General features: G+C 46.2%; 13 protein-coding genes across 20 annotated transcripts; 8 read left to right on the forward strand and 5 right to left on the reverse strand.

Moving 5' to 3' along the window:
- The first annotated feature begins 10,674 nt into the window (after positions 1 to 10,674).
- RAC2 (Rac family small GTPase 2) lies at positions 10,675 to 20,636 on the forward strand. The gene is made up of 7 exons (XM_072848009.1): positions 10,675 to 10,866; positions 13,873 to 13,944; positions 15,641 to 15,758; positions 17,240 to 17,302; positions 18,011 to 18,170; positions 19,455 to 19,589; positions 20,346 to 20,636. The coding sequence occupies exons 1-6, from the start codon at positions 10,832 to 10,834 to the stop codon at positions 19,583 to 19,585; spliced, it is 579 nt and encodes a 192-aa protein (XP_072704110.1). The 5' UTR covers positions 10,675 to 10,831; the 3' UTR covers positions 19,586 to 19,589; positions 20,346 to 20,636.
- A 6,351-nt stretch (positions 20,637 to 26,987) lies between these two features.
- On the forward strand, positions 26,988 to 28,193 carry SSTR3 (somatostatin receptor 3). Its single transcript, XM_072848130.1, has one exon. It carries the CDS (start codon positions 26,988 to 26,990, stop codon positions 28,191 to 28,193), a length of 1,206 nt encoding a protein of 401 aa, XP_072704231.1.
- Positions 28,194 to 35,928: 7,735 nt separating this feature from the next.
- C1QTNF6 (C1q and TNF related 6) lies at positions 35,929 to 45,484 on the forward strand. Of its 2 annotated transcripts, none has more exons than XM_072869752.1 (3): positions 35,929 to 36,093; positions 39,955 to 40,192; positions 42,420 to 45,484. In XM_072869752.1, exons 2-3 carry the CDS (start codon positions 39,961 to 39,963, stop codon positions 42,965 to 42,967), a joined length of 780 nt encoding a protein of 259 aa, XP_072725853.1. In that variant the 5' UTR covers positions 35,929 to 36,093; positions 39,955 to 39,960; the 3' UTR covers positions 42,968 to 45,484. The 2 variants fall into 2 exon arrangements, with proteins under 2 accessions (XP_072725853.1, XP_072725863.1); XM_072869762.1 differs by lacking the exon at positions 35,929 to 36,093 and adding an exon at positions 38,973 to 39,080.
- Positions 45,485 to 57,420: 11,936 nt separating this feature from the next.
- IL2RB (interleukin 2 receptor subunit beta) lies at positions 57,421 to 72,258 on the forward strand. Its single transcript, XM_072869723.1, has 11 exons — positions 57,421 to 57,438; positions 57,634 to 57,709; positions 58,990 to 59,087; positions 59,419 to 59,545; positions 61,091 to 61,196; positions 62,368 to 62,476; positions 63,477 to 63,625; positions 64,029 to 64,200; positions 66,027 to 66,123; positions 67,946 to 68,030; positions 69,391 to 72,258. Exons 3-11 carry the CDS (start codon positions 59,006 to 59,008, stop codon positions 70,210 to 70,212), a joined length of 1,749 nt encoding a protein of 582 aa, XP_072725824.1. The 5' UTR covers positions 57,421 to 57,438; positions 57,634 to 57,709; positions 58,990 to 59,005; the 3' UTR covers positions 70,213 to 72,258.
- A 4,009-nt stretch (positions 72,259 to 76,267) lies between these two features.
- TMPRSS6 (transmembrane serine protease 6) lies at positions 76,268 to 94,985 on the forward strand. The gene is made up of 17 exons (XM_072848211.1): positions 76,268 to 76,415; positions 76,591 to 76,733; positions 76,928 to 76,995; positions 78,224 to 78,408; positions 81,190 to 81,231; positions 82,194 to 82,398; positions 82,751 to 82,887; positions 83,463 to 83,575; positions 84,056 to 84,165; positions 85,649 to 85,794; positions 86,766 to 86,864; positions 88,990 to 89,103; positions 89,396 to 89,512; positions 90,290 to 90,458; positions 92,353 to 92,624; positions 93,896 to 94,032; positions 94,740 to 94,985. The coding sequence occupies exons 1-17, from the start codon at positions 76,268 to 76,270 to the stop codon at positions 94,896 to 94,898; spliced, it is 2,364 nt and encodes a 787-aa protein (XP_072704312.1). The 3' UTR covers positions 94,899 to 94,985.
- A 2,957-nt stretch (positions 94,986 to 97,942) lies between these two features.
- On the reverse strand, positions 97,943 to 103,563 carry KCTD17 (potassium channel tetramerization domain containing 17). Its single transcript, XM_072848303.1, is given in 9 exon segments — positions 97,943 to 98,127; positions 98,130 to 98,169; positions 98,172 to 98,200; positions 98,441 to 98,519; positions 99,233 to 99,358; positions 99,700 to 99,795; positions 100,747 to 100,838; positions 102,619 to 102,727; positions 103,357 to 103,563. Coding segments are annotated over 9 exon segments (963 nt in total).
- A 6,979-nt stretch (positions 103,564 to 110,542) lies between these two features.
- MPST (mercaptopyruvate sulfurtransferase) lies at positions 110,543 to 113,458 on the reverse strand. 3 transcript variants are annotated; one of them, XM_072869828.1, is made up of 3 exons: positions 113,371 to 113,458; positions 112,156 to 112,808; positions 110,543 to 111,537 (listed from the first exon to the last, which is right to left on the reverse strand). In XM_072869828.1, exons 2-3 carry the CDS (start codon positions 112,748 to 112,750, stop codon positions 111,239 to 111,241), a joined length of 894 nt encoding a protein of 297 aa, XP_072725929.1. In that variant the 5' UTR covers positions 112,751 to 112,808; positions 113,371 to 113,458; the 3' UTR covers positions 110,543 to 111,238. The 3 variants fall into 3 exon arrangements, with proteins under 3 accessions (XP_072725929.1, XP_072725936.1, XP_072725945.1); XM_072869835.1 differs by having other exon boundaries at positions 113,238 to 113,437; XM_072869844.1 differs by lacking the exon at positions 113,371 to 113,458 and adding an exon at positions 113,047 to 113,221.
- A 71-nt stretch (positions 113,459 to 113,529) lies between these two features.
- Positions 113,530 to 122,930, forward strand: LOC140655366 (thiosulfate sulfurtransferase). 3 transcript variants are annotated; one of them, XM_072869796.1, is made up of 3 exons: positions 113,530 to 114,212; positions 121,754 to 122,022; positions 122,755 to 122,930. In XM_072869796.1, the coding sequence occupies exons 1-3, from the start codon at positions 113,627 to 113,629 to the stop codon at positions 122,809 to 122,811; spliced, it is 912 nt and encodes a 303-aa protein (XP_072725897.1). In that variant the 5' UTR covers positions 113,530 to 113,626; the 3' UTR covers positions 122,812 to 122,930. The 3 variants fall into 3 exon arrangements, with proteins under 3 accessions (XP_072725897.1, XP_072725915.1, XP_072725907.1); XM_072869814.1 differs by having other exon boundaries at positions 122,751 to 122,889; XM_072869806.1 differs by lacking the exon at positions 122,755 to 122,930 and having other exon boundaries at positions 121,754 to 122,240.
- On the forward strand, positions 122,811 to 128,840 carry CIMIP4 (ciliary microtubule inner protein 4). 2 transcript variants are annotated; one of them, XM_072869781.1, is made up of 6 exons: positions 122,811 to 122,942; positions 125,109 to 125,184; positions 125,845 to 126,491; positions 126,992 to 127,139; positions 128,365 to 128,475; positions 128,685 to 128,840. In XM_072869781.1, the coding sequence occupies exons 1-6, from the start codon at positions 122,934 to 122,936 to the stop codon at positions 128,768 to 128,770; spliced, it is 1,077 nt and encodes a 358-aa protein (XP_072725882.1). In that variant the 5' UTR covers positions 122,811 to 122,933; the 3' UTR covers positions 128,771 to 128,840. The 2 variants fall into 2 exon arrangements, with proteins under 2 accessions (XP_072725882.1, XP_072725875.1); XM_072869774.1 differs by having other exon boundaries at positions 122,843 to 122,951.
- A 5,955-nt stretch (positions 128,841 to 134,795) lies between these two features.
- Positions 134,796 to 150,545, reverse strand: LOC140645144 (cytokine receptor common subunit beta-like). The gene is made up of 13 exons (XM_072848427.1): positions 150,446 to 150,545; positions 149,779 to 149,961; positions 146,958 to 147,078; positions 145,070 to 145,236; positions 144,332 to 144,480; positions 143,324 to 143,495; positions 142,832 to 143,227; positions 141,785 to 141,930; positions 141,507 to 141,681; positions 140,401 to 140,491; positions 140,042 to 140,111; positions 137,456 to 137,553; positions 134,796 to 135,790 (listed from the first exon to the last, which is right to left on the reverse strand). Exons 2-13 carry the CDS (start codon positions 149,864 to 149,866, stop codon positions 134,923 to 134,925), a joined length of 2,541 nt encoding a protein of 846 aa, XP_072704528.1. The 5' UTR covers positions 149,867 to 149,961; positions 150,446 to 150,545; the 3' UTR covers positions 134,796 to 134,922.
- A 9,290-nt stretch (positions 150,546 to 159,835) lies between these two features.
- On the reverse strand, positions 159,836 to 177,075 carry LOC140645204 (cytokine receptor common subunit beta-like). Of its 2 annotated transcripts, XM_072848560.1 has the most exons (14): positions 176,914 to 177,075; positions 175,901 to 175,996; positions 173,466 to 173,595; positions 171,276 to 171,460; positions 170,805 to 170,953; positions 169,797 to 169,968; positions 169,568 to 169,700; positions 169,306 to 169,466; positions 168,259 to 168,404; positions 167,981 to 168,155; positions 166,875 to 166,965; positions 166,516 to 166,585; positions 162,387 to 162,490; positions 159,836 to 162,104 (listed from the first exon to the last, which is right to left on the reverse strand). In XM_072848560.1, the coding sequence occupies exons 2-14, from the start codon at positions 175,968 to 175,970 to the stop codon at positions 160,907 to 160,909; spliced, it is 2,784 nt and encodes a 927-aa protein (XP_072704661.1). In that variant the 5' UTR covers positions 175,971 to 175,996; positions 176,914 to 177,075; the 3' UTR covers positions 159,836 to 160,906. The 2 variants fall into 2 exon arrangements, with proteins under 2 accessions (XP_072704661.1, XP_072704733.1); XM_072848632.1 differs by lacking the exons at positions 171,276 to 171,460; positions 175,901 to 175,996; positions 176,914 to 177,075 and having other exon boundaries at positions 173,466 to 173,531.
- Positions 177,076 to 178,305: 1,230 nt separating this feature from the next.
- Positions 178,306 to 209,659, reverse strand: NCF4 (neutrophil cytosolic factor 4). The gene is made up of 13 exons (XM_072848865.1): positions 209,542 to 209,659; positions 197,282 to 197,366; positions 192,620 to 192,711; positions 190,736 to 190,820; positions 186,498 to 186,651; positions 186,127 to 186,197; positions 185,205 to 185,332; positions 184,145 to 184,202; positions 182,500 to 182,598; positions 181,635 to 181,765; positions 181,476 to 181,541; positions 180,472 to 180,685; positions 178,306 to 178,381 (listed from the first exon to the last, which is right to left on the reverse strand). The coding sequence occupies exons 3-13, from the start codon at positions 192,649 to 192,651 to the stop codon at positions 178,340 to 178,342; spliced, it is 1,080 nt and encodes a 359-aa protein (XP_072704966.1). The 5' UTR covers positions 192,652 to 192,711; positions 197,282 to 197,366; positions 209,542 to 209,659; the 3' UTR covers positions 178,306 to 178,339.
- Positions 209,660 to 219,222: 9,563 nt separating this feature from the next.
- On the forward strand, positions 219,223 to 227,360 carry PVALB (parvalbumin). Its single transcript, XM_072848740.1, has 4 exons — positions 219,223 to 219,298; positions 221,229 to 221,361; positions 221,737 to 221,846; positions 227,270 to 227,360. Exons 1-4 carry the CDS (start codon positions 219,238 to 219,240, stop codon positions 227,296 to 227,298), a joined length of 333 nt encoding a protein of 110 aa, XP_072704841.1. The 5' UTR covers positions 219,223 to 219,237; the 3' UTR covers positions 227,299 to 227,360.
- Positions 227,361 to 238,464: the final 11,104 nt, after the last annotated feature.

Below are 238,464 nucleotides of genomic sequence, written 5' to 3' on the forward strand. Positions count from 1 at the left end.
AACACACTGATGTTTTAGTTGTTGCTGCACTCGCCAAGGACTTTTCAGCTTCCCATGCTCTGCCAGGTGCACAAGAAGGGGGAGGGGACACAGCCAGGATAGTTGATCCAAACTGACCAAAGGGCTATTCCATACCATGTGCCGTCATGCTCAGTATATAAAGCTGGGGGAAGAAGAAGGAAGGGGGGGACATTCTGAGGGATGGTGTTTGTCTTCCCAAGTAACCGTTACGCGTGATGGAGCCCTGCTTTCCTGGAGATGGCTGAACACCTGCCTGCCCATGGGAAGTGGTGAATGAATTCCTTGCTTTGCTTTGCTTGCGTGCGCGGCTTTTGCTTTACCTATTAAACTGTCTTTATCTCAACCCTCGAGTTTTCTTACTTTTGCTCTTCCAATTCTCTCCCCCATCCCACCGGGGGGGAGTGAGCGAGCGGCTGCGTGGTGCTTAGTTCCTGGCTGGGGCTAAACCACGACAGAAGCCTTGTAAGAATGGAGTGAGCTGAGGAAGAATGAAGTCGTCTCTCAGGTTTAGTGATATTCCTGCTGGTGGGAGAGCTGGCATTAGCAGGACAGTTTTGAAGCCACTTGTGCTGCTCTGTTCACCACCTGCAAGGCAGAGAGGTGCTCTTTTTCCTCCATCCCCTCCACACAGCCCCAGAAGGCTGTACACTTCCCCTTGAGTTGTATTTGGTTGCCAAGTGATTTATGTGGCAGATCTCTGATGTCAGCAATGTGGGAAAAAAAGAAGCATGCAGGAGAGCACCATGTCAGAACCAGAAGAACTGGTGATTGAATAAATAGGTCAAGGTAAAATTCAAACCAGGTGTGATGCCCAAACAGGGCTCTTGCCTCCTCTAGCAGGACTGAAGCTAGAGAGGGACAGCTCCTCTCCATGCATGAACACTTACCTCTGAAGCACTCTACATCCTTAGCTCCCCGACCTGTTGCTGCACTCACAGCAAAACAGGGCCAGACTTCTACCTACCATCTTTCCATGAGACAGCAAGGTAGAGTTTGCAAGAACATTACATGTGTAGAAAAATAAGAAATGACCTTCTGACTTGTTATGCAGTCAGAGCTAGCATCTACATACACTTGCCACCATTTAGAACAGGCTCCTGTGAGGCTGAAGGTCCTTGACTCACTAGGAAAGGAAGAGCTATTACCTTCCCACATTCCCATTAACTGAATCTGGTCTGAGATCCTCTGGAGAGAATAAATGGCCGTTTAAAATGCTTGGTGCGAAAGGTAGGATCCGCCTGAACACTCTGGCTAAGGTCCATTGCTCTAGGGCCATTCAGCCTCACAAAGACACAGATTGCCTTCCGTTCCTCTCAGTCTCTTGCATTTGCTCTAACCTGTGGTTATGCTATAGGTTCAGTGCTGTTAGTGGAGAGGACAAGTGCTCCAATGAACCTCCAGTGAAGAGTGGGAGATATCCCAACCTTAAAGATGTCAAGGGGTGACAGAAATCCAGAATGAATCCACACAAATAACCTATGATCTTTGGGAAGAGTCAGTGGCAAACATTTAGCACTCACTTTCCCTGGTCATTGTCAATGTTTTCAAAAAAGCAGCTAGGAGCTTATTTGGGAGGGATAAAAGGAAGGAGAAGAGAGCAAGCTTTACTAATGCAAACTGATTTCAAACCATTACACCCATGTCTGCCCTGACCTTCATTACACTCAATGTCCATGCTTAAAATTTGTCAGAGGCCTGCCTTTGGGTCACAAATTGCCAAGACCCCACCCCTTGTAAACTCAGTTTCTGTCTTGAGATATTGGGCCACATCAGAGGAGTATTCACTGCCTCACAGTCCAGCCCAATGTCCCAATTACTGCACTGGGGCTGGGTCCAGTGTTCCATCATTGTTTTCCACAAAAAAAAAATTGTTTCAGCAGTATTGCAGCTGACATTGAGCAGACACGCCAACCTAAAGCACTTCCTTGAAAGACCCGATCTTGCCTGCCTCAAAGGTAGGTGACATATAAAGGCAGTTTGATCAGGGCTGTTCTTATGCATGGGTCTGAGGGCAGGTCAAGCCACAAGCACCCTGCAAACACAAAAACGGATGCCTCTGTGCACTGCAGAAGTACTCTCAGCCACTCCAACAGAGAGCAATGCAAAACCTGTACCTGTGTCTCTATTCCATACTTGCTTCATCTCTTAACTCCTTGATGCTTCCTTCTCACAGCTTTTCCTGCCTGTCTGTTGGAATCCCTGACTGCCCTGTTTTGAGACCTTACCTACTAATTCAGTTCAATGATCACCTCTACTACTTGCATTCTCCTGGTTCTGGTAGCCTTGCTTTTAACAGTGATTGGCCTTGATGCACTTTAAATGCTTTCAGTTATTTCAGTCACCGTTAAAAAACTGCATAAGTCTGTTTCATGTAAAAATGAAACATCTGTGAGATGTTTTCTCATGAGGGTACACAAGAAGTGAGACAGGGTCATATAACTAAACTAAGCCTAGAGCATCTCCCATTCTTTCCAAAGTGCAGGGTAAATATGTCTCTCTTGCCAGGTCCTTAGTCCCCCACTCGTTCACATGGTGCACAAACTAGTTTGGTTCCAGCCTTACCCTGTGTCCTGGTTTTGGCTGGGATAGAGTTAACTTTCTTCCTAGTAGCTAATACAGTGCTGTGTTTAGAATTTAGTATGAGAATAATGTTGATAACACACTGATGTTTTAGTTGTTGCTAAGTAATGTTTACACTAGTCAAGGACTTTTCAGCTTCCCATGCTCTGCCAGGTGCACAAGAAGCTGGGAGGGGGCACAGCCAAGATAGTTGATCCAAACTGGCCAAAGGGATATTCCATACCATATGCCGTCATGCTCAGTGTATAAACTGGGGGGAGTTGGCCGGGGGGCAGTGATCGCTGCTCGGGGACTGGCTGGGCATCAGTCAGTGGGTGGTGAGTGGTTGCGTCACTTGGGTTTTTTTGTTTTTCCCTGGGTTTTGTTCCTCTCTCTCTCTCTCTCGTTATTTTCCTTTTCATTGCATTATTATTATTATTATTATTATTATTTATTATTATTATTATTATTATTATTTCAATTATTAAACTGTTCTTATCTCAGCCCACAAGTTTTCTTATTTGTGCTTTTCAGATTCTCTCCCCCATCCCCCTGGGAGGGGGAGCAAACAGCTGTGTAATGCTTAGTTGCCAGCTGGGGATAAACCATGACACCCAGTTCCTCTCTTGAGGAAACCTAGACCCAAATGAGAGGTCAGTTTGCTTGAGCATCTCAAGCAGGCAATATGGATCTGTAGTGAACTCAGGTGGATACCAACACTACCCCAGCCAGCAATGTGTCTGGAAATGCCCTGAAGGTAAGTAACATTTGTTCTGTGGTGATGGCATGAAAATACCATGAAAGGGCTACAACACAACCCTCATTATTTCAAGTGAAAAAGGTGGGGGGAACCAAAGGAAAAAGCGAAGACAGAGAGAATGAGGGAGAACAAGGGAGAATGAGAGGAGGGAAGGAAGGAAGGAAGGAAGGAAGGAAGGAAGGAAGGAAGGAAGGAAGGAAGGAAGGAAGGAAGGAAGGAAGGAAGGAAGGGAAGAAGTCAGGAAGGAAGGAAGGAAAAAAGGAGAGGAAGGAAGGAAGAAAGGAGAGGAAGAAAGGAGAGGAAGAAAGGAGAGGAAGAAAGCAGGAAAGCTAGCAAGCACGAAAGCAAGCAAGAAAATTAAGCAAGCAAGCAAGAAAGAACACATAAAAATTAATTATGCCCCAGGGGCATAGAAACATGAAATGGATCCTAGGGGAGATGAGATTTAAATGCTATACAGTGTGGTCAGAGCTAGCCCATAGCCAGTGGCTCAGACCACATGGGTTCTCCCACTGGTGTTGTCAACAAGGCTAGCATAGATACAGCCTAGGTCAAATACAGACTAAGCAAGGAGAATTTGACATGCAGCAAAAATCGACTTATGCTGAAAGATACTCACATCCAGGGGACGGACTCTTATATTGGGAACTGATTCTGGCATCTTCCTCCCTCTAGAGAAACCTGTGGCCTATACATTAAATCCCCCCCATGATGACTGCAGCAACATCTGGGAAAAGAGCAACCCAGATAAGATCAAGGGCATATCTCATCAAAGAATGCACTCCTTGGAAAAGCGGGAGAGCGGAGGAAGAACCAAAGAACATTTTTCAGGTGATAGAGATTATTTCAACATGGCAAAGAGTAGAGCTGGGAATGGCCGCTCCTTGTTCCCAAAGATACCTGGCTCAGAGGTGCAAACAAAATTCTCTTAGCTGTGCAAGAAGAGACGTCAACAAGGGAACAAGAGGACTGGGTGGGAGGGGGTGTTGAGGGGCCTACATAATATCAGGGTAAGTGAAGGGTACTGGGACAGGACAGATATGTCTTGGTTTGGATTGTGGTGGGATTTGGCCCTTTTTGTCCCCTCCTATCATTCCTGTTCATATCCACCACCCCACAGGTAAAGCAGTGCTTCTCCTATGCCTCCAGAGCTGTTGGGAACAGGGACAGGAAGAAGCAGATCCTTGGAAATCAGCGCTTCTGATACAGGACTGGGGTTAGATCCAGTAACTGCTTCTGCCACTGCACATCCTTCCCAGGCTGGGGCTGTGCAGGCAAGAGGTGGGAGTGTGTGCAATGGGGCATCCAGGCTGGTCCAGCAACCGTCACCTCATCAAGCACGGGCGGATTAGGCAGACTGCTGCAGATCAATACTCCAGGCTGCTCCCTGTGCCTCCTGTGCCACAAACCATTTTTTCTCCCAGGATGCTCCCTGACTGCACTCAGAGACTTAAATTGGAGCTGGAAATATCTGTTGTTCTGGTGGTCACAAACGAAAATATCAAACCAACAGTGTGGGTGCACTTTTCTACTACTTGGTGTAGGGTTAAAATAATTGTGTAAATAAAAAGGATATATAAATATTTCCTACTGCTTTCAAGGGGATAAAGACAGTGACAAAGTGCCATATATTTCTCTGTGCTGAACATGTCATCTGTATTCCCACAACTGTCCACAGAAAGACAAAGTACAGGTCTGTACAAATTCAATAGCCCCTTCAGGAGGTTTAGGCTGCCATTCAAGTTGGGCTTAGGGATTGCAGTATGTCAGGAGAGAGTGTAGCACTTCTTACACGGTATTGTGGGGATTACGAGCTGCACAGACAGTATTTTGATGCAAGGTAAAACAGCACTAGAGCAAAGACAATAACAGGATTTTTCATATAACAATTGGAATAAAAGAATCCTTGTCCAGTGTGAGGAGCAACACAGACTGTGACAGCCAGAGCAGTAGCTCAGGACACAAACGTGTAGGCAGTAAGTAAAGCGACTAGTGCAGAGTACCTGGAATAGCCTATTCTCAACTGCCTTTACTAATTCAGGAACTGGAGTCTATTTTAAAGGTAGAAAGACGGTGATTATAAAAGGCCACAGGAAAAAAAATCCTCTTATAAACATTACAGAAGGGTCATTTAGAGTCTGATAAACTTGAATGAAAAGCCAGAGGGATTTTTTATTGGACTCGGAAGTGCAGCAAGATTGAATCTTTAGGCCTTTGAAAAGAAATAGTGGAAGTCAAGCAAAAAATTTTACTTTGGTAGTTCAGGAAATATTAGTCTTGTAAAACAGAATAGCTATAGATTTCCTTAGTACTCTAAACAGCTCTTTTCAGTTCCCTGATGCCGCCTTCCTAGAAGATACCATAGTTTACCAGTAAAGATATGCAGTAGATCTGTTTTTACAAAACATAATATATCTAACATCTGATAACGTATGAAGAGTGCTAGCACGCAGGGGAGTCAAGTCAAGCAGCTCACACTCAAGTTAGAATTTACACATGTAATCTCTAGACCCCGTTACCTCCCCTCTGTAACAGGCTGGTGAAAAATGTTGTTGAACCTGAGCACCTCGTGGGGAAGGATGCACAGTCAGATATTGATCTGTATTTATCACCATTAAGTAACAGAGTGGTGTCAGGGAGATGGGGGTTGTCACTAGCTGAGAACGAAATGTCTGTAAGAATGGAAGCCCATATCAGAATCACTGGGGACTTGCAGAAGTACAGAGAACCAGATAAGGCCAAGCCATAAAAAAACAGTATGATTTAGAGTCTGCGAACAACTTCTCAACTGAGGGAAGTGCAAATGTGAATTAGCCATCACAAAGAACTTGATGCCCAAAGGTCTGTGCCATGGTCTTCTGCTTACGCAGGTACATAGTGGAGGAGGTGAACCTCTTTCAGTGCTCCAGACAGGAGGATGGCAGTGGACCTGCTATTTTGCCCCAAACTGGAAAGGCTGAGAGCAGTCACACTCTCGAGACAGAGGAGCCTCCATGACACGATGTATCAGGAATGGACCACCTGCCCCTGATTGCCTTAGAGCTGGTCTCCAGAAAAGCCCGTGAGTAAGAAAGACAGGTCCAAGGCTCAGTACACGCCACTTGCAAGTTGAGTTGCTTATGAGTTACTTTGTAAATGTAGGTAGTTTGTGTTCAGTGAGGCTGGATTGGAAACTTCATTTTTTTTCTAAGCTTTTGCTTGACAGGGTAAATTTAGGCTAGAGAAGCCCTTGGTATGGCCGTGTTAGAAAACAGACCCTGTATGAAGCAACCCCACAACCTCTCTACCAGGGACTGCAGAACATCGTGGCCTGAGGTGCATCGCTCCACTTCAGTTACGACCTGAGCTTTGAATTCAGGGCAGGCTTTTCAAACAAGCGTGGCAGCCAGCGAGAAACCGCAGCGGTGAGGGGAGAGGGGGGCAGCAACGGGGAGGGGCAGGAGTTTTGGAGAAGAGAAGCAGCAAAGCAAGAACTAAAAGCAGAAAGCAGATGGCACGAAGCTGTGTGAATGGGGAAGTGGGAAGACGGAAAAGGGGAATATACTGAGTGGGGACAGTTTGCAGCCCAGCCAGGCTGAAGCAAATTACTCTCTTCCCTGGTGGAGGCCCAGCACACACAGGAAAGGTCTCATGGCTGTTCAGGATTGCCTGAGCAATAGCTCACATAAAATAAATCCTATCAGGGCGCAGGGTAATGAGAATACCTGCTGTGGCCATGTCCTGTGTGCGCAAAGAAATGAGCCTCGTGTTCCCCTCAGGAAAGGATTCCCCCTGCTACTCTGTCTGTGCTGAAGGACAAGCCTCCTGCCCAGCTCCTGCCCTCCTGTGCAGGGCTGTGAAGTGCAAACATCATTTCTGAAAGAGCCCCCTCACCCTTTTCCCATCCTCCCTCAGGGAGCAGAACCCCACAGAAGGAGGGGGAGAGATGAAGCAGTCCTCGCTGCTTTGGATCCTTGTGGGGGGAAAAATGGTATCATGCATTTCCACCCTTGCCCGCCATCCCACATGGGTGCCATGCAAACCCGGCTCAGACGGGTCACTCAGAGGTGACCCAGCCCAGGGCCTTGGAAGGCTCTCAGAACAAAACTGTCTCACTGAGCAATTCTTTCCCATTAGCGTCTTCCTCAAACTCAGCAAAGGGAACAAGAAACCCCAGATGGGTGCCTGCCTTCCCTCAGGCCTGCTGCAGATGCAGAAGGACACTCATGTCAAGAGCACCTCCTGGTGGTGTGAGAGGACATCAAAGCAGCAACAGATCTCTATGTGCTCAGTTAGGGGTTACGGGCCTACTTCCTGCAGTTTCCTTCCCTTTCCTGCAGCACGTACAACCGAGAGGTTTTAATGTAGCAGGTGCTAGTTGTTCTCAGAGTGATTACCATACGTGTTATTTGAATGTAATATCCCGTTTTTAATAATTTAAATATGATGGAGAGAAACACCCTAAAAGCCTTTATGTAGATCCCTATCGTCCCTCTACAGAGGCACTGGTGGAGAAGGGATGTTTATAGATTCACAGCACAGCCCTCTGCCTTGCACAAGAACTGACTATCCATAGCAGTAGCAGGCAATTATCTCCCAAAAGTAATTTGTCCAGAAGTGAGTTGGAGATACACCTTCTTGCCAGAACTTCCACAACTCATTGTTGGTCATACAGAACTACAGTGTCTTTGACATGGGGCTCACCTGGACATGGGGTCTCAACAACAGTCCCTCCTCCCTGACCTATTTTAACTTGTCTTCTTCCTCCCCACTCCCTTCCACGCTGCCAGTCCCACAAGCCCATATGCCAGACTACAAGGACAAAAGCACACACTGGCATTCAGCAGGTCAGTGGTCCTTGTTCGTCCCTGCCACCAGGTCCTACTGTGCTGCTGGCCGGTTATCCATCCAGTCCCCCTTAGCCTGAATCCCGTCCCTAGCCCCAGTATTCTCACATGACTGCTACTCTGTCCCAGGTAAGACTCAATGTATTCTCCAGCTCTCCCCAGCTCTTTGCCCCTCAGTCCCCATCCTTCCCACCCCAGGTGTTCACTCTTTGTTCTTCCCACCCTGCTTCTCCCCAGGCACATAATGGTTATTGGAAACCTTCAGAGAAAAGATCTGGTGAAAATGGAAATGTTCCTTTGGAGAAGCTCATTCCAAATGCAGTTTCAACAATGCCCAGAAAGGGGTTAGTTTCCTGCTTGCATGTCCCAGGCTGCCTGCCCACCCTAGAGCTCCCTGAATCCCTAGGGACTCCAGCTCCAGCTCCAGCTCCAGCTCCCTGTCACCCGGATGTCTCCCACAGAGAGCTCTCAATGTGTCCAGTTGCCCAGGGAGCTGTAATGGTTTTTCTCCATCCACCAGTAGCATTCTCTAGAGCTAGCTATACCTGCCTTCTCTTCTGACTGAGTCCCTATCTCCTCTATATATAGTGTATATAGAGGCTGGAATATTCTGTGCCTGCCTGCCCTTTCCAGCTCCTGCTGCTGCTCTCCCTGTAACAGCCTTTGTCACTTTCCCTTCTGTCCCTCGCTGACCTGTATTCCCATGGCCTGTTCCTGCTCTTGCTTGCAGAGGAGTCAGTGGGTTTCCTTCCTCCCCCTTCCCTACCACCCACAGAGGGAACACCTAGTACAGCTGGTCGCTTTGTGCTTCTGAAGTAGCTGCAAGACTTGGAAATGTTCCACAGCTGAAGGTTTCTGGACTGTGGCCGGTGCAGCTGAGTGGCGGACGGGAGAGCCCTCCTCCCGAGCAGGTCAGTTGCAACAGCCTCCCATGGCTGCAGCAGCGCAAAGGTCACCAACCCTTGGAGAAACACTTTCCCTCAGAGTTCCTGCCTTCAGGAACATCCCAGCTGAAAACCCACTGTCCTTGGTCTAACTGGCCTCCTGACAAAGCCTGGAAATTCTAATTAATTCTGTGTCACCACATCCCTTCTTCTATAAAATGCATCTCCTGCCCATCCACTCATCAGTTCAGGCTGGAGCACACAGATGTGCACACATAGGCACTTTTCCAGGCTTAGCGTTGCATGGGAGAAGGAAGGAAGAGGACGCAGACCCTCCTTTTGAGAAGGGAAAGGAAGGAGTAGAGCCTCCTGGGATGTTTCTGCTCCTTGTCTCTTCTTTCTTAGGGTGATTGCTTCCTTCTTCTCCTTGCTGCTTTGCTCTAAAATTCTTTTGTCTTCTGAGGACAATGAGGACAGGCTGAGAGAGTTGGGGTTGTTTAGCCTGGAGAAGATAAAGACCCAGGGAGACCTCACTGAGGCCTTTCAATACGTAAAGAGGGCTTATAAGAAATATGAGGACAGACTTTTTAGTAGGGCCTGTCGTGATAGGACAAGGGGTTATGGTTTTAAACTAAAAGAGGGTAGATTCAGACTAGATATAAGGAAGAAATTTTTTACGATGAGGGTGGTGAAACACTGGAACAGGTTGCCCAGAGAGGTAGTAGATGCCCCATCCCTGGAAACATTCAAGTTCAGGTTGGACGGGGCTCTGAGCAACCTGATCTACTTGGAGATGTCCCTGCTCATTGCAGGGGGGTTGGACTAGATGACCTTTAAAAGTCCCTTCCAACTCAAACCATTCTATGATTCTATGACAAGATAGAAGAGGTCTGGCAGCAGCTCCCACTGGCTGCTTTTGCACAGAAGCAGGGGAGAGGGTGCATAGGGAGAAGCTGGTTCGCAGGGGCTCCTCTCCACCAGTCTCAGCTCTCATAGTACTGGCCGGGCAGAGAAAACTGTTCATTGCATCCCTTGATGCATTTGCTCCACTTCATGGTGAACGCACAGGTTCACACAATACTTCTTTGTACTAGTAATCTGGGCAGGTGGGGAAGTGCAGCAGGACCTTATCACCACAGGAGAGGCGGGATAGAGCAGCCATGGGGTGGCTGCTGCTTCCTAGAGGCTGCTTAACTTCCTTGTTCAGCCTCCACAGAAAACACTGTTCCTTGTGACATTTTGCCATTGACACTCAGGGGCACTGGGAAGACCTGAAAATCTTCATTGCACGACATCACCCCACTACTCCCACTTCAGATTCCCTTCCCTGCTTACACCTCCTCCAAAGTTTGGACAATAAAGGAGGGAGGAGGAAATCCACCTCTCCACTTTCTTCATCCCGCTTCTAACCCCTGTTCAGCTCCCCTGTAAAAGCAGTTTGGTGCCGCCAGCTGTTCACTGGGATGGGGTGGGAAGGGAGTGGGTGAGACATGCGGGGAGAAAAAAAGAATTACAGCAGCCATCATCCCAACCATGAAGTCATGCATGCCCCGCCTTCAGCTAACGGCCTCAGCCGCAGAGCTGCTGCTGTGGTGGGAGGGGAGGAGGGACTGGAGTGTGATCTTCGAGTAAAGTTCCCTCTTCCACTTCCTCCCTCCCTGCAACCTGCCGCTCACTGCAGCACAAGGGCTGATTCTCAAATTTGCCCGTCTCTCCCGCTGTTTGCCTTGGCCTGACTTTCCTTTGCCCCTGGCGCTGTCCTCCACCACGGGTCCAGAGACATGCAAGCCATCAAGTGTGTCGTGGTGGGAGACGGGTAGGTACCTCGCTGGTTTGCTGTGGATGCAAGGAGGGAGGGGCGGTGACAAGGGGCAAGAAAGAAGGTGGCTGCTTGGTGAAACTTTCCCAGCTTTGCTTCTGACGTCCTGCAGACAGCGTTCCCTCTCTCGCTTGCTCTTCCCTCCCCGGGGCAAGCGACCTTCTTCTGGGGAGGGTGTGGAAGAGGGCATTTTGAAGGGCATCTGCAAAAGGGGAATGGAAAGTGGAGCAGGTCTGTCCCACGCACAGGAGGTGGTGGTGTTGCTGCCAGATTCAACCTGTAGGCAGGAGTCAGATTTAAAACCCGAGAGGTGCAAGTGCTCTCCTGCAGATGAATGGCTCCTTGAAAGCCATCTGCTCACTGGGACTGACTGGGAGCGGGCACGGCACTATGGTCCTGATGACATGTCCACCAATATCTCCATGTTCAGCTTTTCTCGGCATGTTATCTCTGTATCGGGGCGTGGGGGAGACTGTTTGGCAAGGGGTTTCTGTGGGCACAAGGAGAAGGAGCTCTTTCCACTGAGATAGGCACAAGTATATGCCACTTTGGGGGTGCGAGGTAACACAACCTTGCGTTCACAGCATGATGGCGTCACTGCCCACGTCCTGTGATCCCTGGAAGTGGCCCCATCTAAGCCATCAATAAGTGAAGCAGTCAGTACTGCTGGGGGTGGAAGGGATGGGGTGGACAGGGCCTCTTCTTGCCCTGTGGGATGAATAGATGCAGGGGAGGGAGGGGAGGACAGTCCACATTTGGCATGGAGTAGGTTAATTCATTTCCCAGTTAGGAGCTGGCCAGACTGTTATCTGGGGCAGCTATCAGGTAGCAGATGAAAAGACATTTGCAGCAGCCCTGCTCCCCACAGTCACTTCCTCCTTCAAACCTCGCCCGGGGAAGAAGATGTCTGCAAACATAACAGTACATACAGAATATGTTAGACATATTCTCAGGGGCTGGGGCAAGGGGACAAGGAGACGGGACAAGGAAGGGTAGAACCCCAAATAAACACTGTTACCTCTAAGAAAAGTCCCCTGGAGGCTGCAAGCTAGAGCTGGATGAACAAATCCACTGGGCATTTATCTGTTGCCCTGTTAACCCCCCCCAGTTTCCCCCTCACACATTGCACCAACTCTGTAGCCATCCCTCAAGGCAGCATTTGCCTCATATCGTGGCTAAGCCCACAACACATCCTGCTCTCAACCCCTCTGACCCCAACTCCTCTTAAATGTCTTCTGTCCCGTCATTTTGTTTCTCTGTACCCTGCACCTCCCCTCTCACCATCTTGCAACACAGAAGTCCAGTCATCCCCCCATCACTTTGAGCTCTTGGTTCAGCACCCTTCACCTCCCTCCCAACCATACCTGCCGTGTCACCCTCCCTTGGTTCAACCTTACCCACCACAGGACCTTCTGCCATCACTCAGCTAAGCCCCTCATGTTGTCCCATAGCTGTTCTGGCCCCACAGCCCCCTCCATCGCACATCACTGACCTCTTAACACTCCCTGAGTTCAGTCCCAGGAACCTGCAGGTGCCACTAACCTCACCTCTTCTCTCAATAGCTTTGTTATAACCTTCACCCCTTCACTGACCCTTTGTGCTCTTCTTTGTCCAACCAAACTAATTCAGAACCGTCCCCCCTTCCATGACTAACCCACCCACAGTCCCGTAGATCTCCTGGGCCATTACCTGTAGAGCTTCAGGAAGCCTCCATGGCCCTCCCTCAATACCTCTATGATAAGAAGGCAGCAAGGGAGCTGGGGACAGAGGAGGGACTGAGAGAGGAGGATCTAAGAAAGGGAGGTGGCAGAAGGAAGAAACAAGTGTCAGAGCACACCAAAGAGCTCAGTTTCCTCCTCAGCTGCCCCACAGTGCAGTGACCGAGGCAGGTGCCTCATGACCAGGGCAAAGATGCCAGCTGTGCCTGTCAAGGGCACACAAAAAGGCAGGGCTGCAGCTCTGCAACAGGGGACTTCGCAGGTACAGCTGAGATGGTTGGAGCATTCCCAGCCTTTCTCCCAGGAAATACATCTCCCTCATCCTGTGGCTCATAGGCTGAGGAGGCAGGCTGCTCTCACCACCGCCGTTATACGCATGCTGTAACTGAAACATGGCCAGACTTTCCCAGGCCACACAGACCTGAGAAATAGCAGCCCAGAAGGAGAAGGATTCTCCTTCCTACGCCTGTCCTGGCTGCTTTATCTTCTTCCAGTTTCTCTCCACTTCTTTCCTCACCACAGGCTTCACCTTGCCCACGACACCTTCTCCTCCCCTTGACAGCCTTACTGCCCCATTTCCCACCTCCCTCACACCAATGCTCTCACCCACTCTGGACGGTGCTGCTACCCTGGCTTATTTGTGCTCCACCCTGCTGCAGCATGGGTGTGGGGGAGGCTGAGGAGAGAGGAAGCACCAGCTTCTAGCTCAGAAACACCACCAGCAGCCTCCAGCAGCCACAGAGAGAGGCACCTTGCTGGCTGCTTACAGCTCTCTCTGCAGGTGATGCTGCAGCTTACCGCAGACAGGCAAGACTAGAAGGTGTTGTGCCTACATCCACAGTCAAGAAGAGGAGCAGGAGCGGGCAGGAGTGCTTGTGTTCAGGGGCTGTAGGCGGCTGGGCAGCTTTGTCACGGCACTCCCGCACTGAATCAATACCCCTACCCTGGCTGTGAGCGTACAGCACCGTGCATGCACTGCAAAATGGGCTCTCACCTCCATCTCGGAGTGGATGCGTTTTAGCTGAGTGATCTCTGTACCAGACTGTAAAAACAAGCCTTTGTGCTCAAAGACAACAAACATTTCTGGGTGACATCCTGTCTTTCTTCCTGCCAGTTGTCTAACCTATGGTTATGTGCTGTCTGGTCCTGTGAATGTGCTTCTGCTTCCAGGGGTCTCCTGACAGGGCTAGCTCAGAGGTTTGGAAGGATTGCCCCATCCTCATCTCACCCTAGCAAGGCTGCCTGCACTACCATGACTTCCTGCTATTTCTTCTTTCTTTTCCAGAGCTGTGGGGAAAACCTGTCTCCTTATCAGCTACACCACCAATGCCTTCCCAGGAGAATACATCCCCACTGTGTGAGTAATGCATAAACAGGTCCTGGGGTGGGTGGGAGGCATGGAAAGCAGGATGCAAAGGGGTGCAGAAACCCCTTGTTGTGCAGGGTCACAATCTCCATGCCAAGAGAGGAAGGGCTGCCAAACCAGCGAAGGTGCCTCTACACTTCGGATCTGTCACCTTTCACCAGAAGCACAAGTTGCCTTATAAAACCCTGGTATAAATGGGATATTTGGGAGACACAAACCAACCCAAGGGTCTATCTGCCTGCTAAGTTTACAAGTAGTAGATGGGGTCCTGCTAGGCAAAACAACCAGGCACCAGGCTACAAAAATTGGGCCAGACCCAAGAGAAGGCAGTTGGATGGACAGGGGTCCCCACTTCCTTCCTTGTCCAAGGCACCCGCTGTCATTGGAGCAGGCACTGATAACCCTGATGGTAAGAGTGCAGAATTCAGCTCAATGCCAGAGTAGAAGCGACATGCAATCCAGCAAATGTATGTATGAGGCTGGAACAGACCTGCAGACTGTTGGAATAAGGAGCAAGCTTAGGGTTGCTTTAGTTTGAGTGGTCAGATGCATTTGTCTCCCCACAGCGCATGGAGATATGTTTGGGGATGCACACCACACATACTCATACCACACCACCGGGATGCAGAGTATGACTACATGCTCCCTGGGGTGGGAAAAGGAGCTAGGCACAGTGTGTCAGACTGACAGCTCAGGTTCAGATTCCTTGGGAAGGACAGGTGCAGGAAAACCTCAGAGCCTCACTTTTTTCTCCAGACCAATTTGCAACGGACATTGCAAAAAATGGCTGTGGCAGCAAGAACCCGTCTTTTCTCAGAAGCTGGTTTGTGGAAGGGCACTATCCCTTCCTAGCACATAGCCATGAAGTGGCTATGCATTTTGTGTGTCACACCATTTCTCCTCCTGTCTGAGGCTTGTGTCTGGAGACATGAAAGGGAGGCCATTTTGTGCTCCTGGACTACATGGCTTATCTTACAATGGTGGCATATGCCGTGAGCACATTCACAAGGTCTTTGTGTTGGTTCCTTCCTATCACTGGTTTCCCTCACGTTAGCCTGAAAAAAAAAAAAAAACAAAAGGAACAGGAAATAACATCTTCTAGGACAAGGGGAGGAACATCTCTATTGATTTAATATCTTTTTTTTCCATTAAGTCTTTGTGCCCAAGCATGCAATCCTGACAGCTGTTCTCAAATATATCATGCTGGGTTGTCAAAGAGTAAGGGGACACACCTTGGCATATTGGCCTCAGTTCCAGCAGGGGTGTTGAGGAGTGCAGGGCTCTGGGGCAGCTACAGAGACACAGGTTCTTCTTCTTCACTTTTAAGAAGAAAGCTGGGGTTTAGAGCACAAAAGAAAGACAGGGGCTTGACTAGAGCAACACAGTTGTGGGAAGGATACTGGGGAAAGAAGTGGGAAACTGAATGGTTTATGGATCTGCATGCAAGGTGGCAAAGGTGGAACTGCAGCCAGGTGCCTGTCCAGGACAGCTGGATGATGGGGAGGAGGTTGATGCTGAGTGGGAAGTCCATAAGGTAGAGGTTCACAGGAAACCAGCATCACCTAGGTGAGCTGAGAGGAGGGATCACTACCCTTTGCTCCTGGGTGCACCAGTGAACCCCACCTACACTACTGGAAGGGCTCCCTCTTCTCCTCTTTGAGCCATGGCCTATGTCTCTGAATTTCAGGTTCGATAACTATTCCGCCAACGTGATGGTTGACAGCAAGCCTGTAAATCTGGGGCTATGGGATACTGCTGGACAAGAGGATTATGACAGGCTGAGGCCACTCTCTTACCCGCAGACGGTGGGTCACACTCCATGCCCCTCCTCCCTTGTTCCTCCCTCAGGTATGCCTCCATCCCTCGCTGCAAAAATCAACATTTGCCATAAAACAGTGACAGGACTGTTCCTGTCTCTCTCTGCCCGTTTCTGAGTATACTTCTGTTGATATACAAGTGCCTTGAAACCCTAAAGGTAAAAGACATCTAAGGGTATTTTGGAGCCTTTAGTGGAACCTCATTAGTGGTATAACTTAGCAAGAAAACTGAGATCTTCAAAGATACTTATGAGCCCAGCTGAAGATACTTATGAGCCCAGCTGACACTGATTTCAGTGTGAGGCAGATGCCTTACACAGCCCTGGCAGAAACCCCTCCTTTTGCAAAGTTAAAGTGGCTCAGGGAATTTAGGAGCTGAGGCAGGAGCTTCTCACAGTTCTGTGAACCTCACTATTCTGGCTTCTGCCTTTTAAAAGAGATCTGATATGTGGACACATGTATTTGATCTGCTGATGCCTCAACTAAGCCCAAGCCTCTAGCAGAACAAATTGATGCCTCATATACTGTGTTCACCAGTTTTTCACCACACTGACAGAGTGACTTCAGGGTTTAAAGATCACCTTCCCAGGTGGATGATGTTCCAAGCAGTCTCTTGGCAAGCTCAGAAAGACCCTGCTGCCTCAGGTGTTGGTCTGAAGGTTGCCATTGCCACCAAAAGGGCTAGGAATTGAGGGCACTATTTGTTTCAGCTAGGTTCAGCTAAAGTCGGACACCTGGTATAAGCTGTTTGCCTAGGCTCCTTCTGCAGTCAGTGCAAACAGGCGTATTTCTCAACAACATGCTTGCACCCACCCTGGGACACATCTCAAGGACAGGTGGGGGAACTGTTCTCCAAGGTTTTTGCCTCTGATGGTTGTAGAAATATGGAAATGAATAGGCTGGGCCTGACACCCTTGTTTTAGCTAGGTGAAGTTGGATGAAATAAATATAACCCTGAAGAGCCGGTTTGGTTTGGTTTTTAATGGAAGTCTGAATTCTGCCATGCCCAGGAGAAGCGCTTACGTGGATGACCGAAACTCTGCCTCATTTGTGTCCTGCGTGTGCACTTTTTGGGCTGTGCCTAGCTCTGTCTCAACAGCAGGCAAAATTTTTCTGGCCTGAAAGCTCTCTGGTGTTCTGTGAGAAATGAGCAGGACGCTATCAGGCTGTTTCCCATGAGGATGAGTGTGCCTACCGCAAAAACCCCATCCTCATAGTTAAACATTTGGCTTTTCTGATAATGGTGGCTATGGTTACCATGAGTCAGGGGACCAAATATCCTTCTCTCCCCTAGAGGCAATTAGCATCAGTTAGGACTGTGTTACATTGTGGGAGACAGCTTTCCCTAGCATGACCCTCTGCTGCAGAGGGAGGATGCTGCCCACCCAGCTCTTCTCTCCCCTCCCTGCCTCCTGTCATGCAGTCCCATGCTCTCATCCTAACTCTGCACCATGGTTGTATGCCTACAGGACGTCTTCCTGATCTGCTTCTCCCTTGTCAGCCCGGCATCTTATGAAAATGTCCGTGCTAAGGTGAGACACAGTATCCTGGTCCATCAGGGGTTGAGGAGGGTGAGATGGGTGGTGGTCTTGCAAATAGAGTGACTGTGGGTGGAGACTGCTAATAGGACATTTAGATTCAGAAAGGTAATATCTTTTCTGTGTCAGTCAGAAGGAATTAAAATATCAGCCTCCTTCAGATGTCTTTTGTGGGTCATTTCAAAGAAGGCAGCCAACCCTATTAAAGGGCTAGTATTCATCTTGCTGGGCTATTGAGCTGTGAGACCACAGGCTTATATTCTGATGGCATCTTTCAGCCAAGACTGTCGCAGCACAGGCACACAGGAGCGGTCCATAGGGTATGAGAAGCAGGTACCCACAGCCTTTGGATGGGAAGTGAGGGAAGAAGGGAGAGATTGGTGGAGAGGAGAACAACATAGTATTTCCTTCCTACCAGTTTCAGGTTCCTCCCTGGGTTTCAGGGAGCCATGAAGGGTGGAGAGCAGCTTGTGCTTTTGCTTAACAGAATTTGAGCTCCATGTCAGGGATTTTGCCTGAGGATTCAGCAACAAGGGCTGGCTTGTGCCAGGCTGTAGTGCCCGATACTGGATGGAAGGGCTGTGAGGAAGGACAGGGTGTTAGCTATCTTGCTGACATTTTTTCAGGGGTGCCTCTTTGTTTCCCTTGTGCATGCCCATTTGTGTGACTTCTCACATCTTTGCCATTTTGCTGCCTTGCTAGTGGTTCCCCGAGGTGCGGCACCACTGCCCTAGCACTCCCATCATCCTTGTGGGCACAAAGCTGGATCTTCGTGATGACAAGGACACCATTGAGAAGCTGAAGGAGAAGAAGCTATCCCCCATTACATATCCTCAGGGCCTTGCTCTGGCCAAGGAAATTGGTATGTGCTTGGGGCAACATCTTGGACATCTTGGAAAGGAGAGAGGCAGAAGATAAGGGCTTCCCCTCAACCTAATGAGGCTTTCATAGAGGTATCTCACAGTGGTATCTCCGAGGGACACAGGGAGACACATCAAGGGTCATGGGACAAAATGCACTTCAGGAGACTCAGGAAGGACATCTGCTCCTTGAGGAAGCCTCAACCCCTCAACCCTCTGTTTTCTGCCTCTCTCTGGCCACCATCCTACACACACACACAAATATACAGTTGCACATTCCCCTCCCCTTTTACTCTGCTATTTCTATCTGGGCCAATATTGTTCTGTGAAAGCCGCAGCTGCTGTGTGGGCAGAGGCCTCTCCTCCACATCCGGAAAGAGGCGGAAGAGTGAGTTTTCTAACATCTCTCAGGAAGAGTTGCAACTGCAGCTTCCTGTCCCTGCCTCTGACTACCAGGGCTTATACATGCAACCCCGGGTATGTGTGTCTCACCCCACCATTCATCTCAGGGGCATCAGCTCCCTCCCGTATTTTGGTACATGCACAAATGCCTGTTCCAGGTAACCTCTCTTCTCAAATGCAGCGCGCAGAGGCAGCAGAGAGGGTGGGAAACACAGCTTGAGGGAGAAGTTTTCAACCGGGAGTTTGGAGGAAAGGGTGTCCGGCCAGGATAACATAGCCAGCCTCATGCGATGGCTCTGCTCTGGCTACAAGGGTGGAAAGTAGGCAAACCCTGGTCTTGTACAGCTGGCAAGCTTTGCCCTGAAGTCAAGACTGCCTGAGTGAGTGAAGTGTGTCCTGGCAATGCTTAACAGCTTTGATCACCTGAGCTGTGTTTATTCAGTTCAGGCAAGAGCCAGGTGCCTTGCTTTCCAGCACAAGGTCTCTGAGAATTTGGGGGTACAGAGTCCCAAAAGGGAGGTGCCTTGTGATTTGAGATGCTACCAGAGGTGCTTGAGGCCAGGCAGTCTGAATGATGCTTGAAGCCTGAGGAGACTTGAGACCTCATCTCAAGATGAGACTCGGGGTGTTTAGGTGGTATGCATGTGCCACAGGACCCTGTAAAATGGGCACTGAGGGAGGAGGGTGTTGTGGCTGTGAAGTGATGTGAGCCAGAAACGGGTTGGTGATACAGGCACATGCATCTCTTTCTGCTTGACACGATCTGCGGTATTCCTCCTGCGTGTTTCTCTTCTGAGCACCCTTGGCAGCAGAATCCTGGGTACCCCCACTGCCTACCCCAGTTCCCTTCCTCCCCATTACAGCACCTGCTTTCCTCCTGACAGACTCCGTGAAATACCTCGAATGCTCGGCTTTGACGCAGCGTGGCCTCAAGACAGTGTTTGATGAGGCCATTCGAGCAGTCCTCTGTCCGCAGCCCACCCGGACAAAGAAACGTGTATGCAGCCTCCTCTAAATGAGTAAGTCTGAAAGGGATCCCTGGGAGTGACACCAGTGGCACTTTTCTGTTCCTGAGCCCAGACGGTCAGGGCCACTGGGTTCCTATGACCTGCTGTGCCTGGTGGGATGGTTCACCCTCAAAGAGAGAGAGGGAGACAGCAGTCCTGCTTGGGGAAGGGACAGGACATGGTATGACGGAGCACATGGACCTCTGAACCACTTCCCCCTCCTTGCTGCTTGTCCATGGGCACATTTGCCCCCATCTCCTGGTGCAGGGCAGCCCAAGATTTTCCGCCTCTGCCCTCACAAAGAAGAACTGTCTGTCACCTTCTGCCACAGAGGGAACTGCGTCCCGGCTGATCTGGGGATGACCCCCTGTAAGACCTGTGAAGCTGCAGCCTTTGCCTATAGAAAAACTTTAAAAAAGCTGTTCCTTATTCATGGCAGTTGCCCAATGGCCCTTCCTCTTACCAGGCCCTGCTCACCTCACGGGGGTTTTTGTGTTGCTGTTCATTGGCAGGCAGCAGCTTCTCCCCCAGGACTCCTTTACTCCGCGTATTGTCCCCACTTGCCCTTCCCCTTCAACTCAAGGCAGCAGAGGGAGGAGAGAGCTTCAGGACAAGAGGCAAAGCTGGCCAGAGCCTGAGAGAGAAGAGTGAGAGCTTTCTAGCTGGGACCCTGCCCCTTCATTCTCCCACCACCACCAGGGCAGAGGGAGGGAGAGCAGGAAAATAGCTGAGCTGGTTTTACAAGGTCTGTTGTGTTTTTGACTACAGATCCCGGTCCCGTCCTGATGCCAGGCTCTGCCCAGGAGACCGATGGCTCCAGCATCCCGGAGCTCAGTACCTTGTGGTGGTCACTGCGCTTTTTACTTCTGCTGGCTTGAAAGACTGTTGTGGGTTTGTAGCACTGGTTCGTCTGTTTGCACAACTTCCCCACACTGGCCCCACCCCAGCTGCCTCTTTCTTCCCTTCCTCACCAACCCCCGAGGTTACAACGTAGTGAATAAGACCCGATAAACAGACTGTACATTCTTGCCATGTACGACCCAATAAACAGACTGTACATTCTTGCCATGTCCGTAATGTGTTGCATCTCGGGAGGACGCAGCCCTGAAGCAGTGAGCAATGGGACAGCTGGGGTGGAGGCACCTGCCAGCTGTGTTCCTCCTTTGGCAGTGACAACCCAGGCAGCACCACGCTGAGCTTGGTACTGGGGAGCCCCAGCCACTATAGGATGAAGAGACGAGGCCTGATTCATGCACTGAGTTGCTAAATTCTCATCTGAGCCCCCTGCATTCCTCGGTAAAGTGCAAGTGCCAGCCAAAGGCAGCGGGGTGATTATACCTTGGCTTTTGCCCTTCCTCTTCTCAGCCTCCATGTGTTCAAAGGAAAAGTTGTCTCCCCTCTGAGACACACAGAGGATGAGATGCAGGCTTTGGGAGGGGACACCCGGGCCCAGACTCCTCGCCATAGGGACTGCCCCTGCAGGTTGCTGGGGACACCGTTTCACCAAAACATTTCTGCATTAATGCTCCTAAGCTTACGTCACAGGCAGTCATATCGGTACCGGCACTCACTCATGCTGCCAGGCACAGGCAGAGCAAGAACAGGAAGGGGGAGAGCAGGGAAAAAAAAAAAAAGAGCAAGGAATGAGTCACCAGTCCAGACAAATTGCCTCCAAGTCACTAAAATTAAGCTGAAGAGAGTGGTCCCAGAGGTACTGTGGATCTGGCAGCTGTGAGCACCTGCCTTCCTGATGCATTGCAGGGACTTGAGAGTAAGAATTGTTACAGGGTGGCTGCTACTGCCACTGCGTGTGGGTGGGAGGAGGGCTCAGGGTGCAATGATTAGCACTGCAAAATCCTGCAGTTCTAGGAAGGCACAGAGAAACTGTGGAGTTGAGCCAGCTTACCACTCCCCAATGCAGCACCACTTCTGAGTTTCAAAGGCTGCTTCCTGCACTGAGGAGGTGCATGGGTAGTGTCAGCACAACCTGCCACACTGAGGCCCCTGAGGTACCCTGCTGCCAAAGAAATGTCTGCAAATTCAATTCATGATCAGATCTGAGTAAGGCAATTAATTCAGTGATGTGACACATTATGCACTGATAAGGTCCAGAGCAACCCTGGAGGACATCCTGTGGCAGCGAGTTCCACAAATGTCTGCATTGCACATGGGCTGCCGGATGAATTGCCCAAGCCCCATCCAAAGGTAATGTACATTGTGTCAACGTAAGTTCAGAAGAGGAGAAATGAAGTCTGGTGTGGGAATATACCTGTGGAAGGGCAAGGGACACAAAGCCCTTGAGAGTGGGATCTAGCCTCCCTTAAACATCCTAAACATTACTCAAAGCAATGAATTCCCAGTGGGTTATTACTTCCTCTCCAGTTTTCAAGCCTTGGCTTTTAACTTCTCGGTCTGCCCTGTCCCCTATCACGTACAGCAATGCAGAGAGGAGAGGCTCACCATGTGCATGAAACAAAATTCATGTATCTGCCTACCTGTGGAGGTGCACAGGCTGAGCTCTCCTTCCAACACAATTCAAGCAGTTTGCACAGCCCCGTTGGAGCTGAGGCAGAGAATGGGGAAAGACTCTGAGTATTGAGGAAGCGAGCTGGAGACCTGGAGGTTGCGATTCTATGACTGTGCTTACGCTAACGAGTCCTGCAAGGGGTAGCTGGCCTGGGTAGAGCTCTGCTGTTGCATGGCTCTCTTTCTTCTAAGACACCAGCACGGCGGCTCCCTGCATGGTGCTGCAGATACCTGCCCTGCCATGACAAAGATAGCCACTGGGTGCTGCCCATGCCATTCCTTCCCCAGTGAGGCCTCATCTCTCCTGTGTGTCTCCAGACAGCACTGTGGCCAAGACCTAGGCTAAGGCGTCCTGACAGCTTTGAAGCCCTGTACTGTCTTCATCTGTTCACCTTTGAGCAGCACTGGCTGGACATAAAATTGCTCAAGCAGGTTTGGAAGGCCAGGTTTTAGACCCTGAATAGCCAGGGTTGCAGGTTCTGCTCACAGAGATACTCCCTACTTCTGTTAAGGCTGGAATTGGCCCTAGGAGCTCAAATGCTCATAACAGCAGTGCCAAATGTCAGGAACTGGGTGACTGCACAGCACAAGGAGTCACTGATGTTGGCTGTAGGGCAGGGAAGGGGGTGAGGACTACAGGGAAGAACTTTGTGCATGGAATGGGATAGGAAAATTCTAATTTCTTTCCTGGGAAAAATGCTCACACAAAAGACCTTAATTTCTTGCCCTGCCCCATTTCTTCTGCGTCCACTCCTTGCAGCAGAGATTAAATCTAGTAGGAGAGTTTGGGGCTGTTGAACTGGAGTTTTTCCCAAAGAAGGTGCAAAAGACATGAGATTGTGCGTGCAGCCAGGGGAGGGAGAGAGTTGAGACAGACGGCCCCCCTATTTGCCCATATGCCCTCAGCTCCATCCACCTGGAGGTGCTCGTAGAGCAGAACAGAAGGGAGAAGGGATTGCGTGCTCAGCATCCACCCCGGTTTCTGAGCATCTCGCCAGCCAGAAGGCTTTGCCCTGTCCCTGCAGCTCTGAGCAGCACCGGTCTCACCCGCAAGATCCTCGGAACAGGGAGCCCCTCTCCTGTGTGCCCGTGGGCATTCACAGGGCGCTTTGCACTGCCACGACTCCCCCCACCTAGGGGAGCCGAGCCCAGTCCCCCCCTCCTGCCACGCCACTCTCCCACCACACAGCTGCTCTCTGCATCCCTCTCTTCTTTCTCTCCCTCTGCCCTCCACTGTCCCCAGCTCCTTCTACCGCACTCCCCAGTCCTCCATCCCCTCCCCTGCGCTCCCCCTCTCCCCTTGCCCCTCTCCTGCACCTCCCTCTCCCCCTTTTATTCTCCATCCCGGTCTCTCCCCCGGCTCCTCTCCGTTCTCCGGCACTATCGTCCATCCCCTCCTTCTCCTTCTCCTTCTCCTGCCGGTGTTTCCGTGCGTGGCGCCCATTGGCTGCCGGTATCCGTCCCCCGGTAGCCGCCGCTCCGCTCCGTCTGCCCGAGCCCGGCGGCCGAGCCCCCTCTCCCGCAGGTGGCGAGGGCAGCGTGGGGCAGAGACCCGCGGCGTGAGGCCGAGGGACGGCGCATCCCCGGACGGACGCCAGCCCGGCCGGCCGGCCCCCAGCGGGCACGGGAGTGGGGCCCAGTCCCACACCAGTCACGGAGGGGGCGATGGGCAGGTCCAGGAAGAAGGACTTGCGCCGCCGGTAGTGCCGGGTGGGACTCGCTCCCTCCTGGGACCGCTTTGCTCAACTGCTTTTCAGAAGGGGGAAAAACATGACACGGATTCTCCCGGTGAAGCAGAGGAAAATGTTCATCCCAACGACACGTAAGTACCAGGCGGCTCTGCCCGCTCTTCCCAGATGTCTCCCGCGGGCATGAGTCCATGCAGAAGTTAACTCTGCAGTCCCAGAGAAGGAAACCTGCCAAACCGTCCCCCGGCCCTCCAACTCTGCCAGCCCAGCCTGGTCCCCACCAGAGAGCTCAGCCCCAAGGTGAGGCAGGGGGGTCCTGAGCTGGAGCAGGGCCGTGGGAAACAAGGTGGACAGGAGGCAAGAGGGGCTGCAGGTTATTGGACTCTGTGGTCCCTTGCAGCTTCTATTCCTGTTTTGTAACCAGGTCTAGGCTCAGCTTTTAGCATCCACCTCCTCCTCTCATTCAGTGCAGAATTTTTTTTTTTTTTTTTTTTCCTAAAGAAAGCAGTAGCACCAATTTACCATCTCTTCCTTCCTCTCTGCCTTCCTCCTGCTCTCCAGATCTATGGACCAGGTATATTCTGGCAGCACCTGTTAGGGGATCCCAAGCCTCTTGCAACAGGTGCTATCCACATCAGGGACAGACCCCAAGCAGATGCCAACACCCTATCAATCTGAGGCCAAGGTTCCTCATCAATTCCTACCTATGCGGGTGCTGCCAAAGCAGCCAGCAGAGTGGATCCAACCCAGACAAGGCACTGGTGTCCAGTGGTTGTTCTGTCAAACTAGCCAGAATGTGTGATATGGCGTTTGAGCTGGTGGTACTTGACAAAGTTAGAATGGCACAGATAGACCATGCCTGCTTTAAAGACAAAATTTCTCCACTGCAGCTGTCTGAGCAGGTGAATGAGTTTATAGTGAATCAGTGCTTTGTGTCGCATGCCTTAGCATTTTTTATAGGGCTTTTGGAGCCCTGAAGCTGGGTTTACTGTATTGCTAAACCACAGCCTGAGCAATCAGCTTTGAGGTCTGGACCCCAGACACTTTCCCAAATGCTCTTCAGCCCCAGCATGAGTGTCCCCATCCATATTTGATATTTGTAGGACTCTGTCTCCAAATGCTTTTTTTGGAAATTCCTTTGCATGCAGGAGGAACATCCAAAGGGATTCGTAACTATGTCCACACCTTTTAGAGGATCATCTTTTTGTGAACATACTGTTCTGGTCTCTGCCATGCTTTGCAGGGATCTTTGTCCCCAGAGCAGCCACTGCCCTCCCCTTTTCTCCAACAAGTGACTTACGTCACTGGAACAGCACTGGAAAAAAATATCAGAGGAAAGATCCTCGAGCTTAGAAATAGAGTTTCAAATCACTTCCTACTCTGCCCATTCACTGCAGCCACTCATGATGTGTGGGACAACCCGGTACTGCAGAACCCCAAGAGACGGGCTTCTCTCAGGACAGTGTGTCACAGCCCAAGGTACCTGCAAATAAAGAAAGTCTAAACAATTCCAGTCCTTCATTTAAGTGTAGCAGGAAACATTTATGCAATAGACTGTAGCAATGGCCTTAAGACATAGTTGCCCAATTGTGTTTTTATGGGGCCTATCAGATGAGGTTCTTTCAGCATAAGATTTGATACATCTGTGGAGTCTGTTGGGTTTGCCTATCTGATATCCAAGGAATCCATCTAAAGCTCAGGTCTCCCCTAAGGTTTCCAGAAGTTGGAATGACATCTACAAAAAAGAATAAGAGCTATAATATTAAGACATTTGTGAAGAAAATTGTGTTGCTACAGAGAATCCCATCCAGGAGAAAAGTCTCTGGAGTGTTTCTGGCCTCCTAAAGTAGTTAATACTGGGAGTCCTTTCCTTTGAGATCCCCAGTTTTCATTTCAATAACAAAGGAGCTTCAGAGCCCTAAGAGATTTGTTGGCATGGGTAAGGGTAAGCCTCAGGGTCCCTGTTCTCTTCCAGCAAGTCATCCTCACTTCCAAGGAGCTTGTTCGTAAAGAGGATGACCTTGCCAGTCCACACCTCCAGAAAAGTTTGCCAGAGCCGGAGTGATCCTGAAAGCATCACAAATCTCCCCTGCATAAGCTTTGCCAGGATGTCTCTGGTCTGGAGTATGTGCTGGGCTCTGTATCTCACATATCTGGAGCCCTGACAAAAGACAAAAAGCACGTCCTTCCCTTATCTGTCTCTTCTCTCCCTGCAGCTTCTCACCCAGTGTCAGCAGAGAGCTGGTGGCGAGTGGAGAGCTTGTTTGTTCAGGGCTCTCTCTGAGTGAGCTGAGTGCTGTTTCCATGCCGAACCCTGATGTGACGGGCAATTGGGCACCTCAGATTAGGAAGGCTGGGACACTGCTTTGGTGTTGCAAACAGCTGGGGCAGGCAGAGCCTCTTCCATTAGCAGTGTGTTGCAGGGTGCTGAAGGAGAGAGAGAGAAAACAAGAGAGAAAGAGGCAAAAGAGATCTGGACTGATCCCTCTTGGTGTACCCAAAATAATCTGGCTCTTCCTTTACTCTCAAACTGGCATAACACAAACCAGCTACCCTCCAGCTCAGGTGCTGAGCTTAGCCTCTTGCCTTGGGTTGAGAGTGGAGGTGCTTTCGTTTCTGCTGGTGGGGCTAAGAACCCCACGATAACCTGTCCAGTCCAAAAAGACGTTCAGCAAGCAGGAGGATACTGAGTGAACGGGGGAGCCAGAGCTGGTGTGGCACTTTGTCACTGGATGGTCTTCCCTCTTTTCTTCATAAGGCACCTGCCACTCATAAATGAGAATCAGGCCCCTGGTGACTATGTCCTCAGTAGTGGTGCCATTAGCAGAAAATGAGAAATTTCCCTGTCCCTATCCTAGTCTGTGGTTCTTTCCCGAGAGGATCTTTCCCTAGGGGAGAGGATCCATTGGCCCACATTAAGCGATGTCCCTGTTTGTTCCTCCATGCCCACTGTGCCTCCCAGGACTAGATGGGGTCGATATTGTCCTACATCTTCTAGCGGCTGCCAGCACCCACAAACTCACCTCAACTTCCCATGCCTGTCCATACCTACACACAGTTAATGTGGTGATTTTATCTGCGATTTGTTCAGCTGTCATGTCCCCAGCATCAATGGCTTTTTTCTCCTCCTCTCACCTCCAGATTGCTAACTGATCCTGCAAGGACACTGCCCCCTGCCCTCTTCCCTGCCTCTGCTATGGACACTTCTGCTTTCAGCCTCCCCACGCCAGCAGTGTCAGAGGAGGGGAATGCCTCTGGCAGCTGGGCAGGCTTCACCACCCCCAACGGCTCCACCACGGCGAGCCCTGGTGTGGTTGTCAGCGGTGTCCTCATCCCCCTGGTCTATCTCATTGTCTGCGTGGTGGGGCTGGCTGGGAATTCTCTGGTAATTTACGTGGTCCTGCGGCACTCTGTGAGCGAGTCGGTGACCAACGTCTACATCTTGAACCTGGCCCTAGCTGATGAGCTCTTCATGCTGGGCCTGCCGTTCCTGGCTGCACAAAATGCCCTGTCCTACTGGCCATTTGGATCTTTCATGTGCCGCTTGGTAATGGCTGTGGATGCCATCAACCAGTTCACCAGCATCTTCTGCCTGACCGTGATGAGTGTTGATCGCTACCTGGCCGTGGTCCACCCAGGGAAGTCCTCCAAATGGCGGACAGCACGGGTGGCCAAGGCTGTGAGTGCAACTGTGTGGGTGCTGTCTTCTGTAGTGGTGCTGCCCGTGGTCGTCTTCTCAGACGTCCCTTTAGGGATGAGCACATGCCACATCCAGTGGCCAGAGCCTGCCTCGGTGTGGAGAGCTGGCTTCATTGTCTACACTGCCACCCTGGGCTTCTTTGGGCCACTGCTGGTGATTTGTCTCTGCTATCTTCTTATTGTTGTGAAGGTTCGTTCCTCTGGCAGGCGGGTGAGGGCTCTGTCCTCCAAGCACAAGCTTTCAGAGCGCAGAGTGACCCGCATGGTGGTGGCTGTTGTGGCTGTCTTCGTCCTTTGCTGGCTCCCCTTCTATGTCCTCAACATAATCAATGTCGTCTGCCCACTGCCAGAGGAGCCATCACTCTTTGGTGTCTACTTCCTCGTGGTGGTGCTGCCATATGCCAACAGCTGTGCCAATCCTATCATCTATGGCTTCCTCTCCTACCGCTTCAAGCAGGGCTTCCGGAGGGCCATCCTCAGGCCGTCCCGCCGAGTCCAGAGCCAGGAGGTGCCAGCATGCCCCCCAGAGAAGACTGATGATGAAGAGGAAGAGGGCGAGATCAGCAAGATCACCCAGAATGGTAATGACAGGCAGGAGCACCCTCTAAGCAGTGGGGAAGGAGAAAGCAATGAGCAAAAACCACTCCCTGAGGAGCCTGTGGGATGTGAAAAGAGCAACAAGTTGCATGTCAGTTATTTATGATGAAAGGGATGGTGCAGGGGAAAGAGACATTGGGACATGGGATCCCCTTCACCCTCTGTGCTTTTCCACCTCAAAGGCAATGGGACATGTTGATGCAAGGGAATATTAAAGTCCAAGACTCTGCTTAAAGATGAAGAGGGCTCCATGAGCTTGTGGAAAAACCAAGGCATTGTTCTTGGCTTTGGAAGGGACACTGGAGGTTTGTGGAGTACCAGGTAAAGGCAGGACTGCATCCGGGGAGAGCTGAAGAGGTGATGGGCACTGACAGTATGGAGAGAGCAAGGTCAGCCCTAGATTGCATGATCCATCCTTAGATGACCCAGCTGTGAAGGGCATCAGCTGCCATCTGACTGTGGCACCTCAAGGGAGTCCTCAAATGACATATACAACAAATAGGCATCCCAGTGCCTTGATTATCTTCCTTATAAACATGAGAAGCAGTTTACCCTAAAAGAAAAACAGGAAGGAAAAATGTCTGCAGCGAAGACATACCAGTTGCATGAATGGCTGTCCCTTCTCTAGCTCTCCAATAAGTTTTGGGGACAACTTTCCTACCCATGCTGGTCATGGCTGGAGACCACTCTGACTGTTCAAAGCCTCCTCTTTCTTTCCAGGGCTCTCATGGACTCTGGGCAGGCTGATGAGACTTACCTGGGAGAGCAAATGGGACATTTCTTTCCTGCACCTCGCATTCTTTAGGGTTTTCCTGGTGCCTCTGCACCCTGGTGGAAGGTGTAACAAGGGTAGAGAAGAAGACAGCGAGGCATGGGTTGGAGGCAGGGTTTCTTACAAGCTGAAATGCCCTTTCCCTTTTCCTCTCCCTAAGCCTTATTGTAAATAAACAAAAAGCCTTTGGACTTAAAAACTCAACTGGGCAGAACCATTCTGTGTGTTTAGGGGAGGGGGGTGCTGTAGATTTGGCTCTCCTGAGAATACACAATGTCTTTGAGATGAGTTGATCTCTGTATGGCGTAATGTTTGGCTGGTACAGGAGATCAAGGCATGTATCAGTACAGGATGGGGGCAGGGAGCAGAGGGGCGTCGGGGGATCTCCAGTGTGTGAGACCTATGGTTGCAGGAGTCTGGGCAACACTAGGAACTGATTCATCTTGTGGGAAATGGTAGAGTATTTGGCTCAGGGTGGAGAAGAAATGATATGTCTGCGTGTGTACAAAGGTGGTTGTATGCAAAAGTTTGATCACTCGGCTGTACGTATATGAGAATGGCTGAACAGGATCAGAGATCGAGGAGTCGGGGCTGGTGGGAGATGTGCATGGGTTGGGTACTGATGCTAACCTGTGTGTGGCTGTGGGGTGTGTATAAATGTGTACAAATGTACGTAAGGGGGTATGCATGCGTATAGGTGTATACAAACACAGATGAGGAAGTGTGTTTATGTAATTGTAGGATGTTAGTGTAGATACGGTTGTGTAGGCATGCAAGTATATGTGGAAATGTGTGTGCACATGTGAATGCTTGGATAAGAGTGTGAGAGTATGTGTGTTGCTGTGAGTGTTGGATGAGTGCTTGCTCCTGTGCATTGGTTGTTGGAGGGAAGTTGTGGGTGGGCCCGTCTGAGTGTGCAGGCTAGAGGAGCAGCAGTGTACGAGGGTGGGTGGGATGAAGGTTTCTCTCTCCACTTCGGCTTCATTCCTGCAGGCTCTGCTAAATGTCTGTCCCCACACCTTGAACTTCTACATGAATGCTGTTGCTAAGCTACAGCCACTAACAAGACTGTCATACCAGAGCCCTTGGTTATATCTGGGCACTTTTCTCCACAAATAATTTTGAGAAATGGGAAGGAGGGACCCACGAGGAGGAGACATGCCTCCCTGAGGTCAGGAGATGTTGGAGGAGGCAGTCCGTGGAGGGTCAGTGACAAGAGCTGGCTGGGTGATGGAAAGATGTCTCACAGGTCACTTGAGAGAAGGCATGAGGTATGAAGGGATGGCATGGGGTCAGGTGTGCTGGGACAGAAGACAAAAGCCCTGGACTGGGAAGCAGAACAAGCTGCATCAGCTGAGGGTGATGGGAACAGAACCACTTTATGAGGAAGCAAGAAACAAGGTCACCCAAAGGCAACATGAGAAGAAGTGAAGGCCTGGCAGGCATCAGGAGAACTGCAGTGCAGGGCACCCGACTTCAGGAAAGGACTGTCGCAGGGCGTCAGGTGAGGAGACATGTCTTAGCCAGGCCAGACAGCAGAGGAAGGGTGGGAAGGGACTGCAGACACGACCAAGCAAAAGACATTCAGCTGTGCTCTCAGCCACTGGTACAGCAGCCACCTCGCTGATAGAGAAAGATTGTCTGTATGAATCATCCATCCTTTTGTTTCCTCTTTGAGCCTGGGACGCTGGTGCCAAGCTGTCCATGCCTGTAGGTCAGCCTCGGAAGCTGAGCTAGCAGTGATACCACCCGGCTATTGCTTAGCTCCTCTTACAAAGTGCGCTTGCTCCCCTGAGCGTGGGCAGTCAGACACGCAGGAGTGCAGGCTCAACTCAAGGGAAAAAGAAAGTGCTTGGTAGCCAGTTTCTATCCTCTGCTACCTCCTCACATCTCCTCCTCCTTCCATCCATGCATCAGCTGCCCACACTGTGGGCCCCAGTGAGAAAAGCAGCCAAACTATTCATGGGTGCGGGATACACAGTCTGTTGGACTAAAAAAGCCTCTTTTTTTTTTGCTTGGGGAGCTCCCGCAGCATCCATTGAATGAAGCACAATCAAGAAATCCTAGCAGAATGAAGATGAACTGCCAAAGCTCCTGCCTCTATATGGGGCAACAAACAGTAGGAAGATTAAAAGGTCTAGCTACCAAGTGGTCAGATAGATGGACAACAGAGCGCTTTAAACAGGGGTCTGTGTTGCTCCTCTTGCAGTGAGGAGCAGGGCAAGGTGAATGCTGGGCACCACTGGCACAGCAATCACTGCAGGACAGAGGAGAAATGGTATTAGCTGGGGAGCATGTAGCGCTGTTCGTGGTTGATGACCAGGCACTGAAGAAGGCACGCAACAACGAATGAGGACCTTGCAGGAGGCAGCTCAGGTGGGTGGGGGGCAGGTATAGGAAGGGTTTCCTTCTCCACAGAGTGGCTGCCCAGCTGCCGTGGGGAGATGGGGGAGTTCCCTGGCTGCCAACACGCTTAACAGAGACCCTCTCCTTCAACACTGAATTGAGCTGAGACTTCATTTTGCACGCCTTTGCAGCTCCATCTGCTACAAGTCACCACTCAAGAAACTCCACCAACTGGTTGGCTTCTTAAAATATCTACATCTCTGAAGAGCTCAAGCACTGCAATGCCAGCACCAAGCAAGTGCGCCAAGGAGACATCATTTTGATACACGGAGTCTGAGCCCACCAGCAAGGCAGCTCTGCAGGGGAGCCTGCTGGGGAAAATAAATGTGTTCCAGGGAGACGTGCAAAACACTGGGGGTCTTTAGTTTAAACAGGAGTTTAAAAGAAAAGGGTCACAAGCATCATATTTTTCTGTCTTGTGTTTTCTTCTCCCCCCTACGCTGCATCCTATTTTTCAGTGACAAATTGGGAAAAAAAATGGAGATGAACCAAAAATAAGACTGGGGGAGGGAAAAGAAAAGGTATTTTTTGTCTGAAATCCATGAGGAGAAAATGAACGCTACAAAATTCTGCAAACTATCATCGATTAAAAGGCTGTTTTTCATAAGAACGGACGTTTGGAATGATGGACGGTACCTCGCTGCCTCCTGACCCCTGCCTCTCTCCTCAGCTCTGTCTCCCTCCTGGTGAATCCCCAGCTTTTTCTGTGGTAATAGCATTAATCCGACTGCCCTTGTGATCCCTCTCCTAACGATGGTGCAGTTGACTCCAGGCAACCCAGAGGTCACGGGGACCGTGCGCAGTGGCTAAGTGAAATTCTGGCCGTGTTCAGGGGGATTTGTTCCAGTCAGATGTGGAAATGGATTTTTCTATTCTGGGTGCAGAGACACGGAGATAAGGGCTCCATCAAGCCCTGTGCTGCACACAAGGTTTTATTCTTGTCATGTAGAGATCGGAGCTGCAAGACTAGAAAGGGCCGCAATGATTTCAGCAGCATTGTGCAATGCCTCTTCCCAGCAAACGTTTGATCATAGACGGGGTCCTAGAGACACGGAGAGCCCATTCTGCCAGCTGCTCAGAGAGTTCATATGCACACGTCAGAGTGCACGAGAGCAGATATAGAGAGGCATATGTACGTGATGTGTATACATGCATACAAATGAGTATTTATGTGATCGCATGTGTGTATGTGTGGGTACAAGTGACTGTGTGAATGTGTATAAATATATATATACATATTCATGTCTGTGGGTGCTTTGGTTCAAGTATATCTATGTGTGCATGAGACCATACGTGGCCACCCACACAGATGCACACATACCCAGACATGCATGTACCTCTTGGCCTAAGCATGAACACAGCACATACACTTTCACACACAGTCCAGGCATGGGCTAAAACTGGGAGATGACAACTGGACCTTGCAAATGACCCTCCCCACACATGGACCCACCATACGTGCACACCCAAGCACATTTCTGCCAGCCCAACAGTGGCCCTGGGCAGCTTCGGACCCACTCAGTGTGACCCTTTTGCTCTGCAGTGGATCTTCAGGAGAGAAACTGGAAGGGCATTGAATGGTGATCAGGGAAGGGTTCCAGCATGGAGAGGCGAGGGTGCGTTTCCAGGCTGTTACTAACACAGCCCACACTTAATGTCATTTGAAGCTGTTGTTAGGGAGCCGCTGTATTTGTCATCAGCAGGGAAACACAGCAGCTCAGCTCAGGCAATGGCAAAACTGCCCAGGCCACGTTCCGCTTCAGCTATTGTACAGGACCATGGAACAAGGGGGTGTGGGGAGGGGGCAGGAAGCAGTTAATCAGTTGTTGAAATAGGGTAGCCAGTAGATAAAAGAGACAGGGAGATACAAGAAAGGGAAACACCCTTGAAAAGAAGATGTTCCTGGCTCTCCTGAGGATTCGACAGAGAATCGAAATGCTTTATCTGCTTAAACGACTGGAAAATATGCAAATATTTGCTCATGAAAACTTGGTGTTCTTTGCCTTCCCAAGCATAAAATATGCAAACGCCATGCACAACACAGCTGGCTCACTCAGATCTCACACTTACCACGTCACGCACAAACACACACATGCACATACCCGGCACGTCGATGCAGCCAGCTAAAGACACGCGCCTGGGCTGCGGCATGTCCTTCTACACATGACAAACAGGGCCGTGCGGGAAAGCAAATATAGATGCCTCGACTCACGAACTGTGCGCGCACGGACTGCGCCCCATCGCTGTGTCCTTCCGTGGTCTTTAACCGGAGCAGCTGCCGAGCTGCGGGCGGGAGTTCGCAGAGGGGGCGAAGAAACGTGAGCCCACCCCCGTCCCTAACCTGCCCTGGGCCACAGGTGCCACCCCTCGGCAGGGCGAGCGGGCTGCCGGCCCTTCGCAGGCAGCCGGGCAGCGCCGGGCGCGGAGGGGAGGCGGCGGCGCGGGGCGCGGGCCGGCCTGCAGGGGGGGCCGGCGGCCGCCGGGCGGGGGACGGGCGGCGGGGGACGGGCGGGCACGCCGCGGGCGAGCCCTGCCCGCTGGTCACAGGCGGGCTCCTTTCCCAGCTGGAAACGGCTCGGGTTTGAGGCAGGACTGTGCCCGGCGGGGAGGCTGCGCGAAGGGCTGGGCCCAGCACCCCTGCACACCCCGCGGTGTGCTGGCTGCAGGAACAAGGGATGTTGTTGGGACCCCTCTCCGACACCACTGTCTTCTTGGAAATCCCGTATATTCGCCATGCGTGGGCCTGGAGATCCATGCAGAGCCCTCTGTTGGACCCTCAGAGGGATTGTAGCTACTGCAAGGCCTCACACAGTTTCAGCAGAGATCCGTTGCTGTGAAAAGCATCAAACCTTGCCGTGTGGGTATCAAACGGCGCCTATGCCCTATGCCTTGAAGCCAGAGCGATGAACACGCTCGTGCTGGACCAAATGGCCAGGCAACGTGGCAGGACTCTTGCCCTGTTGACTGGCTTTAGGACCAGACTCAGGACAGTGCTACCAAGCGATGGTGGAACCTCTCTGTTTCAACCCCTGCCCCCCCCCTCCAGTGTCAGGGTGATTCCCATAGTGGGAAGTACCCATCGCAGATCCAAGAGTTTCTGTGAGCTCTTAAACAGCAGCTTCCCCCCTCTTGCCACAAAGTGCTTGTTTCTTTGGTGAGAAAGCTCATGGGTACCTCTAAAGAAAATTTTCTTGTCCACCTTTCTCAGCACTCCTCGTGAGAGTTGAGAGGAGAAGACAGCACAGAGGTAGAAACTCCTGGGTCTACATAGCAGTGGATGGGAGGAGGAGGAGGCTTTCAGATACCAGGAAGGGCTCCAGGCAAGAGGCAGAGAAGCAGAAGGCAACAGGCTCAGCTGAAGATTGTTTTTAAGAACTAGTTCAAACAGGCTGCAACGTCACCTGGTATCTCCCACCCAGCCAAGCTGCTGGGCCTAGATGCTCACAAGGCAGCGAAGTCTTGCTGGTTGCAGTAGGGTTAGTGCTTGTAGTCACATGCCAGAGTTTGGGGTGGACACTGGCACAGTTTCTTGTCTCAGTGGTCTCGCAGGCAGGGTCACAAGGCAGGGGTAGGAGATGGGACACTCAAGCTGGAAAAGTTACCTATGGGGAGAGGAGCAGCCTGGATGATGTGCCCTTAGCTGCAACACATCTCTGATTGACGCAGCGTGTCAGCCAGTCTCTGATACACCGTTCAGCTGTGTCTGGCAGACACGCAGTGTCTCGGAGTAGCTGTGGGGGCAGTGGGAAGTGGGAGACAAGCTCACACTTTCATGCTTAGTGTTGGAGACTGCCAGGTCTAGCAACAGCTTTGCTCTAGCTATGAGTACAGGTGAACAGCTCTTCCAGCTGCTCCTCCGCCACGTGGCGTTTCAGCAATACACAGCAAAAGAATGAAGCAGCTTTGCCAGGCCTTGATCTCCGTGTGAGACAGTCCAGGCTGCCGAGCAGCCCGCAGCAGAAATCCCTGCTGGCAGAAGTGGCCTCAAACTCAGCGGCAGCCTGCGTAAAGCCAGGGAACGTGTTGTTCCTGGTTGGTCCAGGCCCCACATGGGCAGAAGTTATGAGAGAAATGTAGCCACGCAGCTGACATCCAGGCCTGCCCATCCTCAGAGACGTACAGGATATTCTAAGCCAGTAATTTCATACTGTGTTGGTGCTCTTGGGTAACAAGGGCTGGCTGTTACACAAGCCTCGTGCACAGGCTGGAAAAGATTCGTCTTCCCCACCCCCTCTGCAGCCTGGCCGGGGATGATCAGTGATCCCCATACGGCAGAGGGCCCGCTGCTGTTACAGGGTAACCTGGGGGCACCCCAAAGTACCAAAGCATAAAAACTTACTTCCACCTTTCCATGTCTCAGGTGTCCCCCTCCCCGTTTGCAGGCAGGAAAGGCAAGCCGAAGGGACCCAGCCGTGGTCGGGCAGTGACGGAGAGGAGGTGAGCGCAGAGCAGAGTAGTGCCCATTGCTTCCCAGAGCTTGAAACACGTGTGAGCTCTCTTTCCAAGGGTAGCAACGGCAGTAGCCAAAAGCCTGAACTTTGCTTCCAGAAGGAATCAGCTGTTGAGCTGAGCAAATCGTGATGCTGTGAGGGGTGGGTGGAAGGAGGGAGGGAGCAAGAGCCAAGCCTGACACGGGCCAGAGCCGGGGGGAGGCACTCACAAAGGCCTCGGAGGCAGGATGGAAAAGACAGTAATTACATAAGAGCACTTGGCGAGCATCTGGCTGGAGTCAGCTGGGCCACCCCAGCCCTCCCTCCCCGTGCTGCTAACCAGGAGCAGCTGAGGATACAGATAACCCAGCGTGGGACCCCTCCGGAGGGGAGCGGAGGTAAGAGGTCCTCTGCTTCCCCTCCTGGCTTGCGATACTCTTGGAGAGTAGGGGCAGAGGGGTAGGGAAAGGGAAAGCCGCTGCGGTGGAGAAGCAGCCAGGAAGGGGAAGAGAAGGGGTTGTTTCTCTGCCTCTTGGTGCGGATGATAACTTTGCTCCAGAGGTTTTGGTGAGGGAGGAGCTGTGAAGGGTGTATGGGGGTGTTTGTGAGTGGATGCAAGTATGTGTAGCAGGGCAGGGGGTCCACATGTGCAAAAGGGGAGCTGAGCTGTACACAGGGGGTGGAAACGGGAGGAAACATCAAAGTAACTTCCTTCCTTCTGTACCTGTGGTAGAGAGGGTTAATAGGATGGAGGGGGGGACAGCCAGACTTTATCCCCCACTTTGCCCTGTGGGGGGGGTTGCAGAAGAAGGGAGGAAATGTAGAAGGAGGACAAAGCAGCTGCTTTTGAGCAGGGATTGTTGCAGTCCAATCTGGCCAGAGCTTCCCTGGGCTGCCTCCAAGGCAGAGCGTGTGATGAGGGAGAGGGAAGATTGTTGAGCACGCAAGGTGCCTTCAGGCTTGGGGTACGCTTAAAAGCGTGGCTGGCACAGGGTTCTTGGATAGCATTCTCAAAACTCCTATCTTTGAGCACTCAGCTGTACAAGCCAAAACCTTCTGCAAATGTGGCTGCCCTGGCAAAATGTTGCTGGTACAGCCAGTTCCCTTCAGGGAGCAGGGTGATATTATTCTAGCAAAAGTGTCTCTATTGGCATAAACTGCTGCCCAGCTGGGCAATACCACCAGTGCAAGGCTTTGTCTGATGGCTCCCCATTCAGCTCAGATGGGACATATTAAATACAAAGTCCTGCTCACTGCCCACTGTGGGCTGTTCTTGCAGTCAGATGAGAAAAAGGCAAAGGCCCCAGCTGATGAGGTCCTCCACGAAGAACATTTGCTTGGCTGTGAGCAACTCGGGAGTGCAGATGAAAGGCAGGATGGAAACAAGGGCAATGGCCTTCTCTGCTACCTGTTCCCTTTGGAAAGGCAGAGGAGGCCAGACATAAGGCAGAGAGCTGCAAAAGGGGGTAATGTCCTGCTTGGAAATAAGCCAGGCAGGAAAACCTGACGGAGTGAGCCACCGCAATAGCTTTGATGGGACAGAGAGGAACTTTGCCTTCACTGTCAGTCTCTGAGTTTTCATGCACCCCAGAAAATTTATTGGCTTTCAACAATAGTACTGTCAGCTGCTGAAATCCCCACCAGCAGCAGGCAGGAGCAGACAACACAACTGATCACAAAAACCTGCTTCTGTCAGCTGGCAAGGCTCCATTAGCAAGAACTGTTGCTCTAACCCTTCCCCCTCCCATTTTCCAAAAGGGGAAACTGAGGCACAGGTAGACATGGGAGACTTCCAATGGGTGTCATTGCATGCCAGTGCTGGAGCCCGGCTAGGAACTCACAAGCACAGCAGTGAATTTCGTGGTCCTCTTCCCACCCCGGCTGGGAGGCATGTTCGCTCCATGTTTGTTGAGCTCCAGGCTGACAGGCAGCCTGAGAATATTTCCAGGCTTCCCAGCCCCCCTTCCTCCCTTCCCCCCAGCTTGCAGCACATATTTTCCCAGAGTTTTCCGCTTGCTTCTCCAGTGGTGCTGGGGTCCTGCCAAACACCAGCCACTCTCTGGGAAGCCGGGCCTCCCATTCCCAAACCAAACAAATGGGAGAAGGAAAACAAAACAAAAAAAGTCCAAGCACACGTAGACACACATAAAACCCTTTCCCCCTCAGAAACCTTGGAGCCTTCTCCAGCTTCTCTCAGAAACTGCAGGAGGCACAGTGCTGACTTGGCACTTCTGGACCCCGCAGAAGAGAGTTATTGCCCATCCTTCCTTCAGCCTCCCAAAGATACATATGTGCACCCCCACCAGGTATAAGTTCCCAAATCCAGTTTTCTGCAGGGTAAGACCCCCCACATCCTCTTCCCACTGATTCTGCAGTGTAAGGAAAGTCTCCTATGTGTGCCCCCGCACTCCTCCCTCCCCAAATGCCCTCATTCCCAGGTTCTGGTGCAGCCACGTAGTGCTCACCCCAACAGCACAAGCTTGTCAGCTCGGCGCCAGGCTGGAGGCAAAGATCACAGCCAGGGTTTGCTCCAGATCCTCAGTTTGCTGGCAGGCAGCTCCCCGCAGCAGGGCTGTGCTTGGGGCCAGGCACACCCCTCCTGTGCGAACTGCTCAGCCCGGGACCTGACCGGGGGATGACATGCGCCGGAGTGCAAGGCTTGGGGCTCTGCCCAGGGAGAGGGGGATGACCAGAGGGAAAAAAATGATGCCTCTCCCAGTTGGCTAGAAATATCATGCCTGGGGTGAGAGGCTGCAGTGACGTGCAGAAGAAACAATGCAGGAGAGAATGGAAGATGAAAAAGTTTGGGGACTAAGAGTGGGACCGGCACAGCTGGGGAGAGAGCAGGGCCAGCCGGCTTAAGGGCTAATGCATGGGACAAGGGACTAATGCAAGGGAGTGAGGGCAGAGTCCTGCAACATCCCGCCTGAAGGAAAGTCTGTCTCTCGCACCAACGCACCCCACCTTACCTGAGATGCTCAGGGTGGGACACTGCCCTGCTGCCCACCCACCCTTTGCACAGGGTGCAGTCTGTGCTGCCTGCGTTTTGCTGACCAGGGCAAGGCTGTTTGGAAGCGAAAAGGCAGAGGAAAAAAAACCCCAAAACACAGATAAGGAAAAGGCACTATCTAGGAAAGAGTTAAAAGGCGCCGAAACCCAAGCCGGTTTGCAATGGAGGGCGCCCAAAGCCACGGAGGGAAAGGGAGGGAGAGGAGAGGGGAGGGAGCAGGTCCAAGCCCAGCTTGCCTACCCAGTCAGCACTCAGCAGTGCCTGTGCCAAGAGCCAGCTTTCTTAAAGCCATGGGCCCGGGGGCCGGCTTTGCAGGCGGAGGGGCGCCCGTGAGCAGGGGCTGGGAACTACAGAGGGGAGCCCTCAGGCTCCGGGGTGAGCTGCCGCGCCGCGCTGGGGTGCAGGCAGAGGGAAGAGGGGCAGAGGCCGGGAGAGGGGCTTTCTCGGCTTGTTTGCGTGTCTGTCTTTCGTAAGCATGCTTCTCTGCGTGCTCCGAGCTGTGCTTCCTTCGCCCTCTGCAGCGGAGCAGCTCCCCTCTGGCCTCTCTGCAAAGGGCTGGCACTGCCCGCTGCTCTCGGGGAGTTGGCCATCCCTTCGGGAAGGTGCTGGGGTTTGGCTGGGAACACAACCGAGCATTGGTATTGGTGGGAGGGGGCTGAGGCACAGAGAGGGATGGGATTTGGCGGGGGGAAGGAGGGGGCTGAAGTTAAGTTCCCAGCCCACAGGAGAAGGGGCCTCTCTGCAGAGAGATGTGGGTCAGACTCTGGCTGGGACAGGGGGGTTGTTGGGTTAGACTCCCATGAAGAGCTGATATCTAGTGACTGGAGGACTGGAAAAGTTTTTTACAGCCCTCTCCACAGATTCAGCAGCCTACCAGAGCATGCTTTTGCTAAAGGGGCTGTGTGGTTTGCCATGTCTCCTTCCTCTATCCCAGCCTGGGGACTGAATCTTCTAGTGGCTCCAGTGGTTTCCCTAGTGAGGGTCAAGCCTTCTTCCAGGGTTAGCACCTAGTCTCCATTGGTCTAGGCAGAAGGGCGTGGGGCATCCTCTTGGGCCATGCGGTTGCTGCTCAGATTGCAGCCTTGAACCTCCAGGGACTTCAAGCATGTAAACTCCCTCCACAGGACAATGCCATTTTGTCCCACCCCTGGCTCCAGCCACAGAAAGATGTTTTGTGGTGATTTCTGCTCCATCCCCCATGTCCTCCCCTTCTTAGACCTCATTCTGGCACTTCCTCGTATCTTCCCAGGTCACCATGGACATAATCTACCTGCGCACACCCCTGGCCTTCCTTCTCCTCCCTCTTGTTGTGCTTGGGGCACCCACTGATGAACCCAACCTCACAGAACAAGCCCCTGGTGCTTGCAAGCGCTGTTGTGACCCACTGGACTCTTCCACAGATGCCCCACCTCTCCCTCCCAGCCACCACCACTTGCCCTACCCAATGCCGGAGGTCCGTCCCTATATCAACATCACCATACTGAAGGGTAAGTGCCCACCTTGGCCCCAGGATGCCAAGGCCTGCTCAGGGACCGGTGGCACTGCGGTGGAGGTGACAGCTGGGTTGCTGGCATGCTGGTTATGCTAACAGACTGCCAGATGCCATCCTGAAGGGTATGTGCCCACACACGCTGTGCCCAGGGTTTAGATGTTTTTGTGCTGTGATCAAGAGTAGCCTGCAGGGATGGAAGTCAGTGCATATCCGTGCTGTGACCTCTGCGTCTCAGGATGCTGCCTGCTACCAGCTCTTTCACGCTGCTAGCACAGGAGTGGCAGTGGCAGCCTCTTGCCAAGCTGGGGGGACACCTTCCTTGCCTCAGACTTCCAGAGTCCTGTAGTGCCTGAGGGAAGGAGCAGTCTCTATCCAGGTGCAAAATAAGCAGGTTTGAAGGGTAGGCACTGGCACCTGGGAAGGCTGTGGGGAAACCCCCAGCTCCATGGGTCACATGCATTTTGGAGCAGGTGGAGGGCAAGGGGAGGCAGCATCTATTTGCAAGCACCTCCAGGCTAACTGGCAGTGACCCCCAGCTCATTCCACCCTGCTGTGGCTGGCTTGGCTAATGGGAAAAGGCTCCCTGTTTTAGATCAGCTCCTCCCTTCAGGGCTCCCCTTTTAGCCTTTGCTGCGGACAAAAGCCTGTTCCCAGCTGGATCCTGCTCCACTCGCTTATTGTTACTCTGTGGTTCCTCTGGGCTAGCTGGGCAGATGTTCCCCCTTCCCTGCCCAGCCTGGAAATAGCTGCAATCCATCAAAGCTCAGAAGTGCGTCTGGGGCAGATAAGAGGCCTGGACTAGAGTGGGGTGTTGCAGGGGGGGCTGCAATACCATGCAGGGGATGGAGAGGAGGAAAAGAACAAGTGTCGTGGTTTAACTCCAGCCGTCAACTAAGCCCCGCACAGCCGCTCGCTCACTCCCCCCCGGTGGGATAGGGGAGACAATTGGAAGAGTAGAAGTGAGAAAACTCATGGGTTGAGATACAGACAGTTTAATAGGTAAAGCAAAAGCTGCGCACACAAGCAAAGCAAAGCAAAGAATTCATTCACTACGTCCCATCGGCAGGCAGGTGTTCAGCCATCTCCAGGAAAGCAGGGCTCCATCACGCGTAACGGTTACTTGGGAAGACAAACGCCATCCCTCCGAACGTCCCCCCCTTCCTTCTTCCCCAGCTTTATATGCTGAGCATGATGTCGTATGGTATGGAATATCCCTTTGGTCATTTGGGATCAGCTGTCCCAGCTGTGTCCCCTCCCCCTTCTTGTGCACCTGGCAGAGCACGGGAAGCTGAAAAATCCTTGAACAAGTATAAACATTACTTAGCAACAACTAGAACATCAGTGTGTTATCAGCATTATTCTCATCCTAAATCCAAACTACAGCACTGTATTAGCTACTAGGAAGAAAATTAACTCTATCTCAGCCAAAACCAGGACAGCAAGGCACAAATGTGGGATGCTGTCACTTGTGGAGGCTGCTCTGACCCCCACCTCTTCTCTCTACACACAAAGTACATTCTGGTGCTGCTCTCTCTCTGTATTGATGCCTGCCGAAGTGTGTGACCGGCAATGCACAAACCCCAGGGTAGAACTGCAGTAGTAATTATACAGGATGCCCAAAGGATGCCGGTTTTGTCAAAGTACCAGCCCTTTAACTTGCACTGCACCATCCACCAAGCCCAGCTTGGATCTTTTCCCTCTGACCCACCTCATTGTCCCTCTCTAGTCATATTCTCCCACAGGCATTAGCACTTCTTCCCCTTCTCCAGCCTACAGCAAGAACAGTGTGCACACTATGTGGATAATTGGGACATAGGAGAGGTGTGTAGGATGGCAGGGCTGTGGTGGAGGTAAAGGAGTGTGGAGGATGAAGAAGAGGTCAAGAGCCCCAGTGGTACTTTGCACTGCTGGGCTCCCTCTCAGGCTGAAGTCTCCTAAGGACAGGTCCTAGTGCCTCCAGCAAGGCCATATCATGTGGTGAGGAGGGGGTTCGTAAGCGAAGAGACCCCAGTCGGACCCAGAGCTCTGCTCCTCATAGCTCCGGACCTCATAGCTCCTTTCCCATGAAGCACAATGATATTGTGACCCTCAGGAGCATTCCTTCTTCTGGCATTGCCCCATCCTTGAACAATTCTCTGCCTCCTCATTAGGCTTTCTCACTGCCACTTCCACCTCTCCCTCTGGTATCACACAGGAGTTGTGTCCTCTGCTTCCTCTTGTAGGAGAGAAAGGAGACCGGGGAGAGCCTGGGATGCCAGGGAAATGGGGCAAAGAAGGACCACGAGGTGAGCGGGGTGCCCAGGGCCAGAAAGGCAGTAAAGGACAGATGGGCACAGCGGGAGACCCCTGCAAGCATCAGTACGCTGCATTCTCTGTTGGTCGCAAGAAAGCGCTGCACAGCAGCGAGGGCTTCCAGGTCTTGATCTTCGACACTGTCTTTGTCAACCTCTACAGCCACTTTGACATGTTCAATGGCAAATTCTACTGCTATGTAGGTGGACTTTACTATTTCAGCCTCAACGTCCACACCTGGAACTTCAAGGAGACCTACATGCACATCATGCACAACGAAGAAGAGGCAGTCATCTTGTATGCCCAACCCAGTGATCGCAGCATCATGCAGAGCCAGAGCCTCATGCTGGAGCTTCAGGAAAATGATGAGATTTGGGTGAGGCTCTACAAGCGGGAGCGGGAGAATGCCATTTACAGTGATGATGTTGATGTGTACATCACCTTCAATGGGTACCTGGTCAAGCCCAGCCTTGAATAACTGCCTCTCCTCCTCCTTGGGGCCTCTTTGGCCTTCTCCTTCTTCCTCTGTCTCTGTCTTTACTGCCCGCAGCCACTGCAAATCACTTGGAAATAGGCCTGTCAAGTCTCAGGCACTGAGTGTGAAACTTGCCGCACTGGCTCCCACCTCACGCTCTCTTGTAGCCAGGCCTGTATCTGTCCACTTACAGTGTGACAATACCATCTCTCGCTCCCTCACCTCATGACCTCAACATAGATTATTGGCTTCTTCTAAAACTGCCAGTGAACTGTGTCTGGCATTTAGGGTCCTAGAGCAGGAGGAAAGCTAAAATGCTGCTCCTGGGTATGTGTCCCTCCTCAAGGCTTCATACACAAAGGAATCTTGTAGAAAGGGCTAGAAAGTCCCTGCTGCCCAGGTGCATCCTGGCTCCTCTTCATCCCAACTAGACATGCCAGTTTTGCAGCCTGCAACGTGGCCTTAATGTCACCTCTCATACCTGTAGTCTGGAGAGCGGACTGGATGGCCTCCTGTAGCACAAGGAAGATGTAAGAGCGGTGAGAGACGACACTGTCTTTCCAAAAAGGGAACTGTTGGCCTTCTGAAGTATGTCAATGGCTTTCCTTAGACACCCTTCTGGGTCACAGAGTCCAGGTTGGTTGTAAAATCTAGTCCTGGTGGGATTGTCTGCCTCTGTGCCAGCTCTAGCTCTTCAAACAGGTGAAGGGCCAGCCACTCAGCCAGATCCTTCAGAGGTATCTGCCATTGAATCAGTAGAGCCCACCACTCTATTCCCACTAGGGATCGTAAGTACAGAACGAGAGAGAGAGACAACCCTACCAAACCTCCCCTGGGGTGCTACTCGGTCTCGGTTCCCCAGCTGTGGGAAGCTAGTCCAGACAGTGAACCTGAATCTGCTCTCTTCTTTGCCAGAGGTGCACCCATGCCCTTCTATTGGTATCAGCAGTCATCCCTAACACTTGCTGATGTGAGGGGAGAATCAGACCCTGGCTCCTGTGTGCCATTACATTGTCCTCCTGAAGGTGGTTCTCCCACATTGGTATTGAGGGACTGCTGTTTCAGGACCTGAGCTGGAGGCTGTAAGGGCAATTGCAGTTAAATCAGTTCCAAACCTGGGCAGGTTGGCACCTCTTTGCCTCTGTGATGGAAAAGAGATAGAGGTGAGACTACAGCACCTCACCGCAGGGTTAAAAGCTTCCCTGCCACATGCTCTGTGCCCTTTTCTGGCAATCTCATCCAAGCAACTGAGAAAAGCATGTGCCTAAAACAAACTCTCGCTCATCTTGTCAGGTTGGAGATGTCACAGTGGGAAAGGAATGCCAGCAGTAGGGTTTTCTAGTACCATTTGTACTGGTCTCACACTGCTCTCACTCACATCCCTCTGGGATTGCTACGGTCCTGGGGGGAGCAGGTGAGGCTGACTCAGCACTTTGGGAAACGTACTTCCACATGTTGTGATGTTCCCGTAAACAGCAGTGCCAAGAGTTGTCTCTTTTTTGAGTCTCAGGACAGGACATGCAGGAGAAACTGTATTTCTCCTCTGCCCATCACTGATAATGAAGTCTTCTGACTTATGTAGCTTCTGTGGTCTCATGGTTAGCCATGGTCTCTGCCTATAGCACCTGGGACTACCAGAGCTCTCCCATAGGAGATACGCACGATTATACAGGACTAAGTCTGGTACACTCAGCCCGGGATAGCAAAGGCGCAGGGACCCAGGCTAAATATTAAAAATGAACTTGAGAGAATTGCAGGACATTTTCTCTCTTGCCCTGTTTACTTAACCTCCCTGCTTTGCTAAGGAAGCTGTACAGACTGGAATGAGTTTCAGACACTTTCTGCCCTGGATCATCTCCACCACTGTCACTGAGGCAATGGGCATAAAAACAAGGTTTCACTGAGGCAAAGCTGGGTTTTTCCCAGGGAAACATGTGATGGTGGAATCATGGGAACTAAAGGAGACTGTGAGTTTCTTCCCCTCCCTTAGCATGTCAAGTGTGTGGAATTGCTCAGAGACAGGATTTCAGGCAGTAGAGAGGAAGCAGCATGCTGGTGATGCTCAGGACTGAATCCCTTTCTCTCTTCCTCAACAGGCTGCAAACCCAGATATTGTCTATTTACAGTGTATAGTGCCCCTGTGTCTCCCTGAAGAGAAGCAAGCCTCTCTAACACTGAATATCTCCAGAAACAAGCTTCCTTATTCCTCCTTTTCTATTTGGTGTTTGAATGCCAGCAATAGGTCTCGTGCTACCCACGAGCAGCCAGATGGTGCCTGATGCACATGCGAGAGGAGGGCAGGGGGACCAAAGGGTATGTTTAACAGGCTTCTTGGTGCTAAACAAGATGGCAATCCCTTGGTGCTAAATCAAATTTCAGGAGTATTGGGTGCTTTCTGGAAGGTGTAGTAGGCTGAGCTGTAATGTACTGTGGAATTAATGGTGCTTTATGTTACGAAACCAAACAAACTCCAAGAACTTTTGTATATATATTTTTTTTTCAGTGGTATTAAACTTTTTTCCCTGGTTGTTTTGCACTTAGATCGGCTTTTCCCTCCCAACCTATTCCTTCTAGCTCTGGTTATCACCGAATAGTGCAAGAGAAAAGACACTGACCTGAAAGAGACAGATCAAAAATCTAACTCAGGTCTGAAACTTCCCTGGGCAATCCTTGGCAATCTTCTGTCTGTTTCCTTTGTGGAGAACCATAACTTTAAAGCTATTTACTACTTTGACACTTCTAATTACGACAACCCTCTTCTCTCTGCTGGGAAAGCTTTAAGCAAATTCAAGGAAGGATTTTTTGGAAATTACAAAAAAACCAGGACAACACAATGCGTTGTAGGATTAGGCTTCGAGTACTTAACTAATTCTATTGAGGAAGTCTGAGCTAATGCTGGACTTCTTAAGGGGGATCAGAGCCTTTATCTTGTGAATTTTTTAGCACATCCTTCTGTCAGATACTTAGTAAGCATGTGTGTTTTCTGTTTTCCCTTTGGTGTTTCTCTTTTCTCTGCCAAGAGGTAAAAGCCAGGAAGTACAGATGTAAGAGGGACATTAAACTATTGACTGAACACTTGTGCTTGCTAACAATGGGGTGGGTGGCTGTTCCAGAGTTAAGCCAGACACACATTTTTGGAAGACCTGTGTGTGACAGGAAAGGCTTGAGGTTCAGGTCAGAGGTAGAAAGACAAATGGTGATTGCCCATAAAGTTGGGGAAAACAGAGAGACATGAGGGGGGATGGAGACTTGGAGGCTTGAGTGGAAGATCTAGGAGGGGTAGAGTCCCAAGGACAAGGAGATGCCTATCGAGGTCTCCATGCAGGTTGAAGAGGTAAGTGGGGTTTTTTTTAGCATCTTTGGGGTTTGGACTCAGGGGACTCCTGCTGAAGTGGAGAAATGGACAAGAAAACAAGAGGAGATGCCCATATAGGACCTTCTGTTTTGAGTTTAATTCATCTTCACATAGTTTCTCCTGTGGTTTGACATGTACCAAACACTTCATTTGGCAAGGGATGGAAGACATAATCATATGCATCCTTACATGCCTCTTTGGTGCTGTGTCAGGCCCAGAGCTAGGGCTATATATATCCTAGTAAATGCGATACTCTGTCAGATGGGGAGCCCAGCCTTCTTCACGGTTTTTATTTACTTCTGAGGAAGCAGGTACAAATGTGCCCTCAGGAAATGCAGGGGTTGCACTTGTGCATGTTCCTGGCCCCTTGAGGTGAGATGCTGGTAGATTGGAGGTGCCTTTGTCACACTTAACAAAAGGTGAGGAGTGAGGGAGGAGGGAGGAGCGGAAATGTGTAGCCAGACCTTCTAGAAAAGTTTTCTATGATTCAATCCTTCAGCCTGCCTACTTGGAGAAGAAGGTGCCACCTGAAGAGTCTCTTCAGCATCTTATCCTTGGGGATAAGATGCATGTGTGACAAATGGAGTCTGTAGCTGGTGCCACCCATCACACCCTGGATGCCCGGCTGGGGATTTGCCATAGGTGAGGCTCAGCTCAGGCAAGGTGGACCCTGCAATGCTGTTGAAGGAACGAGGGCTAGACTGGGTCAGACAAGCCCTGCTTCCCTGCCAGTGAGTGCAGCCATGCCCTGATGGCCACGATACCTCCAGTCACCTCATTCACCCCAGGGCTGGGTCCTTTTCTATGCAATGGGGCTGCCTCATGGTATGTGAGCCTGGGGTTGGTGACAGCCAGCACCTCTCTCCTCGGCAAAGCAAGAAGCATGCCCTGAAGTGGGCAGCTACAGCACTACCCCTGGGGCTGTGCCTCTCTTTTCCCCTGAAAGACAGGTCCAGGCTCTGCTGCAAAGGGCTCTGCGGCCACGTCTCAAGCTTGTTCAAGGTATGTGCCAAGGGGTTGGCCCTTTAAACTGGCTTCCTGCAGGTCTGTGGTCTTGCAGGTATGAAAGGGGTGGGAATGGGAGATGAGGTAAAGGGCAGGATATGGTCCTGTCTCTGGGGAAGGAAGCATGTGTCAGGGCCAGCTCAGGAGAAGCTGAAAGCCCTGCGATAGCTCCTTGCCCTGTGATAGCTGTGGGAAAGGGGAAGAGAGAAACAGGGCAAGAAAAGGGGTATAAAAATAGACCTTTGACCCTGCTGTGGGCACTCAGATGGACACAGGTGCACATGCCTGTACCCAAAGCGCCAGGGAGGGCAGGGGTGCAGCATGGCAGGACCTGGCTCTGCATCTCCCCTGACCCTTTGTCAAGGGTGGCCCCAGCAGATGCCAGCAGAGCCCCCGCCTCCCTCCATGCTGTGCATCGCAGCTGGATGCCATCAACGGGTTGAACCTGCCCCAGATCCTTTATTTCTCACCTTCCCTTTCCCATTGCTGGCTGGGAGCTGCCGTTGTGCCCAAAGGGCCGGATCCAGACCCTGCCTGTATCTGCGTAGGTGATGGGGCACAGCTGCATTGCTGAGGGCCATCGTTCACCGCCTTTTGTGGCGTGGCCCTCCTCTGACCACAGTGGGAAAACGGGCATTTGGCGAGCCATGCCGGGCTTCAGAGGCCAGCTCGGTGCCGCACTCTGCTGTGACACCCACACATGTATGCACACACATATGGACATCTCTCACCTTCCTGCCAACGGAAACTGTTGCCCTTTGCAAGCCTGGCTTGCTCTGAAGATGCTATCAGGAGGTGGGTAGAGGGGGGCTGAGGCTCCTGGCCTCTTCGGTACAAGCACAGCTCCCTCACCTCGTGACGTGCCGACCCCCTTCTCCTACAAGCCCTTTGTGATCTCTCTCCCCACAGTTATACCACGGTGAGTTCCAGGTCAGAAGGTTCAAATCAAAGGCTTCTGACAGTTTCTCAACCCGGAGACCAGTCCCATCTCTTGACTTTGTGTCACTTAACTCACAAATGACCAGGGAATTATTGAAAATCTCACACCTTTCCCAGTGTCTTTTTGCAATGACTAAAATGGGAGGGAGCAGGATGGAGAGCTCTTGGGTTGGAGAAGCTAAGGAGTAGGGAGCTCCCCATCCACCTGGGAAGGCTGGGAATCCAGCCTCGGGTGACTGGGAGGTGGGGGGCTGTGTTGTTTCTTGATTCACTTTAACCTACTTGCATCCATAGCTTCGAGAAGCGAGGCTAACCTGCATCAACCTCAAAGCTGCTGAGCTGCCTCGACTGCCAGGGAGCCCAGGCAACGCAAACTGCAATGCACCTCTGAGGTGGGAGATGTATCCAAGCCTCACTGGTTGCTACTGAGGACAATTGCAATGCTTCAAAGTAGCCAGGGGAAGGAAATGCCCAGGGAGAGGAAGGAGGACAACAGGTCTCCTGCCTAACGGACACCCATCCTGTAGGCGTCATTTTCACTGTTCTGGTCCCCTGCTCTAAAGTCCTGACCACTCTCCAGGTCTTTGACATAACAATGTCATAGTGCAAGACTTGGGCAAGCATCTCCCATGGGGTGCCTGAGGCTCACTGCATTCTCCTGCTTGCCCCACACGTGCTTTTCTGGGCTCATGGCATTCTCCCATTTGCCCCTACATACACTTTTTTTTTCCCCCCATGTGTCCCCAGTTCTTCCCCTGAAGTAGTGGAATGGAGCAGAGCACTAGAAAGGACTTTACAGGCAACCAAGCCCTGACCCCTGCAGCCACAGGCAGCAATTCAGCAGATCTTTTGGGCCAAGGAATCTTTTGGGCCCAACAGAATTACCATTACCACAGTCCAAAACACCTCCCAAGCCCTTGCTTCGCCTGACTCCCACTTCTCTCCATGTGGTATGCTGTTGTTTGACTCTTTAGAAGACTTATGCAGGCTTTTACAACTGTACTACATTTCAAGCTTGGTCCTGCAAGGCTTTGAAAAGTTTTTTTGAAATTCCGTTTGTTCATGGTATGTCAGAGTCTGAAGCACTCCCCTGACCCTAGGACAGGCTTGCTTCTCCTCCCCCATCCCCAGCCCCACCAGCTGTGGAGGCAGAACAGCTATGCCTTCATTGCAATGGCTAGACCAGGCAGTGACAGTGGAGAATGTCTTGTCCTGCAGAGTGGCAACCTGAGCTCTGTGGAAATGGAGAGAGGATCACTGCATTGGCTTGTCTTTGCTGCAGGGCTTTTTTTTTCCACTCCCCCCCTCCTTTAAACTCCTGTGTCAGCCCTCCTCACCATTGCAATGCACTGTGCCGAGAGTTCTCTGAGTGCTGGGTGCAAGGGAAGCAGTGGGAGGGTCAGGTGAGGACTGAGAAGGGCGAGAGGAAAAGGTCAGTGACGCAAGCCCAAAGCGATGGCTCTCAGCTGAGCTGCTCTGCTGTTTGTCCGTGGTGCGCTATTTCTGCTCGGCAACAATTCACACATCTGGGGACCACAACAACTTCCACCACCCACGCTCTTCCTCCCCCCTCACAGGGGCTGAGGCAGGGGAGGGAGGAAGGAGGGAGAGATACTGCACCAGGCTGCCAGCATAATTTCCAAGACCGAAGGGGAAAAAAAATCCCCGAGCAGTCCTTTTCAACAGCCACCTTCCCTCCGGGCACTGAGCATCTCTGATGAAGGAATTTGCTGCCTGCAAAGGAGGTGGGGAGAATAGGAAGAAATGGATCCTTTCTTTTGGGGTGCAGGGAAGGTCAGCACTGGGGAACTATACCGACACCCTTGTCCTTGAAACATAAAAGCAACAGTGCAAGTTTCCCCTTAGAATTAAGGTCTCACCTGGGTAGGCTGTGGCTAAGGGAAGGGACCCTGGTGCCTGCGGACACGTATTGTCCTTGGCCTGTTTCCAGGGTAAGCATTCGAGCGGAGCCAAGCGCTTGATCCTCTCCGTGTTTCCCCACTTGGCTGCAGCTCTGTGTGCATGCGTGTGTTTACGTGCGCCAATGTGTGCACAGGTGCAGGCAGAGGGCATTCCCCCCCAGACCTTCTCCACAGCCTGCTCCCAACTGTGGGGCACAGCACCCTGCCTAAAATAGCCTTCCTAGCCCTGTGCTGGCTGCAAGGGCTGCAATTGCTCTTTTGAGCTGCAGGGAGAGGGAGGATGAAATTATGAACTGCTTCAATGCTCTGTGCCCTTTCCTGCTTCTTATGTGGGAGGTGCTGGGGCAACAGGGAATGGTGATATCCAAAAGGACGTGCCCCTCCTATCCATGCATGCCACTCTTAAGAACAGAAAAGGAGGAAAGTGACACCCTGGTCTTGTTTTTCTCTCAAAGAACCAAGGCCCATTTCCCCTGAGACCTCCACATGTCATTTCCCAAATACAGGCGCAGTCAATGGGGCCGATGTGGCAAGATGTGGCTTGTGGCTTGGGCTTTGTGTTTATAGCAACGAACCTGAAATGTCTCACATATAAAGGGCTCTGTGTCGCATCTCTCAAGGAGCACCTTCAGGCTCCTCAGAGGCCATAGTGGGGAAAATAGTTATTTCCACGCTGCTTGTTTTTTTCTCCAAGTGGTGGTCTTGCAGTGTTCACCAGGATCTGGTTAGTAGTCTCCAGTAACAAGCAGCCTTTCCTACTCCAGCCCCCCCATCCAGAAAACGGGCTCTTCAATTGCGTGCAACCATACCCAAAAACCTCGTCAAGCTGCAGAGCCGCTTTTCTACAGGCAGTTCACCTCAGAGGAGGGCTCCCTACGAGGAAAAGTCCTCAGAGGAGCAAACCCAGAGCTGAAACCCTGAGAGAGGTGGGCTCTCAAGAGGGATGAGGAGCCTTTGGGCTGACCTGTTTCACAAGGCAGTACATCACCTGGGGGAGTGAAGTGCTCTCAAGTCCTTGGGTCAGGTCGTGGACCTGGACTTCACCCTTCTCTTCCATTCCTTCCATCCAGGCACACTGGTTGTGGCCATTGCCTTTCTCATCATATCTTCTGCCTCCCAAGGTGGGGAAGAAAGAGTAAAGTGCTCACAAGCAGCGACATTAGAGGGGCAAATGAGGGGGGGCTGAACCTGGGAAACCACAGAGCAGGGGAAAAAATGGCTGTCCTGACTGAGCCCAGGGGAGAGACAGGAGCACCGAGCTGTGGGGAGACAGGCAGCTGCATCCAAACAACTCATTTCTGTTCAGGCATTTTAATGACATGAAAGATCATAATTGCCATAGTCACAAATCAGTAAACCCCGGAAGGGCTTAAGGGGGAGCAGGGGGTTGGCCTTTGGATAAGCATGACATCATCAAGCATATTTTAAAACAAAATCAACAATCTAATTAACTCCCTTTCTAGAAACTGTGCAGGCACAGAGATGAAGAAAATGGAGAAGGAGCAAGGAGAGCCCTGAGCAGAACGGGGGTGGTTGTTGTAATGATTTTTTCCTCTAGAGAAGGAAGGGAAATGTGATTAAATTGGGAGCAAGCCTCACTAATCAAAGCACCTGAGGGTTTATTCCCAAGAATCTCCTTGCAGTATCATGTCTTGCCTTCAAGCAATTTTGAATGTACAATAAATCTCTGAATTCTTGCAATTTATTAGGTCTGGAAGCCATAATTCCTTCATATTAGGCTTGTCGAGCATTTGCACACAAGCCCTTCTAACTTTAAATGTAGGGAGATATAACACATTGGCAGGCTGCAAAACAGAGCGGGGCTTTATCTTTCCAAGACCGCCCAGGTAACAAGGTAATAATTTCCCTCAAGGACGAGAGCAGTCGCTGGTGCTGAATAGCAAATCGGCCAGCGTTCAGCTCATTACCTTGCTCGGGGACAGATTTGGTGTAAGGCTGGTCTCTGAATCCAGTGCTGCCCTCCTGTAGATCATATAACTTGCACAGGCACTCCCTCTTCAATACAGGTCTGTGAGCAAGTTCAGTAGGTGCTCTGGCCATGTATCTTCAGCATTCAATGCCAGGGGAACCCTCAGGGACTTGCACAGGCACATGTTAATACTAGCAGTCGATAATGTCCCTACAGACCCAGGCAGTGGACATCTGCATGCGATGCAGGATCTGGTGCCTGGCCTGTGAATCTCAGTTCTTGAAGAAGGTGGGAAGATGTCCTTCATGCCCCTTTCTCTGCTGTGGAAATTGAGACGCAGAGAGGATGTGAGAGCTGTACAAATATGTCAATAGTCCCACGGGTATGCTGCCTTCCTTCCAGTTCACACTGGTGAGTTTTCCATTGCAGGTGTGCCAGGCTAAGACCATCTGCATACACAGACGCCACGATTCAGCTGACAGAGATCACTTGTCACACTGCTTTGGCTCAAACGCATGCTGTGCCTCACACACTATGTCCACAGGCTCAAACAAGGGCATAGGCACTGGCCTTCCTTCATGTTGCTGAGCCCAAGGATACTGAGGAACACAGAGTGCCAGGCCCAGGGGGAGAGACCAGGTCTTCAATGAGTGTCCCTAGGGAGGGACTCCAGGTCCAAGCAGCCCTTGTGGCACCACAAGCACCCATTGGGGAGGCAGGCGTCCACACCTGGGAGCTCTCTTAAACCTTGAGTCCGCTGCGTGGGCTCCAGCCCTTCAGACCAAAGTCCTGACACGGTCTAGTTCTACCCAAACATAACAAGGAGATGGGGCACAGGTCCTGAGTGGGGGCATCTCGTGACTGTCCTGTGCTCATGCTCATGAGTTCATAGCTATGTGTTCACAGCCAGGCAGGCTAAGAGTGAAACTGCTCGAAAGTAGCATGCTTCCCCTCCCACCCTTGTTTCCCCACTTCTCTGGGCCTGTGACCATCACTGGCAGGGAGTGAAAGTGAACACCTCCTCCATCCCCTCCCACCTGTGGCCCCAGACTTGCCATGGGTGAGAGTGCCTGCAAATGCTTCAGCTTCCTACCACTTTTATCCATGTTCTGCCATAGCCTGCAGGGCTAGGGAATCCCTACTTTTGAACATTTTGTGTATTGCTGTGTATATTCGATGTCTTCTGCTTTTATCAGGCTGATCTGTTATGACACTCTCTGTGGGACAGAAGTTGGAAGGGAAGAAACGCAGGAATATCATCTGCTGTGTAGGTGAGCTAAATGCTTGCTGACCGGCATGGTTACCCCATTGTGGTACCTGATCCCAGAACTTAAACTCCATTGCTTAAATGCCCCTCCGCTAAACACAGTGATGGAGATTAACTTGAGGGCAGTGTTTAGCCTATAGCAGCAATATCCCTAGGGATGATGGAGGAGAAGGAAAAAAACTGGCTTGAGTCTTTAACGTTGGCCCAAGGTTGCCATTTTGATACAAAGCAAAACCTCTTTTAGACTGAACAAATTCAATAAAGAGCTCACTGATACACTAAACAGTGATTCCCCATGGGGCGATTTTTACAGACTTTTTTCGGAGTAGAACCACAATTTAAGGGGAAAATAACGGCAGATGTAGAACAATGTCGTAGTTTTGAGAAGCGCACGTATACGAATGGCAGGAAATTCAATGTAAAGGTTATAGTTAAAACAACATTATTTGGAAAGTACCAAAAATAACCTACAGAACATCTAGAGATCTGCACAGTGTATCCTGTCAGGAAGCGAACTTCAGTGGCCATCAGGGCATCTCTGCCCTCATCCCCTTACCCCCTGCTGGTTCTGCACACTTCCCACTGCTCCGCTCCGGAGCACCATGGGGACAGAACACCGAGATGGATCTACTGAGCCCTCCACTGGATCTAGTGAGCCCTCCACTCAGGTACCTCAGGTACCAGCTCACCCCTGGTGAGCTGGGTGGTTTGTAAACCACAGGCAAGGCATCCCAGTTAGCCTGGGACTCCAGTCCCAGCTGAGAGCCAGCAAAGGGAAGGGATGTGCCTAGCCAAACGACAGCTAATGAATTGATGAGTCGTGGGAGAATTTGGTATCGTGTAATACTTTTGTGCTTCACACTTCTTCACTCTGTGTTCTTCCATTCACCTCTGCCATTCTGCGGAGACTCTCAGTGGGCACACAACTGAAAATGAGAAGTTTCAGCAGCACTGCTCTCCTCTAATGAAAGCAGAGCGAGGGGAAAAAGACGAGCCTGTGCGTAAGCACCTGCCTCAGCCTTGAGGATTTTTAAAACTTACATTGCCCCTGAAACACCAGTCTGGCCCAAACAATGCCTTTAACCAAACCTCCACCACCAGTTTTACCTGCTGCTTTAACACTGAACAGCACCACTGACTAGTGAGTTCACCCGTCTCAGCCACCATTATGGGGACAGGAAGGTAATCACAAGAACACCACACGTGTTGCTGACTGTGGTTTTGTTTGGCTTCTCACATTACAAATGGCACCATTCCTAACAATGTTGGTGTAAAGGAGATAAAAAGTGCCAAATTCTCAGTAGCACGACTGAGCCAAATGCTCAGTATCCTGGGCAATCACGTCGGAAAACTGTGCTGACAGCAAGTGTATTTATCTGTATCAGATGGGGTCTGGACACAATCATGGTATCATGCCTGTGTAGGAAACACTTTCTTACTTATGCCACACAGTTGTTGCTTTAGTACATTTTAAACTGTGTTTCTAATGGAAATTAAACATGCTGAGGCAGTCTGGGTCTCCACACATTGATGTTTGGCTGTCTGTTAGCTGATCCATCGGACCCTTCCTGCTCCCTCCACAATTTTGGAAAAGTCAATCAATTCCAGTCACACTTGACAAAGAGGTATATCCCTTACTACTGTTAAGCAAAGGTGGCTGGGATAGAGGAGAGCTGGCCCTCCATTAGGACCCTCATTGGGAAAGTCTTCAATGTGACATTACTAGATATCAAAAAATCTTCATGAGGATCTATTGTAGAGACCCAGATCTAGAAAAAACAGTCTCCAGTGAATTGGCTGACCAGATAAATCCTTGTTTTCAACTGTAGCAGCCGCTCATCTTCTCTAGGGACTAACTACATGTTAAGTTTTCCTCTTCCACTATTTCAGGTACCACAGTGCACAGCCAACCTCATCTGATTCTTACATGTTAGAAAAAAAGTAAAAAAGAAAAAAAGAAAAGGGAATCAATGGGGGTTTTTTTCCTTGATAAACTGAACAATAAAAAATGGGTTATTTGTGCTCTTGCTTTCCAAAAGTGATCTCTGATCTGAAGGAAGGTGCAGATTTCTCAGTCTGAAGGACAAACGGGAAAAATAATGGTTAACATGAATACGCCATTGCAGCTGCAGAGCTGGTGATACCAAGAAGTTACTCACAGAGCACTTCATTGCTTCAGCCGAGGACTTCTGCACCAGAGTGAGCTGCATTCATTTTAAGAGCTCCTGGGAAAGGCGGGCTGTGCCCTGATGATACATGCCATTACAGCTCCACCCTGGTGGGAGCCTCCAAGGTGCAACTACCACAGTCAGTGATTACCAGAGCAGGAGAGCATGCATCCCATCCTCTCCCCTGCTCCTCTTCAACAGAGGCTGGCTGGTCAGGTTCCCCAGTTGCCCTCACAAAGGGTGGCCATAACAGGAGTCTTCAGATGACTAGCAAGAGCATCCAAATGACACCTCTCAGGCTCCTGGTCCATGTCATGTGTGGTGAGGAAAGAGGTGTTGCACGCCAGACTGCTAAGTGAGTGCTTGATGCTGGATTAGCTGCAATGCTTTCCCAGAAATGGCCATGAAGATCCACTATTGCAACCTCCTGCAAAATGGCTCCACCCGTGCCTTCAAATCACTGTTTGCTCCAACACTATTTCTTTTTGAAGTCTAATATCTTCTGACATCCAGTCTCTGGGTTGGGCTGCCTGTGACTAAAAACTTATCCTCCTCCCACACCATTTTTCCACTACCTGAAACAAAGATCCCTTTGTTGTTAAAGGAGGCCCCATCCTCCAGGTTTATAGAGTCCTCAAAAAGGAACTGCCTGGAGACTTGAGATTAGCCTCTGGCAACCTTTGGTCAGCAAAACCTGCTTGCCAGACCTGAGCTTGGGCCTTGAGCTGCTCTAGGAGAGAAAGGTGAGGAGCACAGAGCGTGGTGACCACTGTGTGTATAAAAGGAGATTCTCATCATCTGGCCCCACACCAGCGGCCATCTTCACGCAGCCCAGATCAGACAGGAAACGTGATGTGCTGCACTTCAGAGAATTCTATTTGTGTATGGAAAAAGAGAGGTGTGCGAGGACACATATGCATGTGCATGCCTATCTGTGAACTGGGAAACCATCGGGCTGTGGATTTGCATTTGTGCATCTCTCTTGGCTTGGGAGGTGAGGGCAATGTGTGCTGGGGAAGACATCTGCCTGTGGCAAAAGGATCTTCTAAAACTAAACACTCCTGGCAAGGCCTGTGAGGGGTTATCTATCTGCAAAGGTGAGGGCACGTTAAGCTTTGGAAGAAGGCGGACATATTTTTTTGCATCCCTTCTGGCCTGTTGAATGGACAAGCTGCGCCAAACAGGCACTGCAGCTACTGCGGGGCAGTGGTACCTGTCTGGACTAGCTGCAGGGCTCAGGTCGGAGGGGGTGATTCTTCCTTCTGTGGAGCGAGTGGGGTGCTTGGCTGGGTAGGGAGGCCGCGGGATGGGTGTTCCTGTGGTGTCACACCATCTGCAAGTGTGAGGGTTGTGCCTCAAGCTTGCTCGCACTCAACACTGCCCTCGTTCCACTCCCGCTCTGACCCAGGATGGATCCTCTGAAACTGGGGCACTGGTGGGGAGGCTGGTTTCGTTCTGGTGTGTGTTGCATAGGTCAATGACTCGAGTTATTTTTCACAAAGTGGTCCATGGTATTTCTACTGCAGATTGACTCCTATCCCGGGTTTCAAAGTGAGCTGTGCACGTGTGCAGACCCTGAGAGCGATATGAATGGTCTGTCTGGGTGTCTGAAAGAGGAAGCTATGGGTCTCTTGCCAGTATGCCAAGAGGACAGGTCCTTCTCTCTCTCTTTTGCTTCCCAGCAATAGTGACAAACTGGTCCCAGTATATCTGAGCACTGCAAGCTAACACCTGATCCCTCCACCCTTGTTTCTGCACCTATTGCTTTACCAGCAGGAAGTAGGACGTGGTTTGGGGCTTTTTATTCTCGGCCTCGCTAGCCTTTTCGATACTTCGGGGCCTCGTCTCAGTCTGACAAGGCAAGCAAGCGGCAGCTTCCTGTGCAAAGGTGAGAGGGAGAAGACAGGCAGAGATCACGTATGTACGAGAGGAACGGCTCTGCAGCAGAACTGCTGGGCTGGAGGCACGTCTCTCACTCCAGCAGTGCTGGCTGATGACTGGACATGCACTGAACTAGGACATCTCTCTCCATCCCTCTCCCTTTCACCCCTCCCCGTTCCCCTCACTGTTCGGTGTCCAACAGCTGCTTCCATCCAACCCCGCGACCTGGTCCCTGGGGACTGCCTTCGTCTGGACCGCTGGGTGCCTGCCACTGGAAGGTAAAGGGGGCGATGCCAGCTCTCTCCCACACAGGGGTGGCTGATCTGAAAAGCGTCTTGGAAGGAGTTTCAGTCTGACAAACTGAATCTCACCGTTGGGGAGGGCTGAGCACGTATTTATCTCTCTGTCTCTCCACAGTCCTCTCAAATCATACCCCACATCTCACAACCACGCTGCCTGCTTTCTCTCTCTCTTTCTCTCCCCTTTGTCTGTTAATGCTTTGTCGTCATGTTTTTCTTCCTCTGAACCTAATCTTTTATCACAACGGGAATTGGTATCATGCCTTATGCCAGCCCTTTATATATCCTCTCTTCCCGCTCCCCTGGCAGTCCCAGCAGGGTCCAGCAGGACTCTATCTTGTTTTGCTCAGCTCTGCCTGGGCTCCAGGCTTGCTGAGAGGTGAGGGTGGTCCCTTCTCCTGTGGGCAGAGGCAGACCTCGAGTGGGTATGCAGGTGGATGAGGAGAGGGTGGAGGCTTGGATGAGAAGCCTGTAAGCCCAGTCTGTCTAATACGGAGCATGGCTGTACAGGCTTTGTAAGACATGGAGTCTCCCTGGGTACCACGGGTGGATGAGTGGTGCTGCAGAGTTTCCTAATTACAAAGCCCAAATTTTCTGCTACACCTAAAAGCATGGCTCCTTCCAAGGCAGTGCAGGGTCTACTTGGCGAGGATGGTGCATGGTTTGTGATGACCATGTAATATTTTGTGTTATGGTAAAGCCTTGACTTTCCAGAACCTGGTATACTCCTTCTTCTCCCTGATTTCCCACCCTGTGCCAAACAAGCCATTCAAAGTCTACCTCCTAAGCCATGAGCTCTGCAACTAACTTTTGTCCGTTGCAGCCAGAGACCCCTCTTACTCAGCAAGCACCTAGTTATTTCAGCCCTAGGGCTTACCAAAAAAAGAAGCTCTTCAAAGCACAAGCTGTGCACAACCAAGGCAGCACTCTCTACCTGAGTCAGCAAGCAGCCTGAAACAACACACGCAGACTGCTGTGCACTCACACACACATTTCCAGAAGGCATTACTCCTGCAAACAGCCTATCTGTGCTGCACTGCAAACGGTTTCAGTGCTGAGCAAAGCACCCAAGGCAGGAAAACAATGAAGTGCTGAGGGAAAAGCATAGACTCTGCTGTGGAAGGGGTATGAGTATCTAAACCTGGAATATTGTCACTGGCTTTGAGCCCTGCCCTAGGACAGTGGATGCCTCCTGTGAGATGACATCTTCCTAATTTGCATTGTTGAGCTATGTTGGGGGGGCGTCTTCTCTCTTTCAGTGTGTCACCAGTACAGATGAAGCCCTCTTTGCTGCTTCTCTGTCACCTCTGGCTGTTCAGCCTCATCCCTCTCTCACTGGCATCAGACTCGGCACAAGGTAAGAAATTATTTCCTTCACCCGTGCCAGCTGGGCGAGCAGGGAGGGCGGTCAGCCGGAGGAGTGTGTGTGCCATGGTGTGTTGCTGTGCAATGCTCGTGTTGTAACATACAGCCAGAGGAGGTTGCAATGGTTAAAAGTCTCTTATGAGCACATCAGCCTCCAAGGACATAATGAAGTGAGTGGCTCTGCCTTTCTTACTTGGAGATAGTTATCCAGCAGAGGAGTCAGTCTGTGGTTTGGGATGGGGCAGAATTGTCCGGGGTGATGGTTAATCCAAATATCGTTGCTAATTCAGCCACGATGCTGTCCGTCTATTCTCTGATGGCAGGTGCCTCCAGCCTAACTTGTTGGTATGACTCACGGGCAGCTCTCTTCTGCGACTGGAATCCAGCCAGGGACCTGGTTGAAGCACCATGCCAGCTGGAGATTTTATCAAGTTTATCTTTTTGTGGCAGGTGGGTGACTGGAGGGGCTGAGGAAAGCCAATGCTTTGAATGAGAAGTGTCCTGGAAAGTTTATCACTTGAAAATGTAGGCTCCCCCTCCCCAGGCCACGTGTAGTGGAGTCACAGAGCTGAGGGGCTTTGTCTTGAACTCTGTCTCTAACCCCATGTGGGCTGAGATGCTGGCCACTGCTCAGTGTTTGCCACCTGACCCTCCCAAACTGTCTAGCACAGCCCATCTTCCAGCTCCATAGCTCTGTCTGTGCTTCGTTTTCCAAAAAATCCCTCTTCCTTGGTAGCCACCCTCTGGACTGAAAGGCATTTTCAATGGAAAAGGAGGATGTACAGAGATGGGGTGGAGGAGGGTGGAATTAAAGTTATACAGGGGCCATTTGCCCATTTCCAGGATGAGCTGGGATGTTGCATCCTGAGTAACAATAAGTGAAGGAAAATATTGTTCCCCTTATTTCCACTGTCCCTTTCATATCTCTCAGTTCATGATGTTTTCCTCTCCCACACGTCTCCTAGCAGAGGGGTAGGCGTGTGGCCAGTACCGCAGTGGGGGCTGGCTGAGTCTCTGTGGTCTCCAAGTATGACATCTTCAGCCAAGAGACTTACCAGCCTAACCCAGGTCTTCCCTGGGTTCCTGTCTTAAGGAGAGGCTCAGTATGATTCTGGCAGTGGGTGGGTTGCTCGTGACTGTTGTAGAGACAGCTCCAGTCGGATGAGATGGGCAAATATATTCTGGGGCCTGGTGCACGGACCTAGAAAGCCAAAACATTTATGTTGCTCCATGGGTGTGAATCACAGAGACTGGGCCTGGAATTTGGGCTGGACTGGGAAACGTGCCATTGCTTGACCGGGGCTCTAGGACACCACCTCTTCCCACTATCAGCAAGCCCCAGGCTTGAGCTGACCTTACAGCTGGAGCAGGCAGCTCAGTCTGATACCCCCTCAGCTGCACCCCCACGGATGCTCTCCCACCCTGTCACCCCCTGTGCCATAGCTCAGCTTAGGCTGTTCAGCCATGCTTGTCAGGGCAGAAGAGACGTCATGGCATAGCGCTGCCAAATGTGATATACGGTCCTGGGTGACTGGGATGTGACCTGGTTCAGAAGATACATCTCACTTGGTATCTGAGATCCTATAGGACTGTCAGTGGCTTGAAGGAGACCTGTAAACACTAGAGGGGCTGAAACAGGCACCTGTCTTCCAGGGCCACGTTGGTGCAGTTGTGGGCAGCAGGTGTATTTGGGCTCTGATATCAACAGGAAGCAGAGAAGGTAGCAAGAGGGTTTTGTAAAGACTGGGAAACTGGAAACCTACTGTTACTTTGGCTTGAAATAACTGGGATGCATTGACTTTCCATGTGCCAGCACATAAAATTTGTCTGAGTAATGCAGCGGGGAGAGAAAGTGGGATCACATCCTTGCTGTAACCTGTTCAGCAAATATGGTAGGATGCAAAATGCTTTGAAAGGCCTTTAGTGTTACATAAAGTTTGACTAAATACAAAACAGCCTCCCCAGCTCACTGGAGTTCTCCTGCTTAAAACCCAGGTTATTTCCCTTACCTGAAAAATTCAAGGAGCACTGTGAATTACCCAAGGCAGAACACATGACGGGACTGAGGAGATGCATCAAGACCTTCAGCAAAAACAGTAATGTGAGTAATTCATCTGGGATGTCCTGGCTAGTGACAAGGTGGAAAGGATTTGTATGTGGATTTTGGGTGTATAAGCAGTGTGACACCAAGGAGCAGTATAAAAAGCCCAAACCTAATCCCTGACTCCAATTCTGAGGTTGGGCTTGAAGTTGTGTGTTGTTGATAATGCATCTCCCTTGTCGGTTGCCCTGCTGGGAGGATTGGCTTCATTGTGAGCTGGGCCATGCTGTCCTGACACATGCAGAAGAGGTGCAGGACAGACAGATCACATGCAGTGTCCCGTGTCTCAGTTACCTGGGTTAGGCCCTAATCCCTTCCTCCGAAAAATGGGCATCACCACCAGCTCTGAGGTCACCTCTTGACCTCATTTTCCTTAAAGAGGTCAGTACCATTTTCCAGATCATTAACTACTGTGAAGCCTGGTTACATGTGTCAAATGCAAGATGCAACAGCAACACATCACTGGAGCTAATGGTGATGCAAATCCTCTAGCTATTATTCTTTATTTAAATCAGTCTTTTTTAGACTCATTATGTACTTCCTTCAGTCATATCCAGAATTACTGTAGTCCTTATGTTTGCAGAAAAAAACCCACCCAAATATGCGCTAATTTGATAAAGTCACAACCAGTTCTAATGACAGACAAGCATTCTTACATTTGCACATCATGTGGAAAAACAAACTGCCGGGTTGGTAAACAGCTCCAAAATTTTTTCTTTCTAATCAAGCTAATTTTCCTATTGCTTATTTAATACTGTATGATGTATGTGGCCCTTTAGTATCATTGCATTTCAAGAGTAATATTTAATGCTAATGTCATCTCAGTCTTACCAATGAACACAAAATATTTTAGTAAAAATATTTTTTCTCAATAAATGTCACTCATAGAAAGTAACTTTTTTCCTGCTTAGTCAGCACATACAGCGATCCTAGCAAACTAGCATATCGCAATATTTTGCGCCCTCCTCGCCAATGAACAAAAAAAATCCAACTACATCAAGTATAAATCCTTGGTTCCTCACTGACCACTGAGGCTTATGCCTTTCAGCCACAAATATCATCCATATTTGTTGTCAAGTATTCCTAAACCTCTTATACATAGGCAATGCTTAGAAATATGAATACTTATTGATAAGGCTTCAGTGTCACTAATGGTAAATTTTCCTTGCAGACTCAATGCTTCACCACTGCAGACCGTCTTACCATGTCTGTCCATTGCCAGATTGGAGAGAATAGGTCTATACCTGTGCGAATAAAAGATTTCAATCCACTTGCAAATAGTGAGTACTCATCTGTCTTGCAGTCTCTGAAGCTTCCCCACGATATGATAGCTAATTTCTCTTCCCATCCACCCCTATGCAACACCCATAGCTGATTTTAGACTTGTCTCTTTTCCTTGTCCCCTACTATAACTAGCACAGATGAACCACGTTGACTCCTGCCACTTGTACCTCTAACGTGCAATGTCACGCTAGCCACTTCCTGTCCTGTCCTGTATCTGGGACACTGTTGAAGGAGAATGCTTTGCACTAGGAGTTCTGGCTTCAAACAGGCAATGACAGCTCGGCTGACCTCCTGAAAAATGCATGCTGCAAGAAGGAGGGAAAGTCTTGCTGCTCTTCCCCTGCCCCTCTTACCAGATACGTGCTTCCACCCTCCTTTAAGCCACCTTTGGCATGCATCAGTCTTTGCTGAAAGGATTCAACTCACCAATCCAGCAGAAAACCATCTGCTTGGGTCATTTTTTTGCTCGATGTGTGAGTGTGCCTGGCTCAAGGAGAGGTCCAATAGGGCTGCTGCAAGGTGAGGCATAGGAAAGCATGGCTGGAGTCAGGGGTTGGGAAGGATCAGCCCAGACAGTCTGTGTAACTCCATCCTCTGTGGCTGTGGCTCTCTGAAAGAGCAGCTGGGAAGCAGCTGTCACCCCAACCATGCTCCATTCCTGTCTGTACAATTGCCTTGTGGATCACCCCTATAAGATAGGACGCATGGCCATGTGGGATTGATTGCACTGACTGCAGGGGCCACTCTCACAGGCTCACAGGAGGAGCTGCCTTTAACGTAGTCCAGAGACAACAGGCCTTTTGCCTTCAGTGACAGTGGGGAAGAAGGAGGAACAGAGAGGGGGAACTCACTAACCATCTCACATGGCCATGGCTGGCTGGAGTCTGTGAGCACAGCCAAGACACCAACCCTGCTGCAACGGGGTTTGCGGTGGAGCCCTGTTATGGACAGACAGTGTGGAGGTATCAATCAGCCCTGCTCCTTCTCTCTTTCCAGTAAAGCTGAGGCCTCCGGGAAATCTTCAGCTGGTTCACAAAACTGAAAACACCTACAACTTAACGTGGAGCCTGAATATTTCCTCTCACTATTTGGATGGGGAGAGGGAATACCAAGTGCGGTACCGAACCACGAGTCAGTCCTGGGAGGTGAGTATGGAGTGGGGCACCATATGAATCCTGGTCTTCTTTACATCACCCAGGACTTGCTCCTGGGCCTCCCCTCAGGACGAAACCAGTTTTGGTGAATCTGGAGAGTGGATGACACCTTCCACCCTCTTATCTGTGTCACCTGCTGCCAGTGTTTGGTGATGACATGGAGGCAGATGGAAATCCTATTTATTTTACTTAGTGCTGTCACAAAGAAATCCAGATAGCAGACCTGAAAGGGATGAAAAAAGCAAAGTGAAGAAGACTTGTCCTCCAGGGTGAACAAGCAGTGCACGAGGTGTAGGGCTCTGAGACAGGTCCTCTCTGAGGGCCTTGGAAGAGATGGGTACATCAGGCTGTAAGCCAGGGTGTTGATGATGCTCTGATTTTGTCCTACTCCCAGGAGGCCAGGAACTTCACCATTGCGCAGGACCAGATGTGGGTGGTGTTTGAGAGGCTCTCCCCGGACTCGAAATACGAGGCAGCTGTCCGTGCGAGGCCGAGTGCCTCAGGTTGCTGCAAAGGCGTGTGGAGCGACTGGAGCAAGACGATACTGTGGAGGACACATGCTGACCGTAAGGATCAGAGTCAGGCAGTCTGGCTTGGAGGGGAAAAAAGGGACCCAGGGAAAACAAAGTAGAAGGGCCAAGCAGGCTGAGAAGCTGGAGGAAGATGGATAGGGAGGATTCTGTTAATCAAAGAGCAATAGAAAGGTCGGAAACGATCTGTCCCTCCTAATCTGTTAGGTCAGGCTGGTTTAACAGGGCTTAAGGGCAAAGACCCCTGACCCCAAAAGAGCCCCTCTGACTTCCAGAAGCCAGGCAAAATCCACAACATGTAAATCAGGGACTGCTTCCCCCAAGCAGTAAGGCCAGATGTCTGACCTGCAGAAGCAGTGGCCAGGATTGGAATTTTCCCAGGTGCTCCTGTGACCTAGGAACATAAATCCAGCTTTCTAAAATGGCCCAGTTCATTGGAGCCATTGATCAGTGACATGCAGTGAAACAGAGCACTCAGCTCTTGAACCAAAGAGACCCCAGCCTAGGAAGCAAAGTCTCATGGAGAATGAAAGAGATTTACATGCATGTAAGTCCCTTCCAAAAAGGTCTGCTGAGACTTGCATCAGTCATTACTATGAACCACAGCACGGAGGACACCTCCAGCCTTGAAAGACAGTGCCCTGAGCAAGTCTCTTTGGTGAGTCATTGACTGTGGTCTCTGTAATTTCTTTTCCAAAAAATAAGCAGATAGAGGTTATTCCTTCTCCTGTCACCCCCACTCTGCCCCTGCTCAGCCCCTCCCTGTTGTGCCTGGTGCTGGTATAAACAGAGGAGCTATGTTTAGAAAGGGCACTGTGTTGCTGTCATGATCAAATTTTGACAGTGTGTGATGTCAATGAATAGGATACAGCCGCAACCAGTTGTCATAGCAACCAAGACCCAAAGATAACCAGGGTACCAGAGGCAGACAAGACAAAGTGATCTGAGTAGCATCTCAAGGACAGGCAAAGAAAGAATGTCCTAAAAATGTCTCCTCCTTATTTTATTTTTCTCTGCTTCCTCACAACTTCTCCAGAGGAGCTCTGCAGGCCCAGACCAAGGGGTACTAGAGATGGAGGGAGATGGGGTGGCAGGCAGAGGAGACAGGCACCAGAATAGCAAGACCAAGCAAAAGTGCACTGGGGAGATGTGTATGAAAGAGGCAGATTAAGAAAAGTTTGAGGTAATGCCAGACAAGCCTGAGGAGAGCTGGTAGCACTGGCGATGTGGGAACTCAGTCTCTTTCTCCTGACCCTACAGTCCAAGTACCAAAATCATCATGTGGTGGAAAGCTGTAACCTTCCTAGCCTCCTAAAGCTTTCCTGCACCCCTCCAAAGAAGCCAGTCCCTTGACCTCTAACCTTCTCCATCCTTGGTCCTCCCGCCTTCTCAAAGACCCGTGAACCCCATGACCCTCTCTCCCTCACTGACTGATAATGGTGTTTCAAGTTCTCAACCCCACTTACACTGATTTTAGGACTCCCTGCTTCCCTTTGCAACAAAACAGACAGGTTGATGGACACTTCAACCAGTAGACTGTGGCACCTTATCTGTGGCAACCCCCAGCTGTGGTGCTGTTACGAACAGGGAGTTCAAGCTGTTCAGCACAAATTACCTATTAAGCCATGCCAAGTAGACTCTGAAACCCACCTCAGCTCAAAGGCATCCTACACAACACAGCAGAACTCATTTATCTGACTTGTATATTATAATTTTTTATAATGTTATATATTATATTATATAAAATTATAATAAATACCCACTTTGATCAGCTTGAACAGCCATGGAAGGGATGCAGCTCCTACCTCCAGAATCCTGGCTAAATTTTCACAGCAACTCCCTCATTCTCTCTCATCTTGCAGAAACATCCCGGCCAGTCTTGCCAGCTCTTATAGTGAGCACTTGCATCTTCGTGATCATTGGGACTGCCTTCCTTATTAACTTACGGACCCTGAAATGGTAAATGAGAATCAAGTTTTCCTCTCTGTTCCTCTCCTGTATCTTGCGTGTCTTCTCAAAACCAGGGCTATTTTTCACTTGGCATTACTCAGGATAGAGAGTTACTCAAAAACATGATTTATAGCCCAACCTTTTGAGGCTGACATGTGTCTGCAGAGATATATCACCACTCAAGATGATGTGGTTTCACCACTGTCATCATATTGAGCCACGCTCCTGTGACCTGGTGCCGTGCCCTGGCTGAATTAAAACCAGCTGCCTCAGCACTTCTGTTGCCCATGGGTTAGAGTGCTGTTGCCTGGCAGGGATGCACCAAAATTGCCTCTTAAAAAGCAGGTTAGTGGGTTGAGCACTCCCTCAGTACAGAGGACCAAGCAAGCCTAGGTACCGCTACCTTCTCACTTACTTACACACTCCAGCAAGAGCTCAGACAGGATGTAGTGACGTTTGGTCTGTAGGCAAAACTCCTGAGTGAGGAGTACAATTTTTCCTCTCCCTGGTCTGTGCAGTCCTGATGTCTACCAGTCTCATCACACACTGGTAAACATCTACATGGTGCTTTAAAGATCTCTTTGTCAGTGTTTCTGCCCAGACACTGCTTTTATTCAGGACTGAAAGTGTCTCACAAGGTTACCCCCTGCAATAATACCTATCAACATGGCAAGGCTAGAAATGGCCTCATGTTTTCCAATCTCAGGACAGGGACAGAGAAGTGGAGTGCTGATATTCATGGCAGGGAGCAGGGAGAAATGTTCTCAGGGATGAGGCAGCAGAGGCTGGGATAGCTTCTCTGTAAGGAAAGAAGGAGAAGCATATTGAAGGAAGATGGATACTGAGAACGTCACTGGTCACTGTGTTTTACCTTGAGTCATAACACAAAGGTGAGGAAGAGTTAGCTGTATGGCACAGAGATAAAAAGGCCTCCTTTCTCCACAGGGTATAATTAACCTGGGGCAACTGGATAGAGGATAATGCTGAGGTAAGATCCAAGGAAGGATTAGACATGCAGGAATAAAAATAGCATCTGCAGTGATGTAAGGTAGTTTATATGCAAGAACTAGCAAATTCAGAGAGTACACTGATTGCCTCCAGAGGTCAGGAGGGTCTTTCCTCAGAGCATCCCACAGCAAAGCTTCAGCAAAGACCTGACAGGATCAGACAACATCTCTGAGGGACTGAGGAGCATATTAGATCATTTCATGCTGCCTCAGGATGACAACACACTGGTTCCAGTAAAGCAGAGGCCACTGGGTGGTCACAAGGCATGCTCAGATGGCTTGCATGGCCAGTGTGTCCTAGCTATACCTTGCAGTGTTCTGCTAACAGGACGGAGAGTTGTGGCACAGCTTTGCCAGCGATGGTCCCGTTCAGGCCATGTGGTCCTCTGAGTCATTGTGGTGACAGCAAAGCAAAGAGGGGGCAACTCACAGCAGCTGGACCTTGGAAGCAAGGGAGACCTTCCTAGCTTGTCATCAGGGCAGGAGGGGAGGGGGGCAGGTGGAGAGGTTAAGGTGACCGGCCAAGGCAGGGAAGGAACCAGTGAACTGTTAGTTGGTTGTGCTTCCCCAAGGAAAAGGCTGAGGGGAGTGTATTTGCCAAGGCCAGGTTTAACTGCCTCATCTCTATCTCTCTCATCCCTCAGCTACTGTGTTTCAGTCCACTCAAGAGCAAGGCGAGCCCTCAGGCTTGTTCTTACTTTACCTCTCCTCCGCGCCAGGGTACTACCCGTGAGCTGTGATGCTCTCTCCTACCCCCACCACAGTGCCAGATCGGTCAGGATCAGGCCCTGCTTCATTCCTCCTTCTCATTTTCTTTTCTCAAGGTTTAAGAAGATCCTGAAGATTCACATCCCAGACCCCGAGAAGTTCTTTCCCCCACTCGTTTCAGTTCACGGAGGTGACATTCAGGTATGGGACTGGGGATGGAGCCAAGTGGTTATGAGGGAGAAATGAGGGAACGGAGGGTCCAACTGCACATGCCTGGGACAGACACCCCGTTGTCGGATCTACATGTGCACACGCGACACATGTGCCTGTAGCACCAGCTGCTGGGTTCTCCCCTCGAGTTTTATTTTCTGACCTTCTAAAACCTGACACTCGGCTGAGGCATCTCTAATTTCAGAACCGAAAAACGGCAAACCACACAAACCTCAGCACCCTACTGCCCTAACAGGGAGCCTCAGAGAAAACAAGAGACCTGCGGGAGGGAGCTTGGCCGCTCAGATCCCCTTGCACCCCACTTTGGTCCCTCCCTGCCTGCACTAGGCTGCCCAGCTCTTCTCCAGATTTCCTGCTGATCCCCTCCTCCTGGCTGTGAGCCTTTCCTCTGCTCCTAATGTGAATTGCCATCACACTGGATGGCACTTAATTGTTTTCTGCATTTTTGTTGTCTCTTTCCCTTCTTTCTCCACCCCCACTTTCTCCCCCCAATTTCTCCATGAGTATGGGCAGCTGCAAGGAGACAATTACCATTCTGTGCAGTATTAAAGGGAGTGTCAGATGCAAGATGTGGGAGGTGATCCCAAGGGGCATCTCACTTTAACAAGCCTGGAAACAAACTGCAGAGGGTCCAGAGGACAGGAAACCTTTGGAAAAGCCTAAGTGCAAAAAGCCTTAGAGAGCTTCAGCTACAGGGGAAGAGTGCAAAGTAGGGGGGGCAGGCATGTGCAGCAGGCACTGAAGACACTTTCTCAGTGCAGAAAGAACTAGAAAAATTGGCTTTACTGGCCATAAAGGCAATGAAGTTGGATGTTATCAAAACCAGTTTAAGGATGATGATGCACTTGCAGGATGTCACTCATGGTGAGTGTGGAATTCTCGGCACAAGGGGCCTGGAAGAGCACTTTAGACAAGAAATCTGCATAGGGCCATATAGATGTATCAGAAACTGGTTCAGCATCTAGGAATAGATTGCATGAGATGCATCCCAGTACTGCTTTTCATGTTTCCACCTTCATCTTGTAGGTTTTTTTCTTCCTTTCACTTTAATCCTCCATCCTCTATCCCCCCCTCCAGAAATCTCAAAACATAGGCTTGCAAGATCTGCTCTTGATTTGAAAGTGTCAGAAAGATATACTCTCTCTGAAAATCCTGCAGATGAGGCATCATGAATGTGAATTTCCCTCCCCACCACCTCTGGCAACTCTTGCTTGGACAGAGGAAAGGTCACTTGGTTACTGTGGGCACTCAGGAGAAGAAACCTTTGGTACCTCACCGAGTGTTATACTTTGGGCATAACAGTCTCTCTCCTGTGTTTCTTCCCCATCAGAAATGGCTCTCCTCCCCATTCTCCACATCCTCCTACTGTGTGAACAGCACAACCCCGGAGATCTCCATGCTCGAGGTGATGCAGAAGAATGACCATGAATCCCAGTTTCTACTTTCCAAGGGAACCCTGACTCCTGATCCTCCCTTAGAAACCAGCGGGCACTCTGTATCCAGCTGCTTCACCAACCAAGGCTACTTCTTGTTCCACCTTCCCAACTCCTTTGAGATTGAGCCCTGTCAGGTCTACTTCACCTATGAGCCTTTCACCCAGGAGGGCAGTGGCAGCGAGGATGGCGAGTCTTACCATGCTCTCCCCTCTCCAGACCTTTGCACACTGGCAGAGGACATGCCCGTGTTGTCCCACAACTTCCTTCACTGTATCAAGGTGACCCGGGGCTTCCAAAACAGCTCCTTCATGGAAGAGACAGAAGGTGAAGCCCAGCAGGCCATAGCTATTTCTGGGGCTCTCCGGTCAAGTGAAGGCACCTCACCAACACCAGTTCTGAAACAGGATGAGAAGGTGATGGACAAAGCAGCTTTACAACCTGCTGAAGTCCTGGGCCAGCTGGACACTGACTTTCCTGACCCGCTGGACCTGCATGACAGCGATACTATTGATGTAGCAGAGGGGAGGGCAGGCCCTCCGATTGACCCCTGTACACCAGCAGCACATGCTACCTCTTCTTTCTCTCAGCCTCCACCTCTAAGGCAAACCCAGGATGAGGATCAATGCAGAACAGCCTTCTCCAGCCAGGTCCCAAACACTGGTGCCTACCTTTCTCTGAGGGACCTCCAAAGCCAGTACAGCCATTGCTCTGTCTAGGATCTGCCTGGAGGAAGCCCACAGGTGGGAAAGGCCTTCTCTGCAGGGAGGGCTAGATGGACAGTTCTTCTATTCAGGACATGAATGTGACTTCAGCATCAAACCCATTGGGACTATTCTTTAATGAGGCGGGAGAACACAGTTACTCTAGAGGGCTGCAAAACCAGAAAGGGAATAGGATGGACAAGGTGTAAATTCATGGATGGCTACATGAGTAGCACTAGTTCCCAAGGTAAAGCGTTAGTGAAACAGACCGCTGGAAATGAGAGGACATTTTGCATGGAGAACTGGGCTAGTGGACAGTAAAGCAACGCATGGAGAATGATAAAGGCACATGAAAGCTATTCAGTGGCTACACAGCTAATGGAGAGGTAGAAGCCTGATTCTTAGGCATACAGGCCAACAAGGACTCACCTTCATAACTGAACCTGTTTCTTTGCTATTACTGGATCCGATGGCATAGAAACCCCTTCCCACACTGCTCAGGTGCCATCTGGAACATCACCAGCTTGTTTTTTCCTTCCCAGCTCCCAGTAGGAGGCTGTGCCAGCAGTTCCATGCTCTGCATCTTGGTGTAAAATAGCACTCAGCTTTGAGGCTGAGCAGGCACATGGTCCATTTGCCTTGTCCCAGCCTAAAAACCTTTCAAGGGACAGTAGCACTGCCAGTCAGTGCTGTGGCTGATGACAAAATGGATGAAGACATCTCCTCCTGACTGTCCAAGGGTGTACTTTTTTTCTGTGATGCCCCCACTTCAGGTTTTAATCAGAGATTACATTCTGAGCTACTTGGTCCAGCTTTAGGCTTGAGTCTGTAACGTCAGCTCAGAGCCACAACTGTGTCAGCTGTCTAAGCAGTGCAGTGTAAAAGAAATCCCCATTATTGGGTTAAAAATACTGGGGAAATCCCCTACCCCCCCCTTCTTTCCTCCAGGTCTGATGATGGCAGTAAAAAGAATGCACACAATTTCCCATTCTTGCTGCAATATTTTTCATGAAATCGAAAGCCTCTCTGCCCTGCTGGCAAAATACAGTTATTTGACTACGATAAGCTGATTGCAGAATAGTTCATCCCACATCCTGTATTAGTGGAAAACATCGCAACGGTGCTGCCCATTCCTTCCATTGCTCAAGGGAAACCATTGCCTAATTAGCGGCAAAGATATGGTGAATGAGCCCAGAAAAGTAACTCACGAATCAGCGCCTTTGCTGAAAAGAAAACTTCAATCCACTCACAAAGAATGGGGATAGCAAAAGAGAAGTGTTTTTTTTTTCTTTTTCCTCTGCATTTGCTGATCTGGGTTGAGAAAAAGCAGCACACCACAGAAGAAAAGTGGCAAGGCAAAGGAAGACAAGCTGTTCTGGTTACATCCATCCCTGCATTCAACATCTGTACTGTCTGTCCACTTTCTTGCAATGTTTCTGGACTACTTAGCAGTGGGAAAATACCAGCCCTGTGCTAAAAATCTTTCTTCTAAGAGTTCTTATATCAAAAAGGTCAAGGATGTTGAAGTTGTTGGTACTTCTGTCACCCCTGTGAGTACCACCCAGAACTAATTCTTCCCTACCTCTGTCTGTACCAGCATCAAACTTCCCCTTTATCCCAGTCCCACACTGTTACCTGACCTTGCATTGTGCAGCCTGAATGTCATTATCCGTCCCAGCTACGGGGTCCCCCACTGGCTTGGATTTCACCTCAAAAGAGCTGCTCAAAGGAGTTGAGCCTGCCTGCAGCTGAGAGGCTGGGGGAGCTATAACTCTCCTCTCATCAGCTTCTTCACCACCTGCATCAAGACATAGACTACCCCGTCGTCTCTAGGAGACGGCAGGTGAAGAAGACCCCACAGTGTCCCAGATAAGGAAGCACAAGGCTCGCCCAGCTGTTTGCTGTACTTTGAGAATCTTCCTAGATGGGCTTCAAAAAGAGACACTGAATCCTTTGCCCCTGATGGGCAATTTGCTATCCTACATGGGCCAAGGATCCTAGCTCTACTGATGGTTATCCTGTCCCAGTGTAGATCTTCATAAGCTTCTCAATTATTCCGGATACTAAGATGAATACAAACAAAAAACTTTGCCTCTTTGTAAATAAAAGAAATATCAAGGAATCTACAGTGTTTTTCTGTCCTTTGGGGTGGGGGGAAAGGATTAACAGCTTTTCTAAATAGGGGACTAGGCAAAGCTTTGCTTGGACCAATATACCTTTAGCCCTCCTTCCTACTCCCTTCCCCAAGGGACTCAGCCACCTAAAACAGAAAGCAGAGTTGGAAGTGATCCTGCTGCAAGCCCCTGAGGACCATCCTGCTGGCTTGATATTTCCTCCCCCTTGTGAAAATGCTGACAGCTTTCGAGCTGGCAAGCTGTTAGCACTGCATTCTCAGCCGTGCTGGGTGTGAATGTGTGACACACTGCGGCAGGAAGTGCTCAACATCAGATCTGGTGATAACCGGACTTTTCTTCCAGGAAGACAAGATCATGTGGTCTCGTATGTGAGTAACCTAGGTTGTGAATACCAAAGGCATGACACTTTCAGTGATACGGGTCCCTTTGCTGGGTCCCCAGGACCTTTGGAAATGTCACATGGGGAGCGGTCCCCTCTCAAGCCGATGCGAATGCACAGTGTGTGGTCCGCAAAACCACAGAAAGGTGCTACAACGGTGTCCATCAGTACCAGAGGCAAACCAAAGCTGAATGCCAGCACTGTGTGGAAAATATTGAGCTAACAGCCACAGACATGAGTCCTCTCTTTATCTTAAGCCTGGACACAGCAAAGATAGCTGTCACATCTCTCATCTCCCTCTTTCCAAGATACCTTGTTCATAAATAGGCAATACCACTGTAAGCCTCCTCCCACATCCCTTCCTTTTTTTTTTACAGTGGAGAAGCGGAAAGTAAAGGGTACTTGCAGCAAAGGAATTCCTCTGAAGTAAAATCTGATCAAGGTTTTGGGTCCTTGGTTGATTCAAAAGCCTGCGGTGATAGATGTGGTATGCTTGTTTAGATAGATCAGATTGAGATTCTATATTTTTTGTTCTGCTGAAAACACCAGAGGAGGATGCTTCTTTCCAGGAAAGATGGATACAAAACCTGAGGTCTCTGGCATCGGGAAATACCCTCAGCTGGGTTCTGACCCACTGTGGCAAGCCCTCATAGCATAAGCCTGGGAAAGCCATATACATATATATGTATGCCTAAAGATGCAGCTAGATCCCAGTTATCTGGGGAAATTTTGGCTGAAAGTAACTTTTAAAAGTGAAATCTGGTCTCTCAAATCTCTCAAGCAGTTCTGAAAGCATTTCTTATTGTCATTGCATGACTCAGTTTCCCATATGTACAGCAGTGAGTTAGTCGGGATAACTACACTGACACATTCCCAGTCAAACACTGCAGCTTTTCATCCACATATAACATTTATCTACTAGAATCCACCACGAGGCAACTACAGCAATGGGTTTTGGTCTTCATGCAGTCCCAGACTAAACCTGAATCAGTGGCAGAGCTGAAAACAGCTATTTTGCCCAGCTGCCAAAATGAGCCCAAATAAGCCCTGGCTCAAATGAGCTCAGCCCCAGGTCAATGCCACTGGCTGGAGCTCAGCCCCAGGTCAAGAGCTGTCCATGTCCTCATGCCCCCCCCCCCCCATTTATTGACAGAATAACTCTATTTACTCTGCTCTAGCTGGAGCGTGGTTGCTTTTTGTGAAAAACAAAGGGGCATGTACAGAGCTGCAGGGCTGTAAGCAGAAGGTGGTGCAGGCAAGGTAGGTGAGGAGGGTTTAGAAGAAAAGCAGATACTGCAGGGAGGAGCGAGTTGTGGTGCAACGGAGTGTGGGGAGCCCAGCGTCAGGAGACTGGGCAGCAAGAAGCACAAGAAGACCAGAGGGAGTCTTGCAGGTGGGGACTGAGAGACGCTGTGCTTTGCTTTCATCTGCATGACCACTGTGGTAACCGGACCCGCTGTCTACTGCCATCTTCCCTCCTTCAAGCGATCTACACCTGCCAGCCAGTGTCTGCTCCATCTCTGTGCGGGGGAGCACACACCCTGCGTTTTGCCTCTCCCTCCGATGGGACCAAGGAGGGTAGCTAAGAAATATATCAGTTGCTCAGCAACTTCTTGTCCCCCGAGGAGGACAATGTAAGCTATCTGCACCAGCCTCCTGGGTTGTTCTCTGCACAGCTGGAAGTGCTTCTACCCTGACTTTTTCCAGGCTCCTCCTGCTCAGCCTGCAGATCTTCTCCCCCTGCAAACCTCCGAAACCTCCATTTCAGAAAAGAAAAAAGCCACTGCACAGGGTGTGCTGACCCATCGTGGCAGGACGGTGCAGGACAAAGGCCGAGCTGAAGGGACATGGCATCAGGTTATTGATCGCTGAAGAGACCTTGAGCTTGGGTAAATAGATGTCCTCCTCTCTGCCCCCCTCCATGCGTGTGTGAGCTGGCTTGCTAGGGGGTGTGGGCCAGGCCTCACAGGCGGCAGCAGGTTTCAAAGGTAGGTCTGCAGCTCTGGGGGAAACCCCGGTGCCTACCATCAAATCTTCTAACAAAGAGGCTCTTCTACTGCTGCTTCCTGCCCTCCTTCCCCCACCCCTCCGTCTGCTGTTCTCTGCTTGTGCCTGCTGTTTCTGAAGGGATGCTGTTATAGCCAAGAAGTGCCCTTGCTCTCCTGGACCACCCAACCTGGTTCACTGGGGAGGAGATCCTCTCCAGGGGTTGCACAGAAAGGTGGCCCATGAGAAGCAAGGGAGGGCAGTCTGTGCTGGGCCTGTTTGTACCACGTGTGTCTCTGGAAGGGTGCATTACAGCAAGCAGATGTGCAGCTGATTGTCCAAGTGCTGATGTTCACCAAGCTGGGTTTAATGTTTCAGAGTGAGTTACCTGGTGCTTACGTTCTGCGAGCATGTTTCTGTGTTGCAAGGCAGTCTGGAGGGCTCAGGGCTCTGTAACTGGGGGAAAGCAAGGAAACTGAGAAGACCACTCACCCCTATTGTGTGAACACTCCAGGGTATCCACATGGGCTAAAAGGGGTGTGAGGCCAACCATCTCTTCCCTCCTCCTCGAGTCACTCCTGTGCATTCATGCCTTCACAGTCACACACACCACTGGGCGCAAAGACGACTCACAGACATGTAGACATGGCACAGGCATTCACCAAGAGCTCTGTGCCCTCCCATGCGGATGCATTCACATACCTTTCCTCTCCAGCCACAGAAACACAGAAAGCCTTTGGGGGCAGCTGTGCACTGGGTGATGGCAGAGAAAAGGAGAAGGCAGGCGGCTGAGATAGATGGCCAAGACTAACGTGGCTCTCTTGGGCAGTGGCATTTCTTACCTTCAGAGTCTGGGGCTGACAGAAGGCGTGCTGGTCAGGATGAAGCAAGAGAAGCAGCTCGGGGTAGATGAGGGGCAAAGGAAGCTAGAAGGTGTCCCCTGGCACAAGTAGAGGGTGGTGGAGGGCTGAACATTGTTCAGGTGCTCTCTCCTCACTAGCTCAGCTAGTGAGTCAGTGGCAGCATGGGCTTAGCCCTGAGACACATGGTCTGGTGGTAATGGCAAGGTTTGCTTACTTTTAGGGACTGAGAGCAAAATGGCACAGCAGGCGAAGTGCAACTTGAGGCTCCCAGGCTGGGCTGTTGTGTGCAACTTCTGTGTGCATTTGAGGTCACGGATTTTCTTTTGCATTGATTTCTAGGTCAATAAAATACCAGTTTTAAAACCATTCCCAGCCTGGGAGGACAACACTTTTGTCTCTGGAGAAATTCATTATTGTACTCATTTGTGGTTTTGGCAGAAGCAAAACCCAGGGAACGCTTTTGAAAATTGAGGGATTACCCAGGAGGCATAGACAGGATAGTGTCCTGGAAGCCTGTCTCTCACTGAATTAGGAGTTTTACTCACATTTGCACTGAGCAAAGTCTTAGATAGTTAGTATACAGATCTCTTGGGGCTATAGGTCTTGGGAGAGGAGCACAGAGATAGCAGAGCACCTCCAGATACAGGTGTAAAGGGATACAGAAAACCCAGCCTGACCATGGTGTGCTGTGTCACTAGGTGCCCCTGATGGAGGCTGAGGAACAGGAGGAAGATACCAACTCCCTCTCAAAGGATGAATCAGAGACTAACTCACGTGACTGCCTCCGCTATGTGCCCCTTGGGATAGCCTTTGTTTTGCTGGCTGGAGCTGCTGCAGCAACCTGGTATTTCCTAGGTAAAAATTCAACATGTTTTGTCCCCACGCAGGAGGTGGATGGGGTGTAGTCAAGGCAATGCCCGGCCCAAAGCACATTAGTGACTCTGGGTGATCTTTATAGACTCATACATAGGGGTAAACCCCTCTCTCCTACATATCTGCAAGGTAATCCAGTAGTGTCTTCTGTTGGCAGACTACAGACCATGGCACCTGGAACCGGCCGTCCTGCAGTTTTACTCTGGCAGCCTCCAGGTCCTCAATCGCCAATACTCCCCGGACCTTGGGCAGGTGGAGTCCAGAGCCTTCTGGTTGGAGTCAGCTAAGCTCCAGAAGATGGTGAGGGCAATTTCATGACCAGAGCTGGCCCTGAGGCAGTTCAGTGAGTAGAAAGAGGAAGGGGTCAGGTACCCCCATCCAAGTGACAGACTTGGTGGGTCTGTACAGCAAGAGGGATGAAATATAGGGTTGGCTATAGGTCCTTTTCCACTGTAACATTGCACGGTAGTTATCAGACGACATTCTCATTGCAGCTGAAGGAACTGATTCGTGCCACAGAGCTGGGTCGATATTACAACTCGAGCACAGTGTATGCCTTTGGGTGAGTAGCACCCAGAGCATTTTTGCTTGTTCGTGTGTGAAATCTTCCAGTCAATTGCACTCTGGTTTCATTGAAATTCGGCCATGATAAACTGCTGCAGTCCCCATCATAAGCTCTAGGCTAAGCTGGGCAGTCCAGATCCAGAAGAGTTCCAGCATGACAGAACTGGAGATATTTTGATATTCATATTCATCTGAGGTCATGATGAAAAGCCAAAATTGAGACATTTTTCAGAGAGGCAAAAGTTCAAGAGAGTAAAAAAATTGACTGGAAAGAACTGAAAAAAATCTGGGCTTCACATTCTCAGTAGAAACTAAGCAGCTGGAAATTAATTTCTCTAATTCAAGAAAGTCATTTTATGGCCTGATTCTAGGCACCAGAAGGGAGAGGCCAGAATGCACCATGGAAAAAGTATTCCAGCCACGAAGCATGGTCCACCTGGGAATAGGGTAACAGTGGAATGGGACAGATCTGGGACTACAGCTTTGCAGGTCATTGCAGTAGATCAAGAAAGCAGGAATAACTTCCAAACCGACATATACATTTGCTTCTGATTTTTTTTCCATGGAAAACTATACCCCTAAATTTGTCCTTCAGCCAAGGAAAATTCCAATTATGATGCAACTCCATTTTCAACTGGGGAAAGAAAAGTTTCACTTGCAATTCTTCCTCTAGCCTTTTACTGAACAAAGTTTCAACAGCTCTTCCCCCTCCCCCAGCCAATTTTCTCTGCTAACTGGTTGAACAGAGCTTTCCCAGTCAGTCTCCTGCAGCTTGAGCCTGCCCAGCATTAATGGCTGGTGGTAAGGTACTGAGTCATAAATCAGCCTCCTGTCACCACTGGGAGCTGAGACAATGAAGTCTTGAGTGTTTCTTTTCAACCCCTGGTCAGTAGTAACCAAAGGTCATTTCTACCTGAAATGAGACTACTCATTAGACCAGTCTTGATTAATTATCACATTAATTTGACCACGTACGGTCATCACTAAAGCCAGATGGCATAAAACGGCTTCCTCCCCCAAAGGACTGAGCATTAACTAGCACCATGGACATAGCAGCTCTCCCGCCCCACTCAGAGTGGTTCCTCTGGGTCACAGCAGCGAGCTAGAAAGTCCACACATATGTCTGATTTGTGGAAAAACAGTGGGGGGTTAATCTCTGGGGTTTGCCTCTCCAGTGATTCTGGAGAGGAAGAGAAAGGATATTTAACATACTATTTCTCTGTTAGGGAGGGGGCTCTGACCTTCTTCTTCTGGTTTGCCCTCCAAATCCCTGAGAGTCAGCAGAAGGAAGTGACTGCTGAGAGGGTAAACACAATGCTCCACCAAGAGCTATCCACCAGCTTCAACAGCTCGGGCAGCCTGTCCTACCAGATGGAATACAGGGTCAACCCAGACTCACTGGTTCTGCTGGGTAAGTACCAGCTGCTCAGCTGTGGCCTGAGCAGTCAGAAATGCTCCAAGATTTATAAGGTGCTGAAAGGAGGTTAGGAGAAAAGGCCAGAAGCCACTACTGAAGGGGACAGGGGAAACCTGAAGAGAAAAAGTGAGGATCAGGAGATACAATTACATGTATTTCTTCCTGATAGAGGAGAACTGAAATTTGATTAAAAAAAGCATCCTTCCTTTGAAGGATTAAAGATTATTGGAGATACAGCTGACCATGACCAGCTAGGTAACTTTTTTTTTTCCTCCTTCTCCCATCATCTTTGGCTTCTGTGGAGTAAGATCTTACAAAGGTCATGACTTTGATCAGCTCAGCTCAAAAACAGCAAGCAATTAGGCTTCCTACTTTCCTTTGGGAGATTATTCCAGGCTACTTGATTGAGAGAAGAACAAAGGCAACACACCTGAGTCACCACTAGTCTTCCTCTGACACAAAGCATTGTTGCCACTTCAGTTCTTGACATACCATTTTAAGGATTATTTATTGTTGCCCACAGTGAAGATCACAGCCTGTTTAAAAAGCCACCCCTACAGAACTGCTCTAAAATAGGTGTTAGATAAAGGACTAGGGATGTGTCTATATCCAATGCATCCAAATCCAATGGAATTTGAATATGTTCTTTATAACGAGACTTAACTTCTCAGCCTGATCTGATCCCTCTTACAGAGCCCCAAACCTCACAGGTTTTAAAATACATTGTGTTTCTTCTCTCCCCTTGGGACTCTCATTTCCAAGTTTCTTCTTCCCCTGAAATGTTACGTCTCCAAGTTTTTTCCCCAGACATGTTATCGTGCATTTTTCTAAGCTGAATCTTATTTTAATATATCCCACCCATATTTTCTTTAACTTTTCCCTCCACATCTCAATTGTTTTGTTTTGGAGGTAATTTTTTTGGTGTCCCCAAAGAAAATTTGATTTCCTCAAAGTGATTTTCATTCCCTCATCCAGATCATCGTATTAAGATCTTATTCTGAAGCTGCATTAGCATCTCATGAAGACATCTCCTCCCGCAGTTACAATTAGTCACTTACTTCTACTTACGATTTGTTTCCAGCATACCACACCTTATGCTCAGCCAATTTAAATTAACTTTCTTAAGAAAGGTATCATAACATAATATGCTAAGTGCTTCCAAGTCAGCCCATCTAGCATTTTCCCTTTATTTACTCACTTCATAATGTAACTCATAAACAAAAAAATGATGGTGCTATTCTTTTAGCTGTGCCAAGTTCCCTCTTATTCCCTTCACATCTGTTTCACCTTTTTATTCATTTCAGCAGACTGCACTTCTTTCTATTTTGGAATTAACACACCAGTTATAGTTTCTCAAGCTCCTTCTGCTCTCCCTAGTCCTTTCTGCCTACCTCTCCAGTCAGAACCACAGGCTAGCAACTAAGGCAAAAGCCAGAAACCTCTTATACTGCTAGGCCAGGGTGACCTCAAGCCAGTGACTTAACCTCTGGCTTCATTTGCTCTGTAAAATTGGAGTGAGAAAATAGCTAGCTAATAGCAAGTCATTAGCACTTCATTGCTTTCTGATAGACTCATTTGCTGACCTGCTTAGCTCTAAACATTAAGTCTCGATGCAGCTTGCCTTAAGATACAGAGCTGCAAACCATTGACTAGTGCAGGAACATCTCCAACACTTTATTTTTACTAACAGCTACACTCACCCCAGGACACTAGTCTCCCATTTCCCCCAAAGAGTTTCAGGACTTCTTTCTCCTTACAGAAACTCAGTTTTATTACCTTCAGATAAAAGAGTACTTAATATCAGCTCAGCATACATCCTTCCCTAGAGCACATGAGCTTCTCTAGGAGCCTGCCTTACGCCTGCAGGATCATCTTTTCCACAACATCTGTTCTTGCCATGACAAAACTGCTCAGCTCTCCCCACAGAATTGCAAGCTCTGCTTAGGAGCTACAAAAGACCAAAGCCCTGACCTAGGCAAGTCCCCAACAGCAATTCTCACACCCAACTGACCTCACAGTGCCTTTTATTTTGGCAATTATTCCCAGTAGCACCTGATCTCTGGCCGCTCCCAGTTCAGCTGGGAGGCTGGAGCAAAGCCCAGCTCTCCTAACAGCATTGTCCACCCTGTGACTCTGTTTTGCACAGATTTGTAGTCCTTGCTGTTGGCTTTCTCTTCATCTCCCTTCTCCAGAGGTGGACTCTATAAGGATGTTGAGTAGCTGATCCACCAGTGGTCATCAAAAGAGACCTCCTTCCCCACCTTCAGTAACTCCCATGCTTTTCAATGAGGGTTATTTAAACCGGGAGAGCAGGGGAGGGGTGAGCAGACAGTGAAAGCTCTGGGAAGTGGGGTTGTGCCCTGTGGTGTGGCTGGCAGGACAGGGCAGGGGGATGGCAATGGCGATGGCAATGGCGACGGCTGCCTGAAGCAATGCCCAGCCCTCCCGGGAAGGGGAAGAGGTCCTGGAATAGCACATGAAAATGGGCGAGGAAAAAAGGCAGAGAAGCCCATGGTGGGCTGGAAAGCATTAATTAGGGCTGTTGGATTTGGGGCAGAGGCCAGAGAGATTTCCTAGAGAGATGGGGTGGGGAAGGCATGACTGAAACAGGTCCCTGAGAGCAAACAGAGAAGTACCTGGAGGATGCCCCATGCTGAAGCTGTAAGGGAGCCATTTACATAGGAAGGAAGGGAGTCATCACTTGCCATGCTACCATTCAGATACTACCAGTTTATATTTTTGTTTATTTTCCTTTATATATTTCCTTTCTAACAGACTCCAGTGTGAAAGACATAGTAATGCTGAAATCCACTCTGGGTAGGCCATCTTTTCCTTTACTTTTGAGTTTGTGACTTTATGGGAGGGATTTTTACAGGGGACAGAAACCTCGTTGGCTTCCTGGAGTTGTAAATCCTGGGAAGGGGAGATGAGAACAGTAGCAAGGGAGCACCAGTGCCGCTGCTTGGCCAGATCAAAACTATGTGACGCAGCTATGTGCTGGACTGCTGTGAGCATCCTGACACCTCTGCCCCAGTAGCACACCGCTGTGCAGAGACACCAGCTCCCAGGGGCAGTGCAGCCACCTTAGCAAAGTCTTACCCCTGTCCTGATGAGTCTTGTCAAATAGCTTGGTATACTGGTACAACGGTGCTAATTACAGGCCCCATGAAAACCTGCTGAGTGGGGTGGGGATTTCCTGCATGGCTCTGCACTGGATGTGGTGTCAGTCATTTAGAGGTCTGTTGTCTTAGCGATGTTTGAAGGTGCTTTTAGTAGTTTCAGGCAGTGTTGTAAGTGCTGTGGCTGGCAGCTTGCATTAGATATGCTATTAGAAACTCACCTTTAAGCTGACTTTTACTCAAAAATCCTGGTCTGGAAGCCTGCTGAAACCTGGAAATCAGATGAGGGGAGGTAGAGCTGGGAAGAATATGGGGGTGAGAAGAGAAAGAGGTGAAAAAGAAAATGAAGCCAGTGGAAGATAACTGTGTTGTGCTGGTATTTAAAGCCTGAGGCAGTATTGGCTTAACTAAGGGAGAGGGGACAGTTCTTATAGAGAGAAACTGGGGCACTGGTACGAGGGGGCCAGTGCTACTGCAACATATGCAAAAGTAAACTGAGATAACTGGGATGAGTCAGCCTTACCCCGAAATAGGGCTCACATTGATATCCCAAGTGACAATCCTGTATCTTAATTTCCCTTGCAACCACTCCTAAGCCCCCCTTGCCTCCGTTTACATCACCCTGAGGTTTAAATCCCTGTATCTTTCCCCTGGATTCAGGTTGCTACAGGTACAGCTATGTCCAGGAGGATGATGTCCTAAGGCTGGAGGGCCCTGACTACCTGGCCTCCAGTTGTCTTTGGCACCTCCACGGCCTCAAGGGCTACATGATCAAGCTACGCCTGGAGTGGACTCTCCCAGACTGCAGGGACCGCCTGGCTATGTACGACGCAGCCGGGCCCCTGGAGAAACACCTCATCACCTCGTAGGTAGCTCCTGAGCAAGGCAAACACGGCGGGGAAGCCGGGCAGGATGGCACGACACACCACAGCAGGGGAAGGTGTTAGACTACATCAGAGGAAATTCTCTTTGATGCAGAACCTGCCTCTCGCTGATCAGCTGAAGTCACTGATGTGGGATAGCACACAGCCAGCCATGCAGTCTGAGAGATTACAGCAGCACGAGCTGTCTCTCTGCTGGCCCTTTATTTGATTCAGTTAGTGCCTCACAGCAGGTGTGTGCTGTGGATAACATAGACCTCCATTGTCTCTCTTGTTCTTCTCTTTTGTTTGTTTGTTGCTTGTTTCGCTCCCATCCTTTTATCTCTTTCCCCTCAGGATCTACGGCTGCAGCCGGCAGGAGCCCGTTGTAGAAGTCCTTTCATCAGGCCCTGTCATGTCCATTGTGTGGAAGAAAGCCATGTACAGCTACTATGACCCCTTCATCCTCTCAGCGCAGGCAGTGCCCCTCAAAGGTGAGGAAGGCTGGAGGACAGGGGCATAGATACAGGAAGGAGACAGGTTATCTCCTACAACATCACTGCTCCCAGAGGTGCTCCATCCCCATTAGGGACAGAATTCACTCTAGATTGCAAGGGTAGAGGTGGTCAGTAAAAAGCAGGTTAGATGTTGCTCCCTCACCTGGACTCATACATTAACATCTGGCTTGAGTCTTTACAGCCCGGGCTCTGGCAAGCAGAGCCTGAGTGATCGTGATACTTTAGGAGCAAGCTCAAGCACTCATGCATAGACAGACCAGATGTGGCCTGGACATCATGTCCGGAGGCATTCGCAGATAAATGTCAATTCAATGTAAGAGTCTAAAGCAGCAATATACATTACCATTACCCTTCTCTGAACAAGAGGAGGAGGCTAAAAGTCTTGCCAGGTAGAAATGGCCCCTTGAGGGGGATGGTGGAACATCCCAGTCACCTTTAGCATCAGGTCTTAGAGCCCCTTTTCTCCCTTCCTACAATGGGATGAGTACCTGGCACCCCCAGGCTGGGGTTGAGCTGACAGGTAGCAGGGCTTTGAATATCTGCATTTACAGCCTGCGAAGTGAATATAACTCTGCGGGAAGGCCTGGAGCAGCAGGGGAAGATTGGCACCCCACACTACCCCAGTTACTACTCACCCAACACACAGTGCACCTGGCATATGACGGTAAGAGCCAGCTCCCACAAGAGCATCCTCCCCGTCCCTGAAACCCACGTGGCACTCCCCACATTACAGGGGAGTACAGACCGCAGTCTCAGTCAGATCATCATGAGAAGCAAGCAGAGAGTGGCAGCCGGCCTAGCCTCCACATAATGTGTGTTTCTGAAGGGGAAGGAGTCTAATATTGCATGCCAGAGCAGAGATGCCATAGCTGAGGAGGAATGTGAAATCTGGTTTCCAGAGGAGTTCTTCAAGGCAGAACCAGATTGCTAGAAATTGCTAGGAATTACCATGCTTTGAGACCAGCATTAGAGCCACCCTGGGCTGTGGCATGGCCTCAGTCTAGATGGTGCTTCCTTCTGTCTTGCAATGTGTGAATAGGCAGCTCTGCCCTTCTCATCTACCCTGCTTGTTTCTGTCATGCGGAGTGGGGTGCAGCACTCATAGGAGCCATCTCCACTCTGTTCTGGACCGCCTTGTCTGCAGGTCCCATCCCTCAACTATGGGGTCACCCTGTGGTTCGACGCCTACGCACTCAGCAGACAGAAGCACGACCTGCCCTGTACCCAAGGCCAGTGGATAATTCAGAATAGAAGGTGTGTGCTGGGGTCCTGGTTTCTGTCTCTCACTTCCCACCTGGGATTAAACTGGTGTTAAACCTCTGCAGGCTCCCTGCTCACTTCAGCCACCAGGTCTGAGGAAGGAGAGCCCATCACCACACTCAGTGGCCGCTGTTTGTGCTGGTGCCTCTTGCTTGTCTACTTCTCTTTCAGCCTCTCTTTTTCGCAGGCTCCCCAGTGAGCACATTTCTTACAGATTTTCTTTGAGCTACCAACCTGCCTTCTCTGTCTTGCTGTTTGCATCAGGCTTCCTAGTTTTCTCCTGTGTGTGTAACCCTGGTGTCCTCCCACGTCTCATGTGTTTGCAAATCTGCCTGTCACCACCTCTGCAATATTATCTGCGTGTGCCATTGCCTCGCATCCACATCCATACAGATCTTCTGCCTAGCTCCATATCCTCCTGCTTTGACTACAGCCATTTCTCCCTGTGGGACTTCCCAAAATCAGCATCCATTTGCAGCTGGGGCTGCTGCCCACCACTGCCCAGGTGCAAAGGACCAAGAGCTGCTGTGCTCCCATCTCCTCAAAGCAGGCTCTGAGCTGGATGGCTTTTTTTTTCCTCCCACTTACTGTAAAATTGCCTCTTTCCCTCCAAAACCTCCCCCAGCCCATCTCATTAACTTCCTCTCCACTGCTCCTGTAGGGGTAACTCCTTTTCTTTGAAAGGGTCTGATCCAGAAGCTACATTCCCCTGGCTTAGGATTTTCACTTTTTCTCTCCCTGCTCTCATCTCTTAAACTGTCAGCGCCACAGTTTCTACAACATGGCTTCTTTGGGAAGATAAATGTAAGAACTGAATTTCTTTGTGTGGCCTGAATTCAGCGCTTGCCCAGAAAGTGGGAAATGTCCAAAGATAGTAGGGTCACTCCGGACTCGCACATGGCCTGAGGGCAGAACTGGGTCACCATATCCATAGACTGTTTTCGTCCTGTTCGTAGGCCTAGTTTTGCTCTGTTGCCTGCAGTTATTTGGTGCTGAATGTCATGGCCATTCCAGTTGTTTCCCCTCTATCTGCATCAGTTCCCACCACAGCACTCATGTGTGGTGGTGTTTTCATCCCTGTTTATCTCTGGGGCTTCCTCACCTCACTTCTTCAGCCATTTTGGGGGAGCCCCTAGGTTAGTTTGCTGCCTTGCACCCAGAGCGGACATCTTGTTTCACCAGGGTTTCTCCCTCCTCATCCTGGCCTTGCTCAGCCACCAAGATGTGACCAGGCAGAGCAAGATCCAGTGTCAGCTCTCCCGCCTGTTGACAGGGCATGGGTTTAAATCGCAGCCTTTTCCCATTGATCCTTCATAATCTTGTGACATAGTGAAGGCATCTTGCCTTCCCGGCTTCCCACACACACCCACTCTGTGTGGCCCCCTTCGCACCCCAGCCCCACTGAACCCCCTTACCCCACTTTGTTGTCTTCTCCTCCCTCCCTGCCTGGGATATCCTGCCTGCGTTTGCCCCTCAGGTTGTGTGGCCTGCGGACCCTGCAAGCCTACGCCGAGCGGATCCCAGTCACATCCTCGGCTGACATCGCCATCACCTTCACCTCGCAGATCTCCTTAACTGGCCCCGGTGTGCAAGCAGCTTACAGCCTGTACAACCTATCTGACCGTAAGTTCAGGCTCCTCCTTGCTCCTTAGTGGGGTGGTGGGGGTCCCAGCTGGCTACCAGCAGCCCTTGTGCTCTTGGCTTGTGTTAGGAGAAACACAAGACACATCCTGTGAGCCCTAGGTGCCATCTGCCCTTCAGGCACAGGCTCACAAATGCGGTGATGCACACACCCCTGATCTGCCAAAAAGAAGAGGCATTTACGTGCAGTGCTGCTTCTGCACATGTGGCCTGCCTCATGTTGCCAGATCATCCATGCGCCACAGCCCAGCTTCAGAGAGTCGCCTGCAGGCTCACGCCTGTGCCCACATCACGGACTGGCCTTGGGAATTCAATGAGAGACCATCTCTGACTTGAAGCGACTTTTATTTCGATTGTAAGTGCTCTTAGAGAGAGCTGTTTCCTGCTCACTTTGGAATCCGTGCAAGTGACAGACAAATAAAACCGCACACAAATATGCATACGCACATATGCAAATGCACGCCCACAGTTGTCTTTCCAAGGTTTCTCCATCGCCCTCTTAAAGGGTGCCTGTAATGCATACCAGTCCCTGAATACGTGCACCTGCCAACACGTGTCTAACATCAACCTCTTCAAGGCCCTGACCAAGTTTTAATAACAACTCCAAAGAACCTATTTCAGCTTTCCCGCAGCATTCGGAGTCATGAAACAGCGCTAAACCAGACGTATAGCACGCCAGGCAGGTGGTTGTCTTGGCTCTTGCCCATTGATACAACGGGAAGCCAGGAAAGAGCCCTCCTTCCCCTGGTGCATAGCCTGGCTCCATTTGCCCTTGTTCAGAGCGGACGACATGGCAGATTTTGGGGAGTGCAGCGAGTGCTGCCGGCATGCTGCTGCAGCACACGTGTGGTCAGGAAGGTGTGCAGCTCCACACCCCACTTTCAAGCCACAGTGCTCTGCTGCAAGGAGGTTTCCAGTCACTGAGGACTAACTACTCTCTGGTGGTTTCACAGCCTGTCCCGGGGAGTTCCTGTGTTCCGTGAACGGCTTGTGCGTCCCAGCCTGTGATGGGATCAAAGATTGCCCCAATGGGCTGGATGAGAGAAATTGTGGTGAGTGATTTCTTCTCCCATCGGTCCCTGGTCTCAGCAGGATGCAGCCCCTTGCTCCTCCAAAGGTAGGGAGGGATGGGGAGGATTCAGTTGGCCTAGGTACAGCCTTGTACCTCCCCTCCAGGAGCTTAAACCTCTGCATCCATAAAAGCTTCATCCCACTGCCAGGTGGCTTCAGCCTGCTCGGGAAGGAGCAACAACAATTCTTGCTCCTGTGCACCGCAGAGTCTTCCTGGGGTAATCCCCTGATACCCATGCACCAAGAGCTCCAGGCAGCCTGAAAGAAGGCCCCTGCCCAGGCTGTCCCCCACCTTGTCCTGCTTTCCCCCGACTCAGGCCCGACTATCAAGCTCAGCCCTGACCTACAGCCCCCTCTGCTGTCATACCACTCAGCATCCCCCTCCCAACCCTCCCACCTTGCCCACACCTCCCCGAGCCCACCCGCCGCCCCGCTGTCTCCCCTCTCCCCTCATGACACTTGATCTGTACAGATCCTCAACCATATATTGCACCCCAGTTTGGGAGCATCTAAGTCCTCAATCAGCCATCAGCTTTTCGTGCCAACAGCAATTAGTGCTGATGCAGACACTGTCCCCGGCATCCCAGGAGTCCTGCAAAGCCCCGTTCTCATAGGAACAGCTATTCAGGCTCAGGCATGACACCTAATTAATCTACTCTCCCATCCCTGGTGTGAGTGGGGGGGCTCATCACATTGCTGCCACCACTAATTTTTCATTAGATGTCCCCTACAGCTGTTTCTTCACAGAAAGATCCCTGACTCACTGGAGACAGTGGCCAATTCTGAAAGATTGAGAGGAAGGTATAGAAAAGTCTAAAGTAAAAGGAAGGAGAAATCTTTCTCAGATAAGTTTTAATTCAGTGCCGGAAGTGTGGGAGTTCTCACAGGATCGCCGAGGTTGGGTTTTGTATTGTCTGCAGTCTTGCTGACGGTGTGCTCTGTCCCATCATCCAGCTGCCTGACATCAGGGCTTGCTTCCCTCATGCAGACAAGGATACATACACATCCTTACGAATATCTAATCCTTTCTTGAATCCTGTTAGCTTCTTGAACCCAGGGATATCTTGTGTCATTCAGTTCCACAGGTTAACACAGACCAAGACTGAACAAAAAAAGTATTTGTTTCTCAGTGTTTTCAAACACTTCTTCATATTTGAAAAAGAAACTAGAAACATCATGATTTCCTTCCTTTCTTACACTCTTGCCACTGTTTCGTCCTTGCTTATTCACTCCATGTCTGTATGGAACAGTCCCTGTCTTTAAAATCAACGTTCACGTTGCCTGAGACCTCCAGTCATCTGGAAGCCTCACACTAATTACTGAAGAAATTGTAGTCATTGCAGTAAGAAAATGCCTGGGAGGTACTGGCCCATCATGCGTGGTGTTGCACATAGATACACACAAACACAGGACAAGGGGACAGTGTCTGCTATGAAAATGTATAATCAGAAGTCAGACTCTGTGACAGGTAGGCACCTTAGGCCCATCTCCATCCTGAGCAGATATCAGAGCTCATGGACATCATGGAATCCATAATTGTTCAGGACTCACCTATTGGAGAGCAAGGGGAGCAGCTGCTCTGTAGGGGAAGGTGACCCATGAGCTGAGGGTGACAGCAAGGCAGGAGGAACAGTGACCTCACCAGACAGGATGCAGTCCTACAGAACCTGAACAAGGCAAGCAGACCAGGTCTGGTGATGGTAACCTGGGGTCAGCCAAGAGTCCAGTCACCGCAAGACGAGTCATGCAAGTGATGAGGCAGGTCTGAGGCCAAGCCAAGAAGTCAAGGAAAGTTAAGTCAGCATCAAAAGGTATAAGACAGGGTACAGGCATACCTACAACGTAGATCAGGCAAAGACCAATAGCAAGGACCTCAGATTAAATGCATCTCCTGAGCAAAAGGGGACCAGGCTCCTGCTCTTTGTGGCAGCCTGTTTCAACACTACACAGTTGCACTATACCAGAGCTGGTCTTAAGCACAGACTGCCAAATCCTTATGAGGTAGGGGAAGAGGTTGTGGAGCCTACTGGTGCACTTAGGGCCCTGACCTCACACCTGACACCTTGTCTTGCATGCCTAATTCCCGGGCACTTCCCTCCCGCGCAGTGTGCCCTGCAAAGTTCCAGTGCCGCGAGGACAGCACTTGCATCGAGTTCAGCAGGGTCTGCAATCAGCAGCTGGACTGCGTCAATGGGAGCGATGAGGAGCAGTGCAGTGAAGGTAGGGAGGGGATGGTTCTGGGCTGACAAATACCTTCCCGAATTCTCGAGCCAAGGCTGTCAGTAGCGTACTTCCCTCTTCTGAGGTAAGGGCACCAGCTGGGAGTTAACGTGCCTGACCTGCTCACAACGTTTGCTCTGTAGCTAACCAAGCTTGCTCAGGAAATTCTCTGTCATCATTTATGGAGTTCCCCCAAGCTCTCTGTTGCCTTTTTTCCCCCACTCAAAGGACTTCAGGCTGTGTTTGCAACCTGCCACCCTCCCTCAGCCCTGGCTCCCCTTCCTCTTTGCAGGGGTCCCCTGTGGTCCATTCACCTACCGCTGTGAAGATGGGACCTGTGTGAAGAAACCCAACCCGCTGTGTGACACCACTGCAGACTGCAAGGACCTGTCCGACGAGAAGCGCTGTGGTGAGGAAATGCTCAGTCGCACGTCAGCCAGGCAGGTTCAGGATGCCACGTAGCTGCAAGTCTCCCCCTTTTCTCCCTGCCACACCAGCATAAGCACCCCCCCTCCCTTGTTCCACCACCTTTTCCCTACCCCAGCCCCATGGCAGCAGTGCCACTGCTCCATCCTGCAGTGGTGGTGGCAGCAGCAACGAGCCAGCTCTCTGCACTGAGCTGCCAGGAGGCGTTGTCTGCTCTTAGGACAGCTGCTCTCCATCTCCTTCAGGCAGAGGCATCAGGCCAGATAGACGTGTGTCACAGGCCAGGTCCTACCCACAGGCTGCCTGTTGGACCACTGTGCTGGCTTATGTGAAGTAATGCCATCGTACAAGGCTCCAGCCAGGGAAATCACCCGTGACTGCATGGTCACTGGCAGGGAGAGAGCTCGTGTTTTGATTTCCCTGCTTGGTATTTGTGGAGCCTCGGTGGGCAGAGAAAGCAAACAGCTGCAAGGGTTCCCTGACAGGACAGCGGGTAGCACAGACAGTGTGCTGCCCCAAAGGTATCCCCAGGCTGCAGCTGGAGGTGGGGTAAGGCTGTGCGGGCATCAGCGGGGGCATGCACTTGGAGGGAGTGCTCACTAGACCTGTCCTGGACAGTACATAAAGCATCTGCTGGCTGGGTAAGGCAAGGGATTAGAGGTCAAACTCTTCAGTCAATTAAGTAGGAAAGGAAGGGCAGGCACAGTATATCATGTTCCCTTCCACCCCTCAAGTACCTGCCGTGTCTCCTCCTCCTCAGACTGTGGGCTGCAAGCCCCTCTCAGCAGGATCGTGGGTGGTGTGAATTCTGTGGAAGGTGAATGGCCATGGCAGGCCAGCCTGCAGGTTCGGGGACGCCACATTTGCGGGGGAACGCTCATTGCTGACCGCTGGGTGGTCTCAGCCGCACACTGCTTCCAGGATGAGAGGTAAATGGAGAGGGGAGGGTGCTGGACAGGAGAAGGATTTGCATTGCTTTCCATGTCACACATGATGGGATGATCACCTGGCTTGTGAAAATGTCACAGGACAGCTGCACCCTTCATCAAGCACCCGTGCCATGCTTCCCTGTGGCTTGGAGCTGGAGAAAGGGGTATGGATACACGTACTGGTATGTAGGTGTGCACATAGGGAAAAAAAGGGCAGTGCTGGGATTCACAGAGCAACTTTGAGAGGGCAATGATAGTGGAAGACACTTCACAGCTCCACCTTTGCTTTGGCTCTGGCTTGTCCCCATGCTGTCACAACCATGGAGGCATCAGCATGTGCTAGGATGGAGCCAGGATAGCATTACCTGCAGAGGATGCTGTTTGGGTCCCATGCTGCCCACCCCCAGGGCCTGCCCTTTCAGGGGGAAGCACAGTGTCTCCCCCAGTTCCTTCCACCCAGTGTATGTACCACAACAGTGGCAGTAACATACAGATCAGGGGGGCTCACTCATTCTTTTAAACTGGGAAGAAGTAAGGAGGAGGAAGATCCACAGCTGTGCTGGGTGAAAGGGCTGGGTGGGGGACGGAGTGTGTACCCTCAGGCCCAGTCTCCACCTCCCCTTTTCCTCTACCAGTGAGCTGGTAGGGATGCCCCACCTCCCCAGCTACTACTGCTGGACTTCCCCAGCTGCCCTTCCCTCCTGATATGCCATGTGAGCTCCGGGAGGAGGAGCTGCTGGTCATCCTCAGTATGGTGACACCAGCCTTGGTAGGACTGGTACTGCTCTGCGGTTGTGCTTCTCACCTCACTCTGCTCCTGCCACGCTCCTACCCGTGTCCTACAACCCTGCAAGGAAGCCCACCAGCACTGGGAGCAGGCCTTTCAAGTGGTCCATGTGGGCTGAATTTGGCTATTTTGGAGTGTCCCAATGCAGGATGGATGGAGCTAGCACAGCCCTGTTAGATGGCGTGCGTGTGCGCCTGTCAGGGAGAGAATTTAAGTGGTGCGAGAGATAAGAAGTAGGGGGAAAAAAGAGGAGCAGAAGAATAGCAGCAGCCTTGGGTGGGCCGTGCTATGGGCAGCAGTCTGTGCAGGCAATAGGCTGGAGGTGAGTCCTGAAGGGGAGTTTGGAGCAAGAGAGGTGGTCAAACCAAACCAGGGAGTTTTTCACACCTAGAGAGGCAGTGTGGGAGAAAATGGCACATGTAAGGCAAAAGATGGACTGGACTCTGAGTCTAAAACCAGCCCTCTTCCTGCTTCCTCCTGCTCTGGTCCAGGATGAGGTCCCCTCTGCTCCTCACCCTCCTGATGGAGACAGGGTCTCCCGTGGCTGTTAGTTCTTAGTTGTTCTGTTCTCAGAGGTGTCACCTTGTTAGGCTGTCCCCAGCTTTAGCCCCTGCTTCTGTAAAGGGCTGTCATGCCTTTTAATGCCCTCACCTCTAAGCTGCTTTTCTCGCTTCACTCCCTCTTAGCAGTTTCTCAGAGCTTGCTCCCGTTCTCCATGTCTCCTTCTCCTTGCAGCTTTGCTTCACCAGTTCAGTTCTTGCTCTCTGCCCTATCATAGTCACTTGTACATGACCAGCCCCACTTGCTAGTCTAACCTACATACACCTTTTAGCCTGCTTTGCTAAGGAAAATAAGCAAATACAAGCAAGTTGCCTGTGTGTATGAGTGTCTGTCCAAAGTTGGTCCCACTGTACAGGCACATCAAGGCATCAAAGAGATGTCCCACCCAGTTTCTTGAAATCAGTAGCCAAATAAAAAAAGGGGCCCCTCTGAGGGAGATGATCATCCATATCAAAGAGTCCTCAAAAGACTGAGACAGAAGCAGCCAGGCTCTGCCCATTCTTCTCTGTTCATGTGATGAGTTATCTTCTCTGCTGCATCCTACAGGCTGGCCTCTGCCTCCATCTGGACTGTTTACTTGGGTAAATATTTGCAAAATGCCACCAGCCACACAGAGGTGTCCTTCAAGGTGATCCGCCTATTCCTTCACCCTTATTACGAGGAGGACAGCCATGATTATGATGTGGCCCTGCTCCAGCTGGACCATCCTGTGATCATCTCACCCTTAATCCAGCCCATCTGCTTGCCTGCTCCTTCTCACCTCTTTGAGCCTGGCCTTTATTGCTGGATCACTGGCTGGGGAGCCCTCAAGGAAGGTGGTAGGTGCACGGTCTTTGCTGGTGGCCTACAGTAACAGAGCCAAGGTGGAAACATAGGTTCAGGTGCGGGGTAGGCAGAATAGACTTCTGTTCACCCCAAAGCATTATGCCTCCTTCACCCCCTTTGATTTTGGGTCACAGGTTGGCCAAAGTTACCTGTTGAGTGCCTTGAAACCTCATTTGGAGAAGCAGGCATGAGAGTCTGGTAAGCTATATGGGCATAGCATGTGTTCCTTCATCCAAAGACTAGAATAGCCCTTCAGAAACTAGGGGTCTGACCAGGGGCTATTCAGCCATGGTCACAGCATGGAGCAGCCCCCATCCCAAAGCCCAACCCCAGGCCTACACAGACATTTGGGCTCCTGTTGGGTTGTTCCCCAGGGACAGAGCCTGACCAGAGAGATAAGAGATGAAAACCTGCTCTTCATCAGACCAGGGCTGGGTCTCCTGGGGACACCTGTCTGCCGCCCCTGCAGCAACATTTTCCCCATGCCAAAGACCCTAGGACCTCAGTCCCCCCAGCAACATCTGCACTAGTAAATTCAGTGGGAGCAGTGCAGGCTCTGAGTGCTGTCCCCCAAGGATTACACTGTGTAATTGTCAGCACGTGCCTTGGTACCAATTTGGCCACATAGCACCCGCACACTGCTGGGGGACAGCATGGGCCAAGACTTGTTCCCATGGAATGGTATGGATAAGTCCATTCTGTTTTGTGAGGAAGAGTTTAGCTGTATGGGCATGACCCCTCGTGTTCCTTCCCCATAGGGCCAACAAACAGGTCCAGGCTATTCTCTAGTAGTGCATGGCACAGGAATACAGATGTGCTCACCCAGGTCAGCTTAGTGCCTTCACTCATACACACTTGCTCCAGTTGCTTCCTAAATGGAAACACTCAGAGGTCTATCCAGAAGTGGACACTTCTGGTTTGCATCCTTAGCCAGAAGAACTTAACAACCATTTCAATGAGAAGCAAATCCAAAACTCTAACATCTCAGAGGTTTCCCCAAACCATAATCCCCCTTGTCCCAAAAGCTGAACTGCCCACAACATATCCCTGTAGGGAAAGGGACTGCAGGGGAATGTTACTCCTTCCATGCAGGTGAAGTGCTCTGCTGAAAGTCAGAGACTGCGATGCCAGTGGAGAGCAGAACAGTAATTCAGATGGCAGCTTTCAGCATGCTGTGAGATGGGCATGGGCTGGGGGATCACGGTAAATGGTGGGAAGCTCCACCACTGCTCACCCGCACTGCTTTTGGTGCTCTACCCCTCAGGGCACATCAGCAATGTTCTGCAGAAGGTGGACGTGCAGCTTATCCAGCAGGACATCTGCAGCGAGGCCTATCACTACATGATTTCTCCCAGGATGCTGTGTGCTGGGTACCACAAGGGCAAGAAAGATGCCTGCCAGGTGACAGAGGACTTGTGGGATCAGGGTTGACTACCAGAGGTGGGGTGTGTCCCAAGTCTTCCAAATGCACTCCATAGCCTGAAACAAGGGTGAAAAGACCATAAAATGCCTGACTCCCCCAACCCTTCCTCTGGTCTAAGTGGCCAACAACAGCTCTGAGGACCACTTCTTCTCAGCATCTTTGCCTTAGACAGGATCCAAATGCACTTAAACTTCTCCTTTTCTCATTTCAGCCCATTCTCCACTCTTTACCTCCCATTTCCAAGTCTACATCAGTCTCTTCCTCCCTCAGCCTCATTAGCATCTGTCACACACAGTAACCTGTCTGTTCCTTCATTACTATCAATCTCAAGGAATTCCTCTGTCTCCCATTCCTCCGGGTATCCAGTTAAATTCCACCAGCTTCCTTGCTCTCCATATATTTGGAAATGCCACACAGAGCAGAAGGAAACAATAGAGCTGTCAGCTTCTTGGGAGCTGGCTAAGGGGGAGGAATTTGCGTGATGAATGAATGCAACAATGGGTCAGATGGTTGCGCTGGAGACTCTTTGACATCTTTCTAAGGTACAAGGGATGTTGCAGATGTCCTAGGCATGAGTTGAGGGGATACAGGAATCTGCATGCAGAGGGACTCAAAGCTAGTGTAATCATCCAGCAAGAGAAGCTGGTGGATCACCATCACCCCATTTTTCTTTCCGTTTCTCTAGGGTGATTCTGGAGGTCCGCTGGCCTGCAAGGAACCCAGTGGCAGGTGGTTTCTGGCTGGTTTGGTCAGCTGGGGAATGGGATGTGCACGTCCAAATCACTATGGAGTATACACCAGGATCACTCAAGTGCTGGGCTGGATGAACCAAACCATGAGCTGAGAAAAGTGCATCTCTGCCTTCTCCCCATCAGACCTACACTCACATGCCACTCATTCCTGATCTTGCTCACTTGCCTCTCAGAGAGAGTTTCTGTGTGGGATGTTGTCAGACCCAGGATGCTCTTCTGAACAGGGTAAAAAAATCCTGCACTGGGGATTGTAGAGAAAAGCAGGCAGACCCTCTTCCCCCTCAGTGCTTCCCAGGGAGCATCCCAAGGTGTTTTTAGGCCATCCATCCAAAAGAGTTGGCAGCAGGAGGGGACACATAACACACAGCAACCATCCCAAGTTGATGGTTTCTGAGAAAAGGAATAAGGGGAGTTGAACTTTCCATGAACCGTGTGATTCAGACAGTCTTATGCTGGAACATTTGCTGAAAGAAAATGTGACTGATGTAGTTAGAGATTCCAGTAACTGTGAAATCAATCTGCCTCCCTCTTCCTTCCTGCTGCTCATCCTTCTTCCCCCTTCCCCTCCCATCACTCCTCCTCTTCCATCTCCCTAATTGCTTCTTTTCTTAGCTGGCTGTGCTGTTCAGTGTGCTGTTCAGCTCAGCCAGGCAACCCTTCACGTCTCACTGACTCCCAGGCACGAGCCCAGCATCGCACCCCCAAGCACGTGTCCTGCCTCCCTGCTGGAGCAGCACCCAGCCTCCACTGCTGCACTTGGACTCCCTCAGGCAAAGGCCCCGGCCCCTCAGTAAAAACACTGGAGCAACCTCCCATCCCCTTCCCTCAGCCCTTCTAAATACCTTTAACATGAGGGTGTCTCAACTGCTTCCATCTCCTAACTCAGATAATCCAGGAGGTGAAGGAGAAGGCTTAAGGGCACAGTGCTTAAACAGTGACTGCTATGGGTTTGGTTTTTTTACTGAAGATACATATATATGTATGTGTGTATATATATATACAATGGGCCGCTCTCTGGAATTAGAAATAAAATTAATTTGAGGGGTTTTTTGGCTCTAGTTTGCCTTACTCCGTTAAAAATTATCTTGGGGTTTGTATCTTTTTGACCAAAATCCAATCCTGGCACTGACAACTGGCAAAAGTTTCCACACCCCCGCCCTCCCTCTCAGCTGTGTCCCAGGCACAGTGGGGTCAATACGCTAGCTAGATAGGCGGCCCTCGCTTATTGTTATGATTTAGGGGTGCAGATACCAATAAGCAAACCTGCTCTGTAGCCCAGCTGCCTGCAGTGGGGATGCCGTACAGATGCAGTGGGGAGTACCTCCAGCCCCCAGAAGACAGGCACAGCACAAGCAGCTTTGGTGGCTCCAGGTGACGAATCCAAACTCCTCTTCTCCTGCTCCCACTCCCTTCTACCAGCACCAAATTTCTGCCACTTGAAATGAGAGGCGGCAAGGAGGAACAGACTGTGAATTTTATTCAGGAGTTACAACCTGGTGTCCTCAGACAGAGCAGTGCGCAAACGCCCTGCTCCCGGAGTCAGGGATCTCCTCGTGCTAGCAGACACGACATCAGGTGCCAGCGTGTTCCCAGTACCCAGGCAGCACACCTGTCTCCTCCTCACCCTCCCGACACAGGGCTGCTTTGGGGGACAGGGAGGGAGGCACCAAGGAGTACGATACCCAGCACAGGGACACCCTGCGAGCAGTGCAGATGGGCCAGAAAAGCGCAGTGGCTCTGCATTTGCCCTCTGGCCGCAAGCCCAGACCAGCTGCCTGCAAGAGCGAAAGGGCGAGGACTGGTCCCACAGCAGCTGCCACCACCTCGGGGCCCCAGTCGCATCCAGGGTGTTCAGGAGGCGACAGCAGGCTGCAGTGGCTGATCACTGATGTCCCCAGCAGGGGCCACTGTGACATTAAGGAAAGCCAGCCTGCTAGGCATGGCAGGGGGCCGTGGGCTCCAGCCCCTACAGCAGCCCAGGGGCTCCTTGGAGCATTTGCCCTCCTCCAGGGCTGAGGCTCAGGCCTCCGAAGCGAGTTTGTAAAAAAGAATGGCTGCATGTGAAGAGTGAAGGGGGCTGGGAAGTGTCACTGTGAGGCAAGGGGCTGCTGTACACTGCAGTACAAAAATAAAAGGCTGGAGTGGAGCATCGGGATCACATCCTCAGACCTCTGGCTTGTAACAGCTAGAGAAGGGAAGAGAAAGAGAGAAAAAATCAACGGCAGGGAAAAAAAGGCTATTGAGCATGGAGGGGAGAGTGAGAAACAGGGAAAAGGAAATTACAGAGGAAATGAGAACAGAAGAAAAAGAAAAGAGATGAGGAGTGAGGGAGAACAGAGAAAAAGCAAGGAAAAAGTCCACGTGATTAACACACTGACTTTTAAGAGAATAACACTCAGGTCCTACAGCCATGGACAAGGAGGCTCTCGAACAGAGGGAGATAAATGTCAGCCAGCTAACAAGTGCCCTCCACCAGGACAGAGAATGGCACTGAGCACCTCTGGTTTAACAAGAGCCAGTTTTCCAGTATGAGAGAGGAATCCACTTTCTAAAGCTTTCTGTACTCAGCCCCATGCACCCTGGCCAGGCAGCCTCCCTGAGCAGGAGGCAGAGCACAGAGGCTCATTTTGCACACAGCTGCAAGAACATCTGGAGCAGGGACCAGCCACTTCCGCTCTGCCTTTGCCACCCTCTCCCACTGCACTCTCACCCTGGCAGAGGCGGTGGGGGAAAAGCCCAGGGAAGCGAGGGTGGGGAGGGGAAAATCACAGGCTGCCTTCTGCAAACCGCTCTCGGGCTGGCAGGCAAAGGAGCTGCGGACAGCACTCTGGAGAAGCGATCTGGCATGCATGTCAGGCAGACACGTGGCAGTCTTCCCCCCCTTCCCCGTGCCACCCCGGCCTGCTTTGCATTTATTTCCACCCCTCTTCATTTATCCCAGCTGCACTCTCCTTTCTGCTGGCAAAGCCTCTGGTCCGGAGCAGTAGGGCCTGTTTGGTGGGTAAAGGCACACATAGGATGAGAATCAGAAAAGCCACCTTAGGGATGAGTCAACCTCCCCTCCCTCCTTCCCCTCCCCAAGCTCTACAAACCAGGGCCATACCCACAACAGGGAAGTGAGTCACTCATGCAGAGCTCAGGCTGGCAGGAGCTGAGAGTACAGACAGGTAACGTACCTGCAGAGGAGGAAAAGTGAGGAGCAGAGAGAGACAGGGCCCCAGGCAGGGACCACTCTGAGCCCTGGGGGGCAAAGAGAGCAGAGGGAAGGAGGCTGGAGGCTGGGGAGTGGGGCAGGGTGGGAGGCAGGTGACAGTGCAGGACGGACATGGAGGGGAGCAAGAGGGAGGGTCTGGAGGAAGAAAGAGTTTAGTGCAATCCCAAACAGATGGACAGTCTGCAAATAAAAATATAACCATAAATAAGCCAGTTTAAAATATAAAGCAGCAGCCATGGTAACAGCTCTCCCCTGTGAGATTTATCTCCAGAGAGACTCCTGCTCCTGGAGAGGACTTCCCCCACACCCCACACCTGCCCTAGTCCTTCCCTGCTGCTAGCTGTGAGCTCTCACCAGAAAGGTGGACGGGTCTATGCTTGGGGGGGTATTTTTATAATTTTCCTCAAGGATTTGCTGCACCTTTCTCCTCTGCTTCTGCTTCTGCCTCTGCCTCCTCCTCCACCTCCTGCTCTTCCTCCTCCGGGTCCTCCTCTGTGCTCTGTGGCCCAGCATGCAGGACAAAGGGAAGAAAGAGTGGAGATACTTGCAAGATGAGCCATGGCAGTTCTTTCTGATACACAAGGGAATAAAGCAATGGTCATGACACTGGAATAAAAAGGGACTTTTCCCCATGGCCAAGACAGCTCTCAGTCAGGGAGCAAAGAGACTTGTCTTCCTTTGGAGCACCAGATCAGGACTATCTAACCCATTTACAAGTGCTGTGATCCCACTGCCCAACAACAGCCATCAGTTGCCAGTGCTCCTCCCTGTATCCTAGGTGTCTACAGGATGTCATGCACTGCCACACATTTCTGTCCTTCCCTCAAAAGGGGAGTCCCTTAGGCTGGGACTCAGCAAAAGGAAAGAGAACGCTGCAAAACCTTCAGGGAAATCACACCCTAGAGGCAGAGTGGCACACACAGCATGGTCACAAGGAGGCATGAGGGGGATGTTAGAGAAGCATGAGAAGTGCCAGGGTCACTTGCTAAAGCCATTTGCCACACGCAGCCAGACACCACCACCCTCAACACACGCACTCCTCCTTTTGGGCAATGGGTGTAATGCCATGGTGCTGAACACCAGGACAAGGCCCTGTGTTTCACCACTGAGGTGCCCCACAGTCACAGTGGAGAGAGGAAAGAAAGAGGGAGCAAACAAGAGTGAAGAATCTCATAGGCAACGGGAGCAGGGCCATAGCAAAGTTGGTCTCACCTTGGCTTTGTGGCTGGGCTCAGAGCTCAGGCCATTGGGCGAGTTGTACAGCTCTTTGGAGACCACGCACAGGAACTCTGTCTGATCCTCATTCCCATAGTTATAGGATGAGCCAATGTTCACAAGCTAGAAAATACGAGAGTAAGAATCACAAGCACATGTTACTGCAAACATCCACTCCACCTGGGGAGCAAGGCAGAAAGCTCACCCATGGAGTCCAATCCATACCCCCAATTAGAAAGGCCACATAACTAAGCTGAGGAGGCAGCACAGAGAACCAGGAGAGAAGTCAGCCAGGATGCAAAACAGCTTAACCTCACACAGTATAAGGGGCAAGAGAGAGCCAGTGTGGTAGCACCATCAATGACTGACCCAATATTCTCAGAGGGAAGGTGCCTTGCCTGGGGACTGTATGATCTCTTCCCCAAAAGACAACTCCTTCCCACCCTCCTCTACCTTCTCCATACCTGCTCAAAACGCCATCCATCCGACATAGTGGAAACCATCTGAGTGAGCTCCTCTTCCTGGCACTGTAGCACGCGGTAGACATGCTTAGGAGGCACCTGACAGCAAAATTGCAGAGCATTTTGACAACGGCCAGATGCTAAATGTTGTTGCCCTCCTGCAGAATGAAGTGGTAGTACCCCCTCCTTGACAGACCTGTGCTCTTCCCCATGTCCCAGGTTAAAGGGAGTGCAAACTACAACCCAACTTTCTGCTATGCTGTCATGGGGAGCAAGAACAACGGTATCTCTTCTGGAGGGGAGGGACTGAGCTGAGTGATTCCTGCATTGTCCCCAGAAGATACTGAGCTCTTTCAATGGGGAGTTTCCATTTGTCATTACAAAGTCATTTATGCAAATGCCACAAATGCTGATGGGTTTTTGCAAATGCAAAGTGACTGTGTTGCTGGAGGCTTACAACCTGAGGCAGACATGATGAAAAGTGAGATATCGGCCAACACTCCCAGAAGACAGATTTTAAAAGGTTACTGGCCAAGACAAGGTGTGATTGTGCCACAGGATTGATTCCTTGTGCCTCATTGTCTGCATTTAACTCTTCCACAGACATCTCTTCACCTGTTCCGTCCAGGTTTCTCTTACAGGTATCCCCATGCTCTTCACTGTGATCACATTCCCAGGACTCCCCACACCAGAGCCCTTCTCCCCATGACGCCTTCGCTCTCCTCACAAACATTCTTCCATATCCCACAGCAACCAGCTGCCTTCTTCCAAAAGCTAGAGGAGCTGATTTGGTTTCAGGGACTACATCCAGCATTACTTCTGGGGATGCAAAACAAGCCTGTAACTTGTTTATTGTAACTAAAATGGTGGTAGCCTGTCCCCTGCAAGGTTTTGTTATGTAGACATTAGCACATAAACCCTAATTAGTTGCTTCTTCCCATTCCTTGCTGCTTCTCCCAAGTCTGCTCCCCCTCTAGACTCACCTCTCCCTTTCTACATTCCCTCCTTCACCCACCCTCGTGTATCTTTCCTTGCCATTTCTCTCTGTACCTGAGTTACTGTGTAGTCCTTCTTCTCCAGTCGATCCTTGATTATTCGGATTAAAGGACCAATGTTATAGAACTCGGCTTCTTCTAGGACCCCTGAGAAAGAAAGACAGAAGGACCACAAAGCCATAAAGTTAACAGGCCATCTTTGGTTTTTGGCTTGCAAAAGATCAATTCTGAGCTTCCCAAGGTCCACAGAGAGAAATGCACTGCAGCCTCACTGTTTAACAGGTTTCTGTTGCTTGAAACTCTTACTGCAGAGAACTGAACCCTGGCTCTCTACATTGCATTTCTAATGGTCACCCCAATTTCCTTATGCTGCCTGCTACTACAGAAACAGACACTGCCAGTGAAGGCTTGTGCTGAGGACTGCTAATACCTTTCCTAAATAACTGGCCAAGGAGAATAAAGGTAGGCTCCAGCCTCTCTCAATGACCACTAGTTATCACCTTGTTTAGGCCCTCTTCTTAAGGCAGAGAACCACAACTTGTTCTGACCTTGTCACCAAAAGACCCTAGAAAATCCCAACTTTCCGTCTGGGCCAGCTGGAGTTGCACCCACCTTGCAGCCCCATATGACTTCAGATGATCTTTGGCTCTCTCCCCTGTGCTTCACCTCAAAGCAGGTAAACAGAGAAGTGTTTTGGTTTTTTTCTCTACGGTGTCTGCATCCATCACCTCTCCTGAGACTCACCTGTTTGCTAACAGGCCTTCAGGGAAAGGGAGGTGGGTTCCCAGAGGGTCAGTGAGGCAAAGGCAGCTAGGAGCCAACACTCACATGTCCCCAGAGCAGTACACAGACAATGCAGGTGGGGAGATGGATCCTTCACTACCTGACACACACAGACCTCTTCTGACTCCCTCATTCATCCATGAATCGTCTAATGGGTTAGTTTTATGCCAGCCTGAGTGTCTGCAGCAGGAACAAAAGGCAATGTTAAGCTATGAACAGGACTCCTGTTTATGCTTCAGATTTGACGTTAAAACCTGTGGATGAACTTTGTCTGACCTCAGGATTACAAGAAATGTCAAGTAGGAAACACCTCAGAATTGTATTTATTACAATTCTGTACCATTGCTTAGATACATTTTTGGAATTAAAACTCGTAAAACGATTCTGAAGAAAACTTTCCTTGCATTAGGTAAAAATATGTAAGAGAGAGAGGCAAGAAGACTAATGAACATGCAGCAACTGTGCTTGGGAAGGCCTGGACAGCACAGCCTGTCTTTGGAATTGGCTCCTTGTTAGACTCTAGCATCCAAAGAATAACGAGGCATTGGGGATTGCTGGCTCGTAACACCGTGATGTTACTGAGTTAACCTATTGGACCCCCTGTCAACCTCAAATGAGGGATTGGTTTGTATAGCTTGCTCCACTGGAATTGCTGCAGTCCACAGCCCATCAGAGCACTAGTAGCATACACTGCATATCACTGATTAATGATGGTCTTTATTACAGTCAGTAGAAGAGATGAGCTTGGTTTTGTTTGGTCTTCTGGGTTTTCCTTCCTAATTAGAAACACTCAGTCATTAACAGAAAACTCAGTCACAGAGCCTGGTTAAAAGTGGATCAGGAACAAGTAAAAAATGTTTTATTGAGGCTGAGAGATCTTGCCTACTTCCATCTTGGTGATACCTCTGCTGAATGAACAGTCGTGAAGCCACAAGACCTGTAGGATGCCTTCCTCACCTATTCTGAACCCCTTGAGTAAAGGAAACATCGGTGTGCTTTCCAAGAGCTGCAGGGATAGCCCTCTCAAATACCCCACATCAACCTCCAGAGGAGAATGAGAGACAACAAGGTCGACAACAAGTCCTACTGTGTCCTGGCTACAGCAGCAATGTTAAGGGCGAAGTTTCTGAGCTCCAAGACTCACCCTCTTCAGCCATATCTTTATCCAGGACCAGCTTCCCATGACGGAGGAAATTCAGGATGGGTCCAAAGTAAGTGGGGTCCCGGTCTATTAGGTATGCACCGGTCTCATCCTAGCAACAGAGACAGACCACAAGGAGAAAAACCCCATGGGAAACTTGTAACCAACCCTCAAATGCTCCAGACTATAAGAAAATGCAAACCTAAGCAAAAACGTCCACTATTTCTGACTCCTTGGAAACCATGGGCCCCTGAGAGTCCCTAGCCAAGTCAGCCCAGCTTGGATTTTAACTCCTATATCGGTACTCTCAGTGTGCCCACCTCAGCATGGACCAATCCAGCTCAGAAAGCCAAAAAAACAGGCCTCAGTCTCCTTCTGCAACGCTGCATACAGACCCGGTGTGAGAGAGCAGAGAACTCCCTTATAGGGGACAAGGCTGAGTCAGGCAGATACAGCTGGGAGGTAGACCCAGGGGATGCGGGGTGATAAAGAGGCGGGAGAGCCGGGGCGGAGGGGAGATGGCCTCTCTTTTCCCCAGCTCAGGAAGACAGGTGCCAGGCTACAACACAGCAAGGTCGGATCTGGCAAGGGGAAATCCTTCCCGGGAGAGGGGGGAAAAAGAGCAGGCATTTTTCACTCAGTTACTCCTGCAGCTGTCAGGGTCTGGCTCCAGCCCTACATCCCTCCAGCCCTCCCCATGCTCGGTGGGGCATGGCGCGGGAGGCAACCCAGCTGCCTTACCCGGTCCGACTGCAGCTCCTCGCCCTGGCACAAGCGACACAGGAAAGATTTCTGCTCCCGACACAGGGTCTGCCTGGTGGTGAGGAAGACGGTGCCCCCCACATTGAGCCTCACCCACTTGGCCTGGGTGCCAGCGGGTGGCTGGATGTCCCAGGTGCAGCGTAGGCCCACGGCGCCCTGCATCTCCTCCCCACCCTCCATCCTCATCCTCACCCTCACCCTCATCCTCACCCCCCCCCCCGGCGTGCAGGGACTGCCGCAGGTGCTGCCTGCCGGAGAATGCCGGGATCTGTAGTTTATCCGCCTCTCCCACCGCAGCAGCCGTGTTTCCTGGGGGCCAGGGTCCTCCCTGTGACCGCCAAGGGAGTCCCGAGGGGAGGAAGGATGCTCTGTGCTGAAGGATACCGCTGCGGCTATTAGGGGTGGGCAAACCCACAGCTCCACAGCACTGACGCTCCCTGGCTTTTCCCCTGCTCCCGTTTTCACTACCCAAGGGCCGGCCAGCACTTCGGAGGTGCAGGGTGTTATGCAAAAGTCGTCGCCATTTATTTCCATAGACATCCTCTTTGGCTCATCAAAAGGTTCTGGGAAGTGTAGTTTGCAAGGACATGCACAAAAGGGTGCTGGGAACTGTAGTTTTCCCAGCCTGCTGTCCCTGTAATGAGGCTGCTGTAATGAAGGGGGCTGCACTGTACTACATGACCCCAGCCCTGCGGCTGGTAGTCTGCCTGCTTCCAGTCCTAGTTCTTGCCTGCAAGCTTCCTTGGAGTCAGGAAGAACAAGCTGCTCCCTGGCAGTCGGCAGATTAAGCCCATCAACGCCGTACTCCACAGATTTCCCTTCAGCAGATCCATTACCCCAGGCTCACAGCTCAGTGCTCCATCAGTTGCCACGCTGTTCTTGCTGCAAAATGTGCAGACTGTTGCCTTCTTGCTAACATATGTAGGGACACTTCTGGGAACTGTGTCCTGGATCTGCATGAAGTGCTGGCAGGGGGCAGGAATGATTTCTCTTCCAGCTCGGAAGAGTCTCTGACTCAGCAAACTCCCCCCCGGTGCTGTCCTACCAGCACAAACCATGCCAGACAGAGACCCCCTATGTCCTTCCCCTGTGCTCCTGCCATCCCTGTTTGTGTCTGGGTAACAGAGAGCTCAGATTTTAACTTAGCTCTGTGTGGAGTTTTCCCTCTGCCCCAGGCACATATCACCCGTTGAGGCCAATGTGCCAATGCTGCCGTACCGAATCTAGCCCTGCCTCTGCCACTCACTCCTGCCAGGCTGAGCCTGGAGCTCAGCAACTCATGCCCCATGGGACTCTGTTCAAATGCACCCCTTGGCATGGACACAACCTGAATGAGCTCTCTCTCCAGCAGCTTTTCTTTTCCCACTCCCACCTGAGCACAGCCGTGCTTGCCAGCAGCTCGAGTATATTAGGAATGGAAAGGCTGATGTTTCACCTGAATGTGGCCCAAAGCCTTCCTTCACCTAAGCAGCTTTCTGGCTCTTCCTTGCCAGGGCAATGCAGCACTGCAGAGACACTGTGATGCCTTGCAGACACTATTGTTCTTGCACCTAGGTCTTTGTCTCTTTTGCGGTGGGGGGTTACTGGGGTAGGAGGGTGGATAAAGACAAAGATTATGTTTTACTCTTATATTCCTTTTCTTTTCGTCCTTCCCTCTTCTTTTACTTACAAATCACTCCCTTTTATCATTGCAGGATGTGAAGGCAGCATCACCCTTCCCCCACATCACCCAGGACTTCCTTCACAAAGTAGGCATAAGTGTGTACTTTGCTCCTTCTGTTGAGGAGTGCAAAGGGGAGGAGGGTAAGAGAGGCTAACACGGAAAACGTTTCAAGATTGCTGACCTCCAGCTAATTTAAGCACAGGAACAATTCAGCTGCTGCAGGTTGAAAATTCAAATAACTCTGGATCTCCTTTAATTTATATCAGGAGCTGACTAGCACTAGAGTGACCAATAATAGGGAGAGGAGGAAAAATTATTTTTGCCTATCTGTATGGAGCAGACTTTGGCCCAAATTAGTGCCCAGCCCTTGGACCAGTCTCCACTGAGCAGTGGTGGACATCAAAGATGCTCAGGCTAACACTGACCTCAGCTGAAGCATCACACAATGCAACACAGCTCTGGGCTGTGGGACTGTTGCCCTCCTACTTCTGGCTCTGAGTCAAATCACGGCCGATCTGAGAGCTCTGCCCTGGACTCTGGTGTACAAGGGATGCAGGACCCTGTCTGTGCTGGCTGCAGCTCCAGCAGAGAATTAAAGTGAGGACTGTGGCTTTCTGATATGAATGCAGTAATTGGGTGGCAGCCTATAGCCCCTTATCTCCCCCTCCAAGAAATTTGCCCTGCCTTAGTTTTCTTCCTTCTTCTATCAAGGGTTCACCCTGTCTCCCTTTCCTCCTCTCATAGCCCCTCAGCCTCTTGCTCCTTTTTAGGTCCAATCTCTTGTTTTCGACGCCTTCTTCCCCAACCTCTCCCATGCCAATGCTGCTCACGGGTCAGGGATGGTCTGTATTCAGAGCACACCTTCTTCCATCAACACCAGCCTCCATCTGCAGCCAGCACTTCAAGTCTTGCTCACCCCAGGGCCATGGTGTGAAAGGTTAGTTGGTAAATCTAAAGAGGTATACTATGAGTAAGGAAAGAGGTCGAGATACACCAGTCCCATCCCCAGAGCCTTCTTTTCTGCAACATACAGCACAAAATTTATTGGAAACCCCCCAGGCCAGGGTGTTCCCCATAGCACATGGAAATCCTCTTTAGGAAGAAGTCAGTCCAGGGTGAGTTACCAACTGAAATGCTATGGTAAGTCGGTGGTGTGGGCTAAATACAGGCCTGATTTGCACAGCATCACCAGACATAGTTCTGAGATGTAACTAGCATGCCCATGTTAAGGTCCATTAAAATTAAGCAATAGAACAGAGGAGAAATAAATTTAAATAATCCGATGGCTGTTTCTCCTGCTTTGATGATAACTACATATAAAACACATGCACAGAAACAGAGAGACAGCAGCAAGAGCTTACACAGGGCAGTGTGATTGTGTAACACCGCACAGCTCTGCTGAGTACCCAGTTAATCATGGGACAATTGCACGGATAGACTTGGGGCAGGAAAAGCTGGACAGCCACGGGGTAGGTAGGTGATGGCAAGAGCTGAGGAAAACAGAGCAGGGGGTAAACTGAGAGTTTCTTGGTTCAGCAGCCAGCAGGCCTGCAGTGCAAACCTGCAGAAAGCTACACACACTGCAGCGCTCCATACATACATTGCAGCCTGCCAAGTCAGCGGGGTACATGGCATTCGATGCATCACTGACACTGCGGAGCTGCTCTTAGGGAATTGTTGCATTGTGGAGTGTCAGTGGGAGCAGGGGTCACCGTGTGTTGGCACAGACAGCGTCACCACTCTGGCAGGCTGGGAACACACGTCTGGGATTAAACTTGCGTGATCATTTAGTTAATGAACAGACTGTGGCATAAGGCACGGAGAAGAAACCATCTCCTCTCTCTTCTCTGTAGGAAGTGGGGAGGGGAGGACAAGTAATGCTCTGACATTTGCCATTAAGCCAACAGTGAACTGGGAAGAGAAAACTCCCTACACTGGACTTGAGTGTGGGAGGAGGACAGTTCACTTGTAGCCAACAGAGCCCAGCTTGACTGCCAGCTGAGCCAGGCATATCGGAGCCAGAAGAGAAAGGTCCCATGGCATGCAGGTGAGCTAATCTTTCTCCAGCTCCTTGTGCTTCGTGTGGTCTGTGAGCAATGTACCTGCATTCAAAATAGTGTGTAAAGTCTGAGTGTGTATGTGCATCACTTAGCACCTCTGCTGGAAGAGTGTTGGGAGGAGGAGAGAAAACAGTTACATAGCACCCAGTTCTGAGCTGGGACCAGGAGAGACGGGAGGAACAAGAAAAGCCCCTGCAGGTAATGGCAATTACCATTGCTCATGCAGTGGTCATTAGTGGGAAGGGACAGCAGTGCTGGCAGAAGAAGGGCTGGTTTGGGAAAATTTGCAGGGGAACAAAAATTTTGCTGGGAAGTGAAGTGTGAAATAGTGCAACCTGACTGCTAGGCAGCAGTAGGGAAGGAAGAGGAAAGCATGGGATGAAGACGGCATGTGAGGAACAAGGGACTGTGGGATTACTGTTGGAGAACCATTGACCAGACTGTTTTCACAGAGTCCAAAACTGCTTCAGGAAAAAAGTATTACAGATAGTAAAATATACCAATAAACCAATAAAGAGTTTACATGCTGGCCTGGGATTCTCAAATTTATCCAGAGAGCTGTAAAAGCTCCAGTCTCAGTACAGGTCAATGTGATTCTCTTCCTACATCAGGGCTGTTTTTAGGCTACTTTTTGGCCACCGTGAGCCCTGTCCCACCAAAGATTTGCTATTCCCCTTTCCCTGTGGCAAATTTTCCACAGGAGAGCCATGAATATTAGTGATTTGCATTCATATCCACTTCTGCCCTTCCCAGTTTTACCAGTTCCTATAGGAAACCCACCCACTGAGTCAGGGACATAAAGATCTGCAGAACATTTATAGTTCCAGTGCAAGTCCCCTCAGATGTTCCATATGTCCAGTAGCATCTGTTATGGCTCAAAATAGGTTTTTGCAGTCTCTAGGCTTTGAAAACATTGTCTCGGTCTCCACAACGTTCCCAGTGCCTTGCCTGCAGTGTGAGAACAGATCTCAGCTAAAAGGAGGGAGAATAGCAGAAGACACTCTTGGACAGATTTTTGATATATGATGTAACAGGGCATACCCCAGAAAGACAAAATATCTTCTCGTGGGGAGGAAGTTCTTAATTTCTCTTATGTGGGGAAATCAAGGCAAAGCTAAGCATCTGGTAAAAGATTTGCCAAAAGCTAGGAAACTGAAAAACCACTGAGATTTTGTGGTTCAAAACCCGGCCGGGAGAAGGGCAGTTGAGTACTGCCAACCTTGGCACACATACCAGAGAGGGGGAAGGGCCCTGCTGGATGTCATCGAGCCACACAGTCAAAATGTAGAGCAAGGGGAGAGGGAAATCTTTCACTCAGTTTGTCATCTCCAGGTGGATAGCTGGGCTGCACCAGACACCTCCTCACAACACACAGGACATAAAAAAGCAGCTCAGTCTCAAGAGGAAGCAGAGAGATGCTCCCTGACCCCAGGGACTGCTGGGGTCAGTGGGAAAAAAGAAACACAGTGCTTAAGCTGCATTGCCAAATGTTCTGGACCAGGACAAGAGCAAAAGCCAGCCCCCTGCATCCGTTCAAAATTACTAACAAAGGCTGAAAGAATATATGTTAATTTTCTCTAATAACTAAGTTTTCCTGGAGAAACCGAGCAGGCACAACACTCCCGTTTGCCTGTACATAGGAGCCTGGCCACATAGTGGCAATATCAGCCTCACCTCCCAGCCACACCCCGGGTGTTAAAGCTTAATTACCCACCCGTGAAAGCCTCTTAGCTTGCCCGATGATGGGAGAAGCTAGAAATCCTGAACCAAAAAGATGTCATGAGCCATATCCTGCTATAAGATCCCATATTAGACAACACCGTCTGTAGAAGTATCTTTAAGTGTCTTAAGAAGCAGCACCCGTGTTGCTCAGATTGCGAGGCCCCTCCACAGAGAGTTTAGCACCACTTGCTGTTCCCAGCGAGTCACCCCAGCCAGTGCTTATCCTTTTGTTTTCATATCAACACCATACTTCAGCTTAAAAAGTTTGGTTTTAAGTGCTCTCAGTTACAGACTGCAATCAGATGTCCTACATGACATGCTGACTTAGTTCTTCCCTTTCCCCTGCAGGAAACAGTTGCTAAAAAATTACCCCACTTGGTATAAAGCAAGGTGTTGCCACCAGCCTTTAAAAACACAGTGATTACCTGGGCGGGGAAGTTCATAAAGCATGGGAGTAGAAAACCTTTCCCAAGCAGGAAGGAAGGAGAAGAAATTAATTAAACCGTCAATTAGATCCAGAACTGAAAGTCTTAACAATTTGCAGGGCATGCTGTAACCTGCAAAGGAAGCCCTTTTGGGAAGTCTAAGTCCAAAGAACTAAATGGAAGCTGGCAAATATAAAGGTTTATTCTTTTATCCAGATCTGTGTCTTACACTGAGTACTGAAAGGTTGCTCATTTCAGACCCCTGCGCACTCTGTATACTCAGCACTTGCTGTAATGCCAGCCCCAAGTCCCTGAAAACCTAGGCTGTTAGACTGGACGTAAGAAGGGAAATTGAATGCTTTCAGTCACTGGAAATGGGTGGAAAGAAGGGTCAGGCTGTATGTGTGGGTGGGGAGGACAGAGGAAGAAATCATCTGAACAGCGAAACTCTAGCTCCACAGGAAGTGAGCAGAAACATAGCTTGTGTGCATGAAAGCCAAGACCAGGAAGAAGCCAGGGCTCCAGCCAACAGAGGCCAAAGGAAATGTGAAGAATAAACACTCTCCAATAGGAAAGGATCCAGCCCTTGTATTCAGTGGCTAGGAGGGGACCCTGCAAATCTGTGACCATACGTATCCACAGCATCCCCTAGAAAGGATGACCCAATCATCCTCAGATGTCCACAGGTACCTGTTGCTGCAAACCCAAGAGAAGAACCTGTCTCATTAACTTCTTAACTTTCCAAGTTACCAGTGGGCTACAATAGGTGCACGCTTTTTTTTTTTTTTTAAGAGGAAAAAAATCCAAAAGAGAAAAAATTCTTGAACATTGTCAGGGATACTCAGGGGGATTTCAACTCTCAGATACAACACAATGGTCTTGGGGAAAAACACGTGTCATTCTGAGCTATTCTTCTGTAGGTCTCAGTTCCTCTAAGTTTTTTTAAGATTACATGATAAGTTTCATGAAAAGAACGGAAACACCCATGCAGTCCAATTTTCAGCATGTGAGCTGACATGCAGTCTTTGAAGAACAGAACTGTGACTAACATTGAGTTTTAGGCCAAAAAGCAAATGGACAAGGACTGAAAGGAGGAAGATGGTGAAAAGTCCCAAGAGAGAGGAATGCCTTTGTCTTTCCTGGGCCAAAGAGCTTGTTGAGGGTAAGAGATGTAGTTCTACTTATGGAGAGAAGGAAACATCTCATTTGAATCATCAAGACAAAGTGATCCCATAAAAATAGAGTTCCTGAAAAGGAATCACCCAAGCAACACTCACATAAGTTCCATTCAGCAGAAAGACCTTGAAACACATTTATTTACCCTTTTTTAATCCCAGAATCTTTTATTTTACCCAAGGGGGATTTTGGACCATGGGGGTACAAAACTGGCTAAGTACACATTGCAGTTAAGAGTCCAAGTGCAAGAAGAAATGCAAACCAACTCTCTAACCTGTGCCAACCTGGAAGCCGTATTTGCTCCTTTACCAGCTATGTCTTTCCCCAAAGTTTTGCACCCAAAATGGCGATAAAGTGCATGGATGGCTTCTAGGACAGAGGCAGAGAGCAGGATCATGAGGCACAGTTATCAAAGTATGACCATCCTGTGAGTGAACATGGTGGAATGTTCTGAGTCATGAGCTTGGCTTGACTCAATGACCTCCCCATGCTGCCACCAGCACTCTCTCCCTTCCATCTGACATGGTAAAAAGGTCACAGAATCACAGAACAGCTGAGGTTGGAGGTGACCTTGGGAGGACATGGGGTTCACCTCACCTTGCTCAAGCATGGTCACCTAGAGCTGGCTGCCCAGGTCATCTTTATGCTCCTAGGCAGCACTAGTAGGGTAAGGAGAAAGTGCCAAAGCACCACGTGGCCGTACTTGTTACCTAACACCTTCATCTCAAGACACTTAACTAGGAATGCTAAACCCATCTTTTCCAAATCCTGTTTCAAGGCAAATTATCTGCACAGCTGGGAGACGAAGCAGCTTATTACACTGTCTTCCCCTTTCCCTCAGAAATAATATTTTCAGGCTGTGCCCGCATGTACCATTCCACCCAGGCCCCATCGTACACAGCAACATCTGGTTTGCCACAGAGGTATGCCCCCAGAGCCACATGGCAGGCAGTGACCCCAGAGCCACACGTGGCTACCACCGGCTTTAAGAGGTCCACCTTCTTCTCCTGAAACAGACTGCGGATCTGCTCAGGGGTCTTCTCTAAGCCAGACTCTGTGAGGAAATCAGTGAAGGGGATGTTCATCGACCCAGGGACATGACCAGGCTCAATTCCTGCAGGAAAAGCAACACAGACAGGAATTAACTTCTACTGTCTGGGACAAATCCATTGCAAAACCTGTTCTCTCTTTCACTAGGAGGAATATTTATTGTTTAGTGTATTTTGCTAAAATAAATACATTTATTTTTGTTAAACTTTGCTTTACTAGATTATTGATTACTCAGGAAGGATGACTCTAACCTTCAGGTTACCACATGGACACAATCCTGGCAAGTTCTTTTCTTCTCCCCCAGTTCCCTCCACATCTTCGCAGCATCAGAGCAACCCACTCTGATGAGGCACTGACTGAAGCACCTCCACAGGCCCTTCTGAGGGGAAGAGTAGCACCCGTACATGAACAGACCAATGAATATTCTTTGAGGTGTATGAAAGCTACGTTCCTCACCCCAGTCCCTCATAAGAAAAAAAACACACGGCTTCCCCACTCCTGAATTTTCAAAGAGCAGTACTTGCTAGTCAAAAGGAGAGGAGGACAGATGGATACACCACCTCAAGTTCCATCCCATTAAGGACAGCCATATTTCCCTTCATTTCCTCTACAGGAGTCAAACTGACGGGCACCTTAAATGAAGCCCCTTTTTATTATGCCAATGTCTCAGGAGGCACATTACCATCTCGGGGCTCTGGCTCCACTCCCCGGAACCGGCCTGCAGCGCGCGCATCCACTAGTTGGAAGCGGTGGGAATCCAAGTTATCTAAGACATCCTCATATGTTTTCACCAGGGACTTGTCCAAGGAGGCGTGGAACTCGGAGGGAGCTATCTGGCTTTTCCCAGAGCTCAGTGCATTCCCCTCTCGCTGCCAGTTCTTCAGGCCGCCATCCAAAAGGGAAACGGCTTCATGTCCGAAGGCCCGGAACATCCACCACACCCGGGGTGCTGAGAAGAGACCTTGGTCGCTGCCATCATACACCACAACATGGGAATCATTCCCCACACCCAGCTTCCCCACATACTCAGCAAAGTCATCAGCCTTGGGCAGCATATGATCATAAGGTGAAGTACGGTCGCTGCACTGGTCAATGTCAAAGAAAACTGCACCAGGGATATGGCGCTCCTCAAATTCCCGCTTCGGGTCACGCTTCATCTTCGGCAAATACCAGGATGCATCCACGATTCTCAAGGCCAGACCAGCTTGCTGGGACTTGATGGCTTCTGCAAGCCATTTTGCAGATACCAGTGCACGGTAGAGGAGTTGTTGCGACATTGCTCCCAAGTCTTGGCCAAGATTACCTGATTCCTAGGGACTGCCTGAATCCACCTGACTGCAAAAGGAAGGAAGTTGCAAATTAGAGACCAGCCTTACAAAAAGTGACTGGACGAAGATGCATTTTGGGACCAAAGCCCTGTGTCTGCACTGAAGTGCTGGCTAAGCCTACAGCGAGGGGTTTGAAATGCTCCAGCCCCAAAAATAAAGAGTTTCACAGAGCTCAGCCCAAACCCTGCCCCGAGCGGGACAGCCATGGCACAGTCCTGCCCTGCGCCCAGCCCCTCGTAGCCCACCTGGTCCCTCCACCTCCAGCGACCACCAGCCAGCGCCGACACCAGCAAGAGGGGAGTGGGGCAGCCCCAGGGACCCTGAGCGGAGAGGACCCAGCGTCCCGGGGTGAGGCACAGCTCCGGGGGGCACGACGAGGGGGGCTCTGCCCCACCGCTCTCACCGCCCCGGAGCCCATCTCAGGCCGAGGCCTTACCGGGACCCCCGCCGCCTCCCGCTGCGACCCCTCCCGCTCCGGACACCGCCAGCCCCGGTGGCGGCGGGGCCGTGGTTCCCTCTGCGCAGCAGCGGGGGAAGGAGAGGGGCCGGCCCGCCGCGCCGCCCCGTACCTCCGTGCCGGGCCTCAACCGAGCAGCACCCGCCCTCAGTCCCCGCCAGCCATGGCCGCCGCCGGGGGGCGGGAGCCGGGGCCCTCCCAGCGGGCCGGTCCTGGGCGGTGCCGCCCGCCCCCGCACTGCCCCCTCGGGCCGCGCCTCCCGCCCCGCGTCCCCCCGCCGCCGCCATTTTGTGTGTGTGTGTGTGTGTGTGTGTGTGTGTTCCCGCCGGCGGCGCCCCCTCCTGGCCTCCCGGCCTCGGCCCTTCGAGATGGCGCCGAAGGCGCTCGGCAAGGCGCTGGTCACCGCCAAATGGCTCTCAGAAGCCGTGAGGGCCGGGCGGGTGGGGACGAGCCTGCGGGTACTGGATGCCTCCTGGTACCCGCCGCAGGAGCGAAACGCCCGGCAGGAGTTCGAGGAGAGGCACATCCCCGGGGCGTCCTTCTTCGACATTGAGGAGTGCCGGGACCAGTCCTCCCCCTACGACTTCATGCTGCCCAGCGAGTCCCACTTTGCTGACTACGTGGGGCGCCTGGGGGTCAGCAATGACACCCATGTGGTGGTGTACGACGGGGACAAGCTGGGCACCTTCTACGCCCCCCGTGCCTGGTGGATGTTCCGGGCCTTCGGGCACAAGGAGGTCTCCGTGCTGAACGGCGGCTTCAAGAACTGGGTGGAGGAGGGCCACCCCGTCACGGCAGAGGTCAGCCAGCCTGCCCCAGCTGTCTTTAAGGCCAAGCTGAACACGGCTCTGCTGAAGACTTTTGAGGAGATGATGCAGAACGTGGGGTCCCTGCGGTTCCAGGTGGTGGATTCCCGCCCCGAGGGCCGGTTCCGGGGGACCGAGCTGGACCAAGGTAATGGAGGTGGGAATGGCACCTGCCCCCTGCACCAGAGCGGGATGAGTGTTGATATTAGTCCAGGCGTACCCAGCCAGCAAACAGATTTTCCTAATGCACAGGCATGCCTTAGCCTAACTCGGTGATTTACCTTAAGGTATCCACAGCTGAGCATTCAGGTCCCAGTGCCCTCACAGAATGCTCTTCGTGTAGGTGCTTGTAAAGCTGCGGGAGGAAATAGCAGAAAAGGTCTGCAGTCAGTTGGCTCCAGGATCCCCCATCCCACGCCCTACAGAAGTTAATCAGAAAGCAAACACAGGAGGTGAAAGCTCCAAGGGGTTTGTTCAGGATCCTATCTAACACTAGCAGACACGCACAAACTATCAGTGTTCATACAGGCACCTCTCACCATAATGAATGCACCAGCAAAAGCCCAGGTTTTAGGCAATACAGTAACCCAAGGGACATTTTCCTTCTTGCTCTGGTTCCCAGCAAATAGAGAACTTGCTTGAGCTGATCTTTGTCCTTTTGCTCTCTGCCATTAAACCTAACAAGCTTAAGTAAGAAAAGCCCCAAACCCTTCCCAAATGTATGGGCTGTCAGCCTCTCTCTTTTGGATGCCCCAGGTAACACGACCAAAAATTGATTTTGTTACCTCGGTCAAACACTGGACACGTAAGCAGCAGGGGTGGGAGAAACCCTGTGCAGTGGGCACAGCTGGTACAGCAATGTGCCTCGAATGAAATTCAAGTTGGTTGTTAAAGGAGGCCCTTACTGTGTAATTTAAGCCTTGATATATCCCAGAATAACCTCTCCTCCAAAAGGGAATCACATAAATGGTTTAAAAAGAAATTCAGAGTTTCAAAAACAACGCACAGAAAAGCTCAGCAACAGTTGTTGGGTCCGAGTCGAGGTTCACGCTGCAGGAGCAGGCATGTGGCAGGCTTCTGCAGTCCTGAGGCAGTGCTGCACTGCTGCCTTGCAGGTCGGTTGTCATTCTGTTCTGGCTGTTTTCTTATGTGTGTGCTGCTGTACAGCCATTGAGTGTGACACCGTGTCCGGAAATAAATTCCCACATCTGAACCTCAGGAGCATTTGGCTGTAAATGGCTCTGTACATGTGGTTCGCATAAGTGTCTACAGTGAGCCCCCCCCAAACACACTCAACCTGTGCAAGACAACACAGAAGGTGAGAGAGGTAATAGGAGCGACAGAGGAGACTGTTGCAGGGCAAGAGGGGGAGTTAGGCTTATTGCTCATTCTGTTTCTTCACCTACTGCAGCCCATAAAGCAAAGGCTGAATTTTAACCTCAAGACATGAATAAAATGCTCCTCACTAGGAGCTGGTGGATTTCACATTCTCTTTCCCAAAGTGAGAGTTGTCACCAGGTGACAAATACCGCAGCTCCTGACAGCATCTTGAAACCAGATTTTTCCTTTGAAATGAGTCAGCATGGAACAGTTTATTTGTGGTGGTCCAGTTTTGCTTCCCACAGCAGATCCAGCAGGATAAGCACTCCAGCTGCAGCTGCTCATTCCACAGGAGCTCAACAGCCTTCTGAACCAGGCTAGCCAGTAGCTGCGCTACAGCCAGCAGTGAGTAAAAGGCAACGCTGACACCTAAAAGAGCAATTTGAAATCAATGCTGATTAATTACAGGGGTCATCCAATCAGAGAGGAGAAATGTTGCCTGCAATTTAGAGAAGAAGAATGGTCTTGAGGTTAAGGAACTTGCTGCGTTCTCAGGTGATTTCAGTTTAATTATTGCCTCAGCTCTTGACTTCCTAATTAAGTCAATTAATCTCTCTGGTTCCATGAACTCCATCTCTAGAAGAGGCTAATTTCAGCTGACTCTTTTGCCTCTTTAGTTTTTCAGTTCCTTGTGGTAAGAATTAGTTGTCCCTGTTTTATTTTTATGCAGCAGCTACCTTGCTGGGATTTAGACCTCTGAAGCATTTTAGATAAGCCATAATATGTGGCTCATTTTTAGTTGCCGGGAGAGATTTACCCAGGTTGCCAGGGTGGAGAAAAATGGACAGCAGTTCAATAAGCCAGGTCTCATAGGTCTTAAATGCAGATATTGCTTTGGATGAAGAAGCTTGGATGTTCATGCATGGTGTGCAGCATAAGCCCATCAGATATGCAGCCCTGACCCATGCACTGAATGGTTAAAGGTGTCCCTGAACAGTGTTGTGTTTCTGGAGGAACTAGCAGCTTAGGCCTGCTCACTAGCTGTGATTCAGCAATGGCCCAACCAAGTTCTGCAAGGGCCTGCTTACTCAGGCGCTGTAGGGTGGAGGTCTGTGGAACCAGCCTGAACTGAGACAATCCCAGGCAGCCCAGGGGCAGATGATAAAAATTATTACATGATGGTTGCTAGTGCTGACTCTCTCTGAGTGTTGGGCACTGAAAACTGAGGAACAAGAATTATAGGTGAACAAATGCATACAGAAAAGTTGTGAATTTCTGAATTCTTCTGCAGACACCTGAGAATAGAGGGGAAAGTTGCCAGACAAGAAATCCATAATCTAAAAAAGAAAGGAAACCCAAAGTTGTTTCATGAGCTTCCAATTATTTTTCTTCTCATTCTCAGCCCTTGGGTAGTCCTTGTCTCCTTTGCGCATACACAACTCTTAAGGTTTTGCCCATTTTCCCAGCTCTCAGTCCTCCCTGCCCCAAACGTAAAGCTTTTGCTCAGCTTGAATGTTCAGTGAGAGTGGGAGTGAGAATGAAATGTTGCTGCTTCTTCCCTCTCTTCTCCAAGTGGAGTCTGCAGCTGGGAGTGGACTGGCTCTACTCTGACCATGAAGTAGTACTTAAGGCACAACATAGAGAGTGAGAGACTTTATCAAATTCTGTTTCAACCCACAGGAACCTACAGTCCAAAGCTGTCCATTTATGTGATGAGGTTGACAAGCATCAGCTGCCAGAATTAGCATCATGGCCCTGCTGGTTCTTAGAGTGGACTCTTCTGGCTGTATACACACACAGTATTTTGACATTGGTGGCAAAGGCCTATTGATCTGACTGTGAGGACTCTCAGGGAGCTGGCCAGGACCAAGCTTAAAAGTGTTCCTTCCAATGAGTTCACAGTAGGTTAGGTGAGATCACTAATGTTCCCTTCTGAGGCGTACAATTTGAATGGAAGAGAGAGATAAAAAAGGAGGCAACAGAGGAGGTGTTTGGAAAGGAACAGCTGTCTGCAGCCAGTCACCTCCAAGACCACAGGGAGTTAAATGTGGACAAGGCAGATCTTTTATCTTTTTGACATTATAATTCAACACAAAATATATTTCAGGAGAGAATATTAACAGATGTGGAAAAGGGATTAAGCAGTGAAGAAGATAACATATTACAGGTTACAAATTGTGAGGGAGGATTGCCAGAAGCCAAGCTGAGTGAGACTTGGCAAAAGGAATTAAAACAAATAACAAAAACTGCTGGAGCAAAGTGAATAAAAAAAGAACAAGGAGAGAGAGAGAGTAAATAGGGTTGCTATGCAGTTAGCAGGAGTTCCAGATGAAAGATTATTTGTGTGCAGCCTCAGAATTATACTGAGTCTGTGCTACCTTTTTTTTTTCTCCTGGGGATAAGTCTGCAGACTATGGGGAAGGGTAGCAAGAAGAAGGGGAAAGAAGCAGAAATGATCATTTCTAAAGAGGGATTATAACCAAAAGATATACATGTGCTCAAATCTGTGAGGCAGACAATCTCCATCCCAAATATGTGTCAAAAATCTGTCATGTGGCATTGCAATTCCATGAGGTAAGAATTTAATAAATTAAATCAGAGCATGGTTCTGTAGGACAGAAACACTAGCAAAGTTTGCATTTGTATTTAGGATAGGAGGTACAGCACAACCTAGGCAGCTGTTGATCTGTTATCATAACCTGGATAGACTGGAAGGCCTTCAAAAAACTCTTCAGGAAAAATTATTTGAGATGAAAGCAAAATTGAATAAAATACCTTGGTAAACTTGCACGGCAGCTAAGGGCTCTATTTCCTTGCCAACAGAATTGATTTGCCAGATAAGAGAAATGGGAACATGCATGCCTTCAAGTTATGTCTGATCTTTCCTTCCAGCCATTGGAAGCACCTATGAGATAGACTTGTTCCATTTGGACTTCATTAATTCTTTGGATGTAATATTAGAGGGGCAATTATTAGTTCAATGTGAGAAGAGGCCAAATAGCACAAGTACTGTTAGATACCCAAGAAATTGACTGAAAGGGAGATAAGAATAGCTTGTGCTGAAAGCAGATCTATGGGGCTGGAAGTTGCTAGCACAGTCCCATCATTATATTTCTATGTCTATTTCATATTTTTATGGGTCATTGAGGCACTGAAAATAGGGAGTTGCTACTGAAATGTGCTGCTGGCACAGCCTTTGGAAGGTTTAAATGATCACATGGGGAGTATTATGTGACGTACCACCTGCACTGATAGAAGTGACAGGAAATAAAACGCTACAGAGGGCAAGGTTGGATGCTTAGTAGCCCAAAACACTTATTTGCTTGTGCTTCTCTTACAAGCTGAAGACCCGTATTTGGAAGCAATAGAAAAGGATAAGACTTGGATGAATTAGTTGGGTGCAGAAACCTCAGATGTGATTTGGCCTTGACAACAGCAATTATTAACCTCCTATCTACCAATCGAGATGCTAGGAAATGCCACTTCCTTACCCAGATGCCTGGTGGTCACCTAGAAGTGTTTCTAGGGTGGCTGAGGCAGTGAAAAAGGTATCTAATGAGCCCTTACTGGGTTTAGGCTAAGGGCATGAGGCTGTTGGGAGTGCTGAGTGCTCGCCATCAGTATGTTGGAGCAATAGCAGAAAGGGAGAAAAACTATTTCAGCCACAGGGCAATGTTAGTTCAAGGATAAATGGTGTATGGACTGACCGTGACGAATTTAACATTGGAAGTGAATATTCCTCTTCATGTGAGCAAGGAGGTGCCTCAGCAAGAAGTTTCATGGCAAGAATCCAAACTGGTTCTGAGATGGATGCTTTTATGAGAGGGAGCCTATAAAGCGATCACTGTAGTAGCAGGGAGCCAGACTCTGTAATCCTAGGGTTCCTTCCTGGAGTTTCTAAGGGTGACTGCATGAATCTGGCATGGAGTATGCTCTGTGTCATATGAGGCAGGAGCAGATGTATCCTCTCCCCTGTTCAGATCCCAGCTGCGTCCAGCCTTGCCTTCCAGTCCTGTGTTTCTCTGCTCTTGTCCTAGCAGAGAGAGAGCTGATAAAACTTCCTCAGCCACTCAAGAGTACTTCTTAGGCAGTCCAAGGGATTGTGGTTGTGCAGTGTCAGCTGTTTCTTTCAGCTGAACACCCACATCCATGAGTAAATGCAGTTTCTACAGAATTCCCTATCTTTCACTCGCAGAGTGCAGGCACTGGTCTCTGACTCCAACAGACTTTTGAATCTCTGGAGCAAGGAAGTCTCCCTATAGATCAAAGTCAAAAATGCTCTAAAATGAGACTGTTCTTTTCAGATCTGCTCAGCTCCTAACTGAAGAGTTGTTTAAGGGTGGCAAGTGTATGTCACGGCAGTCTCCAATAAGAGAGGGGTACAAACCTACCTATTTTAAGATGTGTGAACTGTCTAGGAAAGCCATCATGACCATGGGGCCTGGGACACCTAAGAACTGAATCAGTGGCCCAGCAAGCTTCTTTGAGCAAGAGCTGGTCGTTCTAGTTTAGTCCCCAGGACTTCATGATCTCAGTACACTTCCCAGTGCCCTAGGATGGTGTGAGACTGCTGTTCTGCAGCTCACAGACTTGTCTGTGTTGGGATGGTCACCAGTACTGCAGCAGAGCCTTGCAGAAATCCCTTGCCAAAGGACAGGGTCAGGACCATTGACTCTGTGGGAAAGCAGGAGCCTAACCTAGGCATGTAAGTCTCTCCAGTAAGCAAGTCTGAGAACTACAAACAAGGTTTTCTCACACTCATTTTTTAATTATTTTTATTTCCCCTCTGTCATACAGACACTATATTAATGAGCGTGGGTTTTGCAGTTCTCTGTACTGAAGTGATGAACTGTTGTTTGCTGGAATTGGAAAAAATGTGGTGAAAGCATCAGTCCAAAACAGTCTTTTTTTTTTTTTAATGTTAGTCCCTCCAGAAGTCAGCCGTTTTTCTCCTGACTTCTCCTTGTAATGCTAAATACTTCTGAAGGATGCATGAGGTGACTACTAGACAACAGTGCCAGATTTCTAAGGCACTCAGGGAGGATAAATCAAGAGACAAAGAGGGTCCATCTGGAACAGGGAGAGAAGCTGTGAACAGAGAACAGTGAAGCTGACTCAGGGCAGGTTTGGCTGTCTTTAGGCTCTCACTCTTTGTCCAGCAGAGCAAAAATCCCCTCCTCAATACCCTACCAAAACCCTGTTTTCCCCTTATGACGTATCTCATCATATCATAACATCACTCTGCATGAGCGATGAAATTGCAGTGTCGTTATGATGTGTGATGTCAGTCTCTGACTAGGTATACTTTAATTATTTGACTGTGGCAAAGGTTCCCTGCCCCAATCTCTCCCATCTCCTGAGATCAGTTACCCTGATGACTTAGGCAAGTGGAAAGCTGTCAGTGAAACAGATTACTTTTTATGTGACTTCCCCAGGGCTGTCTCATTAGAAGTTCAAACCTAGCAAGGAACCATTCCCTTAAATGCATTTTCAACATAATATATGTTTCCTGCTCCAATGAGGCTTGGTCCAAAGCCTCTCAAAGTCAGTGGAAAAGCTTCCATTGAGTGTAATGGACTTTAGTTAAGCCTATAGTGACAGTTTGAATTTCAAGGGTGTGATGAAAATCTTATCCATCATATTTTTATATCTGCTTCTCTCTAAAGACCTTGTTCTTGACGTGCAACTTTAAACTTGCCTGAAGTGGTCAGTTATACCAGTAGAAAAACAGAACCCATGCTGATTTCATCCATGGAGTAGATAAAAAGTGATACAAAATCTAAATTCTCACTTTTCTGACCCCATTGCCCCAGGATAGCTGCCTCAGCAGTAATGTGTCTGACTTTAAGGCTGCTTTACTTTTCTGAAATATGATTTAAAGGTGACACAGGAATAAACTGTCAACAGGTAACTACTTTCACAAATTCCACATACAAGCCACACTTCTTGCTTCTGAAAGCTGTGTCACTACACGCTGCTGGCATACTTGAGGAAGGTCAGAAATGTACTGCTGCATTTCTCTTTACACAGATCCCCTTAATGCCTTTGTTAGGATCTTTTCTGTGGTGGTTCTTTGATTCTTGTCACGTCTAGGGCTTCTTCAGATTCCTACCTCTCATTGCTTTCAGGAGGGAAATAGTTTGCTAAATATTCTGGAAGTTTTGACTTCAGCAAAGTTCAATAATCTTTGTCCTCCTCTTTTTAGCCCCATACTGCTTTGCATCTTCATCATCACCTGAAACAAATTAGTATCTTGGAGAGAGTGGGAGTATCTGTAGTGATGTCTCTTTAATGTTTCTTGTAGGTGTCTTTCATCACCTATGTTAATGTCTCCTTGCTCATGTTTCCTTTTCTTGTTCACTCTTGCAGGGCTGGAATCTGGTCACATCCCTGGCGCTGTGAACATACCCTTCCATTCATTCCTAACAGAAACTGGCCATGAGAAGAGTATTGAGGAGATCCAGCAAATATTCCGTGAGAAGAAGGTCGATCTCTCAAAGCCACTGACAGCCACGTGCCGCAAAGGTGTCACGGCATGTCACATTGCCTTGGCAGCCTACCTGTGTGGCAAGCGTGATGTGGCTGTTTATGATGGTTCCTGGTCAGAGTGGTTCCACCGTGCCCCACCTCGCTACAAGGTCTCTGAGTTAAAGCGCAACAAGGCTTAGAGGGAGAGTTGTTTCTTGGGCGATGAGATCTAGCAGCTGTCTCCAGACCAGGGTACAGAGAAAGGGAGGAGGTGGAAGTAAAGAAAAAACATGTTGATTTATATTTTGCCAGTTTTTCTAACAATGATCAGTAGACTTCTATCAATCTTTTGGTTTCTCACAATTAATAAAATCTACTTCTAAGATGATGCATCTGTGAATATTTCTAATTCTTCTCTGTTGCCTGTGACCTGCTTGTGCTGGGTGGGAAAAGGAGCTTTGCAACATGAAGGAGAGTTGCACTCTTCCCTGGAGACTTGCAGAAATTCCGGTGGCCTGGTGAGAGCTCAGGTCCATGGTGGAGCAGAATGGATGAAAAGCCTGGGGCTAAAATATAGCACTGGGTGCTGGACACAGGAGGGCCAAGCTGTGGTTCTGTCATTGACTCGATGTAAGGCCTTTTGCCAGCCCACAATCTCCCCTTTTCTAATGTGGAAAACAGGGACACCTTCCCCTTCCTCTCTGATGGGGTCAGTGTGCTCATGTGAAGCATTTGGAGATGCTAGAAGGTCTAGTTCTGCTGAAATACAGTCTCGTTGATTATCGTGACTGTGTTAGGAAAGTCACCAAGAAATCCTGTGTATGTGATGAGAACTTCTGGGCACAGGTGTTTCATGAGACATGAGCCTTTTACTGTCCTTGTTTGTTTTTTCAATCAGCAAGGATGACCCTGATCTCTGCCATGTTTCTTCCGGTTCCCATGGAGACCACAGCTCATAGATAGAGGGAGGGTTGTTCCCTAGCAACTGTCTCTGCTCTTCAGCCTTCATCCCACCTCCATACCTGGACTTCAGCAGGACCTGCCTGCTTGTACGAATCACTGTGGCACCATATCAGGGATCATGGACCAGGTGAGAGAGGTAATTATGGAAGAGGCTTTGCCTCTTGTTAAATCCTGGATCTTTTCTTTTTTCTTTTTTTTTTTTTTTAAAGATAAAAGATCCAATGTCATTTTGACACCCATGGGGCTTCTCAGGTCTGGAAAGTCACCGAAATCTCCTCATATTTTGGAGTCCCAGCCAGATGTGGAAGGCATATGAGACCATTCTTGACCACATCTGGTGGCTGGTGAGAATGGCATACCAATTCCTACACCTGTCTGAGGAGGTTTATTTTCTGCCTGGGAAAGACAGCTCCCTCCAGGGCTGCATGTCAGGAAAGTCAGAGTGTTAGGCTATGCTAAACATATGGTTTTTGGTTTTTTTTCATTCAGAAAGAAAGATCAAGTTTAATCATTTTTAGCTCTTTGATCAAGATATGTCTTTTCTGGTATGTCATCTGTTGTCCCTCACAGAATTGGCTTAGCAAAGGAATAAGTAGACATAGTTCTGTGGCTTCTGTTATCCAGGAGGATGGTCAAGTGGCCTTAAAGTCCTTGGCATCAAGAGGTAGGAGTCTCAGAGTGGTGCTTTGACTTTGGACCTTCAGGCTCAGAAGTAAAATGAACAATAAGCAGTAACAGTAACATACAGTTACAAACTAGAAAGTAGGAACAGTTGCAGGCTTCAGCACCATTTTGTCCAGGGGAAACTGGGGAAATGAAAGTTACCAGTGAAGGGGACTTGGGAAATGAGCACATTGCCTCATTACACAGAAGTTCTGCTTCATTGGAAGAAATGGGAGAGGAGGAATTTCTACAACAGCAGACTGGAAAGTTCTTTCCACTAAATATAGTAATAATAACAAACAGACATGGTTTTGTTTTAAGTAGGAGGTGGGAGTTAACACAGGAGTTTATTTAGCAACACAGATTCCTGCACTTTGATCCTGTGTAAATGTTTGGCTCTTCTCTAAAAAGAATGAAAAGTGATACAGAAAAGAAGCAGATCCTGCCCTGTGAGCCAGGACTGGCTTCCTCTCTTCATCTCGTGTGGCCCTGTTATTTTTGTGGCAGAGGTTCTGTCTCTTAATACATTTGCAGAGCACACAGCACTGACTCCTGGAGTCTGATACAGTAACTTCAGCTTCAGGATCCCAATATTGTACCAGACATGCTGCTGCAAAGTAACTGGCACAGTGTAAAACACAAGCTGCTGGTTCAAGTCAGCCATGGTGAGTTAACTTTGAAGCGGTAGGCTTCCTGCCCCATTGGCAATTGTGCCTTCATTCCAATAGCTAGCCTCAAGAGCAGAAGGTAAGCATATATGTCATGTCATGAGCTAATTTGACAAATGCAAACATATCCCTACCTGATCCAGATTCCATAATGCCAGTAGGTTCACAATTACCATATTCGCCACTGTGGGCCATGGCTTCAGTTGTAACCTGTCACATGTTTCACGTGGGCTAAGCCTGTAGTGTCGCACTGGGATGAGGAACACAGACCATCAGCAGCACACGACTGAGGGTTACAGAGACATTCTCTGCAGGAATGACATGAGCTTCCTCCCAGTGCAGGAGGCAGTTTGCAAAGGCTGGGTGTTGGATCAATCACGTCAGCAGGACTAGCAAAGCAAAACGGGATAGTCTGTGCCAGAATCAGGGAAGAAGCCCTGTCTCCAGCCTGTCTCCTTTCCTTTGCATAGCCAGCACTGCACAGGCATTTTATGTTTATCACCTCCTCTCCCCGTGTTTCTGGCCTTACTTTAATGCACCAAAGGAAGGAAATGTTGTAACTGTGCAGCACATGACAGGTCTGACATCTCTAGGTGCTTCAGAATAAAAGAAGACATTGTCACTGAGGTTTTTTCCATATTGGCTTGTGTCTGCACCACTGTCTGTGAAAACTCTTGCAGCTCAGTATTCCCCAGAGGCACTGGTTGGCCATATCCTAGGCAGGCTGTCCCATATGAGCTGTTAATGTGAAATCCTGCAGGATTTCTGTGCTTTTTTAATCTGAGGGGATCATGGGTTGTAGGACCAATCATGCAGGCAGGGAGGGACAGCTCTGTCTTGATGTGGGAAGGCGTATAATACATTTGTGTAAGAATAATCTATTGTCACCTAAAGATGAGCAGGGCCACCGTCCCCTTTGTTCCCATCTCTGAGCCTGACACAGCCTTTGTTTCTCTTCCAAGGGTGTGGTAGAGGTTCCAGCTTCCCCTACACCTGATGTGGCAGAAAGTGACTCTGTGCTGGCTGACAGTACTTCAGGTAAGCAAGATGGCAGAGAAGCTGCCCTCCTTCAGAGCTTGCTTTGCAGTACAGCTTGTGAGGCTGTGTGTCATTCTCTCCCTCCCTTCATGCCATCCATATTTGCATGTACCTCTCTGAGTGAAAACTACTCGGACAGGGATCCCATGTGCCAACAGCTGATGGGTTAAAATCCCCCCTCCCCAAGCGTGTCTTCCTCCACTGGTGGACTTGTCTCACTACCTCCCTGCACAAGCGCAATAAGCCACTGCTATGCTGTAAACTCATCAGCAAATACCGATGAGCCACAGAAACCGTAAGTGCATTTTGACGAGTGTGAGAGTGATCATGGGTTGGAGGGGCCCCTACACATAAGAAAACACAGATCTTTATGTGCATGTTTGACCACAAGATTTTTACTTCCACACTTCTGTGCATGTTCATCTCTCAAGAGCATTTAAGACTCCTCAGGAACCTTAACCTGGTTCAGCAGGAATATTGGTATAATGCTGCTAGGTTGTTGGTTTTTTCTCTTTTCTTTCTGTCTTTGAGACCTTTACTATTTCTTTTGTTGTCTGACAATGACACAATGACATGTCCGATTGTTTCCAGCTCCATTTACAGTACCACCTGTCATCAAAACAGTATCAAATTCATTGAGCTTTTATTTTTGTCTTTAAGTGGAACCTGAGGAAGGGAAAAAGGAGCATCTTCCAGAAGGCTTATGTCCCAGCAGGCAGAGAACATCCCAAAGGAGCTCCAGCAGAGTCTCCTGGAAGATCTCCAAGGGCCCAGTGGGTCAGGGAACAGCAAAGAACTCCACATCTATTAAATCCCAGGCATCTTCTTCTGCAAAGTGTGTTCAGACTAAAAGACAGAGCAAACAGAGTCTCCAGACCAAAGCTCCCTCCATGCAGGATCTTCATTCAAGAAGACTTGAAGAGGAAAGAGAAGATACTTCTGCCACCAAAGACCTGACAGCGGGGCATGAACCAAGAGCGGGGAACAGCACTTACCGCCTGTCTGCAATATCCAGGCAGAGGGAGGCAGAGGGCACCAAATCTGTCTCAAATGCCAAAGAACCAGTAGCAGGCCAGCACCAAACACTGGGGTCTAGAGGGCCTGGATCTTCCCGGAAGACCATCAAAGCCAGCTACGAGAAAGCCAAGGAGAACGGCAGCAGATTAAGTGCCAAAGAGTCCTTAGCATCATTAGGGCCAGATACGAAAGCAGAATGGAAGCTCCTTCTGGAGAAGAGAAACAGCTTGATCCATGCTAACAGCAAATACAAATTTGCCAGTGCAGATGAACTTACCAGCGATGAAGAGGTATTGGAGGAAGCCATTTCATGGCTCCTTTGTGGCACGTTGAAGTCTGTTTTTATGGTGTAGCAGGGGACTGAGTGGGTGGGATATTAGCAGTTTCTAGAAGACATGTAGAGGGATGGACTTGGGCTTCACACTAAGGGGCAGTGACACATTCTACAGACAGCCTTTCCCATCTCTTTTAATTTTGTTTTTCCATCCCTTTCATTTCTAAGGTACCTGTAGCCAGGCAGGGTCCCAACTCAGCAAGGCAAAACAATGTGGTACCAGGACCCAGTCCAGGGCCCAACACCATCATCCCTTTCTAATTCCCTCCTTTTTTACCAGTCCCAGTCGTCCTATGCAATTACAATGCCTACAGAAGCTGCTGAGGGAGACTCAAGGACAGACCCAGGTCCCAGGGATTAGTCATAGCTCAAAGATCTATGCAAGGGTAGAAATTCCAGGAGTTTGCTGCACTTAGGGAACATGGACTGACAGTGATTCCTTGTTCTTGTTTTCAGGAACGGCGAGCTCTGTGCAAGGCAGCATTGATCATGGGACAGAAAAGACTCAGTGACCGTACTGAAATGCTAAAAAACTCCCTGAACTCTACATCTTTTGCTGATTGCAACCAGCTAGGTTTTAACCTGAGGTCAAATATCTTCCAAGGTGAGGGGACACACACACCTATGCCTGACCTTCAAGCTGGTTCCAGCTACACTTTGCCTGGGCTCAGGGCAGCCACACTGCTTCGGGTAGAGATCTGACTGTAGGTGACCCTCACTTTCCCCTCTTATTCCTTCTATCCCCAGTCACTGCTTTTGTGGTGTTGAGGAAATGAAAGCTAGAGCCTCCCTTTCTATGTATTCTATCCCTTTCTTTTCTTTCTTTTTTTCCCAAGGTGTGAAAAGTGAAGGTGTATCATGGCCCTTGTCCTCTATGTTCAGAGCTGTCCAAATGAACACCATGTGCAGTTCAATGTCCCCTGCCATCTCCAGTCCCAAGTTCCAATACTGACATTATTTCTCTTCAAGACCATTAGAGATGTGGGGCTCTGAAGTGTCTTCCCCAAACTGCTGTTTCCAAGGTCCCCAGGGATCCCTCCATCTAAACAAACACTGGGAACTAAGCATTCATCCCATTCTTGTTACCATCATATCCAAGAAACTCTGAAATAATTGTCTCTGACTCCAGTTTCTCATGTACCAGCAGGAGACAGATTCCTTTTCCTTATACAGTACGTTCCACGAGAAGACCTTGCTGGGTATTGAAGACTGCATTGTCTTGGGTTTATGCAGTCACACAGAAAGGAAGGACATCTTTCCCCAGGGAGCTCAAAATCATTATTATCAAGGAAAGGGTACGATAAAAAGGAAGGTGAAGAGGAAAGGATGAGAGATTAAAATAAAGCCCCCTCAAAGGGCGAAAAGTCAAGAGGGGATAAAAAGAGAAGTCACAGTTGGGAACTATTTGTTAAGTATTGTGGCAGAAAAGGAGCTCAAGAAGGCCTGGAGTGGTAAGATGGTGCTTTTTGTGGAGCTGTGCTGCTGAATAGGAAGTTACTTACATGACTGAGGGGGTTCAACAGGAGATAAGTGGGCACTTGACTAAAGAAAGGACACTGGGATACAAATGAAGATGATACCTTGCGGCACCCTCTGTGTGTGTCTCACACTTGAGGATGAAAAGCAGATAAATTGGCAAACACAAGCTCCCTCCTGCGTGATGATGAAGCTATTATTCAGCACCTAGCCACACACCTGATCAAAGATATTGCAGTCAACACATGCCTTTTCTTGAGCTCTTGAAACTGCTGGTGTTGCTCCTCTGCTCAATCCCAGGACTGCAGTAGGGTGGTTTCTGCATACAGTTCCTTATTTGCTGTTCCTTGCAGGTGGCCCACTGGAGAGCCAAAGCTTGATGAAAGATTCCTACACCCCTGATGTAATTCAGAAGGCAATCAGGGATCCCAAGAATTGGCATGGAAGGAGGACTGATGAGCTAGGTATGGCTTCTTCCAGGAAAAGTACATTGCTTAATTCCTGAGATGGGTGCTGCTTCTGCCGAGGACAATGGATGGGTTTGGGCAAAGGTGTGGGGAGACTAGAAATCGGCATTTTCACAAGAGAGGAGCTCTACAGCTAGAAAAATCCTTGAGGGATAACAGCATTAGAAGGGAGGCTGTAACTGAGCTATGATTTGCCTTTTTTACAGGGAAATGGCATCAGAAAAATGCCCTAAATCTTAACCTGCAGAAAGCATTGGAGGACAAATACGGGAAGAAAAAAGGCAAGCCTTAGAAGACGAAGGTTGAGGATTGGAGTGCATTCAGCGAGGGATCTTTTTCTTCAGCTGTCTAATAAACCTCCGTATAAGCACGAACCCTTTGCTTGCTAGTTGTCAACAGCAGATTTGCTGCTGGTGTTCTCTTCCCCTCTCAATTAGGGTGTCTTTGGGGAGAGCAAGATAAGTCTGAATGTGAATACTTTGTTGGTCACTGGTAAGGTGGGCCTGATTAGAGTGTGAGGCACAGACCCTTGCAGAGGGATGTGGTGGTGAGAGGAGGGCATATAGAAATTCATCTACTCAGCACAAAAGGGGGAGTAGGACCTGTGAGGGGTGTAAAAGGGCAATGGCGGGGGGCAGGTGCGTGCGTGCGTGTGTGTGTGTGTGTGTATGTGTGTGTGCAAGCTCATGTTTGTCAGAAGATTCATGATACTTCGGCAGCTGCCCCAGCAGTCCAGAGAGAAGTAGAGGATGCACTGGGAATGAACCAGGGTTGCCCAAGGATGTGAACGCTGCCTACCTCTCCCCAGACTGAAGGCTGTAAAAATCCCAGACAGGGAAGCTTCAGAGCTGTATGTACATAGCACCTAGACGCGCCAAGCAAAGAACCAGCTCCTTATTGATGCTTCCGAGGTGAATTCAGGCTCTCTTGCCAGAAAGGCACGAAACAGTGTCCACTCAGTAACCTGGGCACAACTCCATATGATTGGCACCAGATGCCTATGTGGGGTAGGAAAGGAGGGTTCTCTGCCCACCACTCGAGTTTTGTTGTTATATCTGCCACTGGAGGATTTCAGGGAAAGCTCTTACCCTGGCAGGGAGCAGCAGTAGTGTGCGAAAACAAACAGAAACTCACCTGAGAAGAGGAGGCATCAGAGTATTCACTAAAGCCCATGCTATTTGCAGGCCAAGCCAATGCAAAAAAACCAGCTTATCCCACAGATTCTCCAATCTGCAGATCACCCCACAATGTGAATGGACCCTTACTGAAGCTCTCATAAGCCATACTCGCCCGTCAGCCCTTTCCCTAACTCAAATGTCTCTCAGAGAGAAGCACACACATCCACCATACAGTCTGCATAATCTGAAGTTCTGAGAGTGTGTCTGGACAGTAACCAAGGACCACCCAAGGGCTTGAACGATGCAGGACATGCAGGGTCTTTAGAGCTTCCTGATGTGTTTTTCTCACAGTATTTAATGCCCCTTGTTGCAGGATCCTGCCTTCCAGCTCCAAAGCGTAGCAGTTTGGTGCAGCAATCACAAAGTACGTGTCTGGGAATAGCGATGCCCTGATCTTTCCTGTCTGGTGCCAAGCTTTCGCCATTTTAAAAGATTGATGCTTTGCTCCCTGATATGAACTGTTCTGGGGCAGAATTAGGATTGTTACTTCACCCTTCATTGGCTGGGGATTAGATAACAATATGCTGACTTCACAAAAGTAGTGAAGAAGGTTAAAATGTAACTAATGATAATCAAGTGATAAACATTTTCCACCAGCAATAATTAACCATTTGGAATTCAGACGTTTCCAGGCGTATGTCCAACTCTTTCAAATTAAGGAGACTGGCCAAATGGCAGCTTGTAGAAACCTCCCTGTGGGTTTTCCTTGTGCATCAGGACCAAGTGGCTCCTGTCTGAGCACACACCTCTAGCTTCAGCTGAACAGCGCAGCTCTGTAGGAACACCCTGTTCTCTTGTGTTGCATCCAGCACTGATGACCAACGTGACTCCAGGTACATAATAAATGCTGTCTTCTGAGACCACAGCAAGTCCTAATCCGGAAAACATGGAGCTGAAATCTACTGACATTGTTTAGCGTACTAGAAGCAGGCAGTTCAGGGCACAGTTAGCTAATACACAAAACGTAATGTGGGCTGAATCAGCATACAGATTTACAGCTCTATTTCTAATAGACATTAGAAATAGACATTAGGGCAGGCAGACTGAAGGATTATGGTACAGCATGGAGCAAATGCCCTTTGCTACCCATGAAAGGCTCATGAAGAGACTAGATCAGAAGGGAAACAGACTGAAAGGTCTTGTTGGTGCACCACTACGCTCTGCCACACACTGTCTTGTTTGCCTCCTGCAGTGGAGTAAAGTAACTTCATACACTTTTAAAAATTAAAATAATATGTTTATAAGCATTTAAATAATACAAAATAGTTGGCATTGTATAATACACTCAGATGGGTGACAGCTGTTTGATGCCAAGTGGACATACATGTGGCAATCCCCCTTCATCTTTTTCTTTGCTTTGCCAAATGTTACAGCTCAGCCAGGGACAAACACTTTCTGATGGGTGACACATTGAAAGCTGCAGAGGTAACTGAGATGATAGCTTTCAGTGAGACAGCTCAGCCACTGGGAACAATCAATACCTGAAGTCTCTGAGCCCTGAACAGACTAATTTAGCCAGAACCTTGGCAAGGAACATTACCTTGTGTATCACTCCATGTTGACTAGAGTGCTTTGGGTACCCAAACGTGTGTATTTAAAGCCAGCTTTGGAATCTCCAAATAGCATGTCAGATGCAGTCAGACAAGAACAGGGCTGAAATAAGTGCTCACTGCAGCTGAAATCTCCCTTCTACCCATTCCTCTGCTCTCAACAGTTCATTCCTTCTTGGTTGTTTGTGCTGCTGCTGACACATGCCCACACTCTGAACTGATTCAACTTGATAAACCAGCAGAAAATCAATACAGAAGAAAAAAGCAAAGTTAACAGGTTAACAAATTAAATTTTCTAAGCAAAAGACCTTGTTGCAGGCAAGGCAATGAGTGATGGGGTATGCAGATATTGGGGAAGAGGAGTGGAAAGGGCATGGAGGGGTAAATGGCCTTTCACTGCCTTTTTTATGCAGTGAGAAATTAGTTGGTCTCCGCTGTATTGTCTCACAGAACTCAGTACTTTGCAACATAGGTAGCCTGTGTTTAAATTATTTTACAAGGTCTGATCATTGGGTGGCAGCTCTGAGCCAATGTTTTTATCTGGCAGAGCAGAACTTGGGGAAAAAAATGCGTTCTCCTCTGGTTTAGCTAAATCATTCACCAAAATAGCTATTTAAGAACTGGTTTGGTCATCTATAAACAGTCAATGCACTTGAAAAACAGATAATCCTACTATAGCAATATGAAATAGAAAAGACCGATTACATCCAAGCTTCTGCAGCACTCTCCTCATACCTTCTAGTATTTCTTGCAGATATGGGTGTTTCCCAGTTTAGGCTTATGCATCCCTGCAGTTGAGGCACAGATCATTCTGCAGGATATCACTTTTAGTAAAGATTTCCTGTTCTCCAGCCAATCTTTTCTTCCTTTTCATTTATCCCTCTGACTTCGGCCTATCTTGTGCTATCCTGAATGATTCCAACCTTTGGTATCTCCACTGCAAATGATTTTGAATGGCTCATTAAAGAAATGGTAACAACTGTAAGAACAGGAGATAGTCACTGCAAGAACTCTTAGCAGAGTATTCAGCCTCCTGTTGAAATCAATCCTTTATGCTGTAAAGCTTGCACTGAAATAAAACTTAAATTCAGAGCTACATCTATCCTGAGGTAAGCCCAGTATTCCTAAAAGAATGGAGTACTTACTGCTGAACCTGCCTATAATGGGATAAAAGAGAAATCCAGCGCTGCCTGAAATGGCTAGAGGGCACAACAAAGGGGGAGCAAGTGAATTGACTTCAGTGGATTTCACTCCTGTGCACCGGGGTTGAAATACGATTGTGTCTTAAGTATTAAGGTATTTAAAACACTATTATCCATCAAGAGACAAAGGTGTTTTGAGGGTTAGAAATTACGTGTGGTGTTCCCCTTGATAGTGGTAGAGCAAAGGAGCCATGGAGCAAGAACAAAAACAAAAACCCACAAAACCCAAATGGTATTTTCCTCAGGGTTCTCTCTGGTTTTTGTTTGCCACAGACTCCTCTCTGAGGATCTGAAATGTTGAGAGGGCAACGTGGGACTCCAGACAGAACTGAGGCTTCGTAGGCTGAAGCTGCCAAGAGCAGCGACCTGGTATCAGAGGTGGGATCACTGCACTTGGAAACAGTAAGAGAGGTTTAAGAGCAACATCTCCTTGCGGATGGACAATGGACTCTCGACTCTGGGCAAAACAGGGGAATGGGCTACCTTACAAGAAGCTTTCAGGTTCTATTGCTGATTTTAGTAAACAGGCCTACCAGTGTTTATGCTCAGTTGCCATTTTATCCCTTTTAATAAAATTCCTTTTCTTTTAAACCCTTGGATTCATTGCTCTTGAGCAGGAAAACTGATTATCCAAACTTATTATGGGCCCAAGCAAAATAATTTTCTTTTCTTATAAGCTGAGAGGCTTGAACTGAATCTTGAGCTTGAACTGAATAGGTAATCAATTACCTATTTTTAGAAAGGAGCCTTAGCTAAATCTGGCTTCTTCCCCTGCCAATCACACCTATCGGGGGAATGCGAAGCAAGCCTATCTAAATGCAGGTACATGGGAATTATGGTCTGTCCCTTTTACCAAGTACATTAATATAACTAAGAAAGGGGTAGGATTGCTTGATATCTTTCATGATGTTGGACTAGAAGCTGGAGAGGAGACGTAGCATTTGTGGAAAGAAAATGGGATTATAATGGTGTCATTTTTCAAATTTTTGTCTTGGTTATCTAAGACACCTACAGCTCCAGCAGGCTTTTCTGACTCTCAAGGCTGGCTACTTTCCTTTTCGCAACAGCTTTCTTTAGTATTCTGAAGATCTGAATGACCTCAATATTCTGTGCATTGTGTTCCTTGCCACTGATGGATCCACCGTCATGTGCAGGCTATCTGATCATTTTAATGGATTTCCAAAACTTATTTACTTGGTCTGGTGGGTTGACCCTGGCTGGATGCCAGGTGCCCACCAAGCTGCTCTATCACTCCCCCTCCTCAACTGGACAGGGGGAGAAAAATATGATGAAAGGCTCGTGGGTCAAGATAAGGACAGGGAGATCACTCAGCAATTACCATCACAGGCAAAAAAGACTCAACTTGGGGAAATTAATTTAATTTATTGCCAATCAAATCAGAGTAGGATACTGAGACATAAAATCAAATCTTAAAACACCTTCCCCCCACCCTTCCCTTCTTCCCAGGCTCAACTTCACTCCCAATTTCTCTACCTCCTCCCCCTGAGCGGCACAGGGGGATGGGGAATGTGGGTTGCGGTCAGTTCATCACGGATTGTCTCTGCCGCTCTTTCCTCCTCACAGTCTTCCCTGCTCCAGTACGGGATCCCACCCACGGGAGACAGTTCTTCACGCACTTCTCCAATGTGGGTCCTTCCACATTGAGAGCATACAGGCATTTCTTCATGCAGCATTTCTGCTGCAGTTCTTCATTAACTGCTCCAGCATGGGTCCCTTCCATGGGGCGCAGTCCTTCAGGAACGGACTGCTCCAGCGTGGGTTCCTCATGGGTTCACATGTCCTGCCAGAAGACCTGCTCCAGCGTGGGCTTCTCTCCATGGGGCCACAGGTCCTGCCAGGAGCCTGCTCCAGCGCAGGCTCTCCATGGGGTCACAGCCTCCTTTGGGCGCATCCACCTGCTCTGGTGTGGGTTCCTCCATGGGCTGCAGGTGGGTATCTGCTCCACCGTAGGCCTCCATGGGCTGCAGGGGACAGCCTGCCTCACCATGGTCTTCACCATGGGCTGCAGGGGAATCTCTGCTCCGGTGCCTGGAGCACCCCCTCCCCCTCCTTCTTCACTGACCTTGGTGTCTGCAGAGTTGTTTCGCTCACATATTCTCACTCCTCTCTCCCAGCTGCTGTTGTGCAGCAGTTTTTACCCTTTCTTAAATATGTTATCACAGAGGTGCTACCAACATTGCTGATTGGCTCAGCTTTGGCCAGCGGTGGGTCTGTCTTGGAGCTAGCTGGAACTGGTTCTGTTGGACATGGGGGAAGCTTCTGGCATGTTCTCACATAAGCCATGCCTGTAGCCGCCCCACTACCAAAACCTTGCCACATAAACCCAATACACTTGGGGATCTTTCTGACTCATCTGCACCTTCTTACTGCGTTTTAGGTTGGGGACAGGGTAGTAATTGCCCACAGTGGAGGAAAACTGTTATGGTGGTGCCAGGATTAAATATGACTATGTAGTTCTCCAACACAGGTTCTTTGGGAAAAAAATACTCCTTTTCAAAAAATATGTAAGGACATTTTTGTGGGTTCTGAATGCCCATGGAGACCTAAAGGGTCTCCAAACACATCCAGGTGCAATTCAGGAGAAGAGGTTGGTGCTTGACCTGAAAGTGGGACCATGACACCAGTTTTCCCAGGAGGAAACTCATGGCAAGAGTGGTCACTGGCAGGCTGGGGCTCCTGTGCATCACAAGGTAACTCCCCAGCAGTGACACGTGGCGGATGGGTGGAGTCGCTGGCTGATGGCAGTAACAGGCTCTCTGTGGTGATGTACTCCAAGGGGCACTGCTGCGGAGACGTGATACAGCTAAGAGCATTTGGAGATTTCTGCTCTTCTGTTCTCACGTTCGTGCCTTTCCCACAGGCTGGTGGGATCGCTGAGACTTCTTTCTCGTTGAGGTGCTGCATCATTTCCTTCTGACCTGGGAGCAGGAAGGGCTGTGGAGGACCTGGTCCTGGCTGTTCTTGCCTCTGTGGAGCCTGGGGCCAGTCTTCCTTTGGGAGGGTCACATACTGAAGGGAAACTGATTTCTCACGGACTCCCACTGGGTCCCCTTCCAGGGTCTGATGCATATCAGGCTGGGAGGACATCACTGGGCTGTACAAGTATGGACCATTGAAAGCAAAGGAAATCTGGGAAGCAGTACTCGCATGAGCAGCACTCTTGCATGGAAGCCTGGCAAACAGGCAGGATGGACCAGCAGTCTGATTCAATGAGCAGACAAGTGCAGATGATGAAAGTGAGGCTTTATGTGGCACTCCAGAATTCTGACAGGAGTTTTGTGGAGCCAGTGTAGCATGGGAACATGTCTGCACTGTCTTTGCCTCAGCTCCATGGAACTCTGCTGGACTGTTCTTCATCATCCTGTTCAGGTGAAAAAACACAGGACTTAGCTGCTATTGACAACTCTCTAACTGACAGCTCGCTGAGGTGATAACTGCATACAAACAGGAGATGCTCTAAGGGGGTACGCTGTCTTCCAGGAAGCTAGAAAAAACATTTGGCCACATCTCTTGTACCTTCCTCAGAAGACACAAGCCACAGCTTTGCTGTGCCACAGCAAGAGATCAGCTGTTTACTCCCGACTCCAGCTTTTCTCAATGCCGAGATATGCAAGCACGAATCAGCTTTTGAGAAAATCTATGTTTCTGCTGTAAATAAAGCAGAGCTGGGGACCATTCTTTGGCCCTCTGGTAAAATGGCATAGACTGGCTGTGTCCATACTGTATAGCCATGGTAGTCTCCTGAGTCTCCCACAGTGTCTCTGCAGTCTAAAACACAGCTAAGGTTTTGTGTCTGTTTTTTCATTTCAAAGTGCATGACATAATGTGACCGCTGTGTTACAGCTGTATTGATAGTGTGAAACAGGATGTGTGTTGCAAGGCCTGGGTGCAAAGCCTGCTAGAATACTGTTGAAGGACACCAGACACAGCCTAACCTGGTACAGTTGTGTCCATGTTGCCCACCAGGAATGGTGGCTACTGTGTGCTATCTCCCAAACTGTGCCACGATGTTACCTTGGAGAGCACTAGTTGGCACAGACCAAACCATGGCAGGAAGAGTGCTGACAACAAAGCAGTGTGAGCAGTTACAAGGCGGTGCTTGATACTACATCTTGGCCCTGATTTATTTAGCAGTATAGACTCAGGCAACGTGACTGCTAGCATCAGCATTTATGCAGCCCTCGAGCTTGCAGTGACACTTTGCAGTTACTTCTTCAAAATAAAGGGCCCTTGTCTCTTACAAGCACTGAATGTGAAGCTAGACAAAGGGAAAAGACAAAGATTTCAAAGAAGTAACAAACATAACCCATCTTTCCTTCACATGACTTACAAAAGTATATATTAAAAAGAGCTGACCCTCTCTCCTAAGAGGCAGATAATGATAACGAAATCCAAGACTTAATTTAATTTGTGTCAGCCTCCCCGACTGCTCTGCAACCTAGGATAGTTTCCTGAACAGAGCACTATGGTCACCTCCCTGCTCTGTCTTTGAAGACCTGACACAAATTTGAGGCTGTATGGACAATTTGGAACTATTTCTGATCAGCTGCACACTGGTCGGGACCACTGCAGCTCTTCTTTGTTCACATTCCACTTTCAAAGTCAGACTTGGCTTCAAGGAGCAGAAAGTATGTCATTTCTAGAGGATGAAGAGGTAAGGGAATATGTGTATTTTGTGAGAGGGAAGTTGTGTTCAGGCAGGCTGGAAGGAATTCAGCCAACAAGATTTCCACCCTATTAGGTCAATGCCTTTTATTCAAACCTATTTCCAAAGGAAATGCAGAGGAAGAAGGGAGCAGGTTTCTATCCTCAGACTTCCAGCCAGGGAAGTCAAGGTCTGCAGCTGCAGAAATTCATTACAATTTCCATAGATGTTTGGAAGGTGTACACAGACTTAGGAGATATACAGGTGAAAATGCTTTGTCCTCCCAATCACAATGGGTAATATCCATGCACAGCCTGCTCTTACCCCATGGTTAGTAAGGAACCTTTCAAGAAAGGAATAGGGAGTGGGCTGTTTACTTACCCATCCAGCACTTCAAGGCAGTTAATCTGCTCCACCTCCTCAGAAGTGTTCTGCCCACTGAAGCCCACCTGGCTGACTGGCTGTTGGCTGATAGCTTCCTGAAGAGAGAAAATGAAGACTGTAACACGTCTGAGAAAAGAGAGATCATGTTAAGGCCAGGAAGAGCCAGGAGTTGTGGGCACAAGAATGCTAGTAGCACATTTGTGGTAGACAGTGCAAGAACGAGCTTCAGGCTTTCACATTATATTAGTTTTACCAGTTTATCAACCTATGTTTTAGAAGTAATCTTTTCTAAGTAACTTTTGTCCCAACAACCTTGCTGTTCTCATTTTTAGGGCCATGCTGTTTCCCCACCTAAACACAGTAGTGACATTGCTACAGGCAATCTTCAGTACATTGACGCAGGTTTAAAAAACTGCCAGTCTGAATGTATTCCTGGCACCTTCATACCACTCTCATTTGTTCTAACATCTTCTATCAGCTTTTCCCTCCTTCGTCCTTGCTCCAATCTGCAGATCTCTTCACATTTCAACCTTCATTCTCTAGTCAGAACAAGCTGAGATCTGTTTCTCTTCAATCTTCCAGTCACAATGGATGGTAATGTGGAAGCAATCCCATGGCTGTGGCTACAAAGTATGTCCTGTCCTCCAGAAGACTATTCCTTCACTTCCACATTGGCTATCCCTGACGTATCTGTATGCAGCATAGCAGTCAGGGGCTGCTGCAGCTGCAGGTTCCCATCACAATAAACTTCAAAGCTGCTGTTTTGTGCAATGCCTACTTTGATTCAGCAGCATATGAGGACACTGGGCAACATTTCACCTGTAGAGCTAAAATGACTGTCCTTCTGTGCTGACTAACCAGAGAAACAGAGTTGCTGGGATGTTTACAAAGTTTAGGATAAGGGAATTTGCTACAGGAATCAAAACTCTCAAAACCACAAGACTAAGAACAGAGAGCACTTGTGGATGGAGAGCTGGGTATGGGATAGGTAACAAAGCTACTGTGATGCTTTTTAGAGTGGTGGATGGCCTCATAGTGGTGTTGATTATTGTGTGTGGACAGAAAAAGATGAAGTCTGTTGCAGCCCAATTAATCAGAAGGAACTTTAGAACAATGACTGATCTGCAAGGGGGATTTATCAGAGCCTGCAAAACATACAGATACGCATCATGTAAAGCAGTCTGGTGTACCACACTTCCCCTATATCAACTGCTGACTGGATGCATGCCTGAGAGACATTGCTTGCTGACTGAATAAGGGGCTGAGAAATACTGGGTGCCAAATGAACAGTTAGCTGAGGACCACGACAGCACACGGTGTGCAGCAACCTCAAGAGCAATGCTAAGACCAGGCATTGCACTTAAGTTGAAAATATAAAATGGGACAAAAGGACTTGCAAGGTAGAGGATGAGGCTGATAGAGAAGACAAAGGTGGAAAGCTAAAAATGTTGCAATTGGAGAAGTAACTGTTAAGTTAATCTTTGTAAAGACCACTCTTCCCTGGAGTCGTGCATCACTGACTTGCACTGCAGGGAGCCAGAGATGAGGTGGAAGTCATTTAGCTTAAGTAGAAGATAAAACACAGTGGCAAAAATAGCATGAGCTCTCTGTCTGTAGAATGGAGATTAGCAGCATTGCCTTAAGGAGATAGAGACATTAGAGATGTGAGATTAAATATAAATCCAACGGTTGCAGGGGAGACTCACAGATAGATAAGGCTGTGGAATTATGATAGTGAGAAAGTGAAACATGCAAGAGTCAGCTCCAGGAAGGAACCTAGCCACTCTTTTCATAAAACTCCAAGTATGCTCCATGCAGTGCCTCTTTTGGTGATGCCCACCTACTGGGATATAATTTCTTTGAATCACAAGATTTGCATGGTCCTTGCAGGTGAAATCAGGAAATGGGTAGGGAGAGGGATGGAAGAAAAAAGAAGCCACTTAGTTTTAAAAATGCCTCCAAAGATACGACTGTGCAAACAATACATTTCCTTTTCTTTGCCCTCTCCTTTCTTACATGGAGGAAAATGTCCATGTCCAGGAAGTATAGCATGTAGGAGGAAATATAGCTCTCACAGTATGAAGTCAACCTCCAGCAATTGCAGAAGAGTATAGGTAGGTAGGTAATCATGGAGGTAATCATGCAAAGACTATAGAAGGTAGCACTGAAGAGAGTCAGGCAACATCCTGACCAGTAACAGAGAAAGGTCAAGTCCATTTAGGAACAACAGGTTTCATGTATGAGGAGTCTGGGAGGCATTTTGGAGGCAAGGGATGGCAAACCTGACCAGATGCGTCAGAGGGGAGAGTTGGTTCTATTTTTCAACTCTCAGGTCATGGATACTAAGGTAGGAAAATAGGCAGAAGACCAAAGTCTGCAGTGAAGGGTTTCATGAGGCTCAGCCAGGCTCCATAATCCTCATGGACAGGACAGCAGTCTGTTCAGTGACAGTCCAGACCCTGAGTTGGCAGCTCCCCCTCAACCAGACATGCCAACACATGCCTCCCTTCTCTCTATTCACCCTGGAATAACTCCATGTTGTACTTCTCCAGGAGCACCCTGCAAGACACAGTTCCCTCTTACCCCCAGGTAGCTCTGGATCAGGAGACTCTTGCTGGGGTTTGGAATCTTTTCCTCCCACATTTGTTTCTTCCTGCAACAACAATACAGAGTTTTCAAGATCTGCTTCTCAATGTGGCTACAACCAGAAAAGACTACACCCCGTACATTGCGCAGCTCTGCTCTGCGAGGCACCACCAAGGCCCTGGCACGCCACCACCCAACTCTCACCCTTGCACAGACACGCACACGGCCGCCCGTTGCACACCAAGGCTCATCTCCACATAGACCTCTCTCTCAGGGGGGACAAGAAGTGCCTCAGCCTTTAGGCCACCCACATGGCCATCACACTGCTAAATCTCCGAGTCACAACACAAACCTACCTGAGGAAATACTTATAGCTGCAATAAGCAACTATTAGCACAATGATGAGGAGAGCTGGAAGCATCACTGGGAGAAGCACTGGTGGCAGAGCTGAAACAGAGAAGAGAGAAATAGGTATCCACCTGCAGAATGGCTGCTTCCCATAACAGGTTTTTCACTCTGGTCACTCTTCATGCAAGCAGATCAGGGAAGTGTAGGGGATACCCTCCAAAGTGGGAGAGACCAAACATGGCCTGAACAGCTTACTGACCAAAGTAGTTCATCGTTTTGTCTACTGATTCTTTTTCATATTTTTTACTGACATCAGAGTAAACAATTTATGCTAATAAAAAGATGATTAGATACCTTACTCCACCATGAACAATAGGCATGTCTTCAGGCATCTTAGGTCTGCTTACTCTGTACGTCCTGAGAGATGGGGTCTCAGAGATTTTCTAAGAAAGAGCTTCCTCTGCTAATGGCCATAACTGATCATCAACAACATACCAGTTTCTTCCTGAGTACACTCAGGAAGAATTTGCCTAAGCCACTGTCTTACCACTGCAAGCTTCCTCCGGCCAAATCACGCAAGATCATATTACTTTGGGCACAAGACCATATGATAGCAGACACTCTGCCTCTAAGTCCAGAAACAGCAAAAACATGTCAAGGTTTTCATCTCCAGTAGACTCTACTGCGTGTTTTACGCAACCTTATAGTCACTCTGCAAATATAAAAGATTGATGGCTTATATTCTGTCTTCTTGCAGTCTTGGGCTCTTCAGTCACTGATAGCAGAATGGACTACTGGAATCAGGAAACAAGGATGATCTTTTGGGCAGGATCTTTGCTTGATTCTCCCTATGGAAACCTTTGCGGTTGGTCGTACTCACCTTGTGAAGGGAAGTAGGAAAGAAGCTTAAAAGGTCATGCATTTCACCTCATGCATTAGCATTGCTGCTGTACTGCAAGGATGCAGACAGGACAGCTGCCTTGTTAAGCGACCCCAGCTAGCTCATGGCTGGACCAAACTTCAACCCCAGCTGACAGAATGTATTTTTCTAGAGAGGCATTTCAGCCATTAACAGTCCACAAAACCCTACAGAAGTAACCTGCATGAAAAGTACCATTCTCAGTCTTCCAGGTGAACTCCTCACTCCATTCACTCCAAGGCCCCTCATAAGCCAAAGGCATGTTCACCCTTGCACGCATTTTCCCCCTATATTCTGTAGATGCTGCCAGCATCTGCAGGGTGAAGATGAAGGGAGGTTCATCATTGCTAATATTTACATTCTGGAGAGTCTGGGGAGAAGAAAGAAGCACAAATGACAAAGGTGAGAGGAACTGGCTTTCCCATTTGCCCAGCAAAGAGAAACCCAGGCCTCCTGCACTTTCTAAGACTTACCTTTTCGTATGGGTTGTTTTTCCAGTACTCTACTTGGTATCTTTGTTTTATGAAGTCATATTGCAAAGTGTGTTTTATCCACCTCAGTTCATACTCTTGGTTCCCTGTCGCTGTTACCGACACATTTGCAGGCGGCAGCACCTTAACTGGAACACACAGAATGTCTCAGAGTACTTATCAAGATACTGGTCCAGCGCTCCCTTTCTCCGCTGTGAGTAGTTTCCAGAGACTGAAAACAATGTTGTTTTATGCAATGTAAGAAGTCTCAGCTTTTTAACACTTCTTAATTCTCCACTTCTTCATTTTCTAGTCAAATACCATAAACCAGTAGACACATTAAATAACAGAAAATCCATATCCATTAATATTGACAGCACTCCCTGTGTACAGAAAAGCAGTAAAGCAATGTTTGAAACAGCTGTAGTGGTCCACCACATTTGCAGAGATTTTCAGCTCTCTTGGGGCTACTACCTGATATTGTCACCCACTGCAGGAGCTCTCCCAGCTTTAGTCTGTGAAAAGTAGCACCGGTACCTCCAGGTACATGCAGGCAGAGATGATGCACCTGGCGCAGCTCACTCAGCAGAGGAGTCCTACCTCATCCAGTGCTCCAGGGGCCACTGCATAACCCCGCAAGAGCTCCACTGGCTTCTTGAGAAATCCCATAGTGACACAGTCCCCACTAACACCTCTCACCACAGCTCCCTGTCACCTGGGACACCCATGAAGCTCAATCACAGAGAAGCCAGCAGGGTGACAATCGCTCACCGAGAAGCTCTGGGTCACAATCCAAATTCCTGCACAGCAGTTCCCATCACTGCCACCTTCCTCAGAGTAACAAGTGCCACTGAGGAACCTCACCCCTACAAGCCACCTCTCCCAGACCTCTGACCTGACACAGCATCCAGTTCCTTCCTTCATCAGTCCCCGGTCTCTTCCTCTTCCCACACACTTTTCCTCACCACTGCTGTCCTCAGCCCCACTTGCCCAGACAGGCATCTCTCCAAGAAACAACCAGGAGAAGCAAGAAACAGCACAGCAACTCACTGTTCTTGGAGGCTTCAAACAGTTTCTCCTCCATCTTGGCCCGCACAGACACATGGTACTGGCTCTGACTGCTGGAGTTGCTAACAGGGATCTCGCAGCTCTGGACCACATATGGGACATGGGGCAAAGCCTTCTCGTGCACAGGAGAGCACTCCTCTTCTCTGAGGGGAGAAAAAGAGGTTGAGCTGAGATCAGGGGGAACGGGACGGAGCAGAAACTCCGTGGAAGAGGCAGAGGCACGCTGCCATGGGCAGAGCACGTACACTGATATCGGAGTGGCCCTGAAGAACAAGCCAAAGAGGACAGAGGTGATGATCGCTTTCTTCACTTCCCAGCTGCACGTCAGACGATCTGCACCATTGAAGAGGCAGCGAAGGTTCCTGGGCTGAAGGCCACCTTCAGAGAAGATGAGAGCAAGCTGAGTGACAGGAAAGGTCTGGCTTCTCAGCCAGCACTCCCACCCCTGCACGGCCCCGCTCTGTCCCACGCTACCTTCAGGGGTCTCCCACAACACCTCCGTGCTCCACTCGCTGTACTGCCCAGAGAAGCCACTGGCCCGCCCCGGTCTGGCTCGCACACGGGCAACGTAGCTGCTCCCTGGAACAAGGTCCTCGTGGCTGAGATGGCAACATGTGGTGTTGGAGAGCAAGAGAGAGGCAGCTTTCTGTTGTTGGGGGAAAGGAGGGAGAGCGAGGAGGGAGGAAATTGGGGAGGTGGGGAATGGAGAAGAGGGGTGGAGGGAAGACAGGGAAAAGAGTGAGACAGGGAAAAGGTGACTGCCAGGCTGCATCTCCCAGCAGTCCCACGCATGTGATGGTCCATGCACATGCATGGCACAGGAAGGGTGAGGCACAGGCGCTGTCGGGCACAATCTACCCCAGCAGGTGGGCCAGCTCCTGCAGCTTGCAGGGCCCCAGTTGTCTTCAGCGCCAGCTGCACGAGTTCCCAACATTGCTCAGTGCAGAATTTTGTGGAAATCTGGCCAAGATACTTCTCTTAAAAACTAAAGGTCAGGCTGACAGGTACAGAACAGAAACACATACAGATCTAGGGAAACAATAGGGCAAAGGATATGGGCTCTTAAAAACTTTAAAAAAAAAAACCAAAAAAACCGTTTCTTTCTGGAAGGGGAAGCAGCTTCAAATGTATTTTGCCATTTTCCCACATGAACCCACAGGTTTCTGTTGGAACGTGCCTTAATTCCTTAATTTGGAGGCTTTCAAGGCAAAATCAATTCCAACTCAAAACGCAAGTGTGGTGCTTTTTTTCAGTGAAGAATAGATCTTTGCATTCAATTCAGAACAAATGCTATTTCACTGGGCAAGTCACTTGCAAACAGAAAGAGAGCCCCTTTCGCCTGACCTGAAACAACATTTGTTGCATCTCCTCATAGTGCCTGAGAACAGAAAGGCCATTCATTTGCACAACGTTTACCACAGGCTCTCAACCGCCGAAAAGGGTGCAGCCCAAACCGGGGCAGCCCGACTCCTCCGCTCTTACCTCCCAGGACTCCCACTCCCGCTTGTAAGTGACTTCATAGTCCAGTGCATTGCCCAGCCCTTGGCTTCCATCAGCTGCTCTCCAGGTCAGCAAGAAGTCTCCTGATCTCATCAAGCTGACTGAGAGGTTGTGAGGTGGGAGGGTCTGAACTGGAAGGTGAAGGTACAACCCAGGAGAGGAGACAGTGAGGACAGGGACATGAAGAGGGGAAGAAAATGCCTATCTGATGTTCTCTGAATGACAGAATCTGGATATTTAACAATTATCCCTGGACTGCTACAAATAATCCATGATTCTTTTTCACTGCAAGTTGCAAACTCTACAAGACCTGGGAAATATATTCATGAACAGAAGAGGAAAGTAGGGAGAGCAGTGCTGTTGTGCAGCTTTATAGCAACATTGTGAAAGAATATGCTGTAATGCATGCAGAGCATGGTGCTGAAACAGAAGGCTTTTTTGATATCTTCCCCCAATCCTAATCAAGACGCTGGTTAGCTGGCAGGTCTACCCCCATTTTTTCCATTGTAGTCATTGAAGGTATACTCATTTTTGTCTATCCTGGGTGCACTGAATTTGAAGGTAGTAGTATGGCCTTATAGCCATTCAACTTCACTCTTGCTTACGTTTCAGGTTAAGAGCTGACCTAAGTATCTTTTTAGGATTAGATATTCAAGACATTAATTTGAAAAACTTTTAAACACTCAAGAATAGAGACAAGACTTAGTGGTTCATCTTTACCATTCTGAAACAAGTAGACATTTAGCTCTGCCTGCAGTGTCAGGTCAAATTTGAAGTTGTAGTTTTCTTGATCATATCCATGGATGTGACACACGCAGTGCATTGTGAAGTTCTGGCAGTCAACGCGGTTTTCACCTTTGTGGGACTTGCAGGTTGTTCCTTTGTTCCTGGTTACACAGGGAAAAGCATGACTATCTGAATAGGATGCTGCTAGATGGCCCTAAGTGTGGTTTCTGAAACCTTCCCCACATGCTATTTTATTCTGTTTCTAAATCAATGTGTATCACTGCATTATGTTGGCATACTCCTTGTAGTTCATTAAGTGACATGAATAAATTCTCTAGTATCAAGCACATCTGCTTTATTTGCTCTTCCTTTCCTTAAAGGAAGATGCACTCACAATATCTTGGGTTGGTAGGTGTCTGGGCCCTGAACACAACCTCTTTCACCACCACCACCACCACACCCCAAGGGGTTTGGCTACCCATGCTTGAGGCTGTCTAAGATGGAATCAGCCTGACTGAGGGCATCCCCACCTTCACTCAGAAGCTGCTTTTAATTTCAGGCCCTTGCCTTTGGTCCTTGCCTGAGCTATGACGCAGCCATATCTGTACCTGGTGATACACGTTGCTGATTGTGATCCATGGAGTTGACTTCCTAGCTTGACCTTAAGCCTGGCTACTGGATAGGGACTTCCTTGGCTGATCCTGGTCACTCTCATTGTGCTGCTTTTCTTGTTACTGTGGGATTACGCCATTGTCAATGAGGTCAATGCCTTGCTGTCACCCCCAGCTCCTAGCTCACCTTCCCTTAGCAAGCAAAGCTTGTTGCTTCCATAACAGTAGGGTTGGCAGTTTACATGTGTACATATGTATGTTATGCTATGCTTACATTAGAGAAGTCAAAGAAGATAAGCCAAAGAAATGCAGCTAGCAGTTGGGACAGAAGTTTTGTGAGGACTATGGGACTGCAACCCTCCTACAAAAAAAAATTATTTCCACACAGACCTGTGGAGTCCTTTGGGCCACAGCAACAGTTCTCTGGTTTGTAGACTTCAATCCACAGTAAACTACTAACATTTGGGATGTGATTCAATACTCTAGGGACTGTAAGGGGCACCTTCTCCATTGACTTCAACAGCTGTCAGGTCAACTCCTAGGGCTCTTTCTCAAAAATAAAACTGAGATGATAACTTCTTGTTCTTATTTCATGTTTTCTTCCCACCCTCCAATCTCTCTGCTGTTTACCCCTCCATCTCCTGCTTCTACTATTACTCTTTTTCTCCTTCCCCTATCTTTTTCTTTTTCTCTGTCCCTTCCTCTCCCTCACTCTCTAATTTGACTGTTCCGTTTTCTTCTTGAAAGGAAGCAGAAGTAACAAAAAGATAGTGCAAGATGTAGCCTAGTATCTCTGAGAGGAAACCCAATGAGTCAAACAAACACGTACAACTTCTCTTTTTCTCACAATTTGTTTTGCAGAAATTATTTCAACATAGCTATGCTCTTACTGGCATAAGGAAGAAGCAGCCTTCTTTGCCATTCTGATTAGTTATTATCACCACTGCATCTAGTGCAACACATCCTTCTCCACTCAGGTGCAATAATTAACATGTTCTGCCATATTTTGTGCGTGTGCTCTCACAGCAAAAGCAGGGTAGAGTGATTGAAAAGATAATGAAAACAATTTGATTAGCATGCTCTGGTTCCTGTTCTTCCTCATCCTGTGCAGATCCAACATTCTCCCTAGCCTGTACATAACACTGGTGTCTGCAAGCTGGATACTATGCTGGCTGCAAGCCCAGTCCACTGTCCTTTTGCCCAGCTCCATCTCTTAGGTTCAGCAGCCAAGCCCCTTTAGACCCTTCACAGAACACCAGCCAGGCACTTACTTTTCACAGTGGTTCAGAGTCACATTCACGAATTGATGAGCCTCTGAACACTCCATCCATGTGCAAGTTGTAAGAGATATGTGGTCGTTATAACACTGTAGGGTCTGCATTGGGATGCTCTCTGAAAAGAGGAAACAATCAGAAGACAGATGGGGCTAAAGGAGGTAGTGGGAAATGGTAAGATGAACACAAGCTCTGCTACTGTGCTGGAGAAGGCAGAGACAGAGAAGTGAGGAGCTGGGTGATGAGATCTGCTGGGAACATCCCCTATGTTGTTCAGCTCATCCTGCATGGATTTCACAAATAAAATTTGGCCCTTCGTGGGAAAGCCTGAAGGCAAGAAGTCTCCAAGAGCAGCTGCTGCTCTTAGGGTAGGCTGGACTGTCATTATGTTGCCATTTATCAGAATTTCATCGTGAGTCTTAGGACTGAGAAAGCCTCAACTTTTTGATTCTGCTTGTTTGTAAATCAAAATGGTCATGCAAGAAAATTAAGATTCTGGTCTACAACCTGTGAAGAAAAGCTTGAATTGTTTTGTAATAGGCAAAATTAATTTTCAAGAAATTTTCTAATTCAAAAGACAAGTCCAAAGGGTTAAGCTTGATGTTTTTAAGCCTCATTGGACTTCAGGCCTTTGAAGCAAAAGGGCCTTGCACCACTGGCTAAAACCTCAAACACATTTTCCCCTTTCTGTTCCCCACCCCCAGACAGGAATCACAGCCATTCTGATACAGTGAACTATTATCTAAGACTTCAAATTGTACTTCTGTTTTGCTTCCTGAACTGCATAGGCTTGATGCTCCATGAAAGTCCAACACAGACGGAAAGCTGGTCAAGCAAGTGTGAGCATAACACAGAAAGCCTAAAAGAGCAGCTCTCCCCAATGAGAAGCCTGTTGTCTCCTGTGAACAATCTTTTGATATTCCAGCAGGAGGAAGCAAGAGTACCAAGACCAACTGGGCAATGCTGAATGGGGATTTATTTAGCTGAGGACTCACATCAGCATCAGTGTCCTAGGACAATCTCTGCATAGTTTTGCAAAGAAAAATCTCGTAAATCTCTGCATAGTTTTGCAATAAACAAGGGTCCAATCTGAATGGGAGGACCCCCAGGACCTAGGCAGTGTAGTGTTGACTTTTGTACCCCTTAACGACAGAAGGAATCTGGGAGACATTTAGAAAGACAGCTTCTAAGAACATAATTATAGATTTTTAAAAAGCCAAACAAATGCTCTCACCAATTCACTGCTCTTTTAGCAGTCAAGAGATGTCTTAGTAGAAAGGCAGTAAGTGTAAGATATGAATGATTTATTGTTTAAGGCAAAAAATGGATGCCTCATTAAGCAGGACATTCAGCTTTGCCTTTGTGGATTGTTGTCATGGTGGTGAATACATTCACGTGCCCACCAAATGAGCCCACTTGCCTTAGCAAGACTTATGCCTCTAAGAAGTCATATGCAAAAGTGAGAGACACCCGCTCTGGTTAGCTACAAAGTCATTTAAGTCACGGAAAGGAGAAAGCTTCCTGGCAAGGAAAACATATTTTAAAAATCTAGTGGCTGAAAAAGTTGTGTCCCTTTACCAGTAAACAAACATACCTCATAGAAGGATTTGCAGAGAACCTGCTTTTCCTTTTTCTTTTGTGAAAAAGCTCTGTGCAAGGAGGAGCTGTGTCTGTATTGAGGAAAGGTCAGTGTTAACCTGGGAAAATGAATGTGCCCTTCCCTGTGAATTCAAACTCCAAGAACAGGTGCTGGAGTTGTCTCTGCTATGATGGGAACTACTGACACAGGGTCAGCTTGGTTGAGAGCTCTTTTCTTCAGGAACAGCTGCAAAGAGATGGCGAGGGATGATTTTTTGCCATTCCTAGCAGGCCTAGAGCAGTTGATGCCTAATCTTGCAAGAAACACCTGTGCCCAAGCTGAGCCACCTTCAGATCCAAAAAGTGAAATATGCTGCAAAGATGAGGTTGTTTCAGTCATCATAGGGTGACTGCTTGAGAGACCAGAGCGTCCATGGCATTCAGTACTGCGAATCACAGGTTAGGCAAGGGAGCATAATCCTCCCAAGTACCAGAGATATGTCTCTATATCTGGAAAGATAGGTGTGCAATGGGTACATTTTTCACTACTTTTTATTTCAATACCTTTTATTCAATACCTCAGAGCCTCCAGCTCTTAAAGAGTACTTACTAAGTTCCTCATCCCACGCAGGTGCTGTGCCTCTGTTCTGCCAGCTGTGTTATCAACCAGCTCTCAGCTCCCTGCCTCTTAGGAAGCAGCCAGCCCGCACTCTAAAGAGAAGTTGACTGATCCTGCTTCCAAGTGATACAGGAGTACAGATACTCCTGTATCACTTGGAAGCAGGACAAGCCAAGAGACATAACGAAGAGACACCTATAGTTGAGGAAAAAAGGCAGGTTGGAAAAAAAGTTTTATTTTGGTATAAACCAAAACAATATCCAACAATGGGACAGGGGAAGTCATAGCTCATACCAGTAATAGTCAGGCCTACTCAGATGTGAAACTTCATGACTAGTCAATTTAAGTAAATATACTAACAGGCTTTGAACATTTTCTAGCCCATGAAGTTTAGGGTCTTGCCTAAATACCATTCACAACTCTGCCATTGGCATACATCTGGGGTGTTTGGTATAGCCCTGCTAACTACATATGTGTACACTCACAGAGTGTCCTTCTCTTTCTGTCACTAAGGTGAAAGCAGAAAATAAAGAGAGGATGGAGAAATATGAAGCTAAAATAAAAGGAACAATAATAGAAAAGAAAGCAGGAAAAAATAGAGGCAAAGGGTCTGAAACTCACCTCGAATATTTCCAACCCCCAAAACCAAGCATGGAGCCAGAAGAAGACTGATGAGCTCTCTCATCTTTACACCTTTGCACACAAGCATGATCTTATGTCAGGCAACAACTCCCTGCATCACCGGCTGTTCTTCCTCAAATGCATGCTCAACAGCCACTGTTCCTTCTTTGTCACCAGCTGTAGCTGAAAGCAAAACTCATGTGGTCAGCTGGGAAACTCTTGGGCCTTCTGTTGATGATCTCTCAGAGTAGCTTCATATGAAGATAATTTATTAAGGGGAAAACTTTTTGCCTCTTCAGCAGAGGACAAAGACAAAGCTTGCTGTTTGAAACTAATGGCAGGATTTTCCACCTCCTTCTTTCACCTTGAGAATAAGAAATAACCCCTAAGTTATGAGAAGGAATTAATTATCCGTGTTGATTCACCCATCTGATCCATAAAAAATACACCCTGCTGTTCCGCTGAATCATGAACCTGTCCAGAAACAAACACTTCCTTGCCTCTCTTACCACTCCTACTCACAAAAATGTACTTATGGTGAATTGAGAGATCCAGTCCTCCTATTTCTTCACTTTAAGACCTGATTCACAGAGGTTTTAAGTCCTTGTTTGAGCAGAGAGGGCTCCTTGCCAGTTCCTTCCCCACAGTAACAACACATTTGCCTTACCTGAATGCTGAGTGGTCTTCAAGGCAGGTGCTTCACAGTGACTGGTTATTTGACTTTCTTATTTATCACTCACATGGAGTCTGTGCAAATGCAACTGCCAATAGGACACCCAAAGCCTTACCCCTTCAAACAAGCCTGTGCTCTATTTCCCTTTCAGTTGTGCTGTTGTAGTCTTCAGCACCAGAGGCATGTTTGACTTGTTCTCTCGGACCTTCCTGTTTATAGCATAGGTCCAGCAACTAGATTCCTGATCAGATGTTATACAATTAAGAGGAAGAGGGAAGGAAGTACTTGTCACTGTTATATTTTGCTTAAACAATTTCTAAGAAATGTGACTAACTTTTCCACAAATAAGATGTAATGATCTCTTAACAGAGGCTGAACTGTGCTGCTGCTTCTCTTTTCTGTTGATCTGCACTGAAAACCTGTCCTTTAAATCATCATTCTCCTTGTGTGCAATGTTTTCTAAAAGGAAAATTCATTGCCATCAAGTTAAACAGTCATTAAATAAAACATTAGTTTACATTGTGAATGTTGTCTTAAAGACACATTGCTGTTGCTAAGCCTGACCTGTACAAAACTGTCTCCATCCAAATAGTAGCACTAGAAGTGTGGATTCCGCTTAAGGGATTAAAATTCAAGCCACGCTCTGATTACATATTTCAATTTAAGTGATAATATCACTCTGCATCAGTAGAAGTGAGGAAAATACACTCAAATGGAGACAGTGTAATTTAACATGTATTTAGATCTTTTTAATCTTAGGAAAAAAAGGAAGAGAACTGGTGGCATCTAAAGAAGTGAGAGGTGGTGAAGTTTCTTACTGCTTTCTCTAACCTAAACTGCAGTCTCTGTGAAGACATTACTATAGTTTTGGGCAGTACCTTTTTCAATTGAAAGTACCAAAGTTCAGGCAATTTTGGATTATGTGGCAGAGTTCAGGCAATTTTGGATTACATCCTCTGCAGCATACACAGTTTCTTATGAATCAGCGGCAACTGGAAGTGCATTAGAAAAAATTTTTAAAAGCTAAAAGAAAAGCACAGTAAGCCAAAGAGAGGAAGATGAAGGGAAAGCTACTTGGCAATAATTTTCAGGATATGCTGTAAAAGTGAACGTTGCACACAGTGAATAGGCATGAGCTTGAGAATGAAGACTTTTGTCTTTGCAGTCGCCAAAGGGCACACATGCACTCTCCTTCTCTTCATGCTTCTTCCACAGATAAAAAAAGAGGTGTAAGCTTATCCCTTCGGTTTCTTCTTAACAGGCAGAATAATTATCCCGCTTACATGCAGAGACCTCAGTGGAGAAAAATGAGGATTGGTAGAGAATACACATGCACTATGTCTCTTGAAACTTCAGTCATTTGTAAGTAATTGCTTTTTCTTCTTTTCATGCTTGTTAAGCACACTCATACTGTGTGTGAGTCCAAGCAATACCGTGTTACTCCTCTCACTTAATTTACTCCAATTAGGTTTTCACATCCCTAGACACGAAGGATCTACCTATCAGAAGGAGTGCTTCTGCAATAGAGAAATGCTTGGTGAAGACGAGATTAAAGTTTCCTGGGATGGAACTGAGGCATGCCTCTTCCGCCAAGCTGCTACAGTAACTTGAGCTTGCATGGAGTGTGTCTGAATCAGTGATAGTAAATTCACCATGCTAGTCTGATAGCAGAGTCTGACACCATCAGTTACCTTGTTAATTTGCACAGAAATCACTGTGCCAAGACATACCTATGCTACAGAGGCCTGAAAAGCTTTGGCTTCAGAAAGCTGAAAGGCAAATTCCTCTAGATAATCAGGCTGTGAAGTGACGCCTTTCTTTCTAAAGGCCTCACAAAGCGAATTAACTGCCATGTTAATTCCCTATCTAAAGTGAAATCCAGTGACAACCTTTAGCAGCAATTTGGGGTAGAGGTTCAAGAAAACTATTCTGGCAAAAATAACCAGGTATAAATCCCTGGATTGCCCCTGCTCTGTTTACTGAGCCATAGCAAAAGCAACCGTCATGGGTATATATATATAAAGCAGTGAACAGATTGACATAAATTCAGTGGTAATCTCTTCAGGACTTCTAGGATGGGCACTTCAACCAGAAAGACTTTAATTAATCCTTTCAGAAAACCCAGAATCATGAATTGACAAGACACCAAAAGGCCATTTACTCATCAGTTAAAACACTTTAACCCAAAGTGAGATATAACTTGACTGAATGGATGGATAAGTCAAGCCTTTCAGCTCCAAGACAGGACATGAAGAAGCCAAATCATTCTTCAGACACTGTGTGGGTCTTGTCATATCTGTATAGGCCATCCATAGCTTCTCTTGCACTCAAGGGAAGTTCTCTCTGGCATGTGATGGCACAGACTGATATCACAGTAGCTAGGTATCCCTGGGTGGGCCAAGTGGATCTGCTGGATCTGGTCTTCACCTCCAGGAGAAGATCACCCCCAAAAAGTGATCCTGGGTGACATGAACGCTAGCTAACACTGTGCCATGAGTAACTCAACAGATACCATGTACAGCAAAGGCTGATGAGTGTCTTAAGTGCGATGGGCTCCCTTCAGGAGCAGGAAAAGTAAAATATCTCCTTCATTTCTAACAAAATTAAACAAGATCATGACCAAGTAAATAAAAATATGGACAAACATTTTACTGGAAAAGACCCATGCAGTTGAAAAGATGGCACATACCACGAGGAACCTAGACATTCTCTTAGTAAGTCCTAAGAAAGACCCAATGGTTATGGCCAATATGCATACCACCAACAAAGAAACAGCAGGCAAGAGGTCCTGAAAGCAAAGTTTAAACCAGGAAGCTAAAAATGTGGTCCTACGTAGTAGCATTCTTCAATGGTCCTGGTTTTATACACTGTGTCAGATAACAGAGGCTCAGTCATGATTGATTAAACTGTAGAGAAAAGGCGATTATATTTATTAGTATCTGGTAAATTTTTGAAGCAGATTAAGTTTATATAAGATGGGTTCCATCTAATCAAGACAGAATCAGTGCTGCTGACATTTAAGATTAAAAACATTATGAGGCAATTTTAAAATGAAAACCAAGGAAATCATGCCAGGTGTGGAAAGTAAATTGATCAGATTGATATATCTGTGTAGTCTGAAATAACAGAAAGCCTATGACTTAGAAAAATGGATAGAATAAAAGGGAAGAAAAAAAACCAGAGAAAAACAATATCCCAGGTAAGCAGAGCATATAAAAATATGCAACTAGATCAAGACAAAAGCCCAAATATGTCTATACAAATACTTCAATTTTAAAATATGGTTTAAATGGCAGAACCATTGGCGAATGCCTTTTTTAAAAAAAAACCAAACAAAATGTAATAAGCATTACGGAAGTTTGATGAAAAGAAGATATTCAGTGGAACACTAATACAAGAATATACATTTTGTACAAGAAGAATAGTTTGCATTTACACATTAATGCTAAAGAAAGTATAGTGTCAAACACAGTATGTGTCAACAGTTGTGTTGTACTACAGAATTTCAATGACTGCAGAATTTCATTCCATGCTAAAAGGAACAGTATGCTGTTAGTGCTATACTATCAATCACCTGACCAAAAGGAGGTGAGTGAAATCCTAGAGATGACCAGAGAGCCTGAAGGGCAGACGAACAATAAGAATGGGACAGTCCAATCATACTAGACTAGGTAAACATCACAGTGAACCGGGATGAGGCTATGTCTGCACTGGTAGACTAAACCAGGACAAGGCAAAGGTTTGAGCTCTGGAATGAGATCATAAACTCCAATCAATTATTAGTGAACTCTTTGACATGGCTTTTGTCCATGTCAAGGAGCAAGCCAGGGACAGTTTCCAATATGCAGTGTGAAAGAGGCCACCTTCTACTGTTGGGGAAAGAGCTTGGATACACGAAACTTCCATGACTGCTCCATGTCAATTGCTCTTACAGCCAGAAATGGACCTTGGTCTACTTTATTTGCTAGTATGGATCTAGTCACAGATTCTACCTTTTTAGCCCCTATAAATGATTGCATCTTGGAGCTACTTGTGAAAGCACTCACAAGAAAAGACACAAACTGATTTAGTCCTGAATAATATACAAGACTTAGTACAAGTTGAAACAACAAAAGACACAAGTTTACTACAATAATGTTTTAAGGGCATACATAAAAATAACAAGACTGGCAAAAATAAGCCCAAGAAGCTGTTAAAAGGGTCAAATGTTTGCAGTGCCAAAGGGACTGTTTAAAGAATCATTTAAAAACTCAAAAGTGAACTTAGGCCTTTTGCAAGTCTACCCACGCTACAAAGGTAGGGTTATTGTAGCTTTAATGTTCTGAAAAAGTAAATGAGGCAAGACATATAGAGAAAAATGATAACTTAGAATGATCTTTTCCAACTAAATCTTTCAGTTTGATAAAACATAATTACTTTCTTTACAAGCCTTGCATAACTTACATTCTTACTCAATTGGTTTCTTGTAATAAAATCTGTAAAGGAACTTAAAAATTCAATTGCTGAACAAGTAATTGTAGTAAATAATCAAAGGCTTTAACAGGCCTCAGTATCAGAGAAAAAGAAGTACCAAATGCAAGTTTTTGAGGAGTACTCAGAGAAGAATCCAGGGAACTACTGACCAATCAGGCTGGCTTTTGTACAGGATAGGTGATAAAAACTATAATGAAAAATAGAAATAGTAGAGAGAAATGTTCTGGGGAAGAGTTAACATAGCTTTTGTAGAGAGTAGTCATGCCTCATAAAACTAGTAGAGTTCTTGTAAGAACTCCAGGAGCAAACAGATACATCATTATCCAATTAGTGTATTACACCTAGATGTCTAAAAAGGTTGATGAAGTCCCTCAAAAATGCAGTTCCAAGGAAACTAAGACATTTTTATCTTAGTTTGGAAGGTGCTCATGTAAATTAAAGTCAGTTAAAGACAGAAAACAAATGAGGGAAATTAATGGTTAGTTTTCATATTGGAGGAAAGCTTTAAGTGAGTTCTCCCAGGAATTTATAATCTTCAATATAATTATAAATGATCTGGAAGACTGAGTGATGAGAGATCTCTCACCTGAGAGATCTGGGTGACTGAGAAAGACAAAATGTTATGCAGGGTACTCTAATCTAACGATGATGGAGAAAATGCTAAGTTATTAGGTATAAATGAGGTATGAAATTAGCATCATAGAACCACAGAATCATGGAATGGTTTGGGTTGGAAGAGTCCAACCCCTCTGCCATGGGCAGGGACATCTTTCACTAGATCAGCTTGCTCAAAGCCCTCTCCAACCTGACTTTGAACACTTCCAATGATGGGGCATCCGTGACTTCCCTGGGTAATCAGTTTCCATGTCTTGCCACCCTCATTGTAAAAAATTTCCTCCTTATATCCAATCTAAATCTACCCTCTTTCAGTTTAAAACTATTGCCCTTTGTCCTGCTACTACAGGCCCTGGCAAAAAGTCTTTCTCCATCTTTCTTATAAGCCCCTTTTATACATTGAAAGGCCGCAATAAGGTCTCCTTGGAGCCTTCTCTTCTCCAGGCTGAACAACCCCAGCTCTCTCAGCCTTTCTTCATAGGAGAGGTGTTCCAGCCCTCTGATCATTTTCATGGCCCTTCTCTGGACCCGCTCTAACAAGTCCATGTCTTTCTTGTACTGGGGACCCCAGAACTGGGTACAGTACTCCAGGAGGGGTCTCATGAGAGCAGAGTAGAGGGGAAGAATCACCTCCCTCAACCTGCTGGCCACGCTTCTTTTTATGCGGCCCAGAATATGATTAGCTTTCTGGGCTGCAAGTTCACATTGCTGGCTCATATCTAATTTTTCATCCACCATTATCCCCAAGTCCTTCTCTGCAGGGCTGCTCTCAATCAATCAATTCAGTGTTAATAAATACAGATAAATTCATGTGACAAAAAATAATTCTAACTATACAAGATCAAAGAACCTGTGAGAGCAGACAAATAACAACAGTAATGCGAGAGTCCAATTATCATAGACTGGCTAAATAACATGTTTCTTGAATACCATATTGAGTTATTGTAATCTCCTCTCTGAAGGAATACTGTAGAATACTCTGTTCAAACAGAAAAGGTACAGAAATGTTATCAGAAATATGGGACCTATAGGAAGAGAGGCTAATTACTGTGGAATTCTTCAGCTTGGAAAAAGAAACAACCAAGAGATGATTTGACAGAAGTTTGTAGCATCTCAAACAGGAGATGGTGAATAAGGTATGATGGTTTATCAGTTCTCCTGGAAGAAGAACAAAGGAGTAACTTACCATGCAACTGGCACAAAACCCAGGAAAATGTGGGCTCTTTTTTTTATGTTTTTATTTATAAACAAATTGATTAATGCTTTACTATCAGACATTATGAAGCCAAAAATTAAGTGGTTTTAGAAAGGGATTAGTTGAATCTCTAAAGGCTAGAGCCGTGAAGTACCTATTATCTACAACAGCTTAGATAGCCTTAGGAAGGCTCTGGGCCAAATACCAGGTAAATATATCAGTTAAAGATTTAATTATTTACTGTATACTTTTCCATGTTTAGTACACCCTGGCTTTAAGCATCCAGTGTAAATATTAGCAGAGACAGAATACTGGGCAAGATGGAATGACTGTTTAGACCCAGTGTGTTAGTCTTATGTTTCTATATTACAGTCTCTGCTGCAAGTAGAAGGGAAGAAAAGAGTGTCCTTAGATGCTGAAACAGCATCATTAATCCATCATGAATCTGCAGTGAATAAAATAAACTAAAAAATGTGCGTCAACATCCTATGTACCTCTGAATGCAGCAGGACAAACAGGTTAGAAGTACACTACAAGGCTAAAGTAGATGCAAAAGTACTCATCTCAAAAGTTTGCAATATATGTGCACGCTGTGAACAAGGAGCTGGAAAATTTTTTTAAAAAGAATAGGAAAAGCCAGCCAATTGTTTCAGATAGCTTTACATCTTCTTTTCTAGATAAACAAATTAGCCTTCAACAATGAGGGCCATATGCTCCTCTACCAACAAACTGGAAAGGACATAATGAATCTATAAAGCTTTTAACGTGTTGAGCAAGTTTGCAGAGGAGTCTGGGTCCACCCACCTAATGCCATGGTGAAACATCCATCATGTAATACAAGAAGTTGTTAAGGATCAAGGTTGGAGCATACAGAATCCTGGCAGCCACTCGGAAGGACTTAAAAAGGGCCAAAACAGGCATGAAGTAATTGTGCTGCTTATTCCCCACATACAGAGCATGACTTGCAGGGCTTCTTTTCATGGAAATTTCAGCTCTGTAGTGAGAGCAGAGGGAGCATGTAGGGAGTGAGGAGAAGAGGCAAAGATCATTCATTGGAGTTGTATGGGAATAAGATTGTGTGTACAAATGTGTTTGAACAAGAAACTACACAAGGACTGGCAGGATGGGTTGGGTTTGTTTCCCATTACTCTGCAGAGGTACAGGATTCTCAGAAATTTTCCAGCTATTGTTCCTTGAGGCCTTGGAGGGCTTTCCACTGCAGGCTTTCTTTTCCAGCAAACCATTCAGCATTATTTTCCTTTCTTACATAAAAGACAACCCCCAGGCTAACAGAAACAGAACAACAGACTAGTTCAGCATGGATCTTAATTAGAACTATTGAGGTCACAATATACTTACTACCCTAATCTCATGCAAATTCAGATAATATATTTCTGGTTGAGGAAGATTATGATAAGGGAATAATAAACTGATTACTTCAGAGCAACAAAGAGAAAACTGCCTGCTGTTAAAACACACACAGAATCTTTGATGTTTGAGCATACAGTAAGGAAAGGGTTGCAATGATTTCACAACTGTATATTCAATGTAAATAGAGAGTTGTAAAATGTGATTTACAGTATTGATTGAGATGCCTACCTCTCATTTTTTGACTATATAGGGAACATTGGTGAATCATCACTCAGATATACAGGCTGAGGGGCTGGAACTACTTGGTGGGAAGCCCTACAGAGAGGCACATGTCATAATTGGCTCCTGAATCATCAGAATGATGATTCCTCTCCTGCATATCAGTACCTAGCACTGGGGAAAGTAGCAGCAACCTCCTTTTGCACAGTAACTTTGTGGCTCAAGCTAATGATCAGGAAGTTGAAGACCTGGGACTTGCAACAGCCCCTAAGTCTTGAATCACCAGGCTACAGGATGGTAAAATGCTTTTTACCACAGCTGAACCTCATGCAGAAGGGAATGGAAGATTCATAGGATCAGCAACAGATGAAGTTTATGGAAGCTTTGATTTTGTAACCCAGTAAGAAGTGGATTCCTCTGGCACAGCAGAGCCATACGTTGTGACCTCTGCTTCCAATGTTCATTACATATTTTATTTGATGATGCTTAGGTGGATATTGAACAATGAGCCCCTAGAGCAGAAACTCATTCTGCCCTAAAACAATCATTATAGTTGCAAAAGAAAACCACTGTTCAGCTCCCCTAGCCTGACAATGGCATGTTACTCTGCAAGTTCCGGGCTCCTGAAGTGATCTTCAGATCATAATATCTGCTCTGTGGGGTCATATCAAATGTTCATGTATATATAAATCCTGTCTCCAAAAGCAGCCTCTGCAATTGCCCAGTGAAGTGCAGAAGGACAGGAGGAACAGATAGCTTTTAGAGTACTGATCACAATGCAAATGGGTTTCATCCAAAAGCCACTGAGCTGAATAAAAGTTCTCCCACTCACTATTCTTCTTGGTTATTAAAACCACAGCAATTCAAGGCCCAGCAAAGTGATGCATATCTAAGATGTGAATCCAGATACCAAATTTGCATATGAATTTGAACATCTCCTTTTAGTACATGCCTAGATAGAGCACAATCATATGGCCTGGAAGAAATTGTTTGTGCTACTCATAAAAGGCCAAAGAAGAGACTAACAAAAAATCCATTGATTAGGAAAGGACTAAATTGAAAATCCCTTAGTGTTCATCAATATTCTCTATCAGAGGCTGCAACTGCCTGCTTCTTGCTGTCAAGAACACCAAACTGAATTTGCACACCTTTCAGATTTAAAATGGTATTTATAAGGATTTAAATTCTGAAAAAACAATGCATTTCACTGCAATTTCTGAATCAGCACTGTCCCATTAACCCAGCAGGAGGAATCATCTGACATCATAAACACAAAACTCCTTCTCACTATCTCTGTCAAATAATATAGCAAAGTCAAGAGAAAACAGCCTACCTCACAGGTGACATAGCTGAACCTACAGAATTTTTTGAGGCCTGATCAGATGAGCTAATAGTAATGTCATTGTAACCACAATGCTCTTAACATACAAAAGGAAAGCTTTATAGGAAGAAATAATATTTTTTATTAGTACAAATTTTATATTTGAAAAAAGAAACATGTTTTTTTGGAATGCAAGCCCACCTTCAGGTCTGAAACCAAAGCCTTTTACTGATCACAGTGGCACCTTTGAAAAAATGCTCTTACCTTGCACCACTTTCTTTACAGCAGACCTGGGAAAAAAATGGCTCTTTTTTCTCAACACAGCTCATTACTCAGAAAAAAAACCCCTACGTATAAATTACATAGTTAAGATTAATTATATCATGCATACACAGCCAATGAACTTAAAAGAAAATCATATAGTACTCTAACACTTAGAAATAGAAAAACCACGGCAGATACAGTCTTGTGCACCTTCACAACATTTGTCTGTAATTTGCTGTTACCTGCCCCGCTCCCTTCCTCTCACTACACCTTACGAGTCCTTGGGTTTTCTTTCAGTAATATATCTTCTTCCCCATGGTTCTCTACAGCCTACTTTATGTATCCCAGTAATGTTTCCTCCTTACCCTTAGAATACGCTGTGATACGCTGCACCTTAACATTAAGAAAGGTTTCCTCGACTTCAACATTTTTTTTCTTATTTTTTATCTACCCTTCTACTGTCTGGGATTTTTTCACTTTAGACAATACCTATTTCATGCCAGTAGAGGAAAGGTAGAGATATGAAGGCTCGTTGGTGACTCTTAGATCTATTTTACACACACACAAAAGTTCAACAAAATTGCTCTTAAGAATATAAGTTTTCTTTCCAAGGTTTCCAAGCCTGTCTTCTTCTGATGGCATTTCATGCTGTTAAGTCTGCATTTCCTGCCATGAGTTTTGCCTCAAGCAATCTGGTATTATTGCAAGATGACTGTGATTTGTCACAGGATCATGAGGAGGCTAAGCTGTTCATTGTGGATAAGCCAAAAAGTTTGAAAAACACCAAAGGGCAATATTTGGATTGTCTTTCATGCCAGATCTGTGAAGGCCATTGAGAAGGATATTGAGCTACTTCAAGTCTTTCAACATGTTGGACTGGAAACTTGAAAAGGGAACTGGCTTTTACTTGTTCCTAGGTTTGAGGGTTCATTTTCATCAGATAGTTGCAACCTCTTTCAGTTACCTGCAGCTTTGGTATTCATTAATATTTGCCCATTTAAGAGATTTCTGTGATCCTCAAAGATTGCTGCCAGGAAAAGTAATCATCTGATTTCAGGTTTTTGAAAAGCTGAATAGCCTGCATGTTTGATACATCCTTTTCCTTGCCAGTGATGGATTCATCATCAGATACAGGCTTCCCAGGTGTAGTCTTGCCTTCAGAGGGTTTCTTGACTTGGTGGTCTTCCTGACTAATATCCATCTTCACACTGGATTTTAGGCTGTGGAAGCAATAGTCACCAACCTGGCAAAGGAAAACTGGCTCAGTGCTGTCAGGGTTTAACACCACCAAGTTACCCTCTGACAAAGGCTGCTTTCTAGGAAGATCGTTTCCCTTCTGTAAAACAGGCAAAGAAATCTTTGTGGGTTCTGAATGCCCATGGAGACCTAAAGGGACAGTAAGATAGTCTCTAAATGTATCCAGGTGCAATTCAGGAGAAGAGGTTGGTGCTTGACCTGAAAGTGGGACCATGACACCAGTTTTCCCAGGAGAAAACTCATGGCAAGAGTGGTCACTGGCAGGCTGGGGCTCCTGTGCATCACAAGGTAGCTCCCCAGCAGTGACACGTGGCGGATGGGTGGAGTCGCTGGCTGATGGCAGTAACAGGCTCTCTGTGGTGATGTACTCCAAGGGGCACTGCTGCGGAGACGTGATACAGCTAAGAGCATTTGGAGATTTCTGCTCTTTTGTTCTCATGTTCGTGCCTTTCCCACAGGCTGGTGGGATCGCTGAGACTTCTTTCTCATTGTTGAGGTGCTGCATCATTTCCTTCTGACCTGGGAGCAGGAAGGGCTGTGGAGGACCTGGTCCTGGCTGTTCTTGCCTCTGTGGAGCCTGGGGCCAGTCTTCCTTTGGAAGGGTCACATACTGAAGGGAGACTGATTTCTCACGGACTCCCACTGGGTCCCCTTCCAGGGTCTGATGCATATCAGGCTGGGAGGACATCACTGGGCTGTACAAGTATGGACCATTGAAAGCAAAGCAAGTGATTGCTGTCCGGGAAGGAATACTTGCATCAGCACTGTTTCTCCTTGAAATAGGAAAGGAATGACCAGCAATCTGACTTGAGCAGACAACTGGGGCGTGCTCTGACTCATTTAAAGCATGGTATGAGTTCTGTGGTTCCAGTGCAACAGGGGAAACATCTGTCTTTTTAGCCTGCCCTTCAGGGGACTCTGCCAAAGTCTTCGTCTGCCTGAATGTGGGAAAGTTAAAAGTTGCTCATGAGAGGTATTATTGTGGTAAACGTTAAATATAAAACCAGCTTAGCTGAAAACATACATAGCTACACATACGATTAGAAAAAATCTTTCTTGGAGAAGCAGGCTAACCCAGATAGCAAAAAATTGTATCCCTGCCTCAAAAGCAACTTGTATAGGCTTTTTCATGACAGAACATTTTATTGTATCCTGCCATGACTTAGGGAGTTCTTTGAGACTATCATCCACAGTGTCACTATAATGTGCTGTTCTCTCACCTGTCCACAACTTGAAGGAAGCTAGCCTGCTCCATCTTCTCTGAAAGGTTGTATTTGTTGAAGTCCAGCTGGCTGCTTGTTGGCCAATTTCCTAAATGTACTTTCTGAAAATGAAAAAGCAGACATGACAAAAGAGCAGTGTCTCACTGGCAGTAGAATCAAGAACCATACATTCCTCATGGACAAAGAAAACAAATAGGAGAGCCTACAGCATCTGGAAATAGGGATACAACTTCACTAATATGGCTAGAAGGTGTGTTCTGTTCTCCAGAAGATGGTTACTTCAAACCCGTATTGCCTTACCACTGGACTAACTACAAGTACTCAGTGAGCCAGCTGGGAAAGATGCCCACCTAGGCCTTATTTGTGAATAGAGAAGGGCTCGTGGGAGATGTGATGGTAGGTGGCTGTCTTGGCCACAGTGATGATGAAATGGTTGAGTTTAAAATTTTCAGAGTAATGAGAAAAAAGGACAGCAGAAGTGCTACCTTGGATTTCAAGAGCGCAAACTTTAAGCTATTCAGGGAGCTACTTAGCAGTGTCCCCTGAAAATCTGCTTTTGAGGGCTTGGGAGTCCACGAGTGCTAGTCAGTTTTTAAGAACCACCTTTTAAAAGCACAGGAGCAGGCAATTCCAGTGTGTTGTATGTCAGGCAAGCAGGGCAGATGACCAGCTTGGCTGAACAGGGAACTCCTCCTGGAGCTCAGGAAGAAAAAGAAATTGTATGATCTCTGGAAGCAAGGTCAGGATTCACAGGAAGATTACAGAGCTGTGGTTCATATATGCAGGGAGATGACATGAAAGGCCAAAGCTCAATTAGAGTTGAAGCTGGCCAGCGTTGTATCAGGCAAAAAGAAGGGCTTTTTTAAGTATGTTAATAGCAAGAGGACGTATAAAGAAAACATTAGACCAATACTTGTTGATGATGGTCACCTAACTGATAGAGATGAAGAAAAAGCAGAGGCGTTCAATGTGTTTTTTGCTTTAGTCTTTAATAATACTGATAGACCTTGGGCTGCCCAGTTCTCTGAGTCAGAGGACCATGAGTGCGGGAACAGTGACTTTCCATTTGTGGACATTGAAATTGTAAGGGACCAGCTGTATCAGCTGAATGTTCATAAGTCCATGGGGCCTGATTGGATTCAACCCAGAGTACTGAAGGAGCTAGTGGATGTTATGGCAGGACCCATCTTGATCATCTACCAAAGGTCTTGGGAGCCTGGGGAGGTCCCTGCTGGCTAGCCAACGTTATTCCAATTTATGAGAAGGGCATGAGAGAAGACACAGGAAACTACAGACCTGTTAGTCTAACCTCAGTTCCTGGAAAAATTATGGAGACGATCATACTGGGTGCTATTGAAAGGCATTTAAAGAACAAAGCAATGATCAGACACAGTCAACATGGGTTCACAAAGGGAAAGTCCTGTTTAACTAATTTGATATCCTTCTATGATAAGGTCACTCGCCTAGCGGATGAAGGAAAGGCAGTAGATGTAGAGGCTTTTTGTTTTAGTAAGGCTTTTGATACTGTCCCTCACAGCATCCTTCTGGACAAGTTGTCCAACTGTGAGATGAGCAGGTACACAGTGTGCTGTGTGAAGAACTGGCTGAAGGGCAGACCTCAAAGTTGTAGTTGTAGGGAATGGGGCTACATCTGGCTGGTGACCAGCCACCAGTGGTGTACCTCAGGGCTCAATTCTAGAGCCAGTTCAATATTTCTGTCAATGATCTGGATGCAGGAGTTGAAGACACCATTAGCAAGTTTGCAGATGATACCAAACTGGGAGGTGCTGTTGACTCTCTTGAGGGCCAAAAGGCCTTGCGGAGGGATCTAGATAGATTGGAGCATTGGGCAATCATCAATGGAATGAAATTTAGCAAGTCCAAATGCCGGATTCTGCACCTGAGACACAGTAACACTGGGCACAAGTATAATTTGGGGGAGGAGTGGCTGGAGAGCAGCCCTGCAGAAAGGGATCTGAGGGTGCTGGTTGACATCACGCTCAATATGAGGCAGCAGTGTGCTCTGGCAGCCAAGAGGGCCAACAGCATCCCGGGGTGCATCAAACACAGCATAACCAGCTGGTCAAAAGAAGTGATTATCCTGCTGTATTTAGCAATGGTGTAGCCTCACCTTGAGTACTGTGTGCAGTTCTGGGCCCCACAATTTAAGAAGGATTTTAAGGTACTCGAATGCGTCCAGAGGGCAACAAAGCTGGTGAAAGGGCTGGAAAGAATGTCCTATAAGGAGCAGCTAAGGACTTTGGGTTTATCTAGTTTGGAGAAAAAGAGTCTGAGGGGCAACCTTATTGCTCTCTACAGCTTTCTGAGGAGGGGAAGTGGAGAAGGAGGTGCTCATCTCTTCTTCTGGGTATCCAGTGATAGGGCATGTTGGGAATGGTTCAAAGCTGTGCCAGGGGAGGTTTAGACTGGATATTAGGAAGCATTTCTTTACTGAGAGGGTGGTCAAACACTGGAACAGGCTTCCTAGAGAGGTCGTCGATGCCCCATCCCTGTCAGTGTTTAAGAGGCATTTGGACAATGCCCTTAATAATATTCTTTAACATTTGGTCAGCCCTGAAGTGGTCAGGCAGTTGGACTAGACGATCATTGTAGGTCCCTTCCAACTGAACTATTCTATTCTATTCTATTCTATTCTATTCTATTCTATTCTATTCTATTCTATTCTATTCTATTCTAACTTTACATAGCATAGGGGACAGGAGCTGCTCCCTTAAAGAGCTCATAGAGATGCTTCAGGTTCCTATCACAATAAACACCAAAGCTACTGCTTTGTGCAGTGTCTACTCTTTTCCAGCACCATATGGGGACACTCTGGGCAATATTTCACCTATAGGGGTATAATGACTGTCCTTCTGCAGCAGCTGACCAGAGAAATGGGATGTTTACAAAAACATTACTGGGATGTTTACATTACTGGGATGTTACTGGGATGTTTACAAAACTTAGGATAAGGTAATTCAGTGCAGGGATGGAATATTTCAAAACCATGAAACTAAGGCAGTGAGTGCTTGTGGATGGAGAAACAGGTAAGGGATAGGAAACAAAGCTATTAAGGTGCTTCTTAGAGCAGGAAAAAGTTTCCTTTTACTGTAGAGATCAGGCAAAATAAACTAACTTGAGACTTTAGTATAAGCATAACCAGTTTGTCTTCGGGCACAAGAGAATCCATGCCTAGTCTTTGCCATCTATTTGAAAATGATGTATTAAACCAGGTCTTTACAATGAAAGTCCATTTTACAGCAACATAACAAATGTGCGATGGTTAACAAACATGTTAACTACTTCACTCACACACAAATGTAGATACTGTAAGTGCTCATTCACCTCACACAAAGGCCATGTTGTAAATTATACTCATTGGATTGCCATATATCTATACTTACTGTAACCCATCTGTTATGAACACAGAATAGAATCAACTGTTACACAAAAATGTTTCTGTGTGTGAGAGTGTATGTGTATGTTGGGGTGGGCACATTATTGAATTAGCTATTCTTGCAAGACTGGAAGACTTTTTACCACCAAAACGCCTATACCACACTTTCCAGATGTTGGATTTTTTTGGAAGAAAGGAAGAAGGGAGGGAGGTTCCACTTACACAGCTTTTACCAAATGCTGTCTAAGTGTGTTCCTCGATTTCCAATAAAGAATGCTTGTCCTGGTAACAGACAGGCATGTGGTAACACTTATTCCAGAAAATCCAGCTCCTTAAAATAACAGTTTCTTTTATGGGGCTACCACCCCATTCTAAAAAGCTCTGAATTAGTGTTGATTACTATTTGGAGATGAATGAAAGCACCAGCTGATGACATTTGCTAATGACACTACATTATTTCAGTCAGTTAAACTTTTAAAGTACTGAATATTTTCTAGTTTGATTTTAAAACACAGTGATGCTGACGAGCACACACAAAGAAGTCTACAAGTATAAATATAAGATCACAGTTATGTTGAATATGATCAGAACTTCTCCTAAAAAAAAGGCATAGAGAAAAAAGATATCTGTTCATTGTGGATTAGGAGACAAGAAGAGCTCTTGAGATTATTGGAAGTCCTGAAAAAGAGAGAGAAATAATGAACCCTGCAAGACACAGTTCCCTCTTACCCCCAGGTAGCTCTGGATCAGGAGACTCTTGCTGGGGTTTGGAATCTTTTCCTCCCACATTTGTTTCTTCCTGCAACAACAATACAGAGTTTTCAAGATCTGCTTCTCAATGTGGCTACAACCAGAAAAGACTACACCCCGTACATTGCGCAGCTCTGCTCTGCGAGGCACCACCAAGGCCCTGGCACGCCACCACCCAACTCTCACCCTTGCACAGACACGCACACGGCCGCCCGTTGCACACCAAGGCTCATCTCCACATAGACCTCTCTCTCAGGGGGGACAAGAAGTGCCTCAGCCTTTAGGCCACCCACATGGCCATCACACTGCTAAATCTCCGAGTCACAACACAAACCTACCTGAGGAAATACTTATAGCTGCAATAAGCAACTATTAGCACAATGATGAGGAGAGCTGGAAGCATCACTGGGAGAAGCACTGGTGGCAGAGCTGAAACAGAGAAGAGAGAAATAGGTATCCACCTGCAGAATGGCTGCTTCCCATAACAGGTTTTTCACTCTGGTCACTCTTCATGCAAGCAGATCAGGGAAGTGTAGGGGATACCCTCCAAAGTGGGAGAGACCAAACATGGCCTGAACAGCTTACTGACCAAAGTAGTTCATCGTTTTGTCTACTGATTCTTTTTCATATTTTTTACTGACATCAGAGTAAACAATTTATGCTAATAAAAAGATGATTAGATACCTTACTCCACCGTGAACAATAGGCATGTCTTCAGGCATCTTAGGTCTGCTTACTCTGTACGTCCTGAGAGATGGGGTCTCAGAGATTTTCTAAGAAAGAGCTTCCTCTGCTAATGGCCATAACTGATCATCAACAACATACCAGTTTCTTCCTGAGTACACTCAGGAAGAATTTGCCTAAGCCACTGTCTTACCACTGCAAGCTTCCTCCGGCCAAATCACGCAAGATCATATTACTTTGGGCACAAGACCATATGATAGCAGACACTCTGCCTCTAAGTCCAGAAACAGCAAAAACATGTCAAGGTTTTCATCTCCAGTAGACTCTACTGCGTGTTTTATGCAACCTTATAGTCACTCTGCAAATATAAAAGATTGATGGCTTATATTCTGTCTTCTTGCAGTCTCGGGCTCTTCAGTCACTGATAGCAGAATGGACTACTGGAATCAGGAAACAAGGATGATCTTTTGGGCAGGATCTTTGCTTGATTCTCCCTATGGAAACCTTTGCGGTTGGTCGTACTCACCTTGTGAAGGGAAGTAGGAAAGAAGCTTAAAAGGTCATGCATTTCACCTCATGCATTAGCATTGCTGCTGTACTGCAAGGATGCAGACAGGACAGCTGCCTTGTTAAGCGACCCCAGCTAGCTCATGGCTGGACCAAACTTCAACCCCAGCTGACAGAATGTATTTTTCTAGAGAGGCATTTCAGCCATTAACAGTCCACAAAACCCTACAGAAGTAACCTGCATGAAAAGTACCATTCTCAGTCTTCCAGGTGAACTCCTCACTCCATTCACTCCAAGGCCCCTCATAAGCCAAAGGCATGTTCACCCTTGCACGCATTTTCCCCCTATATTCTGTAGATGCTGCCAGCATCTGCAGGGTGAAGATGAAGGGAGGTTCATCATTGCTGATATTTACATTCTGGAGGGTCTGGGGAGAAGAAAGAAGCACAAATGACAAAGGTGAGAGGAACTGGCTTTCCCATTTGCCCAGCAAAGAGAAACCCAGGCCTCCTGCACTTTCTAAGACTTACCTTTTCGTATGGGTTGTTTTTCCAGTACTCTACTTGGTATCTTTGTTTTATGAAGTCATATTGCAAAGTGTGTTTTATCCACCTCAGTTCATACTCTTGGTTCCCTGTCGCTGTTACCGACACATTTGCAGGCGGCAGCACCTTAACTGGAACACACAGAATGTCTCAGAGTACTTATCAAGATACTGGTCCAGCGCTCCCTTTCTCCGCTGTGAGTAGTTTCCAGAGACTGAAAACAATGTTGTTTTATGCAATGTAAGAAGTCTCAGCTTTTTAACACTTCTTAATTCTCCACTTCTTCATTTTCTAGTCAAATACCATAAACCAGTAGACACATTAAATAACAGAAAATCCATATCCATTAATATTGACAGCACTCCCTGTGTACAGAAAAGCAGTAAAGCAATGTTTGAAACAGCTGTAGTGGTCCACCACATTTGCAGAGATTTTCAGCTCTCTTGGGGCTACTACCTGATATTGTCACCCACTGCAGGAGCTCTCCCAGCTTTAGTCTGTGAAAAGTAGCACCGGTACCTCCAGGTACATGCAGGCAGAGATGATGCACCTGGCGCAGCTCACTCAGCAGAGGAGTCCTACCTCATCCAGTGCTCCAGGGGCCACTGCATAACCCCGCAAGAGCTCCACTGGCTTCTTGAGAAATCCCATAGTGACACAGTCCCCACTAACACCTCTCACCACAGCTCCCTGTCACCTGGGACACCCATGAAGCTCAATCACAGAGAAGCCAGCAGGGTGACAATCGCTCACCGAGAAGCTCTGGGTCACAATCCAAATTCCTGCACAGCAGTTCCCATCACTGCCACCTTCCTCAGAGTAACAAGTGCCACTGAGGAACCTCACCCCTACAAGCCACCTCTCCCAGACCTCTGACCTGACACAGCATCCAGTTCCTTCCTTCATCAGTCCCCGGTCTCTTCCTCTTCCCACACACTTTTCCTCACCACTGCTGTCCTCAGCCCCACTTGCCCAGACAGGCATCTCTCCAAAAAACAACCAGGACAAGCAAGAAACAACACAGCAACTCACTGTTCTTGTAGGCTTCAATCAGTTTCTCCTCCATCTTGGCCCGCACAGACACATGGTACTGGCTCTGACTGCTGGAGTTGCTAACAGGGATCTCGCAGCTCTGGACCACATATGGGACATGGGGCAAAGCCTTCTCGTGCACAGGAGAGCACTCCTCTTCTCTGAGGGGAGAAAAAGAGGTTGAGCTGAGATCAGGGGGAATGGGACGGAGCAAAACTCCGTGGAAGAGGCAGAGGCACGCTGCCATGGCCAGAGCACGTACACTGATATCGGAGTGGCCCTGAAGAACAAGCCAAAGAGGACAGAGGTGATGATCGCTTTCTTCACTTCCCAGCTGCACGTCAGACGATCTGCACCATTGAAGAGGCAGCGAAGGTTCCTGGGCTGAAGGCCACCTTCAGAGAAGATGAGAGCAAGCTGAGTGACAGGAAAGGTCTGGCTTCTCAGCCAGCACTCCCACCCCTGCACGGCCCCACTCTGTCCCACGCTACCTTCAGGGGTCTCCCACAACACCTCCGTGCTCCACTCGCTGTACTGCCCAGAGAAGCCACTGGCCCGCCCCGGTCTGGCTCGCACACGGGCAACGTAGCTGCTCCCTGGAACAAGGTCCTCGTGGCTGAGATGGCAACATGTGGTGTTGGAGAGCAAGAGAGAGGCAGCTTTCTGTTGTTGGGGGAAAGGAGGGAGAGCGAGGAGGGAGGAAATTGGGGAGGTGGGGAATGGAGAAGAGGGGTGGAGGGAAGACAGGGAAAAGAGTGAGACAGGGAAAAGGTGACTGCCAGGCTGCATCTCCCAGCAGTCCCACGCATGTGATGGTCCATGCACATGCATGGCACAGGAAGGGTGAGGCACAGGCGCTGTCGGGCACAATCTACCCCAGCAGGTGGGCCAGCTCCTGCAGCTTGCAGGGCCCCAGTTGTCTTCAGCGCCAGCTGCACGAGTTCCCAACATTGCTCAGTGCAGAATTTTGTGGAAATCTGGCCAAGATACTTCTCTTAAAAACTAAAGGTCAGGCTGACAGGTACAGAACAGAAACACATACAGATCTAGGGAAACAATAGGGCAAAGGATATGGGCTCTTAAAAACTTTAAAAAAAAAAACCAAAAAAACCGTTTCTTTCTGGAAGGGGAAGCAGCTTCAAATGTATTTTGCCATTTTCCCACATGAACCCACAGGTTTCTGTTGGAACGTGCCTTAATTCCTTAATTCGGAGGCTTTCAAGGCAAAATCAATTCCAACTCAAAACGCAAGTGTGGTGCTTTTTTTCAGTGAAGAATAGATCTTTGCATTCAATTCAGAACAAACGCTATTTCACTGGGCAAGTCACTTGCAAACAGAAAGAGAGCCCCTTTCGCCTGACCTGAAACAACATTTGTTGCATCTCCTCATAGTGCCTGAGAACAGAAAGGCCATTCATTTGCACAACGTTTACCACAGGCTCTCAACCGCCGAAAAGGGTGCAGCCCAAACCGGGGCAGCCCGACTCCTCCGCTCTTACCTCCCAGGACTCCCACTCCCGCTTGTAAGTGACTTCATAGTCCAGTGCATTGCCCAGCCCTTGGCTTCCATCAGCTGCTCTCCAGGTCAGCAAGAAGTCTCCTGATCTCATCAAGCTGACTGAGAGGTTGTGAGGTGGGAGGGTCTGAACTGGAAGGTGAAGGTACAACCCAGGAGAGGAGACAGTGAGGACAGGGACATGAAGAGGGGAAGAAAACAGCCTAGGTAAGCTTCCTAATTTCCAGAGTATCTTATCCTTGCCACACCACGTAGCTCCTGCTTGAGTCCCCCTTCCAAGTCCAGCTGCTCCCAGAAACTTGCCCTCTCCCCTCCCTGCCCCATGCTCTCAATGTGGAACTCTTTGGCAGTTATTACAATGGAAGTGGAATTCACTTCCTGACCAAACGGCAAATACATTCTCAAAGATTCCTAATAGTCATTGGAAAATGAGAATTTAGTATTTAATCCTTACCATTTTGGAAAAGATCAACATTTAGTTCTGCTTGAAGCATCTTGTTAGGTTTGAAGCTGTAAGTATTATCTACCCCTATTCCAAAAATCTTTGTAGTGTTGCGACAAACCCAGTGTACGTAGGAGTCTGGAGCCTCATGTAAGTAATTTTCTGTCTGGTGTTTGCAAAGCATCTCCTTGTTCTCCCTGTGTGTAGAGAAGGTGATCTATAAAGATCTGATTTGGAGACCTATAGTTAATGCAAAATTAAATGCCTGAAGCCAATTCCATCCCATTCTGTCATTATAATTTACTCGGACACTTATATCCTCTTCTCACTGTACCTACTAGTCCTGTTTTGCATAAGTTAATATGACAAACATTTTTAACATCAGGATTTTTGTCAAATGCCTTCCCATTTCAAAGTTGTGCAGCAGAATGTTATATTTTGGTACCACTCTATTTTTGTTAGTTTTTAGCCTAACTCTACATAATCTCATATTTTTTATTTGAGAAATAGTATGATGAAAAATAATGTCATGGAAATGCACCTTTTACTCAGAGTGAAAGGCAGTAAAGTCTCTGATGCTCCTTAGTTTCTTGAAGACATTCATTTTGCAGTCCCAGAAAGACACTTTAAAAAAAAAAATCTCCAACCAAAATGTACTTCTGTATTCTTAGTAGTTCTGTTCTGTCAAGGGACCTTACGTATTCATTAAAGATTTCATCCAGAATGTTAATCATCCTTTTAGATAGCCTTTCTCCAGGCCAAGGAGCATCATGAAAATTAGAAACATATTTTAAACTGGACAGGAGAAGATAAGCTTTGTGTGCTTGCAGTAGTAGCCTGAGCTGCTGGAGAGATGTGTTTCTTCTTTTTGTACCCTCTGGAATTTTGTTTGTGCTTATGGCTTCATGCCTGGTATATAACATTGTTCCAGTTCAGATGATAAATAATAAGTTGTGAATATCTAAGGCCAAATGCTACCTTCCAGGATAGAAGGAGCCTTCTAGGCAGCTATATGTCAGCAAGCATTATTCAGCACTATTGTTATTTTTAAAAGCTGGGTATTAGCAAGGAAAACAGGGATATTCCTGAAGTATGGGTGGGACTGACCATACATGTGCGTACCCTTAAACAAAAGAGTCAGCCCAAGGGTTGTGAAGTCCTGAAGATATTTCTATCTACTCACTAGCATTACCTTACAGTTTGGGATTTAGTCAACTATTCTTCATCTATGACCTGACCTTGTTTAATCATTGGCCATTTTTATTTCAGTGTGTGACTGTTCACACTTAATACCTGCTTGTCTGAATAGCTCACTTCAATCATGTTTCCTGCGATCCACACACTCCATCACGTAACAATGTTCCGGAGAATCCTCCAAAGGTCTACGTAATTTTATATAAACTTTTCCCAGAAGCATTAGCTTTAAGGTCCTGTTCCAAAGACCTTCCGCTGATTTCAGCTGCTTTTAGGTCTATTAATTCTCTCTTCTTTACAATAACATCAAGAGTTCTTTCTCTTTCCTTTCCTTCCTGTATCCCCAGATGCTAATTCATTTTCTTCTCAGCTTTCCATCTTTGTCCTCCTCTCTTCCTTGACTGTTCCTCTCTGTCTGTCCTTTCTTATCCTCACAATTGATCCAGTCTAGTGATTCAGTTCCCTTTTCATAAGGAAACAGATGTAACAGACACTGTCATAAACAGACCAGTACCTCTGGGAGGAAAACTGATAGCACAGATTAACTTACCAGTCTTCTCTATCTCACAAACACACAGTCTATACATGTTTCTCAGAAGTGATCAAAACCATACTCTCAGTGATCCTCCTAAATGGGCAAAATAACAGGGGGAATGTCTCCTCCCTTTTAGGTTTATAAACAACACTCAGGCTCACACTTGTTCTGACACCATCTTCTCCACCCCATTAATAGCAACCTATATGCCCCATCTTATTTCATATCTATGATCCCACAACAAAATTATGGGAAAATAATTGTAAAGGTATAAAAATAACTCCACTAGCACGCCCTATTCATTCCTCCTTCCTAGAAGAGGCCTCAGAAGCAAGCACAACTTTTACTTTAACCCAATGACAAAAAGAGGTGGTCATGCTTTCTGAAAACCTGACTGCTGGTCCCCAGGATTCCAAGTTGTGGCCAAGTTCCCTTTGGACTTTTATCCAGCACAGTACATTTTAGGTACTTACTTTATAATATCATCCCTTTGGTAAAGAATCATACCAACGAGGGCATGAGCCTCTGAATGCTCCATCCATGTGCAGGTCACCTGTGAGTTGTAGTCATTGTAGCAGCTCAAGCTCTTCATAGGGATACTCTCTGAGAAAGGAATTCAGGCAAAGAAGATGCAGTGACTACAAATGTAAGTAGTGAGAGATAGCAGGAGGCACAGTGATTCTGCCAGCATAATGGGGAAGGCACTGATAACAGTAGTCTCCTCATGGCACCAGAAAATTACTCTTGGTGAAAATATGTACAGAGTTGTGGCCATTCTGCATATCAACACAATACGCAAGTGTCCAAACCAAGCTACAAGTAACAACAATGAAGTGAGCCCTTTGTGCCTCCCACCTTTGTGTGGGACTTCTTTGCCCTTAACCTCCTAGTAAAGGTTATGCCACTAGACAGGTATATTTAAAAGTGAGATGCTCTGGGAATAATCTTGTTATGACTCAGAAGAATGCCCAGACTAATTTGTTGGAACTAGATTTATGACCCAGAAATGGCCAGACCTCACAACTATGTGAAGTGGGAAACTATGTTTAACCTCACAACTGTGAAGTGGGAAAATACAGGCTGCCCCTAGTACATTCACTACGAAGCAAGTTGCCTTCTTCTCCTTTATTTTCTCTGAAGGTAATATCTGAGCTGCACTATTGGGATATGACCTTCAGATGACAGAGATGTGAGCATGCAAATATGAGTGTGCTCTCTCAATTTTTCTTGATGAGAACTACTATCAACTTGGTTGAGGGTCTTTTTACGGGCAAAAAACATCAGAAAAGTATGATGATGTCTTAGCTAGCAGGCATAAGAGGGACCTTACTTTGATCTTCTACTGAAAACCAGTGCAAAGTCAGTCCTATGGCATTCCTTGCATAATCAGAAAATGGAGCATCCTACATAGAAAGGGATGGTCTGAATGTAAGACTAAGGCTCGGAATGCCAAGAGACCAGTCTGACCTACACTGTAATACATCTTCCCTCAGACATCTCAAAGGGAGATGTCCTGTGATTGACACTGGGCCAGGCAGCATAACTCCCCCAGCTACTGCAGACATCAGGCATTAGCATCTGTCTTGGAAAAGGTAGATGTCCATGAGGCACACCTTCTGACAACACTTTTATTCTGATGTGTTTAGGATGGGTACAGGCTTAGTCTTGATGCAGACATGGTGCACTGGGTGTCCCAAGGAGATACTTCTCATTCCCAGCTCTGTTAAATAAAATTAGAGGGAAGGGAAGGGAAGGGAAGGGAAGGGAAGGGAAGGGAAGGGAAGGGAAGGGAAGGGAAGGGAAGGGAAGGGAAGGGAAGGGAAGGGAAGGGAAGGAAGGAAGGGAAGGGAAGGAAGGGAAGGGAAGGGAAGGAAGGGAAGGGAAGGAAGGAAGGGAAGAGAAGAGAAGAGAAGAGAAGAGAAGAGAAGAGAAGAGAAGAGAAGAGAAGAGAAGAGAAGAGAAGAGAAGAGAAGAGAAGAGAGGAGAGGAGAGGAGAGGAGAGGAGAGGAGAGGAGAGGAGAGGAGAGGAGAGGAGAGGAGAGGAGAGGAGAAGAGAAGAGAAGAGAAGAGAAGAGAAGAGAAGAGAAGAGAAGAGAAGAGAAGAGAAGAGAAGAGAAGAGAAGAGAAGAGAAGAGAAGAGAAGAGAAGAGAAGAGAAGAGAAGAGAAGAAGAGGAGAAGGAAAGGAAGAAAGGAAGAAAGGAAGGAAGGAAGAAAGGAAGGAAGGAAGGAAGGAAGGGAAAGGAAAGAAAGAGAAAGAAAGAAAGAGAGAAAGAAAGAAAGAAAGAAAGAAAGAAAGAAAGAAAGAAAGAAAGAAAGAAAGAAAGAAAGAAAGAAAGAAAGAAAGAAAGAGAAAGAAAGAAAGAAAGAAAAAGAAAAGTAGCTCTCATTGCATCAGAAGAGGAAAGACATTAAACTCAGAAACGCAAGCAATGGATATGGCAGATGGTCTCTTTATCTGCCAGCAATTCCACAAGAAGAAAACCAGGTCATCTGGATGTTGCTGTTGGTAGCCCCCACACACACACCCGTCTTGTGTCTGTCCACTTGTCTCTACTCCTGTACACTACCATCTGAATCACGCAGCCCTTCATTTTGCTATGTTTTCACTATCAGGGTCTATTCCTCCTTCCTATTCACTCATTAACCAGTCAGCTTGTTCATCTCATCCATTTGTTCAGTATTTCATCTGTCCATACCACCAACCTACAACTTATTTGTCTGCACATGCATCTGCTACACACTGGTTTTGATCAAGACATCTGTTCTCCTACAGCATAGAAGATGGTGGCAGAAGGAAGCAGAAAAGCAAGCAGAAAATGAGGAAGAGCATTAGCTGAAAGAAGGAGACTGATACAAAAGGAAAGGCAATAATGGAAGGATAAAAGAGACTATACATTTAAAACTCACCTCGAATGGCTTGGACACTGAAGACCAAATACAGATTCAGCAGAAGGATGAAAATCTCTTTCATGATCATGCTGTCTTTTGTGCACAAGTTTGGTCCTAATTCAAAAGATAATTGTTTTCATTGCCCACTACCTACTCTCTTGCACTGCTTATTGTGGAGCTTCTTGTTTTCATTTCACATAAAGAGAAGTAAAACTGAATTAGGGAACTTCTTTAAGCTTTGTGTTGGAGTGACATTCAGAAAGAACTTCTACCAAGTATTTAGTGTAGGACAGAATCCATGTCTTCTTATTGTGTTAGCTTGCAATATGAGCAAAGAATGAAGAAGTAAATGCACGTTTCCAAGAAGTGCAAGGATTCTTTCAAGAAACAATCCTAATCTGTAAAGAGAACTCAGCCTTCAAATTCATTCATCCTTCTGCTCTTCATGCTCAAAGCCTTCATAATGAACCACAATGGTGTTACGTTTTTTACGTTTCCTTAAAAATATGATCCCCAACCACATAGCTCCTGGGAGCTATGGGGGTTGAATTTCCATATTCATTCACTTCCAGATTTCTCTTCAACATGCTACTTTTCCAGCTGCTCCCCAAACAAGTTGCAAATTGTAGAAATAATACAAAAGAAAATATTTCTCTTTTTTTTTTTTTGGTGATTGTTGAGATTGAGAGTAGATTGAGTGGTTGAAAGACCACGGACCACATTGTTCAATACTGGAATTCAAATCCTTTTCGCCATATCTCTTTGCTCTTTCAAAAGTATAATAAACTCACCTACTCAAGTATGTTACAGAGCTGAGACTCTTTTCTACTTTATCGGAGCATGGAAAAAACTCCTTTTAAATTCCTATTGACTTTCAGATTCCTGAATGCCACTTCCTTACACCAGAAACAGCTGGCTGAGCCCTTGAATAATCATTACAGCTAAGGAATCCCTTAATGATTCACAAGCCCTTGTATGTGAGCAGACTCTCTGCCATTTTGCTTTCCCCAGAGAGGAAGCAGTTCCCTTACCTGGATCCAGAGCTGTCTGTGAGGCAGATAATTCAACCTGACGGCTGACTCTCCCTGTCCAGCTCCAGCCTCCTCCCACAGCATCAGAATCCTCTGATGCAGAAACCAGCAAAACCACACTTCCCTAGAACTGGAGACAGAAGGTATAAGCCAACCACAGGATCTTCTTGGCAAGCAAGCCTTTAAAGTAACTGCTCTATCTTCTATGCACCTTAAATGCCACTTTGAAAGAAGCAGACCACGCCCTTTCAAGGAAAGTCTGTGTAATTGCCTGTAAAATAGGAAGTCTGTACTTCCTATTTTAGCCCCCAAAGCACGCACTTAGATGGGACTGTTTAACTGGGAAGGGAAGGAAGTTTGTCATTGCCAATCTGCACATTAACAATTAACAGATCATGGGACTAATGTCTTTTCAGAAAAAAGAGGACTGACCGCAGCAGAAGTGAGAAAGACTAAGAAAGAATTCTCTGGGTTTTACTCCAGTGCTGTTTCTTGCTTTACTCTAGCCTAGACAACCTTCAAGGTTGATCAAGGGATCATTCTGTACTTTATGTTTATTTGTACATACATATTGGGGAGGGGGGAAGAGAGAGAACTACCTTTATCTCTGTAATAATTTAATTTGAGTAATATTTCAAAAAGTAAGTTTTATCAGTTTCAACAATAATTAATAATAAATTGTAAGTATTATAGTACGTAGAAGAAACAAAATAAAACTGGTGAGAAGAGTTGATCTGAAGTTATCCTACAGCCAAGGCACCCACACTGTTTTAAATTCAGCTTTTAAACTTAGCCCAGTAGCCTTCAGCAGTGTGATCTATAGGAAAGTTAAGTAGCCATAAGGGAAAGACACACTCAGGTTTGTGCTCCCAGGGGTAAAATACAGGGGACTAAGATGAGTCCCCAGATACAGAATATAACTACTAGAGTCTGTCTGTCCTGCACTGCTACTACGCCTTCTCTAAATGCCTGTAGTACTGACCAAAACCATAGATAGCACAGTTGGGCTCTCACAAGAACTACATCAATATACAAGGAAAAAAATGTATACTGTGAATAAGGGAAATGTGCAGAGCAAGAAGGAGAATATGGGAGTATCTGAGGAAATTGTGTGTCATTGGGACTATCGGGAGGTGTGCATATAAAACCTGCAGATAAGGAGGGGAATATGCCACTTTGCTGGATGGGCAGAATTTACTTTGTATTACAGTATAAAGGCAGAAAGGAATTCTCCTGCTCTGATTTTCAGAGGCCAGTAAATATATGTATGTTCTTCCCCCACCCTTAGAAAAGGGGTTTTGTGTTTCCCAGCAGACATTTTCCCTCCCTGTCCTTCCTCACTCAAACAGCTCCTCCATCTTCAAACAGACTTGCTGAGTTGCTGGTTACATCACAGGATCTAGCTGTCAGTGAAAATCTTCAGATGTTATGTGCTCTGTTGAACTCCAGGAACAGGTAACAGGTAATCCTGCATAACAGAAGATTTGCAGGCCATGCATGCCAATTAGGTTTCAAACTTAAAATGCATTCTCTTATGTATCACAAGGTGTAAGATTACTAACATTATCATTATATCTTGCTTCATCTCCTTCCTAAACCACATTGCTACAATGCCTTTGAAGTGGGAAGTTACATTTGGTAACATTTTGGTAAAATAATGTCAACTAAAACCTTCCAACATTGAAAAAAAGGAAGATATAGCCTGTGTCTCTTCTGAATATATATTATCTACCTCTGAAATGTAATATGCATGGATTCTTCAGGTGGAACCTTTGTACCTGGAAAGCAGATATGGCCTGTAGCACATCTTACAACTCTTTGGAGAGTGCATTTTCTTATACAAGTCTGTATAGGATTGGTATACTGCTAGAACTATGCACTTAATAATTAAGTGTCAAGTAAGAAATGATTTATGGATCCCAATATAGCAAATGATATGCTTATCTTTAAATATAAACTCTTTCCTTTATTTCCAATACACTTATATGCATAAATGCAGGGCTGTGGATAATGGAATATTAAAGCTTATGTAAATAAATATGTATATGCATCAGGATGCATCAGGAAGAAAAAAAACAAGTTTAAAGGATAAGTCACCTTAAATACTTTTGTTGTGGTTGAAGATCTTGTTACCTGATAGCATTGCAGGTAACATCTATACATCTAAGGCAAACAGAAAATATTTTGCCAGTTTGGGGAGGGGCAGGCTAGTCATTCATGCATCATTAGTTAACTGTTTCTTAGTACCTTCAGATACTTGTTAATCTTCCCTTTTGTCTGTACAAATTTTAGCAGCAGGTCAAGGACAAAGATTTTTTAAAATGAGGAATTGTAGCTTAATGCCACAGAAACTAACAGTTGAATCCAAAGCATGGTGTTTGAAAACTCTTTTAACTTCTTATTTTTTACTTATTATATTTATACCTTGTGGTATCTTTTTAACACCATGGCTGCATGGTGTTTTTAAAATACAGTATTTCAGGTATCAAACAATTTATGTAAAACATACATAACTTGTAATTCTTACAAGCAGCAGTAAATTTGTTCAAGAACAAAATATTGTAATTGCATGACCATTAAAGAAATTATTGCAAGATATATTTTTTTCAATAATGAACATTCAAACTCTTCTTGAAAATTATCTCACTTTAAAGCAAAAAAAAAAAAAGGAGCAGAATTATTTCATCCCCCCAAAAAAACCTTTTGAATAGAAACTGATAAAATAAACTCATATGTAACTTTATTTGTTGAAGAATCTGATACAGTAATTTTTTGTTAGTTCTACTTTGCAATGAGGTGTCAGAAAGCAGAAGATAGACAGAGAATAAATTGCTATTTGAATAGGCATCACACAAATTTTCCAAGAATGCAGAAATAAGTAGTCTGTACAATTACAAAAAGGTCTATGAGGAACACCACAGGTGTACTAGGTTTGATTCACAGAATTCAAAATATTGGTCAGTGGAAAGAAGAAAGCAAAGGTAGGCTACAATTTCTTCACTGAAATATGAAAAAGTTTTCTCGATGCTTCCAGAACAAACTCTGAATGCCCAGTCAGACTCCCCACATGACAGAAATAATAATGCATTCATAAGCACTGGCACACAACCCTTCATATCAGCAAGTAGAAAGAAAATTATGGCAGTCTAGGAAAAAAGCTTATGAAGACATTCAAGACAAATAATTAGCTCTGGGAGCAAGAACAGAGATTAGAGCAGGTCTTGGGGCTCACAACACTAAACATCAATTGCAGGCTAACATCGACTTGCTTTGTGAATATGGCTAGTGATTTTATTTCTCTGTTCCTCACTTTCTCTGGTCTCTATGTAGATGTCTTGATTACAGAGGAGTGCTAAAAAGCTGAAGAAGCTAACGAAGTACAGATTTTACATTGAAAGGTAATATATTACTAAAAATTACTCTTTTCAAGCGTGCTTCAAAGGCTTGTTAAAGGAAACTGTCTGCAGAGAGGGATTATGGAAGGACTGTATAGCTACCCACTGGAACATCTCTATATAGCACTTACTGTTTTTTGCTTACTGTTTTATTTGCTCTTACTGTTTGAGTAGCACCTATTCCTGGACTAGTGTTGTAGACACCCAAATCATCTTTGTGAGTGATGTGCAACTTCCAAGGGAAGAAATGCTTCTCAGACGGCCTTCTCCTGCTCTGAGACACCATGAGTTCAACATCCTGATCAGAGAGCAACCGGATCAGATCACCATCAAGGTCCCGGTAGTTCAAAACAATGTCATCTTGGTCAAACTCCCGCCTGGTAGAAAAGAAATGGATTGATCCCCAGAAATCAAGGAATGCCTGGGAGGTGCTGCATGATGAACAATATAATGTCAGTCTAATTCATTCTGCTAAAAGCCACACAAAGCCTTGGGTGTCTTGGCATTCTTGATACTGCTAGTACTAGAAATCATACAGCCATATTCATGCTGTGTTGTGTTTAAGCTAAGAAATCTGTCAGAATCAAGACCCATTTCCAGTAACACCACATGCATGGCACAATTAACCTGTGAGTTTGATAAAATTCCCATACATAAGAGTTGACTGTAGTTACTACCTACCTTTGCCTAGTTATGGTTGCTTTTTTTGAGGAGAAGGCAGGTTAAGGAATGGGCAAATATTAGCACAGGTGTTCTATTACTAATATTTGATGTTCTAATGTTTTGATGTTCAACACTAGATAAATCTAGTTTAACACTAGTTTAACAGGTGTTAGAAGGTGGTGTCCTGCGTCCTGAAGAAGTATATTAGACAAAAGATCCTTGCATGTGGATACGGCTCTGATCTTAGAACAAGAAATGGAAACTTCTATCCAGTATAATTAAGTTAGAAGTGTGTGGCATTCCATCCTTAATGACAATCCCAAGGCAGACTAATGTCTGCACAGATGGCCGTGGGCCAAGTCAAAGTACAACTTATTTGGGACACTTGAAAGTATTTCCCAAAACATGGTGGTGACCAAGTAGAATGTGGAAAATCTAGGACTGGAAGGAACTTGACAAATGTTTAAACAATATTAAACATACAACTAACTGCTTGCATTGTACCTCATCAATTTCATGAGATCTTTGAATGATGGAATGCTGCTCAGATCCTCTTCTACTGAGATATCCCTGTAACAAGAACAAATCTAATCATTACATACCATGAAAAGAGAATTGTCGGCATTGCTTCAGCAGTAAACTGGTAGACTATTTTCTTATTACCTCATAGTGCTCACAGTCTCATCATGGTAATAACAGCGAACTTTATTAACTGTGTCTTCCTGCTGTGGTAAATCTTTTATGATCTTCACAAAAGCACATGGGAAAATCCCAGTGGCATCATCAGCTGTTCCCTGGAATGATAGGAAGTGTTAGAATGAAGAAAAACATGCCATTTTTGACACATACAACAAGTTCTGGGATTCAATTAATTTCCATGGAAACAACAGTAAGAATTTTTCTACTATAACCAAGAAAAGAAAGGCTATGGAAGTGACCTGACAGCATCCCTACAAAAATATTATACAATTGCATAGTCAAATACAAGGCGGGGGAGTGAAACAGTGTGTAAAAAATGAAAGTCGGTTACCAAGGAAGGCTGTGGTGTTTGAGCAAGCAGAGATATCATATCAGCAAACACACAGTATGTTCTCCTCATCCTTTTTCAGAACACTGCTGCGTTGCCCAAATTCTCTCTAATCAGGCTGACGTGTGTTGTGGTATGAAGCATGAAGTATATAGCAACTCACCCTGAGGCAAGAAACCAATTAATCACTGAAATGGAGTTTCCATCTCCCTTCTGTGGCCTTTTTGTGTTCTAATCACTTCCAAAGAATTTAAAAACATTCCAGCAGAAGCAAATGCAAATGAAAACTGAAGTCTAGAGGGCAGAAAATTTGTAAGCTAAAAAACATCAAGGAAGGAAACAATTTCGAAATTGGAGTCAAGGATTTATTCTTGACAGTCAGACCTGATTATGATGCAGTTTCTCCTTGAAAGGAGGAGACAGGTCCCAAAGACTAGGAGAGCCCTTTCTACTCATATTTCAAGGTATGCTAATAATACAGTATTGCTATTGCAGTCTTACCTCCAACCAGTCTTTGTTTACTCTGCTGAGCAGATAGATCAAGTCTCCCTTCTTGAAGCTGAGTTCCAGTTTATTGGTTCCAGAAAAATCAAACAGTGCCTATGGAAAGTAATAACACTGAAATTATTAATTCACAGAATTACAAAAGTGTATCTTTCTTTCTGTGCTGTTCTTGGGGTGAGAGCATAAAGCAGCATGATAGTATGCTCTTTGTCATCACAGATGTATTTCTGGGGTAAGGTCATATATATGACCGTAGTCTGCAGTTCTCACAAGGATAAACATGGCTCTGAGAGGGCTACATGCTAGGATTCTTAAAGTGGCAGGACACTGAGCACCAGAGAAATAAATATAAAGAAGCTGAAAACACTTAAGAGCAAGTAAGCCAACAGAGCTGAAGACAATTGACAATCTGAAAACCTGAAAACTTGAAATCCTGAGAACTGAAAAAATATATATTACTCCTGGTTGCAGTTTTGCAGCTTTCAGATTTGCTGCAAAATATCACAAAGAGCCTTAAAAAATTGCAGAAGTGTTGTGTCCTAATTTAAGGGTAACTAACTGTTGTTTTTACATCTAGCATTCAGGCCTGTATGCTGAACTGAGAGATTTGGGGAAGTCTGAGAAATTGACATGTAGTTAAAATGGAACTTAGATGCCCCCTTCAGGGGGGGGGGGGGAGGGAGGAGGTAAGGATATCTTACCACCCTAACAAGTTGTTCTTGAATAATTAAAGTGTCCGAGTTATCAAAAATGTACATCTCCCCCATTGTTCTTAGAGAACATGGTAGCCATTTAAATGCTTTTAGAGGAGCAAAAATGAAAAGGTATTCTTTATTCTGTGTTGAGATCATTCTTTTTCTCTTGTTAATGCCAAGAGTCCTCCTAATATAAAAAAGACAATGGCTACTGTTGTGCTAGTAGTTCATATGTCTACTTAATAGCTCTTTCAAAAGCCTTTTTTCATCCATTGAAAAGTTTTGGTAGGTATATTCAATATTAATAAATTAATAGATAAAACCCAAGAGATATGACTTATCCAAGACCTGCCATGCTCAGTGTAAAAAACAAAACCAACAAACCTCAAAGCACTTGCATGTTTTTTTTTAATCTTAATGGCAAAGTCACATGTTCCAGGAAGCAAGACCATGCTCAGACAAGTACTGGTTACAAAGCAGTTCCATGTGCTTAATACCAAGACAACACACAGCAAAGTACAGTACAGGCACTTTTCAGTAGAACACATATGTTACAGAAAATACTAAGATGCCTCACCTGCAAAGCTTTTAAACATATGCTAAAGTCAATGAGACTGAAGCTTGTGCTTGTTTTAAATTTAATTTATGGGTATCATTAAGTAAATGTGGACCATTTGGCAGTAAGCTGTACATGTCTCTCATTTTTGAACCTCCTGTCATTCTGACTTCACAATGGACCTTCTTATTACTCAAGTAAGAAGGAACAGAACACTTCTTTCCATTCTTTGTTTCATTCCCTGTTGTTAAAATAAATTGCTTTCCTGTGTTGATTTCACTTTCCCTTCTTTCCCCGAGCTCTAATTGGAAAAAGCAACTTGATCAATGAGATACCAAAGTAAAACAGAGTTTAATCTCCTATCCTATGACAGATTGTGCAGAGTACTCACCTCAGCCCGTGGAGTTGCCATGCGGTCAAAAATAGGCACTTGAGGTGAAATGCTTTTACTGCAAAGAAAGGAGACAACAGGGAGGTAAATATGTCTTCCTAGTCATCAAAAATACTACACGATCAGTAGTACAGTGTCTGCATTTTCATTATTTAAGAGGCAGGCAAGCCACAAATCACTGGAGAAACTGCATGAGAATCTGTGTGCAGCACTGAAGTAAATAAATATGGATGTAACAACATTGCCCTAGTTCTCTCAGTTTCAGTGCAGAGCAGCAGCAATCTGATGATATCTGCTGCTGAGAACAGATGGAATTTTCAATACAGTCAGTATCCTGGACCTCTCTTCCACAGCACTGCTCAGCCCCCTTACTCTGCGTTCTGGGCATCCCTGTTTCTAGCTTTGATGGCATTCAGTTCCAACTCTGCCATCATACACACATCCAGGAATGCATACACACATGCAGGTTTTTCACTGTTTGAGGTAAGTGAAAAGGAAGCAGGTCCATCTTTGCTATGTTGAAAGGAGAATTATTTTATCTGAAGGGTAATGAAGTATGACGTCTACTTAGCAGTTCTCCAAAGGGGTGTCAATGGTGCTATGTAGGACAGGTTCCTGTTTAGACAAAGGACAGGAACAAATTAAGTATTCAGTTTCATTTAGTGTCTGAACCAGATCTCACTGAATTCAGTGCCAAAACTAACATTGACTTCAGTGGTGCAAGCCTATGTCCTTAAGCTTGGCCTGTATATTGTGCACATTATAATAGATATTACCATTAAAGAATTATCAACAGATAGAGCTGACCAGCATTTTTTCAAAGCAAGCTATACTCTCATTTTGGAATTTTCCTTTGATGCCAGTACCATATCCACTTTAAAAATTTGAGATTACTGAAAAGAAGAAATACCCTGTATTCACTCTACCAAGAAGATCCTCATATTAGGACTTCATGGATTCACTTGGGAAACACAGTGATGATCCCCATCTCTCTCTCCCCCCAAAACTGGACAGCATCTCTTACATCAAGCAATGCTGAAAAAACATGTCAATCACTTACACTCGGCGTGTCCGTGGGCGAAGCCGTCTCAGTCTGTGAGGCACCTGTTCACTGTCAAAGGTTGAGTGGTAGAAGAACAGCCGTACCTCTTCATCCATCAACACCCAAACAGGTAGGCAGAGTAGGTTCTGTGCCAAGAGCAAGTAGGAAGCAGAGTGTAACAGTGGGAGAGACCAATTCTCTATTTATTTACATGTAACAAATATGCCTCTCTGACCTACAGGATCATGAAGGATATTCATTACTGCCAGAAATCTCCCTCCTCTCCCTTCTCACTCAGCAGGACACAGCTGAACAGCTGACAGTTTCTCCTGTTTACTCCTGGCGTTGGCCAATGTATTGCTTCACTTTTTTTGTGCCTGATTTACTGCAGAAGGAGTAAATTGCTCTTTGTGTTTCCCTTCAGAACATGACTGACTGTGGAAAGAAGGCAATTGTAAGTACTGGAAGTCTTGGCCAGTGCTTCAGACTTTTACTGATTTAAAGTCAGGTCTTCAGTTAACCTGCACACAAAGAATTTCTCTCCTCGATGTTACTGGCTGCATCTTCAGTGTAGAGCAGGTAGACCCAAAAGCCCACCCCACTCTCCTAGTCCCTTAGGTGCACATACCAACTCCATATTCACACAACACCTGGAGATTCACCATTTCCTCATACATCTTGGGGGTGTTTTTTTTGTAAGGATATCTATCTATGAAGGCAGGGAGTGAACCTTTGTGAACTGTGTACTCCAGCAGATCCTACAGTCTGGACAATCTGGGGAATAGGACTGCAGTTTGTCCCACAGTGTGGACACTGTGTCTTCAGGAAAAACAATACAGAGAGAAGCAGATACCTAGGACTACAACAGTACTGTCTCTCAGCTGATTTCAAGGGTATCTGCAGTGATCAGTGCAATCTCTACCTTCAAATTAAGTTTTACCTTCATGTAGACATTTAGGATAGGAATCCTGTTCTCAGCAATTTCCTTTTTGGACCCAACATAAACTTTTCCTGGAAAATATAAAACCTGTGACAGTTACTGAAGAAAAAAAAATTGAGGCTGTCAGAGAAATTAAGCAATCAGGAGAAAGCAGGATCTCCAAGAAAATATATATTTTCTACAGGATTTTAGGTTTCTAAATGAACTTTACCACAAGTGGAGGGACTTCCAATGGAACTTGACTTCTCCAGCATCCACAGCTGGGAACTAGTTCCTTGTCACAACTACTTCCCTACAATGCACTCCTCTTTAGGACAGCCTGGAGCTGAGAAAGCTGCTAGTCATGCACAGATTTGGTACTGACAGCTTACCTGGCAATATGGGGAGTGTGCAGGTAAAAGGGCTATTTTTGCTCTCTGCCCCGTATCTCTCCTCTAGTTTGGTGTGCAGGGCATAGAACTGACGATAGCGTCGGAAAATCAGGTATCTGCCACCACCTTTAACCTTTACTTCAATGACAAACATCTGAAACAGAGAAGGGGGATTCAGGCTGATGTTCATACTTACAAATACTTACCAAATGAAAGTGAGGCATACAATAGGAACATAACATCAGTGCTCCGGTAGTGGGAATATTGTCTTACGGGCAGAGTGGAAAGCAAGCCTTCAGTTAAGCATCTGCAGACTCAAGTACTAGAAAATAACAAGTTAGCACCAGACAGTGTGGTATATGTGTGGGTCCAGCTTTCCCATGCATCATGTCCCTGTGGCTGCTTTCTATTACATAATCTTAAAAGGAAACCTGAAATGACTAGATGCTACCTTATGCTTACACACCTTCCCTCAGTGACAAACAAAACATATTAGGGAGGTAAATACAAATATTTTACAGTAGGATGCTTTGGACATCTAAATCTATAGACAGGCATCTAAATGACGTGATTTGCAGAGTTGAAGGCATTCATACTTCTTTTTGACTTTAAAGTACGCAATTTCAGAAATTATCCCATGAGTTGGTGGGGCTCAACTCCCATGAGTTGGCGGGGCTAATCAAGAGGGCTTTAAACCAGGTTTGAAGGGAGAAGGGAGCGTAACCAGGCTCACTAGAGAGGAGCCTAAGGATGGCATGCCAGTGTTGGGAGAGAAATCGATAGCCCAGCTCAAGTGCATCTACACCAATACACACAGCATTGGCAAGAAACAGGAGGAGCTGGAAGCCATTGTGCAGCAGGATAGCTATGACTTAGTCACCATCACAGAAATGTGGTGGGATGATTCTCATGACTGGAGTGCTGCAATGGATGGCTATGAGCTCTTCAGAAGGGATAGGCAAGGAAGGAGAGGCAGTGGGGTGGCTCTGTATGTTAGGGAGTGTTTCGATTGTGTAGAACTCAGCAATTATGATGATAAGGTTGAGTGCTTATGGGTAAGGATGAGGCGGAAAGCCAACAAGGCAGATATCCTGCTGGGTGTCTGTTATAGACCACCCAACCAGGATGAAGAGACAGATGAAGCATTCTATAAACAGCTGGCAGGAGTCTCACACTCGCTAGCCCTTGTTCTCGTGGGGGACTTCAACTTACCAGACGTCTCCTGGAAATACAAGACAGCAGAGAGGAAACAGTCTAGCAGGTTCCTGGAATGTGTGGAAGATAACTTCCTGACACAGCTGGTAAGTGAGCCTACCAGGGGAGGTGCCTCGCTTGACCTGCTGTTTACAAACAGAGAAGGACTGGTTGGAGATGTGGTGGTTGGAGGCCATCTTGGGCTTAGCGACCATGATATGATAAAGTTCTTGATTCGGGGCGAAGTAAGGAGGTGAGGGGCGAAGTAAGGGGTGAGCAAAACCACTACCATGGACTTCTGGAGGGCAGACTTTGGCCTGTTCAGGACACTGGTTGAGAGAGTCCCTTGGGAGAAAGTCCTGAAGGGCAAAGGGGTCCAGGAAGGCTGGGCATTCTTTAAGAAGGAAGTCTTAAAGGCGCAGGAGCAGGCTGTCCCCATGTGCCATAAGACGAACCAGTGGGGAAGACAACTGGCCTGGCTGAACAGGGAGCTTTTGCTGGAACTCAGGAAAAACAGGAGAGTTTACCACTTTTGGAAGAAGGGGCAGGCAACTCAAAAAGACTACAGGGATCTCGTCAAGTCAAGCAGAGAGAAGAAAGGCAAAAGCCCAGCTAGAAATCAAGCTGGCCACTGTTGTAAGATAGTGGCCATAATAAAAAATGTTTTTACAAATACATTAACAACAAAAAGAGAGCCAAGGACAATCTCCCTCCTTTATTGGATGCAGGGGGGAACATTGCCACCAAGGATGAGGAAAAGGCTGAGGTACTTAATGCTTTATCTGCCTCAGTCTTTAATAGTCAGACCGGTTATCCCCAGGGAATTCAGCCCCCTGAGCAGGAAGACAGGGACAGAGAGCAGAATAAACCCACCATAATCCAGGAGGAAGCAGTTAACGACCTGCTACGCCACCTGGACACTCACAAGTCTATGGGGCCGGATAGGATCCACCCGAGAGTACTGAGGGAGCTGGTGGAGGAGCTTGCCAAGCCAGTCTCCATCATTTATCAGCAGTGCTGGTTAACAGGGGAGGTCCCACACGACTGGAGGCTTGCCAATGTGACGCCCATCTACACGAAGGGCCAGAAGGAGGATCCGGGGAACTACAGGCCTGTCAGCCTGACCTCAGTACTGGGGAAAATGATGGAGTGGTTCATCTTGAGTGCACTCAACAAGCATGTGCAGGCCAACCAGGGGATCAGGCCCACCCAGCATGGGTTCATGAAAGGCAGGTCCTGCTTGACTAACCTGATCTCCTTCTATGACCAGGTGACCTGCCTAGTGGATAAAGGAAAGGCTGTAGATGTTGTCTACCTACACTTTAGTAAAGCCTTTGACACTGTTTCCCCCAGCATTCTCCTGGAGAAACTGGCTGCTCATGGCTTGGACAGGCATACGCTTCGCTGGGTAAAAAACTGGCTGGATGGCCAAGCCCAGAGAGTGGTGGTGAACACAGTTAGATCCAGTTGGCGGCAAGTCACAAGTGGTGTTCTCCAGGGCTCAGTTTGGGGGCCAGTTCTGTTTAATATCTTTATCAATTATCTGGATGAGGGGATTGAGTGCACCCTCAGTAAGTTTGCAGATGACACCAAGTTGGGCAGGAGTGTTGATCTGCTTGAGCGTAGGAAGGCTCTGCAGAGAGATCTGGACAGGCTGGATCAATGGGCTGAGGCCAATTGTATGAGGTCTAACAAGGCCAAGTGTCGCATCCTGCACTTGGGTCACTCAGCACTGGTGAGGCCGCACCTCAAATACTGTGTTCAGTTTTGGGCCCCTCACTACAAGAAGGACATTGACATGCTGGAGTGTGTCCAGAGAAGGGAAATGAAGCTGGTGAAGGGTCTGGAGAACAAGTCTTATGAGGAGCAGCCAAGGGAACTGAGATTGTTTAGTCTGGAGATTCAGAGACTGAGAGGAGACCTTATCGCTCTCTACAACTACCTGAAAGGAGGTTGTAGTGAGGTGGGTGTCGGTCTCTTCTCCCAGGTTACTAGCGATAGGACGAGAGGAAATGCCCTCAAGTTGTATCAGGAGAGGTTTAGATTGGATATTAGGAAATTTTTTTTTACTGAAAGGGTGGTCAAGTATTGGAACAGGCTGCCCAGAGAGGTGGTGTAGTCACCATCCCTGGAGGAGTTCAAAAAATGTGTACATGTGGCACTTCAGGACATGGTTTAGTAAGCATGGAGGTGTTGGGTTGACGGTTGGACTAGATGATCCTAGAGGTCTTTTCCAACCTTAATGATTCTATGATTCTATGGTCTGACCAAAGGTAAGGCCAGAAAAAAAACCTTAGTCGCCTTACTTCTAATGCCCTCCTCCAACTACTATGTTATTTCTTATCTCTTGCCAAAATTGCTTTGCTCTAAAGGAGCCCACAATTTCCATGCATTGACCTCTGAGTCACATTACAGCCAGGATCCTTCAGATCCTTCAGAAATAAAGGCAGAGCAACCAAATGTCACTATATTCCAGAGTGAAACCTGCATACTGCAGTAGGAAGGTTTTATGAGCAATGTCTTCAGCAAAAGCAGCATACCTTACAGAAGTCAGACTGAACTGGTTTTATCCAAAACCCCTCTTCAGAAAATCTCATAGTGTTTTTCCCTACTATTTTCCCTTCCTGTGTGCTCTTTCATGACTTATTAATATGCTACCTTCTATGGAGATGGAAGCATCCTAACTTGCCAGTACCATGGAATAAGACAAGACCCTGCCCTTTTACCCTCTTTGAATTCCTTTCCCACTATCTTCACCAAAGGTGCAGCACTCTAACGGGAAATAAATCAGAAATTAGGTAAGAATTTAGAAAACAAGCAATGTTAGAGGATACCTCTGTCGCATTTCACCCAGATAATACATTTTTAGACTAAATCTGTGATAGACTAACCTCCATTCCAAAAAAAGGAAGCACTGAGAAGTTCTCCGCACGGAACTATTCGTGCCAAAAACCAGCTACACCAGATTAACTGCATTTTGCTTCCCACAACCAAACCAGTCATAGATGAGGACATATAGAGACAGGATAAATCTCCCTTCTTACATAATAATTAGTAAAGCCTTTCTTCTCTTCAGTATCTGCAATGTTAGCTGAAACAGGTACATCATCTGGAAGCTGGTCAAAATCACTGTGAAGCAAGAATAAAAGATTTAGGTTACTCATACTGACATTAGCCTTCGGAGGTCTCTATGCCATACAGAATAAAGATGTTGCGTATATTTAGGCAACATCACATTATCTAGTGTCAAAACCAAGAAGTTAGAAACTCTTGGTGTCATTCTCTTCCTCTGGAGGTCTGATCCTGAGATGTCAAGTTTCTCTAAGTTCAGCACAAGTCAGTGACCGTTGTGAAGATTCATCAAGCCTGAAAAACATCCCTATCATTCCTAGGCTTGCTAGAGTAGCAGGACTACAAAAGAAACACTTGAGCTGGTAAGCTTTTCTTGAGAAATGTGAGAAATTAAGAATGCATTCTTAATCCTTCCTACAGCATCTAGTAGACTTACAATAATAATTCTGCAGCAGTATCTCTTATTCTAAGGAGATCATTATATACCATGATTTATACTGCTATTATTACTGCATTACTGTAGGGAATAGGAGACAGTTCTGAGAAAGGAGCTTATTGTGCTGGGTGCTGTAGAAACTGACAGCACAAAGCTAATTCCTAAAAACCTTGCACTCTATGTGTAAGATGCATACAATGTACCTTATATATATACAATAAGAAACAATAGAAAGATAAGCACAAACAGAAAAAAAGAAACAAAGACATAGTATTGTTCCATATCATAACTAGTGGTGCCCACACCAGCTGTCAAAATGTTGTCAAGTTTTCTTGTAAACATCACAGTAAAGCAGACTCTTAAAGAGGCTTTGAAAAAAGAACGAATAGCCTAGCAGATATTTACAGGGAGATCTCCCAGTCACAGCAGATAACCTGAAGCAAGCACAAAGATACTTGTTTGAAAATGTCAAAAATGTGTGAAGGAACACATGATAGTGGGCAAGGCTAGAATAAGCTTTGCAGATCCTAGAAAGTATTGGATTTGAAGCAAGAGAGAAGGAAGGATCCCTGCAGGAACACCTAAAGAGCAGCTGTATGACCACACTCTCATGTTTCCTGTCTATATTGTCCACACAATAAAACAGCATGGACTGACAGGTGCTTTTTCCTCTGGGACCTTCTCCTTGGTACAATGTCTTTGACAAACAGAAGACAAATTCACCTTTGCTTCAATCTTAACAACTCAATGTTGTTCGAGTGGTATTTATATTAACACTTAAGTAAAAAGGATCAATAATGAGGAAAAAAGGATAACAAATGAGGTAGAGAGAAAGACAAACTTTAAAAAGGATCATCTAAGAAATGCCAAGCTGATGTAATGTTAAATATTCTGATAATACAAAAACCATGGCAGTTGGCTCAGTTTATTCTGCTAGAATATCCCAAGCAGGGGCTTCCACAATGCGTAGCTCATCTGGAAGGCTAAAGTAATGATGCAAAGTCTTGCAATAGCTTGCTGTACGAGGAGATTGGCATGAATCAGCACCACCTACACCACCATAAATACTACCACTTACTGTGAAGAGGAATGTGGTTGCGGAGGTCAAGAGATATAATTACTCATATCACAAACACTCATATCACAAAGCCCAGTAAAAGGGAAACTGCTTGCAGCTATAAAGAGGACAATGACCCACTGTTGTCCTAGGTGGTGAATATTCCCCAGGAAAAGAAGAAAGTAAGTCCACTCCAACTTAAGAAATGGTCTGCTCCACAGTGAGCAGCCTAATAGTTTCGAAGCTATGATAACAAGAAGACTTTTAGAATCATCAAAGAAGCTTGCATCCAAATTAAAAGAACAGATCATAGCAATTACATGGAAGCTTGTGGGGAGGCGGGAGGAGGGAGAGACACATTACCTCTTTTCTCGCAGCTGTCGGGGAAGTGACATGGTTTTCAGCTTCTTAAATCCAGATGGCTAAACTCTATTCCTCCACTTCTTGGGCAGTTCCTGGTTGAATAGGATGGACACAGTCAAAATAATTCTCCCTGCGTGAATCAAGACTCCTTTGCAAGGCTTCAGAGATCTTTTTTTTTATGTTTCAGTGTCAGACGATTTCTTCTGTACCTCCCCACCCCCATGAGATTGAGGAAGTACTAGAGAAAAAACAGTCACAAAGAAAGACTGTTTTGTGATGTCTGTCATGTATCGAAACTGCCACAGTTGAGAAACCAAAAGGCCAACAAAAAGCAGAAACTATGAGCCACATACTCCATTGTCTGCCTCTTCACTGAAACATCTGCCTCTGTGCAAAGCCAGTATGAGTGGGCTCAACAAATTCTGTTTCGCCCCAGCTAAAATGTCCCCATATACACCTCTACACTAACATTTGTAAACTAGGATGAATACTTCTGGTCCCTTCTTGAGGCTCTGTGATTGCCGAGAATCCTCCTTTCCATGGACCAAGAGCCAGGAGGTGGAGCTAAAGAATAAATTTTCAAGTAGGAGCAGAAAGTATGGTCAAGAAATTCAACCTTGTCAAACATGTGGGTACCAGGATATCAGGCACAGGAGACTAGGAAATGAGCTTTGAAGGATGGATCAATGCAAGTAAGACATGAGTCCTTGAAAGAGCAGAGATCTTTTCAGCTTCATGTGCTCTAAACAATCCACATTTGCCACCTACAAAGACAGGGTAATACTCGCCCAAAGAGAATTCTGACTGCCCTGCCTTTTACACAAAGGGTACTGATATAGCACTTGTATAACATCAGTTGACAATCTTTTAAGAAGAAAATAAAAGGAAGAAAGTGACTAGGAAGCGGTCATTTCCTAACACTGCGGATAAGTTGCAGCACAGCTTATCTGCCTTAGTCAAAAGCTGTCATGTGTAGTATCTTTGCCTCCCCATTTCAGTCTTTGACTCTCTTCCATTTTCATGTTCGATACATATTTGGTTCCTTCTCCTCCTTCTGCTGTCAAGCACAAAAATTCCCATCTGAATGGAGCAAAAGTCAACCACCATCCTTCAAAATAAAACTCTATTTACAACTGTAATCATCAGCCTTGAAAGTAAGCTGCATTTCACTGCATTTTAAGGAAGTTAATTCTTCACCCATCTCTTTCCTGTGCATAACTGAAGGCACCATTATAGAATTTGAGAGGGGATATACTGTCTCTTGATCAGAAGCGACCAGGAGAAGCTACAAAATTCTGAACTGTATTTTCTGAGAGATCTGCTACACTGTGCTGCCCACACAGAGTTAACAGAGTAGTTTTAAGTGGTGATGTTGGATATAAGTATTTCCCCAGACCTTCACACTCTGCTGTGTACTCCATTTTCTTGATTAGGCCAGCTAAATGTGCAGTCCTCATGTAATCTGAAGTCAGGCTCATTATTGTCTTCCCTTTGCCTTCAGTGAGAGAGACAATAATCAAGTTTTCTAACTGCAATCCTCTTGCTTTGTCCTGACATTCAGAAGGAAATACGAACAGATCACCTTGACCAGAGCTCTTAATCACAGGATCAATATATATGAACTCATGAAAATTCAGAGGGGCCCTCCCAACACATGCAAAAATATTGTGGAAAGCACAAGAACTGCGCAAACTTTAACAGAAGTGAAAGAGAAAGGCTGGAGGGGTGCTTTTAAGGTAACTGTTTATATTTGATGCATATCACAGTTTTGACAAGAAAGTAATAAAAAGGATATTCTAATATTTTCAAATCTCATGGAAGATAATCTAGATACAATGCAGGTACATCTTTTAAGAGACAGAGGATATGACACAATGCAAAAATACTTGCTCATCGTTTACCTGGAGACATGGCTTTTCAAGAACAAGTCAACAGACAACCTCACAAATTGTCTGTGCAACTGCTTTGCTGTAAGCCGAGTAAAACAAATTGAGAGCAGCTCCTCAATTCCACTACTCTCTACTAGAGATTAAGTAATAATACTAATCTGACAGAATAATGCTAAACCTGCTAAGAAAGTTTCTGATTCTGCAATATTTTCTTGTTCTGAACTAAACCAAAACCAAGACCTTCTTTTCTGACGAAAAGGCAGATTCCTACCTCAGAAGAGTGGATAGCTGATTGGTTAGAGGGCTCACCGAGGCTGTGAGAGACTAAGAATTGAAACACTGCTTTGCTGTGTTCTTCTGTGCCAAATCAGTGCCTCAACTACCAGGTGTTTTCTCTCAATTTCTACTATTGTGCTACTATAGTAGAAATAGCAATTTCTACTATTTGGGCTTAGGAAATGGGCTGGGTCTAGTCAAACCCACATTCTCTCTCTGCTCAAATAATTACTTTATTATTGATGAATGAAATAAATGTCCATTACAAAATGGATACCGTAATGACAGTACCCACGTCAAGAGATACATCTGCACTAGGAAAGTATCCAATTTCAACAGCTGACATGGTCAGCTCTCAGTTTTGAGAAAACCCACCCATACACCATGGGCAGCATGGTCATTATGGCACTATGCACCAACCCTTATCCATGTGCAAGAGAAAGCAGGCATCCAGGTGCAAGAAATACTAACAAATTAATTAACTAAAGGAGACTACTAAGAAAATCCCCAGATGACTGAATCATGACTATATGCTGACACCATTACATACCTTTTCGTAGTTCAGCACCTACTATATTATTTTGGCCGTGTATGCCTGTGAGCTGTGAAATGGTGGCCTTCTGTCTAATGCACATGTTGTTAGAAAATACTTGTACAAGGATACATAGCACCTCGGAAATCCGAGAGTATCAGCTATAACCAAACACCCAGAGCAAGCATGGAATTTTAATGGAAAATGGGAATGTAGTCCCAAATCACTAAAGATACATGAACCACTAATAAAAGGTAAATCAAAGGAACATAGCAAAAATACTCAGCTGAATCAATTCTGATGACAGCACTACATACCATGCCTACTAGGGCAGCAGCTACTGTATCATTTTGGCTGTGCATGTCTGTATGCTCTAGAATAATGGCTTCTCTCTGATGCACCTGATGTTAGAAAAGTGCTGCACAGTTATGTTCAATCACCAGCCATAGAATAAATTTGCTAAGTGACAGAAGGAAGTGACAAGAATAATATTCTTAAAACATGTCTGGTCTTATCACAGATTAAACTGTAAAGGAAATAACATTTTCACAATCACTGCAAGGAAGCTGAACATCAAATAGAAACACATACAGCAGAGTTGGCTTGCAAGATACTTTCATTCAACATATTGTTTTCAAAAGATATTTGTTTCTGTAACATACACATCATTAGCAGTTGAGTGTCTTCTGTGGTTGCTTGAGACTGAGCTGCAACTGATAACACTGGTTTGGGAAAAGTGATTTGGGGCTATATTCCATTTTCGATTCATATTACATACTTGTACAGATTTTGCTTTTATGGTTACCATCAGCTTTACAGAATGCTTTAATACACTTTTACAATATTTACTTTCAAATACAATCATGTTTAAACTCCTTATCATAATAGCACACGAATAATGAATTACAGCTCTGCAAAATTTTTGGACAAAAGTTACATACGATAAGCTACTCATGTCTGCCCTGTAATCTTCAGTGCTCTTTTACAGGTAGTGCTACAAAATCCTTAGAAGGCAGTTGTCCCAATGGTAACAAGACTCTCTTTCTTCGATATATGCTTTCAGGACAGCTGAAAACAAACCCATCAAAAAAACCCCCAAAAGTTGTTGAAGTTATCCTATCTTTCTGAACTTCTCAAAAAAAACCAAACAGGACATAAGTTGAGCTGATTGGTTTTATATTCTTCATTAGATAATGGCTCAATCCATATTGGCTGAGTGCATGCATACTCTCCCGGTCACACATTGTGTTGGGAGGAAAAAAGGCACAGGAGGACAGATAAACAGAACTTTGGAAATTTGCTTTGATTTAAATCTGGACACAGTTTCCATGACTGCTTGTTTAGGGTGAAAAGTAACTAGTAGGCATTTGCAGAAAAGGACTATGATCCTTTATATCATGCCCTGCTGATATAAACAACTAAACAATCCATCATGAACTGAAGAAATTTAAAGGTCAGCATCTACCACTGTTCCTGACAGTGAATTTGATGGTGTCATTTCTAGAATAAATTACTGCTCAACATGAAAGGGCTTTACAGAACCGAATATTAAAGAAACAGCAGCCTTTTTTTTAAATGACATTTTGTCTTGGAACATCAAACTAAATACCATAACTGAATCTTGGCTTTTGCACCTCATTTGCTTGAGCAAAACAAGGAATAAGTATTGCAGGAAAAAATACCCCAAAAGGTGAGGTTTTTCTTTAGTCATTATCAACTATTTTGGAAATACGCATTCAACAGTATCATTCTGGGTTTTGTTAGTTCATGATGCCATAGCCAGATCTTGACAGCTTTTCTTATGCAGAGCAATATCACAAGCACTATTATGATCTTCCTCTCTGTGGAAAACAACTCTTCCATTACAATAAACCTGCTTCCTTTAAAAATCTTTTTAAAAGATACAGGATTTCTCTCTGATATAGTAGGATCACATAAGATTGGAAGAGTTAGAGGAAGTCTTACCAGAAGAGTAGTAACTTCTCCTTGATGAGCAATGGGGCTTTTTGTCGTTGCAGAGCTCTGATGGATATTGATGCCCAAGACTAGGCTAAGTGAGAAAAATGGAAGGTCAGAAACAGCAACAGAACATTTCTTCATCCAGATAGCATATTACTTCCAGAATAAAAGCAACAAATAGGGAACAAATAGGGCAGAGCTTGCCACTGCTACTGTGTATGACAGATGTGGGCTGGAGGTGGACCCATATGCTCCAGTCAACTACCAATACCAAAACCTGGTAACTGGCCATTGCAGACAAAGAAGTAGGATAGTTCCATCCAGGAACTCCTGAGAGAGCTATGCCTACAACCATTCCTCCAGAAGCTTAAAACCTAGTTTTAAGTGCATAGCAGCAGTGACCCTTTGTGGCAGGAGAGTCTCTGTATTTTAGTCTCCTAATCATCTTGAGAGTCAAATATCTGTCGGAGTTATTGCTACTCAAGACAAAGAAAAGCCTGCTTCATCTGTTTCACAATTTCAAAAGACCTGTCAAAATTACTCAAAAAAATTTTCACTGAACTTTCCCAAATCTCAAAATAGGGTTGGGATTTGCTAAAATTTGCATGGTGCTGCATTCAAACCATCCTACACTGTTCCTTATAGTTTAATTTTCCCATCCATTTGATGAAATCCTGTGACCAAATTCCTTTTAATTAATTTAGAAACTTTAGGTAAGTGCCTTTAGTTAAGTGGAAGTTCTCTGAACAGACAATGAAGAGAGACAGGCACCACTGGCCAGTAAATCAGACCTCAAGTGGGCCAACTCCCCTTCTGAAGGTTTTATCTGTCTCCTTGGAATATACATGAATTATAAAGTAACTATATTCCCAATTTTGTCACCTCAGGTTCCTAAAGTTAAGGAAATAAATCTGTGCCTTACTGTGGACCTAGTTATTACTGGTATAAAGGTACCTTCCCATTCGGGACTCTGCTATATTTGGATATGCACTTTTACACTGGTATAATTGTCTTTACCCTAGGGGAGTTGTACTACTTAAACTACACTGATATAGTCAAAGAAGCACAATTTTCTGGTGCAGACATATCCATTATACAGAGTTTATGGCTCATTTTCTAATGGTTCATAAATTGGGACAATATTCCCTAATAAAATTGGGGGACAAAGGGGCTAGAGATTAGGATAGGCAGGCGAGTGGCAAATATAGAGGCAATAAGTATCAAGATCCTGTAATTTTCAAAGTTCTGTTATGACAGTATTCCTCACAGTGTATACTTACAGCCTGCCTCACCTGCTGCCTCACCTACTGGCCTTTTATTACTTCAGCCTTTATTCCTTGAAAGACAAACTTGTGGAATGAGCCGCCAACTAGTGTACCAACAAGCAATCTGATCCCAAGCCAGCTGCCAGTCTGTCCATTTCAAGTGTGGAAGGCTGGAGTCTGTGTCTCCCATACGTCAACAGGCAGAAGGCTGCCTTGTTATATAAAGCCGGGTCTAAATAAGAGACCTCTCAATTAACTGCATTCAGTTCAGCCACTGGCTTGCTATGTGATTCCTTATGCCTCAGCTTTGCCATCTGTAAAATGAGGCTGACAATAATACTTTCCTCATGGGGGAGAGTGAAGAGGAAAAATGCTCAATAGAGGTATAATTCTTTGGGAAAGTCAGGTGAAAAGTGAGCAACTACAACCATTATCCTTAGCAACCCACCTGCACTCAAAATCACCTACAGTGCAAATTGAAAACAATATAAAAGTGTAGCTCTTTAAAAATGTGCCAGTAATGCTCTCATGCCAGGCCTCAGAACTGATTCCCAAACCCTTAGAAAAGAAAGTAGTTGCTAAACTATCACATATGTTAAACAGCAGTAGCCAATGGGCCTGCCCTACTATGGAAAAGAATGAGGAAATGAAATGAAGAATAGCTTTCAGCCCCAGAGCGCTATCTAATCTGGGAATACATAATCCTGCTTGCAGATTGCTTCAATACTCTGAGCCAAACAAAGGTAATGAGGGACTTCAAAGTTGTGATTTCAAGAAGTGAGTATATGGTGATGGTATCATCTTAGGAAATTACCTGTCCTCACATACTCTTGCTTTTTCCTGCCCCACAGGACGGCACATCTGAGGCTGTGCTGCAAACTAATCAGCTAACTAATCCAGCATAGAAACATTTTTTTAAGCCAGGGATCGATTTCCCAGCCCAGCTCACAGCACAGACATCAATATGGAGAATGAATGGGGAGGAATACATTAAACCAGCATTGCTGCCTGGTAACTTTGTCTTACGAAAGCACTCTGACAACACACTGAATGTATGTGTGTACATGTACACCCCCAAACAATTCAGGCAAGTGTACATTTATGTCTCTTGGCAATCCATCTCCACATACAGATGCTAATGCAACCTCTCTCACACATATGCTTCAGGGCAATCTAACACTGCTGTGGCAAGGATTTTACTGCTTTTATGATGTAAGGAAGGAGCCAAAACACACCCTCAAACCACGACCTTTTCTGTAATAGTTTTTCTGAATGAGATAGCTGCTACTGAGATAGTATCTACAGAATCAAGTCCTTGAATATCTGCTTCTCTCTGCTTTAGTGCCTTTGCCCTATTTGCCTGCACTGTATTTAGTTTTCCAGATTTCACTAAAAATTACTTGTATAAGCTGGTGCACAGTCTGAATGTAGTGCCATTACAGTGGGTTTCTCACCAGGAATCAGACCACAGGAAGGTGGAAAGGAGGACAGAAAACTGCATGTCAATAACACTTCTTCATGAGTGAAAAGCTATTTCCTTGTGAAAAGACAAAAAGTAAGAAATCTTCAAAATAAAGGAAAAAGAGCAAGTGAAGGGGGGGGGGGGGAAGAAAAATCAAACATCCCTGTTACTAACACATACAAAAAAATCTATTTACTACCCAAATAATCTTTGCTCCAAGCCAGCTGGTTATGATACTCTCAGATATGTCTGCTGCAAAACAGTAAAAGGTAGAGGGGGATTGATGTCCCGTTCCAGTTCTTTCTGTTCCACCTCTTGCCTCTGAGTTCTGCTGAATGTGACATTTTTCCCTGGCGCCTAATACACAGAACTCTGCTGCTAATTTTATGCACAGAGTTCTCATGCTGTGTAATTTGAGGCCAGAGACTCCTCCAACAGCCTGCCAGACAGAGTACACACCCTTCAACACTGCTTCTGCTGCAGAGAAATGGGGGAAGGGAGAAGGAAATGAGCCAAACAAGAAACGAGAAACAAGCTTCCAAACTTGTGGAAGATGTTTGGCTGATTTTTGGCTCTCAGATCTACCAGGGATCTATCTACAGCTCTTCCTGTCCTGTTAGTCAACAGACTGGTCCAGTGGATTTGCCAGCAATTACAAAGACTCAGTCAACTTAAGGCGTTCACTTTTCCCTTTTTTTTTCCCATATTAGATTCTAGCTGGCTGCTCTAATACTAAATCAGGCTGTTGCCCACAAGGCTCTTTTAATACTACCCTGAGACAGAATAAGAAGTGGTATCTGCAACATTCTAATGAAGGATTTAAAATAAAACTGGTGTCTGTTTTTCCCCACCTTGGTTAACATCTCTGCATCTCACAGATTGTCTGCACTGTAATATATTCCACTAAAATGAGAATGGACAAACCTGGCCTGATCATACTCAAAAGAGGATTGAACTGGATGTACCCCCATTAACTGACTAGAAAAGCCTTTGTGCCAGACAACCCTCTTTGCTTCCAGCTAACTGGACCAATTTTTGCTGAAGCCTTTTAGTGGAATCATCACTTTCCACAGTAAAGAAAGTATTGAATTAGACACATTTTTGATACTACTTACTTCTGCCCTGGTGATTATAATGCCAGAAGGAGAACACCCCATACCACTGTCTTCTCCCAACTCCAACTTTTCTTTCTCTTGACTGTATCAACCAACAGACAGAGAGAGAACTACAGGTTAAAAAAAAAACAAAACCAACTTTGATAACAGAATTATATCAATAACCTCTCCTACTGCAAACACTTGAACAGAACAAAATAAACTGCAGTGCCTAAAGACTTCTTCGGGTGGTACAGCATCCTCCTCACTAATGCTTCTCTTATAATTATGTTGACAAGCAGAATTAAGTACAGACCTGGTCTTAAAAATAATGGATCTCAGGCCTTGCTGTACAGCAAGTGCTATTATAGCCCACAGACCTATCTGAGACTAAATAAAATCTTCCTTGAGAATTTGAGAAGAGCTGGGACTTTTACTGCTGTTCAGCTGCAACAGAACGTCATGAGCTTCGACATCCAGAGAACTTTCTTTGCAGTTCCTCTCATCATGAAATATGTGCCTATGTAGAGACAGCAAGGAAGGAAAGACTGGGAAGAAGAACATAGTCCTTTATTCCGTATCTGGGGTGTGGGATTAACAAAAGATTAGGCATAAAAATCAGTTAATCTCATATACTGATCTGGTACAGCCATCAACATGCTCAACTGGAGAAAAAGAAGAGAATGAGAGGAAAAATAGGGACAATGCACAGTTGACATAAAGAGGAACATAAAAGGAAAAAGTAGGGATGTGTGGAAACAATCAAATGTAAAGAGGGATTGGGAAGAATCCATCCCTCCTCTAAAGACATGCATTGCATTTCCAAAGTTGACACACATGTGTCTGGCTATCTAATTTATGAGAGACATGAAGCTGACCAGCCAGGAAGCTGCCCATAAATTATATCTCTTAGATAAGCCAAGATGATTTACAGTAGGAGAGAGGAAGGGAAAACTGACAAATAAGAATCTTGCCCTTGCCCTCCTGGACACTGCCTGGGATATACTCTCTTGGCACCTAAAGATCTGCAGGTGTCCTGAGGTGGCAATATTCCTTGCCAAGACTTCTCCATTATAAAAGCTAACAGATCAGAGCCTTTTTTCCGCTGCCTGATAGCATGGCTGCCTAGCACAACTACACTTTCAAATCCACGATACTTGCAATTGTGCTGACCAAGCTTTGCTCAAATCCTTGCTTTTTCCTCTTCTTTCATATACCGTCATTGTTTATCATCTCCTTTATTTCCCTCTATAGATGCACTTTTTTTTTTTGCATTAGCAAAACAGTAGCCAGTAGGTCAAGAGAAACTATTTTTCTTCTCTACTAAATTTTTATAAGGCTGTACATGTGTTGTGGTTTAACCCCAGCCAGCAACCAAGCACCACACAGCCGCTCACTCACCCTCTCCCCCTGTGGTGGGATGGGGGAAAGAATCAGAAGGGCAAAAGTAAGAAAACTCATGGGTTGAGATAAGAACAGTTTAATAATTGAAATAAAGTATAATAATAATAATAATAATAATAATAATAATGAAAAGGAAAACAACAACAATGACAAAAAAGAGGAACAAAACCCAGGAAAAACAAGTGATGCAACCGCTCACCACCTGCTGACCGATGCCCAGCCAGTCCCCGAGCAGCGATCACTGCCCCCTGGCCAAGTCCCCCCTAGTTTATATACGGAGCATGATGTCATACGGTATGGAATATCCCTTTGGCAGTTTGGGTCAGCTGTCCTGGCTGTACTCCCTCCCAGCTTCTTGCGCACCTGGCAGAGCATGGGAAGCTGAAAAGTCCTTGACTTAGTGTAAGCACTACTTAGCAACAAATAAAACATCAGTGTGTTATCAACATTATTCTCATACCAAATCCAAAACACAGCACTATACCAGCTACTAGGAAGAAAATTAACTCTATCCCACCCTAAAACAGGGCAATCTGGAATACTATCACCAGTTTAGGAGCCCCCAAAACGAGAAATATTGACAACCTGGATAGAGTTCAACAGAGGACAAATAAGGCTGGAGCATACGATATATGAGGAAAGTCTGAAGTAAATGGGTTTGTTTAGCTTAGAGGAGAGAAGACTGGGATGGAGATCTAATTGCTAATCCAACTAAACAAAGTGGGATTAAATAGAAGACATAGCTAGACTCTTCTAGGTGCACAATGAAAGGACAGGAGACAAGAATCACAAGTTGCAACAAGGGAAAAATCTTGTTGGACATAAGAAAAAATAATTCAACATGACACTGGAACAAGGGCCCAGAAAGTCTATGGGATCTCCATCCAGGGAGATTTGCAAACTTTGACTAGAATAGCTTGATCTATCTTTTGTATTAGCCCAGCTTTGAGCAAGGCATTGCATAGATGACATCCAGTGGCCCCTTCTGATGTTATTTGTTCTATGTTCAGATACCAGATGCTATCTTCAGCTAACCAAAGTCTCCATCGGAGTTACAGGTCACTTTATCCAAGACAATCTGCTTGACCTAAATTAAAATCTCGCATGCATTTGGCAACTGTGAACATTTCAGACAGTCTACGGTACAGTGCTATAAAATTAAGTTTCCTGTATAAAAAGAAAAACAAGGAATGGAAGGAAACACAAGTTCTCCTAAAAAAAAGACTTCTAAAAACATTACCTTTAATAACTTCATAGCAAAACATATTGATGGATATTCTCGGATTGGATTGTTAGTAAAAAGCAATAAACTGACCTCTGTGCCTTGCTTATACTACCTATCTCATGCCTCTGCAAATTCTTTTCTCTTTGAACACCAACTTTTCCCTCCTCACCATTTTCCCCTTGTGGCACTCATCCTTCTCCAAACCCATCTTCCTCCTCAACCTACTTTCCTCTCCACATCACCTTTTTTTTTCTTTTTTTGATTCCTATCTCACCCTTTATTCTTCTAGTCCTAAATCTCTAATTCTGAATTGGAAAAGAATTCTCCAAGGCACCTCCCCTAAATAACAGCTAATTATTTGGCTTTGGGCCTGCTTCTGCTTTGTCAGCTCTCTCTTGTCAACAGGTCTGTCAAGTGTGTGGGGAAGCTTTGGAATGACCAAGAAACCCATAAATTGACTGGTAATCCCAGGGAAAGCCTGGTCTGCATTAATGATTCTTGTAAAATAAGAGAGTTTGATGCCTAAAGTACCTTAGAGCGGCCTTCCTCAAATGTTGCCTGACACATCAAGTATTCAGTGTTTGAAATGGGGGGAGGCGAGGAATATGGCTACCATGAAAATGAATAGAGAGACTAAACTTATGCACCACAGAAGCACTAGACCTGCACTAATTTTATTAGCAACAAATATAGTTCTTCAGCTTTTCTTTTGCCTTAGTAGCTTGGTTCCCATTACCCTCAGTCTCTTTATTCTTGTTAGTGCTGTGGCCTTTAGACATCAACAGTCTTACTGTAAGAAATAAAATGGTTCTAGAAACTTAGCATGCCTGGCTATATGTCTGACACAGTGAAAAAAAGGATGAAGAAAAATTTACACAACTTGAAATTGGACTCTTAAGACCATTAACTTGTGAGCAGTTAGAAAGGCTGCAGAGTTTTACAAATGTATCTGGTTCAGAGAACAAGAATCACACAAGATAACACTTTCACCACATAACTACATAAATGCAATTGGTATTTCAGAGATATAATTTGAAAATTCAGTGTAATTTTGCTCTCAGTTACAGAAAAGTCGCTGTTCATGTATGTTTGAATGCCAGACATAATGCTTACCAGTCCACCTATGTCACAATGTAGCTATACACAGAGTTTAGGAACACCAGAAATTTTTATACTAGAAAAATTATTAGTTTCTCTCACTCTTGAATCCATATTTTGATTCATCAGAGCAGACCTGTATTCCTACTCTGAATACTTTCTTTCCAATAGTACTTTATTCCATATGTTGTAGAAAAAAAATTTGAAACAAAACACACTTGCTCGCCTCGGCAATATAGTTCACATTCTTACTGCTACTGATGATTGTCTTATGCTTTCAAAGTCTACCAGATTTAGCTAGGCTAACAGCAGATACTCTACTTTTACATATAATCCTTCTTCAAATCTCAATAAACTCTTTGCTGAAATAATAGCCATCCAGCTGCTAAACCCACAAGATAATTAAACACTGTGTGAAAGGACATTTCTTTTTAAGCAGATTTACATTTTATCAAATGATTACTCCATCTTAATTTGAATAATAATTATTCAAATACTTTTTTCTTTTTAACCTTTTCTCACCTAAGTCCTTTCTTGGACCCCTGGGCAATAGAAAAACTAAAAATGTAACTGTGGGATAGCAGAAGAAGGCAAGAAAAAAAAGAAGGCATGAAATAGCTACTGGATTCTCATTTAGGCTCCAAATCTGGCTTCAGAGGGACTATTCATAGTTTAAAAGTTAAGCATAAAGCAAAAGGCTGTGCAAGATCCCAGTGTCTTTGGCACAAGAATTGTTTCTTGCTATGAGACATGTAAGAACAATACTTATGAAAGGCCCTAGTTACAGTTGGATCTACAAAATCTGATGCAGTATAAAAACAAGTAAGAAAGAAGCGCCTAGGAAAAGAAACTTCTAGTAATTTCTAATAAGTCTATTCTCCAAATAAATATCTGACTGAGTTTTTTTGTATCGATTTGGTTTGAGTCTCCGTTTTTGACTGAACATACGAAGTACTGGTCAACACGTCTACTTCACTATCCAGAGACAGCGTTAAGAAGATGTGGTAGCCATGCTTAAGAATTCACACTTGAATTAATGCTGCCACAGAAGTGCAAAGACTTCATCTAAACATGACAGTCTATAAAAAAGATGTAATGGGAAAAGGAGTTAACAATAGCTATTTTTTATGGGCTAGCAAACTATCTAGAACTACAGGAGAAGGGTGTTTGCCATATGCTATTGATTCCAATCAGGATATCCTTTCCTTCACTTTGTAAAGGTAATAACTCCCTTAAATATGTACACATTTGGTTTTCTATCTCCAAGTGTCTACGTCTACAAAAATCCCTTCTCGCCCAAAAACAACCTATTTATTTCTCTAAACTATGACTGTATGGTGTGCTACCATTCTAAGGGAGACTTTAGCAGATGTTTTTGTTTTGCTGTCTCATCTTCAGGCTCCTTTTAAGGAGCTATTAGTCTTTAAGGTTCCCTAATCCCCCAGCTAAATTTATCAGCAGTTGATTGCAGCCAAGAGTTAAGCTAAATTAAAATGAAATCCCTGTACAGTGTATCAGATGCACTTCTGGTAGGGGAGGTGGAGCAGAAAGCTCCAAATGTTCCACTTACCAAGAGGTAAGAGAACCATGCTTTTCTCTAAAGGTTTCTCAAAGCTTCCACACGTTTTTCAAGATCACCACAATTTCCCTGATTTTTTAAGAGCAAGAACTCAACTATTGAAACAACTTGTCATTTAACTCCATATCTGGTGTGCATGAAGACATGTGCATGAATTTGCACACAGGTACATACTTTCCTCTACAAGTGCGTGTATTATATATGGAGGAGGTACTTGTACACACACACTTAGGTTAAGGCTGCATGCATGCTTGAGATATCTGTTCCAACGGACACACATGTGGTGAAAAGGTATTTATCTACATATATATATATATATCTCACATACACACACATATGTATCTGTTCCCCAGCCTTTGTCCTCACACAATCATTCCCTTGTTTGCTTCTCTCACTCACACTCATAAGTAATTGTCAGAACAGATATCCCTCCTACTCTCACTCCTGTTCTTAGTGAGTAGTAAAATACACAGCGTCTTAAATCATTTGCATGTCAACATCAATAGTTGGTTAGTTCTGATGATAATATATGATAATCCCTTATTATTCCAGAACTGTGAATTTCTATGGTACTTCTGTGTCAGAAGAGTGACAATTATGTATCCTTACACACACACACACAAAAAACCAAAAAACCACACAAAACAAAACATTAAAAGGGACAGTCCAGTATGTACTCTTTCTTAAAAAAAAAAAAGCACATAGAAAAACATATGGATGCTTAAGAGGAAATTACATAAGATACAGATTTTTTTACCTGTGGGCCAGTAATTGCAATCTAAACCATCAGCAGTTTTCAGAAGTCTAACAAGAGATCTTGTGATATCTAACAAGAGATCAGTACCCACATAGACTGATAGTGTCAATCAAATTCCTAACAGATTGGTCTTCTCTCTACAAAGTAATTATTCAGTGGTACTAACAGATCCCTATCTCTTTGCAATTTCTGTAAAAAGCTCTAGAAGAGGGGCCTGGTGAAATCTCCATTAAAAACACCAGAAAGAGTCCCAATGACAACTGTGGAAGATGGCTCAGGTCCTAAAGAGAAAGCTGAGTTGAGACCAGCTTTCTGGATGCAAAAGCAATTCTTGCAAACCAGGTTACAGTAAACTGGTGAAATAAAAACAAACTTCCTCTCCAACAACTTCATAGCATTTACTCGGAGGGCACATCAAAGATTTGTTTCCAAAATTATTTGTCTATCATTTTCATCAGCTTTTTTTTCAGGAGAGAAAGTGTGTGTGAGAAGTGTGATTTCTGCTGTCTGTATCCCCATGGCTACTAGAAACAGCTAGAAAGGGAATTGGGCACATCACAGCACACAAAATGTCAGGTTAACAAATTCCAACACAACAGCTTAGAGAAACAGACACTTGCTTTCTCCCACCTTCATCCTCCCATATCACACTAAAAGAAAAGGAAAAACAAAGTCAACAACAGGAAACTAGCCAAAACCATGTAAGGGAATCAAATATGTCCTTCAGAAATGTAAACATCTCCAAAAATAGGATGAAAAGCTAAGCAAGTCACTTGTTTTTACTCATAGCAGTAATAAAGGGTCCTTGTAAGGGATTTGCACAAGTTCTGTGCTGTTACAGTAGCATCTGTCTCCTCATTGCTGGAGAGCAATGGTGAAGAGGATTTAGAGCCTGTGTAACCTGAGAGAGAAATGATCTGTCATACCCTCACGGGGCATTAGCAAACTTTCCCTCTCCTGGGAGAAGGAAGAGCCACTCTCCTTCCCCTGCCTCTTGTGATTACAGCTTTAAGCATTATTATAATAAACATGCTTATGAATAATATTAATAATTAGGAAAAAATCTAGCTCTATTAAGAAAGGGTAAGAGAAGCCCAATTGAAAAGAGACAACATTCTGTGCAATACACAGGGTGAACCTGGTAGCAAAGAAGAGGTCAAGTGACAAACAGATCCTCTCTGTGAAAGGGATGATCCCTTTGCTCCACCCAAGTGAAACTGCTATCGCAAGCTATACTTCTCACAAGCAAGATCTAGAGCAACAAAAGAGAAAAGGATGGTCCATTTTGGAAGATATTATCCCAGGACAGGATGTAACATGCAATTTCTTGTGCCACTGTATTGTGTAGTCTCATGCAAACAGTTGATTTGTTGGTGTTTCTGTTGTCTGCCCTTTAACAGGAGAAAGTGTTGTTGGAAAAATAAATCCCAAGACAGTGTAGTAATGGAAGACATGGAGGTACACTACCTCAGAGATCAATGACGTTTTTAGTATGCCCTGCTACTCGTCTTTTCTTTCCCAAATTAGAGGGTAGAAACGTCAACAGAAGTGCAGAAAAATAACAGAGACAATACATTTCAAAGAAGCAAAATGCTGCCAATGAGCACATCACCTGTATCTTGCAAGTCTCTGCTTCATCCAAAAGCAAGATATTAATGATCAGTTTACTGAAATATCTCATTCTTCTTCAAGACAGCAGCTTCTGCGCCCCACTGAGATCAAAACTCAAAGGGCCTGGGAGCTACTGCCTCTTACAAATAACTGTCAAAATACCATAGTGTGAGCTAAAAGTACTGTTGCATATCATTCAGGTCTATACCACGTGCTACATTGATGCTCCACTTCTAGATTACAACATTTCTTTTACCTACACAAGCAATATTCACAAAGTTTTGAAAGGAGGAGTGCAAAAAGGCCCTGCAATAAGGTGCTTTATGTAAGAGATCACCACCATGAACCTTTTTAGGAAGGAGAAACAATACAAACATCCACGAAAAAAAAGTATGCCCATAATGAGCATCAATTCAGATGTACAGAATGTAAAAAATGTAATGTAAGTTTCTATAAAATTGGTTAGTCCAATAAAACTATTACTTTTTTTTTCAAATAATGTTTTAAATCATGGGAATAAGCTTTTTCACATTGCCTAGGAAAAAAAAGAAATCCTCATAGATAAGAAAATGAACAAGGTGATAAGATGATTATCAGAAGGAATATCTAAAAGGGAATTGTAAGAAGAAGTTGTGGTACCCTGGTAATGGCAGGGAAATAGACTTCCCTTAGGAATATGCCAATGAGTCTTTCTTTAATAAAATTCTCTCCAGAAGACTGAGGATAAGGATGTTACAAAAGATAAACTCATATTTTCAATTTGACATTTACCTGAGCGAATCCCAGATGGAGCAGAAGTGAATGCTGCTGGACAAGCTAACACTTGAATGTCTGTCCATTCTGTTAATAAGTTTAGCATAGGTAACAAGAGTAGAGCTTTCCTTCCTGCAGTCCTCCCTTTAGGCAACCTAAAGAGAAAAAGAAGAGAAAGCACAGGAGAATTCAGTGTTTGGGTCTGATTCAGGCTGTGAACTACATGGAGATATTCTTTTAGTGCCAATAAGTTTGTTTTGTGTGTATCTGTTTATTAACAACTGGACTGGGGCTGTTCAACTTATTTCATCAGGGTGACTGAAACAGTACTACAGAATAATGACTTTTATTTACTGATATTCTCCTTGGCTGGATTCAAATCATGACCTAAATCTGAGAAGATATCTCATTTACCAATCATGTAAGTGGAAGAAATGTTTTCTAATAAAATATTGACAATAAATAAACAGCTGACACAACCTTGCTCCTTTTCTGCTGCTAGTTATAGACTTTCTTAGCCACCAATTCTCACTTGGGAGGTTGGCAGGAAAAGCCCCAACGTGCCATTTGAGCATCACTGCTATAAAATTCTTCCCACTCGCTGTTCACCCAGAAAGATATGACTCCTTTACAAACCTCTGACTTTTAAATCCATCTCACTGTGCACTAACAGCTCCGAAACAGATTATAAGAGCGTAAGAAAAAAAAAAACAAACAGATTCATTAAAGAGTAACTATCAAAATTTGGGTTACCATAGGATTCCAACTGCTAAAACTGAAGTCAAATTTCCCCAAAAGCTGTTTACCCTGCTCTAAATGCTTTGTCTGCTCTCCTACCAGCAGCCTAGTATAAATGGGAATAAGTAATGAAGCCATCTTTCTGCTGTGCTAGTTTTTCTGGAATATAACCCCTGTGGTAATAATTACATGGGCTTATCCATCCCAGTGTGAACAACACCAGAGTGTCAATTATGACAAACGCCTGATACCCACAAGTGCCTGTTGTAAAGAAAACCAACTGTTTCCATTCTCTTAACCTTGGGGTCAGGGTTTCCCACTGGGACTAACAGCTTTTTTTCCTGCTGTAAGTATCCATTTGAGAGTTGCTAGGAGGTGTTATGATACACAGACCTACTCTTTCAGCACTAGTTTTTTTCTTGTTTGGTAATCTGAGCCTAACCCTCACCAGGGGTTTACACAGAAACACCTATTGCTGTTTTTCATTTGTATTATCTCCTTTGGGTGATACTGTTCAAGACATTTCACTTTCTTTTCCACACCATTTGCAATACAAGCTGGAGAGTCCCCAAAGCCCACTGGTAGCATGGACTATTAGTGACCTAATTCCAGCCTCTGGGGTCTCTCTTGTAGTCATTTGCTATTTCCAGCTTTTGAGCCAATTATCAGAGGAGTCGTATGTAAAAATGGAACCACTAAGCTTTGATCCTAGAATACAGACTTCTCTCAGGCAAACCAAAGAATAGTTCATTGCATGGACTATGAAGAAGTAATGGAACCTAAAAAGCCTGAATCAGTCTGATATACTCCATCTGGCAGAAGAAAATGGTAATTAGTATATACAAAACAACTGACATTTTCAGTCACAGGGTAGTAGTGTAAAATATATATAAACATTCCTGAAGAAATATGCTCATATGCAGCCTAAAGAGGGCATATATGAATTCAAGAGCAGCATATAAGCAAAAAGTCACAGTAAACATGGACTGAAGTTTCCTGTTTTATATTAGCGAAGAAAAATATTTTTTTCTATGGGTACTGTGAGTCATTCTTTCAACAGATTTATTTTTCATGTACATTCTGTCCACTTGATCCTTCCACTTTCCACATGTGTGTGGTATTAGAAACTACACTGAGGAAAATAAGAACCACCACACTGGATCAAAATAAGTTTCCTCTAGTCCTCTAACCCAGCATCCTGTCCCCAACAGTGGACACAGAAAAAAGCCTTTGGAGGAATGTAAGCACAAGGCAATCACACTATGACACTTTCCCCTAATCCCATCCCAAATCCCAACCACTTTACCTCAGGAACTTCACAAGCTGGATGTGGCCTGTATGAGTTCGGTAACCTTCAATGGATCTCTCTTCCATGAATTTGTCCATTCTCCTTCCCAACACATAAAAGCTCTCAACATCACAACATCCTTGGCAGACTAAATTTAATAGGTACTACATTCTTTACTACGTAAATGTATCTTTTGAAAAAGCTACAGGTTGTACTCACCAACATGAAAGGTTTACTGGTACTTTTGCCAGGAGAGGTTTGTCCTAAAATTCTGGACAACCTGTAATGTGGGTGTTGACATTTCACCTTCCTAATAATTCCCAATTGTGTTCTATTAATTAAAACTCATATTTACTCCTATTTCTCCAAAAGACTTTCAGTACAGGGTTTCTGGAATCCTTAATCACAGTATTGTATGGTTTATGGTTATACGGAGCACCTAAGGCATCATTTCAGCTAAGAAGGATAGCAATATGATATTTCTTCCTTTTTTTAGAAGTAAGATGAAAGAGGACAATATACCTAGGACTTTGTGAGAAGAGGCAAGTTTGATAGCAGGAGCAGGAGAAAGAAACATACACTTATGACATAACTTACAGGAAAAACACCAAAGAAAACACTGCCATTGTAAGGATTCCTATCCTGCCTCTAAACATAGATGAGACCAGCACTGAGCTTTGCTTTAGAGGAAAATGCAGGAGTTCCTATATAATGAAGGTTGGCTATAAAATGCTTCAAAATATTTTTAACCAAAATATGCTGCAGGCATACAAAATATTTTTTTAAAGATTTTAAATTCTTGCCTGAATTCTTTCCAAACCTAAATGCAATGTGGATGGGTACTAGATTGTATATACGTCTTGGACTGCAGCAAATTCAACCTGATTTATCATTCTTGTCTTACATAACAGGTTGGAGACTATAACAGATACTTTAGAATACTCCACAAGCTCAGACAGCAAAGTAACTCCATATTATGCTGGGACCATGATACCAAGATGCCAACAAAACCAGAGGTATACCAAAAACAAGTAAGAAAACATGATTACAGGTCTAGAGAGGCTGATTCATAAGGAAAAATGTAAAATAAATAATTCTGTATAGCTTGGCTAACCCAAGGACTGAAGGATATTATAACTGTTTGTAAAATCAAATGAAAGGCATAAGCACCAAGAAAACAGTGAAAAAGAAGGCTAATCCAGAGACTTATATGAGGAGATATTGATGAGATAAAAATATGTAGGAGAAATGTTAACTGGCAACCAAGAAACATTTATTATCAATGAAACCTCCAAATTTTAGAATATGCTTTCAAATAAAGGAAGTCATATGGCTTCTTTAACAAATAAGTAGGAAAAGAAATGCAGGGTGAGTGAAAGATGGCTGACTGGTACCCCTGAAGACTGAAGTTGCTTGTCACAACACATGTAGTAGTCATGGGAGATAGAAGCAGGACAAGCTTCCTTTTCAAAGTGCTATGCTAGCACTATGACAATAACATCAAAAATTTCGGGTACATTGGCTGATATGGACCTGGAGCACCTTATGATTGAGATTACAGTTATTTATGTGTGGTGGGAAAGAGAAAAATAAATTATAATGGATGAGCATCCCAATTAACTCTGCAGTGTATATGTATCCTAAAGGGGAAGCCCAGTCCTAATATTTTCCTGAATTAACCTGATTGAGACGGTAGTAAATATGTAAGCACATTACTGAACCTGATGAGTGCAGTAACACAGACTTCCTCCCTAAATTCTATCATTGCACATAGACGAACTCTCAGTGATCCTGTTGCCACAACTCTCCATGTCTTTCAGCTTCAGGCAGATTTGTTCGAATAACCTAGAAGTGTCAGATTTTGATTGTATTCTTCTTACCACAAAAAAATCCCAACAACAAAATGCCTTTTAATTAATTAAATACTTGATATGTAACAAAGACCTCACTACATGCCTGATGAGGTCATAAATCTGCTTCTCTCTTTGTAAATAAGCCTTAGTAGGAACTAACTAAAAGGATAAGAAAGGATTTCCACTAATCAGGATTGCTTTCACATGGCTGAATTACACAGAGGAATCACAATTACTAGCCCTGCACTTGCTCTCCTTTCATCAGTGGGCAAATGCACTCATTCCAATGGTGGAAGTCACACTCCAGTAGCCAAAAAGACAGTCCTACAATCCTTATCCTCTCTAAGCTGCCAAAAGAAGGTAAGAGAGAAAAGTTGTTCTGCCAGCTACCAAATGGAAGCAGAGCATCCAGCTAACAACCACGAGATACTGGTATCTCTAAACCAGAATCTAATCTTGGTACTACATCAAGGGTATATAATATGTGAAAGTGTAAGGCAAACCCCACATCACTGAATGCAGCGAACAGCGTACTATGAACCATACTGTTCCAAAGGCAACACACCAGTTGGTTGAAACATTTTGACCCGCAAGTCAGCTATCTCACATTGTAATTAAATACAAAGTCTCACCAGGTCTGAGCTAGGACACAGGCACAGTGTTTGTGAGAAATAAAGGAGGCTACCTGAGAGGTAATATTACTTCCCCTACTACTGTAGCACACTGAAAATTCAAAAACCACTACAGGAAGTGTAATAAAAATAGAGAGAGAATATTAAACTGATTGAATTAACCTTTGTCATGTTTGATTCAATAAAGCTTCCTCTTTAGAAATTATCTAAAGCTGCTGGAGAATTTCCAGTTTATCACAGAACTCAGCATCAGAATGATACTGGCAGTAGAGAAATATTCTTAAATATTCTTATCTCATACATACCTCAATTATCTTTCCTCCCTTCTAGGATCAATTAATCAAGCTAGAAAAATCAAATCTCACTTTTGCACCACCTGCCTTTCCCAAAAGACAATTTCAGTTGTATCACAACAGACTTGGTTGCTTTTTAACCTAAGAACTGTTGGGTTTGAGTCCTGAAACAGAAAAGGGGTTTTTTTCACTCACAAATATACTCTAGATAAATGTGATTCATAGTCCTTTATAAAAGGATTCCCCTTGCCAGAAAAACATTAAATATCGGGAAAAGTGTCCCCAGATGGATTACAGAATGGCAAATAGGTCTCAATAGCATTTTTATTGTTGTTATTATTGCTTGACAAAGTAAAAATAGAGGTGTCTTCAAAGGTGTCTTTCCCTGGAATGAGCAACTCAGCATAAAGAGAATTTATATGCTGAAAAGCTTACAGTCAATGTATTATGTCTGTATATATAGTATCTCTTCATTTACAATGCTCCACCTCTCCTAAAAAAGCTCAGGTTGTAAATTTTTTAGACTTCTACAGCACCTTGCCCATTGGGGCCCAGAATGGAGATTTTGGATGCCCCTGTAAGTATGAGCAACCAGAATTACACGATAGAGTTTGCTGTTGCCTGCAGGAAAAATTGTTTCTGCTTTCCTTCAAGGCCAAGAGGAAAAGCTGAATGTTGCAGGTTTAGGTGCAGGAGGCACTTTAGGGCTGTTCTCTCGTTTTGAGTAGTATCTGCTGGGGCTAAAGAGAGAAAAGGACAAACTCCTGAGCGTAAGTCAGTTTTCCCTCACTCTGATGAGGATCTTCCTGCATCTTCCTCTTCGTTTCCTTCTGAGCAGAGTTCTCGAACCGAACCTCCTGACTCACCGTGACAGATGTCCCCGACGCCACCTCCTCCATCTGATGGAAGATGAAGCGCCTATTTGCCCCCAAACAGCTGATTCATGCCGCCTGCCTCTCCCCGGAACAATAAAGCTTCAAGCGGACTGTCAGTTTGCCGAGGTAATAGGTTTTCACAGCCAGGAGAAGGTGAGCGCCAAGGATTATTAATAGTGTTCCTTGATTAGTTAAGGGAAAGATAAATGTGACACCGTCACCAAAATCCCTGAATATCTGATACCAGTGAGGAGTGGGTATCACCTGCCAAAAATAGAAAGAGCAAGAGAGATTATATAAGTGGGGTTCCTACCCCGAGTTCCACCTCTTTTTGACCACCTCCATATCTAACACCCTTTTCAAGCGTGCTTAGGAGAGATCCAAAAGGTAAGTAGCAAGAAAATGTTCAAACTTCCACAGCAAACGTGGATTCGCCCGCTCCCGGCAGGAACCCAGGACCTTCGCCCGGAGGAAAGCAGATAAGGATATCTTCCATCACTCCGACCCTATCCCCCTTCCCACAAACAAAAGCCCAGAGACAGAGAGGTGCAAATCTTCCAAACACAGAGGAATGGCTTCCCGCAGAGAAGGCTGAAAAGGAGAAGAAAGGGCTATTAAAAGGAGGAAATAGGTGAACACGTTGAGGGGGAATGAGGAGAAAAGGAGGGAGGAAAGTGAGAAAACGAAAGAACAAAACAGGGAAGGGGAGGGGAGAAAGTGAACGAGAACGCGAGCAAGGACTCGGTGAGCAGAAGTTACTGAAATGCTCAGTCGTGAACCAAAGGCAAAACCCCCTCCAAAACACGTCGCAGAAATGAAATCTCTCTTTATGCACAGGCGATCGCAAGCCGTGGGATGAAGTTGCTCTCCTTGGTGTGGTCATTAGGAAGATAAAGGAAATGTGTCACCCTTTTTGCAAAGGACTCCCGGCTTTCTGCTTCAACGTTCCGCGTGGGGACTTCTTGCTGCTCATGAAATTCTCCCTGAATTGTTTGCTTTTGACAAGGGCGGGTTGATTTCTACTTAATTTACGTGATCATTTACTTAGAAAGAATATCATCATTCTGGCGCTAGTGGAAGGGGAAGTTGAGCTATACGAAAGCTTCTGTGCAGACAACTTGGAAATCCACACCGTGGATTTTAGCAAATCGTTCGGGCAGGAAAATTGGCAAAATCTCAGAAATAAAGGGAAAGCACGTCATTCATCTCGCAGGGATGATGAGAAAAAGGTGAAGGGTCGAGTGTGAAACTGCCAATTCGTGAAACGCCTTTTATGTTAGAATAACATAACAGTTTTGACTAAAGCTTGGTGGTTAAAAGCTTCTAGAAGTTTGCCAGCTGTCCTTAAAACGGATGCACTGCTGAGATTAGAGGCGGGCCTCAGCCACCCCTCCATGTTAGATCCCCAGCTGTCCGCTTCGTAACCCTGCATGTCGCTGCTTTCACTTTCCTGGCCGTGGACGGTACGGCCTCTCCACTTCTGAAGCGGGGATGGGAAGCTGGGGGGAAATGTTATTTACGCTATACAAACGGCTCCACCTGATCCGAAGCCTCATTTTTCTGGCACCTCTCACTTTTCGCCTTTGCAGCACGATTAGGCCATGGCAGCCTGAGGGATCCGATGACGAGGGAAAGCGGGGCTTCGTTAGCTATGCGGAGGGAGCTGCTGGGCCCCATCCCCAGGGCGCAGGCACGGAATGCACCTCAGATACCTCAGATGCCCGGCACGCCTCTGGCCGGTTTCCTTGGCATGAGGCTAGTTAACCTGCTTGGCGCCGGGCAGCACGGCAAGCAGCGCTGCGCATCGCCTCTGCCAGCTACCGACGGGAGTTACTGGCGGGGGCAGCCCTCCAAACATGCTCTGCGTTGTCAGCAGAGCAGGGTTGACAGCAAAACACGAGTCACCCGCAACGAGAGCATCTTCACCGGCAGGATGGTCAGGAGCATTCCTGGTCGTGGGGACCTAAAAGGAGGCTCTGTGGCTCCAAGAATGAGGATACTGCAGCAACGGGTTTGCAAAAGGTTCGTAAGGAAGAAAACAAACTGTGGAGACCGAGGCCCAGCTCCTTTGCAGGCTGCACTGATGCTGGGAAGTGGATGGCCATGCCCTAACAGGCCGGAGGCGTCTGCACTGGGAACAAGAAGGGACTCTTCTCCCTTCCGCCAGTTAAGGAAAAGCAAAGGGATGCCAGCTGCAGAAGATCGTGCACATTGATTTCTCTTGTAAATAGCTGTATATTGATGGGTCTACATTTAACCTAAGCATAAAACAGACTAACGATTGGGTTTTAACCTGTGCTACTCGAGGCTTTTTCAACTCTGTTCTCCCAGCTGAACTCCACTATAGCAAGAGACCCGAGTAACCCAGGTACTGTCTTTACCGCACCCCTTCACCTCCCAGCTCTGAAACAAGGGGGGCAGCTGAGCGAGAGCCGCCCATGCGGGAAGCTGCATGGAGCCCTGCTGCGAGGCTGCAGCTTCCCTCGGGTCAGCATCCTAGCGCGCAGCTCCTCTTCTCCTGTACACCAGGGAAGGATGTGTTCAACCCAGGGAGAGGGACTCAGCTCCCCCCTCCGTCTCCTTGTTTGTCCTTGGAGAAAACCAAGCCTCTCTGGTATCTCAGGAAATACACAGAAATGAGGGGAAAAATGTTCCAACAAGAGAAAAACGATGGTCCCTCCCACAACGAAGAGTTGCTGTTTAAAAAAGAAACGAGGAAAAAAAACAGGGAACCCCAATGTCACCTCCTCCTCCGTCCTTCTGTGCTCAGTGGCACGCTAACGCCTCACCCCTTACAGCTGAACTCAGGCCGCGGAGAACAGGACAGGGGCTTGCACTTTTAAAAGCGCCGAGGAATTACTGACAGGGCGACCCGAGTTTTTGCAGCAGCCGCCTCTTTTCAGGCCGCTCCCTCACCGTCCTGTTCAGGACAAGGCCCCTTGTTCAGGACAAGGGCTGTCCCTGCTGATGGCAGCACGGGGATCTCGCTGCCACCGCACTGCCCTCCCCCGTCTTCCCTGAAGCGGAGATGCCAATACTCCTGCAGAGATCTGCCCTACTACTGGGCCCTAACCTTGGCTATCTCAGCCTAATGGCTCCTGCCCAGCCTCCGAGAACGAGCTGGACTACTTGCCATATGGGCACAGTTTCTTGGAGAAAACAAACAAAGCCTAGAAAACACATTACAATTCCTAAATCTTTTTTTGACGATGTCGGGAAGTGCCCGGTCCCGCCTGAGAAGCCCACCACTGCACGAGCATGTTGTCACCTCGCATCTCGCTTCACCATATCATCTCGCGGAAGATTCTGCAGCATATTGTGCATTACAAATGGGATCTGTGGGATTCGCAGGGATGTGATAATTCATTCAGCGAGGATGATGCTTAATAGGGACTGGCCCGAAAGAAACGAGGTCTAAAAGGAATATGTGTGTGAAGGGGAGGGGGAAGGGAGGAGGGGGAGATGTTTGAAATGTTTGAACGATAAGGCAAATGTTCAAAAGCTACATTACATTTGCTTCCCGACCTCAAGAGCAGCTTGAAGCTTGGCATATGCTGCTGCTCCTTACTCATCACCGAATAAACTGGTAAAGCTCGTCCTGACTGTATACTAAAGGAGAAGGCTCTGCTCTGCACCACCAGCTCTTCCACTGCACCCGAGAACTTGACCTTGGCACAACTCTTTCTCCAGCCGGTATCACGACAGGCTCTGGCACTGCTCCAGTAAGGCTTAGGCTCCAAACTCCCAGGGAGCGACCCCCACTCGCGTCCTCCCCCACCCCGGTCCCCGCAAAGGCATCCCCATCCCCTCTCTTTAGCCGAACCCTCACGTCTGTGGACTACTTGGTGCTCTGCAAACTGGGGAGCGACAGCCCGTGGCACTCATCCACGCAGAGCTATATAGCTGGCACTGCTCCAGCCTTTCCCGGTGTGCCATCCCCACACAGCACTGCAGCTTTGGTCATATGAGCAGAAATGATGAGAAAAGCACTTTTTAATCTTTTCGCACTTGCTTCCCTGTTCAAACAGTTGCAGGATGGCTATGACTGACGTGCTCAGCGCTGAGGATATCAAGAAGGCTGTGGGAGCCTTTTCAGGTGAGTGCTTCCTCCCCCCCCCCCTTCTCCCTCCTTTCGTCTCCTCAGCTTAGGATAGCAGTGCATTTATTTAAGCTCGGGAAAGAGCAGAGGAACCAGCTAGACAAAATATCAAATGAGGATGTGTTTTCAGAAGTGCAGTGAAAGCATGACAGGTTTATCAAGTGCAGGGCTGCATCCTCAGCAAAGTTGCCCTGCACGTTACAGAGGTGAAATTTATTTTGAAGGAAGGCAAGCAGTACTTGTGGACAGACTTTGCTTCTACCAAGGGGATACTTTAAAAGGGAACAAAACCCTCGGTGAACCAGGGTGGATTATATCTTGACGTGGGATAGGGAAGTCAGCCGTGGATGCCGGCAGGTTCCCACTCACCCCCAAAATTCAGCTTCAGGTATTGCAGAACTGCTGTTTCTCGTTTCAAGGAGATAAGAAACCACTCTTTTCTTACTTCCTATGCAGAACCCCCGGGTGGGCTTTGCTTTTCGGGATGGAGCAGAAGGCAACAGCAGAGCAAGTGGGTGCACTGCTCGACTGCAGAAGCTTTCTGCAGGACGAATGGCTGCAGCGGTCCATACTTCCCTCTCAGACTCCTCCGGGTTTCAGATATTCCCTACCCCCCTAATTCATCGCGACCCCTAGACTGATAGCAAACCGTCTTGGTGCTTACAGAGACTCAGGTAGTTAAGGTTGCTCTCAAAGAAATGCCAGAAATGGTGCTCCGGGATGCACACGCTGTATCCCCCCCCCATCCCCCCCAACTACCTGGCTGGTGGCACCACCCAGGAGAGCAGCCTCTTTCTGTCCTGCTCTGTGCGATGACCTTCCCAAACAGACAGAAGCGCAAAACCCGCTGAGCCCGAATAAACTCAGCAGCCGGGGAGTCGAAGGACCAACAAACTGCTTTGCTCGATCCAGCAGCTGTTTTTCTCATTAGCTTCCATTGTTCTGGGGCCATCCCCAAGTCCCGGAGCAGATGCAGTTAGCAGCAACTAATGTCAGATCTCAGTCAAGCAGAGCCTCCTTAATTTTATGTAATAGGAAAAGCTGCGGCGGGAATAAGGACGCATGGGGAAGGAAAAAAAATAAGTCCACAGCAGGTTTTGGAGGTCACTGTTTTGGATTCCTAATCCACACCTTTCTAATCCACACCACAGTCGTTAGCAAGGCGACGTGGGTGGGACAAAAGCGGGTGCGGTTAAAGGACAGGAGAGGGGGAGCAGGTAAACTCATTTATCTCGGCTCCGATTTCAAGGGCTCTGGGTGTTTTTTTTCCTCCCCGGCGATCGTGCCTCACAAGGTCTTGCAGGCAGCATACAGCACAGCACTCCCTTGCAGGGTCTGAGCTTAGGAACCACGATTGCACAGACCTTCAGCGGTCGAACCGCAACACTGATTTCTAGTAAGTCTTCAGGAAAAACGGAACGGAACTGAAATAGCCATGTGCTCCGAAACACTTCTTGTCAACGCTAGGCTCCGTGGTTGAGGAAGAGCGGGTTTTTTTTTCCAGGGGTGGATATGTCAAAAAGTGACAGCCATCTAATAGTCAGAGTCCACTCTCAGATTACTGTTTTAACGTAAAACTTAGCACAAAAAGCGTTTAAGGCAATGAAATGAGACCGAGCAGGTTAGACTTCAGCTCCCAGCTCTGTCACAGACTTTCTGTGTGACCTTGGGCAAGTCTCCATCCGTCTGTAGCTCAGCTCTTCATCTGCAAAACGGAGACACTGCTCCTCTCCCCCCTTGCTTTTTGCAATTAGTGTCTGTGCAGCATGGACGATTTCAGTGCATACGTGTAGCTCCTACCACAGCTGGGCTCGACTGTGCCTCCCAGGGTAGGACATGCAGCAGGATGGAAGAAAACCACGGGTATGTGTTAGTATTCGTTTCAATGATTTTTCTAAGCAGTTCTCTGGCTTTTCATCTCCTGTAGCGGCTGAATCTTTTAACTACAAGAAGTTTTTCGAGATGGTAGGATTGAAAAAGAAGAGCCCAGAAGATGTGAAGAAGGTTTTCCATATTCTTGATAAAGATCGAAGTGGCTTCATTGAAGAGGAAGAATTAAAGTAAGTAAAGATATGTCCTTTCTCAAATTACCTTGCCTTAAGAGTCTAATTTTCTTTTTTACAAGATTCTAGATAATGTCACGCAATTCAATCTCTTGACTAGTATTTGTGCGCAATAATCAGTTGTTTGCTGGTTTTATGATCTAAAGCGTGTTGGAGGTAGCTAGCTGTAGCTTTTATTGCAGGACCCTGAAACACATGATGATCAATACCTTACAGATAGTTCTTCAGTGAAATGCAGTTTCAGAGCAAAGCGCTCTTCCTGAATGTTAAAGAAGGTCAATAACAGAAGATATAACCCTGGATTCCAACTCATATATCAAAAGTGAAACTGTTCTGAAAAAAGCTTTCCTTTTTTCCATGCCTCCTCTTTAGGTTTGTACTGAAGGGCTTTACCCCAGATGGAAGAGACCTATCAGACAAAGAAACCAAGGCTCTTCTGGCAGCTGGAGATAAGGACGGTGATGGTAAAATTGGCGCTGATGGTATGTGATTAGAGGAGTAAACTTTGACAGTAACAATCGAATATTACTCTTACACACAAGAACTGAGGAAATCTAGGAATCACGGGGGGCTGTGACCTTCTGAAGGGCACCATTTGGACTTAATGAAATGCCAAGCCCTGCTACATTTGCCGTACCTTGCTTGCAGGCTTTAGGGGAAACAGGAGCCGAGTTCTGACACTAGAGGGGGCAAGAGTTTACAGAGACCGAGATGTAGTTAAGGCGCACTACAGCACAGGGCTAAGTACCGATCCAACTTCCACTTCAAGTCCTTTAATTTTTCTGTTGATTTCAGTGGAGCGCGGATAAGGACACTGACAGTGCAAAGACCCGGGCTGGACTATAAAACTTAGAAAAAAGAAAGAAAAAAAGCTGAGTGCCAGCATTTCTGCTTGATGATTGGTAAATAGAAAAGTAATGCATGACTTAGCAAAGCAATACTCTTAAAATTCAAAGTACAGTTAGTCTGCTACGGAATTTCTGGACAATAACTGTCTATCCAGCTTTTGCTAGTGTTTATGTGGGTCTTCACAGCTAAGAAAGCTTGTCACTCCCTTTTCTTGTAGTTCTCATATTCCGCAAAAGAACAACTTTTCCTCTCACAGTGTTGCTTAAAAAATTACTGCTGTTTTCTGTTCCCTCTTGCGATTAATCAAATTAGCCCACATACAAAATTTCTCCTTTTTCCTCTTTCTTCTGTATCCCTGAGACACACTGGAACAGACATGAAGAGATGCATTTCTGAATTAAGTCTTTCCTCATTGGAAGAGATAGTAGCAGAGGTTTGTGGTCACAGTACTAAATCACCTAGACAGCAGGCAATTGCTAAGTTTTCACCCTATTGACAAGCCATATGATAGGGTGAAATTTAAAAAATATCTAAAAAAGCTCATATCTCCCTGTGTTACCTGATCTCTGGGATTTGTAAAAAATGTTGTCTCCAACTAAAAAGCAATTTAAAAAGGAATAAAAAGCAAAATAAGGTTAACTCACATAGTTTCCCAGTTTAGAAGCTGAAAAAATGACATACAATATCACCCACTCACATATTAGTCAGGTGACATACTAGCTAAACTGCCTGTCCATAGCACACTGGTATATCAGTGACTATGATCCTGTTTCTAGACTAAAGCCTCTTAATTTCTCAGATCATTATTATATTACGGTTGCAGAGGAGCAATTGTGAAGCATCTAGGGGAAGTTCCTGCTAAACTTTAGCAGCGCTACTGAACCCAAGCAGTGTGTCATTATTTGAAATTTCATATGCTTTATTATATGGGTCCTCCTTATTCCCATTAAAATTAGTGGCAGTGGTACTAAAATCAGTGGGCAAGATTTTCAGCAGAAAACTTGATTCAGGTAAGTAAGCTTACAGCTGATCCACCAACCTCACATCAGATACATCTGCACGTATTCCTGGAAGGCTGCAAAACAAAAGCAGTATCAATTGGAATAAAAAACTATATTGCAGAATTATTTTGGCTTATACACGAGGATAAAGCATTAACTTTTTTATTTAAGATTGACCATAACTTTTTTTTAAGTTGAAACAATGCCTGAAAGCCAGTACATTGTAACAAAGCAATATGAAACAGCTCTTCTCCTTATCTCTTTCTTCTGCAACTTTTACCCTTCCTTAACTTTGAACTGGAATCACTCTGAATTTATACACGATAATGGGAAGAGAATGAAGGGCTTTTTTCTTTTGCTTCTTCTGCCCATATCCCTACTATACAAATTGTCGGTTTCTTTTCCATTTCTTAAATTTGTCTCCAACAGCAAATTGTTACACTGGAAAGGCTTGAAATACATGCAAAGTTAACAGCTGTGACTGTGACCAAAGGATGAGGATGACATACCTTCCAGCTTTTCCTTTGGTTCATAAATCCAATTCCAGATTGTAACTGCCTATGTAAATAAAATGTAAAGTCACGAATGTACTTCACATTCATATTCAGTATTGCAATGCTGTATTTCTGTTGCAAACCATTGGTTTGTTTCCCTGTAATTGAATTGTCAGGCCTCACTTATACCCCTCGTTTCAAACAGCAGCTTCGTACGTCGCTAAATGATCACAAACATGCAGCCCTTCACAGGGGTTAACATTAATTCACTAGACGGCCCTTGAACCCTGTCCCTCAGGAGCCCATAGCAGTTCTAAGAACTGATCTTCATGGATTTTTAACACCACAGAGCCATCTTTCTCAGACATATCATCACAAACATTAATCCCAACCTAATCAGCCTTCTTCCCGTTAGAGGCCTCACATTACAAATTTTCTCTGAGGCCTCCTGCTTTAAACCTTTTATCATTCCTGCAAAATTGCTCAGATCAGAAATAGTTCCACCAGCTTACCTCTGGACCGATAAAGGTTTGTAATTTGTGGCTGATCTGCCAGTTTCAAACAGTTGAAAACCTGCAGCCTGTCATGCAAGGCATGATCACCTTCTATGTGATGTCAAGCCCCCTCCATCTTCCACTGAGGTGAACAGAAGATGATGAATTGGAAAAAAATTGCAGGCCAAGGCCAGGTTACCTAATAAAACTACAAACATTAGCTTCCAGATAGGATTAGCTTCCAGATTGGGTTGGGAAGCGATGCTGAAGCAGCTCTGTCAGCTTCAGAAGGACATTTATAAGAGGAGAAAAGAAAATGAAGATTTCTGTTCATAATGTTTTTTAAATCTATTTTGTGTATTAGCACTGGACTTGCACATCATGACTTTCAGTTTCTTTATTCTAATAGACTTGAGAAAGTACATAGAGAATTTAAAGATGATGCACTATAGACAGAACAAATCCAAATTTTTATCCCAGTAAGTCAAAATGTTTTCCTTGATACAGCTCAACTTCTGCAGATATTTTAAAATATTTCAATTATTTTCTTTAAACATTGTAAAAATGAGACATCAAGCATTCAAAAATACAACTGATTAAGTCATGGCCTTGCCACAGGTAAAAGCCAAGACAAAAAAGAAGAATCTTTTGGAAGTCCTTCTTTTCTTATCCCTCTTTGTGCTCTTTTATCTTCTAAAATAAATTAGTGTAAGTCATTACTTATGAATTTTCCTAAACAGATCTGTTATTGTACAGATAATGTAAAAAACACAATCTGGTAAGATAAATCATTAGCCTACAACATGTCCTCTGTAATTATATGTCATTTCAGTAAAATACTACAGGGTATACATTAGGCTGGTAGAAACTACTAAACTATACTGAACACAGTGAAACAATCCTCTCCTTTTAAGTCAGAGCTTTGACACAAGATAGCTAGTAAGTTCTTTTACATGACAAAATAGTCTAAATCCTTGTAATTTAAAACCATTATTTGTGCAAAGAAAGATGTAATTTTGTTTGGAAGGAGAATTACAACTAGAAAAGAGGATGTAGTCAATCACAATGATTCTCTCACTAACAGGCCAGCCAGAGGCAATAAACATTTACAAGAATGACCAACAGGCAGGGGCCAATATACAGTGCCTTATCTCAGAAGTTTTGCATATATGAATACACTTCATAACAATGCCTCCACAAGCCACCTGTGGTTGGGCTCACCTTCGTAGGAAAATAAATAGTGAAGTAGTTTGCAAGATTATTCAACTGGAACATCTTTGAAATATTTAAAGTACATTGAAAATCCTGGAAAAAGTATAAAGCACATAGCAGTTATTCATGAAGGAGTATTTTATGTTTTGCTGGCTATCAGAAAGTACCTGTGAAATAAATTGCCATTAAGTGATAATATCACCATCATAATGTATTATAGAAAATATTTGGCTGCAAGTCTGAATAACCTTTTCCAAATATATTCTGTAGATACAAATTATTATAAAAAGGATTTAATTTAGCTGTAGCAAGTATGACAACTTGTTCTAATAGAATATGCATAGTTAGTTTTCCCTTTTGGAAAGGTTTCATCCACTGCAGTTCATGTTTCTCTCTGCAGGATTTATTCACACAGTGATTTAATAATCATACCCCTTTTCAGTTTTTGCCCAGAATAGTCTGGGTTTCTATCAGAAGTACTTTATGTTATCTCTTAAATTCAGTTTGCAACACTTTCGATCTATGTACCCACCATGTACAGGATTTATACATGTTTTGTGTTAAGTAATCTGCATCACTAATCCTAATTTGGATTTACATCTTTCAAAATTATGGATAAATTTGGATTTAATTTAAACCCTCTGACACTTTTATTTCTCAGTCTGGTTTGTCAGCATTTGGCAACCTGTTTTTTGGACATGTCATCAAAAGTGCTGTTTGTACACACCAGTCAGTAAAGATCTCACTTGTTAAGAGTTTAGCATTTTCCAACTGAACATTAGAATGTTCTTTAAAATGCCTAATTTTCATCTTCTGTCTTTTTTAGTTGCAAGACATTACTCTTCGTTATGTCAAACTTCAATAATTTTCTCTTGAGCCTTTACAGATGACTGCCTCCCCTATTTGTCATTTTCCTCTCAGCTGATTATGTTAAACCCATAAGCCACTCTCTCTGTATACCCTCTAATCCCTTTATCATCTTTGTTGCCCTTCTTGGGATTCCCTCCAGTCTGTCATTTTTAACGGTCTGAGGCACACACAACTGTGCAGGGGATTCTCAAGTGTAACTGTTCCAAGGTTAGATGGAGTTAGGAATTATAACCTCCTTGGGTAATACAGTATTCAGAGTGCAGTATGCCAGGCAGCTATTCACCAGGATATAAATGTGCCTCTTTCATGCTTTATCACCCTGCTGAAACGCATTATATATACCAAAGCATAAAATAATGCCAAACTGCAGATAGATACATTTATGTAAATATTATGGAGGTAACACCAATAAAAGCCGTAGGGTAAAATGCTGGCCCTGAGATCACAGGAATTTTTCTCGTTATCACCAGTGTGGTCAAGATTGCTATGTAGATTGGTATCAGCCTTCTGTTTTTGTAATCTGTCATATTCAGTCAATTTGCCATTACAAAATTGAGTTTAAATGTAATATATTTATAACATAGGGACACGAATACTCTGAAAGACTCATTAATGAGTCTCTCTGCCAAACTCTGATATAAAGGAAATTTATCTCACTGCAAAATTAAATTTCTAGTTCTTGCCTTCATCCCATTGAGGTTTACAAAGGAATAACAGGGAACTAATCAAGTTCTTCAGATGAATAGCAGTGGACAGTCTTGACAGTCTGGCATGTATAGCATTTCTCTCTTACCCTCAAAAATCCTTTCATTTCACTGTAAGATTTCCCAAGTCATACTTTCTCTTTAATTAACTTGTATTTCTTTGTTCTTCTGTTATTGTGATGTTTCTGCTACACCAGTGACTCTGTAATCATTGTAATATGCTTCCTCCTTCTTTACATTTTCTTTTTTTAATATTTTAAAAAAATTTTTCCCTTCTCCAGAATTTGCAACTATGGTGGCTGAATCATAAAGGCTTTGACCAATGCAAACCCTTCACCCATCCTTCACTGCCCAATTCCAACCACCTCCTGCTGACTGCTTTGGCTCCTGTTCTATTTATTTATGTTATTTTATACTCCAGCTCTGTTCTCTGCAATCCTGCAACTCTGTAATTGTGCTGAAAGACACTGTTAAAATAATAAAGGTCACATCAATCTGGGCTTTATTCTCTCTCACTATAATTTGTTTCTTATTTCACGTAGGCTTGACACACACTGAGAGAAAATTTTACTCTTTTTTGCTGACATCCCTGCTGCTTTATCCCTAGCTAGGGTAAAGTGGGAAGAAATTTAAAAAATTATTTGGGATAAAATATGCATATAATGAGTCATTCAGTCCAAGTTCTGAATTGTGGCAAAACTGACTGCATTATTTTTAAGCCATCCCTGCTAAATGGATGCATACTCATAGCCTGGAAAATCTCTAGTGATGGCAATTATCCAACTTCATTTGGCAGTTTGTTCTTTCGACTTAATCAGTGTTATAGCTAAAAAGTATTTCCTAATATTTAACCTACATCTCCCCTGCTGCATTTTGGTGATCAGTAAATTGATCCTTGTCTGTATCATTTGTTAAATTTGCCTGGTGCAGGGGAATTTTTGGATAAAAGGTTTGACAGGCGTATCAGTTAGTGCCAATCATGCATGGGGATAACTTCGTAAGCTTAAAAAGCGGTCACTTCTGAAACACAGGATATGTTTACTAGCAATGTTACACAACTATCTAGGACAGGAAGAACGGAATACTCACAAGAAACAACAGTATGAATTTCAGGCAAGGGAACACTAAGATTCAGGTGTGATGCTACTGTTGACGCTTACACTGCTAAAATAGTATATAAAAAAATCCCATCATCAAAAAACATTTCTTCTAAAACTTTACCAGAGAACTGAGTATCTTTCTTTGAGTTACATATAGGAAACCGAGACTCAAGCTAAGGAAATGACTAGCCAACAGTAAGCCTATGACAGAGCCAAGAGCTAAACACTTGTTTCCCAAATCCTGTTCAGTAACTTTGGCACTAAGCTCATGCTTTTTATCTTTTTTTTTTTTTTATGCAAAGATCAAAGGGGGGTGGGGGGTGTGGAATCACTTTTAGGCAACATATTCCCCACATCTTAACAGAACATTGATTACTACTGCAATAAAAAGGAAGGATATTTGCCATTTCTGGATTCCAAACTATTCCCTGCAGCAATAATACCTTATTCAATTCAGATTTATTATCACTAATTTAGTATAAACAAAAGGTAAGGCTGAAACCCTGTTACCATCACATTGTACAGAATACCATTCTCTGCCACAGCGATTACCCAATGCTACTCAGGAAGCCAATAAACGCTCCCCGAAAGCCATTCTAGATTTTCACTCTGTAGTAACTTGCAAGGAAGACTTTTTGCTGAAGCTGCTATGCGTTCAATAGAAATCCTTTGGTTTTGCACAATGTATATATGGATCTGAAGGATGTACTGATTTTTAAGTATTCTAAATAAAGCAAATGAAAACGGATTGCAATGAAGCAAGACGGTTTATTTACTTCTTTTTCTTGGCAGCTGCTGACCTCAAGTGGCAATAAAGCGTAATTACAAGAGTATACAGGGCTACAGAAAAAACATTAGGAACCCAGCTATTGAAGTACCATGAATAAAGATCCCTGGAATGAGAGAATCGACATAAAAATCGCTATATAAACAAAGCCCTTTACAGCCTCTTTCTATTCTTTGAACCTGCAAGGATTTATATTTTAATGCTTCACCGATGGCATGAAAGCTGAAATTTTATCCAGGGCTTTACCAAAAAATAGCACAATAGAACAAATAGCAAATAAACACAGCCATTAATGAGTCTAAAAAATTATTTATAGTACATTATGTGAATTGAACTAAGTTACAGCAACAATAATGGGGATATTTTACTGGCATGAAAGTCTGAAGACCCCAATGATTTCTATATCAGTCTTTCTTCACATTATTCCCTCAATCACTCCTGAGCAAGCAACACCGAGTGCCTAATTTGGCCTGAAATTTTTCAGCTATATAGTAATGGATAAGATGAAAAGAAATACCCTTTTACTTTCAAACTGAAAAAGTTACAATATGGATACCACTTACAATGGGTAGAGAGACCTCTAAAATACCATCTTTACTTTTCATGGTGACAGTACCCGATACTCTAAACATGCATTTGGTCAGTTTATGGAAATATGCAACTGGTATACTCAGAACCTATGTAATCAGAATTCTCATAAAATCTGTTTTAAACCACTTTCTTTCCTAACTGTATTTTAAATTTAAAGTTCAAATTTCAATATTTCATGACTCTATCACTGAAGCAAAGAAGAAAAATTCAAATACGTGTGTAATATAAATAAATCTCTGCCCAAACATAAAATTACTGTTTTATCAATTATCTCCAAACTATTACTTTTTTTCACTGCTGACTCTTCAATGTTTATCTTAGATTCTTACTTTTCCCACCCAAATTTCTTCCAAACCTTCCCCAAATCCTGAATTTCCAATTAACAAAAATACTCAGAATTTTCCTGGTAGGTGGAAGTTATCTAGTCATGGCTCAAAATGCAGCAAACAAATGAAAAATTTTAAGTTACAATAAAATATAAAACTTCATACATACAATATATTAAATTTTTCATTTTCATATCGCTCTCATTTTAATATCTTTAAGACTGTCACAGAAACTACTGTAAAGACTGAAGAAAGAAGAATTTGCTACAAAATTTAACCAGGCTTTCAGCAGAGTGTGGATTATAGTACGCTTGACAAATACAAAAAACCCACATTACACTGCAATGTACTATTTCATAAAGAAAGATGTTTTAATTTTCACACACATAAGCAAAGGAGCAAAATTAAGTTTCTCTAAGGAACATTTACCTTAGATTTCTTAATTGGCATCTTACATCTTCTTCTTTGTCCTGAACAGTAAGTGTTCCATAATTTTCTTCCCTGTTGTAATACAGTAGAAATTATGAAAAAAAAAACAACTCCAGCCATCAAGTTGAAGACAAAATTTTAAATAATCAGTACACATCCTTTCCTTAGATTCATAGCCAATGGTCTGTAACAAGACACAACTGGATGATTTAAGATATGTAAATTATGTTTACGCATACAAAAAAAGACACTACTTGTTCACGTTCGTATTATATATTGCTAGGAGAGAAATACAGCTCACTCTCAGCTACAACTCAAAAGGAAGAAGAGCCAAATCCTCAAGCCATAGACATACCATCATTTTCTGACAAATGACATTAGCATTTAACAAAAAGGGTTTGTACCAACAGACCATCACCAACTCTTAAAATTTCTCCAATCACCATTTACCCTTACCAAACCCTTAACCAACAAATTCATAATTGTTTATGCTTTAAGGGTCCTGCCAAACTCTTAATTGAGTTTCATGGATCAGCAATTTTCCACATGTCTTATTTTGGGAATCAATGGACTGGAGGCCATAACACCTGTTCACTTTGCAGACGCAGAGCTAGGATTTATATTTACAGTCTACCCACCAGTCCTGAGCTCAACACTGTCTAATGTCCTACGATTGCCTCCACACTTTGTTCTCTTCATCAAAGCAAAGCTTGCTTGTTTGCTTCTTTTGCCTTTTCTGACTTTGCATCTTTTGGGCGGAAGTAAGGACACTTTTCCCTAGTTTCTAAATACTTTCGAAGACTGGAAATGCAGTTCATGTTCCCCTTTCCAGTAACACACACATAGTTTTATCAAAGTCTCTGTGCTACAGTATCTAAACATTAACAATATTCTGTCCAAAACAGAGTTAATATTGTTATGGAATTAAAAACTGTGGCATTGCACAATATTTGCAACAAGTTCTGCCTCAACAAAATAACATCAAAGATTATGAATTTATACAAGATTCACTGAAGACACAAATTAGCCCACAAAATTTTTATTAATGAGCATAAAGCACAAAAGAACTTCATTTGACTCTAAAATCCCACACTGAGATTTAAGTGGTCAGCAGATAGAGAACACATTCTTTTATTTATATATCAATTGCAAATGAAAGAGAAATTATATGGCATGCATTAACACACCAAAATTCAGCTGTGGTTAAAGCATGTGCTGACATTCTTGTGCTAACACCCCCCAGGAACCATGGGTAACGCAGATACAAGAGCACAGGCTTTAGCACATGCCAGTGATTAAAACACCTCCTCTAGGTCCTGGACTCTCTCCTTGCTAACATGTGATTGAACGTGAGCTGCTGCACCTTCATTCTGAGAGAGTATTTGAGCAGATTGCCTTTTCCAAAGAGACACGCCCTTTAGAAATCCCAACACTCTCTAGAGCTCCAACGTTTAAAACAACTTTTCTCCTCAACAAGAGAGAGTGAAGCCAAATGCGTCTAAAGGGGCCTAGCTGTGTGCATGAGAGATCAATTGTCAAAACCTTCCCAGACAGTTGGATCTCCTAATGTGAGACAATTACTTCACAAGGGAGGAAGTACATTTCTGGTTAGTGCTCTTCTGGTTAATAAAGTAACAAAGCTTAACAAAGGTTGATACACTTTTAAAGATATAAGTTAATATAAATACAAATACTAGAGTCCCTTCTCCAGCCACCAGAAAAATAGAAGGGACTCCACGAGCTACAACAATAAATGGATCAGAAGATCCAAATAAAAATCTGGAAATCACTTAATAAGCCTACGGAACATGCAGATAGAAAAGGGTTTTTTTCATAAAATCATTCAGTCTTCCACCTAGGAAAATATAAGTGAAAGGATCTTATCAAGGCCTGAATTAGAATGTCCAACTCTTATTGCAACAACAGTTTTTAATTCTAGCAGATGCTAGTCTGAGTAATTAATGGTTTATGTACAAAAATACAGTTGGTTTCACTGGTGTTACAGTAGTACAACACTGGCATTAACAAATGGATACTTAGCCCTTCAGCTGGTAAGAACACAGTAGCTCTATTAATTCCAACTTTGCCACTAGAGCTTCTAGACAGGTCAGAAGTGCAGGACAAGAGGTCAAATGCTTAACCGTTGATTACTGGACGGAAGGTCCATGGGTTGCTGAAAAGCCAAATGGTTCAGACATTTTCAGGTTTTGGAAATGTTGCCTGGAAAGATTTTTTTTAATTCTCACATTTTAATTGTTAACAAACTCCACTTCCTGTATTTTCACAATGCAATGCAGTTTAAAAAAATGTATCACTAGAAAGATACTAAAATATATAGGTAATAGCAAATTATCAAGCACTTATTACTGGTTTAATATAAAGAGGAATAAGAATTATGTGGCTGTGCTAATTTTATGCTTCCTTCTGCAGATGAATGAAGATTTTCTGTCTTAAAACATTTGCATTCCCCCCCTTAAAGTAATTTTCAATTTTGCTGGATACAGCACAATTGCATCTACTCTTTCAGCTGCAATGGGTTGTTGAAATTGAGCTATTGCCCAGCACCTGCTCTTAGTCAGACAGCTGAAATCAGAGGTTAGGGGAAAAAATAAAGATTTTATGTCATTGTAATGCAAGTCTCCTTTTAGCTTTGCTGCAGTCAGTGTTCAATTATGTTCTGTAACAATCTCCATTACTAGAGCCAGTGTTTTTCTGTTCCTCTCTGCATGCATTAACTTTCTTGTTCACACGTGATAGCCTTCTTAGCAAAGCCGAGGAGTCTTAAGAGACATTTGCCCATAGATTTAATGAGTCTACATCTTTTTTGGCCTGTTGAGGATCCTAGTGTTCAAATGCATCTTCATTTTGAATGCTCCAAAGGAAGATAACTGATATAATAGAACTTAAATTATTTCTCACTGAAGGCCTGATAGGTCAAAATTAACCTGAAATTTCATCTAGTCTACTGAATACAAAACACACAGCACGTAACAATGAAGGGCTCTCATGTAATTTTTTTCCTGGGTGTATCCTATTTTTACAAGCTCAGGATCCTTCTTGTTCAGAATTTTTATAAGTTCACTGTGTAGCCCAGATGTTTAAGACTTCATCAGAAGCAGGAACCAAGGCCCTACGTCTGTAGGAAGAAAGCCACAGAGACTTTGCCCAGCAAGGCTCAGCAGCAAATGGGAAGGAAGTAGATGGTGTGAACAGTTACTGGGAACGCAGGAGGGGGAGCCTTGCTTTTGAAGTAGGAGAGAGCAACAATACATGGACAGAGAGCTCTGAGACAGGGGCCAGAGGGTGAACAACACAGAAATTCAGGGTCCGGGACTTGGGGAGAAGGAAATCCAGAGCAGGAAGGATTGGAGATGATTAGAGGGAGGATTTGAAAAGCGTAGAGCAGAAGAGGTTTTATTATAATATAAATACATTATAATAAATTGACCTTGAAGCGAAAGGACATGGATAAGGTGGAAAAGTTTATGCCTAAAAATTAACCTGGTAGAAAAGTGGAGATGATAGAAAACAGTGTGCTGTAAACTCTTGAAAATTTAATTAGGAGTCTCAAATATTTCTCTTCTCTTTCCTCCATTAAAGCTCCAGGTCCTGGAGTCACATGGCTGACTCAGTTTTCAGCAAGGGGAAAAAAATTCTAGCTGTCATGCCTGCAGAGAAAACCTTGAACATTCAAACCACCAAAACATAAACAGAATATAAACCAAAACATAACCTTTTATTTTTTAATAAACTTCATTATTTGACTGTAGTCTGTCTTATAGTTTTTAACACAAGACAATAGCATTAGTGTAAACCTAGCACCTGCTTTCTAAGCAGACATGAGCTAGAGATCAAAAAAAAGATTCCCAGCTGATATCATAATCATCATCACCACATAATGACTGGCATGCTGGAATGATGGGTAGCTCATTTAAAGATGTCATATATTCATATATTCTGTATTTGACAGATTAACCCCTTCCCCATGATGCAGAAGCATACTCAACGCTCACTTACCAGCCTCCAATCACCCTATGCACAACTCTCTGCAAAAGAGCATGACAATGATTGCTCCAATAATAGCGTACTCAGCTGAGAAAGGTTCAGGCCATGCACAAGGCCACAGTGAGTCCTCAGTCTGTCACAGATACTCCCCCATGCAGAGATCTATACATAGTCTATATAAGACTTTCTGTATGAAGTTCCAGATCCCTGATCAACCACCCACGTCTAATGCTTTGGGATATATTGTTAAAAACAAATAAAGATTTAGGTTTTGTTCCCAGCACTTTTCCTAGCTTTCTCATTTTTCAGTGCAACCTGACACTGAATTGTGACTCCAGTTTTCCTACCTTCCATGTGGAAGAACAATGAAATAAAGATTCAAGCTGGAATTTTTCCAAACATTTGCAGAATAATTATCCCCCCAAAATTCTCCTTATCTTTATCCTTGTGGCTTTGAATGCGTCCTTGAGAAATCTGTCCCTCATTCCATATTCATCAGAAGAGAGGACATAACAGTTAAAATTAGCATACTCAAACCAAGTTTACAGCCTTTTAGAGGTACGTACCCTACATCTAATAATTTACCACTTTTCATTCATGCCACAGCTGCCATTCATGTCTAACTTCCACTTTCCCAACACAGTAGATCAGAAACAAATGACAGATATGCCAGATCAGTCAGAAGCGCCGTTGTAACTGCCAACAAATCCTTTGGCTGATTCAACCATTTCATAATCATCTTACATTTCAGTGCACCAAGTCTCAGCCAAAAAGCCTTCATATCCGTGTCTCAGTCCCTATCACAAAAGAGCAAAATCTGAAGACCTGGAACTATAATGCTGTTATCAACAGTGATATAGAAAGCATCCAAATTCATATTTCTGTGCTAATAGTCCCACTCTGAAGAGAAACAAAAGGCAATTTTGGGGGATGCCAAATGAAGTAGCCCTCAAAAATAGACGAAATTTCTATTTATTCTACTACTTGGGGAAAGTGTAAAGAACGGAAATCTACAATAAAATTCACACATCCGTTCTTGCAGTTTTCAAAGCTCTCCAGACATATCAGTAAACACTCATAGTCAATTCTGTAAGAATCTATACAGATTTTAAAAGCTGCATGAACTCTGAATATTCATCCATTTGCAAGATATTTCTGATGCTGTTTTGTCACACTGTTTCCTTTTAGTAACATGAGATTTAAAAAAGAACTGCTGAAATGCTTTGTATTTAAGAGATTTCTTACAGAAAGATCTACTAATTCCTTTCCTCAACATTATTGCCCTCCTGAGAAGCATTGCTTACTCCGAGGAAAGCTACATTAGTTCCTCATTAGCTTTTATTAGGCAGCATGTTCAAGTTACAGGTTGTAACCTGCTCAACTCAGAACATACCCAGAACATTTGCATCTATACGTGAATAACTATAAAAACAAGTCCTAGGAATATTAGCGAATTCTGCCTCAGAAAAATCACTTTTTAACAGATATATGTTGTGAAGGAGACAATGAAGTGACTTGCGCAGTGCCCGACAGGACCTGAAGCACAAGCCATATGTCAATCTAAAAGACTGTATGACCTTGGTTTAATCCTCATTGTAAAGCCTTACCTTGTTTCTGAAATTCCTTGCCGCTCCCACTGGAGCTGCAGTTCCACCATCACTGCCTTCTGTAGCCCGATGAAATGTGAGCTGCACATGGAAACGTGCAGTTTATCTGCCGTTTTGTGACCATTGCCGAAAGGAATGTGACTTCAAGTTTCAGGGTCCTGTGGCTGTCAGGGCAACTTATCCTGCTCACATTAGAGAAGGGGCGCTTCCCACTCATAGGAATCTTGCTTTATTTGAGGAAGAAATTAAATGTGTGAATAAAAAAGAGTGCTCTATTTCTCCTTAGCTGGTAAATACAGGATTTAACCTAATAAACACTTCTCTAGGGTAAGGACACCATCCTCTGTTGCTGGGTTTTGGGTTTTTTTTAAATCCACAGGGTTTCTCTTCCACTCTCTTTCTCGCGTATTCAAGATGAGAGAAGCTTCAGTGAGCACAGCTACCAGTATTCCAATTTATTCAGCAGCAACCCCTGTGGACTGCTAACAGCAGACTGCGATTCTGCTTGGATTACAACGTGTAGATAAATAATTCCATCCTTAATCTGTCACTGTCAATGTTGGTAAAGGAACAACTTTTACCTGTGAGAAGACAGGCAGAGGAAAAGATTGAGACTGGGAAAAAAAGTGTGGGGCAAAAGGACAGCAGAAATAGAGAGGACACAAGTCCATTAAGAGCTCTATGGCAAGTGCATGTGGAGGTGTAGGAAATGAGAGAATGGGAAGAAGGACCAGGGTGCTAATAGAAAAGTAGCAAACAGAGGAGAAAGGAGGCAGGCAGATTGCAAGCAGAATTTTTCAATAGCAATGAAAATCTCACTTCCAACATAATCTATGCCTTCTATTACACTGATCCCAGTGTAAGATGTTTGAGACCTCAGTAAATGCTGATGGATACCACTACATTACAGCCACAATCAATAAATCTCAAGTACATTATAATGGAGCCTCAAAGCCTTCGCATACAGACCTGTCAGTAAACTGGGACAATATTACAAATAGACAACAAAGGATAATGCAAAGATTGCAAAAATGGAACAACACAGAGACAAGTGAATTTCTAGGAGGATGGAGCGGAAGGCAGAAAAGATGAAAAAGGAGGTAAGCTATACAGACATAAGTGATAGAGAACATCAATAACAGCACACCTGGTTTATGTGATGGAGGATCCGGGAATGGAAGAGAAAACAGTGAAAGCAATAATGAGACCTGGGATTAATTTTTCTTTTCCTTTTTAAAGGAGCCCCTAGTAGTCACTCTATCACTATACTTCACCACAGTCATCATCTACAATTAAAGTCTCTGTCCACTCAGGCTAGAGAAGTCCCCTTCATATTTTTATCACAGAAAAAATTGGGTTTATGTGCATATAAAAGACTCCTTTGATTTTGCTATAGGTACTTATTATTTTTATGTTATTTGCTTGTCTGGCTAGATGTCTGGCAGATATGTCATGTAGTCCCAAACATGTAAAATGGGTCATCGATACAAGAAAAGACCAAAAAAGCTGCCTTCTAAGCAGGCACTACCTTGAGGTTAAAATAAAACTTGGAAAAATTTATTTTCAACCAACTCTACTCTTGGAATGTCCAATCTTATAACGCAAATACAGATGCATTATTGATTATTCTCTTCTTCCCAAGCTTACTTAGTGTTTTTCATAGTAAGCAGATTCTGTGTTCCACAGTAAACAACCTAAGTGTAGCCAAGCAAAGTTTATACTCTGAAAAAGTATCGTTTGTTATTGATGACATGCTTTCTAGCAGCGTAAGATCTTTCAAAGAGTTTGGAAGGAGGGGAAAAACCAGGAAGCTTCAGAGTCAGCTTTTTCAGCTCTAACCCAAACCCATTAAGTTTGACTTGGACTGCTTAAGGAAGACAGAAGATCAGTTTAAAGATTAAGAATAGGGCATAAGAAATAGTTTAAGAGTAGTCAAGGGAGATCTTAGTAAAAATATTTGAAAAAGAAGAACAAATAATTAAAGGAAACAACCTACTGCAATGTGAAAGATTACAAAAATAACAAAGAAAAAGGACAAAAAGGAACAAAATTCTGAGATACTAAGAAGAAAGCAACTAAGAAATTGGTGAGCAAGAAGAGAACTCTCTCTGGGAGAACAGTAACATACTCGAAAGCAAGAAAAAACATGAACTGGAAGAAAGGATAACAGATCAAATGTTGACCCAGGTTGAGAAGAAACATTGCTCAGCTTCCACATTGGACACACAGGCCTCGTAAAAGGTCTATTTTAAACACGTTGACCCAACCCCCCCAACCAACACAGTGAAATTGAGGAGATTCGTGGCCGACTTATAAGCAGCTGCAGCAAAGAACGAAGTGGGGTGTACACAGGGGCTGGGCAATTCCAATCCCCTCTCCGATTTGATTCCAGCTCTGAGCCCTGAGGGGAAAGTGACCTAAATCACGGGGTTCCCACAGCCGGTGACAGGACACAGCCCCCTGCCCTCTCCTTGGGTGAGCCTCACAGCTCCTGCCCCACGGCCAGCCCCGCTCCTCAGCCTGCATGGCAGACACCCACCCCGCCGCTAACGCCCGAGAGCGCGCGCGAGTATCCCCGGCCGTTAACCGTGCGCGCATGCGCAGAACAGCCCGCGCGGGGCGGGTGAGGGG

The sequence above is a fragment of the Ciconia boyciana genome, chromosome 1 (assembly GCF_034638445.1).
Source record: "Ciconia boyciana chromosome 1, ASM3463844v1, whole genome shotgun sequence".
In the NCBI taxonomy this organism is placed as follows: Eukaryota; Metazoa; Chordata; class Aves; order Ciconiiformes; family Ciconiidae; genus Ciconia; species Ciconia boyciana.

Excerpts from the sequence above, each read along its gene's own strand:
- RAC2 (XM_072848009.1), top strand. The coding sequence starts at position 10,832 with ATGCAAGCCATCAAGTGTGTCGTGGTGGGAGACGG. Across the intron at positions 10,867-13,872 it reads TGTGTCGTGGTGGGAGACGG|AGCTGTGGGGAAAACCTGTC; the intron begins GTAGGTACCTCG and ends TTTCTTTTCCAG. Across the intron at positions 13,945-15,640 it reads GGAGAATACATCCCCACTGT|GTTCGATAACTATTCCGCCA; the intron begins GTGAGTAATGCA and ends TCTGAATTTCAG.
- SSTR3 (XM_072848130.1), top strand. The coding sequence starts at position 26,988 with ATGGACACTTCTGCTTTCAGCCTCCCCACGCCAGCAGTGTCAGAGGAG.
- C1QTNF6 (XM_072869752.1), top strand. The coding sequence starts at position 39,961 with ATGGACATAATCTACCTGCGCACACCCCTGGCCTTCCTTCTCCTCCCT. Across the intron at positions 40,193-42,419 it reads CAACATCACCATACTGAAGG|GAGAGAAAGGAGACCGGGGA; the intron begins GTAAGTGCCCAC and ends TTCCTCTTGTAG.
- IL2RB (XM_072869723.1), top strand. The coding sequence starts at position 59,006 with ATGAAGCCCTCTTTGCTGCTTCTCTGTCACCTCTGGCTGTTCAGCCTC. Across the intron at positions 59,088-59,418 it reads GGCATCAGACTCGGCACAAG|GTGCCTCCAGCCTAACTTGT; the intron begins GTAAGAAATTAT and ends CTCTGATGGCAG. Across the intron at positions 63,626-64,028 it reads CCACGAGTCAGTCCTGGGAG|GAGGCCAGGAACTTCACCAT; the intron begins GTGAGTATGGAG and ends TCCTACTCCCAG.
- TMPRSS6 (XM_072848211.1), top strand. The coding sequence starts at position 76,268 with ATGGAGGCTGAGGAACAGGAGGAAGATACCAACTCCCTCTCAAAGGAT. Across the intron at positions 76,734-76,927 it reads CAGCTAAGCTCCAGAAGATG|CTGAAGGAACTGATTCGTGC; the intron begins GTGAGGGCAATT and ends TTCTCATTGCAG. Across the intron at positions 89,513-90,289 it reads GTCCGACGAGAAGCGCTGTG|ACTGTGGGCTGCAAGCCCCT; the intron begins GTGAGGAAATGC and ends CCTCCTCCTCAG.
- MPST (XM_072869828.1), bottom strand. The coding sequence starts at position 112,750 with ATGTCGCAACAACTCCTCTACCGTGCACTGGTATCTGCAAAATGGCTT. Across the intron at positions 111,538-112,155 it reads GGAGCCAGAGCCCCGAGATG|GAATTGAGCCTGGTCATGTC; the intron begins GTAATGTGCCTC and ends CTTTTCCTGCAG.
- LOC140655366 (XM_072869796.1), top strand. The coding sequence starts at position 113,627 with ATGGCGCCGAAGGCGCTCGGCAAGGCGCTGGTCACCGCCAAATGGCTC. Across the intron at positions 114,213-121,753 it reads GGGGACCGAGCTGGACCAAG|GGCTGGAATCTGGTCACATC; the intron begins GTAATGGAGGTG and ends TCACTCTTGCAG. Across the intron at positions 122,023-122,754 it reads GTGCCCCACCTCGCTACAAG|GATGACCCTGATCTCTGCCA; the intron begins GTCTCTGAGTTA and ends TCAATCAGCAAG.
- CIMIP4 (XM_072869774.1), top strand. Across the intron at positions 126,492-126,991 it reads AACTTACCAGCGATGAAGAG|GAACGGCGAGCTCTGTGCAA; the intron begins GTATTGGAGGAA and ends TCTTGTTTTCAG. Across the intron at positions 128,476-128,684 it reads AAGGAGGACTGATGAGCTAG|GGAAATGGCATCAGAAAAAT; the intron begins GTATGGCTTCTT and ends CCTTTTTTACAG.
- LOC140645144 (XM_072848427.1), bottom strand. The coding sequence starts at position 149,866 with ATGCTTGTGTGCAAAGGTGTAAAGATGAGAGAGCTCATCAGTCTTCTT. Across the intron at positions 140,492-141,506 it reads CACCTGGAAGACTGAGAATG|CTCTGCCACCAGTGCTTCTC; the intron begins GTACTTTTCATG and ends TCTCTGTTTCAG. Across the intron at positions 140,112-140,400 it reads AGCTATAAGTATTTCCTCAG|GAAGAAACAAATGTGGGAGG; the intron begins GTAGGTTTGTGT and ends TTGTTGTTGCAG.
- LOC140645204 (XM_072848560.1), bottom strand. The coding sequence starts at position 175,970 with ATGATCATGAAAGAGATTTTCATCCTTCTGCTGAATCTGTATTTGGTC. Across the intron at positions 169,969-170,804 it reads GGGAGTGGGAGTCCTGGGAG|AAAGCTGCCTCTCTCTTGCT; the intron begins GTAAGAGCGGAG and ends CCCCAACAACAG. Across the intron at positions 169,701-169,796 it reads GTTGTGGGAGACCCCTGAAG|GTGGCCTTCAGCCCAGGAAC; the intron begins GTAGCGTGGGAC and ends TCTTCTCTGAAG.
- NCF4 (XM_072848865.1), bottom strand. The coding sequence starts at position 192,651 with ATGTCACTTCCCCGACAGCTGCGAGAAAAGAG. Across the intron at positions 190,821-192,619 it reads CGACAGCTGCGAGAAAAGAG|TGATTTTGACCAGCTTCCAG; the intron begins GTAATGTGTCTC and ends CTTGCTTCACAG. Across the intron at positions 178,382-180,471 it reads GAATAGGTGCTACTCAAACA|GATTACCTGTTACCTGTTCC; the intron begins GTAAGAGCAAAT and ends TCTGTTATGCAG.
- PVALB (XM_072848740.1), top strand. The coding sequence starts at position 219,238 with ATGGCTATGACTGACGTGCTCAGCGCTGAGGATATCAAGAAGGCTGTG. Across the intron at positions 219,299-221,228 it reads GGCTGTGGGAGCCTTTTCAG|CGGCTGAATCTTTTAACTAC; the intron begins GTGAGTGCTTCC and ends CATCTCCTGTAG. Across the intron at positions 221,362-221,736 it reads ATTGAAGAGGAAGAATTAAA|GTTTGTACTGAAGGGCTTTA; the intron begins GTAAGTAAAGAT and ends CCTCCTCTTTAG.